The sequence below is a fragment of the Astatotilapia calliptera genome, chromosome 23 (assembly GCF_964374335.1).
Source record: "Astatotilapia calliptera chromosome 23, fAstCal68.1, whole genome shotgun sequence".
In the NCBI taxonomy this organism is placed as follows: Eukaryota; Metazoa; Chordata; class Actinopteri; order Cichliformes; family Cichlidae; genus Astatotilapia; species Astatotilapia calliptera.
Window position 1 is genome coordinate 24,452,000 of NC_137443.1, and position 288,358 is coordinate 24,740,357.

The 288,358-nt window shown below is 41.1% G+C and overlaps 9 protein-coding genes, 2 long non-coding RNA genes and 1 other non-coding gene across 24 annotated transcripts in view; 10 read left to right on the forward strand and 2 right to left on the reverse strand.

Moving 5' to 3' along the window:
• The first annotated feature begins 12,862 nt into the window (after positions 1 to 12,862).
• Positions 12,863 to 12,935, forward strand: trnar-ucu (transfer RNA arginine (anticodon UCU)). Its single transcript has one exon. It is a non-coding gene; the product is annotated as a tRNA-Arg (tRNA).
• Positions 12,936 to 24,620: 11,685 nt separating this feature from the next.
• mrps9 (mitochondrial ribosomal protein S9) lies at positions 24,621 to 45,560 on the forward strand. The gene is made up of 11 exons (XM_026159522.2): positions 24,621 to 24,777; positions 25,099 to 25,284; positions 32,276 to 32,338; positions 33,670 to 33,700; positions 33,788 to 33,867; positions 40,424 to 40,509; positions 40,600 to 40,675; positions 40,761 to 40,929; positions 42,445 to 42,553; positions 43,305 to 43,474; positions 45,189 to 45,560. Exons 1-11 carry the CDS (start codon positions 24,691 to 24,693, stop codon positions 45,278 to 45,280), a joined length of 1,149 nt encoding a protein of 382 aa, XP_026015307.2. The 5' UTR covers positions 24,621 to 24,690; the 3' UTR covers positions 45,281 to 45,560.
• A 1,105-nt stretch (positions 45,561 to 46,665) lies between these two features.
• Positions 46,666 to 64,776, forward strand: LOC113016103 (SLAIN motif-containing protein 1-like). 4 transcript variants are annotated; one of them, XM_026158650.2, is made up of 10 exons: positions 46,669 to 47,238; positions 48,746 to 48,888; positions 57,339 to 57,482; positions 57,650 to 57,769; positions 60,474 to 60,623; positions 61,047 to 61,430; positions 62,154 to 62,165; positions 62,650 to 62,799; positions 62,919 to 63,240; positions 63,641 to 64,776. In XM_026158650.2, exons 1-10 carry the CDS (start codon positions 46,844 to 46,846, stop codon positions 63,714 to 63,716), a joined length of 1,896 nt encoding a protein of 631 aa, XP_026014435.1. In that variant the 5' UTR covers positions 46,669 to 46,843; the 3' UTR covers positions 63,717 to 64,776. The 4 variants fall into 4 exon arrangements, with proteins under 4 accessions (XP_026014437.1, XP_026014438.1, XP_026014435.1 ...); XM_026158652.2 differs by lacking the exon at positions 57,650 to 57,769 and having other exon boundaries at positions 46,666 to 47,238; XM_026158651.2 differs by lacking the exon at positions 62,154 to 62,165.
• Positions 64,777 to 68,223: 3,447 nt separating this feature from the next.
• On the forward strand, positions 68,224 to 81,654 carry fam171b (family with sequence similarity 171 member B). The gene is made up of 8 exons (XM_026158649.2): positions 68,224 to 68,712; positions 69,363 to 69,596; positions 70,563 to 70,655; positions 71,799 to 71,957; positions 74,146 to 74,316; positions 74,408 to 74,524; positions 74,614 to 74,737; positions 76,007 to 81,654. Exons 1-8 carry the CDS (start codon positions 68,514 to 68,516, stop codon positions 77,325 to 77,327), a joined length of 2,418 nt encoding a protein of 805 aa, XP_026014434.2. The 5' UTR covers positions 68,224 to 68,513; the 3' UTR covers positions 77,328 to 81,654.
• Positions 81,655 to 86,167: 4,513 nt separating this feature from the next.
• On the forward strand, positions 86,168 to 87,326 carry LOC113017657 (uncharacterized). 2 transcript variants are annotated; one of them, XR_013905166.1, is made up of 2 exons: positions 86,168 to 86,650; positions 86,735 to 87,326. It is a non-coding gene; the product is annotated as an uncharacterized LOC113017657 (long non-coding RNA). The 2 variants fall into 2 exon arrangements; XR_013905165.1 differs by having other exon boundaries at positions 86,168 to 86,629.
• A 10,402-nt stretch (positions 87,327 to 97,728) lies between these two features.
• inpp4ab (inositol polyphosphate-4-phosphatase type I Ab) lies at positions 97,729 to 176,630 on the reverse strand. Of its 9 annotated transcripts, XM_080297792.1 has the most exons (27): positions 176,472 to 176,609; positions 148,921 to 148,980; positions 141,726 to 141,967; positions 140,907 to 140,951; positions 140,402 to 140,520; positions 139,650 to 139,766; positions 139,488 to 139,567; positions 136,194 to 136,305; positions 135,607 to 135,697; positions 131,283 to 131,430; positions 128,905 to 129,035; positions 128,719 to 128,823; positions 128,515 to 128,623; positions 128,281 to 128,298; positions 126,354 to 126,540; positions 126,052 to 126,267; positions 124,129 to 124,270; positions 123,009 to 123,197; positions 122,466 to 122,498; positions 121,668 to 121,840; positions 118,978 to 119,101; positions 118,832 to 118,899; positions 117,877 to 118,076; positions 117,704 to 117,801; positions 117,482 to 117,594; positions 117,154 to 117,308; positions 97,729 to 98,227 (listed from the first exon to the last, which is right to left on the reverse strand). In XM_080297792.1, exons 3-27 carry the CDS (start codon positions 141,832 to 141,834, stop codon positions 98,095 to 98,097), a joined length of 3,015 nt encoding a protein of 1,004 aa, XP_080153918.1. In that variant the 5' UTR covers positions 141,835 to 141,967; positions 148,921 to 148,980; positions 176,472 to 176,609; the 3' UTR covers positions 97,729 to 98,094. The 9 variants fall into 9 exon arrangements, with proteins under 9 accessions (XP_080153918.1, XP_080153919.1, XP_026015673.2 ...); XM_080297793.1 differs by lacking the exon at positions 148,921 to 148,980 and having other exon boundaries at positions 126,354 to 126,537; positions 176,472 to 176,630; XM_026159888.2 differs by lacking the exon at positions 148,921 to 148,980 and having other exon boundaries at positions 176,472 to 176,630.
• Positions 109,070 to 118,334, forward strand: LOC145424451 (uncharacterized). Its single transcript, XR_013905527.1, has 2 exons — positions 109,070 to 110,197; positions 117,101 to 118,334. It is a non-coding gene; the product is annotated as an uncharacterized LOC145424451 (long non-coding RNA).
• A 7,070-nt stretch (positions 176,631 to 183,700) lies between the features above and the next one.
• LOC113016673 (calcitonin gene-related peptide type 1 receptor-like) lies at positions 183,701 to 202,102 on the forward strand. Its single transcript, XM_026159676.2, has 13 exons — positions 183,701 to 183,888; positions 188,455 to 188,530; positions 189,631 to 189,784; positions 190,038 to 190,148; positions 190,524 to 190,636; positions 190,730 to 190,824; positions 192,412 to 192,535; positions 192,628 to 192,781; positions 192,867 to 192,927; positions 193,016 to 193,076; positions 194,534 to 194,746; positions 194,832 to 194,873; positions 198,117 to 202,102. The coding sequence occupies exons 2-13, from the start codon at positions 188,462 to 188,464 to the stop codon at positions 198,321 to 198,323; spliced, it is 1,404 nt and encodes a 467-aa protein (XP_026015461.1). The 5' UTR covers positions 183,701 to 183,888; positions 188,455 to 188,461; the 3' UTR covers positions 198,324 to 202,102.
• Positions 202,103 to 218,563: 16,461 nt separating this feature from the next.
• LOC113016460 (uncharacterized) lies at positions 218,564 to 254,047 on the reverse strand. Its single transcript, XM_026159299.2, has 54 exons — positions 253,798 to 254,047; positions 242,367 to 242,585; positions 241,211 to 241,435; positions 241,005 to 241,021; positions 240,891 to 240,923; positions 240,731 to 240,763; positions 239,576 to 239,629; positions 236,369 to 236,461; positions 236,180 to 236,254; positions 236,045 to 236,089; positions 235,895 to 235,948; positions 235,749 to 235,802; positions 235,616 to 235,669; positions 235,429 to 235,482; positions 235,285 to 235,338; positions 233,913 to 233,957; positions 233,784 to 233,837; positions 233,635 to 233,679; positions 231,496 to 231,549; positions 231,251 to 231,349; positions 231,109 to 231,153; positions 230,907 to 231,005; positions 230,761 to 230,814; positions 230,541 to 230,648; positions 230,365 to 230,418; positions 230,181 to 230,279; positions 228,097 to 228,150; positions 227,915 to 228,013; positions 227,730 to 227,783; positions 227,575 to 227,628; positions 227,434 to 227,487; positions 227,202 to 227,255; positions 227,046 to 227,090; positions 225,956 to 226,054; positions 225,740 to 225,847; positions 225,505 to 225,558; positions 225,146 to 225,199; positions 224,794 to 224,847; positions 224,633 to 224,686; positions 224,420 to 224,527; positions 223,859 to 223,912; positions 223,725 to 223,778; positions 223,472 to 223,633; positions 223,287 to 223,394; positions 223,057 to 223,164; positions 222,551 to 222,604; positions 222,365 to 222,472; positions 221,350 to 221,511; positions 221,216 to 221,269; positions 221,021 to 221,128; positions 219,997 to 220,351; positions 219,716 to 219,906; positions 219,383 to 219,625; positions 218,564 to 219,306 (listed from the first exon to the last, which is right to left on the reverse strand). Exons 1-54 carry the CDS (start codon positions 253,889 to 253,891, stop codon positions 219,160 to 219,162), a joined length of 4,767 nt encoding a protein of 1,588 aa, XP_026015084.2. The 5' UTR covers positions 253,892 to 254,047; the 3' UTR covers positions 218,564 to 219,159.
• A 9,473-nt stretch (positions 254,048 to 263,520) lies between these two features.
• On the forward strand, positions 263,521 to 270,809 carry pjvk (pejvakin). The gene is made up of 6 exons (XM_026157610.2): positions 263,521 to 263,983; positions 267,100 to 267,295; positions 267,797 to 267,938; positions 269,150 to 269,267; positions 270,206 to 270,349; positions 270,432 to 270,809. The coding sequence occupies exons 1-6, from the start codon at positions 263,773 to 263,775 to the stop codon at positions 270,731 to 270,733; spliced, it is 1,113 nt and encodes a 370-aa protein (XP_026013395.1). The 5' UTR covers positions 263,521 to 263,772; the 3' UTR covers positions 270,734 to 270,809.
• A 3,879-nt stretch (positions 270,810 to 274,688) lies between these two features.
• pwp2h (PWP2 small subunit processome component) lies at positions 274,689 to 283,844 on the forward strand. Its single transcript, XM_026159873.2, has 21 exons — positions 274,689 to 274,868; positions 275,213 to 275,325; positions 275,965 to 276,059; positions 276,146 to 276,245; positions 277,598 to 277,741; positions 277,823 to 277,958; positions 278,050 to 278,294; positions 278,835 to 278,978; positions 279,064 to 279,134; positions 279,253 to 279,389; positions 279,603 to 279,751; positions 279,852 to 279,999; positions 280,116 to 280,266; positions 281,278 to 281,458; positions 281,554 to 281,701; positions 282,009 to 282,117; positions 282,493 to 282,558; positions 282,839 to 283,057; positions 283,149 to 283,299; positions 283,407 to 283,481; positions 283,563 to 283,844. Exons 1-21 carry the CDS (start codon positions 274,851 to 274,853, stop codon positions 283,726 to 283,728), a joined length of 2,766 nt encoding a protein of 921 aa, XP_026015658.1. The 5' UTR covers positions 274,689 to 274,850; the 3' UTR covers positions 283,729 to 283,844.
• A 900-nt stretch (positions 283,845 to 284,744) lies between these two features.
• The window catches only part of eed (embryonic ectoderm development), a 12,503-nt gene continuing 8,889 nt past the window's right edge, over positions 284,745 to 288,358 (forward strand). Inside the window, exons 1-2 of the mRNA XM_026157601.2 lie at positions 284,745 to 284,903; positions 285,649 to 285,801. Coding sequence (XP_026013386.1) covers positions 284,784 to 284,903; positions 285,649 to 285,801 — 273 coding nt within the window. The 5' untranslated portion in view covers positions 284,745 to 284,783. The remainder of the gene's footprint in view (positions 284,904 to 285,648; positions 285,802 to 288,358) is intronic.

Here is a 288,358-nt window from a genome sequence, read left to right on the forward strand (position 1 = left end):
AAAAAAAACATTACTTAATAATATTAATAACATTACTGAATATTACTTAATATTTTTGGCTTTATTTATACTACAGCACTTGGGTATTATCGGTGGCTCTAAAAAACCATTTGATGGTAAATATGATAAATATAATATTTTTTTGCAAATTACACACATTTTGCATCTCCCAAAAATAGTAGCTGTTTTCATGCTTATTTTGAAAATTTTATCACCACCTCAAAGGGTTTCCTGTTGGCATCTGTTCAGCTTTTTTCAGTTGTGATGCAGTTTTGGGAGGGGGGGGATTGAGATCTTGTTTTGCAGCATCCTCGGTTAAACACATGCTACACCCGTGCTCATGATCCCACATAAAAGACAGCCAACCGGGCTTTATTTGTAGCCATGGGAACCAGGAAGCTAGTTAGTGATCTTTCACATTTTCTCCTGCTGTAGATTCGGGTGATGCGAGGTTGAGACTGGCTTTTCAGTCTGTGCACATGCGTTTGGAAAAGCTGCTTTGTGGTGTTGTTGTTGTTCCTGCTAAGGCTACACCACTGATCTGTTATCATTAATGTGTTGGTTCTTTTCTGTGAAGAAGCATCTAGTTCACTGTTAGTTTTTAGTTTTATTTAGGTTTGGTGAAAATGGAGGAAATGGCTTTCTTGAACACTTATTTTTGATTCCATGCAGTAATCTGAGTACTTACTCACTTAATGTATTGATTTTTTCAGTGTTTTTTTTGTTTTGTTTTGTTTTGTTTTTGTTTTTTTTGTTAATCTAACTGATCCCCCCTCAGATGAAAAAAATGTTGTCAGGGGCTCAAAAATCCTCTTCCATGCCTTTAATGTTTCAGTGAGTTTAATTAGACTAATTTTAAAGTGTGTCTAGGCTACTTTTAGCTTATTTCCAGTTACCCTATAGTTACTTAACTTATAACTTTCTGTACCTGATTTAGTATTTTATCCATTTATCCACTATTCAATTTTAATTTTGTAGCTAACATCTTGTTTCTATGGTTAGCTAACAAATTTAGTTATTTAGCCATACTTATGTTATGTTTAGCTGTTACTATTAGCCATATTTCTTTGGCAAATCAATTTATATATATTATAAACACACTTTTAGCTGTCTATGCTCATCAGTGCATATCAAAACTTGTCAATACATGCTTATCAATAGTTTTATCTGGCTAGTTTGACTCAGTTCATAGTGTTAGCTTAAAATTGAACAGTTAGCTATATTTTGGGCAAAATAACGTAATAATATTATATTCTATCCATACTTTAAGCTTTCATGCTAAAAGTGTTTTACCACTTTTATCAAGCTAGTTCAACTCTTAACTCAGAGTGGTAGCAAATTAAATACTAATTATTTAGCAAATTCATATAGCTGTGGGTTTTTATAAATAATTTTAGCTAGCTACTTTTTTCCCATTATATTTAGCTAATGATCTGCTAATAATTTGTCGAGCTATGCTACTGGATAATATTTCTCCTGGAAGCTATACTTAATTAATTTAAGTTAGCTGCTCTATAACAAGTTTGTTTATTTATTTCAATATTTTTAGTTACTGATTAATAATTTGACTTTGAGCTGTACTTTTTGCAAAACAGTCGCAATTTTGGCTAGCTATTTTATATCAACTGTTAAATTTAGTTAACATTTGTATAAGTGTTTCAGGCATTGATCACTTTTATCAGTGGTGCAGCTGATCTATTTGAATCTTGTATACATTCCCTTTGGCTTCTATTTTCTCACCCTTATCATCTTTATAACCGGTAATCTTACTTCTTCAGATCCAGCCTATCATTTGCATTATCATTAATATTCCTACTTTTAAAGTGTCTTAGTGTTTCAAAGAGTTGCATAAAGTCTCTAAATTTAACACAAAGTGGAGCAAAGTTTAAAACAGAATAATATTCTTGCAGGGACCTTTTGAGATACTCATGGCATGTGTTTCATCTATTCATAAAGTTAGTGAACCCAGCCTGACCTATGACTCTCAGCAAGAGCTTGCTTACTTCTAAAATCTTGTGTCAAAAAGCTGGTCAACATTTTGAAGCACTCACAGCTTTTGTGGACGCCTACTGACAGCCAGCTGCCAACAACTTCTATTTATGTTGGCTCTGAAAAAACAACAGTACAGAGAGGGGGATTCAGAAGGTGCCAAGTTATGACTTGGTAACCTCAAAAAGCAGAGAAAAAGAAGTGATTCTCCAAAGACGCGCCAAACACTTTCTGCTTACGAGCAGACAAACATCACATGGGGACGGCTTCTCTCAAATAGACATGGATTTGGAGGCAGATGTTTTTGTAGTTTGGGCTTTGAGGAGGTAATTCTGGGGACATTTTGGATTTGGTGTCAGGATATCCAGGATCAGAATGTGGTTTAGCTCTTTGGGACCGTTTCAGTGTGTCTACATGTAAAAATGTGAACATAAGTGTACAATAATGTTTCTCACCATAGGCCTGCACATTAGATTTTACCAGTGTCCTATCCCAGGGAGCATCACGGAGCGGTGACGGATCTACAAGCCAGACAGATCGATGGCTAGGGGACAGAGACAGGGGTCGGTTGGTCCTCAGGGGTGCATCGGTGACATCTCCTGCTGCAGCTCGCCGGCCAGCCGCCAGCTCGGGTCAGCCATCCCAGCAGGCCCGTTCGCTCTGGCAGCAGTTACCAAGGTGACAGCATGTCAGCGCAGCCCCACAGCGCCACTGAGGGCAGGAGGGAAGGGCGGAGGGGAGCGAGCAGGGAGCCAGATGCATCACCAGTTCTGATGGGTTTGTCAATACTGCTTAGATCCAGGGGGAGCAGAGCCCGCCGTGACACACGCTGGGCCTCTCCAGAGAGCCAACACACACACACTCCCTCACACACCATCCTAATGCTGTAGGTGCAGTTTGCCTCATGGGCACTTACTTTATATCTCTAAATGAAACCTTTGCAGGATATTGTCTTGTCCCAGTTAATGCAAACACCTCTGGGAAGATATAGACACCATCGTTTACAGTATGATACATACAGATATGTATTCACATGGGTATATGTTAGCAAGTTAGATCTCCAACAAGCTCCAGTATCCCTTCACTGACCCCACCTATCATATTCCAGTCTTTTGATAAACCTTCATTCTTACTCATTTTTGGAGGCAACCCCCAAACCCTGAATGTTTCTACTATGACTCCAATAGAAGAATATTTAACTTACTTAAGTCGAGTTCTACAATGTCAAAAGTTTTGCCATTGCATAATATATTAGTTACGTTTTATATATAAATACTTAGCTAGGTTAATTATTACAGCTAATGTAGCTTTCTTTCTCTGCCATTTCTTTTAAATTTAGCTACACATTAGATAAATATTTGGTATTTAATAACATATTAGTCACATATTTTAAATATTTAGCTACATAATAGCTAAATATTATGTAGCTAAATAATACATAATATTATTATGTATTAGATACATATTTTAGATTTTTTTATTTGTTACTTTTAGCTAGCTATATTTATTGCTTTTAGATAAGTCTTAATGCTGCACTTCTACCATTTGCTAATACTTTAGCACAGTTCATTCACTGCAAGAGGGTCCTGAATTTAAACCCTAGATCTATATGCCAGACCTTCTGGGTGAATTTTTTATGTTCACTCTGTGCTTTCCCAAGTTTCCTCTGGAGCTCTATTTTTCCCCCCAATATCAAAAGTATCCTAGGTTAACACTTCCTGTTTTGGCCCAATAGAGTCTAACAAAATGGAGTCTATTTTAGCTTCTAGGTTGATAGATTAGTTGCTAATCTTTCCACAAGGCTCTTTAAAACTGCAAAATTGGTTAGCAGGTACACATATTTAGTCTGACAGGTACCTCAACACAAACCCTAACCATTGTCAAAAAACAACTCATAACCATAAAATGTACTAGATTACCTGACAGATTCCAGCATGTTTGTCTTAGAAATTCACACAGACATGTCGGGTGACACAACTATTGTGTTCTGGACTTATTTGCACAACTGGTTTTGAAAAATTAAACCATCATCATGAGTTATATCCTCTATGGTTACACAGATAAAAGCACATTCTGTTCCATTCATACAGTTAGAAAGGATTTATGAGGCTGTTAGATATACAACTGCAAGTCATTTAAATGATTTCAGTATAGTAGGTATGCTCTGCTTACAGTGCCTATTGTAACAAAGTAAAGTGAGAGTACTGAGACTGGTTAAATATGCAGTTGTTAGCGTGCCTGAACATTGAGTTGATGGTTCAATTTCAAGATAGCTTTGATATGTAGACAAAAACATGTAGTGTTTGATGATGTAAAGCATTAATCTCACAACTCAATGCACAAGTGGCCATAAATTGTCAAATGTTACATTTTATTTCACTCACTGTGTGCTTACACACCACTCTGCATTTAATTATTAGTTATAGATAGTCTCTGGTCCTCTTCCACAGCATGTCTTTGGCCTGTCTTTTTCCCATCACCCCCAACCAGTCATGACAGATGGCCGCCCCACCCTGAGTCCACCTCTGCTGGAGGTTTCTTCCTGTTAAAAGGGAGTTTTTCCTTCCCACTGTCACCAAAGCACTTGCTCATAGGGGTCATATGATTATTGGGTCTTTACCTTACAAGCTAAAGGACCTTGAAGCAGCTGTTGTTGTGATTTGGCACTATATAAATAATATTGAATTGAATTTGAGTTTTTGTGTTGTTGTCTTTGACCTAACGTTGCTGTGTTTTGGACTTTAGAGGCACCGTATTTGACCGACAGAACTGTTTGAATCAATTATTGATACGTCACAACACAAATCCAAGTATTGTTTCATTTGTATGAAGCACCTGTGTCACAGTCTTTACCCTGTAGGGAACAGTGACATACTACAAACTCACATATACAGGGTGGGCCATTTATATGGATACACCGTAATAACATGGGAATGGTTGGTGATATTAAAGTCCTGTTTGTGGCACATTAGTATATGTGAGGGGGCAAACTCCTCAAGATGGGTGGTGACCATGGTGGCCATTTAAAAGTCGGCCATCTTGGAAACAACTTTTGTTTTTTCAATAGGAAGAGGGCCATGTGACACATCAAACTTATTGGTAATGTCACAAGAAAAACAATGGTGTGCTTGGTTTCAACGTAACTTTATTCTTTCATGAGTTATTTACAAGTTTCTGACCACTTATAAAATGTGTTCAATGTGGTGCCCATTGTGTTGGATTGTCAATGCAACCCTCTTCTCCCACTCTTCACACACTGATAGCAACACCGCAGGAGAAATGCCAGCACAGGCATCCAGTATCCGTAGTTTCAGGTGCTGCACATCTCGTATCTTCACACCATAGACAATTGCCTTCAGATGACCCCAAAGATAAAAGTCTAAGGGGGTCAGATCGGGAGACCTTGGGGGCCATTCAACTGGCCCACGATGACCAATCCACTTTCCAGTAAACTGTTCATCTAGGAATGCTCGGACCTGGCACCCATAATGTGGTGGTGCACCATCTTGCTGGAAAAACTCAGGGAACGTGCCAGCTTCAGTGCATAAAGAGGGAAACACATCATCATGTAGCAATTTCACATATCCAGTGGCCTTGAGGTTTCCATTGATGAAGAATGGACCCACTATCGTTGTACCCCATATACCACACCAAACCATCACTTTTGTTGTTCCAACAGTCTTGGAGGGATCCATCCAAGGGTTAGTGTCAGACCAATAGCGGTGGTTTTGTTTGTTAACTTCACCATTCACATAAAAGTTTGCCAATCTTTGTTTTGCCCATTCTACAAATTCTGTGCGCCGATCTGGGTCATCCTCGTTGAGATGCTGCAGTAGCTGGAGTTTGTAAGGGTGCCATTTGTGAGTAGCTAATATCCGCCGAAGGGATGTTCGACTAATGCCACTCTCCAGTGACATGCGGCGAGTTCTACGCTGTGGGCTCTTGTTGAATGAAGCTAGGACAGCCACTGATGTTTCTTCATTAGTGACAGTTTTCTTGCGTCCACATTTTGGCAAATCCAACACTGAACCAGTTTCACAAAACTTAGGAAGCAGTTTGCTAACTGTACCATGGGAGATGGGTGGTCTCGTAGGGTGTCTTGCATTGAAATCTGCTGCAATGACCCGGTTACTGCTTTCACCAGATATCAACACAATTTCGATCCGCTCCTCATGTGTTAACCTCTTCGACATGTCAATGGCTGTGAACAAAGAGAAACTTGTAAATAACTCATGAAAGAATAAAGTTACGTTGAAACCAAGCACACCATTGTTTTTCTTGTGACATTACCAATAGGTTTGATGTGTCACATGGCCCTCTTCCTATTGAAAAAACAAAAGTTGTATCCAAGATGGCCGACTTCTAAATGGCCACCATGGTCACCACCCATCTTGAGGAGTTTGCCCCCTCACATATACTAATGTGCCACAAACAGGACTTTAATATCACCAACCATTCCCATGTTATTACAGTGTATCCGTATAAATGGCCCACCCTGTACTACCATTAACAGTATCTTCACAGACTCAGAAACACTCCTCTGCACATGCCCACATGCTGGATAGAGCACATATTTTGTTGTACTCCTGTATCCACACAACAATATTTACAGGGCCACACACTCCTGACTGAATGATTATTTGAGGATTAAGCTGTTGGTGCAGGACTCAAGCTGACAGATAAAAATTACAGTAGTGTGTGCAGCGGGACCAAAGAGAGCGAGGAAGAAAGAAAGAGAGAGAGAGAGAGAGAGAGAGAGAGAGAGAGAGAGAGAGAGAGCACGCCTGGCCCATCTGACTCTGTATCTCATTAACCAAAGTGAGGGGCGATGGGGGGGCGGTTGGAAAAGTAGCATCAGCCAGAGGAGCTCAGAGGAGCTCGCAGTGTAACCATTTCTAGGCCGTGGATTTAATAGATTACTAATGATCGGCCACAGGTTTTTCCAAGTTAGACATTAAAAGGCGGACGCCCAAACTGAGATCATTGCTAATCCGTAGGTTTTCACCTCTCCCGAAGCCCCGCTTTGATATGTGAAGAAGAGTGGCGTACACATGCTTGAATTCAAAGCTGTTAGTTTTGGGGAAGGAGAGGTTTACGGCTAATCTAACGCTCCTATCTCGGCGTGGAGAGGTGTCGTTGAAGAAGAAGGTGTGAGGATATGCAGAGCACCTGCGATTCCACACAGGCTCTATATCCAATCTGACCAATCCTCTTAGCAAGAGAGAGCTGAGCTCTGCCCTCCCTCGAGAAGTCTCTTTTTCATTATGTCAGTGTTTAATGCCTAACGAGGGAGAGGAGAGAGGTAAAAATATATATGTATAGTGTAGCTTTGGCAGAGCTTGTTTGCAGCTAATGCCAGAGTGCTACTGTCAATTTTTCATGGCAGTTTCACAACCACCACGATGTCTGCATCCTCTCCGTCCTTCCAGTCGACATGAGCTTGCAGGACAAAAGTGAAAAACCCGATTTAAAGACTTTACGTGCGCTCTACCTCTGGCGCGTCGCAACACGACTTTAGCAATTAGCAAACACGGAGGTTGCCTGCACTCGAACGCCATTCGAATGGCTTCCGCTGCCGTTTAAAAGCTTTGCTCGCTGAAATAAAAGTAATTAATTGGTGTTATACACCAAGGACATAATTATCTTTTCCAGTAACTGGCACATATTTAATTACCAGTAATTGTTCCCCGAGCCTTGTTCAAAAGTGTTGTGTGCACCAGACAGTTCTGATATATTATACACTAATCCTGCACTTGATACTCAGTCAATTAGGAAATGTGTGTCAAAGAGCAATCATGTAAACAGCACTGTGGAACAACACACATCCTTCTGAGACATGGGCCTTCATCGGTGTCCTTGCACACACACACACACATCTGTCTGCAGCTCCTCCTCAGGGTACAAATCCCTACCTATCCCATTCCTTCCCAAGGTGTTAATGCCTGCCAGATTGGAGAAAAGTAATGTGAGATCATTTCGCAACAAAGGCCACAGATACTGATTAACACGGGGGGCTGCTTTCTCGCCAAGTGGTGCGGTCCCATTTAAAAAGCTAAATTTACTCCCCTGTGCCTTGGGGTGTGTGGGGCCAGAGGCTGCAGTGGGGCCCTTGAACATGAGAACAGGGTTTAATAAGTAAACAGGAGAGGCAGAGCAAGGCGCTTCTGATCAGGGCTTATTTGCCCAGCCGAGCCCCTGGTACGCGCTACTAGCTGATTAGCCCTGCCGATTGTACCTTGTAATTGCAGTGCCTTGACCCCCTCCAGGCAAATATTAGATTTTAGTGGTTTAACCTTTCCAGTCGTCAGAGCGGGGTAAATTGCCCGACCAGATGTTAAGGAGCCCAGCGGTAGTCCGCAGCCCTTCTGATCAGCAGGGAAAAAGAGCTTACAGATTGAACCTTTTCTTTTTAATATTGTCTCAATTTCCTCTGGCCTTTCAAGCTGATTTTTCGCAGCGGTTTCCTTCCCCGAGAAACGGTCATACTCCGATCCTTATCCCTCCTCCTCTGATGTCGGGTTACAAGCGAGACGTATTATTTAAAATCAGTCCAGTCACAGTCATTAGCAAGGGACAAATGATCAATGAAGAGATCAATGGCAGATATTAACCTAGCAATCAGCTCTTCAGTCGAGTCACTCTGACAATTTGTCAGCTGGGGAGGTTTAACACATCCACTGGGACGCCATGCAGGGGGGAGATGATGCCTGTTTACGCCACTGTTACTGTTTTAAAGAAGCACAGAGAGAAGATACCCTTGTAAGGAACACATTGCAGACGAAGCTACACGGCCTCCATTTTCTTTGCCTTATTTTCCACCCAAAGCTCTCCCTCTCTCTGACAGTAAGGCGGTGATTGATGTGGGACTCGCACAAAGCGTCCGTCCAGATGAAGCAAAGTGAAAACATTACTGCTAAAGCTGGAATTTCCCCTCGACTCTTCTGATCAGACCCGGCATTTGAAAAATTCTCCCAAATATGCAAATCTGCTCCCGACCGGAGGCCTGGTTTTGATCAGTCTTTGGAAGCCTGAAGAGGTGTGCCTAGCCAAAGCATAACTTTGAAAAGGTCAAAGACACCACCTCGTTCTTTCGTTCATGATCTTATATGTGGTACGACCCCTGTGTTCTCATGCTTTCACACACTTGTGCATGCAAGCCTTTGGAGGAAACCGTTATAGGATACAACAGGATGAGGATGAGGATGGCGGAGGGGCAGCGGAAGTTATACTTAGGTCATTCCCAGACGTTATGAGAGATCTCGGGTTTCTAGATCCAGATCCTCTTCCTTCCCACCAGGCTAGGGCTAAGGAGGCTGGCAGCTGAGTCTCTAGGCCCTGCTTCACCCCTCGTCTAATAGTTTCCTTCCTCCCTGAGCCTCTCACCTTAAAAAACAGTTGGATTGGAGAAGGGCAGGAAAAATAGTCATCTTTTCATCCCAGCGATGGACTGAAGTAACCCTTCAGCTGGAGAGGTAACCGAATACTGCCTCTTGCTTGCTGTCTGAGAGGACAGAAAGGAGAGGCCAAGAGGAGAGGGGGGCACGCAAAGTGGTTCCATGTGAGAAATGGAAGTGAAGTCTGGGAAAGACAAAGATTGTCACCCTTGACACCCCTCCATCTCCCTCCTTGCCGACCAACTCAAACCGCCTTACCGATCTTTGTCTTCCAGCGAGGCTCGAACGTCAGACAGTGTTGCTTTGTAGAAACTGGGGTCATGTCAGTGCAAAGAAATCATTTTTGACTGAATTTGAACATCATCGGCTCCAGCTGTGGGCCCACCCATATTTCCACCATCATGGCACTGGTGTGTAGCCAGTTCTGCCTCTGGCTTCTGAAATGGGGGATACCACATAGAGTTTGAGAAGCATAGGCTACATTCACACTGCAGGCGAAAGCGCATCAAATCCGACTTTTTTGACCCTATGCGACCCATATCCGATCATGTTATTACAGTGTGAACGGCACAAATCCGATATTTTCAAATCCGATCTGGGTCACTTTCGTATGTGGTACTGAATCCGATACATATCCGATGTTTTAGAAAGCGACTGCTGTTTGAACGGTCATGTCGCATTAAATCTGTCTTTTACGTCACTGACACAAGACAGACGCCAATTATCAGCGCCAGAGAAGACATCGTGAACGCTTCCTGGCCATCCAGTGAAACTGTTAGGAAGACAACGTGAACATTTTATTTGTACTGTACAATCTGCAGATTCTGACAGAAATCTTCAACTATCATTTGAAGCACCGCTCCTCTCTAAAACAGCAATAAGGATCATTATTAGGCCATTTGTAAATAACAAAATAACTTTATAACTTAAAGCAAAATTGGGAAACGTAAAGTCCGAAACAAATCTTTATATTAAGAGCCATCAGTCAAACAATACTGTTTGGTCTGGGTCTAAACAGAGCGCGTTGTGTGTGACGTCTTCTTTTGCGCCTAAGGGACACTTTGAGGGTTCACACTGGAGCGCGTTTGCTGTCACATTTTATTTGTAGTGTGAACAAGCAGACAAAAAAATCAGATTTGATCAAAAAATCGGAATTGAGCATTAAGACCTGCAGTGTGAACGTAGCCATAGACACTGTAAAATGCTGCTGTTTGGCCCTAATCTGAAGACGTTTGCTTCTGAACGCTTGAGGAGAATAAAAGCATTAAGTCTCTCAGGGTGTAGACAGTTAATTATTACCGCCTAGAATCAGAAACAAAACCACTAAAGATGTGCTCATTTGCTACACATCGATGTTATTTATCGTTGATCTCAAAGGAGCTCATCTCATAATTAAATACCTTTTAATAGGAGCGAACTCCTTATAAGAGCCATTAGGTGGTGTTCATTTCTAAACTTAGTGATAGCTCTATTCTATCTGAGAAAATAAAAAGTTTTACATTATTTTTTAAGATAACTGTTTTTACTGAAACCCATTGAGCAAAAGGATGTTTACACACCTTAAACTTTGATTTAATGAATTAATGGATATTTAAAAATGTTTCAATGATCAGCAATTCATGCAAAGGTTAAAAAGCGCGGAAATCAACCCTGTTCTACCTCTACTTTTAAGTGCTTAAAGATGAAAATTTTTTCTGGCATTTCTGCTCAAAAAAGCAGATTTGATAGGGTCAAAAGCTGTGGAAGGATTACCAAGCCCTTATTTTGACAACTCGCGTTTGCAGTTTCAAGAAATAACTTTCAGTCTTAGACCATTTTTCTGTGGGTTTGAATTTCAGCATCTCACATCTGGCAAACTCCACACACACGTGTCTCTATAAAATATGAGTAGAGTTTTATAAAAAAGAACAGGCCTCAGTTAGCGCGTTAAATGCTAAAGTTCATGACAGCACAATTAGAAAAACACTGAACACATATTACTTGTTTAGAAGTGTTTCCAAGAAAAGGCTTCTTCTCTCTAAAATGAGCACTGCAGCACAGCTTAGGTTTGCAAAGTAACATCTAAACAAACCACAAGACTTCTGGAACAATGTCCTTTGGACAGACGAGACCAAAGTGGACATGTCTGGTCATAATGCACAAAACCATGCTGCTGAAGGTGGTTCTGCAAGCTACTGAATCATGGGGTGGACTTAGTGTTTCACAGGACTCTCGACAGTCTTTTTCATATAAGTATATATACATTTATGGTGAGTAATACTTATTTCATTCTAATTTTGCTCTCTTCTTCAGTCTACTCCCGAACGTGCTTTTCTCTTACACTCAGTTCTCTTCCGATTTACCCGCCTCCTGAAGCTGCTGGTGCAGCAGCAGCTCCAGTCTGTTCAGGTAGCTTTCAACCCCTTGTGGAGCCACTCTGAGGAGGAGGCCTAATATCTGCAGACATCTATGGCCACCGCCCAATCTGTTGCACGCTCCATTCATTTCACGCACTGCCAGAAGTGCTTTGTAATTATCCTGATATTGATGAAGGCTGATTCCAGCAGGTAATCGCTGGCAGTTCAGCTGTTTTTACGCATCTCAGCAAAATGTCTCTATCCATTACCAGTGGCAAATTAATTTCCACTCAATGGCCATACTCGTTGATAATCTCTGAATCAGTGTGTGTGTGTGTGTGTGTGTGTGTGTGTAAGAAGAACGATAAGTAATTCCTGTCAGAGCTCTGAACCATAGCATATAACTTGCTTTACCCCACACTGTGGGTGTTAGCCTGACACTACATAGTACACTCTGTGTTTTAGTCTCTGTGTGTATTGACTATTGGTTAAAGTAACAGTTTTTAAATGCTGCAGGGGTGGAAATGTTGTTCATTTTCTTTAATATTATACAATTACTCATTTTAAACATGACTTTATTAATAACCAAGTGCTAGGAAGACGGGCCTGAGAATGGAAAAAGAAATTGATAGAGGAGCTGGAAATGGGAATAGGAACAGTAGTGGGATTTGAAATAGAAATGGGCATGGAGAAACTGGAATAGACTGGAATGATAGTGGTGTAAATGGGAAATGAAGTAAGCCAACTGGGAGTAAGGACACAAAAGACAGGAATATAAATGGACTAGAGATAGGAAAATACACTCACTGGACACTTTATTAGGTGCACCTTGATAGTAAAGGGCTGAATCACCTTTTGCCTTCAGAGCTTTCTTACTTGTTTGTGGTATAAATTCAGAAAGATGCTTCCAAGACTCATAAAGACTTAATGTTTAATGTAACTAGACCCAGTGATCCAGATCGTAGTTACTCTCTGGTCCTTATGTGGTATCATGAGTCTCCACAAACAACAGAAACACCGACCAAACAAAGTGAAGCTCAGAGCTCTGCTCAGGAGCTGAATAAGCATTTTCTCCATTCTGTTGTTCACAATGAACCAGCTGTATGCTAAACAATATGCAGCATTTCAAGGTCACTGTGCGTGGCCCCAGTGGCCTAATGGATAAGGCACTGGCCTTCTAAGCCAGGGATTGTGGGTTCGAGTCCCATCTGGGGTGATCTCCAGAAGAGTGGCGCAGCGGAAGCGTGCTGGGCCCCTAACCCAGAGGTCGATGCATCAAAACCATCCTCTGCTAGCACTTTTAGACAGAAGCTGGATTAGAAATGGTTCCTCTTTGCACTCACTGGCCATGTCTTTAAATCTTCACAGATTTAACAAGGTGCTGGAAACATTCCTCAAAGATTTTGTTGGAGGCCTATCTCCCCTCACCACACTCCCTGCCAGTGACTGATGCCCTCAGGGGTCGGTGCGTTGGTGGTTCTTGGTGTCCGGGGCTGGGCACTCAGGTATGTACCAGCTCACTCCCGCTGACTACTTGGCGGGGCCTGGTGCCTGTTGCTCGGTCAGGCCGTCGGGCCTGTGGCTCGGTTCACTCTGGCACAGCTGGCTGCCGGCAGAGCCGGCGGGCATGCCACTGCAGCCCCCTCTGGCTTCTGCTCCGGGGCTACTGGGTGACCCCTCATCTGGGGCTCTCCTCAGCTCTTCCCAGGAGGGAGGCACGGATGCCCCTCCGGTGGTCCTCCTTGGGCTCTCGCACTCTGGGGCCTCTGGATGTCTGGAGCCTGGATCTCCTCCATGCCTGCTTCATGGGGACAGGGCTATGGCTCTCTACACCCTCTAGCAGACCGTTACATGGGGAAACCTTTTGAATACAAGCGCGCTGATCCACACAGGTGTGCACACGGGTGTTCACTGTTCATAGACATAAACTACAGCTTTATTGGCTGCTATTTCCAAGCACATCATGCGCTGTTGGTCCTGCGTACAACAACATTCAATATTTAGTATTTACTGCTGTTTACACTTAGCTAGATTAACGTGATGGTGTTGTGTTTAGTATATTGCTCTGGGTTGTTTTTGCTTGTTTTCTCTTCTTTTTCTCTCAACAGGTGATCCAGGAGATTTTTTTTCTCTTCTTTCTCTTTTTAAGTGCCCTTTCTCACTGTCCCTCTTCCCTTCTGTTTTTCTTTTCCTTCCTCTTTCTTTCTCCCTTTCCTATCCCTCACTCATGTCTGTCCCATCTGTAACAACTGAAAATAAAATAAAATAAATAATAACAACAAAGGTCGCTCAGATGGACCAATACGGCAAGGCCATGATGATCCATTTGGCAAAGTAAATCCATTGGGTCTCCTTGTTGGTCTTCAGACAACAATTCTGACGGCTAAAGAACCAAATGGGACAGGCAAAAATATATATATATATTTTGTTGACATGACTGCATCACACTGTTGCTGCTGATTTGTCCGCTGCACATCCACGATTATAATCTCCTGTTCCACCTCATCCCAAAGGTGTGCTGTTGGACTGAGATCTGGTGACTGTTCGAAACCTGTTTGATATATAAAAAAAACACAAAACGAAGCAACATGTGCTGAAAAATAACACAATGAGTTCTAGGAATTATTCTCAGCTCTTCTCGTTTAAAGGTATCCCTGTTGAATTGACACAAACACAAATATGAGTGTCTCTCATGGCCATGGATGTTCGCTTGGCTCCACACTTCACTTGAGAGTCCCGTAAGTATTTGGCAGCGCTGCCTGATACCGAGCCTGTTTGAGGAAGCAACATGCTTTGATGTTTACAACAGATTTATCAGGACGGGGCTCAGATGTGTTTCAGTGGGATTTGTGCTCATATTCAAGACTTTCTGCACGCTCAACACGTGTCACACATGTCTGTGGTTGGGATGATTGCTTTATAGGAATGATACTCATCTCAACTATGTATCTAAGGCATACAGACAAAAAAAAAAAGAAGCACAGGCATCATTTCCTTAAAATTTGCAAACTAGAAACAAACCCCTCTAAACTAAGAAAAACAGCATCTCACAGTTTATTTGGGTTTCAAATGTCCCAATATCAGAGCTTCTGCTCAGAAGAGAGCAGGAAAAACTTTGAAGCTGATGAATAAGATTGTGCATTAAAGAAATCTATGAAAACTAATATTTCTGCTCCCGTTTTCCCCCTCAAATCTACACTTTATTAAACATGAGGAACTGAACCACATTTGTATGTCAGTTTTGGCGTTAAGGGTTTAAGGTTATGCACACGTTAGCCCGGGGGTGTCAAACACGTGGGCCAAAGGGATCAATCTGGCACGCTGGTTCCACAGAAAGTCATTAATAATTTCAGTTTTGCAGTAATGTAGACAGTGAGGGTACCTGGACCCGGGGTACAGAGTATGTTTGGGGTGTGTGATTGTGTGTACATGTCGATGTATGTCTATCCCTACGTTGGGTGAGTGTTAAGTATTTGTATATGTGTGCATGAGGGTGGGAATGCATGTTTGTGTCTGTGTGTGCCTGTTTGTCTGTGTCTATATGCCAGGTCAGGCCTTAGACTCCACCTCTCTGGGAACTCCCAGGCCCTCCAAAGTATGGAGGCCTATCTCCCCTCACCACACTCCCTGCCGGTAACTGATGCCCTCAGGGGTCGGTGCGTTGGTGGTTCTTGGTGTCCGGGGCTGGGCACTCAGGTATGTACCAGCTCACTCCTGGTGGCTACTTGGCGGGGCCTGGCACCTGATGTTCAGTCAGGCCTCTTAGGGGGCCGTCGGGCCTCCGGTCTCTGGGCCTGCGGCTCGGTTCACTCTGGCACAGCTGGCTGCCGGCAGAGCCGGCGGGCATGCCAGTGCAGCCCCCTCTGGCTTCTGCTCCGGGGCTACTGGGTGACCCCTCATCTGGGGCTCTCCTCAGCTCATCCCAGGAAGGAGGCACGGATGCCCCTCCAGTGGTCCTCCTTGGGCTCTCACACTCTGGGGCCTCTGGATGTCTGGAGCCTGGATCTCCTCCATGCCTGCTTCATGGGGACGGGGCTATGGCTCTCTACATCCTCTAGCAGACCGTTACATGGGGAAACCTTTTGAATACAAGCGCACTGATCCACACAGGTGTTCACTGTTCATAGACATAAACTACACCTTTATTGGCTGCTATTTCCAAGCACATTGTGCACTGTCGGTCCTGCTTACTACACAACAACATTCAATATTTAGCATTTACTGCTGTTTACACTTAGCTAGATTGATGTTGTGTTTAGTATGTTGCTCCGTTTTTTGTTTTGTTTTGTTGCTTGTTTTCTCTTCTTTTTCTCTCAACAGGTGATCCAGGAGATTTTTTTTCTCTTCTTTCTCTTTTTAAGTGCCCTTTCTCACTGTCCCTCTTCCCTTCTGTTTTTCTTTTCCTTCATCTTTCTTTCTCCCTTTCCTATCCCTCAGTCATGTCTGTCCCGTCTGTAACAACCGGAAATAAAATAAATAATAACAACAAAGGTCGCTCAAATGGACCAATACGGCAAGGCCGTGATGATACATTTGGCAAAGTAAATCCATTGGGTCTCCTTTAATTCTGACGGCTAAAGAACCAAATGGGACAGGCAAAAAAAATTTTTTTTTTAAAAAGTAATGTAGACAGCTGTGCCGGATGTGGTGAAACCACACAGCAGTGCAGCTTTGGGGTAAGCTGTTTAGAAGTTTAGATTGCAAACAAGTAAAATATAAAATTTTATAGCGATAAAAATTTTCTGTGACCTGCAAATTCGAAAAAAAAAAAGACAAAAGGCCTTAAAACTTGAGCTTAAAAGCCTGAGTGTGGTTTTTAATTACCCACATACAGAAGGTATTCGACCTCTGACCTTTGCTTCAAGCTCAATATATTGATCTGAAGGTGAAAGTGATAATAATGTCATAAAGATCTGTTTAACTCTGCCATTGTTTGTATTGACAGCATACAGACATATAGTATAATATATAAGGCTTCTAAATATCACATTACTTTATTTTTGACTTTGTTATGTTGCTGACGATCTGCTGGAGGTTTCTTCCTGTTAAAAAGGTGTTTTTCCTTCCCACTGTCACCAAAGTGCTTACTGGTAAGCAGTCATCTCTCTGTTATTGAAGGGTCTTTACCTTACAGTATAAAGCAGCTTAAGGCGGCTGTTCTTGTGATTTGGTGCTGTATAAATGAAATTAAACTGAACTGAATAACAATTTGAAACTTTAAACAAAATAAACTTGAAATTTACCCACATAAATAAAAAATATTATGTGTTTTAATATAAAGTATATTAAAAGGGTTAAAAGGGGTTCAATAGGGCAAATAACAAGAGCCTACATTTTTGACTTGTTTTTACTACAAACTTACTATACATATATGTATATAGCTGCCTTGGTGTAGGTTTGCACTCTCAGAGTGCTTCTTGTTCCTTTTGGTGGTTCAGTGAAAGTTAATGCTAAAAGTGTTGAGTTTTGCACAGCTACGATGCCACTTGCAGAATCAGACTAACATCAGCGCTGCCTTAAAAAATTATTCTTTGCCCTCGTGAACACGAAGCAGTCATTTTGAGTCAAATGCATCTTAATTGAATAAAATCAAAGGTTTATTTGTTTAAAAAAATGGTTTTTAAGGAAAATATGCTTGGGATACACTGGATGCCTACCAGTAAAGTTAATCTCATTTTGACCAGTTTCCATTACATTTAACGTTTTACAGCATGAACGTTTTTTTCTTTTAACTAAAACTAAACTGAAAATAGATGTGAAAAAACATTTTGAACAAAAAACAGAGATAAAATATCTTTAATTTTAGTTTTTGTTCATTTTGGCCTTTTGACGCAGGCGTGCTTATTGAGATTTTGGATCACTCTACAAACTTGAGTTAATGATGTTCAAGAACTTCTGTGTTTTTATTTTACTACCTGTACTGATTTTCTCAAACCCTGCCTCTGAGACAGGCCCTTCACACTATAATTAAGATAATAATTAAAAAGACGAAGCTAATGAAACTAATGAAATCTAAATATTTGAAAACAATAAAAACTAAGGTAAAAATAAGAATATCCACTCTGGAAACTAAACGCAGCTAAACTGAATTAAATACAAAAACTCAAAATGAAATAAAAATAAACTACTAAATTACAATAACTCTTCCACATATGTAACATGATTACACAAAAATTTCTATGTAATCTATGTAATCAAATTAAAAATTAAGTTAAATACATTTTGTTCATTTTCTGAGCGCAAAGGAAAGTCACTTTTTACACTTCCCAAAATTAAAAGGGTTAATATCTCAAGTTTTCATGATATTTCCTCAATTTTATTTTTATATTTAAACCTTTTACATTTTAATTAAGTAATAAAAATGTAAATGAAATAGATTTAAATGTATATTTATATTTTATTAAAGTACTTTCTCTGAGTTTTGGCTTGTAAGTCTAAATTTTGCGACAATAACCACAAATGTTGACACCCCCCACCCCCCGAGTGAGCTGCATTTGAAATAAATGATCTGCCCATTTCCTCTTTTTGCCCATTGCCAGTACATACACATCATAACATGTGTTTATCCCACAGTCTGTGCATCGCAGGATCAGCGTGTGCATTATGGGCTCAGTACATTAAGTGTAATATGTGTGACTCATGGTGTAAATGACCACTTACACTTAAATACAGCTTGCTGTGATGTATTGTGGTGTACTGGAGATCCCCCTCCACCAGCAGCGCTAGGGGTAAATAAATACCCCTTAAAAGAATAAATGAGCTTGAGCAAAGTGGCCCTTTGAGTCCCCGTGTTTGTGGAGCAGCCATAATGGATTCTTTAGAGCCGTGAATGGTTTATAGGCATGACAGCCATGTTTCGGCACGATGGGCTTATCCCTACGCAAGGCGCTAAGGATATTAGGGAATCAGCGTAAAGCAGCATGGAAATGATGACTGGAGCAAAGCCTCAACTCGCTGGTATTATAAGCCCTCGATTCTCCAGCACTCCATCCTTAGGAAAGAAGGAGGGGGGAGGGGGGGGCGGACTTGGCAAAGCTCCACAGTGTGATATCCTCCATTATTTCTTGCTCCATCGCCGTTTTGGCTCTACAATTAGAAGGATGTCACTCAATCTGGGGGATCGGGCAAATTGAGAGGAGGTCAGTGTCGCCTATTGTGGCATTTCCTTTTCAAGACGGTGCTGGAATCCCTTTTGTCCATATGGAGGAGCTGGAAGACAGCCAGCACTCTAATGTCTGGCACTGAGTTGCCATGCATGACAACTGAAGCCCATAAGGTTCCCTAAATTAAATCCTTTTACTTTAGTTTCAGGGCGGATTTGCTGTTTTCACACCAACTGTTAATGTTTTTTTTTAATTATTATTATTAACAAAGTGAAACAGATACATTCTCTACTTTCTGCACATTTCAGCCCATTGCATGGTTTACCTGAGTCCACTGTGAGCTCACCAAACGAATATCTCCACCCAATCCACCCACGGTGGCTCGCTTGTCAAAGGCAGGCCACAACAGAAGGATGATTAATGTCCCACCTCTCACGCCCCACTGTGAATTAGAGACCACAGGTCGAAACTATTTTTCTTGGTGAGCAGGAGCACGCTCGTGGCGAAAAAATGGGGCAAACACTGTTTATCATCTGCCTGACGACAGCCCTCCTCGGGGCAAATTAACCATGCGGCCATATCGACTGGCACGGGCCGGGAGTCGGTGCCCCTTCACTTTGATTAATCTCCCCGTGTTCCTGTTCCAACTCTATCAAAGTAATCTAAGTGAAGACACACAGCATTGATCTGTAAACACAGCATATTACTGTACTGAAAACACACAAACACAAACACACAGAGGAGACAGGACCAAAATTACTGCAGGTGTGATTAGAAAAGGAAGCATTTTGTCTCATTTTTGATGATAAATATGTAGGATAATGAAGGGTTTTCATACATTGTACTGTAGTGCTACCTCCAAAGTGTTTACATGAACCGAGACACCGGCTTCTATTGTCTTGCCCGAACTCTTCCTCTTTGGGATTTTCTTTGGACAACAACAAATGGGATTATCTGGCTACAATAAAGTAAAGCTTAATTAGAAATGTTGCATTTCAGATTTGAAAATACAACAAGGAATAAAGGGTACGGGCATCAATGGATAACAGATATCTAATTGATTAAGTTAGAAATGGCATGCAGAGGAGCTAGGTGGAGGTGGGTTGCAAAACAGTCTGCAGAGGCATCAAGGTATGATATGGAATGGCACTGAGATTGCTTGCTGTGCCGCATGAAGACTCCAGTATATCCACTGGTAACGTCATCATACAGCCACTTCTATTTATGTTCACCATTAAGGTGCGGGTATCCACTGCAGTATTCTCCTATGGGTGTTGCCACTCAGACAGTAACCCTACATCAGCACTGATATAGGATGAGAAGAAGTCAAAAACAAGCCAGGTTACAGAAATTGAGAGTAAGTATTTGCACATACAATCATGTGAAAAAAAGGCTTTTCACAGGACTGATGCAGTCCACCCTCACCGCTTCCACCAGGGATTAAGAGGCTAAGTAGCAACCAACTAATCAAATACACTTGATTAATTGATAGTCAAGTGTGAGCACCTCTTTAATAGCAGAGGTTTGGGAAGTTTGTGGTTTGGAGCATTCAGGTGTCAGTTAATACCAAGGAGGAAAGATATCAGCAATGATGTTAGAAAAACAACCGGACATTTCCACACAATTTAAAGTCCATCATTCTGAAGTGAGAGAGATTTATTCACCTTTGGAAAAAATTCAAGACAGTTGCCAATCTTCCCAGGAGTGGGCATCCCAGCAAATTCACTCCAAGGTCAGATTGTGCAATACTCAGAGAAACTGAGAAAATACCCAAGAGCTACATGTGCAACTCTACAGGCCTCAGTTAGCACGTTAAAATCAAAATTCATGACAGTACAATTGGAAAAAGACTGAATAAGTTTGACTTGGAACAGCTTCTCTCTTCTTCTGCTTTTTTCCATCACTTGGCAGTAGGAACAGGAGTGTGTCCTTGGAGTAAATAAGCTGCTGTGGTCACAATGGGTTCAGGACTTCTTTGTGATTTTCTTCTATTTGTAATCAGTGGTTATGGTGCAGGCTTCCTCGATGGTCAATCACATTTTCTCCATATTTTCGGCGATGTGGTTTCTCCACTTTTTTCAGGGAGCGTTGCACCTTTCCTTGAGCTGGTCTTTCGCGCCATAGGAGCTTTGACAGTATCCGGTTTCTGTTCATTCGGCACACATGGCCAAACCATCAAAGTCCCCATCGTTGTAGCAACACATCTTAGGTTTGCAAAGTTGCATCTGAATAAACTACAAGACTTGTTTTGCAGTCACAGGACCTGGACACCTTGCAGTCATTGAGTTGAGCATTAACTCTTTCATATACCAAAGTATTGTAGAGTCAATGTGAGGCCATCTGTCTGACAGATGAAGCTTGACCTAAACAGGAGTCTTTGCAAAGGTCCGGTTGAAGTCCAGACCTCAACCTGACTGAAATGCTGTGGTGGGACCTTAAGAGAGCTGTGAATAAACCTCAGTGAACTGAAACAATGTTGTAAAGAACAGTGGGACAAAACTCCTCCGCAACAATGTGGGAGACTGATAAAGTCATACAGAAAACCATTACTGCTCGTTATTTCTGCTCAAGGTGGTTCTACGAGCTACTGAATCATGGGGTGGACTGTAGAAGAGCAAACTCAGTAAAGGACCAGATATAAAGTGCAATCATTTCAAACGAAAACTAAGACCACCTGCTGCTCAGCAGTCACAGCAGAAAGCTGTGGTTCACCACACGCTGCTGTATGTGATGCATGAAAACCATCAGCCAGCACTCCCTGTGGGAAACTTTGTTTTCATCTCAACGTATGAAGTTCATCTACAAACTTGTGCGTCACATAATGTTGTGTTAATCCATCTCTGCTCCGGCTGCACCGCATATGCAAAACAATCTGCTTTACATGTAGCCGTGCCAGCACGTTTGGCAAGCTCTGGCTGAGCTTTTTTCTTTTAATCATTATTGTGTTATTTCTGATAACTCATGTGGATCTGCCGTTTTAAATCCTGTTGCATAATGCTGACAGCACAGCTCTCCATTTGGCACATGGCGCTCACATGGAGTTGAGCAACGCGTGCAACATCCACTGGCTCTGCGGGGGTCATGGAGGTCGCCCGATAGACGTGTGACCTGGATCCAAAAAACAAAACCAGCGGCAGATACATGGCGTCAAACTCTGATCCATTAAGTTTAAATATAGAAACAAATTGTCATTGTGCTAAAAGAGGTGGAGCCAAGTTTGTCATTTTTTAACCTGTGCACAAACAAGTTTAGAGTTTAAGGTTGTGTCAGTGGCTGCTGTTAATTTATAACACCCCCCCCCCCCCCCCCAAAAAAAAAAAAAAAATCAGCAGGGATCGCTCCAGAGTGCCAGATCCCTGCAGACTTGTAGCTGCACCATGTGGCTGGCATGCTCGCCCTGCAAAACACGAGCTTTCAGTGAGGTGTGACTTTTTAGGATACGGACCGCTGCTCAAGAGAGAGTTTAGAAAGTGGTGTAGTAGAAGTGGCCTTTATAATTGTTTTAAAATGTTCTGCTCTCACTGGAATGTACCCTTTTTTCCCCTTTCTTCTTCTTTTTTTTTCTTTTTTAATTCGCCTCGTTTGTCATTTCGGGCAGATTATGCAGCTCTGTGGTTTTGCTGTCATGCAGCTTGGATTATCCTGTTCATGCTCTTCTTTTGCTTTTTGTTATGCTTTAAAAAGCTTTTTCTTTTACTTCACCAACACACATGTCAAGATTTATCTGGTACAAAAACAAAGTGTGCGGTAAGAACGTGGTACCATGGTGCCACAGGCACAAACACAGGACCTTTTTTTCAGTAAAGTTCTAGCTTAGTGAAAGAGTAAATTGTAAAAACACCTGCAAGAAGATGTATTTTTTTTCTTACCAGATGTTGTTTTCATATTCGTGTTAATGAAATAAATCCTTTAAAGTTGGGGTACAGCCATGAAAATGATATATAAAACAGGGAAATATTTTCTGTGTGTGCACAGTTAAACTTGAGCTGCTACCAACATAAACTTGGATAATCATAACACGAACTAATAAGTAATAGGAAAGGTGTTTCTAAGAATTGTTGGACACTTTCTGAGGAAGTACACTGAATGAACCAACCTAAAAGAGTCACAACAACAAGGTTGAGTTGATGCCGAGGTTTTCTTAGTATTTGACCTGTATTTTCTTTTCTAATTATCTGCGCACCTATTTTTACCTTGCTGTATCCTACTAAAGACAAAACTAGGAGACCACACAGATAATGCAGTTTAAGCTAAATAGAAATATAGAGCAGCTAAATGTTTACAAGAAAAAAAACACATGCTGCAGGCCCATTTTAAACAATTAGCCCAATGGTAACAGATTTGTTTTCTCTTAGGCCCCGCCTCTAATACGCTACCTGTTTCCTACACAGATGAGGAAGAAGGAGAATCAACCACACAGAGTGGGAGGGATCATCATTGCATATTAATTAATAATTAAGGAACTGCAAAGGAAAGGTTTACCAATCTATGATTAAAATATTTCATCAACATTACTGGTAACAACAACCTCATCTACCATATCTTTATCTCCAAGAAACTCTGTAAAAGATAGATAGATAGATAGATAGATAGATAGATAGATAGATAGATAGATAGATAGATAGATAGATAGATAGATAGATAGATAGATAGATAGATAGATAGATAGATAGATAGATAGATAGATAGATAGATAGATAGATAGATAGATAGATAGATAGATAGATAGATAGATAGATAGATAGATAGATAGATAGATGGGGGAAAAGCTCCAGTAACATGAGACTGTACTCTAAGCAGAAGGAAGAAGCCCAGTGGCTAGTGAGTGTCAGAACCACTGTCTAGGATGAGCCAACAAACATCCTTGAGTACATCAGAGTACATCGAGCTGGACTGATAGCAGAGAGGAATGTCTGTCCTGAGTATGGCATGAAAATCCAGAGTTAAAAATGTGATATGCCCCCTCAGGGTGGTGAAGAATTACCATGCTAAGATCCTACTGGTCTTCCAGATACAGACAGACAAACTGATGATGGCTAACTAACCAGACATAGTAGTGGTGGAGCAGCAGAGGAAGACGGCCACAGTGATAGATAGTAGCTATACCAAGTGACAGCAACATCAGGAAGAAGGAACACGAGAAGCTGGAGAAAAACAAGGGCTCAGAGAAGAGCTCGAGAAGATGTTGAGGGTGAAGTTACAGTGGTCCCAGGGGTAATCGAAGCACTCAATGCAGTGACCTCAAAACTGGGTGAGTGGCTCCAGCAGATCCCAGGAACAACATCCGAGATCTCTGTCCAGAAGAGCGCAGTCTTAGGAACGGCAAAGATAAAGCACAGGACCCTCAAGCTCCCAGGCCTCTGGTAGAGGACCCGAGCTTGAAGAATAAAGACCACCCTTTTTATACATATATACACAAACAGCTGATAATCATCTTCAAATAATGTCAATTTTACAGCCTGAAATACAAACTACTGACCTAAATTTCTTATTTGTTTGGCACAGTTTTGAGGTCTACACTTTATTCCCTTTGCTAAAATTACTTATGCCTCACTCATACTATCAGCATCTAATTCTTGGTGGGATGTATATTATGCCATATTTTCAGGGGTAATTCTTCTAAAATTGTAAACTGTAAAGACACCAGCAACATTCATCTACATACATAAATCAGGACATTGTTTTAAACAGAAAAGGGCTGCAAAGAAACTAAAACAAACTCCTGATTTTAGAATTTACACTTCTAATAACGTTGTTGTTGTTGTTTTATTAAGCGGACAGAGTTTATTTTATTTTATTTTTACGGATTACCGCACGTGTTTCTGACGTAGACAACTTCCGCCTCGGACGTCACCGCTGTCAGCAAAGATGGCGGCGTCCTGTGTGCGGACCGTGGGCTCGTTTCTGGGGAAATGTATGACATGCAGCTCGAGTATAAACACAGTCGCCACGCAGGTAAGCCAACAGGTAGAATTAACGTAGCGTGTGACATTTTAACGCGTTATTTCACCTTTAACGCACGCGAATATGTTTAAATAAAGGACGAAACTTCCTCGTCCTTGAGTTAGCGGCTTCTAGCAGGGTTTGTTAGCCAAATCTCCGCTGACGGATATTTAAATTAAGAACCTGTCACCACGTCTGTAGTTTCACGAATGTGCCACAGTCGTTGAGGTGCTTTATGTCAGTTTACTGAGCTCTTAACTGTAATTCGGCTGTGTTATCGAGCTGCCCTGGATATTTGTCTGACAATAATGGCTCTTTTCCCCCCGTCCCCAGGTGCTGCTGAGCAGGCAGGTATGTGTGAGCTCTGCCCTGTGCAGGAAGAACCTGGCGGCCGCTGGACCGGAGAAGTTCACCCTGGAGTACATCCAAAAGCAGGTGGAGGAGTACGAAATCGGGAAACGCCACCTGGCCAACATGATGGGAGAAGATTCCGAGAACTTCACCCAGGAGGACATCGATGTAAGTTCGCTTTAATTAGAAAGAATTTGGCAGCAGCTTCTAAAGCATCACACATAGGCAGGATGCTTTATGTGGGAAATAAAGGATAAAAAGACGAGAACGGCGAGGTTTTCATGTGATTTTTTTTGCACCATTTTAAGCTTTGAACTGTACATGACATAGTTGGGGATTTTCAGCACTTCTTTAGTGAGTCTTGAGTACTTGACAGTGGTGTTTGCAAAGGTATCTGCAATTGATGTAGGTCAGGAGCTGGCCTGGGCAGGGGTCACTTAATTTTGGCACTTGCGAAAAGAAAATATAGAAATATAACTGCAAATCAACAGAAAGCTGGCGTGAGTGAGTGATCTCATCTGGCTTGGAGTGTGAAAGTGATGTTTGTGTAGTATCTGAAATCTGCCCCAGCACTCTCCTTTCTTGTCTTTTCTCCTGCTACTGGGAAACGCAGGTGACCCTAGACTAGGGCTGCCACAAACAATTATTTTGATAGTCGACTAGTCACGGATTATTTTTGCGATTAGTCGACTAATCAGATCATGCATCCATTGGACGTAAAACGTACAGCTTATTGCATCAGCATGTGTCTGCTCTTATATAACTATCATTAGCTTAAAGCTTGAAGTGTTTAAGGTATGTGCTAACTAAAAATAAAGAGCAGATGATAGTTTATTAAGCTTTTATAGAAATTTGCAGATTGTCTCGGTGGAGTTTAATAAACTCAGCCGTCTGCTCCTTGCTATCTAAAATATAACAGGACACCGGAGTATATTCTCGAGCATCTCACACTTCTGATGATCAGTTGTCTGTTTGACGTTTATTCAGCTGTGTAAAAACTATAACTTTGACCTCAGACAAACTGATTTACTCAGGAACAAAACAAAAAACTGAAAAAAATCAAACAATAACATTTTTAAGTTATCTAAGTGACTTATATATCATGTTTAACCTGAGTAGTGAAAGACGGCGGTGGGTTTGAAAACGATTTGCTGGGAGGTTTTTCGCAGCTCTAGTGAGCCTTGAACCCCGGCTAGCTATCAAGCTAGTGGGTAACAGACGTCTCTGAAAACGTCAGAGCGCTTTTGAAAATATGTGGTGTCCTGATAAACTGAGCAGATATTTGAAGTTTACACAGCTACATTCTCGCCTGAAAATATATTAAACGTTTATTTTGTGACCCAGAAAGAATAATAAGAGTAATATTAAAACTAGCTAGCTGCCGCCATTGTTGGAAACTGAGCAGGGCCGCGCTATGAATTCTGGGATAGCTGGGCCACGAAGGATACACTCGACCCATCCTTCAAATCTGGGGAAAAGGAGGGCGCATTTTTCGGCTGCATTTGGAGGAGTCTTCGAATTTGGACGTAATCGGCCTACAAATGCGGCCTCAGGAGGATGCGGCCCTGAATTTGGACACAGCTACAATACCGGACACTGCTTCTTCTTCTTTGGGGTTTAACGGCAGCTGGCATCCTTGTACATGCAGTGCTGCCATCTTCTGTTTCAGTCCGTTATTACACAATTAAATCCTACTACTTATTCCTGCATCTTTCTTACAAAGCTTCAAACTAGAGCAGGGCGATATAACCAAAAATATTTATCACGATATACATTTGAAAATTTGCGATAACGATATAACTGACGATATAATTGACACTAGACAAAATACTTCACAACTCCACAACTTCATTAGTGCAAAAAACCCCATCAATGTATTTTCACTTAAACAAGCAGCTGTTTTTTTATGTGCATTAAAGTTATATAAAAATGTAACGGTGCAAATTCCTTGCTGACAGTTTAACCAAAAGGCATTTCCAGTGGAAACTGGCCGACATATCCTCAGCATAACCATGTTTAATATCCACAAAATTTAAAAAGAGGTTATACACACACAATACGGTAATATTAGGCGCCTGCCTACGATAGCCGTAATGCTCCGACAATCCATCAAGCGGTGCGGTTTTGTAGCTTAGCAAAGTCGTACTGAAACATTTGACAGATTTTCGAGCGCCGTGTACGACATAAAATCGTTTCGAGGGAAGTAAACACAACCAGAATTCATACATAAGGCACACGGGATTATAAGGGGCACTGTCGATTTTCAGAAAAATCAAAGGATTGATTTTAAGTGTGCCGTAGTTTCCAAACAACACGGTAATAACGACGGCCCGCTAGCATGCGCTATCAAAAATAGTGCTTTGTTGTGTATCTGACGGACGAAAGCTAAACCAGTTCCACACCACTGAAGTTGCAGCATTTTTACAAACCAATTCTGGTTCATCCGTTTCATTCAACGATCCACTTTCGCTCTTTTCATTCTGCGTCGCCGCCATGTGTGTATGTAAACAAAGGCACTGCGCATGCAAGTTTTACCCATATTCTATCGCAATATTTCATTTTCCTATCGTTGCCCAAAATTACACCAGTATTACCGTGAACGGTATGATATAGCCCAGCCCTACTTCAAACGACGCGTCGACTATTAAATTAGTTGTCTCCGATTTTGATAGTCAACGTAGTCGTGACTAGTCGACTAATCGTGGCAGCCCTACCCTAGACAAAAGGCTAATCCTCACATCTAAGATTACAACAACCACCCTGCAGCCACACTTACTGCTGAACTACACACCTGCTGATGTCTCCTCGTGCTCTGTGTTTCCTGCTGCCATCTTCAACAGCCAGTCTTTTAACCTTTTTACACCCAGTTTTAAATGAGCGTAATGCCATCTCGTTTTGGGCAAAACTGCAGTCTTAGACCCAGATCTTTGCTTACCGTCCATCTGACATTTTCTTTCACTAAAAAGTGTCTAATCCCATTTGGATATGTGATCCCAGCTAATGAAGCGATTGAGTTTAAGGGACTGTACGTATGGCATTTGCTGACGTTCACTATATTAAATTGTGGAGTCTGTTTATTTTTTCCCACCTCTCTAGACATTAAAACCTCCAGATCCACTGAGCAGATGACATATTTATATCACATCTCAGTCAAATGCTCAGAAAGCCACTAAATGTGGATTAATACGCCACTAAAAAAAGTCCCAAACAAACTGTGGTTGACTCCTGTTTGTTTGAATTTCCTTTTTAGGAACATTTCTGTAAATTAAAAACAATAAATTTTGGAGTCTTTAGCAGTGAACAGTGAGCTGTAAATCTCTGAAATGCTGAGTTTGTGCGGCAGTGTAGATTCCTACTGTAGCATGGTGGCTTTGAATCCACCGTAGGCCATCTTTGGTATGTCGTTCCCCCTCACACCATCCTATCTGGCATTGCAGGCAGAAGTTTGATGCGTTTAAAGCCTCCACTCTTTGTCAGCATCATTAGCGTCGTTTGGCTCCACGTGCAGCAGGCAGGTGTGGCCGCGTCTGTCTAATCCACTGCATCATTGCTATTAGCAACGCCCTTAAATGCACCCAAAGCTTGTTTGTGATTTTTCTTTTTTTTGGCAATACATTAGCCCTCACTGCTCTAACCATTTAGCTCGATTTCCCACCCATCCCTCGTCCAGTCCCCAGTGCCCCTCACAAATAATGAAGTGAGCTGTTTGCGCCAGGCTGTGAAAGCCGAAGCGACGGCCAGCAGCCTGGACTTGGATGCGTGGAGGGAAAGAGGAAAATTTGGGAGGACTGCAGAGGTGCATAGTGGGGCACCTGAGAAATCCCTGCGCTCCAGTTTGGAGTCCAGACTCTTCAGGTGTGACGGTGATAAAGACCCGGGGAAAATCAAAAGGATGTTTGCAGCCAGGAGGAGGAATTAATACAGAGCGCAGACCCAGAAAGGCCCAAAAAATCTCAGATTTTTTTTATTTATTTGGGTTTTTTTCTTTGTTCTGGGACTCTGGTGACTTTTTGAGCCAAATTTACTTGCAAGTAAACGAGCACTGAAACAGTTAGACAATATTTAATAGATTAATCATAAATAAATGAAACATTTTTAGGGAACTGTTTATAAAGTGCTTAGAACATTATCAGGTTAAACAAAGGCGAATAAAAGATGATTTCTGATTTTAGAGGTAATAAGGAGGCTGAAAAAAGTGTCACTAACTGCAGTTCCTCTAATGGCCACGAGGCTGCTTCCGATAGTGGGTCAATCCCCACATCATGTTAAAATTTCCAACTAGGCTAGCTTCTCCCTTCATAGCAACTGTATAACTCATACATATGAATACAGATAAAGCTTAACTGCCATTAAAAAAAAAAACATTCATGAAGTTTGTGCTTTAGTTTTGGTCGCGTTCTTGTTAGCGATGATCACAATTTTTGAATATTCAGTCATTAAATTATATATAAATTGTCCATGCAGCTATTTATGATCTTGAAGCTCATAGTTTGCTTGTTTTTAACTGGTTCCTGCTAAGATGTAACACACTGCTACAACCAAAAGGCGGCAGTAGTGTACCTACAAGCTGTTACCGGTAAGAACTGAAAAACAAAAATAAAAGTATGTACCAGTTAGAGATTATCTGCTACTGTACAAACTATATTTGAAAAAATAAAGGGAAATTGGGTCTACCATAGGCAGTAGGATTCCATCTTTTATATACAGTCTCTGGTCTTTAGTCTTTAGAAGCTGGAACTTGAAAAAATTTGTCTTATTTAGCTAAACTGATTTTTGAAAAAATTATACATTTGAGTACATTTGTGGCATCTCATGCAGCTGTGATAGTGTTAGTCGAGTAAACCTATATTAAACTGGCTGCATTGGGGGGGAATCCAGCACAGGACCCTCCCAGAACTGGAAGGCTGCTGAGTGCAAATATAATAGTTAAATATGAATTTCTGTCTTTGTATTTTTTTATCACAATTAATTGCTGTATTATTAGAAACTGGTTTCATGTAACGGACAACTTGACTCCATTCAGTTGTCAAGTCGGCTGTTATGGCAACTTTTACGGCAGGTTTCAGCAAGTGTTGAATTGTTTGACAATCTCAATAACTGAAGTGAGACAACTTTATCTTATTGGATAAACAGATACTGGCAAAGTCTAACTTTGAGAACATTATTTGCAGTACCTTACTTTCCGCACTATAAGGCGCACTTAAAATCCTTTAATTTTCTCAAAATCGACGGTGCCCTTTATAATCCGGTGCGCCTTAAGTATGAATTCTGGTTGTGCTTGCTGACCTCGAACTGATTTTATGTGGTACACAGCGCTCAAAAATCAGTCAGAAATGTTTTAGTACGACTTTGGTAAGCTATGAAGCCGCACTGCTTGATGGATTGTTGGAGCATTATGGCTATTGTAGTCAGGAGCCTGGCAGAGTAATCTGGGTCAAAAAACCGTCCTCTTCAGGTCCCGTTGCTGCTTTACCAGGTGTAACAATTAAGTTTAACATCCATGAAAACAGAATTTATGAAATTCAAGAGTTAGAAGTTAGCAGGAAGTTAGCTCGCTAGCTTCTACCTAAACATGATATAGCATGTTCTGACTGAGAGATATCTGAAAGAATTCAAACTTACAGCTCTGCCATCACTTCCAACATAAATGAAGACAGAAAACTGAACAGCAGTGACTTTTTTAGGGTTGCTGAAGTTGGGCTAGCTGGTATATAATGATGTGCTACGCCATCGCTAGCGACACAGCTACGTTAGCATAACATAAACACAGTCAAGCTGGAGGACGAATGCTAACCTTTTTCCACTCAATAAAAGTCAACGGGAGACCTCACCAAATGCAATCGCATGGCAGGATGCTGTAAACAGACCAAACTTCAGTCAGGAGAACAACTGAGATAATCCATCCACAATATGAGGTTAGTCATTAATATACTGCAACAACATGGGAATAGAGCAGCTGTGAGAGAATTCAGCATTGGTGAATCAATGGCACAGAGGTGGAGGAAGCAAGAAGAAAAGGTTGACTAAAGTGTGACGTATCTGACTGTTTTGTTTCACTTAATGCGCCTTGTAATCCGGTGCGCATTGTGAATGAAAACAGACCGTTCATTGACAGTGCGCCTTATGGTCGTGAAATACGGTATATATTATTGCAATACTCGAAATATTACAAAATGTTAAAAAATCTCACAGATATTGAATCGTGCAGTGAATTTGTGAAGTTTTGAATCTTCACTCGTGGTTTTGTAGGTTTAAAATAACTCTGTTCATCTTCGTCTTTGATCTTTTCCTCCACTACTGTCTGTCCTGTTGCAGCTTCCTATTTCACCATGAAGTAAAAAAAAATATCTTTGTGCGCTGTGGCTCTGCTAAGTCGTCTTTTCCCCTCTGTCACTCCGTCTTTCCCCCCTCGGGGAGCTCTTCCACATCTCTGTCAACTCTCTGGGGACACACAGGTGCGTCTTCATCTGTTCCTCGTCTTTCCCTTTTCCTCCTCCTTTTATTTTTTTTCCCTACCCTTTAACTTCTCCTCACTTGTCTTCCTCTTCCTGCCTCTCACAGCTTTAGCGCAGACATTTCCCTCGACCGGCCCCCTTTTTTCTTCCTACTTTTCCGTCGTTTTGACAACCTTAAAGGCAGCAACCTGCTCTCTCCCCGCAGCACCTGCTGCCTCGCTAATTGAACCGACAGAGAGAGCAGGACAGGAGGAAGAGTGCAGAGATGGTGGGATGAAGAGGGAGAGAGATGAGCAGGCTGTCTTGATGAGGGGCCTTTCTTCCCTCACACACACATTTCCAATGCCATCTGTAGCCCTGCTAATAACACACACAGCAGAGGATGAACTCGGAGTGAACTGTTAGACATCCACAGTGTCCTCTGTTCGCTGTCAACAAAGCCTAAACTTGTGCCTTTTCATGCTTGTTTTCTCCTCTAACTACACACACACACACACACACACACACACACACACACACCTTGCTCGCCTTTCCTTGAACCCGCAAGCAGCTTGCACCTCTTACTCTGTCACTTTGTTGGTGTGACCTCTGTTGTGTGGACATGTCAGCGTTGTCATAATGTGCCATCATCTCTCAAACTGCCATCTCCTTTTATTTATTTATTTATGTATTTGTTTGTTTGTTTCTCTGTCTTTCGCCCACAGAGAAGCATCACGTACCTTTTTCCCTCCGGCCTGTTTGAGAAGACAGCTCGGCCGCTCATGAAGGTAAGACTGCACGGTTTAATTTACTTGTTGGTTAAGCGTTTCTCTTTTTCCCCCTATTTACTTCCATTAACCTGTCGTGGCAACACCTTTTAAATTAGGCTATTGCTTCAAGGCTTTTTCACATTGTCAGGAATCTCTGTTTAAACAAAACAAAAGACAAAAATTGAATTTTACAAAATGATAAAATGCTCTGGTGAAAATTCTCATCTTTGTGTTGTTTGGGTCGGTTTCAACCCATTTATAATATGAGACTATAAAACAATAATCAGTGCCAAAACTGAAATCATAAACATACTGTGAGGTCACTAACACTGTCAGAGAGAAGTTAGGGGTTTCCCTCTTTACCTGTTTGTCTCCTTCCCTGAACAAACAGCCCCCTTTATCCCCACTGCTCCAATCTAAACGTCCACATGAAAAGGTACAGACATGTAAGGCATGTGCAGACCAACTCGGTTTAGTCGCTAGCTTTCACAGTACACATCTCCAGTTTGTAGCATGCAAAAATAAGCAGATTTACAATAAGCCAAGCTGTGGTTCATCATATCTGGACACAAAACATTAATATGGATGAGCCAGTTTCTGTGGAGCACGACGATGTAGATGATCAACCAGTGGACACAGATACGTCTGATTTTCTTTACCATCTATGATCTTGGACAAGAACTTCTCAGGAGGACACGTTCCATGGTGGGCACAATAAAAAGAAAAACAAAAATAAAATCTGAACTGGGACAGGGCTCCACTTTCTTCAAAACCAGTTTTTGTAGACGCCAGCACTGTTGTTTCATATTGTCCCAATTTTTTTTTTGCCCTTTTCTTAAAGGAAATAGGTAGTTGAAATATTAAAATAGAAAAGAACAAATGAAACAAATTTAGTTTAGAGATGGTCTGTTCAATTTACCTGTTTTTTTGTTTTTTTTTTTGTCCTTTTTTTAAAGATTGAAAGGGATGTAAAAAACAAACAAAAGAAGCTTAGTGCTGAGTAATTTCTCTAATGTTGGTGGGTCTACAGTGGAAACACAAGCAGCAGTTTGATGGAACGCATCAGTTCTGGTGCTTTTATGATGAAATGTCCTTGATCTTTTCAGTTTGACCTCAGGTAGGTTGGTAAATTGTCTCGTTCACTGTGGTCACCAGTATAAATATAAACATCACAAGCACAGGTACTTGTCTGGTACATCAGTGAGTTTGAGGGGTAAACAGAAGCAAAAGATGGTTCCTGAGTAGAGCTCAGGAGTGGTGGCTTTTAAAGCTCTACACATCACCAGTTGTTTGATTTTATTTATTTGGGTTTTTTTTTTTTACTGAAACAAATCTGTTTTTATTTCCAGCATCCTGATGAAATCTTTCCCAAGCAAAGAGGTATGTAAATCTGCTCCTGAATGCATTTTTTATTCATTTTTTTTAACTGAGGGTTTCCAGAGCTGATTCATTTTCCTCTCCATAAAGCTGTCCAGTGGGGAGCAGACGGGCGGCCCTTTCACTTCCTGTTTTACACTGGCAAGCAGTCCTACTACTCCCTCATGCATGTGAGTACGGCAGTACAGCTGGAGCAGCGAGCAGCGCTGTCAGTTAAACCTTCATCCCCCTCAAATCCCCAGCTCTTCCTCACCTGCTCCCTCCCTGCTTCCCGCACCCTCGGGTCATATCCTATTCAGACAGAGTGAGTTGAAAGAAGACGGTGCCGTTCCCTGGAGGAGCAGCGAAGTCAGATCCTCTTTTCCACGCAGCGGTGTGAGGGAAGAGGTGGGAGAATAGAGGGAGGTGAGGCGAGCAGGAGGTCAGAGGTAGTCCAGCTTAACATGCGAATCTCAGGGGGGAACCTGCTGCAGAGATGGAGGCTTATTTTCACCTGTTTGGATTCATGTTGAACCTTTTGAGGTCATCTTTCATCTGTCATACCGAAGGTTTATCTGTGTACCATGAATTTACAAAACATAGTACCAACAGTAGTTTTTATTTATGTTTTTATGGCATATCCTTGAGTCTGTTTCTGTACTTACAGTCTGAGGTCAGGACTAACCCACAATCTGCTGCACGACTTCCTGTTCTTCTTGTAGCTGAAGATATTTTTTATAGCCCTGCATGAATGTAATTTTTTTAGCTGGTTTTCAAACTGCAGCAAAAGGTTGTTTTTGTAATATAGGCTGCATGTCACTAAGAGATGTAGTTTCATAGCTCACATTTAAATGCAGTTCTTGTCAGCTGATGTAGTTGTTGGAAAACACTATGAACTTAAGTATTTATAGTATATATATTATATTTATTTCCCTGCTTCAGCTGCCATCAGACAACTTCTTCCACCAAGGAAGTAAAGCTGTTACACTACACCAGATGCCACGTCATGTTATTCGCAAACTGTTATTTATGACTTGATTGGTTAGTTTTTCTTTTGTGTGGAACTGAAACCAGCGCGTTAAAACTGAAAATCTGGATGTAGCTTCCCAGTCTACGTCCACACATAAATGGCATTTTGGATCACTGAAAATTGAGCTTTGGAAAAACTCCGGCCAGGGTGCAGATTTTCAAAAAATTGTGCGCTCTGTTATTGTTTGTGGGCTTTTGATTGGCAAACATTTCTTCACGGTGAGGGTTGCATCATTACCTGTTGGTTTTGTACACTCTTGACCGTCCTTAATGTTTTGCTTTTTGACATAGACTGAGATATGTTTTCAAAATGAACACAGAAAAAACTTTTCTGGATGATTTTTTTTTTAAATGATTTTTTAAATTCATCCAGCCCGAGGATTTATATCAGTCAACCATTTGGATTTTATGACTATAAAGCATTTGAATATGAAGGGTAGTTCCCGGATACTTTTAGGGGACCTTGTAAATCTTGTTAATATCACGCATTTAGTTTTGTCACTGTTTAAAACAAGTTTATGTGCAATAGCAGATTTCTAAAATTTATCAGAAGCCAGCTGCAGATTTGCAATGGTCAGATCAAGGGAAGAGACGGTGGCATATGAAATGGTGTCTTCTGCATAAAAAATTGCGGATGACAGAGATAATATTGTGTAAAGAATAAATAAAAGAGGTCCAAGAATGGATCCCTGTGGAATACCTAATCACCCAGCCCCCAAATCTCAGCAAACAAAACTAATGGAGGATTTTATTTTTGTTAGGGCTCTTGAAGACTTGTGAAGACTTTTAGCACAAAGGAATTCACAACACTGTGACAGTTTTGGGTTTGGTTGTTTTTTGCTTTGTTTTTTGGGGGGGGGGTGTTGTACCTGAATATCCGTCTGTTGTGTAGGTATTCATTGGTCAATATTGGCATTTCGATAATAGTTTTGTACATCTTCAGCTTTTAATCTAAGCAGTGAGCATCACATGTCATTTTCCTCCAGTCTTAGTTATCAGGAATGGGACTTGCTAAGAACACGGACATTCCTGCTTCTGTTGCTCTCAGGCTGTGCACCGTGTGACAGAATAAAAGTACTAGAGCTTTTGTTGCATCTAACTTTCCCCCTCGGTGATTATTTTACATTTAAATACAGCTGAAATCACAGCACAGACAGCCATTATCTTTAATTCAAGTCTGGGGTGATTTCCTTACCTGATGTCGCAGTTATATAATCAGACACAAGCCCACCTGCAGAGGTTTATTGTTTAAGCTAATTACAGACTCTATTTTCTTCATGTGGAGATGTTTATCATCTCACCTCTTCAACTTGACATTGTGCGTTAGTTTGCCTCGTTGTTGCAAACTTAACAAATTTGCCACTGGGTTTTGCAACTTTTTATATCATTTTAGCAACTTTTCTTTAAATAAGCACATACACAGTCACAGGCTGGCTCACTGACCTTTAACATTGTGTTGTTCAGTCAGTCTGTCCGTGTAAACAGAAGGCAGTCGAGGCTCCAATCTTGGCACCCCAGTGCTGGCTTTCAGATCCTTAATCGTAACTCTTTCCCCCGTAAACACAACATTTGGTGACCTCCCTGCACCCTTAATGAGGAGTTTTGACACCTCATTATATCTCAATAAAGATTTGGTTTTCACACCATTAGAATAGGTTGAGTTTTTCCAAGGGTAGCTCCGTACTCCGTAAGCAGACACCACCCTCACTAACTTCTGATGCACCCGGGCATTTTGTTCTTTGAGCAGGCCTGAAATATGACAGAAACTGCTCAGTTCAGGCTTTCAGGGGGCACCAATTAGCACTTACATACATACTGATTCTCATTCCCCTCATCCTCTTCTGTCTGTGTCTGTGTACATGTGATGTTTGAGGGTGGCTTTGGGATCGGCTTAGCCTAAGCACCCAGACCTGCTCTCTGGGTGCTTACTAAACATACCAAACAGGACCTGTCTTCCTGTCTTAGGTTCATCTACTGCAAATCTCAGAGAGTTCGAATATCAGTGGTCACCAATAGTCAGACCAATATTTAAATTTGAAGTCAAGGTCAGAGGTCAAGTTTTCTGAAAATCATGTGAACACGGTGACTCCAGAAATGAAATATACAAACATTTCAAGCCTCTTAAAGTGAAGATGAACCGTACACTGGTGTTGAGACCACAAAAGAGGGAAAATTTAAAAACTACTACAACAGAAAGTAAACGCACATCAGCAGTATATCCAGACTCCACTAAGAAAAATAATTTCAGGGCATTTTTGTCCTGCAGTGCCGAGATCATTTGTATTAAAAATAGATCAAATGATGTGTTTGGCCTGTGTAATAGCAAAACAGCCGTTTGAGACAAAGATACAAACACAACAGAATTTTAAAACCCTTTTGATTGGAATAAACGGTGTAGTTTTATTTTTTTATGTCCAGGATTCGAGTCCCATCAAAGGTGTCTGGTTGTCAGGCTTTGTCCCGCTACGGGGAAGACCTCCTCCTCGGGGATTTGGAGGGAAGCAGGGCTGGGCGATGAAGAGGAGGATGAGTGGGGCAGATGAGCAGGCACACTGTTCACGCTTGTTCTTCTGTCTGATTGTATCTGCAACACAGAGAAGGAGAGAGAGAAGAGGGGGATGATATGTGAATATTTGTCCCCACACACACACACATCGTTTTGCCCTGCAGCTGTAATGTGCACCCCCTGCTGTGGGTTTAAATAGGTATGTCAGACATGTCTGTCTTTCCCGTCCTTCCCATCCTTTGCCCTTTACCCATCGTCTCGCTGTCTCACAAGCCCCGGGAGCGTTGCCAGGAGGGGGCAGTGGCGTGTAAAGAAGCAGCCTTCGTGCTCGGCTGCTCTCCTCTCAGCCGGCGTGGCACATTAACCTGCTCGCTGCTCCGCTGAACCCTTTATGGCCACAACTCCAGGGAGGCCCGAGAACTCGCCTTCCTTTTCCACACGAAGACCGAATAAATGCTGGTAGTTAATGCCTCGTTCTCACGTAGCCGGAGCTCTGAACGTGCATTTGAAGAGCCTTTATTGACTGTCTGTCTCTGTAACAGCCTCAACTTAAATGTATCCAGATACTGGCCCACTACTCCGCCGCCGCCTCCTTTCATCCCGCCAATCCATGCGAATTATTCCTCGCCATTGTAGGAGCCAGTGTTTGCACACGTGTAACTCAAGCTGCCTTCTCCTCTCGCCTTCTTTTTTTCTGATTTTTCTATTACTGTATTTTTTTTTCTTTTTGTAAAGAAAATTGGTTTTTCCTTGATGTTTGCTTGATTTTCTTTTTCTCTCCTCCTCCCGTACCCCTCTGTCGCTGGTCAGAGTGGCAGCGGATTAGGCACACTCTATCAAGAAGGAATTAAACAAACATCTGGTGAATAATTGACGGGGAAATGAGTTCTCACCCAGGCGCTGTGTGGCTAAGGTGGGGTGGGGGTGGGGACTGCCTCGGGGACGTGACCAGCATGCCCACCCTCTCCTCCTTCTCTTCCCCCGATCTTACCCTACCGTCTGTCTGCCTTTCTGTCTGTGTCCGTCGCCATGACACATTCTCCCCAGGTTACCCCCAGCGCGGCATTGATCCGCCGCTCAGCGAAACTCTAGTGTCGGGTATTTAACTCCAGATTTTTTTTTGCTCCTTCCAGCTCTGCTTCAGTTGTGCAGCACAGTTGCCGAGGTCAATTTTACTACACAATACATGAGCAAATGCATCATGACATTACAAACTGACTGAAATTAAACTGTAAAGAAAACTAATAGAAAATTAGTAGAAAAATAGAAAAGAGTTTTTATCCTTTAAAAGTGTTTCGTTGTAATCTGCTTTTATTCTCATTATTTTTAGTTTTTTTTCCACTAAAGGCTGATATGAAGTTCTTTATTTTCAGTTTCTCAACAAGGCTGCAAAGAAATTAGCATCTTTTACACTAAAGTCTTGAACTGTCTGGGTCTTTAACTCTACGCTCACTGGTCAATTCATTAGTTACAGCTTCTTTGGAGAGGAAAAACCCAACAATTAAATGGCCCCAATATGAGCAAGAACCTGGTGACTGTGGGAAGGAAAAACTCCTAACAGAAGAGAAACTTCCAGCAGAACCAGGCTTGGGGAGACGCGGCCATCTGCTGCGACCAGTAGGGGTGACGAGAGTAAGACAGGACAAGAGACACACTGTGGAAGAGATTAATAATGACTAATGATTAAATGCAGAGAGGTGTATAAAGAAAATATCCTCCAAACCATTACACCAGCAGCAACCTGAACTATTGATATAAGGCAGGATGGATCCATGCTTTCATGTTGTTTGTACCAAATTCTGACCCTACCAACTGAAACTTGCAGAAGAAATCCTGATTCAGATCTGCAAAACGTCTATTGTCCAGTTTTGGTGAGCCTGTGTGAATTATAGCCTCAGTTTCCTGTTGTTAGCTGACAGGCGTGGTCCTGTGTGGTCTTCTGCTGCTGTTGAGATGCTCTTCTGCACACATTGGTTGTAACGAGTAGTTTCTTGAGTTACTGTTGCCTTCCTATCACATGGAAACCATCATTTTCAGCTGACCTCTGATGTCACCGGGACATTTTCTCTTTTTCAAACTATTTTTTTTGTAAACCCTGGAGAAGGTTGTGTGGGACAATCCTAACAGATCAGCAGTTTCTGAAATACTCAGACCAGCCCATCTGGCACATGTCTAAAGTCACTTAACAATGATTCAGTTTGACGCTGAGGTGTCTTAAACTTGCAACTCTGGTCACAGGAAGTAGTCTGTGTAGAAATCCATGTGAAAATGAGCCTCCAATTATGGCCTCAGTAAACTCTTTACTGATAAAGCTATGGTCTCAGTCTCTTGTTTGAAGACTTATTTAGTAGAGCATGAGGTTTATTTCATAAGCATAGAGTCAAAAAGAAGGATGAAGCTTCAGGGCGTCACTTGTGACGTTTAGGTTTAATTAAACAAGATGTTGACAAAGAAATCTGTACCTCATCCATCTTTTATTGTGCAGAAATGATCAGTAACTGTACACAGAACATTCAGACTTTGACTTTCATGCTTTCAATGAGTTAAATGAGCAAGATTGTGCCAAAAATCAGCAGCGGGCGATGTAGGTGTAAAAGCTGTTAGCAAAATAAAGAGCAGTGAATCAGTGCTTTATGATCATGTCACAATGATTTCTTTCTAAAGCACAAATCAACCCTCGTACACCCCTGCGCTGCCCTGCCAGAAGGTGCTGTGCGGATGCAGCCAATCAGCAAGGTTTAACCGTTCCTCTGTGGCCACAGAGAAGAGAGTCAGACAAGTGCTGTGGTTATTTTCATAATCCTTTTGGCGCTTTAGACTTTAACAGAAGGAAGAAAAACAGCTGCCTGAAGGAGGGGAAAAGACTTCCTGGGAATGAAAGTTACTTCCTAAACAGAAGAAAGGGCTTTTGGGCAGATCACTCCATTTCCATCACTCATTAGTTGTTCAGTCTATGAAATGGGTAAAATAGAAATGGAATGAAAACTGTTTCTCCTCTTCTGGTTAGAATACGGCTGAACTTTTTCTCGTTCTCGAGAGCTTTGGTTGGATTTTTAGGCCCCATGTCAGTGTTGATGTAGGGCTTAAATCTGACTGTGGAGGGCCAGGATGGGCAATGGAGAAAGATGTTCCCCTTAAAATCCCGTTTTCAACCCTGATTTGTGTTCAGTAAGATTTTTCTATAAGACTGAGGAAAGCTTTTGTTGTTTTAGGATCTTTATGGCAAAATCCTGAAAATCGAGAAGCACCAAGACCGTCTGAGGGCCAAAGGACTTTTCTCCCAGGATGCCCAGCTGATGTAAGAGGAGGAAGAGTCCACAATCAAAAGTCTTTAAAGCGGTTTTGGCAATTTGTTTTTTTATTTCGCATCTCTTCCTGTTTCCATTAGCTCTCTCGGCCCAAGCCGGTGGCTGACAAAGGAGGAGCTGGAACTGTTACTAGTGGAGACCATCTCTACTCATGATGTAGGTTTTATGCTTTTTGTCGTCCTATTTTGCACCTCTTTTGTGTCCAAGAGTTTGATTTGCATTTTTGTGCATTTGTCTTCAGTACGACCGTTTTATCAAGCTAATGGAGCACATGCTTTGCATGCCGTACAGCAGCACGGAGGAGGAGTTCGTTCAGCGATACCGTCGGCTGCTGGAGGCTCAGTCCTTGAAGCAATTGGTGCCACTGCTGGAGAAGGATGAAAATGGTGTGGCCTTCAGCACCGCGGAGGGTAGGTTCACAACAGCGATGTGTTTCTCAGAAGTCTCAGAAGTTTTGAAAATCGACCAAAAAAACAGTTTAACACAGAAAAGGAACCTCTCAGTTTAAGGCACGTTTGGTTGATTTCACCCTGGTATGTCCCTTTTAATGTGGCTTTTTGGGATCTGTACATGTGTACTAGAGGTCAGCATGCATATTCTGTATAGAAATAATGGCCACCCTCACCACCTGTTGTTTTCTTGTCATAGTGGAGCCAGTTGACCAGGCACAGCCATCACAAATGGATAAATTAGCAAGACCAAAACTGTTTTTGTAGCAAGACGTAAACACGTTAATCTGTGGCAGTCTATGGAGATTCAGTTTTTGGTATTTCTGTCTTGGCTAAAACTCTGATAATGTGACAGTGTGAGCAGATTTAGCCAGGCTTAAAAACAAATGCAAATAATTTCATTGCACAGTTTTTGTGGAATTCAGAGTATTTGGGGGAAATTTAAAAAAAACAAAAAAAAAACCAGCATGATTTTATTGTGCTGAGCAAAGGTCTTGAGCCCCTCCTCAGTTCTTTATATTTTGCTTCCAAAGAGCCAGACTAGTGTTTTTTAAGTGCTCTTAAGCATTAGTTGTCCAGGCTCTCTGAAGATTCATTCAAACATTAAAAAAAGCTCTAGCTAAAGGGATGAACCAGTGTTGTTAAATTGTATCTTTAGGCACTTTTTTTTATTAGCAGCCTGTCACAAAAACACACAATTTGTACCCTTTTCTTTTGTTTAATCTCTGAAAAATTCCAAAGATAACACAGTTTAAGATTAAATAGTATCATTACACCAAAAAGGGGATTCTCAAACAGCTGTTAGCTAAAAACTTGGCATATCTCAGCATGGTGTGCAGGGTGTTCTTAAAAAAATCAAGGACACTGAACAATTGGAGGACAAAAGAAGTTTCTGGTCTAAAAAACTATTAGTAGATGAAATGTATCATGTCGAGTTGATGAGTATTAAGAATCAGAAAATAATCCAGCAAAGACCTGACACAGAACTTGAGAGATGCATCTGGACCTTCAGCTCATCATCTACTGCCATTCTTAAGGAAGGGAAACGGGGAGATAGGGCTGAGGCATCCCATATTACACAAGAATTGGACTAGAAATCAGTGAAAATGGGTCTGATGGAATTGTTTGGTTCAAAACATCATCAGTATGTACGGAGCAGGTCAGGAGAGAGACCACTGTAAGTGTCTACATCAAATAATCATCAGTCTGACACCTCCTGGGTATCAATTCCTTCTAATGTCTGATTGAGCCCATCAATGAGGGTAATTTCTGCTGAATTATCATGCTTCATGCCTCCCTCGCCTAAACAAAGTGTTTTGTTTTCTTGCTACATGCGAGACCAGGTAACTTCCTCCATTCCCAGTCATTTCTGGGATGATTTGGAAGGTTAAAAAAGGTAAACTTTGTAGTAAACTTGCAAACATGACACTCGTGTCTGAAGTAAAAAACCAGACTGTGTTTCATTGTCATTCTCAGGTCGGAGGAAGACATCAGACTCATCAGTGATCCTGCGGGACTGCGGCTCAGGACACATTACCGTCAACGGCCAGGACTACCTCCAATACTTCCCCGTGCTGCAGGACAGGTGAGGAGAGCAGCACGAAGGTTTCCACTCTGAGCAAATAAGCCTTTCCACCTCACAGCCTCTGCACTGCTTCATTCACAGATACCGTTTTCCTTAAAATGCAAGACGCGATGGGTTTTACTCTCCACCCTCCACCCCTACCTCCCCAAAAAAAAAAAAAAAATTAAAAAGCAGCTTTTTCACTCTTCACAGCATCGCCTCGTTTTTTATTTATCTCCTTGTAGTAAGTTAATTACACAGTTGAGTGATTGTGTGTGTGTGTGTGTGTGTGTGTGTGTGTGTGTGTGAGTGAGAGTGTGAGTGTGTGAGAGAGAATGTCCAGAGCTGGTGTTGTCACGCAGTGTGAGGACGGGGCTGTAATTGGAGCAGAGAGGTGACAATTGACTTTGTCAGCAGCTATGGGCCATTCAGCCTAAGACGCCATCCAGAACACAGACACTTTCTTTTTCTCACTCACACACACACACACACACTCTTATCCTCTTCCTGCTGAGTCAGAAGTTACTCTGTTATATGTGGTGGTGAGATTGTAAAAGAAGGCATTTCACAGCGCCGGGATCCTCTACGCTTGTCTGAAAAGTCACCCAACCAGACATTAAATTAGCTAAGCCTCCGCCGTTGATACCGCTATCTGTTAAATAGTGCACACTCCTGGTCTGCCCATTCAGCCACATTTCATTCTTTCACCTTATTATCTCTTGGTCATTTTCTCTTCTTCTTCTTTTTTTTTTTTTATAAAAATACCTCTCAGAGAGCAGCTGATGTTCCCGTTGCAGTTCATGGGCGTGCTGGGCCGCTTCAACTTGGAGTGTAAGGTGAGCGGTGGCGGCAGGTCGAGCCAGGCGGGGGCCCTGAGACTCGCCATTTCCCGTGCGCTGCTCAGCTTCCTGTCTGAGGGAGATGGGGAGGCGATGAGACAAGGTGGGTAGTTTTGCTTTGTTTTGTTTTGTTTGTATCTCCTACGGCAGCATCCTGTCTGAAAACTACTACCACTGATATACTTTTACAACTTGGGATTAAAAGAGTGCTCATTCACCAGCTTGTGCAGCTGGTTTTAAAAATCTTTGGTTGGATGGACATATCTAAGCGTGGTTTGCAGTGTGTCCTTAAAATATTTGAAGAACTGGACAAGACATGTAAAGCCTAAATAAACCGTATCTGAAAAGCATGTTCTTTAAGGTAGAGGGTCTAAAATCTCTGTCAGTAGATTACATATTACCTTTACTGGGTTCTGTTTTCCTAAGCATGGATTCGGGAAGTCTGGGGGTCTACTTGGGTCCCAGTCACGTAAAGTTTGTCGTCGGATGGTTAGTGCAAAGGTCCTGTTTGGTTTTTGTTACCGTGTAGACTTCTCCATAGAGAATTTACATTACACACTGACTTTAAAGCAGCATAACAGGAATGACTGCTTGGCCGTCGGGTCTGCAGCAGTCTGTTTGCAAACCTGAGGATAACCTAGGCTTTACCCCTCCCAATTAAGTGCACCGCCTTAGCTATGGCAGCTGCCATGTTTTAGTCAGCAAGGAGAGATCAACAATATTAAATTTAGACTGTACCCCATAAAGGCCACACCCGGTCGGCATGTTTCTACTGCTGTTTGTGTAAAAAGGGAAAACAAACAAACACATTTTGTAAACTGTAAATGAACACATTTGAATAATATCAACACTTGGCAATAAAAAACAGAGATGGTTACCCCGAGTCACTCAAGTCACCGTTCATCTGTAGCAAGAGTTCTCAGACAGCAAAGCAACTCTAGAAAATTTCCTGTTACTAAGCACAGCTGTATTTTGCCGTTGTTAGCCTCTGTTAGCTGATGCTAGTTTCACTGAGAACAAAGTTTCACTGAATTGCTGCATTCAGACACTTAGTTAATAAATTTTCATACTGTATGAGAGTTTGTCACAAGGAACTTGGGATTTTCAGGAGGCACGAGCCTAACATTAACTAGCATAATGTTAGCTTATAATCAGCTGTTGTTGTTTAGCCGGCTCGTTGTCACCAGGAACGGGAGGGTCACATGTCTAATCTGCTGACATTAAGTAATTGTGACAATAACGCAGAAAAGTGCCATCAGGTTTTGAATCTATCATGCAAGGAAGCATCTGATTGATAACATTTTTCAGCATGACAATGATCCCAAACACACTGGTAGTGCAGTAAAATCAGAGTTGTATAGAAAAACATACAGTGGAACACTATCAGTCATGAGTCGGACCTCATTATTGAAGCAGTGTAGGATCATGTTGACGGAGAACAGAACAAAGCACAGTATTTTCTCCAGAGTTTTCTTTCTTTTTTCTTTTCTTTTCTTTTCTCAGCTAACCTTTTTTATTAGCCAACTATAATAAAGTAAAGTTATTTAGTCTTGAATTTATTGTGTAGTTTTTATCACCTCTGGTTTTCCTGAGACCACAAAGCTCCGTGACAGCTGGTTGTTTGCTGCTGTGTTTTTTGTTACTTAAACGTTACCGTGATCTTCCCTACCATAAATATTTATGTCACTCTCCAGTCTCATAAGGACTACTTGTGTTATGACATGCATGTACTAATGAACTAATAGATACATAAAAATTTACTCATCTGCGCCTGTGTTCAGTTATATTTCGTTCTTTTCATTTTTTTTTTTCCACAGCTGGTCTGCTGACCCCCGACCCAAGAGTGAGGGAGAGGAAGAAGCCTGGACAGGAGGGAGCACGACGGAAATTCACCTGGAAGAAGCGCTGAGGGGCGGATCAGTTCCACCTGAGCTTGGATATGAAACATTCAAACTGATTTCTGACATCAGTGAAACTGCTTTATTTTCTCTCCAGAGGCGATGCCACTCTGTCCTCTTTAAGCTCTTGGTGCCAAGTGCTATGCTTTCTCACATGGTTTTCATGATGCACCTGCTGCAGGGAGCTCCTTCAGCCACCAGATGGAGACATGTTATAAGAAATTCATAGTTTGGACTGTTTATCTGTACATCAATTAATAAATTAAAGATTTTCTATAAAATATAAATAAAGGTTGTGATATTTTGGCTTGTTTTTTGTTTTGTTTTGTTTTTTTAATACAATTTAAACAATTTTCCTTTTTTTTTTTTTTCAAATACCTTCTTAGGTAGTAGGTTAGGTACCTATGTTCACCATAGTGTGAGATTATTTTATAGTAAATGTTAAAGACTCGAGGCTAATTTTTGTTTTTTTTGTTTTTTTTAAAGGCAGGAGTAACGATTTTACGGCAAACTGTGCAGTTTTTGAAGCAAAACTAAGAATTTTTTTTAGATTGAATCAAGTCAACTGTGGTGATGTGTTTAAAAAAAGTTTTTATATAAACAAATCTACTAATCAAATTAATCAAATAAAATATGCTGCCAACAACCTGCAGTAGAACCAGATATGATTTTATTCCGCGTTTTACGTTTTATTTTGTCAAAATCCATGGCCTACATTACCCACAGTGCAACACTAACGCTCGGGCACTGCCTTCGTGGATTCGGAGCATCCGGGTGTTTTCGGGAGTGTATGCTAATAACGGTGAAATACAAATTCGCTTGGGGTGACTGTGGTGATTTCTACTAAGTAACGTTTTTTTATTAATAAATAAATTGACGAATTCGATAGTTTATCAATAGTTTAGTCTCTAGAGTGAAAAAACATATTGCTTTATCGACATATTGCCGATAAAGGTCAAAGGCAGAACCGGACGAACGTAGGCTTTTTTTCTGTTTTATTTCTGTTATTAAATAATATATATTTAATTTGATATATCCCTCACTTCAACCACTAGATGTCGCCAAAGTTTCACAAATGCCTGCCATGTGTGACCGTCTGTTGCTAATTATAACTTCATCTCATTATAAAATAACATCATTAATTAGTTAAAAGCTTATAAGTAAATATTAACTGAGGCAGTGTGTTTGCATTGAGTGAAGCAGAATATAGGAATGTGTTACAGCATGAAAAAAATAAATGTCATATGTTTACGGTTAGGTGTGTTGGACATTAGCCCACATTTTAGACTGACAGGTGCACCATCTACCTGTAATCAGTGCCGGGAGAGGAACAGAGGGAGGGGTACGTGTGTAAATGTGTCGGAGGGAGGGGGGGGGAGTTATGTAGTCTCCCATTGGGTGAACGTCCAGACAGGCGTACTAGACAGATTACTACCGCTGCCGAATACAGAAAGCAGTCTGAGGGCGCAGCAGCAGCAGCTTGGCCCTACCTGTCCTCCATTTGTGGTTTAAGGTGGAGGTAGAGGTGAAGGCGGCTGGTATTGTGGTCTTTTCGTGTGCTTTTCTTTGCTCCAATGGAGGCGGCCGTGCTGAACCCCGCGATCATGACGGAGGTGGACTGCAACAGCAACACCCTGAACGCCGAGCTGGAGGTGAAGAAGCTGCAGGAGCTGGTGCGCAAACTGGAGCGGCAGAACGAGCAGCTGCGCACCCGAGCCGGCGCCGGCGGATACTGCCTCCCCAGCCCGCTGCCCACCCTGCTGTGCCACTCGTCCTTGGGCTCGTTCTCCGCCCCCGAGGAGCCTTTCGACTATTTCCACCCGCACAGCGGCAGGGATGGAGCGGCTGCTGCTGCGAGGGAGGAGGACGACGAGGAGGAGGAGGATGCATCCGAGCCGTCGGTTCTGGACGAGCTGGAACTTCTGGATTTGAATTCCCTGAGCTGCTCAGAGGAGTCTGATGAAACCTGGTAAGTGCACACTGCATTTCCAACCATATGTTGCTCAGTCATGTAGTATGTGATTTCTAACTGAAATGTGGGATTTTAAAGCTTTGTTTTCAGCTGCTCCAGCCCTCTGCAGTGCCCCAACAAAGCCACACACACCTTGAAGTTAATCAGGCCCTACTTATGTGCTGCCACTTGCCTTTAAAGCTTCAGGGAAACACTTCTTGTGTTTTGCTGTGGAGTGGCTGCAGAGAGGACTAAATCAAATTAAGGAAGTGAAATTTTTTGCTGATTTTTGTCACAGCTTGTGAGGTGTTGTGCAAACTCATAAACAGGAAGTGACCCAGGGCTGCATTTAACTAATACAAGTGGTCATTTTTTTCACTTGTAGCGATAGATAGATAGATAGATAGATAGATAGATAGATAGATAGATATGAATATGACAGATCTCCATGTGTGGGTGTGCACTCAGTCCCCTTCAGGTCACACTCTCACCTGATGTCAGCCGGGGTTTTAATCTATAATTCAGCTTCTTCCATGTTGCCCACAGAGCAGCAGCATCCGGGCTGTCAGAATAATCTGATCCACTCTGTTTGAGCCTCTTCCTTGCTTCTAAAAAGGCTTGACACCACCTTCAAACTGAGTGGGAGACAGATTTCTCTGACTCAGGAGGAAACGAGTTGGTGGCGCAAAAGGAACGATGGAGTCTGGAGTGCGATCTGTCAGGGACTGTGTGCTGAGAGATTATATATGTATGTCACAGCACTGAATTATCCAGATTGAGTTGGTTATCTGTATTCAACAGCTAAGAGTTGAGTTAAAAGAATAGGCACGTGATTAAGGCTAGATATGTAGTGAGGAGGATGTTGACATGAAACAGGAGAAGTTTTAAAAGAGGAAGATGGCATTAAGAGTAATATTTGTCTATATATTTTAATAGTCGCAAAGAGACACTACCAGGTGTAATCGATCATGATGGGTAACAAGTTAACAGGCCTGTGTATGTAAATGCCTGACCACAGCTTCTTATGACAGAAAAGGAGGAAATTCTCATGTGGGCATTGTTAAGTACTGGTTTTAGATGTCTTTCAAGCACAAACTTGGGCAAAACAGTGGCAGTAATTTGTGTTTTCTTGTTTTGCCATCTCAAATGTGAGCTTTTACCGCTTTTCTCAGAGTTACACAAACACACTCTTTGGTTTTGAACTGTTTGTTGGGCAGTAACATCATCTCTACGCCCTGAAACATTAGGATGGACTACTTGGTTTATAGGCTAAATAAGTAAAGCTCCAGTTGGCTTTCAGAATGAATGAGCATTCAAGCACCTTACTACAGAGTAAGTCTTTGTTGACCTTTGAGTTTGGCTTTCCCAGATTTGTCCCCACCACAGTGTACACACTGTCCAGCTCTTTGTAGTCTCTTAAACTGCTCCCCTGATCATGTTTGGAAAGATCTGGGATTGGCCAGAGTCTCCTATCAGAGCTCATAGAAGTTGTAGAAGCCTAGTTCACTCTTGCTTCTCTTTCCAGGTTATATGTGTCATCAAAGGACCGCAGGTCGGAGACCACGAGCGACGCCCTCACACCGCTGCAGTGGTGCCGGCAGGCTCTGGACAGCCCCAAATCGGAGGTGGAGGCCGCCAGAAGGTCGCTGTCCCTCCGGCTAGAGCAAGGTGCGAGTCAACTGGTTTGTTTGTAATTTGTGTGTAGAGAAAACGACTCTGACTGCCCCCCCCCCCCCCCCCCCCCCAAGGGAGGTTGGATTGCACACACCTGGCTGTGCAGGTCAATGGTGCAAAAGAGGACACAAGCCACATGATTAAGTTGCTGCTGGGAGCACTGCTGTAGCTACTGCTGCAAGAAAGATGATCAAGTCAGATATTTCTCTGAGTAGATGAGTGAAGAGTGGGAGTTTCTTCCTCATTAACTTGGAGTTCAGCCTGTGGGTGTTTCTCAAGACGGTTTCTCTTAATAAAATGCATCTTTATCTTGGGAGCATTTCAGAGCTTGAAGTCCCCGCAGTTCTGTTGTTCAGTGCACGCTAAAACCAAAGGCTGAGGCAGCGGATTAGTTTGCAGGGTGCCGCTCGCCTCCAGGCTATTTTAAAACTGATGTACACAGCTTTTAGTGTCTTGCCAAAAACAAGAGCGCTCGCTACCTCACACGCCCCTACTGTCTCTCACAACACAAATGCTGGCCAGGAGGAAGTGTTGGTGTTAGTTCGTACAGATCTTGCACACAGCACAGCTGCTGGCTTGTTAGAAAGAAATGTGTTGAGCACAAATACACTACACTGCAAAAAGTATTCACTCATCTGCCTTCACACACATCTGAACTTAAGTGACCTCCCATTCTTAGGGTTTGATATGATGTCAGCCCTTTGCAGACACAACAGCTTCAACTGAGGTTCAGGAGCGTTTATGGGAATTTTTGAACATTCTTCCAGAAGTACAGTCGGATGAAGGCCTGGTTCACAGATTGCAATCGAATTAATCCCAAAGGTGTTCTGTCGAGTTGAGGTCAGGACTCTGTGCAGGCCAGTCAAGTTCTTCTACACCAAATTCTCTCCTCTGTCTTTATGGAGCTTGCTTGTACAAGCAGGCTAGCTGCTTGATTTTTATACACCTGTGACCACTAAAGTGATTGGAACACTTGAATTCAATAGTTTGTATGGATGAGTGAATACTTTTGGCAGTATAGTGTATTACTGATGAGATGAGTCCCTGGGTTCAGCAGATTAATTTGTCAACACTGGTTTTTGTTCAGTGTGGATGAATTCCTTAAAACTGTGTCAGCGTTTGAGCATGAGTTTCAAAATGACATGCAGACACATTTGAATCATTTATTTTTTCACACCAGTATGATAATACTGAGCAGGTACAAGCCCCACCCACTCGCTGTCAAAAGCTTCTGTTTGTGAGAACCATCCAACCAGAAGAAAGCTAGCTTTAAGGACATAATGAGATAAGAGGATTATTTTGATACTGTGAATCATGCAAAGCTGTACTAAGAATACAAATGCAGACATAGAAATTAATAGAAAAGCCCTCCCTTAAAAAAAAAAAAAAAAACAGCCCAGCTTCTCATTTACTTGAGCAATGTGTAATAATTCATTCAGTAATGAATAAGTAAAGACTCTTTACTTTAGATACGTCAGCACATCTGTGGGCAGCTGGGGCCTCGGCATGTCAGCATAAGAAAAGTGTAATTGCACTCCATTTATTTTTATTAATTTGTTGTTTTTGTTGTTAGTATTATTTTACAATGTTAATTTTTAGTTTTTCCAGCTGAAACTGTTCTTCCTGCTCTTGTGGCCATTTTCTGAGTTTGTATTGAGTGGTGTTGTGTTACAAGAAATTTTGTGCTATTGTATTTAGAAGGTTATTAATTAGGTTCCTTTTATGTCAAAACGTCACCTGTGCGATTGCTCTGACAATATGACGCCAAACTTCGTCTGCTCCAATATCTCTTTAAAATGAAATGCATACAGAAGGTCTTTGTTTTAGTTGCCTGTTTGAAATTAGCACAAAGCTGCCAGCAAACTGCGTGGGGTGGAGGAGAAGGAAAAACGTCACACTCTATTTTGGTGATTGTGCCGTATGAACCAGTACAGGCAGAAAATATGAGCTTGTTCATCTCTGCTTTTGTTACCTGTTGAAAATCAAGATTGACAGCTGCTTGTTTGGCTTCTCAACTTACTCAGCTTGAGCAGCTTGTTTCTTGATCTTCATGTCTTGGATCGTGTATGAGAGAAGTTGTGTTCTCAGTGGTGGTTTACTGTTTGTGGACGGAACAGTTTGCTCAGTCCAACACTGCATGCATTAAAGTCGAACTAACGGCCACACAAAAGTTGTTGATATTTGTGTAGCTATTTTCTCTGTGCCATTTATTTTGGAGGAGCCATTAGCAAGAAAAGAGCTACCACTCATTTGTTTATCTTGCTAGTAAAATAAGAAATGGGTGCAGTTATTATATTGAAACATGTAAATACAGTATTTAAGGCAGAAACAGTTTGGACAACGAAATTTCAACTTTATTTGTATAGCAAATACTAAACAACTATAGGTGACAAAAGTGCTTTACATTGAACACAAAAATAAGGGACAATAGAAAAATAAAGTACTCTAAGGTAAAAGTACAATAAAATAGGAATGCACTGAGATGTTTGTTCACTGAAGTCTCATCAGAAATGGTCTCAAACGATCCACTGAAGTTCCAGATATTTTTCATAGATTCAAGAAAAGAAATGTTGTTGTCTGAAGGACTGGACTGAAAATGTGTGAAAAAGCAGCTATTGTCCAAAGAAACACTTTAGAAAACCTCTAGAACTGGTGACTCTTTAGAAAATGACAACGTCTGGCTCTTTGTAAGCAATATATAAAGAAACGAAGGTTGGTGCACTAAAGTGTTTTCCAGAATTTATCATGGTGATCCCCTTTTTTACCAATATGAAGGCAGGGGCATGACATTTTTACCTAAATCCTGTTTAAAAAATGTATCTCACCCCTCAAAGTTGTTCAGATAAACCTGTGATGGTCAGACGGGAGGTGTTTGGACTGATATGCAAAGACGCAGCAGTAATGTGCTAGAGCACAAGTGTAACGTGACACTGCATTTGTTTAATCAGCTTAAGAAGCAGGAGACATTTCCTGTGAGAGGTGAAATCTCAGCAGGTCTGGAGATGAATGGAAACAGCTGGCAGCACAGTCACTAGCGCTCTTTTTAAATGATCCACTTTTTAAAGCCAGTAAGATAAGCAGTCACCTCAGTAATACTTCCTAAGTACTCTGTGGTCACGGTGATCAGTCTGAGGTCGGCTCACCTTCATCCATGCACTGCAGGGCTCAGCAGTCCGTCGGCACTTCTTAGGCAGATCAGGCCCAGGTCAGCTGACCTGCGTGTCTGTCATAATTACAGCCGTCGCTTAGCGATACTGAGCAACCGGAAAAGATCTGAGCAAGTAAAACAGGAAGTTGGTGTAAATATACCAGCAGGTTAAAGCAAGGAGCAGACCAGTGGATCGATGGCAGTGGTGAGGCCGCCGCTTGGCTTAGTGTTGTCATGGTTACCTCATGGGTCTGTAAAAATGGATTTCGTGTTTGGAGTTTATCGACAGGTGACCTGGAAAAAGCAGATCAGGATCATCAGTCCTGATGTCCGTGTGCTTATCAGAGTCCTCATCAAATCGATGGGTCTCTTTGTAGTTTTGTGTGTGTGTGTGTGTGTGTGCGCGCAAGATGGGGCTGCTTGTGAAGTGTGAGTGGAGGCGACAGCTCCCACGGCCTCAGCTGAACAGGCAGCTTAACGCCCGCAGCCTTTAATGAGGCGAGATGGAGCTCCACTCACCTGCGTGGGCGCGCTCGTCTGCATACGATCCCGCTCAGCCTCCACATACTTAGGAATCAAGTAATTATGTGCAGTGTTAAAGTCAAAGAAATACTTCACTTACACTGCAATTTTGCTTCCATCAAGGGCCGGCTGTTGGTGTAGAAAGGCTAATCTTCACACTGTAACCGCAAAGCTTGCAGAAAGAGCAACATTGAATTTAATCTTGTTAGATGCGCAGAGTGGAGATTCACCAACGCAATCCAAAAATTCACTGTGACAGTAATGTTTTTGATTAAATCAATTAATAAAGAAAGGAGGCAAGATTTAAAGCCTGCATGTATGCCTGTTCTTTGTGCAAAAGCATCCCCCGCCTCCTTATGCAGTTTCAGCAAGTCTCTAATGGTATCATGCCATCATTAAGTCAAAGTTTAGGTTTGCCAAGGCAAATAATTGGTGCTCATGTTTGGTGCTATTGAAAAGTGCCTTGAATCTGTTTTCTTTCTAGTGACCAGCCAGGATCAACACATGGTTGCAAAAGAGGGCCCAGCTGTCTGGTTGCTAAGCACTTTTCCTGCTGAATTTATGGTGCCAGTCTCTAGGTGGCCATGTTTGATATGACTATAACGCACAATCAAGTAAGCTACGACTTCACATTCAAAGTCTGACATATCCTGATGCTACAGTCACACAAAGGAAACCGGTCGTGGGAGACAAAGTTGTTGCTACTGTGCTACTGCACTGAACTTGTGATCGTGTTGCCTTTTGAAATGGTCATTTTGAAGACGGGGACCATGTCTGAAACCACTCGTAGTCAGCTGCCGTCTTCAAAGCAACATTGGCGTGTCAAGACGGCCATAAAACAACAACAAGAGGTCGATAAGGGTTGGGAACTGCATGACAACTTGACCTCATTGTTGCTATACAGTGATTAATTGCACTAAACTGGCAAAAATTACAAATCTGAATGCATGGAAATTCACATTCACGACTTGAATTCAGAGACCAGCCCAACTCACAAATCTGAAACAGGAAGTCCTCCACAAATAGTGACGTAGTTGCTGCAGGATGACAATTTAACTGTAAAATGACATGGTGCTCGGCAGCGTGGCTTTGATACAGGAATACAACCGGTCGGAAACCAGATGTCACTTTGAACTTTGGGTTATTCTGAGCATCTAACAGAACAAATTGTGGTTTAATCAAGATCAAATAGCCCCTCCCTCTGTTAGATTTTCTTCATTTTCCTCATCTTTATGATGACATCAGTAGGAAACATCATGAATTGGTCATCTCAGGCACAGAAGCCACCTGCTTTTAATCTTGTGCGAGGAAGAGCTAACCTCTTGTCTTATTTCAGAGAGGATGATCTGAAGGCCTAGAATCAGATAAAATGAGGATTATTTTGAACTGTGACTCATGCAAAGCTACTCTGTTCAAGTCTTGGTGTAGCAGCCAGAACTCGATACTTGTGAATTTCATTACAGCATATCTTTTCGGCCACACTTGGTTTGTAGCAAGTTACTTCCTGAGAGCCATGTTGCCAGTTAGACACATTTCTACGGTAACTCAGGCTTGTTTTAGATGGGCTGAGTGCGAGTGCTGACAAACAAATCTTAAGGAATATTGCAGCTGCTGTGATCACTGTGCTGGAGTGTCACCTCTGCATTGCTGATCACATGCTAACCTTCCATGTGCTTTAAACTAGCCTCCGTTGCAGTCTCAGTATTTGGGTCACAGAGTTCGACTCCCTGACTCGGCTGCATCCTCTGAAGTTGCCTCGGCTGTGCACCTTGTTGCATCAGAAGCAGTTAAACCTCCACTCGACACACTAACCATCCTCTGCAGAGGAATCCTCCCACCAACTTGGCCCACTAGCTCTCTCTCCCCCACCCGAGGTTTGCCGTGATGAAATGAAGAGCTGTTGCCATAGCAACGGTGTACATGAAAGGTTCGTAGCTAAATGCTTTTATATTCACATTGACAGGTAAAGGAGAGAAAGATTTCCCTCGCATCTCTGTGCGGACACCAGCCTTACTCGCACACCTTTTAAATAATACAAGCAGTATTTTCTTTTATTCACCTCTGATTCCAAAAGTGTGTGTGTGTGTCTCAAAGCTGTCATGTTTCTTCTTTCTATGAATAGTATTTGTGTGAGAGGCGCACAGCACCAGGTACAGCTGCATTGTGTGAGCGTCTCTGTTGTGTTGAATCCTGCTTTGTCCTCGGCGCTGAGCTGCTGAATAGAGCAGTCGGTGACAGACACCGCTGGTGAGGTAGCGGCTGCACGGCGCTGCCCTCGTGCACAAAGACGTCTGTGATGTCTGGCTTTGTGTGGTTATTGTCTTTTTATCTCTGATTTTGAGCTGTAAAGAACAAAAGAGTCGAACTGATGGTGATTTTTTTTTTTTCCCTTTTTTTTAAGTCCCATAGAATATTCACTGATGGCATTTAAAGAAACATTACACCCAAAAATGTTAACATGTTTCATTTTGGATGCTTGCTGGTGTGAAGTACCAATTCATTGTGAGGAAATGAGGACTACGGCTCATTTACACTCTAGTTTGTCCTTTATTCCCACTCCTGCACTCATTGATGTAGCGCTATCGAGGCACAGGTGGAGTAAAAGGACATTAATCGAGTTGGCAACAAGTCGTTACTGTAAGTGAAATAAAAGCTTCTCAGTGATGTCCTTCTAGTTTCTACGTCTACCCGACTCTGAGCTTAAAATGTTACAGTCAGTCGTTTTTAACAGAAAAACAATAATATTATGCTCATAAATATATATTTATAAGTGCATAATTATGTATTCCGACAAACTGTGTTCTCAAACTTAGAATTAATCTGTTAAAAATATGTAGGTGCAGGTTTGTCATATTGGCCCGCCACCTTGAACACACTGTTCAGTCTTGTTTTATGTATGTAGCTAGAGACCGGCCACATACGAGAAGAGAAGTCATAGACAAATTTTAATTCATTTCTGCAGCTTCAGAGTTAAGATATGATAAAGTACTGTCATCTGAGAAGGGTTCCTTATTTGCAAAAGCAGCGAAAAAGTGTCTCAAAGAGTCACCAGCTAATGATAAGGTCAAGTGACCTGAAAACTTTTTATCTGACAAAGAGTCTGACTTCATTCTCACATCATAGTCTGACAGATGTGTGGTAAGTCTAACAATGCTAGAGCTACCCTCAAGGTTTCGCTAACGGAGGTTAACGCCGGCTAAAAGAGGCTTACGGCAGCTAACACTGGCAAAAATGATTAAATCAGCACTTATTGGCAGAAAAGTTCAGATATCTGTTCCAAATAACGGATGTGTATATCCCTATATTAATGAAATATGATCTGTTCAAAATAAAAATGTTTTTGTATGTTAGGAAATCTTTTTCATTTTATACAAGATTGATGTAAAATTTGCACTGCAAATAAAAGCAAATGTGTTTATCTGAAATCAGTCAAAGAGATTCTCCAAAAGATTTTTACTAAAATATTATTGGGCAGTTGGAGCTGTATGATGGAACTTCACTTTTATATAGAGACAGAACTAAAATATGAACTATCGACGGAAGTGAGTGAAATCAAATGTTAATGTGTATTAATTCTAACAAGCTGCTGCATATTCTCAGTATTGGCCTTTGCTACATGGTCCTGAACAGTCTAGCAACATGTTTGATCTTCCCATCATTCATGTAATATGGGAATGTTTTTATTTAAATAAATGAGTGTGTCAGCTCAGTAACTTCCACTGATCAGTGGTGTCAGACTAATTTTACATTGTGGGCACCATCCAGCCCAATTTGATTTTATGTGCGCTGGACCAATGAAGTTACAGCATTGCCTCATCGATAAACATGTCTACCTGCCAGTTGTTTCCCTCATAGCATGAAAACTCTTTCCCTTCTTCCATATTTAACACCCTTTGTCCAATAAATTCCAGCCTTGCCTCTCTAACTTTGTCTCCAAAGTTGGGTGTTGGAATACACTGCCTACATTTCTACCTACTTTGGTGTGGTATGCCATTCCTTGGGTGAAGTCTTTTGACATATTGTACTTTTGACAAGTACAATATTTTGTGCAAGTATCCTTCTACTTTCCAAGTGCCACATTTTCTAAAGCTGTCCACTGGGTCAGTTTGGTGGCCCAGTTCTGTCCCCTGGACCAGATGTTTGTACTGGTGCATGTACTAAAAACTACTTCATCCTTTGGGATAATGCACACTTAATGTGAAACCATAGTTTGTATATAAAAGTATAATAAATAAAAATATAATTTTTTTTCTTTTTGGGGTGGGGGGGGGGGGTAGTTTTTGTTAGATGGGTCGATGTACTCACATGGAGGTGGCTTGTTTATCAAGAGGTAGTCACTCCTTAAGTCATTATTACCAGAGTATCCACTACTAAATACTCTGCTTTTTATCATTAATTTCTCTATATTGGACTAACATTTATAAAGTAAACCTGATCTTGTATTAAATTAGACTTGAAACCAATGTTTAAGACTATAAATGTAAATTTACTAAGTAAATAAAGTGAGCAGTTGGGCCACTTTCCCCTTAGACTTCTAGATAAGCACACTTGCTCTGTTGTGCACTCCTGAATATTCACAAATTCCAATAATTATGCTGAAAAGAGCAGAAATCTTATAAACACACTGTCCTGTGTGGGTGTGTGGGTGGGTGGGACTTTCTTTTGTTTCTTTATCCGCCCACAGCTTTTAGTTGGTGTGTCATGTCTGACAGGGAAACGTAACAGTTTGTATTAAACATATGCTAACTCTGTGCTTGTTTTCTCCCTCCTTCAGTCTCCAGGTGGCGTAGCTCCCTGTCCAGCCCCTCTCCTTCCTCCTCTCCCGGTCCTCCTCTGAGTCGAGTTGCTGGAGTGTCTCCTATCAGTGCTTCCCCTCCAACCAAGCCCTGCTCCACTCCTCAGCCGTCTGAAAGACACGGTACCAATGTTTTATCTTTTTTCAAAGCATCATAATCAGCTGGCCTGGGACTTAAATTTCCTCGAGTACTGTCCAGATTTGAACATCAGTGCAACTTTCACTCATGAATCAGCTGTCTGTCACATCTTTTTCTCCCAAAACTGGCTTCCCCTCCCTCTGTGCCTCAGTTCCTTCCCTCTCCTCCCCGCTCCACCCTCTCCTCCATCGGACTCTCAGTCCCATCGGGAAGGAGCTCTCCCCCGTAGCTGAGAGGACTCCCACCTTCCTCCCTCACCCGCTCACCCGAAGTAAGCCTTCCTTTGCTGCTCTTCTTAAAAGAACATGTTGATTCCTTACAAACATTAAAAATTTAATACGTATTGTAACCAGAATACGAATGTGCCGGGGGAGGAAAAAACTGGGTCATGCTCAAGCTTTTTATACATTATTCCAAACATTCCCTCCTGTAGGAAGTTGAAATTGAAGAATATATTTTCCATCGCAGCCTTTTTTTTTTTTTTCCTCTGCCCTGCTTGTTGCTCGTTATAAGACTACATTTCACTGCTGCACGTGAATCCTGTTTGAAGGCAAAGTGGATTCAAGTGCATTATTAGCAATGGAAAAAACGACGTTCCAGACACAGGAGAGGGCGAAGCTGCAGGGAATAAAACTGCTCAGCCCTGAAGGGAGCGAGCTCACATCCTGAGCAATGTAGCTCAGAAATAACTGCTGGGGGGTCTAAGTAGTGGTGGTGGGTGTTTGCCCAAAGCTTATTTCCATGACACTGGCTTTAATGAGCCTTTTTCTCGTGCTCTCCTAAACGGGAACCTCCCTGCCCTCCTCTGTGCCACCAATGTGTTCGGGGCTGTCAAATGGGCTCTGTGCTGGGCTCAGTCAACCCAGGGTTTGTTCATTTATCTATAAGCACGCTTTCAAGAAAGAGGCACGATTGGCAGCGTCTTACCGATGAAAGCTTGGATAAAGCTACAATACTGGAAAAATATGAAAAGGTTAAACACACTATGGCAGCTGAAGCACTAAATGTGATAGTTAGATGCTTTATTGGTCCCACAAGGGAAATTATTAATATTACAGCAGCAGGATAAGGAATAAAAATAGTCAACAACAAATAATCAAGATGGATAAAGTGCCACAGTTGCGTAGTGAGAACCTTATATTGTGAGACTGCAGCAGTTTTACATAAACAGTGAAAACAAGGGAAATGAAAAGACTGATGTGTAAGAGAGTAGCACAGATTGTATTAATACATAATATGTACACTATAAATCTAAAACGGCTCCAAGAATGTGTGAAGGCTTTTACACACTGAAAGCATTTAGAAAAACAATGCGAAATTCCCAATTTTTCATATGCAAGTGTCTCATAACGTTTAAATGCACCAAAAGCTCTGCATTGCATGAGTCATGGTGAAGTGAGATTGAGCTGGTCCTGATGTTTCTAAACAAGAAAAGGAAGAAACTGAGATTGTGGGTTCATCCGGTTCTCATGAGCAGGCGACAGCAGGGACGCTTTAATGGTTTGATCCGGGAGCTGAAGTTGTATCACAGCTGCTTTAGTACTTATTTCAGGATGTCAGTGAGGCATTTTGAACTGTTGTTGGGAGAGTTGGGTCTAGATGTTGGGGAAACGATTTGAGAGAGCCGATTAACCCCGGAGCAACGTCTGCTGTTTCCATCTCATTGTGTAGTTGGTACCGGTGCACGTTTTGGAGCTACGACCACAAATGCAGTGATCCGATTGATCATATCTGTTTATTCGCATGTGAAAAGTCTCAAAAATCGAGATTGATTCAAAAAATGAATGCCAAAAAATTCCTCCTACGAAATTTTGTGATCGGTGTGAACGCCTGTTTAAGAGTAGATGAGTCTGAAAAATAATTTTAAAGGCCTTAGAACAGAAATGTGTCTTATTCTCAACAGGTGTGTTCTCCTCATTGTACAGTTTCATGGAGAAATTCCACCATCAGCTGTAAGTTTTGGTATTGCTAAGAGGAAGCTTTTAGAAACCACAGCAGAACCACATAAAGTTGCAGATCGGGGAACTGATTGCTGACTTGTAACCGCGGAGCTCCAAACCTCCTCTGGCATTAACATCAGCACTAAAGCTGTGTGACAGGAGCTTCATGGCCTCATTTCTATGACCAAACAGCTCCTGTAGGTGGTGCAGCCCGTTTGGTGTGTACTCTACCCACTGAAGGAACAACCACTTAGCCCTGGCCTTTTATTAAAAGCACCTCTGATCTAAACTGCACAGCAACAATATTCTAAAACTTCACTGCGATAGTTTTAATGAGGCTTTATTTATAGAGTGCTTCCCTGAAGGCATGTTACAAATTACTTCACACAAGAAAATATGACAAACTCATCGACCTGAAGGAGGGAAAAAAAACCTATTATGGGATTTGTTTTACCTGAAGAAGCTGACCGTTGACCTACCTGAGCTTGTGCCCAAAGTGGAAGTGAAGGAAATGTCATTTGTGCTGATCTCAAAAGTCTCACTTGTCTATCCAGAGAAACCTGTGTCACTCAGCACAACCCACAGACATTTTTAATGTTCCTTTCTTGATTGGTAGGAGTTAATTTCAAAGATTCAGAGACGGCCCGCGTTAAAGAAGCTCGTAAAGGTGCAGAAATCCTGGCCTGTGTGAGTCAAATAAGACTAAAGTAATTAGAATAATGGCACTGATGGAAGGGATTACTTTATAGAGCAGTCGCAGGGAGCAGATATCAGGCAGATCGTTAACTGTGAAGAGGTTTTTGTAACCTCGGGCTTAATATTTCTGCCTCACTGCTGCCTAATGGGCTCTAATTCTGTGAGCCGAGCATCGCCCTCCATTAGTCCGGACCCCTCATCTTTATGTGGAGGACACTCTGAAGAGTGAAGGGTACTTCTCTCATCGGAGCAGTCCTGCCTCATTTGTTTAACTGTGCAGCATGAAGTGAGACATCGGAGAGGAAAGTCTGACTTCTTGGGTCTTGTTTTTACTTGAAGGTCGCAGCCTGCGGCGCTCCACCCTCAGCCCGCAGTCGTCCATGGACAGCGACCTGGGAGCATCTGAGGCAGAGGATGACTCCATTGCTCTGGGATACAAGCTGCAGGACCTCACTGATGTCCAGGTTATGGCCCGGCTGCAGGAGGAGAGTAAGTAGCAGGACCTCCGTCTGCACCCTGACTGCACTTCCTGATTTTTGATTTGAGTTGTAGACTGTTGGTTAGTTGTTTGCTCCGCCTGCCAGAGTGCTTAAAATGCACTATAAATCTGAATCTTTATACAGAGAAATGTTTCTGAAATGATTTCAGGACAGTAGAAATCATTCTGGCTGTTTGGTCACTTTTTTATGGTTATCTGTGTCATTTGAGCCAACTCACTTCTCCTGCTGTCCGTCTGTCTATCCCTACTGTCCCCCCCCCCCCCCCCCCCCCCCGTCCTAATAATTTAACATATGGCACCAGATCTCAGAGCCCATCGCTACTTCAGCTTCATTAACCCCAGGAGGTGATGACTGTGTGTGTGCGTGTGTGGTGGGTGTTTTGCACGCTGGTCCTCATATTTCGCTCCCCCAGGTCTAAGGCAGGACCTCGCCAGCACCTCATCCGTCCTGGCCAACCGCCGCAGCCAGAGCTTGACCTTCCAGCTCAGCCAGCTCAGCGCCGGTCCCGACCTGGAGGAGGAAGACGAGGAGGACGACGAAGACTACGGTCTCCTGCCGCCACCACAGCCACGCCTCACCCGCCTGCCCCACTCCCACACTTTCTCCAGCATCCGAGACTGGCGAAGAAGCACCAGTTCCCTGTGCACCCCTCCTTCCACCCCCTCCACCCCCCCGTACCCTTCCGCTGGGTTCGCCGTTCAACCTGCGCTCCAAGCCCAGTCTCAGGGTCTTGGGCTGGGGCTGGGAGTGGGCAGCACCTGCGCAGCCGAGCAACAGTGCTTCAGACCAGGTTCAGGTGAGGAAAGGGGGAAACTCGATCTAAATAAAGAAACAAGGCTGTTGTGCGGAATTATCAAGGAACAGATTCCCTTTCAGCTCATTCTTCTGGTCTTCTGCTTCCTGAGAGACCAGAAGAATAGCTGGTGTTAGTGAAACTTTCATGAAAGTGGATCTAACACTTTTGATCTCAGACACTTAAACTCTAATACGTTGTGAGAATGTAATCAAATTGTAAGTGACTTTTAAGGACACTCGAGCCTAACATTAGCTTATAACAATATCAAAAATGAATGTCTATGAGAATATACATGTACAAATCTCTCTCTCTCTCACACACACACACACACACACACACACACACACACACACACACACACACGCTACTCCAAATTTATGAGTATATCACCTCTTTTTCTTTTCTTTTCTTTTCTTTTGTCTATTAAATAAGCTGAAAGCCTGACTGTACCTTTAATCTCAGAGTGTAGTCCTTTAATGAGGATGAACCAAAGCCTGATTTTAAGAATCTGGCACTAGAAGGTATTTCCATCCATCAGCAGACATGGATTAAAACTACTGATGATCTTTTGATAGAATCAGCACCTATTAATGCTTTGAAGAGTACTAATATAAATTATCTCTGTGTTTATGTTTTGTGCGTGTGATATTTGTGTGTATTGCTGTGTACGTGTATGACGTTGGACATGTTGTTTTGGGGGGAAAACTTCATCATGGCCTCCAGCCGAATATGAGAGTAAGTCAATAACATGGTTCAGTATATCTAACCTCATACATCATCTCTGAACATTAATTTGAGTATTTTTTTCTTCTAATTGTGAACCTCGCCCCTTTAACACTGTGACGGTGTCTCGGTCCTGACCTCGCTGACGCTCTACCTGCTTCATAAACTCTTTCTAATCCTCTTGTACAACTGCTCTTAAAGCTCTCGGGCTGGCATGTGTTTCCATTTTGAGGCGGAGACTCCGAGAGTTTGATGGGATTACAAGTTAGGAGTGTATATCTGACTGTGGGGGGCTGGAAACTGTTAGCAGTATAAAGAAGATCAGAGGCTGCTTTGAGGCATCTTTAAAAATAGTTCAGCATCTGAAGGTTTCTATTTGTCTCTGTGTTTTTGTTTGGAAGCTTCTCTGTTTGCAGACTCTGCAGATAACTTTATTAATCTGGCCTGGCGCAGCTCTGGACGCCTTAAATCTGTTGGCTGTTTTTGTCTGTGTTAGATAAGCTGCGGAGAAGCATGCCTAACCTTGTCAGAGCTCCCAGCATGCCCAGTGTGCCCATACCAGCCAATCCCAGTGCTTCCCCTTCTTTGCTTCGTAACAGCCAGAGCTTTGATTCGTCCAGCGGACTGGCTCGACTGCAGTCCTCCAGTAAGACCCTGCTTGTCTTCTCTAATTAAAGGGACAGCTCACCCAAAAATTCATTCGCCTTGAAGGCGCCGCCAGCCAAGTAAGTTTACTAACTTCAGTTTGTCTCCTCTCGTCTTCAGTCCCCTCTCCAGGCCAACTCCAAAACAGAGTCCAGAGTGTCGGGAACTTCACCTCATTGTCACGGCCACCTCTGAAGGCCACTGCCTACGTCAGTCCCACTATCAAGGGCTCCGCCTCCATGCCCACCTCCATCAGTCTCCAGTCTCTTAATCTGAACAGCAGTGGGGGGGGTGGGGCCAACAGCGGGATCCCTTTGCTTAGTAAACCTGCAGGGACACCCACCACCTCAAACACTGCACGCAGCAGCCTGCCCCGCCCTGCCTCCTTTGTTGGTACCACAAGCTCCACCCCCCGCAGCAAGGTGGCCCAACCAGCACGAAGGTAAACTTTAAAAAGAAGGTGTGTGTGTGTGTGTGTGTGTGTGCTTGCGCAATCTGAAGTAACACAAACCTACCTCATTGGACTATAGTCAGTAAATGTGTAAAATAATGGATTACTTTTTAAAAATAAAGAGTACTGTGTAATTTGTTCATTTGAAGCAACAACTCTCATCAAACACTGATGTTGCTGCACTCTCCCTGGAGCACATGGTATTAGATTCATTTGGACTCACACTAAAAGTTTGAAATGAGGCAAAGCACCGAGTGTTACTCGTCATCCACACCGCACTGGTGGGGTTCCTGAGACATGTGGCTCCAGCGAATGTCTGTTAGATTTACCTGTTGTGGAACATCATGTCTTTGTCTGTCCTCTGACTTTAGTCGTCCTCCTGTTCCCTCAGTTTACTGACTCCTCCAAAGAGCTTGTCCACCTTCAGTGCCCTCCGCGACAGCACCTGGCGAGACGGCTGCTACTGATGGACGTGACGTTTGCGGCGGCGCAGTAGTGGCAGCAACACCCCGCTGGTTGGGGCGACTCGCTGCACTTCAGCATCAAGGGTTTTTTTTGTTTTTTTGTTTTTTGCCCGTGGAGATGCTGAAAGGTTTCTGACCAAAAAAAGTGACTGTTGATGACCTTAAATCTGAGATCCTGCATAGAAAGGTCGGCCGAGGGTCTTTGTGAACCGATCTCTGAGTCTATGCAGAATTTCTTCGGGGAAGTCGGGTTTTCTTAATCTGCGTTTGCACGTCAGCCCTTGAATTCACTGACTGCTTCACAATCGACGAGTGTGGTCTGTGCCAAGGGGGCGCTGTTCCCTGCTGCTCTTGTGCAATAAACCGCTGGCTGATGGGTACCAGTAATACTAACCCGCTGAAGAGGGCTGCCAGTTTGTTTGGGTTTTTTTAATGAGCCTCGTGATGCTGTGTGTGTTTGTTTATATCACATTTATTTTGAATAAATAAATAATTTTGACTAATCAGGAGATTTTTCCCTGTGGCAACGAGCGCCCACAATGCTGCTAAAGTTTAATCAGTCCCTGTGCATTTGGGTACAATTACTCCAGTTTTTACAATAAACGTAATAAATGACGTATTCGTGTACAAATCTAACTATTAAGTGTGCATACATATATATTAATTGATCCGATATTTGATTTTAAACGTGATGCTTGACCAAAATATCTGAATGTTTACACAAGTTTTGTGCATATTAACACTTTAAAACTGTCTGACCGATAAGAGGAAACGGTTCTTGTTGCACTTTTGTATAAAATCTCTCAACTTTGTTTCTTTTTTGTTCTGTTTACTAACACTTGCACTTCTTTTTTTAATATATCTGTATTTGATTTTATGGATTTAAAGTGAGTAAACGGCTGTTAGTAAAACGTTCTGGGGATGTTTCACAGTTAACACGCAGCCTAATGTAGCACCGTCTGTTTGTAATATTTGACCACGGCACATTTCACAAAACCCTGACACTTTTGTTACTGTGATAGACCGAATGAGTGAGCATTTTAATAAAATATTCTAAATTAAAGCTGTTTTTATGTTTGCATGAGTGAAACACTGTAACAAAGTGGAGCAGACTTCTTCAGCATCACTTAAATTGTGGAAATGGTCAACGCTGCCACCTAGTGGTATAATATTTTAATGGCCCCGGCGGGGGTTTGACTCCACTGAACGGCTACATTGAGGTACCCCTGAGTAAGGTACCGTCCCTACACGCTGCTCCCCGGGCGCTGCATTGGTGGCTGCCCACTGCTTCACACCACCACCATTAACAGGTTCAGCTCATGGTGTTATTTCTTGTTTTCAGTAGCAACCGATGCCTATGATTGTGCCAGAGCACAATGGGCATTTAAGATTTCACACAGGTGCTTGGTTGTTACAGTCTGGAAATGGAATGAAGGTGAGTTATTAACCCTCCAAATCACCTCCAAATCACATGACTGATTTAAGCTGACATAAAAACAAGCTGCAGCCACGCTGAGTCTCTATTTCAGCTCGTGTTGAAAGTTTGGACTTCAAAGTATACACCAGTTTTGAAATTTTCATTAAAGGCCACTAAATCCAGAGATATGAAAAAATATATATAAGCGATGCCTTTTTCTATATACTAGAAAGAAGAAATGAAAAAAGAAGAAGAAAGCATTTTCTAAGGACAGTCCGAAAACTGTAAAGACAAAAAAAAGCCAACTCTTTCCTGTTGGTGGAAAAATGTACCCTGTCAACCAACTTTGAAGAGGAAAAAAAAAAAGGCAGCATGTGGGATTTGGTTGTTTAGGAAGAGGGGAAGGTTTGAGAGTGACAGCAGCGAGACGGAGCGAGCGAATTGGAGAGAAAGGTAGAGAGAGCGAGAGATGAGAGATTTGTGACATTTAGTGTGTTATGTAGTCGTTGTTTTGTGTGTTAGTGAGGGTGCTAATGACTGTCACAAAGGCAGATTGCAATGTAAACACTGTCCAGGTGGAAAACAGGAGCAGTGATACACCTGCTGTCAGGCCTGCAGGGTTTATCCCTGTGGTGTTCTCCTCTGTCTTGTGGTGGATTTTGTGTCAGTAAAATCTTTTACTGACACAAATAATTTGTGGGGCATCTTATTGTGACACCTGACTGTTTTCTCATTTTAGTTTTAGTGACTTTGAATGTGACATGGTTGTTTGTCTGCGTGAAGATCTGCTGGATCTGCTGTCTCTAGAGTTTGAAGAGACTGGTCTGAAAAAGAGAAAATGTCCAGTGAGCAGCAGATCCCTGTTGATGTCAGATAATGGCCAGACTGCTTCAAGCTGCTGGTGGTGTAATGATCTAGAGGACATTTTCTTTGGACTGAGCTGAGCATCACTTAAACACACACACAGTAGTAGGTGTACCTAATAAAATAACCAGAGAGAGTACGTCCGTTACAGCTTGTAGAATTATCATTAATTAGTCAGACTTTGGGTCAGCAGCGATAGGCTCCACTCAGTTTCACTGTTGATGTCAGTATTTGCATATAAAGCCTGAAGTTTTTTAAATGATCATGTACATGCAGAGTTGTAGTTCCTGATAGTGACCACTAGAGGGCAGTTATCTTGTAACAGGGCAGCAGTGTGATCAACAGAAGTCACCAGAACAATTACTTAAATAATTCTCTGTATTTTGATATGATTTAAAAGGATCACCTGTGTTCACTGACTTTTTTTTTCAAAGAAATACACTAAACCCAGTCCATAAAGATCCTGAAACACTTCAGCGCTGACCATAAACCCCAAAGGAGAGCATTAAAAAAGCGCCCAATGTTTTTAGAAGGTTCGGGTTTTCTCAAAGATTCAGAGAGTCTAAAACTTTGAAAGAAAAAAAATTGAAGGTATGACAGCAAAATAACTCTTAACCTCTGGGTTTATTTAAAAGTCTCACTTTGGATGGAAGGATCTAACAAGTTTAGAATTTTTGAGGTGTCTCCTACATTTTTGAAACCCATCATTCTGAGGAAAAGTCTGACAAGCTTTCAGAGAGAGCTTCTCATCAGATTTCTGAGGCTGATGCCATGGAGTAATGAATCAAGACCACTACAGTGCAGGGTGATACTGACAGTGGGTTCACTCCTATAATAATTTTTATGATCTTACACCCAGTTGAAGGACTTACCAACACTAAGGAACACGGCAAACACTTGAATTAAAAACAGGCAACAGCCTTTAATTTATTTAAAAAGCAAAAAAGCACAAAAAAACCGACCCAAATATAACAAGAGAAATACAGAAATTATTGAACTGTTGATGATATTTCAAGAAAGTCATGGAAATTCATCACCCAGGTTTTCACAGGTTCAGATTTTCACTTATATTTGAATTCAACTTTTGATTTCATCAGCCGCCCCTCATTTCTTTATATTTTGCTTTCAAGGAGTTCAACTTTCTGGTCAGTTTTCAAAGTGCTCTTGAGCAGTAGTTCTCCAGCTTTCTGAAGATCTTTTACTGTGTTTATTTGTGCATTTGCTGCTTTTTCACTCATTTTCAGTCGTTTTTGTTATGCCACTTATCACTCAAGCATAAAAAGGCTCCTAAGTCACGGGATGAGCCAGTGTTGTTTCTACACATCTTTAGGCACTTTTTTAAGCAGCCTGTAACAAAAACACATCATTTGTTCCAATTTCTTTGAATCTATGAAAAATACAAAAAAGAACACAAGTCATGTCCTTATAGAAAGAGTAAAGAATCTGACACAGGACCTGATAGATTCATCTGGACCTTCAGCTGATCATCTATTGTTCCTCATCAGAAATGGTCTCAGTGGCTGTCAACAAGCCATTCTTAAGGAAGGGAAACGGAGAGAAAAGGCTGAGGTATGAAAATTATGAAAATCATCTAAAGGTAGAAACACCCAAAGAAGAGCTTTGAATGTCCTTCAAGAAGCCTGGAGAACTATTCCTGAAGACTACTTAAAGACATGACAAGAAAGCTGCCTAAGAGAGTTTGCCTTATTTACTGTATTTACATGTATGTTTAAAAACGTGATTTATTTAAAGATGTACATAGCAAAGTATAAAGAATTCCCTGTATGATCCGAAGTGTTGAGTCCCCAGTTTACCGACAGAGGGCCGCGCAGACCCCGATGATGTAACAGCATGTTGGGTCTCATCAGAGATGACGCAGAGAGAGGAGCGCTCACTCTGACACTTTTCCCGCGGACAGCAGAGACTCTTGTCCAGGGGTGCCCAATCCCAGGCCTCGAGATCTACTATCCTGCAGCTTTTAGATGCATCCCTACTCCAACACAGCTGAATCAAATGGTTTGATTACCTCTTCAGCATGCCATCAAGTTTGGCAAAGGCCTGATAACAAGCCATTCAGTTGATCCAGGTGTGTCAGAAGAAGGATGCGTCTAAAAGCTGCAGGACGGTAGCTCTCGAGGACTGGGATTGGGCACCCCTGCTCTTGTCAAACAGTAACATCCATGAAACGTTAGAAAACAGCGGCAGTGCTTCTGCTCCGGGTATGTTTACTGATACACGCCCTCATTTTGCTTAATCTCGATTACCGCACGCATTCCTCTAACAGAGTGAGACATCGCGGTTTATATAGACGATCTTCGGCCCCACACGCCCAGCCTCAGCACCAGTGCATCTCCTCTCCGCGGGGTGCCTCCTCCTTCTTTCGGCACCAGCATCACAGGAACCCTGACAGACACACAGACGGAGGGAGGGAGGGACGAGGCCTCGGTGATCGCGCTCCCCGCTCCAGAGCTCGATTCCTCGCGGTCCGTTATGTCTTTGAGCCTGCTCCCCCTCTCGCCATGCCCGCCGCTGAACGCCACCCACCGCCGCTGCTCCTCTTCTTGCCGTCGCTGCTGCTGATCTCCTGCCTGGATGGGGTGGCGAGGGCAGCAGCGGCACTGGAGGAGGGCGGCGGCCTCACGGCCGGGGCCGGAGACCCGTCCGGCACCTACACCGCCGCCTCGAGCCGAGCCGCCACCCTCTCGGCTCTATCAGCAGGTAAACATAAACAAAGAGGAAGGGGGTGTTTGCTGGAGGATGGAGGGGGTGGAGGATGGAGGAGGGGGATGTCATTGTTACTGAAAATGGAAATCAGCTGCAGAGGAAACAGTGGGGCATGACTGATGGTGCAGGTGCGTTAATAAAGGGGGCTTTCTGCAATAAATTAGGAAATCAGGAGCGCACTGATACACTGCTGGACTGAAATCAGACAGTCCAGTGTAATAGGATTAATAGGAGGAATATGGAGGTGTGGAGGATTAGGCTTTTATCTTTTTGGCCTGAGCAGGTGATGTCTTAATGGGAGACAGGGAGGGAGGGGAGTGTGGTAATCCTGTGCTGCTCTGCTGATACAGTAAGTAAAGTCTGTGTTTACATCCTGTCCCTAGTGAACACACAAAGGACAGCTGAGGCTGTATGTGTGTCCGTCAATAACAGCAAACAGTGCATTGTTTATCTGGAAGCTCGTATTTAAAAGTCAGACTGCATCTCTTCTGTGCTGTCGTTCGGTTCCTGGATGTATTTTTCCACCCTCCCCGCAGAAGTGCTCGCCTCATCACTTTTTCATGGCGAGAGAAAGGTTACGGAGCACGCAGGAGGGACACGTGCAACCCAGATCTCCTCTTTTTCCTCTGGCATCTTCTTTGCAGAGCCTCAGTTTGCCCTGAAGGTCCTGGTGAGAGATCTGGTGACCCGCCAGCCCCTGTCGGGGGCTTCGGTGGACGTCTACGTCAACCACACCTTGAGGACTTCTGCCCAGACCGGGGAGATGGGGGAGGTTCTGCTCTGGGTGCCGTACAGCCCGGGCCTCGGTCTGACCCTGCTGGGCAGCATGGGAGGCTACGTGCCCAGCCTGCTCCCCTGGAGCACCAATAAGAGACCAAGTGAGTAACCAGCAGAGGTGGGCAGATCGAAACAATTACTGATATCAGTACTGGATCAATACTTTATTTCTATCCTCAAAGTTCAGTATGTAGCCCACTGAATTTTATTAAATAATTTTAATTTTCAATTACCAAGTAAATACAGGGCAGATATTACCAATACCAATACTGGTATATCGGTACTGGTATTGGTGAGTATTGTTATTGGTCTAAAGTGCTTTAGAGACAGAATTCAGAAAGTGGGCTCACTGCCAACCTAAAAATGACCAAACCAGTAAATAATTTTTTAAAAGCTGACGTAAAAACCCCAAAAACAAGACTGTGGAGCTTACAGTATTGCTAGCACAGTTCCCACACACTCAGACACACACAAACACACTCGCCTCCATTATTCATTGTCATTATAGATTAATGAAGTGTCAGCGACAACACACAACTTGTCTCTGAGGTTTGTCCACGATGAGGCGATTTATGTTCCCAGTCGAGTGTAACTGAGCGTGGCGTCCTGTGCTCGCCTCATCGATCGCTCTTGGAGTCGAGGTGTCTGCCTCAGGCCGGCATGAGACCTATGCTTGTCTCAGCAAAGTGTCTTTGTCCTGCCAGAGCAGGGGGGTGGTGGGGATGTTTTTATTCTGCTGGCCTTAGTGTGGAGAAGGGGCAAGGGAGCAGGTGGTGATTCAAAGGGAAGTGGGGAGCAGGTGTTATGGAGGAGAAAATGCAGGAAGGGTGGGGGGAACAGTTGCATTAGCAGAGACGCCTCCCTTTTGTGGTGCTGAGCCAGACAGCTGAACTCTGCTGTGCTCCAATGTTTGGACGCCCTCTGCTGTTGGATTTGTAGCTCTACAAGCTACCAAACCAACAAACAAACACACCAGCAGATGTTATAGGTCATGAAAACCTGACAGATCGTTGTTGTTCTTCTGTACTTGTGATTGGCTCCTGATCTTTCTCTTTGTTCTCTGGCAGTTTTCTCCTCTGTCACGTTGCTGCTGCTGCCTCACAGTCAGGGGAACATCTGGCTGTATGAAGACTCCGTGCTCATCACCGGGAAGGTACCTGGTGAGTTCCTTCTCACACACACACACACACACACACACACACACACACACACACACACACACACACACACACACACTGTGTTTAGGCTTTTAGTATTCAATTTACACTGCTTTAAGTAGGCTTTTGAGTGTGTTTGACAGTGCAAAGTGGACACACTTGGCAGAGACACTGAGACGAAACCAGAGGTGTCTAAACATGTGGCTTCAGAGGCTGGAATCGGTCTGCCCAGAGGTACGATTCAGCCCTCTGGATAGTTTGCAAACACTGCGCTGCTGTTCCTGGTTTGGTGCATCAGCCTTACTGCACAGCAGTAAAAATATATCCAGAGTAAACCATCCCTCTGATGTACTCATTTCTACTTTTGTCTCCCTTGGTTACTCCCAGTGTCCTGTCTTTTTGTCAGCACCACTGTGTCCAAACCATTAACCATATTCTTAACTTTCCTTTCCATTCTTGCTGCCCTCTGTCACTCGTCTCCAACCGCTCCACCCTGCCTGTACTCTCTTGTTCACCATCTGTTACTTTGGGATGGTTGACTCCAGGTATTTAAACTCTGTGACACATGCCTCCCTCTCTAAAATGAATGTAGTGAAGCTGCTTAAGGCTTACTCCTGCAGGTATCACTGCTGTCAACCTTCAGCAAAGACAAATTCCAGATTTCAGACTGCAGAAAACTAAACAAACTGCTTTTCTGCACACAGGCTGCTCTTAGTTTAGTCAGTTTTTAATGTACTTGTGTTCTGTCACTGTGTACAGCAACCCAGTGGGTAGATGGCAGGGCCCCTCTTCTTTACATTGAAAAGACTTTCATTAGTAAAGTGAACATACTGACTGTAAGATCAACTACCCAGTGAGGGTTCATTTTAGCTAGTTTGCTTCACAGTTAAATCGATAGATTGAAACAGCAGACCAAACTGAGCTGTATGTGGCTACTTTACAAGTGACTTTAGTTCAACTAAAGTCACTTGTAAAGATTATTTGAGTAAAGAGAAGATTCAATTACACCTTTAAAAGGAGGAGCTGTTGTGGAAGTGGTTTGCAAAGCGGCTTGCAGATGTGTAACAAATGTGCAGAAGGCTGAATCGACTTAAAAAGCACATGTGCCCAAATTCCTACTGATAACCTGCCATTTTGTTTTCACAGACAGCTCATCCCAGCCGATGGTGAAGTTCCCAAAGAACATTCTCACGATCCCGGATAAGACCAACATCTCTTCGGTGATGGCGTACCTGACTGTACCACATCCCCACCTGGCGAAGGACTGCACCAACTGCACGCCGGGCTTCATCAGCAACAAATCAGGTAAAGAAAAACATTTCCTGATCAGATTTTTTAAACGTCACAATGACATTTGGTCCAGTTAAAGAGGTACAGAATGAAAGAGATCAATCATGCCTTTGAAAAATGATGTTCCACGTCCCAGAAACCAGTCTGTGGTGCTGAAGGGTCCACACACCCAGCTCACACTCCTTGTCAGTAGTGGGTTAGGGTGGTTCAGGTTTTGATCTACTGCTCCATCTACATCCCAACCTTTACCTCTGGTCATGAAATCTAGGTAAAGAATGAAAAAGTAAGGTCGTGAACAATGTTCCCTCTAATTTTCCATGTGTCTGAGCGAACACACACACTCCCTGAGCGGACACTTGGACCACTGTGAGCAACAGCAGACGACTGTGGTCATGCCAGCATTGAATCCATCCAAGTTACATGGTTTATTAAATTACAGCATTTACATTTATGTTAGACTACTTTTAATTAACTGCTTTAGCCCACTTACAATGAAAATGTAAAACAAAAATGTAGTCATTGACCTGTGTAGGATGTTAACACTATTGGAAGTAAAACTAACTTGAACTCAAATTTTGAAAACACAAATTTCTTCTTTTTTTTTTTTTTTTATAAAGCTCTGAGTTGTATTATGAGTATGAGTCTGTGGTCTGGGAGAGAGTCCTGTAACTCTGTCTGCAAAATACAATATATAATGACCAATGTTGCGCAATTAATTATATAGTTACTTCTTCAAAAAAGTAACTGAGTTTTGCAAACAACGAAGTTTTTTGCAGCTATTTTTTTAAAAATGCAGCCAAGGTGTTTTTTTTTTAAATAAACATTTCAAACTATTTACAGCATAATCAGCTGTTTGGCATCAAATTTGATGCCATACAAATTATTTGTGCCACTCCAAAAATAATTTCTGTCCGCATCAAGGAGAACAACAGCCTGATACCTGCAGGCCTGACAACAGGAGATGTATCACTCCTGTAACACCTGTAACATTCAGCAGTCGCCTCATTGTTCTGACACACAAAACTATTGACTACGCTACACACTAACGACATAAGATTTGCGCTATGTCGCAAATCTCTCACATCTCAAAACACCGCCGTCACTCCTAAAACTTCCATCCGTTTCTTAACAACTTGCCATATCATTTTTTGATTGGTCGACATGGTACTTTTTTCGACCAATAGGAAAAGGTGGGGTGTTTTTGGTTTTGTTTTTGCTCACAGGCGGAGAGTGCTTCCGTACTTCGAGCGTTTTTTCTTATAGAACGTTTCTTCCCGCAGTAAATATAAACAACGATAGTATTCAGGAAGAAAACAAACATTGCATATATTTTTTTATCATAACTCTGGTTTTACGTGGCCTATCAACACAATTTAAAAACTGGTATAAAGTCAACACTTTTCCCGTCAATTCTTCCGTCAGTCCTGCTCACATCTCCAATGGTTGTACACGTTGTCATTAACGTGGCTTCACTCCACATCAGCCACGCTGCTTCGCTAGCTAAAACACCGGTGTCGGCACATAAGGACGCTGTCGTAGCCTGTCAACGACGTTGATTAGCTGCGTATATACGAATGTGAATCGCATTATTGGCTGGACTATGGGATAAGGTGGCATCGTTCTAATCCCATACTGGAGCAGCCAGTCACGTACTGACTAACACTGCAAAACAGAATTGTTGAAATTTTAATTTCAATTTCAATTAAGGTTAGATTTTTTTTTTGTGCACAACGCAGATTTTCTGTGCGCAGAGACCGTGCCAGCAGTGGGCAATTGCACACGTGCGCAGCTTAGAGGGAACATTAGTCGTGAATACAAGGCAAGGCAAGGCAAATTTATTTGTATAGCACAATTCAACAACAAGGTGATTCAAAGTGCAAGGGGCTGAGGTAAGCATCCTCAGTAGGGTGGTTTGGCTCAGCCTCAGGGATAGGGTGAGGAACTTTAGGTGGTTTGGGTATCTGGTTAGGATGCTTCTTGGGTGCCTGTCTTTGGAGGTTTTCCAGGAACACCCAACTAGAAGGAGATCCTGGGGTAGACCCAGAACCTGCTGGAGAGATTATATATCTCGTCTGGCCTGGGATTGTTTCAGCATTCCCCAGTAGGAACTGGAAAGTGTGGCTTTGGAGATGGATGGATGACTTTTTTATTGAGGTAACAATATGCTTTACCATTTACATTCCTGGCATGGACTGTTTTGCAGTTTTCAGAAGTATTGATCTGAAAGCCGTGGCAGCCATCAGCGTCCTGCTGTACTCCGGTGGCGAGGAGATACAGGTTCGAGGACCCATCCAGATCAGTCTGCCGCTGGGCCACCACACACACCTCAGGGCCTCTGATACTGTGCCAGCCTGGGCCTTCAACCAGAAGACAGGTAGCAATGCAAATAGCAGCAGAGCAGCTGAATTACAAGAAAAAGACTTAAAAGAAATTTCCTCTCATGCTATTTTCCTTGCTGTTTGAAGGTGGCTGGGAGAATCATGGTCTGGGAATAGTTAAAACGGTTGGAAATGAGCTGGTTTGGACCTACACCGCTTCCCATCTGGGCTACTGGATCGCCGCCCCTCTGCCTTCATCAAGAGGTAGATACCTCATTGACCTTCATTAACACATGTGAATGCTATTTTTGTTTAGACCTGTTTCACACCTTCTTATACATTTATCCTTTTAGATTATCTGGGACATGCAAACTCTTTGGATTTCCTATCTTACCATACCTACCTGTTGGTAGGAATACTGGGTGGAACTCTGGCCATAGTGATCGGATTTCTGTCCCTGGTCTTGTGCCACTGTGGGTAAGAAACCCTTCTAGAAATGTTTTCAATTGACAATATATGCAATGCTGATCAACAAGAGGCAGATTAAAAAGGTGTGATCTAAGAGTGCATCCATAGCTTCAAGATTGCCTTCTAATGCATCTCTAAAGAAATCATCATAGCAGTTTTATTCTTCAGATTTGCCTGCGACTTTGCATACAGAAAATTCCTAACAATCTCAGAAAATGATAAAGCCATACAGAAATAATTACTTCAAGTTATTTCTGCTATGGGTTGTGCTTAGATTTTCACAGGCCTTTAACAGTATCAGTAAATTTCTCTTTGGCCTAACTGGTTACAATGTCACTTTAAATTAGGGCTCAAACAATATGGCTCAATATGGCAGTTTTTAGTAATCAAGGAAACAGTTAACAGTTGTTTGGAACAGATATAAATTTGCTATATAAACTAAAGACAATTTTTGGGCTCCAAAATTTCTAATTAAAACAGAACTTTGTTAGCTTCTGTTCTGACACCTTTTATACAGAGAAGGCTAGGCTAAAGCTGCTAGCTGTAGCCTTAGCTTAGCCTTCCCTATATATCGCTGCAAAAAATTGCTAGATTATTCAAGCATTTTTAGTAAAAATGGTAAACTATGCATGCTTTTTATTAGTAAAGTGGATCAGAAGACTGTGCAGCTGCAGCACTAGGAGAAATGATTGCCATGCTTGTTGTAACTCCACCATATCAGTTATCTTAACTCTGCACCATAGCACTGTATCAGCATGTTAAAGTACAATTATAAAAGACTTAACAAGGTCCAAACTGGGTCATGCAGCAGGACAATGATCTGAAGCACAGCAGCAAATCTGCAACAGAATGGCTGAAAAGGAAAAGAATCAAGTTGCTGCAAGGGCACAGTCAAACTGGGAAAATATACGTGATAAAAGTAGAAGAGTGCAGGTGCACAATTAGCAGAAAGGATTGCAATGCTAGTCTTAAGAGTGACTAAACAAACTGGACCCCTCACCTTCTACCAAGCTCTTAAGACTAGTATGACCTGGATGACTGAAAACCTAAAAAGACAGATTACAATGCTTGTTGCAACTTTAGCAATATCTTCTGCCAGAGTTATGCTAACTCTCAAGAGCTGCTTAACAAGTAAATGTGGTACTCTGTGTTCAGCTTTGATAGGCTGTTAGTAATGAAATAGTGAAACAGTTCCTACTTTAAAGGTTCTTTGAGTGAGTCTGAAAAGCCTGTAGACCAAAGCTTGTCCTGCTTAACTTTTGCTTCTCCCATGTACAGAGGTTCTTATCGAGAGCCCAGGAGGAGGAGAGCACGTTTTTCCAAATTGACGGTTGTAAAGAAAGACCAAACCACCTCCACCCACATGGAAGAGGGCTTGTTGTTCCGATCTGGCGACAACAGCCTCGCCACCTGCAGCATCCAGTGCGAACCGTCATCTACTCCAAGGCACAAAGCCAACTATAACATCTATGTGGAGGATCCAGGGACTCGTGCCACGGCACCGCTTTATGAGAACATCACTCCAGATCGGATGAAGGGTCCTCAGCCGCCACCTCACTACATCAACAGTGAGGAGGTGTCTCGATTAAGGGAGAAGTCGGAGCAGAACCGGGCCAACATCAACTGCGACAACTTCTTTCAGGATAAGCTGGTCCATATCTACAACCAGCCAGTGGCCATTATTCCCGCTCCCGAGCTCTTCAGTGCTCAGGAGCAGCAGCTACCAGGCTGCAAGTCCGCCACCTTCCCCCGCAACGGAAGTGAGTATGATGCTCACTCAGAGCCTGCAAGTAAAGACAGCTACACCCAGACACTACCCAAAGTTCCTCACCACCACTCACAAGGTGGGAGCAGCCCACAGCAGAGTAGCCAAGATGATACCCAGCCTCTGGAGACGCCCCCTCAGGGGCAAGGCCCTAACAGTGTGTGGGGACGCTACAGTAACCTCCTTGAATCCTCCGTCTCTGTGCCTGGGACTCTTAATGAGGCAGCTGGCATGGAGGGCTTCAACACCGGGCACGGCGTGCCCAGTGAGTTGCAGGGGATTTCAGAGCGCACCTTGCTGGAGCTGACACGTGGCAAGTCCTTGTCGTCTCACCCCAGAGCCTGGTTTGTCTCCTTAGACGGGAAGCCAGCAGCGCAGGTCCGCCACTCCATCATTGAGCTCCAGAGCCACCACCGCCCGCCAAGCAGCAACGACACCAGCCTGGACTCAGGGGTGGACATGAACGAGCCTCAGCAAAGCATCCGCGAGACGGAGCGTGACCGACCTTCTATCAGGGCTTCTTCCCTGCCGCACCACAGCCGTGGCGGGCGGTACGGCGAAGAGCAGGACCTGAGCAGCAGTGAGAGCGGCACCACTGCTACCTGCACACCAGAGGACCCGTCCCTGAGGAACATTTTAGATGGGAGCAGTGGGGCCATTCCGAATATTCCTGAAGAGCGTGATGGGATGGATACATCCAGCGCTCAGGAGGACAGTGAATCAAGAGGTACACCACCTCCCCGGCGCCTGAGGAAGGTTAGGGAGAAGGGGAAGACGGAAAAGAGGAGCGCCAAGCACATCCGGGAGGGCAGACCTCTGACCAAGAGAAGCTAAAGCTTCTCAGGCTCATTTCCCCACCCATCAGTGCTTCAGTTAAAATCCAAATTAAGTCATTCATATGAGTTTGTGTTCACACAGGCATTGTTGTTGTTGAGTTCTGTGATTGTACAACTTTGCCAAAGAATGCATAAGCTAGCTCAAGAAATGAATCAGCATCTGTGTCACGTTATGTAGCTGCTGTTAAGACGAGTTTGTGCACCGTGTTCTCTCATTCTCCCAAATCTGACGATCACCAGCGAGATTCCTCACAGCAGATGTCCATGTGAACACGATGTCCCACAGTATCCGGTTCTGGCATTATAGAGGGTGCCTTCTTACTGCCTGTAATCGTTAAATAGGGTTACGCAAAGGTGGTGTGTTTCGATATTTAGTATAAAAAAATCTGGTGAGTTTGCAGGATGGACACAGATACAGGTCAATGTGTAGTGCACTTATCCTCACCATAAATGCCTGCTGTATATTAAATAAGACGAAGAAGCTTTCCCAGTCCGCAGCACTCGCATCTCGCTTTGTATCCTACTGCCTCATTCCACCATAAATGACGCTCTGGGATTTGTTAACTAAACTGAGTGTAAGTAAAAGGAAAACGAGCTTCAGCTTTCCAACTTTTGACTGACTCCAGAACCTTTGGATTGAAATTTTGATGTACATTGTAAAGCAAAGCAAAGCTGCCATTTTGAAGTTCATGTCTGAAGTTTAAGGTTTTTAGCCTACATCTGTTTTTGAATGCATGAAAATGAATGTTTTCACCGTGCGTATGAATATATTTGCATTTTACCGTTAACAGCAATTCATCATAGATTACTTAGAGACTGAATTGTTTTCCCATTTATTTCCATTTACAGTTGTCCACATTTATTTGTATGACAAAACGTGTCAAGACTTGTTTAACGGGATTCGTAAGAGCCCAAAGAATTAGATTAACTATTGGAAACAATCAGTGGTACAGTTGCTACTTTTCTTTGAGGGATACTGTTATAAATATGCTGTTGTCACACAGTGGACAAAGTGGACTTATTGTGCTACCTATTAGGTTTTAATTGATGAGGTCAGTGTATGTCTAAGTAACCTCTGCAAGGAAAAGTGCCGGCTTCAGTCTACTTTAAATACTTGCTTTCAGACAGTTTTTTCTGCTGTTGGCTCTGGATGATGTCAGAGAGTGGGGCTGTCTTTGCCCCACCCACTTGTTGTTCAAATCCTCTGTTTGTTAGTGGAAGCCATTTAGAAGACAAATAGTCTAAGATAGGCTACTCCAGGGCTCAGTATAAGGAATATTTATTATTTTGATCCTTGAATAATGCAAAGCTACTGCTGTAGAGTCCAAGAATAACAACATGGAGATGGTAACAAGCATAGCAAGTCCTCTGTAACTGAAAGAATCTGTTGCTTGACAATAAATTATGATTTGATTTACTTTTTTCTTAATACCTGAACATCTTTTCGGGTACAGCATTACCCTTTGAAACTAATTTCTTGACAGCATTGTGCAATTGGTGCCTTGGAGATCTGCTTTTAGCTGTACCTGCATGCCCAAATCTATTTATATATATATATACTCACACAGTAGGCATCAACATAGGTTTATATTTTCTAGAGGGAGGGAAAAAAATCTGGGTTTGAATAAACGCTTCAGTTTATAATAATGGTTCTCCTCTTTTGGTCCAGAGAGCGCTTCTTTGCTACACTGATATAGTGCAGCTCAACAGAAGGCAATGCCATTGTAGCGGTCTGTGAGCTCGTTGGTCCGTTGGTAAACCATTTCAACAACTGTTGGTGGTTTACTGTTAGAATGTGTACAGAGGCTCATTGTTTCCTGATACTGTATCACAGTTATTTCAATCACAAACGAATTTTTCTCTCCGGTTCACTATAAGGCTGACATTTGGTTGGATGGATAGCCATGTATATTAATGTTCCTCTCAGGATGATTTGTAAGAACTTTGCTGACCCTTAAATTTCCACGCTGCATCATCTTAAAGTCAAAGTCATAGACTGTATAAAAGATGGACCTAGCCACCAGAGCATCATCCATTGGCCTGTTAAGTGCTTCAGTGGATGAGTGTTTTCCCCAGCTGGTTTCAAACATCACAGCTGGTTTCAAACACTGTGATGTTTGAAACCAGCTATGATGTGTAAGGTGTGGATTTGACTGAGAAACTGCTTGCTCAGTATTAAGATTTTTAAAACGAGGTTGGAACGACTATGTTCTGAAACTGGCAACTTTGTCTGTAACTTGTCAACTAGGAACTGTGGGCGGTTTTCTGTAAAGGTTTATATGACCCAAAGTCTTTTTGCAGTCAGAGGACTCGCCCCCTGCTGGATATCAGAATGCACCTTTAAGGCGCTCCTGCATTAGCTTGACTTTGTCCATCCTTTAAACAGTCCATGGTCAAATTTTCAACGGTTCAGTTCCTGCAAGACTAATAATAATGTCTGTTGTACTTTGTGTCTAACCAGCAAATATGAGAAATATTAGCTGAAATAAGATGACTAAGGCCTCATTTACACAAGACGTAGAGAGCTGATGGCGACTGCCTGGCACTGGAAGGCTGCTAGGAAAAAAAAAAATTCTCCAACCAAAAGAAAACTACATTAAGCTCTCCCATTATTCACTAAGGGTTTCCACAGTGGGCAGTGCTGCACATTTGATTGGGCAGGATACTCATCCTGATGCAACCCACAAGGTATTTCCTCCTGGTCTTGAACTGGGGGATCTTTTGCTTGTTGTGGGCAGTCGCTGTGGAATCCATTGCTAAGACCAGTGACCCCCTTGTAACTGCCGTTCACTATGGAAAAATGTGTTTTCCCAGATTAGCAAAAGGTTGTTGGAGGTTACTGTTGCTAGGTGAAGCTGGCTGTAACAAAATAGAGGGCCGATTTGGCACAGAGTTTGCACGGAAGTCTCCACCTGGTTTGCAAACACTTCATGTCTTGTCAACTACTCACGAAGCGATAGTAAAACTGTGAAGAATAGAGCACAGACTGCCTTTACAGTAAAAGTGTTGCCTTTTGAAATATGTTGGTTCAGCAGCTTTTACTTTGAACGCAAATGTTCTAGGTGGTGCTACACTTGTTCATGTTTCATTACCACTCATTGGTTGACTGGTGAGTGTTTGCAGACAAATTCCATGCAAACTGTGGACGACCGCAGTAATCTGCTAGCGACCAAAGCAATTGCAACAAGGTTTTTGAGGCAGTACCCTGTTTTGCAAACTATTTTACACAACGACAGCCAGCAACCACTCACCAACCAGTCAGGGAATACACATTTTATAAGGGGCGTGCTGACTGGTCTGCGGCCCTACAAGGCATATACATATACTCGCTTAGCATGTTAAGCTTAACTATTGTGACCATATTAGCATGCTAGCATTGAACTCAGAGGACAACTGGTAGCATAAATCTGAGTACTTACGCTCTTAATATTTATACAAAGAAGTATTTTAGTGAAATATTGAACAAAAAGGCCAACCATACTCTTTCATGCCTTTCCTACCTGGCAGGACAAGGCAGGTTTATCCATGTTTCCAAGAAATCTTCAGTGGGTAAATATGGGTACCCACTGAAGGTCGGGTAAAAACCCACTAAAAGTGGGTAAAAATATCCACAATAAAACATTTAAAACTGTTGAACCATGATACAGTGTGAAAAACAATGGTTCAAATAGCAATATTTTCAAGTAAATTCACTTTTTAAAGAGAACAGTGCAGCAAAGCTTTTACCATAATTAGTCTTCCATCATTTTACGACTCTTTGGATTTCATTCTGTACATTCACGTGTGCTCTTTTGTATGTATATAGTAAAGATTTTATGTACGATGTGACAGTGATTTAAATCATTTGTGCTGTTTTTTTCTACCATCCAGAAGTGGAGATATGCACCGATTGAATGAAACAGATTTTGAGTGTTTTCCCCCCACAGGATTGTACAAAAAGCCTGAGCTTTGTAATTTTAAATGTAGCAACAAACTGAGCACTTGATCATTCAGTACGCTTACAGCTGAAAATATTTTTCTCCTGCTTGTCATCAGCTTTAAAAAACACGGTACACCCCAGCCTCAGCGGCCACTCCAGGAGTCGTATGTCAACACGTTGTGCTGGTACTTCTTGACAAGCGCAACAACTCCAATCACTGCCACTTCCTGTTTTTGAACGTGATTTGTATTGATTTCCATGTATAGTGTTCCCCTTGTGTATCTCACTATCGAATCGTCTGATTCTTCCCCAATGGACACCTCTTGTGTTTTTACCTCTGTAATGATGGTAGTGCTGTTAGTCTTGCCTTTTTTGTGCACCAAATTAATAAACTTGGTTGATACCAGTGAGAATTTATGGCTTTTTAATTAATGCTGTGTTGTAAAATGCAGAAAAAATACAACTTTGCAAGCAAAAATAAATCTCATACTTGCAGATTCAAGTCTTTTTTTTCTTTTTCTTTTTTTTACTTGATTTTGATTAAGGATTAAGGATCTCCTGATGTTTAAAGAAACTGAAGTGCCTGATAGCACCTCGAAGTGAAGTCTGACTTTGCGGAGGTCTTCCTGTCACTGGTTCTAAAAGTCAGGGGGTTGTAAACAACATCCAAGGGGCAGGAGTTGGACTACCAAAGGATCGGGTCCACACAGTCCACGTGGAGCTGAAATGTGTGTGCGCATGTGAAGTTGACTAAGGTGAAAATTTAGAATATGAAATAACAGTTTGGTTAATGTTCGATTTTAATATGTAAAACTTTACACAGAAAAGTTTCACCTGAAAGGCCGTGTGATGCTAATTTTTAATGATTTCTTTCAACTGTTCTTTTTCTACGGTGGAATGATTGTACAGCTTAAATCTTTAATGTAACTCGTCATTGCTCTTTGCAGCATTAAAGTGATTGTTTGACAGCACTCATTGAATTGACCAATACTCAGAACAATGGGAAAGTTCAAGGAACTCCAAGTGACGATCCAAGAAAGAGAATTGTTGATTTACCCAAGTTGGGAATATTTTTTGGAGCCAACTGCAGATTCCAAGATCATCCATTTAACTCACTGTATGCAAGTACAGCTGTTATTAAGATCTATCACCATGTTTTAAAGGTCTGGAAGAAGACCCAAACTGTAAAGTATCATGACTGGTAAAGGTGAGGCTTTCAAACCTGAGAACACTGTACCAGCTGTCAAGCATGGTGGTGGTAGAATCGGAGGCCGTTTTGCTGCCAGTGGTAATGATACATTATACAAAATGGTTGGAATAATGAAGGGGGAGGACTCCAAATTCTTCACTTCAAATTAGCAGCTAGATGGTTGAAACTTGGACACAGTTGGGTGTTCCAACATGACAATGATCCCAAAAACATAAAAACTGGTTACAGAACAGATAAAGCAGGCTAACACTGAGCTTCTAGAATGGCCTTCCCAAAGCTCCGACCTCAACCCTGTTGAAAATGTTTGAACTGAGCTTAAAAGCCTAGATTGTGCCAAGAAACCACCCAATTTAAATGAATTCTTCCTATTCTGCCAAGAAGAGCTGTTAGATCTGAGCCAGGATTATTCCAGAAGCTTGTTGGTGGCTACCAAAAGTGTCTGGTTGAGGTCCAACATGCTAAGAGACATTAAGCCACAAATTAATGGGAGTGTATATGTATAAAATTAAAGTTGTGCACACAGTTCTTGTTTTTTAAAGCTTTTATAGATAGAATTATATAACATACATTAACTTTTTCCACCACTAAAAAAAGAACAGTTCAAAGAAATCATTAAAAGCCCCCAAATACCATGAGATTCATGCCCATGGGTGAGTAAACGTTTCAAAGGTTTTTACAATCTTTGACCGACCAAAAGTCTGAAAGTAACTCACATTCATGTTCTCTGGGTAGTCTGACTTTCCACAGTAAAACCCTGAAATGATAAAGATTAAAAAGGTTGATTTAAGAGTCATGCTCATTTAGCCTTCCCACCCTGGAGTTTCCTGTTAGCAGCACAAAATTCTCATATGAGTACAGAAGCTCTTTACAATTAATGATTTATTTCTATGTGACAAGTCAGGACTGATGGTTGTGCTGGCATTCAGGGTTAGGCTTGGCAGCATGAGTACAAGTATGACGTTTGGGACACTGTCATCTACACCTTCTAGAAATACGTTAGGATTAACACAGCTAAATGACAGGAATGTCTAAGATGTTAACACCCCCTGTGCTACAAAGACGCCATCTTTTAACCCCCATGTGGCAATTTCAAAAAAAGTCTTATGTTTATTATAACTGCAGAACTACAGAGAGATAAATCTTTGGAGAACCACGAGCTGAATTTCATTTGAATAGATCAACTTATTTGGTATATGTTGTCATTCATGGCACAGTTTAAGAAGAAATGGCAAATTTGTGGGGAAACAACGAGAAAATTATGAACTAAAAAAATTTACACTCATAGGAAAAAAGGCTTTTAGAAAATTTTATGGGGGAAAATGACATTAAAAAAACAAAACAAAACAAAACCCGTTAAATTGGTTAAAAAGAAAATGTTGGTTAGCAAGTTAAAATTTGTTAATTTATGAGAATGATAAATTTACAAAAATGGAAAATGACAAACTTATGAATAACATGCAAATTTATGAGTAAAAATGATACATTAAAAAAAAGTAAATTATGAGGACAAAATAATACATTTACAAAAAAATTGTTTTTACAAATTTACAAGACAAGAAATTGTAATTTGGAAATTTGTGAGAAACAAAGTGTAAGTTGGAGGAAAAACTGATCTACTTACAAGGAGAAAATATGAATTTATGAGAAAGACAAACATGCTCATAGTTTTTAAAATGAATTTGATACTTTAATTTAAAAACTTGTTTGTTTGTTTCCTCAGGATTGGTCCTCCAGCCATTCATTTTATTCTTTTTCACCATCACCTTCCACATACACCTTAATTCTTCGATTGTTACCACTTGTGTGTTTGAAATAAAGTAAAATTCACGTGTATACAGCCTGTTTTTATTTCCCAGGTTAAAGCACAGCTGACGTGACGTCCGTCTCTACGTTCGTTACTCGGTTAGTGCTACTATCACAAACAGCCTCTCTGGAGCCAAACTGCTGGATTAAACAACCCGCGACCTTTTGTATACCCGTTTTTGTCGGTAAAACTCTAAGTAGCAGCCGCAGCCGCTTCACAATCCATGCTAGGTAATGACACGGTTGTCATGGAAACAAGACTCCTGCTGGGCTCCTCCGCTGGAAGGTCCCACCGCTGACCGCTTACCAGGGTTCCAGAGAAACACCTTGAAAGCCCTTCATAAAGTCTGGAAAACTGTTGCGCAAGAGCACTTCAGAAACATATTTTAAAAACTATTAACAGTCTGGCTGCTTGGAAGCAAAGTATGAAGAAGTCAGAACTGAGCTGTTCGCCTGGCTTTACAGCGCAGTGACTCCCCCGTGTGGCCAGATGGGTCATTGCAGATAAACGGCAGCCTGAGTGGAAAACACAAGCAGTCATAAAATCAGGGGCTGATCTAGAGAAATCAAATGGGGTGGCCAAATCAAAGCCTTTAAAACACACACACACACACACACACACACACACACACACACACACACACACACACACACACACACACACACACACACACAAATGCACGTGTTACATATGGTTAAAATGATTCAAAGGAAGTATGTATACGTGTTTAATATAAATGTAGCCTATAATTTAATTATTTTCTGTAGCAAACACAAGTAAACATTTCAGTTACATAAAGTTTGTGAATTTTTGGTTTTTATACACTGTATAGCCTGTATAATAAATAAATATGTAGCCCAATAAGTATAAAATCCAGAAAGCTACACAACATGGGGCAGTTCATTTACAAACACATGTCTAAGTAAAGTGTCAAACTTTTTTTCTTAGAAAAAATCTAATTGATGCATGCTTAAATTTACACAAAATGTAACAAATCTACACTGCCATGAACAAAAATTTAAACCTAATTTTTCATGACTTGTTGCGTTAACCCTCTGATGTCCAAAATGTAATTCGCCATTTTTGACTACTTTTGATTTGACATTTGCATTTCACCTTCAAATTGTTCTTTTGTTTGTGTTTGGTTTTTTCCTTGCTTGTATCATTCTTTTCACCTCAGCCTCACGTCTGAATTTACAGTTATTTTTTCATTGACATATTGTATTAACACAACTGATCTGAAATCACACAAAAAACAAAAATCCTAGTAGTACTTATATTTTTTTTTACTGTAAAAACCACAGACATGTTTAGTAAATTATTTTCACAACTTGAAATGCAAATATAAGTTGTAAATTTTGAAAATTTCTGCACAACTTTTCTAAACAATAAAGTTATATACAACTATTTATCTAAAAATGTAGCCACTCCTTCTGGAACAAGAAATAATGCTTCTGTGCTGTGGGCTGAACCATTTGTTAATGGGGGAGGGGGGGTATCACTATGTAATATATTCAGTTTTAGAATTTACATTCAGTGTTAACTGTTGCTAGGCCCAATGTTATCTTGTTTTAATAAACAACACTGTCATATGCAAAACTAGGGTGGCACAAGATCATTTAATATACTGTAATATACTCACATATCTATATTATTGCTAATATATATTGTAATATATCTATATCACTAAAGCACTTCTGGATGGATGCAAACTGCATTTCGTTGCCCTGTACCTGTGCATGTGCAATGACAATAAAGTTGAATTCTATTCTATTCTATTCTATTTTAGGGTGGCACATGCCACCCCATGCCACCCTTCTAGATCCACCTGTGACAGATATTGCTGATTTATTATGTTAAAAGCAGAGCTGGATAAGAATTTAAGCATTACCTTGTGATGGGAAGATGTTTTGCAAAAACTAAAAAGTATTTAGTTTTTGAAATAAATATGCAAATAAGTTGGGTTTTTTGTTTTTGTTTTATTTAAAAAAAAGGATAAATCTAAATTTAAGCCCAGACTTTGACTCTGCCACTCCAAAACCATAATTTTGTGGTTTTGAATCATTCTGAGGTGGACTTTTCAGATCATTGTCCTGCTGTATAACCAGTGTAGGGACTAGCGTGTTATTAAGTAACGTGTTACAGTAACTACGTTATTATTGTGGTAACGAGCACGGTAACTAGTTATTATGCCAAAACCAGGAACGCGTTACTCGTTACTGGGATTTAGATATGTAACAAGTGTCACCTGGCAGTTTGTTGCTCTCTGCCAGGTGATTGGCTGAAGAGCTGTGAAAAGGTAGTGGGTGTGTGGGGTGAAGTCAGCGCTCTTCTGTGGAAAAAACCAGAGGCAATTAATTCACTCAGGTGCGAGTGGGTACACTGTCGGTAAGAGACTTTTGCCATTTTTTGTTTGGATCTTTTGCTATTGCATGTGCCTATTTTTTTTAATGTGTCATTGGACTTTTTTAGTGTGACCACGAATTTTAATAGAAGAATTGATCAAGCCCTAGATCGACTGCGCGCAGGGAAACTGATCAATATTGTAGGTATATTGAGTGTTTGTTTTAGTTTCATGATTTTGAATGGTTTTATAAAATTGCTATTTTATTGGGTAATATTTTAATTGATAATGTTGTTTGTTTTTCAGCTGTGCTGTCTCTGCTGTCCTTTTTTTGTTCTTTTGATTGATTTGTAATTTTGTTTTGGTTAGTCCGTCCAGCCGTAGAGGCGGTTATTGATTGAGAGTAAGTTTTGTAAGGGCGGACTAACCTCTCTTTTGTTTTTTATTTTAATTGTTTGTGCCACTTCCCTTTATCTCTCAGATCACAGGCCATACATAGCACTGATTCCCAGCTGCGCTGAGACCCGAATTGTTTGCAGTGTGTGCCACGATTGCAGTGTCACTAAGCGGGGTGTGACGGGTTGTAGTGTTATTTCGCACAGTTTGTGTGGTAAGTCTCATGTGCAGCTGGGATATCAGCAGGATGTGTTGTAAGTCCTGTCTGGAAACGACTGGGAATTTGTATGTTTAACTTATGTAATAAATAAATGATCAATTATTTCTTTGCCCCGTTTACTCATCCCTTGTCCTCGGTTACATTTTGGCGTTGTCGACAGGTTTCAAGGGAGTGGCCATTTTGTTTTGTTATTTTGTAAGGACAGCAGGGACAGGTTTGTAAGATTGGAGAGAAGGAGCAGCCAGGTCTCGATCGCCATCATGGAGGGAAGCGAGCAACAAACAATGGCCCAACGTATACAGGAGTTGGAGAATGAACTTAGAGACTTGAAAACAGCATCTGTGGGTACAGAGAGGCCCTCTACATCAACAGGAGCTACAGGAAGTGAATCAGAGACTGTGAGACCCAATCCTGTGGTATACGTACAACAGGATAGGAAGTTGGACAATATGGGCTCACTGACTCTAGATGAGTGGATTGAGCAAATGAGAGACTTTGTGCGCACGAGAGGCAGAACAGAAAAAGAGCAAGCTCAAATCATTTTTAACCATTTAGAGGGTACTGCACGCACTGAGATAAAGTTTTTGCCAAAGGAACAGAAAGAAAATGTTGAGAAAATTTTTGATACACTGAAAGAAATGTACAGTTGCTTAGATTCCCACATTTCTTTGCAACGCAGATTTTTCAATCGTAAACAATTAGAAGGCGAGTCCTTAATTGACTTTTCTCATTCCTTGATGGCCTTAATGGACCAGATTATTAAAACGGATGAGGAAGCCGCAAGAAAAGCTTCAAAAGATCTGCGTGATCAATTTTGTGATGGTGTTAGAGATCTGACATTGAGGATCAGGCTGAGAGATTTGATTAATGCCAACCCACAGTGGACGATTCGTGAGGCGAGAGCCGAAGCGACCAGGTGGATGGCACAGTATGAGAATCAGCCTTTTAGGTCTAGATATAATCAGTCTGTTTCAGTCTCTGCAGATATGCAAGCTTCTTGTGAAAGTGTCGATTCTAGAACATCAGAATATGCTGAGTTGGTGTCCCTTTTTAAAGCCCAACAGACACAATTAGAGTTGGTCATTAAGGCATTAAACCCACAGGAGGTGGCTGCTTCTAGCAATCACACTTCTCGACGTAGAAGGACGGTGAATGGTAAACCCATTTGTTTTAGGTGTGAGCAAATTGGACATATTGCCCGATTTTGCCCGACATTACCCAATTCTGATGGAAATCAGCATGAAAGAGCAGCTAGGGCTGATGGCCAAACTACTGGGGCGGCGGAAAACTAGTACCCACCAGTGCACAGAGCCACACACTGGTGGGAGGGTTGCAAGGCTCCAGTAATGTAGAACTCGGTCATCTAGTTGGTGAATGCTTGGAAGGGGAGGTTGATTTGGGTGGGGTTATTATTTCATGTTTGCTGGACACAGGGTCCATGGTCACAACAATCACAGAAAGCTCTTTTAAAAATAACTTTTCTCATCTCAGTGATAAAAAGCTTAAAGACTGTGGTTGGTTGGGACTTAAAGCAGCTAATGGCCTACAAATTCCTTATTCTGGGTATATTGAGTTGGATGTTACAATCCTGGGAATTCACCTACCTCGTCGAGGGGTGTTGATTGTGGGAGATCCAACAGATAGCCACATGGCACAGAAAAAGATATCTGTACCTGGTGTGTTAGGAATGAATGTATTGAACCCCCTTTACTCTGAATTGTGTAAACAATATGGTTCCGACCTCTGGGAAGCTCCAGTTTTGAAGACTGCGCCACGTGGTTGGAGAAGAGCGTTGAGATACTGCCAAATGATGGAGGCCATGGCAAATTCTCCTGAACCCCATCGTGTTAGAGTACAGGGTAAGAAGTCTTTCTGTGTTCCAGCTGGAACGCAAAGTTATGTTCCTGTTACCTGTCCAAAGATGCCTGTGAATACACCTATTGACCTCTTGATTGAACCCCTCGGGCCTGATGATGGTTTTCTCCCGGAAGGCCTATTGGTGTCTCCTTCATTGGTAAAGGGAGAAGGAGGGGAGGCTTTTGTTCCAGTGACTAATGTTGGTAAAACTGATGTCTATTTGACACCTCGTCGGGTGATTGCTACAGTTCAACTGGCCAGTGTGCTAGCAGAGGGTAACTCTGAAATACAGGTCTCTGTAAATTCACAGTGTTGTACAGCTTATATTTCCAGTCATACAATGGCAGACAATGCAGCGGAATTGGATCTGCCTGAATTTGAAAGTCTTGAGGAGAGCGAGAAACGGCAAGCAAAAGTTTTATTGCAGAAGTATAGCGGCGTGTTTGCCAAGAATGAGTTGGATGTTGGTTGTAGTAAATTGATCACTCATGAAATTCCTTTGATAGATGAAACACCAGTGCGACAACCATACAGGCGAATCCCTCCGTCTCAGTATGAACTGGCAAGGGATCATATCAAACAGCTGCTGCAAGCTCGCATCATCAGAGAAAGTAGTAGTCCGTACTCATCCCCAATAGTTCTTGTTCAAAAGAAGGATGGAAGTCTACGCATGTGTGTCGATTATAGACAGTTAAACGCCAAGACCAGAAAGGATGCATTTCCTCTGCCAAGGATTGAAGAATCCTTGGATGCTTTGACTGGTGCTCAGTGGTTTTCCACTTTGGACCTGGCTAGTGGTTATAATCAGGTGGAAATGGCTGAGAAGGATAAGATTAAAACTGCATTTTGTACCCCATTTGGTTTGTTTGAGTTCAACCGCATGCCGTTTGGTTTGTGTAATGCACCCAGTACATTTCAGCGCCTGATGGAGCGTTTGTTTGGAGATTGCAGACATCAGTCGGTGCTTTTGTATTTGGATGATGTGATTGTTTTTTCATCCTCCGTGCAACAGCATTTGGAGCGGTTGGAAGAAATCTTCTCTCGTCTGGATAAAGAGGGGCTTAAAGTGAAACTCTCCAAGTGCCAGTTTTTCCAGAGGCAAGTGAAATATTTGGGGCATGTGGTGTCTGCCGAAGGAGTTTCTACTGATCCAGATAAAATAGCTGCAGTGCGGGATTGGAAAACGCCCAGCAATCTAGCAGAACTGCGTTCCTTTTTAGGATTTGCTAGTTATTATAGGAGATTCATAGCTGGTTTTTCACGCATGGCTGCTCCCTTGCATAGATTGGTCTCTGCACTCCTCCCTCCAGGTAGAAAAGGTAGGACCCCCCCAAAACCGTTATTGGATTTTTGGGATTTGGAGTGTGAACAAAGTTTTCATCAGCTCAAGGCTGCTCTGGTTTCTGCACCAGTGCTTGCTTTTGCTGATTTTCAGAAGCCATTTACATTGGAAGTAGATGCAAGCTATGGGGGTCTAGGGGCAGTGCTTTCCCAGGAGTATGAGGGTAAATTGCGGCCAATAGCTTTTGCCAGTCGGAGCTTAAAGCCTACAGAGAGGAATATGAGAAATTATAGTTCCATGAAGCTTGAGCTTGTAGCTCTCAAGTGGGCCGTCACTGAAAAGTTTAGGGAGTATCTTTTGGGTCATCGTTGCACTGTATTTACAGATAATAACCCACTAAGCCATCTGTCCACGGCAAAGCTAGGTGCCACAGAACAGAGGTGGGCATCAGAGCTGGCCGCTTTTGATTTGACCATAAAATACCGGCCTGGGGCTCAGAATGCTAATGCAGACGCATTGTCCCGCCTACATGGAACTGTAATGGAATTGGATGGTCCATTATCTAATGATATTGGAGTGCAGTGTGAGATGATTCCCAGTGTTCAGGCAGAGATAAGTGTTTTACCTGGTTGTTCTTTCTCTGATCTCTGTACGTTACAGAAACAAGACCCTGTGATTGGTCCCTTCTTAAAGTATTGGGAGGTGGCCAGGTTGCCAGATTCAAAGGAAAGAGATGGTCTTGGTAAGGGTTCGAGGGAATTGGTCCGTCAATGGGGGCGGATGAAACAAAGGGAGTCTGTGTTGTATCGCTGCACTCATACTCCTGATGGAGTGAGGGAGGTTGACCAGCTGGTGCTGCCACAGTGTTTACAGGGCCGCGTCCTTCGTTTACTCCACGATGAGCATGGCCATCAAGGGGTTGAGCGTACACTGCAGTTGGTGCGCTCGCGATATTATTGGCCGCACATGTATGCAGATATTGAGAGATGGTGCAGAGATTGTGAAAGGTGTGTTCTTTCTAAGGCTGTTGTGCCAAAGATTAAAACCTTTATGGGTAGTATTTCTGCATCTCGGCCTCATGAAATTTTGGCAATTGATTTTACAGTACTTGAACCCTCAACTGATGGTAAAGAGAATATTTTGGTAATGACTGACATCTTTTCTAAATATACTCAGACTGTCCCTACAAAAGATCAGCGAGCCAGTACAGTGGCAGAGGCTTTAGTGAAGCATTGGTTTCATTTATTTGGGCCTCCAAGCCGTATACATTCTGATCAGGGGCGAAATTTTGAAAGCGCTTTGGTGCAACAGCTGTGTAAAATTTATAAGATAGAGAAGAGTCGGACGACACCCTATCATCCACAAGGTAATGGTCAATGTGAACGATTTAATCGTACACTTCATGACTTGCTGCGTGCCCTGCCTCCTGAACAAAAGCGCCGGTGGCCGCGGCATCTCTCCCAAGTCACATATGCGTATAACACCACAGTACATCAGTCAACTGGTATGACTCCATATTATTTGATGTTCGGGCGAGAGCCACGGTTGCCAGTGGATTTTTGGTTGGGTGCTGGCAGTGAAGTTGATGAGGATGTCACTCTTGAAGAGTGGGTACAGGAACACCAAAAGTCCTTGGCTGCTGCATATGATGTTGTGCAGCAACGGTTAGAAAGGAGAAGGGTTCAGAGAGATTTGAATTCCTCTAAATGTGCTAGTCCTGATTTGGAGCAGGGCGATTTGGTGTATATGAGAAACCACTCTGTAAGAGGTCGCAATAAGATTCAAGATTTTTGGGATCCCACGCCCTTTCAAGTAGTGCGACCTCCTCCTGGTCATGGCGTAGTATATTCAGTCGCTCCTGCTGGGCACACTGGTCCACTTCGACAAGTACATCGAACTGAGTTGAGAAACATTCCAATCAGGGAATTGGATGGAGACCAAGATAGTGGCCTACAAATGTCAAAACAGGATGATCTAACCGGAATGTTGGCCACAAATAACAGTATGGTTGATGAAGTGGAACAGATGTTTACAGAACAGGGAGATGGAGGCGATTCTGCAGTGTTGGAGGAGGGGACGTTGAGTCCCACACATGTGGGGGTGCCCCATTTGGATTGTTCTGGGGACCTAGAACCTGGGGAGGAAGATGTTGCCAGCTTGACGCAAGGGTCTCGTAGGTCAATGAGGAAGACTGCTGGACAGCACTCAAACCCATTTAAATTGCCACAATCCATTATAAAATGAGCAAAATTTTAAGTGTGCTCTCTTTTCAGCTCATCGTCGGGTCGCCGATGCCCTTTGAAGGGGAGGGTTGTAACAAGTGTCACCTGGCAGTTTGTTGCTCTCTGCCAGGTGATTGGCTGAAGAGCTGTGAAAAGGTAGTGGGTGTGTGGGGTGAAGTCAGCGCTCTTCTGTGGAAAAAACCAGAGGCAATTAATTCACTCAGGTGCGAGTGGGTACACTGTCGGTAAGAGACTTTTGCCATTTTTTGTTTGGATCTTTTGCTATTGCATGTGCCTATTTTTTTTAATGTGTCATTGGACTTTTTTAGTGTGACCACGAATTTTAATAGAAGAATTGATCAAGCCCTAGATCGACTGCGCGCAGGGAAACTGATCAATATTGTAGGTATATTGAGTGTTTGTTTTAGTTTCATGATTTTGAATGGTTTTATAAAATTGCTATTTTATTGGGTAATATTTTAATTGATAATGTTGTTTGTTTTTCAGCTGTGCTGTCTCTGCTGTCCTTTTTTTGTTCTTTTGATTGATTTGTAATTTTGTTTTGGTTAGTCCGTCCAGCCGTAGAGGCGGTTATTGATTGAGAGTAAGTTTTGTAAGGGCGGACTAACCTCTCTTTTGTTTTTTATTTTAATTGTTTGTGCCACTTCCCTTTATCTCTCAGATCACAGGCCATACATAGCACTGATTCCCAGCTGCGCTGAGACCCGAATTGTTTGCAGTGTGTGCCACGATTGCAGTGTCACTAAGCGGGGTGTGACGGGTTGTAGTGTTATTTCGCACAGTTTGTGTGGTAAGTCTCATGTGCAGCTGGGATATCAGCAGGATGTGTTGTAAGTCCTGTCTGGAAACGACTGGGAATTTGTATGTTTAACTTATGTAATAAATAAATGATCAATTATTTATTTGCCCCGTTTACTCATCCCTTGTCCTCGGTTACATTTAGGCTCGTTATTCGTTACTTCGTGTGGTGGCTATCGCGGAGCTTCCACAGATTCAATAACATTAGCAAATGGTGGAGGCCAGCAGGTGGACGAAGGAAAAGGGAGGCAGGAGGAGAGACCCGAGGCGGCCGCCGGTCCAAGTGTCAGGTGAACTGAACTTCAGATAAGAAGTTATGACCTGCAGTCCATCTGGGTCAGATATGAACCAAGTTTAGGTGGAGTTTATTTTCGTTATGCTGACTTTTTCGTACTGCGTGCTAGCTAGCATGACGGAGTTTCTATACAGCTGGGTGGTGCTATGTTACTGATGTTGAACTTTATTTTGTTCATAAGGTTAATTATTAGAGTTGCCAGCCGTCCTGTAAAAAACAGAATCGTCTCGTTTTCAGAGAAAATATTTCGCGTTTCGTATTGAGGTGAAGAGGAACGCAGTTTGTCCCGGACTTCAGCTACAATGAAAAAGACACAAAGCTGGAGTTATTCTGTGTTTACGCTGCACAGCTGCCTCTTCTTCTCTTTCTCTCCTGTTTCTACTTCAATCATGAAACTGATCAATGATCAGCTGATCGGCTTTTCTCTCTCGTTTGTTCATCGCTCACTTTGCGCCAGAAAGAAGAAACCAGTGGATGTAGCGCTAAACAACAGCAGCACGTTTAAGCTTGATCAGCTGTTGTTAGAATTTATTTAATATTAATTTCTAGTATCAGCTGATGTTTGCTGGAGCCACAGCTGTAAATCTGCTGGTCATGATATCAGTTTGGTTATCTGGTGAGAGCAAGGCTGGACTGGGTCAAAAAATCGGCCCGGGCATTTTAACTAGACCGGCCCACCAGGATAAAGATTGAAAATGTGACGTCATTCAGGGGTAAAAACCGCAAAGGATTCTGGGAACTTGTGGCAAGAGGTACTAGCGCACGCAGGCTTTCAATTGAACTCAGTTACACAGCGATAAAAAGAAACACAAAAAATGTCAAGAAGCTGTTGTATTATTAACTGCAATAGGCGGTCGCATGACAGCCACAGGAAGCCGACGGGTAAAGAGATCGTTTTTGTTTTTTTGTTTTTTTATCGGATTACGTCGTTGAAGAGAAATTTTTTAAGCCATGTTTCCGAAGTAAGAGCCGACGGATGGTCTGGATATACCAAATATAACGTCTCAGAACACTCGAGCTCACATGTTAGTCTGCTCCAAGCATTCCCACAAAGGTCAGAGTTTTGTAGTAGTTAATGCGTCATTTTTCTTAACATAATTGGTGATATAGGTTACAAGCAAGTCTGGCGCTGAACATAAATTGTCGCGCTATGCTCCTTTATTTATTGTGTTTATTGTGCATAAATAGTGAATTGTGCTGACACAATATTGCGTTTCGCTTCTGTTATTATGGTACATTGACAAAAACACATACTTTTATTCACAGGATAAAACAGGTTTTTTCTATCACTAATTGCCCAGTGCGATTACAGCATACAATATTATTGTCACTGCTACATTTCTGTGATGCTACCAGAAATTATTTCCACTAATTAATTACCGTTGAGCTCAAAGGTTATATTAATAAACGGTTAACGAATGTGTATTTATGACGACGATTTGTGAGACTGGTAAACTTATGATATGTACGATGGTCTTTCGTTCTACACGGTGCGTTTCAAGGTCCTGTACCCATCCGTCGGTAAACTGTACCTGGGCTTGTTGCAGTGACCTGAAGTTACTGAACTTCATGAGTGTATGCACTCACTCCAAGAACCGTATAATTATAAATCTGAGCGTGGTGAAAGTTGGGCAGCACGCTAACGTCTTTTGTCCACTCTGTGTGCTCGTAAGGGTCTGACCCTTTCACACCTTTGAGTTTTTTTCTCGTATCTTTTCTTTGTCTTTTCGTCGAGTCTGTCTTTGTACGGACCGGCATTGTTCTCCTTCGTTTTGTACATTCCATTTTTGTGCGGCAAAGAAAAAACAAGAAGGTATTGGAACCGGAGAATGAACGTTTTGTGGTGCTGCAAATGCTTGCATTTGATGCGGTACTTGGATTATTTTGCCACGAGTTCCCGGCATGCAATGCGCGAAAATCACGTGATTGCTAAACTAGGGGGCGGGTGCATCCGGCCTCCTCGGCTGTAATTGGTCCAGCCCAGAGTCGATCATGACCAACTGGCCAATCCAACACCTTTCATTATATATACCCTTCCTAAAAAAAAACAAAAAAAAAAAAAAATCCATCGGCCCATAAAAACAAAAAATCACCAGCGGCCCACCGGGCAAATGCCCGGTATGCCCGATGGCCAGTCCAGCTATAGGTGAGAGGGAAACATGAAGATGTAACCAGGAGATGTCCTTACTGGATCATCAGAGCTGTGATGGAGAAACAGGTTTACCTTTTAGGTGACATGAATGAGTTGAAGGGAAGTTATGAACTGTTTCTGAGAGACAAATAACACCAGGATCCTTTTTTAGGTAGCTGACAGCTGGTAACTGTGCAGGGGTGGGTCTAGCAAAGTGTTGCCAGGGGGGGCCAGGTAGGGCATTAACAGGGAAAGGGGGGCACGAAGAAATACTTTTCTTTCTTATTCTCATTTAAAATATCTAGCTTTAAAAAATAATTATCTGAGTCTTACAACAAACGATTGATAGATTGAAGCATATATACCATCAGAACAGTGTACATCACTGTCACAACAATGTTTGTTTTCATTCAAAAGCTTTATGATTATTCCTATAATGGTGGGCCGGTCTCTAGTCAAAATGCCCGGGCCGATTTTTTGTCCCAGTCCAGCCCTGTGTGCAGCTCATCTGCAGCCTGGTGTTACCTACATCTTCCTATTCAGAAGGCAGAATTTCTGAGTTCTGAGTACAATCGAAAGCACCACGACTGCAGTTTTTGTGTTGGATGTAAAAAGCGCACATGACGCTGTGACGTAGGCTAGAATCATGGCAGTGGTCAACAACGGTCTAGGCGTGGGATTTCTCTTGTGTAAATATGCACAGTGCACTTGTGGCAAGTAAGCAAGCTAGAAGACTGCAATCTTGCTGGGTATCCAGTTATGGAAGCAACACATTAACAAGATAATTCTGAGTAAAACCAAAGTTACTTTCCCTAGTAACTAGTTACTTTGAAAGTAACGAGTAACTTGAAGTAACTGAGTTACTTTTAAGTAGCTAGTAATGTAACTAAGTTACTAATTTAAAGTAACTTACCCAACATTGTGTATAACCCAAGTGCTCTTGAGCTTCAGAGCATAAACTGATGGTCAGACATCCTCCTTCAGAGCAGAATTCAAGGTTCCATCAGTTACAGCAAGTCGTCCTGAAGCAGCAAAGCAGCCCCATCACACTACCACCACCATGTTTGACTGTTGCTGTGATGTTCTTTTTATGAAATGCTGTTAGTTTGATGTCAGATGTAACGGGACTTAAACCTTCCAGAAAGTTCAGTTTTTGTCTCGTCAGTCCACAGAATATTTTCTTGGGGATCATCAAGATGTTTTTAGTAAATGTGAGACTGAGACAAGCTTTTGCGATCTTTTTGGTCAGCAGTGGTTTTCTCCTTGAACTCTTGCATGGAGGCCATTTTTGCCCAGTCTCTGTCTCACTGTTGAAACATGAACTCTGACCTTAGCTGAGACTAGTGAGGCCTGCAGTTCTTTAGCTGTTGTTCTGAGTTCTTTTGTGACCTCCTGGATGAGTCGTCGATGCATCCTTGGAGTAATTTTGGTGGGCTGGTCACTCCTGGGAAGCTTCAGCACTGTCCCAAGTTTTCTTTATGTGTGTATGCCTCTCACTGTGGTTCACTGGAGTCAGAAATGGCTTTGTGACCTTTCCTAAACTGACAGATGTCACTGGCTTTGTTTCTCAGCCGTTTCTTTGCATCATGGCCTGATGTGTTGTTGTTTGCGATCTTTTAGCCTGTTTCACTTTGTCAGACTGGTTCCATTTAACAGATTTATTGATTCAGCAGGTCTGGCAGTAATCTGAGTATGGCTCATGAAACTGAACTGAAAGCTTTCCAAAATGTGGTTAGTCACATTATTAATCAAGGGGGTGTTACTTTGTCCCCCCCCCCCAATCTTCGGTGTATTGGGAAATTAACAAGTGCAAATATAGGTTTATTAAAACTAAGTCTGTTTGTATTTGTATTTGTTTGCATTTGTATTCATTTGGAAAGAAGTCAAACACAGTTGCAGATTTTCTGATATTCTTCATCTTTATTGTAGAACAGAAATTATGCATCCTTCATATCGATTACATCAGTACTGGAAGTGGAAGTGAGGCAGTGCTTTTCTATAATAAAAAATAAAAACATTTCTAAGCAATGTGTACAGTACCTAAAAACAGTCATTCCACTAAGGTGGTTTTTCGTCTTTATTTTTCAGGACGGAGCTACTGTTTGTTAGTGTGACATTCAGTCACTCAGTCTACCTCCACGATAATCTAATCTAAAACCTCTACAGCAGGAACCAGGCCACATGATGGTGAAATTATACAGTCTCTCATCACAGTATCTTCACTGTACTCAGTTTGATCGCATAGCAGTCCTCTGATCTCCTCCAGTCAGGTCTCCACTTTGCCAAAGGTGCCGTCGGGCGGTCGGTAGTGTCTGGGGAAGGCCTTGAGCTGCAGCGAGTTAAACGCGTACTTTCGGCATCCGACGTTCTTCACAGTGTTTTCTCGCCTACAGCCCTCGCTGAGGAGACAGGAGGAGGAGGAGGAGACAGAGGGGAGAGAGGGCGTTCACAGGCAGAATGAGAGCAAAAGGAAAAAAAAAAAAAGCAGAAATGATGACTTGTGCACATGATGAGAAGAAAAGATGAAAATGATCATTCAACCATGAGTGCAAAGGACTAAGAGTTCTGTTAGAGGACACACGTCTCTTCATATGAAGTCAAAGGGAAACTCTTGTTGATGGATTGAAATTCTGGGATAAACTCAATTTTGTGAACTTGTAAAACTAACACTATTTTCAAAAGGAAATGGATTTAAATATTAAACAAAGTTAAAATATTATAAAAATCTATTCTATTATTTCTCCTGGTTACCATGAAAATTAAAGGTAACTTTAGTTGTTGTGATGCTGTGACTCCTCAGCCTTATTTTTTTTTTTTAAACCAGAGCTGTCCACATAAGGTGTGAATGTGACTGAGAAGTGCTCACTGTGTGGTCGATTTCACTTCAAATGGAACCAAAATTAAAAAAAATAAATTTAAATCACATTATATTCAGTAAGACTCAAAACTAGAGACCAGTGAACACATTTCTGATAGTTTTGTGATTATGAAGCAGGAGATTGAATGAGAAGCAGGGTCAATTTTGTCACAGATGTCTGTAGAATGACTGATTTTTATAGGCACAGGAGTAGAAAGAATGCAGGATGGAGACAATGGATGAAAACATGTTTTACAGGTTTTATATCTAATCTTTATATCAATCTAATCTACCATGCAGACAGGCAGTCAGATCACTAAATGTAATGTTAGTACAAATGACAGAAAATAAGACTGAAACTTTAATTTAAAAACGTTCAACAAAAAAAACAAAACAAAACAAAAAAGCATCTGTCTCAACCCGAGAACACTAACGTCAGGTAATTTTCACCAACGTGATATTAGCTACGTGATTTTCATTGCGGTGCATTAGAGCCTGGAGGGTCCCGCCATGATTCCTTTATTTTGTTTTGAGACGTTGCATAGAGGTTACGTAGAGAAAGGAGAGTACTGTTGATGTTAAGTATGTTTTAACAGTATATCAAGTAAAATAGGCCCAATGTTAGTGACAAAAAAAAGCACATTAGGGTTCAAGGGTTAAAAAAAAAAAAGTATTTTTTATTATATAAATAAATAAATAAAAAAAGCCTATGGATTATTTCACAATAGCAATTCCTGCTTATGACCAGCAGAGGTCAGTAAGTTTACACTCTTTCAAATTTACTCTAGAAAGGCTCAGGTGAAGCAGTCATATTTTAAAGCAGGCACGGTGGAACTCCAGGCCTCAAGGGCCGGTGTCCTGCAGGTTTTAGATATCACCCTAGGTCAACCCATCTGAATCAAATGATTAGTTTGTTACCAGCCCTCTGGAGAACTTCAAGACATGTTGAGGAGGTCATTTAGCCATTTGAATCAGCTGTTTTGGATGAAGGACACATCTAAAACCTGCAGGACACCGGCCCTTCAGGCCTGGAGTTCCCCCACGCCTTAAAGATCTCTGGTTTGAGACCAGGAGGAGAGACACTCATCCTCAGGGGGGGTCACAAGCCAGTCACCACTAAGGCAGCAGCCCAAAACATGTTTCTTAACCTGATAAACAGCATGACTGCTGCCGAATTAAAAAAAAACAAAATCCATTCATAGACACAACAAATGCACATTATGACACATGGACTGACAAACACATGAATAAATAGATAAACGACCTCCAAATTGTCTGCTACCAGCTGGATAATCACATTTGTCTCTTTATTCAGAGCACAGCTGAAGCATGTTCAAGGATAGCCAGGTAGAACCTGACACGTTAAAGCAGGTTAGAATAAGATGAGAGTGCAAAACTTTAAAGACTATAAAATATCACACGGTTTACATTCTGCAGGTGGATGCAGGAAGCATTTATTTGAGCAGGAAAAGGGGAGGTTTTCTGGGGTTCGCGATACTCAGCGAGATAAAAAGCCTTTGGACGTGAACAAGAACAGAAAATCTGGTACCATGATTTCCTGCTGTTTGCTAACTTAAACAACAAGAGAGCCACAAAACCAGTGCAAGTCCGTCAAAACGAGGTTTGAAAACACCTGCAAACAGAGAAGCAATCAAATCCACAGCTAACAGTCACAACACAACAAAATACATATAAATATGCATATTACAGGGAACTCAACAACAGTCATGTTCAGCTGTGACCAAGAGTAATGACAGCGTGACAGTTATGGCACAAGCATTATAATAATCAATATATACACACTCTACTTTGGAATAACCGCAGACTATATATATATGTATACATATAGCAGACAACAATATGATAAATAAAGCATTTTGGCAATACAGGCATTTAAATATAGTTTATCTACAGCAGTACAAATATATTTTCTGATATATCTGATTTCCTAAAAATAAATAAATAAATAAAGCAAAGGAAAAGGCAAACTGATGTTTTCTCTTCAGGTGGATAATATAACATTAGATTAATTTTGTAGGAAGCACTTTAGGGTAGTTACACCTGCAGGTATAGTGGGACTCAATGTTCAAAGTATCTGAAACCACTATCCCTCACTGGCATTTAGTCTTGATCAAACTTCCACAACTTTTTACCATTTCCCAATAATACTTACATTCCTACTGCTCAGCGATGATAAGTTTTGATATTATTTTATTTTTGAATAAATGCTAAGCTCACAGAGGTAGTTCAACAGATGATAAGAAAGCAATAACCTTAAAACTAATGCTAAAAACCTCAAAAGCGGTGTATAATCACTTAAATTGAGACAATTTGTAGTTGCATTGTTGCTGGATTTGAGCTAAAAAAAAAAAGAAAAAAAAAGTTGACCCCACACTCACATTAGCATGCTAAGCTTCCGCCAGCAGATAGTTAGCTTTAGTTAGCTATATTGTTGATAAAAAAAACAAAACAAAACATATTTTATATTAATTAAAGATTTTTTTAAAAAAAAGAGCTTTAAGGGTGCTGGTGGATTTTCAAAATACCTTTTGTAGCTTTTCACAAAGCCTTTTACCCAGCTTTATTTTTAGTCTTACTTTAAAACATTAAGCTAGCTTACAGCTAATAGACAAAATGGGTAAAAAGGAATAAAATGCTAGCCTGGCTGAGTTCAAAAGAAACAAAATCCACCAACCAGCAGCTTTAAAGACTAAAGGCCCTTTCCTTTATGAGCAAAAAAGTTAGGACACAACATAAAATGTAAATAAAAACATATGATGACTTACAAATCTCATAAACTCCCATTTTCTTTACATAGGAAAAATATGTTTAAACTGAGAAAATGTACCATTATAGACGGGCAGAGTTTCTCAGAAGTAAATGGACTCTCCCAAAAGTCTAAAAGTTAGTTTCCTCAGTTTACAGATATTTATAGACTGCTAAAGCAGAGGGGATGCTGCACAGCAGTAAACACTGCCCTGTGTCATGTTGCTACCATCAAATTCAATTTAAGCTAATATTTTTATTTCTCAGTTTAAACTTTGTATGTTTTCTCTGTTGTACTGTGAATAAAATATCAATGTGAGATTTACAAATCATTGTATTCTGTCTATATTCACATTTTACACAGTATCCTAACTGTAATTACATTAACAATGTAAGATTGTTAAATATTTAAAGAATAAAAACAACTTTTAGTTTTATAAGATTAGCTAAATTAAGCTAACTAGCCGCTTTATTAAAAATGGTACCAATCGTCTCACTAACCTTCCAGGAAGTAAATCCCCAAATTTAATATTATTCTTTTAATATAAAGCACAAGACTGATATTTTACTGAAATTACTACACGTATACTGCATTTCCTGTGACACAAAACATTTCTCAATACAGGAAGGATCATTTTACTGTAGTATGTGACTGCTTAGAGGTCATCAGCATGGGTAAGCTCCCCAAAGGAAGCTATTTTAGTCTGATCCATTTCCATACTGGGTCGATCTTAATGAGGCAGAGCCTCTGAACTCTAGGGAGGCAACCGATGCTGATGGTTAGCTTTACAAGCAAAGATATTGATTTTTACATTATAGATTTCCAATATGTAAAACAATCCAAGTGCTTCTGGTTTCTAACACAGTTTCCACATACATTGTTAAAGAGGACCTACTATGCTTGTTTCCAGCTCTATGATTTTATTGGCGCACTGTATTAGAGTAGCTATGGATGGCTCACAGTTCAGATATACTTAATATTTCACAGAGGTCCCTCAGTTTATCTTCTGTCCCTAACTTTCTCTTTAAGGCTACAGTCACACAGGCCTAGAGACTGGTCAGCAACCCCTGACAGGTTTCAAAGGAAAATCATCTATTTCTTGACATATTTGATGAGGTTGCTGGCTATCATTGCATGAAGTCAGCTGCAACAAAATCCTCTCTGCGATTGCTTTGGTCTGTCCTCGTTCCGCGCTCAGTTATCCAGGTAAGAAAAGTCCAGACAGCTGACTCTGTTCATCTGGATGTAGCTTCCCAGTCTTCAACTAGCCACTGCAAGTTCAATGCCAACAGTTGTCATAATTTTGGTTGTGCTACAGTCTGTAACCTTATCCCTAGTGCAACTGTAGTTTTAAAACTGAAACCAACAACTTTTACTTTGAAGGCAAATTTTCTGAGTTTCTGGTTTGAATGAAACATGAAAAGTTACAATCTGCTCAGAACCAAAGCAATGACAAGGAGGTTTTCGGTAGGGCACCATATACTTTACAACCTAGCAACAACAAGCAACCCCCAGCAATCAATCACCAACTGGTTAGAGAATACACCCTTTCCCCTTCCAATTAGGGGGTAACTAGCCATCAGTATGACTGCATGAACAGGGTTAACAATCAATTTCCACTTGCGACTGCCGACAAGCACTCGCAGTTAGTTAGGGAACCCTAATTTTTCCCTAGTGAACTGTGGTTACCAGGCATTGGCAACTGTTCTCTAAGCCTGCGTGATTGAGACCTAAGAGCACCCTCACCTGAAAGTCTACTTTCTTTGAATAGGCCAGTATCGGGAAGCCTGCTGAGGGGTAGCACTGAATGCTTTGCGAGCTGTACTGTTAGTGCCTACTAGACTATTTTCACCGAAGTTTTTCTCCTGTGTGAAAGTTTTTTTAATAAGAATTCCATTTAATATGAATTTCCTGTCACAAAAGCCCTTTTTCCATTAGTACCTATTCGGTTCGTCTCAGCTCAAAACAGCACGACTTGCCTCAAATCGTTTTCCCCCCATTACAATCGAGTACCACCTACTTTACTTTATTTATATAGCACTCTTCACAGGATAAGAACCACAAAGGTGGACGTCGAGGCAACGATATACCTCCTGCTTGGTCTGTGGCTTTTTTCCAGACTCTGGGACCACAGCGTTGCTTTTTGAACCCATTTTCCTTGTTGCCGGGTTTTAAAAGTGGCAGTTTTGATTTTCCTGAGGGAGACGCTCTAATGACTCATGGAGTGACGTCACTGACGAGCCAATAGGTGGCATGCAGTCTGTTGATGTCACATTTTTAGATTGCCCTGGATCGCTTGGAACCCTGAGCGAGTAGGTGCTAAAAAAAACCCCCAAAAAAACCCAGTACCTGGTACCAGGTACTATCACCTAATGGAAAACCCAGTAAATAGTAGCGAGACGACACGAGTAGGCACTAATGGAAAAGGGGCTATATATATTTAAAACTATCCATCCATCCATCCATCCATTCGCTTCCGCTTATCCTTTTCAGGGTCGCGGGGGGCGCTGGAGCCTATCCCAGCTGTCATAGGGCGAAAGGCGGGGTACACCCTGGACAGGTCGCCAGTCTGTCGCAGGGCCAACACACAGGGACAGACAACCATTCACACTCACATTCACTTGCACATTCACACCTAGTGGCAATTTGGATTATCCAATTAACCTATCCCCACAAGCTGCATGTCTTTGGACGGTGGGAGGAAGCCGGAGTACCCGGAGGGAACCCACGCAAACACGGGGAGAACATGCAAACTCCACACAGAAAGACCCCGGCCTGATGTTGGAATTGAACTCAGGACCTTCTTGCTGTGCAGCAACAGTGCTAACCACCGTGCCACCGTGCTGCCGTGCACTAAATAAGAAAAAAAAAAGCAAAGTAGGTCCCGTTTACTTCATTCTCAATATAACCAAAATATCATGGAAGCCATGGAGTTAGTAACTGGGAAATAAGGCTCTTCATAATAATACAATGATATAATTAACAGTGGGCATATCAAACATCAAAACAACATTCTTATAGGAAGCTCTATTAAAAGTGCATAAAGTTAGATAAAATCAAGAAGATGATTAACTGATGATCCAGTGGCTTAATTAGTTGGCATGTATTTTTATTATTTTAGCCATTTATTAAACATGAATGCCAAATATTTGCGTTTTTAATGGTAAATTTGCTATTTTAAAAATATGTTAGTAAGCAAATTATCTTTGGGTTCTGGACTGTTGGCAAGGTAAGACTAGAAACAACAGTTAATCAGCTAACAGAAATCATCACACTGGGATCTTTATTTGACACAAGAATGCCTGAAACAAGAGGGACACACACTGCATTGTGTATTGGTCCCTTGTTTCTAGGATGCATAAGCCAAAATGAATGCAGACATCCCATCTTTAATAGCCTAAACTCTTTGCATCTTAACACCTCACATTACTCATCAAACACTCTACTGTCTCTATAAAGCTCATGTAAACATATCGGCTGGTACAGATAAATGCTCTAAAGGGTTCACAAGCTGCAGCAATGCAAACACATTTCCCCTGAATATCCTACAATCATACATTCCAGTTACAAGCTGCATCCTGAAGTACGCAGAGATCAGTTCTGTCAGTCGGTGAGACAGAGCTGATCTCGACTGCATTGTCCTGAAAGCTGCAGAGCAGATGTGGGTCGAATCGCTGACTTACTGCATCTATTTTGGCACACTGGGACCAATTAAAGTGTTTGAAGAGTGCCATCGCTGGCCAGTCTCAGCCTCTGGGCAGGTGAACACCAGGATGTGACGATGTCTTATAAATGAACTGAACCCATAAATAACACTCAGCCAGACTGGAAAAACCTGAGTCCATGAAGAGATAAAAGAATGACAAAACAGCCACTCATGCCTAAACTTTAAACTTGAGAGGGTCACTTTAATGATAATGAGCAAATCCAGGCTACAGGACTTTTTTTGTTTTGGCAGTAAAGACAGTAAAAGATAATTAAAAGTATTCTGGTTAATTATGGGTCATATTATTGCTGTGTAGTCTGACTTGAATTTTAACTGATCAAAGGGGTACAATTCAAAAGGTTGCTTTTAGTTAAATATGTGATTATTTTAATAAATATTACTAGCATTAGGAGATAATACTGTGATGGCGATGACGGCGACATCCTGCCAGACGTACGAGCCAGGATTAATGAGGCCTGGATAAAGTGGCGTCAAGTCACTGGTGTCCTGTGCGACCGATGAATGCCCGACCACCTCAAGTCAAAGATCTACAAGAGTGTAGTGCGCCCTGTGGCCCTTTATGGATCAGAGTGTTGGCCAGCCACCGCAAAGCACGAACAGGCCCTTAACACAATGGAAATGCGGATGCTGCGATGGTGCCTGGGCCTGACACAATAGGACCACGTCACGAACATCGACATCCGGAAGCGGCTGGGTATTGCACCAATCACAGAGAAGATGCAAGGAGTGCAATTGCGATGGTATGGGCATGTGGTCAGAAGTGATTAAAACTCTGTGGCAAGAACAGCACTGCGACGGCGACCAAGGGGCAGACCAAAAAGGCGATGGATGGACCAAATTAAAGGCAACGTGAAGAATATCAGCGCCAACCTGAACGACGCCCTTGGCCGTGCCAAATGGAGGCGGCTTTGCAGAAAAGCAGACCCCGCAGAGTGGGAATAACGCTAGGAGGAAGAAAAAGAAGAGGAGCTAATACTGTGACTACCTGATAAATCAAAGTTTTTGCTCCATTTTTGGTCTCCACCAGCTCATGGGGGAAACAGCTGACACTAAAGAGCAGCAGGAGAAAAGTAAAACAGTAAAGCTGTGCAATGCAAATACAAAACACTGGACTCAAAGACAGTAAATTGTGCCACTAAAGTATAGGCCTGAACATACCTACATACCTACCTATGAAAGGCAGAAGAGGAAGTAGTTCCTTCCAATGTAGACAATCCGAATGATATAGTTTATTTCCACTGTGTTCCTGTTAATGATAAACTACAAATTTACCCTAAATTACTAAAATATCGATATTTTAATACGAGAATCGATTCTAGAACATAAATGACTGGTATCGGAGGAATCGATATTTCAGTATCGCCATCACTACTAAATGAGCATTTCGACATTGAATCTACTAAGCAGGGCAGCTTTAATTTTAATAAGGAATTAATTAAAGAGAAACTCAAAGTTTTTTTTAGTTTACATTAGTTGTAGTTATTTTTATTTTGCTAACTTTTACAGCAGACATTTATCATATTTAGACTTAAATTAAGACCAAATTAACTGCAAAGACATTTCCAGTGTATTGTTATTTATTTTAAGGCAGCTATGTGGTTGCATCATTTCAAGTAGTTTTCTTTTTCAAAAGTCTAGTTGTTCATTTTATTCCAGTTAACTAAATATTTTTTTCCACATCTATTTTTTAACACTGGTTTGAACGTAAAAAATAACAGCTTTCACATTGATGTTACTTATTTTGGCACACTCTACACTCAATATAAGACTGTTAGATTGTTCCGTCTACTAGCGACAATATTTCAGCTTTTATGATTTTATTTTTGTGGGTGTGCTAGGAGTTCGAAATACTGCTTGTACTTGTGCCAATACGCATTTAGTCGACACAGTTCAGAGCAGTATTCCTGCTCAGTGAACTCCTCTTTTAAAACGGGTCACACATGTCACGGGGCTTTTTGTTTAAGGCTAAATGAATGTGAACAAGCATAGTTTTCATATCAGCAGCACAAGTGTTTAATGTCCATCAAGTAAACGGTCAGTTAATGGGTTCAGTTCATTTTTTCTGATTAAACAGGGCTATCAGGTGATTCCTAACACTACCTCACATAAACATTTCAATAGGCTGGATCTAAACAAAGACAGAGACAGACCCGGATCTGCTGGAAAGTGCAAAAGCTCAGGCAGAAGCAGGAAAATGCTTCCACCGTCTATAAAGAAGCAGGAAGACCAAAAGAAACAAAAACAAGCAAATGCTGCCTTAAAAATATATATCTAAGCAAGCGCGTACTTGCTTCATTTTGGCACGAGATAAAAGCTTTAGGTTCCTCCACATTAGCGTGTGGGGCAAGTGCAAAAGCACATGGAAGACAATGATAAACCAAATGTTCCAGAAAATGTTTTGATGATATAAGCTGTTTGCGCTGAGCTTAAATCATGAATAAAATAATCATCTGATTGCTACTGTGGGTCTTTCCTGAAAGCAAAGTTTAGATATCATCTGCTTATCCTTATACACATTATATACTCTTTACAATAAACTGTTACCTTCCACCAGTGAAGGGTAAGGCAGAGTACTAACTGACCATCACAAAGGAGCAAAATATGTCCATCAGAGGGCGCTATACACTAAGAAAGAAGTAATACACTCTCGTTAGGCAGTACTGGAAGTGGATAATCCTGTGAGTTACTAAAGGTAATATCTTAATGTCTTTTAATGGCTTTGTGTTATATGTTCGCACGGAGCCAGCCAAATTTTTTTTGAAAGTCCTCTTTTTGGCAAATACCGTCCATGCGGACAAAACTGAGCTTTTTCAGATACACTGAATCTGAAAATTGCAGCGTTAGTTTCTGTAAAGTCTTAGAAAAATGCATGTTTGGTTAAACCTCAGTAAAGAAAACAGAATTGGAGATTTAGGACATCGTAATGGTTAAAATTTAGTATTTCACATAAAAGCCCAAAAAAAGGATTAATCACGTGGCAGCGTTTTGGACTGTAGTGACAAGTGAATCGTGAGTTTAAAACAGCAGTGTCTGCTATCTTAATCCTGGACAAAAAAAAAAAAAAAAAAAAAAAAAAAGAGAGAAGAGAAGAGAAGGAAATAATCTGGGTAATTTCAGCGTGTACACGTGGACGAATATCATCCTAAAAAAACACATGAATGGATTCATGTAGAATTCATATTCAGCAGGCTTAGTGTGAACATGGCATGTGGCCTCACGCTCAAATGTAGGCAACACAATTAATATATCAGGAGTGTCAAACAAGTGGGATAGAACTAGGCCAGTAAGACCTCAGGCACACAGAACTAGAAACCAGTTGGTGAATCCCTGGCAACCACAGGTTGCTAGGGAAAAATGTGCATTACTGAATAGGTTGCCAAGTGGTTGCAAAGACGTACACGGTGCTGCGCTACAAACGTCACTGTTGTAGCTGCTACTGGATAGCCAGGAGTCACTCATATTTTGCAAGTGAGACAACTTGTCTGCAACTGCTTACTAAGCAGCAGTGAAACTGAAAGGTGTAAAACTTGTAATAGAGACAAAAAAAATGTCATCTGAACATTTCAAAAGGCCCACCAAAGTGGGTGCTGCACATTTTTCCATAACTATTGGTGGTTGACAGGCAGGGGTCGCTAGACCTGCAAGACTGAGGACGTCTTCTCGTTGTACTCTGTCCTTAACCTCCGGACACCCGAGCTCTCGTTAGGGATGCATTTTTAATTTTTCTTAGCGATTTACGATTAGCTGGACCTAATCTTAACTCCACTATTTCTTTGACAGCCCACCAGAATAAAGTAATCATTGTGTTTTTTTGAAAAGATAAACACTTTATTAAGAAGAATGAAGAGTAAATATGTTACCATATATCCCTGTATGATGATGCAGGGTCTCAGGAGTTCAAGATATCACAGAGAGTTTATCAGATTTATAAATCAGATCAATTCATTACATTAAGAACAATTTGGAGGTTTAGGGGAGTGGGAAGAGGTTAGCCTTCTGGTCCTGTTAGGATCATACAGGATTGGGTTAGTGGCCCACGAATAAGATGAGTTTGACACCCCTGAGCTATGACAGGTTTTTAATAGAAAAAAGAAAAAGATGTTTAAAGAATAGAAAAGAAAGAAAAAGCCCAAAGCGTGGCTGCTGATAAGTGGGACGTAAGTCGCGTACAGCCCTTAGTGAGGGTGGGACAGTGTGTGTGAGCTGATTACACCCCTCTCACAGGTCAGTGGCACAGTTTCAGAAACACCCCGGGGAGTCAGCGTGGAGAGTCCCCGCCCACCCTCGCAGTACGTTTGACATTTGGTCACTTCCAGCGTAGAGCTGCTCGCTCAGCTGCAGCGCAGTTTGGCCAGGAAGTAGGCCATGCTGAGGAAGATCCACACCACCAGGAGGTTGGGGCTGAGGGCCAGCAGGGGCAGGGAGTACATGAGGCTGGGGTCCAGCCGGAAGTCACGCACTGGCAGCAAGCCGCTCAGGTTCTTCTGGATCACCCCCTCCCTCGTGCCAATGCTGCCGAGCCACGGGGACGGGAAGAGGAAGAAGAGGAGAAGGAGGAGGAGGTGGTTGTGTGAAGCAGCAAACAAGGCAGGGGGAAGGAGGGAGGAAAAGAGGGGGAAATAAAGATAAGAAGAGGGACGGAGGAGGAAGGAGAAGAAATAAGGAGGAAATTGCAAGAAGGGAGGAGGAAAGGTGAAGGAGGAGGCCAAAATAAACAGATGGAGTGTGAGTGCACACAAGTGCGACGGCAAATTAACACGTGACCAAAAAAAAAAAAAAAATCAGAGTGACAGTGAAGAAGCCACATCCACAATGACCGGAGGCATTTTAGACCAAAATAAAAGCAATAATATCAAGGCGACGACAAATGGGCGGACGGAGTAGAAATCAACAACACAACAACCCCGCAAAAATGAGCCAATCACAGGAGCAAAACAGCAATCATGTAACGGGAAACAAGAGGAGGAGGAAACAGGAGGAGGAGAGAGAAAAGAGAGAAATTAAGAAAGGGAAAGAAGGTAAGAAAACACACCAATGGCTCTCCATGTTTATATACTCTAAGACATGGGTGGAGGAAGGAGGGACAGATGGAGGGAAAAGACTGGAAAAAACACCCTTTTATTGAAGGAGTAAAGCTTAAAGGAAGAACTTCAGACTATAAATGATAAAGATGGCGTCCTATTAGAGGTAACATGCAATAAGGGTGTCTTATCCATTTACTTCATCCACTTTAAACCACTTAGTGCAGATAGCTGGGGATAAAAGAGGGAGTGAAGGGGGCCGATATCTCCAAGCATTGTTTAGCATGCTTCTGAGCTCCAACATAATAAAACAAATTCTAAAAATGATCGGATTTCATGCACGTCGGCTGGTGAGGAGGAGGAGAGGAAAAAGGGGAGAGGAAGAAAGGTGAAGAGACATCATATCATGCGAGTATCTGCAGGACTTTATTGTAGACAGGCGTGTTTCCATCTTTAACAGAAATATTCACAACAGGAAGTCACACAACCGTCGACAGAGAAAGTAACAAACACTTTCAGAGGCTTTTAAAGGAGAAACACTGACTGTCCTCCAGCAGGAAATCACATAAATATCAATAATGCTCCGTTCAGGAATACAAATTCCCAGCATCCCTCGTGTTTCCTGGGTTTTTTTGTAAATGAAAACATTTCTTTTAAAGGGGGCTGAGTGAGAGTGGTTAGAATTTTTAAGAAAAAAAACTTTAAGGTTAAAGATAAATGCGCCAAATAAATGGCAAAGAAATGTGGCTATTTCACAAGAAAATCACATGAACTAGTAAATTTACCAGAAAAAGTGGCAAATTAAAGAGTTAAATGTACATTTACAAGAAAAAGGGTCGCAAACAACATGCTTATTTCACAAGAAATTTAAATTACATTAACGGATACATTTAAGTGATAAATGTTGTAAATTTACCAAGATAAGTGGGAAATTTGAGAGAAAAGTGACAGATTTCCAAGAAAAGTTACAAACATATACAAGATAAATGTGGAAAATGAATAAAATGGCAAATTTCAGAGGAAAAAGTAGCAAATTTACCACAAAAAATGAATAATGTATGAGAAAACCTCTGTATCTGCGCCTCTGTTTTTCAACTCTAAAAGTTTGAGTTTTCACTCCTCTCACTCAGACCCTTTTTTGATTTATCTACTTCCTTTAATTTATTTAGTTTTTTTTTACCTTCAGTGACCCTAATTTGCTGTCATGAACAGAGAATGATTGTTTCCATAGTAACACTATCCATAGTAATACTTGAAATGTGCAATTCACTTGTATTTTTATTTTTTATTCCTATTTATTCTATTTATCCCCTTTGTATACTTTATTTATATTTGTCTCTGTATTTATATGTGTGTGTGTGTATATATATATATATATATATATATATATATATATATATATATATATATATATATATATATATATATATATATATATATATATATATATATATATATATAACAATTCTGTAACTGTAACTTCGGTCGTTGCTGTGCTTTTTTTGGAAGTCGAATTTCCCAGAGGAACCCACCCGAGGGATTAATAAAGTTCTATCTTATCTTATCTTAACAATGTGGGGTGAATTCATCCAAAAAAAAAAATCTTAAGCAAATGAAGGAAAAGAAAAGCCTAGGTTTTTGACTTTATAAAGTATTGAATCAGCGTTAGTTTACAGTAGCATTTGCCACAAAGTCAAGCCCAATGTTTCTACAGGCTAATCTTCTTTTTAAGGCTCTTGTAGCCTACTTTTGCTTCTGCAAGGCGCTTTGCAACCCACCTCCACCCCATCTCTACCTTTATCTGGTGTTCCTGACTTCAACCCTGATCATTTTTATTTATTTATTTATTTTTTAAAAACACACAGAGGCAAACGAAGTCCAGTTCTTTTACACAGGCAGAAATTGTTTTTGGAAGCGATAAAATGAGGATGGGTGAAGGAACTCTATGGCAGGTGTTTTGGTTACACAAATAAAGGAAAGACAGTTGAGACAAGTAGACGGATATTCAAACTGATGTTTAGACAGACAAGACAAGAACACAGACCAACAAACACTCGACATAACCATTAAAAGGACTGAGTAGCAGTTGGGTAGCTCTCTTCTCCATGTAAGCGTCCTTCTTAGGTTTAAAAAGCATCAAAAGTTACTGATAAACTTTGAGAGGAATCTGCCGGTGAAGTGAGGTAACCAACTGAGTCTTAACTCATTCGAGCATCACCTTCGAGACAGCCTCTAGCTCGCCTCGTTATGCAGAGGAAGCAGGTGATGAGTTTTCAAACCACACATGGGCAAAACTGATTTTAGAGATTCAATAAAATAAAACACTGAATCTGAGAAGCTGTGGATGTATTTCCCTAGAGCTGCGTAACATCAGCCATGTCTCCACATTTTAAAGTGGACATTTGTCCTTCTGAATTTTGAGAAAGTCAGAAATGTGCTTGTCTGTGGTTCCTGTTTGTAATATACATGTAGAGGGGGGTACTAACAAGCATCACTCAGGCACTTTGGCACAAAAGAAAACTTTGACATGCACTGATGTGTGGACGCAGAAGGAAATTATATATCTCTTTTCTCTTACAGACGTGTGCCAACAAGGACTGAAAAATTAAACTGACCAAGTACCTCAAACGTCTGCCTGAGGCTGACTTCAACAGCGAGTCAGTCACCATAGACTGCCATGCTAAAATGTCCATCATTACAGCAAAAATAAACATGTTGACAGCCTGGTTTCAGTCTCTTTAACCAACAACTGCATGCGGCTGAAACTGGCTGCTTTGACGTGCAGACTTCACCTCCACTAGTCTGAAATGGAGCCGCTGACAGTGTTTGTGCTGATGTTCTGACAGGACTCAACCAAATATTATGGAAGCTTGTTATCGCCCCTGAAAAAGCAATTTTCGTGAAATTTAAAAATATTTTTTTCCTCACAAGCCTGAGCTCCACGCAGCCATTTCTTACTGCATGACAGATTCAAGACAGAGGTCACGGAGGCAGCAGTCTGAGCAGAGACGTCTGGACTTTCTTCACCAGGACGCTCTAGGCTGCAGGTCGATGATCGATTTTGTAATCGTATCAGCAGACCTGCGACCATATGTTCTGGACACTCGGGTAAAGAGAGGGGCTGAGCTGTCAACTGATCACCACTTGGTGGTGAGTTGGATCAGGTGGCGGGGGGAGGATGCTGGACAGACCCGGTGCACCTAAACGTGTAGTGAGGGTGTGCTGGGAATGCCTAGCAGAGGCCCCAGCCCGCGAGATCTTCAACGCACACCTCCGGCAGAGCTTCAACAGCATTCCGAGGGAGACTGGGGACATTGAGTCCGAATGGACCATGTTCAGCATCTCCATTGCCGAAGCTGCTGCATTGAGCTGTGGCCGCAAGGTGGTTGGTGCCTGTCGTGGTGGTAATTCCCGAACCAAATGGTGGACAACAGAGGTGAAGGGAGCCTTGTTGAGACTAGTAGTTAAACATATGCCATTTTATGACCAGTAGTCAATGTAGTAAATTAGGTTAACAGCTGTAGGCCATATATTATCCTTTAGTTCTGATGGTGTGCTATGTATGTAGTTTAGTCTTTATTATACTCTTGAATAAAAGAAACATAATCATTTTGTAGTTCATTAGATAAAGTGTGCATTACTCTGTATCCTTGATCAGCTGTGAATGTCTTACACTGTTTTCTTGAAATGTTTTATTGCTGAATCATGTGAAGAAGGCTGTAAGCAGGGGACTAGGTGTCTGGGCAGAAGAGATAAAACCACATTCCTTACCCCCCTTCCTACTTCACACAGAAAGACAGGGAGGCAAGGTCAGGAGCCAGGCTCGCTAAGAATTAGAAAAACATGTGAAGATGCAGCTTTTATGACAAGGAGGGGGGCTGTTACTAGCTATAAAAGTCTGTGAAAGTTGCTACCATTTTGAGACATGCTGTTGACCCTCTGCAGGCATCTCTCCCGTCCGGACGTTGTAATGCTCTGATTGTTGAATTGTATGGAAATAAATGATTGTTGATTGAGCATTTATACACCGAGTATTGTCCTTCCTTCAGCCCAAAGATTCAAAGAATTGGGAGATTTCAACAGCCTCCAGGCTGGAGGAGTCCTATCGGGCTTGGTTAGCCTGTGGGACTCCGGAGGCAGTTGACAGGTACCGACAGGTCAAGCGGAATGAGGCTCGGGCAGTGGCTGAAGTGAAAACTCGGGTGTGGGAGGAGTTTGGAGAGGCCATGGAAAAAGACTTTCGGACTGCCTTGAAGAGATTCTGGCAAACTGTCAGGCGTCTTAGGAGGGGAAAGCAGTGCTCTACCTGCACTGTGTATAGTGCTGGCGGAGCGCTGCTGAATTCAACTGAGAAAATTGTCGGATGGTGGAAGAAATACTTCGAGGACCTCCCTTAATCCCACTGACACGTCTTCCGAGGAGGAAGCAGAGTCTGGGGATGACCCGCCAATTTCCGGGAACTGAGGCAGTTAAACAACTCCTTGGTGGCAGAGCCCCTGGTGTTGATGAGGTCCGCCCCGAGCTCCTGAAGGCTCTGGACGTTGTAGGGCTGTACTGGTTGACACGCCTCTACAATGTTGCGTGGAGATCAGGGGCAGTACCCCTGGACTGGCAGACCGGGGTGGTGGTCCCCATCTTTAAGAAGGGGAACCGGAGGGTGTGTTTCAACTACAGGGGGATCACACTCCTCAGCCTCCCTGGGAAAGTCTATGCCAGGGTGCTGGAAAGGAGAGTTCGTCCGCTAGTCGAACCTCGGATACAGGAGGAACAATGCGGTTTTCGGGGATGAGTTCCTGCTAGGGGTGGGTTTTTATAATCGATTCATCGATTAAAATCGATTCTGGCTTGGATAACGTAAAATCGATTCATTAAAATCCTGAATTGATTTTTTAATATAAATTTATTTTGTCCGAAATGCCAGAATCTCTGGTGACATCTCACAAAATTTCAAGAACCACCAAACAGTAAATGAGAGCAGGTACAGGGATTCTGCACATAGACTTAAACACACAGCGCGACTCGCGGATCAGAATCAGTTAGATGTCGCCTTTCTCACAGTCGGGGCTGAAAGCCGACAGCTCGCTGATCCGGGTCCGCGCTTTGTGTTCACGCCCTTTATGCGCTGATTCTAAAGCTGTTAGTTTGATCTCTCTCCAAACAATATTGACCGAACCAGCAGCAAAAGAAGATCCAAACGCTTCACATAAACATCGTCATGAATTCACTCTTTTACTGTTTTGTTTCCATTGCGATGCGCAGCTCTCTCTTTCTCCCTCTCTCCCTCCCCCTCTCCCCCGCCCCCCCCTCTCTCTCTCTCGAACAGTTTCCCTTTCTTCATTATTCGCTTGCTTGTTACGCACAAGTCTACTGTTGCTTACAGCTCTGTCGGCTGCTGTTTTTTTCCCTTTTACATTCTTCCGAAAAGAAAACCTCATTTCTGCTGTTCAATACTGAACAAATTGAAACTTTTTAAAATTATTCAAAATGCAAAATGCTTAGCCGTGTCTCTAATAAAACCGCTGTAACGTCAGAGGTAATGTTCATTAATTAATGGTTTTCTTTCGTTTTTGATGTACTGCATGATATTTTTATAAAATCCCAGGCCAGGAAAATCACCTTCATGTTTTTCTGTGTTTTATCTTCAGCTACTTTGACACAAAGCCATCTGCTGTGATGCTCACACCTTGGATAAAGTCTTGCGAGTGTCAGCTTCCTTTTTATAGATACAAAAATATGTAAATGTACTGATCTGAATTATATTTCTGACTGTCAAAATTTCCCAGATTTAAATCGAATCGAATCGAATCGTGGATCGAATCGATTCGATTCGGGACCTTGTGAATCGGAATTGAATCGATTCTAGAAATCAGTGACGATACCCAGCCCTAGTTCCTGCCACAAGTGGAGGAGTTCAAGTATCTCGGGGTCTTGTTCGCGAGTGATGGGAGAAGGGAGCCGGAGATCGACAGACGGATTGGTGCAGCAGCCGCAGTGATGCGGTCGCTGCACCGGTCCGTCATGGTGAAGAGGGAGCTGAGTGTAAAAGCGAAGCTCTCAATTTACCGGTCGATCTACGTCCCTACCCTCACCTATGGCCACGAGCTGTGGGTAGTGACCGAAAGAACGAGATCGCGGATACAAGCGGCGGAAATGAGCTTCCTCCGAAGGGTGGCTGGACAGGGTGAGAAGCTCAGCCATCCGGGAGGGGCTCGGAGTAGAGCCGCTGCTGCTCCACATCGAAAGGAGCCAGCTGAGGTGGTTCGGGCATCTGACAAGGATGCCTCCTGTGTGAGGTGTTCCGGACATGTCCCACTGGGAGGAGGCCCCCGAACTGTACTTTCACATGACAGAGGTCATGGAGGCAGCAGTCTGAGCAGAGACGTCTGGACTTTCCTCACCCTGACCACGTCATCCACCTCATCCAGGAGGGGAAACTGAGTCGCTCCCAAGCCATCTGAGAGACATAATCCCTCCAGCAAATCCTGTAAGTGCCTCGGGGCCTCCTCCTGATAGGACATGCCTGGAATACCTCTCAAATGACCAAGTTCTCGACAAGAAATTTTGACTTGTATTACAAAATACTATCAAAAATATATTTTAAAAAAAAAAATTTTTCAGTGTGAAAATAAGCCTCCATAAAATATATTATCTTCTAGTTTAAAAAAGAAAAAGTAAGACACTGCTCCCTTATTTCCCACAGCAGACGGATCCACATATTTGAAGTGGGACAGAAGTAACCACTAACACACCATTTAAACACCTACTGTATTCCCATTGGTTAAAACTACATGGAGAACAGTTAAAGTCAGATTACCAAGTAGCACACTGATGAACTCCTGATCTTTTCATCCCTGCACAGAAGTTATTTATTTAGTAAAAGTTGTCTTTTTTTTTGCCCAGGTGCGATTTGCAGCTGTGCATTTTTCCATTCGGCCACTGTGAGGGCATCCTACCTGCGCATGCAGTCGAGGGCCTGCGTGAAGACCTGCGGCGCCATGCCGTGCTCATGCTGCAGGATCAGGCACTGCTCCAGCGTGATGGACATGGCGGTGCGGTCTTTGGCGCTCTTGCAGCTGGTGAAGCGAACGCCGTTCAGCCGCCGGCAGATCTGAGATGGTGAGGCAAGCAGGGAGGAGAGGTGAGTCACCGCTGATGATTTCGTTTTTGACATCTTCAGAGAAAAGCAGCTGTAAAATTTATAATGCAGTAAAATCCTACTGGAGAATTAAAAGTTGCTAACAAAGCAGTCGGACATTCTGAGTAAAAGAGCGCAAATGTCACCTCCGCAGCCTGCCACAGGATGTCTACGTTCTTGTTTTTCCTGGCGTTGACATTCTGCCGGAGAAACCTGAGCAGTTCAGGAAGGCACGTCTGAGAGCGAGACCTCGGGAGGCCTGAAAGTAGATAAGAACAGAAAAAAGAAGGGTTAAAGCAGGAGTTGCAACACTAATGGTTTGTGGTGCAAGTTAGAAAGAAGGAAAAACGTGAAAACTGTGTACTCACAGTCCTCTGGCAGGACTTCTTTGAACTGCTCGTAGTACGAGTTCAGTCTGGAGAGACTCTCAGAGTTTATGTTCTCCTGCAGGGATGTGTCTCCAAACCTGAAAAACACACAAAACAATATTTTTTCCAATCTCAAACACCTGTGGTGGTAAATCCCGGACGTGCTCACTCACTTCTCGGCCAACGTCTGCTGCTCGTTGATTCCCACGTTGAAGTGCACCGGCTGCACCCGCAGCAGCATGCCGCTCTGGATCTCTCGGGGCAGGGCTTCGAACATGGGCCCCGGCAGCGGGATGCGGACATTGAAGCCATCCCGGTTACCTGTGATGATCGGCAGCATCTCGGGGGTGGAGGTGCCGGTTGCTTGGGTGACCTTAAAGGAGCAAAGGTACATGTATACGCAGCTTTAATACCTAGATGGAAATTGTGAACCAAGTGCCCCTGAAAAGCAAAATAAATACTCAATTAAAATTAACAGAGCCCGTCCAGCGAGGCTGCAAGTTTTTGAGCATGTCCTCAACTCTGCAGAGACCAAACCTCAGCTTCAGTATTAAACTGACTCAACTTTGATCACAAGCTCAATCAGAGAGGGATTTGTACTTTTGTATTAAAGATACGTCGTAACACCGAATTCTTCAGACTCCATAACCATACATTCACCTCCTCGTTTCCTCATCCTTCTTGACTGACCAGTGACCATGAGTACCATTCACAGAGAGCTGAGTTAGACTCTGAGCTCCCTGGAAAGATTGTATCGTTTTTTGTCCCACAGGAAGGGACAAAAAAATCCAAAGCTTTCAAAATAAAAAACTGTTTTTGTGCAGTTTTAATGGACAGAGTCCATGTTTGCACTTTATAGCTTCACTCTGCTTGTTTACGTTTAACACAAAACTTTTCATGTCTTTTTTAATGCAAAGCCAGGAAAACTACAATAAAAAGGTCAGTAAACACATCCTCATTCAGTTGAGTTCTGCAGTACATTTACTCCAAATCGTGTCTTCAGAGTGGGTCTAATCTATGTGACCGTTTCCACGTTTCATGCCAGCTCCACCCAGACCTCTGGCCTCCTAATATTATCCTCGTAGAGTGGCTCTACAGCCTGGAAAGACAGTTAGCATGCTGCTTCACCTTAAAGGTGACGTTGCGTAGATCCATTATGCCGATGCTCATGTCCTCCAGCATGGCGAGCTCCTCTCCTGCAGACACACACACACTGGAAATCAGAGGCTCAAGCAGCTGTGTGCGATTAGAAAAAGCTTTGAGTGTGTTTGTACCGTAGGTGCTGAGCAGGGACTCAAACTGAGCAAGTAGGCCGATGGTGTAGAGCTGTCGCAGGAATCCGTTGTCACGGAGACAGTTCCTCAGCTTGATAATGAAGCCGCAGATGAGAGCGGTGAGCTGTAACACACACACACACACACACACACACACACACACACACATGAACTCGAACAGCAGGTCAGACAAGAAAGAGTCAGTTTGTTGTTTTCCAAGCTCAGTTTTATAAACTTTTAAAGCAGCGGTCTGACACCATCATCAGCCAAAGCTACTGCTGCAAGCTGCTTTGCAACCCCGGTCCACGCCAGCCTCCCACCAGTCAACCTGTGGCTTACAATCAAAAGTGGGAAGTTTTCCTCCTTTCCTCCTTGCAACTGTTGCTCTAGTGTGACTGAGCTATAGTGTTCCTTTCGTGTTTAATATGAAACTGAGCTGCATTTGATGTCCCATCTGAAATCTGACGTCTGTGAGGTCGACAAATATGAGTACAGTGTTTTTCAACCATAAACCTGACCAAAAAAGCAATGAGGAAGCAAAACGACTCTATAGCTGTCTGTGTAGCACACTGATCATCACTACACACAAAGACATCCTGCAGTCTGAGCTCGGCATTAATCGCCTGTGTCTGTTGTCACTGATGCCTGCTGCTGCTGTGAATCTGTGCAGTTTAAATAAAGTCAAATTCAAAGTACTTTCACTGCAGATTCCTTGAAATGTTAAACGACACATGATTTAAGCTGTAATTACCACAAAAATCTTACATTTAATTTACAATTCAGATCACACTTTCATTTTTAACACACCAGACACTGACTGCAGTGTCGGTTTTTAAACCTGCATCATATTCTCGAATGCAAATCAACATATGGTTTCACATCAAGACACCACCGATTGGCTGCTTATCACATTATGTAAGTGGACTCATGCGGTTGGTTTCTGTGCATCCTTGTGCAGCTCAGCGTGTTGCGGCGCACGCTTTTGAGGACTGCACTGACAAGTTTTATGTAACTGATTTTCAGTTCACACTGCCAGAAGCTAACTTCACACGGATCTGACTGAAGACGATCAGAAATGTTATACACCCAACAAACCCTGAATGGCTGAGGATCACTATTGAGTTTGCAGTTGTGTGCTCTTAAATATGCTCTTTAATGCATGGTTGAAACAGAGTCTGAAATTCTGCCTGCAGAGTCCCAAACTCAGGAAGATATTTTTATTTGATGAGTAAATATAACCCCCAGTATGTTAGACTGACCAGTGATTCTACGTTGGCCTTAGGTGCCTGTGATGGCGCCAATGATAGCTGGGATACGCTCCAGCCCCTCTGAGAACTGGACGAGCCATTAATGGCCCAGCACACTATAGTAAAAACAAAACGACAGCCATCTCTACAGCTAGGAAAGGAAAATAATAAATCCGACTGCCTACTGGGAGGCAACCTGTCTCCAAATAGTTGCAGTCCAACTCAGACCGACTGCAAGCACTCTGAGGCAGAATGATAAAGATCTGCAAATAACTGTTGTCTAATTTATAAACACAGACAGATTGTCAACATATTGCAATCAGTCTGCACAGATGAGCGCAGCAATTCTGGGACACGTGTTTTTACAATAGAGGACTGAACTTAAGTGGTTGCAAACTGGTTGTATCGTGGTTATGTGAAAATTGCCGAGTGCCAGTGGAGGAATTTCTGAATTTCTCTGTCAAATCTACAAATGTAAGTAGTTGATGTGAATGTCTGTGTATGTAGACGGCAAGAGAGTTCAAATTTTCTCAGCTTTATCACAGTTAATCGCCGTATTATCAGACCTGGTCCCCGTCTTTGAAGCAACAATTTCAGAGGAAACAAGATCACAATGTGCATGGTGGGGGTTGTGATCATGCAGTGGCCTCCAACCACTGTTTTCCCAGAGTGTGACTGTAGCATAGGGAAAAACGATGGATGTGGCAGTGATGGAAGGCCACTCTCAACACATGTGGGTCATTTCTGAGAACTATAATCAAAGCATTAACAATGTCAGAAAACAGGATCTCACCGTCTTTAAACATTGCTTTGGAGCAATGAAACTCAAACCACTTGAATGGCGCAAAAAGAAATTTTAGAATATTTAGCTTTATGCTTTGAAAATGCTTGACTGATTACTTGTAAGTATTTCAGCTCTGATTATAGCTGACTATTATGAAATGCTATTCTTACTTCTTTACTTAATGCTTGGATTAGAGTTTAACTTGAAGTGTCTGAGTCCTGTAGCTGCTCATTTAAGAGCTGCAGGGATCCACCGCTGGGTAAATATAACTGATGTGAGTTAGACAAGAGGGTTTGCCAAAAACTACAATCGCAAAGAGCCTCTAAAAATACTGAAGGAGGGATCCACTTTGAGGACTACATCTGGCATCATATCCTCTTTATAACTGCAGTCTCAGGTGAGTGGGAGTGTGAAATCCTTACTTGCTGTGCTCCCTTTGCCTTTACTCTTTACTCAGACATTTAATAGTCATATGAATACCGTAAAGCCACAAAGTCATAGAGCTCTGAACTCCTTGCTTTTACGATATTTACACTTTTCTTGGCCTTTTCCTTCACTTTGAGTCACTCCAGGATAAACACATCAGCTCAGACATACATTACCAGAAATATGTGTAGGTGAGTGTGTCTGAGTCACTTGGATGATGTTTGCGTGCTGACCGTTTGGCAGAAGACAATGTCGCGGCGGTACTGCAGTGACACGTCCATGGCTATCGTCGGGGCGGTGTCCTGCATGAGCAGGAAGACCATAGACTTCTTGGCTTTGTCGCTCATCATGGCAACGCACTCCGTGAGCGTGGTAAGGAGAGGGTACAGTGCCTCGCTCCACTCGCCTGCAACAAGTGCAAATAAACCATGAGAGACCAAGCACAAATATGCCTTCAAACCAATAATTTCCACACCAAGTAGCAAAGATTGTGTTTTTCAGAGTCCACTTCTTGTTAAATTTGACAGAAACAGAAAAAAAAGACAAGAGGGACAATGGGGAAAGGAGAAGCACACACACACTGAAATCTTTTAGGGTGAAGCCACAGGACTAGCCACAAATCCTGCTGGAAAGAACCTAAAAACACTTGCAGAGATCTGACAGAGCTGTTTGAGTCAAAAGCCTGCTGTCAGGCTTGTTCTTAAAAAATAGGAAACGAGCTGAGTGTTACAGACCCCAGTCTTTATGTAAAGAAAAAGGTGCAAATTTAGAGCAGTCACAGCAGATTCTAAAACAGTGACACTGATTTGTGGGGGTTTTTTGGACTGAGGGCAGATTTAGGTATTAAAAATGAGTCAATCACTGTAGCTATTAAAAAAAATAAATAAATAATGAGTTTTTGTAACTATTTCAGGGTTTGTTGGAGTTTACTCAGTCCAGACATTGGAATATCTCTGCCTGGACTTCTTATCAAAATCCGTCTGGAAAAGTGAGTAGAGTGAGAGGAGCACATGTGGGGAGGCAGCTCTTACCTGGATACGCCTCCTCAGCACTGGGGCTTCCATCTGGAAGAGGGGTTGGAGGTGCGACATGCATGATTAGCAGCACTGTACGCCATAGAGGGCAGCAGAGACAACACAGAAGAAACACTGCAGACCAGAGTCCAAACATCCTTATTCTCTAATGGCTCACGAGGAAGAACTCTTTTCTGTCTTATTTTATGAAAATCTAGTGTGTTTTGGGGGGAATTTGGACAGATGTTGGACCCTGGTCTGCTACAACATGTAGAAAATCTCAGATACAACAGCTACATTGCTACAGTACTGCTGCAACACTGTGCACATAAAGACACGCAGACCACACATAAAACACTGAACGCTTTTTAAAGACGAGTCATTTAAGAGCATTTTCTCAAGGAATAAAGTTGGCTGATGAGGTGAAGGAAAAATCTGCTCATGAATCCTCCAACTTCTTAAAAGTAAGCAGTGACCTGAGCTGAAAATAGATGTGGAGGGATGACTCAAGAAGAAGAAGAAGAAGAAGAAGAGAAAAAACAGGAAAAAAACAAAACCTACAGGTTTTCTGTTCGGGGCTGGGAGGCCGTGCAGAGGAGAGGGCAAGCTGAGAGGAAGAGGATGGTGGTGGAGATGATGATGATGGTGGAGGTGGTTCTAATGATGATGATGATGATGGTGGTAAGGATGGAGATTCCTCTGACATACTTTCTGGGTTGATCCAGAAAGCTAAACACTTCCCACCATCGCCTTTTCACACCCACATAAAAAAAATCAAGGGGTCAGCAAACAAGTTTAGAACTTTAGTATAAAACAACGAGAATATTTCAATTTTCTTATTTAAATAAATAAAGAGAACGGGTGGGTGAAATTGACTTCTAATTCCAAGTGGTGATAACTTCACACTATATCTGTCTATGTTGGAAACAAACAAGAGCAAAACTCTATTTCTCAGTATTTACTGTCTCTTTGTGGTATTTTTCTCTGAACTCTGCAGAGCTGCTAACATCTTATCGGTGACTTGCGAGAGGTTTAACCTGCACTGGGTTTAAAGCCAGACTCCAGGAATACTGTCTTACTCTGTGGGACAGGGAGAGCCGAGGGATATAAAAAAAACAACGTAGTCCCACAACTGGGACATCTGCTCACTCATAACTGCAGATCTCATGGCTCCTATAAACAAGGTAAACACTGGGCTCATGAGCTTCTGGCCTCTTCTTTAGAGTCTTTTTTTGCTGTAAACTGTGGTCCTGTGCAGTTTCTGATCCCTCACCTGTGCCGTCTGGTTTCACAACATAAAGGACCTCATAACTAAGAGATCCAAGCTGGTTTCAAAGTAATCCCATATTATTCTAGACTTTTTATACCAACTCCCACTCTTATGGCTCCCTAACTCACTAAAATGCAATCTTTTGACTTTGCTGTGCATTTTTGAGTCCTCCAGTTTGCAGATTCCTATTAATGGTACCAAAAGCATGTCAGTAAAGACATTTACCAGCTCTTGAATCATATTGACACTGTTTTCCTCCAACAGTTTACCACCTCTGAGCCAGATTAACATGTTAGCAACACATGCATCTCACCCCCCGGAAACAGTATAACACTGCAAGCATAAATTAAAGAGTGCTGATGAGAGGGCACAGAAGTAAACTACAGCTAAAAAACTGTAAGAGTCTCTTACCTTTCTTACTGCTGCCACCCTGCTGGTCACTCTGGGTACTGTCCTGACTGCCGACGCTGGGTCTCCTCTCTTTCTGAAGCAGCTTGTCGACGCGCTGGATGATGCACTCCAGAGACTTATCCACATTTGACCACACCTTCTCCTGAGAGGACATGTTTACAACATTCAGCTGTTTCAGCTTCAATTTTAGAGAGTAACAAACCAATCAAAAGAGCGTCTTTAAGTAATGTGCTAAAAAAGGAAAGGTGACACTTTGAAAATATTTATGTGCAAAAAAGGAGTAAAAAACGTGCACGTCTCACACCACTCCTAATTTCTTTGTATATATGCTATAAATGTTTGCTTGTATGTAGTTTCAATTAGAAACAGCGTTACAACTCTGAGCCTGAAAGTCAATATTTGGTGTGATCAGCTTTATTCTTCAGCACAGTCTGAACTCTCTTAGGCAGCTTTCTTGTCATGTCTTTAAGTCGTCTTCAGGAATAGTTCTCCAGGCTTCTTGCAGGACATTCAAAGCTCTTCTTTGGATGTTTCTGCCTTTTGTTCTGTTCTCTGTCCACATGATCCCACACTGCTTCAATAATGTTGAGGTCTGGGCTCTGGGGAGGCCAATCCATGACTGATATTACTCCACTGGTATTCTTTTACTGCATTCCTTGTGTATTTGGGATCATTGTCATGCTGAAAAATGAAGCTGTTGTCAATCAGATGATTTCCAGGTGATATTTCTACGGTGGCCCTGAGAGGCCAAACGGACTGCAACTTAAGAAAACACCAGCAATAAGAAAAATGTTGCAAAGGCACACAAAACACAACGGAAATAAGAAAAAACAGATTTCCAAAGCACATTTCTGTGGAAATGTTCAGGTACAAGGACTAGACTGAAAAAGAGTAAAAAAAAAAAAAAAAAAAAAAAAAAAGTAGCCAGCGTCCAAAGAAACACTTTGAAACACCTTAAGAAAGCCTGGAAAAGTATTGCTCAAGAGTACTTTACAAACAAAAGATAGTCTGTCCTCCTGGAAACAAAATATAACTAAATGAGGGGAAGTTCAGGACACAGTACTGTTTTTATTGAAGAAATAAATTACAGCAGGGAATTATACTCAAGTCAGAGGAAGGAGAGGAGGAATTCAATCAGCGAAGATTCATGGATTTCATTACATGACCCTCGTCTCAGTACACAGAGGCAAAATGCACTCATGACAGTAATGTCACTTCAAGTTCATTAAATTTAAATAAAGATATTTTGCGCATCATTTACCACTAAGCAGTGTCAGAGAAGCCACCATTTCTATGAAGACTGTGTGATGACTGCATAATGTCTTTCCTTTGTCATTTGAAGTTCCTGTTCTTGTTATATGATATTTATCTACAGTAGTGATATAAAAAAACAAAAACTTTGTTTTTTTTCTGCTACTATACTCAAAAAATGTGATAAGTGCAAAATCTAAATAACAAAGTGACAAGAACTTAAATAATAAGATGGAAACTGGCACTGTTAAAGGATAATCATTTAAATATTCTGATGCGTAGTTGTGCATATATTTTCAATAACATGAGCTCAAAAGTTCACTTATAAGCATCCTGAAGCTTTAACCACCACTCACGTGTTTTTTCAGATACTGCGTTTTACTTATATTAGCTAACAGATGGCTAAAAATAAAAAAAGATTGAAAAATGAACCCAGAGCTTCTCCTTTTTGAGTCTCACCTGTTTTTTCTACTTTCAGTTGGAAATCTGTTAAATTACAAACTGCGTGTCCTCTTCTGAAGACTGGTTGTCATCCAGCTTGGTACAGAGTGTAGTTAAGATCTTAAGCTGTATGCACAACGCGTGCCAAGAAGCTCATTTGTTCTCATGCGAAAATAAATAAATAAATAAATCTGGAATCAAAAAACAGCCAAAAACTGCTGATGAACTCACCCATTCCTCTTCGTGCCAGTCCACATGCAGTGAAGACCGGCTGTTGCGACCGCTGTACTTTGCTGTCAGTGTGTCCTGGTCGTTGCGGAGCACTACTTGTTCGGACTCAGCTGAAGGAGACGCTTTGGAGGCGATGTACTCGGGCCGCGCTGCGTTCAGGGCCTGAATAGCTGAAGCTAGCAGCTTGCAGTCGCACACTGTCACCAGCTGACGGGTCTGAAAGGAAGAAGGTATGAATGATATATGATGAAATAAGAAGCGTCCCCACGTAACGTCACATCACTTCCAAAAACTTTTTGTACCTTATCAGCCAGACTGGCGAGCGTCCACTCCAGTCCGCTGGCCGATCGGTCTTTGGCAGCTCGAGACAGCCTCTCTGCGTAGTAGCTGACCTGAGTCTTCAGCGTGTTGATGTGGGCGATGATCTCTTTGGCTCGGACAATGTCCTGGGGTATGTAGATGATGGACTGAGAGCTGGAGAGGGCGCTACTGTAGGGAACAAAGACACACAGACACGTCTGTATCCGAGCTGGGACTGAGGATACTCTACACTCACCAGCCACTTTATTAGGTGCTTTATTACTTTATTAGGTACATCTGTTCAACTGGTCATGGCAGCAATTTAATGCATTTATGGTCAAAACAACCTGCTGTAGTTCAAACTGAGCATCAGAATGGAGAAGAAAGGTGACTTAATTGACTTTAAATGGTTGTTTGGTCTGAGTATTTCACAAACTGCTGATCTACTAGGACTTTGTCAGACAACCACAACCACAGAAAACCATAAAGATCCAACTTTTGTCAGCTAAGATCAGGAAACTAAGGCTATAACTTGTGAGTGGCAGTTCACTGGGTAAAAATGCCTTCAGAGGAGAATAGCCAGCCAGCCAGCTGATAAGAAGGCAATAATAAGCCACCACTCATTACAACCAAGGTATGCAGAAGAGCAGCTCTGAATACAGCAGAAGAGCACACCAGGTCCCGCTCCTGTCAACTAAGAACAAGAAAACTGAGGCTACAATTCACACGGGCTCACCAAATCTGGACAACAGAGAACTGGAAAAATGTCACCTGATCTGATGAGCCTGAATTTGTGCTGTGACATTTGGTTGGTAGGGTGAGAATTTGTCATAAACAATATGACAGCATGGATCCATCCTGCCTCAGGTTGGATGAAATCATCTCAAACTGGTTTCTTGAACATGAGGATGAGTTCACTGTACTGAAATGGGCTCCACAGTCACCAGATCTCAGTGCAACAGAGCACCATTGGGATTTGGTAGAACAGGAGATCCACATCATGGATGTGCAGCTGACAAATTTGCAGCAACTGTGTGATGCCATCAAGCCAATATGGACCGAAAACTTTGAAGAATGTTTCCAGCACCTTGCTGAACTGTGCGATAAAGAATTAAGGCAGCTCTGAAGGTCCAACCCGGTACTGACAAGGTGCACCTAATAAAGTGGCCTGTAGGTGTATATTTTTGTAATGTTTCTGTCTTATGTCTGAAATATGCTTCAGCAGGAAATATACGCTGTAACTGGAAACAGAATACTATAGCAGCAACCTGTTTAGGTTTAAGAAGGGTTTCGGTTACGTCTTAAGTTAGAACGTAAACTTCCTGCAGAAGTCTAAATCAAGCTTCAGAGGGTCTGTTTCAAAAACGTAGTGAGAGACATTACCCACTACTCTTAACTTTAGTGTTTCACAGATGTACAAACATACAGTGTCTGCATGCACATGCCTGCTCTTAATGGACCGGAGAGACAACATGGAGCAGACTTCAATAAACGCCAAGGACGGGGAACGATACCACTCGCTTCACAAATTCAGACCATCTCATGTAGAAGAATTTTAAAAATGTCTCTTTAATATTGTCAGGGTTTGACTTTTTAAGCACAGAAACATGTTTTAATGGACTTTAAAATGATGACTGAATTCATAAAGTGAGCAGTATTCAAACAACTTTGTGACAAACCTTGTGCTCGCTTTAAGACGACACACATTTTAGTTCTATATTAGTTAACACAACACTGTTAAGACTGATGCGCCACGTGCCGTTATTTCTTTGCATTAACATAATAAGCTATGCAAAACCCCATTCTTTCAGCTTAAAACTGAAAATACATTGTTGTACAAATCTTAAGGATCTATGAAAGTGTGATTTTTTATTTTGTATTTTTTTAGAAGTGTCAAATGAAAACAAGCAAAGCAGTGCAACGACTCACCATTCCTCCTCATATACGCTGATCGGAAAAGTAACAAAAACAAAATTAAGAGGAAGCCATAAAAAGGGAACTGCAGGATTAATGCAGAAATTGAAGAAACAAAGATGACAAAAAAAACAACTGTTTAAATACAAATCACAAGATGAATAAAGCAAAATATAAAAACCCAAAACAGGAGCAGAGGTCATCGCATTTCATTTTCCTATGTGACGCCCCACTTTGTGCTCAACTTACTGTTTCTTTGCTTCCTCGAACTTCTGGATGATCTTCCTCAGACCGCCGTTCTTAAAACCCTGGCAGTGAGCGGCCGGGGCGCCGACTGTTACCACATCATATGTCTGTTCTGGAAAGACAAACAAGGACGTTTTAAAGGCACAACAAGAAGTGCGTGCAATCACAGCAAGATTTGTTTTTTAATAATTTGTATTCGTGTCTAACCAAAACCCAGCTCATCCTGCACCCTCATCCTCTGAACGTGAAGGTTAGTGGGCATGAACTCCAGCTTCTTGTCTGCTTTCAGGTTACTGGCTTTGAATGATGGGCCTGACAAAGAGACGAAGAAGCTTAGTCGTTATCTTTTTAACTTTTTCTTTTAGGTGTACTCGGGCCTGCACGTACACTGACCTCTGTATTCACTGAGGTCAGACAGTGTCTCTTGGTAAGCGAGTATTATGTTCTGGTACTGAGAGACGATCTGCCGCCGCAGGTTCTCCCAGCAGGGGGACAACTCTCCCAACTCCTCCAACTCACAAACCCTGCAGACGGAATAGTTAGAAAGAGGAAAAAATGAATCATCAAGTACTGCGCTCGCTTCAATATGCATTTCAAATGACTTTCAATAAGAGCTGTGGCAATTATCCATAATCAGAAATAATTTCCATAATTTAAGGAATTTCTCTGATTTCAGCTTCTCGGACGGGATAATTTGTTGCTTGTTTTGGTTTAATGTAACATCCTTTCATTTATCCTCCCTCTCCTATACATCCAGGTTCAAGGTCATGGGTTTGGTCAGTCTAAGCAGAGAAACTCAGACCTGCCTTTTCCTGGCCGCCTCTTCCAGCTCATCTGGGGGAAAACTGAATTATTTCCAAGCCAACTGAGAGATGCAATCTCTCCACCGAGCCCTGCTCTGCCCTGGGGCCTCCTCCCCACAGGACATGCCGGAAACACCTCACCCAGGAGGTATCCATAAGGCATCCAAATCACATGCCAGAATCACCTCAGCTGCCTCCTTTTGATGTGAAGGAGCAGTGGCTCTAATCCAAATGTCTCCCGAATGACTGAACTCTTCCATCCTATTACAAAGGCAGAGGCTGTCCACCCTTCAGAGAACGGTTATTTTGTCACTTCTATCTGCAATCTCATTCTTTCTGTCACTATCCAAAGCTTGCGATCATAGTTGAGGGTGGGGAGGTAGATTGACCGATAAACCAAACACTCTGCTTTTATGCTTAGCTCTCTCTTCACCAAAGCAGAGCCCCAATCCGTCATTCAACCAAGACCTTAAGGTAACTAAACTCCTCCCCTTGAGGCAACAAGTCATCCTTGACCTGGAGTGAGCACTCTGCCCTTTCTTTGCTGAAGACCATGGCCTCTGACTTGAAGGTGCTCATTATCATTTCTGCAACTTAGATGCAAACCATCCCGGTGCAAGCTGAAGACCTCTACCCAATGAAGCCAACAGAACAGAATCATCTAGAAAAAGCAGAGATGATATTCTGAGGCCACCAAAATTGAGATCGTCCAACTATCTGGCTATGACTAGAAATTTTGTCCATAGAAACTAAGGACACAAAGTTTAATGAAGCAATAAAGTACATTTCTTTGGGTTTTAAGCTGCTGTAGAGAAAACAAAACATCTGAAGAGGTCAAACTGGGTATTATGAAGTTTAAGCTATAAAAAAATTTAAAATTAAGATTCTTGTTCTTTATGTATTAAATATTTAACCCCTCAAAGGTTTGAAACAATTATTGAGCTCACAAGCTTGTCTACGGTTATGAAGATTAATCACGAGACCGCCGAGTTGGGAGCATCTATGAAGTGGAACACTGGATAAACCATAATGGTGCAAAAGCAAGCATTTTAGGTCTCTGCTAATTTTTGTTTTGTTATATTCATTTGGCCTCCATCACAAAGGCCTCGAAACCAGTTACAAGCCTATGAAAGACTGTATTCCCAACCAGTTGGCAAGTGGTTGCTAGCTGTGTGCGACAAAAACCTCTTTGTGACTGCACTGATGACAACCCGATTTCTGTACTCAGCAGCAGTGTTTGCAGACAAGACACCCACTTGTCTGCAAACACTGTCCAACTACTGACCAGTAAGCCATATCGAAGTCAGTTTACACATCATTGGTCTCCTGTTGGTTATTACAGGAACTTAGTTTTGCCTCTTTTTTTTTTTTTTTTATTAGTCGTGTCAATTCAGTTTCTTTGTAAGCACATTTTAAAAACAAGAGCTGACCAAAGTGGCGTACAGCTAAGAGGAAGAAAACAGAGCAGGAAAATACAGAAAAACTGAAGACGAACAAGTAAGAAAACAAAAGAAATGAGTCAAAGCTCAGGCTTTAAAGATGTCGAGTGTTGATGAGGTAAGTAATGTCCAAAGTTGAGGGAAAATATATTTAACAACTTCATTGTTATATTTTGTGATCAAAATGACTTCACAGTGCAATGGTGGGAAAATCTGATTTCTGGTGATGGTTGAAGGAAATAGCAGTTGTGATGATGTCCACGTCTCATAGAATTTAAGCAGGCTGCTGCTAAAATTCTCCACCTGCATAAATATTGCAGTTGAAACATCTGATGTTGTATTTTACACAGTGTTAACCTGTTTTGAACCCATTTTGAGAAACTATGCATTCTTTAAAAGCACAAAGCAAGGAGCGAAAAAAGTTTTACAGACAGAGGTTCAGTTTATTCAGTATAAGAAATGAAGAATAAGTAAGAACAAGTAACATGTTCTTTATTGGTAAACTTTAGAAATGCATGCATGGCTGTACCTGGCTGCATCCTCCTCCAGCAGCAGTTTGACAAACTGTCTGGGAATGTTTAGAGACAAGACGCTTTCGGCCATCTGCTCCAGCACTCGTAGGTGGTTCCCATCAGTGGTGGGGAAGCGGTACATCCTCGACATCGTGCCGCCAAACACTGAAGCAACACAAAATTCAGTTAGCTTGGATTAGATGAAGACAGATCTGACCAAAGTTTTTCTCAGTAAACAACGTTATTGCTTTCCGTTATTTTTGGACTGCCACTCAATCCCTGAGGTAAACAGACACCTCCCACTCACCGGGGACAATCAATACAACTCAACTGCATGTTGATGGAAAATGTGAGTTAGAGAAATGAAGGACGAGGAGAGAAAAAATAAAAAACCAACAGGTGCAGGGTTGAAATTCAGAAGACATACTCCTCTCAGAATATATGACTATAAGGGTTAATGAAGCTCTGTAAAAGTGTCCAAATGAGTCACTTCTTTCCAGAGACGGAATTACTGCTCGGAGATTAGCTTGGTATAAAGATGTAGGTAAAAATGTTCACGTTCATATGTTGTAACTTGTTTTGAGCAGTCATGTATGCCACATGGTGATATGGGTCTTCAAAGTTTTGCCTTTTTGAAGTTTTTTTCCTGTGAATTATCAGAAAGCAGATCAAACATTCAGGGTACCAATGCTCGTTTCTGTTCCTCTACATCCTACACACTGAAATGGGGCTATTGAAACTAGGTTTTATCCCATGATTTATACGCTTACAAGATCGCTCAATGAAACTTGAAGTATCACAGTCTTAGTGTACATTTGATTTGGTATCAGGAAAATGTAAGGCGAGTTAAAAAGTGCCACTACTATGTCCTCAAGGGACTTTAACTCAGAAAATATTCAGTGTGTGCAGAATACATTTTGCTTGGCATCTTTAAAATTAAATTAAACTAAAACTATTAAATATTAATTTCAACGAGTTAGTCAGTTTGTTTCACACTTTCTCCTTTGGTTTTCCATGCACATAAACCTAATACCCTAAGGTCTCAGTGACACAGGGCTACAGACCAGTATCCAACCATTTTACAACCTCTGGTCAATAGGGGAAAATTTGTATTCCCCACCCAGGTACCAGGTGGTTTCTAGAGGCTGCTGGGCACTTTTGGGACCAAAACTTTGCTTGGAAGACGCTGACTTGTCTTCTAAAATTTGTTAACTACTCTCATAGGGAAAGTGAAACTGTGAAAAGTACAACCCAAACTAAAAAATCAGATTCAAGATTATAATTATAACTAGAAATGAAAAAACATTTCCGTAAACTAAAATAAAAAAAAATAAAAAAAAAAAATAAAATAAAAAAAAAAAAAATATATATATATATATATATATATATATATATATATATATATATATATATATATATAAAAAATAGGTCTTGCCTCTAACGTATGCCCTGCATACAATATGAATAGAATAAAATTGCTCTTTATTGTCACTCTTACAAGAACAATGAAAGGCAGTTTGGCATGTCTCCATGAGTGTGAAAAGCACAATAGCCTAAGTATTTACACAATAACACAGACAAATTTGCATTTACACAAGAAAGACATGTACAAGTTATACATACACCTGCATACATACGGATACATACATACAGTGGGGCAAAAAAGTATTCAGTCAGCCACCGATTGTGCAAGTTCCCCCACTTAAAATGATGACAGAGGTCAGTAATTTGCACCAGAGGTACACTTCAACTGTGAGAGACAGAATGTGAAAAAAAAAAATCCATGAATTCACATGGTAGGATTTGTAAAGAATTTATTCGTAAATCAGGGTGGAAAATAAGTATTTGGTCACCTCAAACAAGGAAAATCTCTGGCTCTCACAGACCTGTAACGTCTTCTGTAAGAAGCTTTTCTGTCCCCCACTCGTTACCTGTATGAATGGCACCTGTTTGAACTCATCATCTGTATAAAAGACACCTGTCCACAGCCTCAAACAGTCAGACTCCAAACTCCGCCATGGCCAAGACCAAAGAGCTTTCGAAGGACACCAGGAAAAGTATTGTAGACCTGCACCAGACTGGGAAGAGTGAATCTACAATAGGCAAGCAGCTTGGTGTGAAAAAAATCAACTGTGGGAGCAATCATCAGAAAATGGAAGACATACAAGACCACTGATAATCTCCCTCGATCTGGGGCTCCACGCAAGATCTCATCCCGTGGGGTCAAAATGATCATGAGAACGGTGAGCAAAGATCCCAGAACCACACGGGGGGACCTGGTGAATGACCTGCAGAGAGCTGGGACCAAAATAACAAAGGTCACCATCAGTAACACACTACAACGGCAGGGAATCAAATCCCGCAGTGCCAGACGTGTTCCGCTGCTGAAGCCAGTGCATGTCCAGGCCCGTCTGAAGTTTGCCAGAGAGCACATGGATGATACAGCAGAGGATTGGGAGAATGTCATGTGGTCAGATGAAACCAAAGTAGAACTTTTTGGTATAAACTCAACTCGTCGTGTTTGGAGGAAGAAGAATACAGAGTTGCATCCCAAGAACACCATACCTACTGTGAAGCATGGGGGTGGAAACATCATGCTATGGGGCTGTTTTTCTGCCAAGGGGACAGGACGACTGATCCGTGTTAAGGACAGAATGAATGGGGCCATGTATCGTGAGATTTTGAGCCAAAACCTCCTTCCATCAGTGAGAACTTTGAAGATGAAACGAGGCTGGGTGATCCAAAACACACCGCCCGGGCAACAAAGGAGTGGCTCCGTAAGAAGCATTTGAAAGTCCTGGAGTGGCCTAGCCAGTCTCCAGACCTCAACCCCATAGAAAATCTGTGGCGGGAGTTGAAAGTCCGTGTTGCTCGGCGACAGCCCCAAAACATCACTGCTCTCGAGAAGATCTGCATGGAGGAATGAGCCAAAATACCAGCTACTGTGTGTGCAAACCTGGTAAAGACCTATAGTAAACGTTTGACCTCTGTTATTGCCAACAAAGGTTATGTTACAAAGTATTGAGTTGTATTTTTGTTATTGACCAAATACTTATTTTCCACCCTGATTTACGAATAAATTCTTTACAAATCCTACCATGTGGATTCATGGAATTTTTTTTCACATTCTGTCTCTCACAGTTGAAGTGTACCTCTGGTGCAAATTACTGACCTCTGTCATCATTTTAGGTGGGGGAACTTGCACAATCGGTGGCTGACTAAATACTTTTTTGCCCCACTGTATATGTATGCATATATATATACACATATATGCATGCATACATACACATACACACACACACATATTTCCACATACACGCCTACATATATACATACACATACATGCAATCTGAGGAGCAGGTGCATTGTGAGGTACACACTCAGTGTGTGCGGGGGCTGTTGCTACTATAATAAATACGGTTATAAGAAATACAGTTTACAAAGGTAGGAATGTTGGTTTGCTTTATAGTATGAATAAAAATACGGTTTATAAATAAAGTGTAATGAGTGTTGGCAGTGCAGTTATCCTTCAAACAGGGTGGAGGTAGGGTATGTTTGACAGCCGGTGGGTAAAAACTTTTATTGAGTCTTTTTGTCTTTGACCTGATCAACCTGTTCAACCTTAATTAAATAGACTAAAACTACCAGTGAAACTAATATAAACTACATTATATCTAAACATTTTCAAACAACAGAAACTAAACTGAAATAAGAAAACCCACTCTGGAAACTTAACTGAAACTAAACTCAACTGAAAATCAAAAGTCAAAATGAAATAAAAATAAAAAACAATTAGAAAATACCTACAAGTTGTGGTGTGTTGGCACAACTTTTACACTGAAGGCAAATTTTTGCCATTTCTGGTTTGTGTGACAGTTTATCCGAGTTTCACTTTCACTCAAACAGTAAACAACGAGTGTTTCTAAACAAGTTTACATCTTGTTAACGGAGGTTTTATTGTGCACCACCATGTGACTGGCAGCAGCTTCTAGCAACCACTCAACAACCAGCCAGGAATTAAACATTTTTCCTTCCCACCAGAGGTTGCCAGGGATCCACGGACTGATCTCTAAGCTTATGTGAAAGGGTTCTAATGAAGGCATTTAATGCAGGAAGATCTGTTTAACATTCATGTCTTTAAATGCTTACTCAGTTACCAGATTAAACAATTTTGATCCAAATGTTTAATTAAACTGATTAGAAATATATCAGCAAAGTACAGGACAATGTAGCCAAGTTATTTTAACTGATTTAAGAAGAAAGAAAAACAAAACTTCACCAAAACCTTACTAACACCACGCTACTTTGCACACACCGAGTCACAGAGCAAAGCTGTCCCACCTGAGCGCAGCAGGGTATCTTTGCACAACGAGGCGTACTTGATTCGGACTCCCATCGACTCCGTCAGGCTCTCGTCGACAGGCAGCACCGTCTGCAGGACAAGCACAAGCACCAACATTACACTACGTCAGCTCTGGCAGGCAGCATCCACCTTCCTTTATCTCTCCACTATCACCTACACCACACTCCCAGAGCTTCTACACAAACCCGAGATAAATGACTTTACTGCCACATGGCGATGTCTTTATTGTACCATGATCATTTAATATATATGCTTTATATGCAGTCACAGAAAGCAAGGCTCAGGAGCAAACATGCAGCATTTTACCAACATTTGAGAGACAATGAAGCGTAAACACTCAGAAGTCTGTCTGAGATATTTAAGTATACAATTCTAATCAAATTCTTTACAAGCAAACATCAGAACTTTTGATGCAAATGCAAAATTATATTAATTGAATTAACCTCAGAACATTTGTTGAGCTTGCAGATATAATAACTGACGCCAGTGTTAGCCAATCATGGAAAATATCTACTCAGATCACAAGGAAGATAAATAAATCTGCCCGTGGCTGCCAGCCTCTTACCCGGCCGTTGATACTTTCTGGCAGACGTCCCATCGACATCCTCTGATCTGTTCTTTCCTCCATCTGCCACGCCGCCACAATGATGTTCCCTACCCGCTGGTTCTCTGCTGATCTGCCCATTTGAACATAAAACAGCATTAAAGCTGCTAATCATTCTTTTAGTATCATTTAATTCCTAAATAGCTTTTTTAAGTGCCAAAAAACCTTCTGCAAACTAGGTTAAAATTAAGAGATCCGCTTTTAATCTTCTATGTTCTTACCAATGGCTGTATAAAGATCTTCTACAGTCAGTGGCTCTTTCTTCTCTGAAAGAACATCTTTAGCAGCCTTAGCTAATACTTGCTTCCTGTTTCCTATTCATTTTAAATGCGGTGTTCCTCAAGTCTCCCTCCTCAGCCCACGTTTGTTCTGTGTTTTTTTTTTTAATATCCTTCTTCTCAGCCGGATGATTCATTTCCAGAGTGCCACCCACCACTGCCATTTCGATTATATTGAGTTACATGTCCTTCTGCTATCCAACATCCTCAGCAGATCTTCAGTGGCACACTAAAAACTAGAACCACAAATCTGTCACTATATCCTTTTTCCATTTCAAGTTTTGTCTTGCAAATTTAGCAGGAAACACACTTAAAGTAAAGGAAGGACGTCACACATCATTTCATTTGACTAACCACATTAGGCTTTGTGTCAAGATGGAGAAAAAAATTGAAGTAAATGACAAGCAGGCTTTTATATGTTGTAAATACATAAATGACAACACTTCTTACTTTTCAAAGTAAGAAGAAACATTTCATAAAAATGAAATGTTTCTTCTGTACAGTTAAAATTCAAGCATCTTTTATTTCTTGCTTACCGTTGTGGTCAGCAGTTTACACACAATCATCATGGGCATGAATGTCATGGTAATCTTTCTTTGGCTAGACTGCCTTGATGACATTAATTCATGGTTTGCATTAAATCTTTTGAATATAAATGACCAAAAAATTGAGATTGCTCTATTTGGACCTTCTGACCCTCGCTTTTCTCTTAAGGTTGACCATGGTCCTCTGGAAAAATCCAGAAATCCCTTTGCAAAGAATCTGGGAGTGTTCTTTGATAGCAGCTTTTCATTTGAGAAACAAATAAATTCTGTTGTAAAAGCCAACTTCTTCTAGCTCAGAGCCCTTGCAAAAACTAAGAACATTTTGTCATTTGCTGACTTTGAGAAAGTGAGACATGCATTTATTTCATCCAGGCTTGACTACTGTAATAGTCTTTATTTTGGTATCAGCCAGGCTCTGCTCTCTCATCTTCAGCTAGTTCAGAATGCTGCAGCCTGACTCTTGACAGGCACTCGTAAACATGACCATTTTCCCCAGCCTTGGTTCATTTACACTGGCTTCCAGTATGTTGTAGAATTGATTTTAAGATTTTATTGCTTGTTTTTAAATCTCTAAATGGATTAGCTCTGGCATACCTCTCTGATCTGTTAACTAAAAATACTCCAAATAGAACTCTTAGGTCAGCTGCTAGTTGCTTCTAGTTTGTCCCTAGAAGCAGTCTAAAAAACAGAGAAGACCGGGCCTTTGTGATTGCTGCGCCCAAACCTTGGATCAGTCTGCCTGTTGAAATTAGGATCTCTCCAACACTAGACATTTTTAAAACCTGTTTGAAAATGGTGTATGGCGCTGGCAAGGCTGGCAGCCTTAACCCAATTTCCATCGGGATGAATAAAATATTATCGATCAATCAATCAAAACACATTTTTACACTCTAGCTTTTAATTGTGACTGAGTTTTGTTTTGTTCTTTGTGTGTGTTTGATCTACTTTTTACTTTTTTATTATGTACAGCACTTTGGTCAGCCTGTGTTGTTTTTAAATCTGCTTATAAATAAATTGCTTGATTGATTGATAATCTTGTCTTTTTAATGATTTCTTTTAACTGTTCTTGTCCAGGGTGGAATGATTGTGCAGCATGCATCTTTAACAACTTTAAAACACTGGGTGCACATGTTTGTTAACTTCTTGTTAGTGATCATGATTGTGTCCAACTGGTAGCTTTTCTTTGCAGCATAAAAAGGATTGTTTGATAGAACTCATTGGACTGACCAATACTCAAAACTAAGGGAAAGTCTAAGGAACTCAGTGAAGATCCAAGAAGGAGAACTGTATATTTAAACAAGTTGGGAAAGTCTTTTGGAGTCTTTTCTAAACAACTGCAGATTCCAAGGTCATCGGTTCAAACAACTGTACTTAAGTACAAGTTATTCAGATTTGCTGAGGTCTGGAAGAAGATCCAAACTGTTACCCTCAAATAAGAGGAAATTGGTAGGGATGCCCAGGAACAAATCAGGAAGCATCAAGACTCGAGCCTGTCATGAACTGGAAACTGCTGGAAGACCAAAATCTCTGTCCACAGTGACACCTGTTTTACATCATCATGGACTGAAAGGGTGCTGACCAAGAGAAAAGCCCCTTCTTGAAGATCTACACTTTCAAACTTGACTACAATTTGCAGCTGCCCACATCAACAAGCTAGATGCCTTCTAGAAAAAAGGTTTTATGGTCAAACCAAACAAAGATTGAGCTATTTGTCCACAATGACAAGAGGTATGTTTTCAAACCTGTACCAGCTCTCAAGCAGGGTGGTGCTAGCATCATGCTCTGGGGCTGTTTTGCTGTCAGTGGTACAGGTGATGCAAAAGGTGGATGGAATAATGAAGGAGGAGGACTACCTCCAAAATCTTTAACTTGACCTCAAATCAACAGCTAGACCATTGAAACTTTGACATAATTGGGTGTTCCAATAGGATAATGATCCCAAACACACATTAAAACTAGTTTTGAATGGATAAAGCAGGTTCACATTGAACTTCTGGAATGGCCTTCCCAAAACCCCTGTTGAAAAGATTTGTGGACTGAGCTTAAAAGCCAAGATTGTGCCAAGAAACCAAACACTTTAACTCTCCCAATTCTGCCAAGAATAGCAGTCAAATATAAGCCAGGATTATACCAGAAGCTCACTGGTGGCTGTGAAAAGTGTCTGGTTGAGGTGCAACATGCTAAGAGACCTTGAACCAAATATTAGTGGGGGTGTAATTATGATATTGGAATATGCAGTTGCTTAGAAATGGCTTCAAGAAATCTTTCACTCGCAGTCAGTTTATGTCTTCAAAGTGAAAGTGGTGCATCAAGACGGCAATAAAACAGCAATAAGTTGGAGTGAGTTTTGCTTAAAGAACTGGGGTGAATTTAAAGAATCTTGAATACAGCAGTAAAAAAGCAGAAGTGTTGTGTGTTTAAGTGTGTGTTACCGCAGTTCGAGCTGTAATTTGTGGCTCTTCTCTTGCAGTATCTCCTTCACAGGGAAAAGTGCAGAGCCCAACATGTACATCTGGACAGACAGACAGTTCACACGCTGAGCTGCTTCTTTGCTCAAATTATTAAAATAAAATTATCAGTGCTGCTGGTCGTACCGTGCCCTGCGAGCGATCCTTCACATCATACGCAGCCAGTTTGACCTGCGTCAGCTGGTTGATGTTTGAGTCCTGGAAGAAGGCAATGCTGCTGAGGAAGCTGGGGTTACTGGTACCCTGTGGAGAGACACAGGTTACACAAAATAGTTCAGCAGTTCATGTTTTGTTTTATTGTTATTATCATAATCACATTTTCAAGGAAAAGTAACACAATAGCAGCTTCAATTTGCGTTGAAATTTAAGTTAAAAGTTCAAACCATGTGCAAAACAGGCATTTTGGAAGAAGAAAGTCATTGTAACACATACAGATACGCCTAAAAATACACTGGTTTCACACTGTATCATTTTAACTTTGCCAAATATGCATAAAAATACATATTTATGAGTGTTTACCCAACAAAATCCTTATTTTTGATGACTCACTCTGCACTTGAGGGGGCGTGCAAATAAATGCATTCAATACAAAGTGATGTGACCTCTGAAATTGCTCTTTCAGAGGTCACATTCGTGTTTGGCAACAAAACTTTTCTAAAAGTGTGTTTTTGCAGTTTTATTATTCATTTCTCCCTCGTCCTCCACATCCAGACTGAATGACGTAGATAAGGAAGGTGTGGGTGGTGGCAAACAGGTCACTATGCCGTCGTTAAGTCACACCTACAAGCTGAAATCAACGTTATGGAAGCTAGAGCTGCTTAAACATTAGTCCAACTGTAACTTTAAGTCTGTTTCTGTATCTGTGTGACGAGTCTGACCTCTATGACTTCAGTCTGGGCGTGTTTGGTCCAGAAGACCTGCGGCGGCGTCGTGCAGCTCACTGCTACAAAGGTGTTGGGTTTTCGGTCCAGAGAAGGAGTCACCAGGTCTGTGCATGCTGGGTGAGAAAACACAAGCAAATCAAGCCAAGAGGCAAGCAGGAAGACTCTCTGAAGGCACTTGTGGTTGCACAGGCAGTCTTGCAGCTGCGAGGTTGGAGAGTTTGTTTCAAAATGTTTGGATTGATTACACATACTCATTAACTCACAACCAGCTGACCATATACTCATATATTCTCACTGTCTGATATATTTCTGCTGCTGAGCTGCTGTTTTATGGAGATTTTCTGAATATATTTTGCTACCATAAGAGCAGACTCTGCTCTTATGGTAGTCACTGTCACTTGCAGTGAGTAGATCATGAACTGAGGCACCAACGACCACTAAATTTAAATACGGGTTATAAATGTCACGGACAGCCATCATAAATGCTCATATTACTCACCCACACTGAATTCCAGCACAGGTTCATCTGGGTCCTGACTATTTCCTGCAAAGTAACACAAACGTCATCATAACATTAAGTCAGAGAAACAGCATTTGAAGCTTTTGTACATGATAAATTATGCTGCAGTACTAAAAAACAAAGTCGACCAGCAGTTCATTTATTAAAATCATCTCCAGCTGCAACATTGAAGCTACTTTACGTCAATTTTAATTATGTTTAGATGAAAATGAAACTAGCACCCTTGTAATGTCTTTTTAAATTAAAGGTAAACACAGCTCAGACTTTCAAAAGGCTTTTATTTTGAAATACACAGAATGACTTGACGTGGAATGACAGCTTGAGGTATTATACTTCCCTTTAGATTAATAGCATGTCTGTAAAAAGGATGTTTTCCTGTAATCCCTTTCATGGCTATAAGCCATGTTTACCTTTGTAGGAAAGGTTTTTATTTTGATCAGATCAAATCAGACTGCCTTGATATTAAATGAGTGACAGTCTGACGTGTTATACTATCAAGGTAAAGGGAAATACGTCTGTGAAAACAGGACGTTTCCCTGTAATCTGTTTGTAAATTAAAGGTAAAAAACTCATACAGGACATTTCAATGGCTTTTATTTTGAAATACAAAATCTGACCATTTTGATAATGTGTGAATATCTCAGGGATGCTTTATTAGTGTGAGTTGGACTTATTTGACCTTTTTCTAAACCTAACCTCCTTAAATGTGACCAAACTATATTTGACACTCTATTTTGCTCAAATGCACAAAACACTAAAAAGTTTCTGACTCTAGCTCAGTTTCCACGTTATTCTGACCTGCGAGCGCCAAGCTGATCATCTCGTTGGACAGCTCCAGCGTGTTGGCTCGGTACACCGACCACGGCCTCTGCGTCCTCGAGCCGCTGCGCTCCCTGCCCCCCGCCATGCCTGTCTGGGAGGAGCGAGTGACGGCAGGAGGCCTAAACACACACCGTCACGCGTGCAGTCGCACACTCCCATGTGATGTGACCCTCCACCTGCACAGATCCACGGCGGCGCCAAGGAAACGCTTCACCTCTCTACAAAGGACAAGAGCGGAGAGAAGAGGAGAGGTGAGGGATGTTTACCAACCAGAATTTACAGCAAATTTATATCTTTTAAAAATGACTTTTGTCCTTAAGGCATCAATGATCAGTTGGAGTTCCAAAACCCAGAACAACATACACCTATGTCCCCATCATCTGAGGGCTGTGCCATGAAGTCGGATTAGCAGATTTGTAGGTATGTTGAGCTTTAAGTCTTCAGCTTTGATCGCCATAGTAACTTATGCTGAACACATAACTTGGTCCAGAGCAATCAATCAAGTTAATTTCACTTTGATCTCCTGACTACAGTTATCTCCACATCTTGTTTACCAGGCTGTGAGACAGTCAGCTTCAATGTTTCAAAGTATCCAGTTTAAAGTTTCACAGATCTGACGTGCAGCCAGTAATTAATTAAAGTTAAAATGTTTGTGTTACCGATCTGTGCACCAAATCTAATGATTAATGATTTTCTGGGGTATTAATGTTGTCCTATTTACAATCAAATTTGCATTTCACTTTTTTATTTTTTGTATTTATATTTTTTATGTTCGTTATACATTTTTTCACCTTTTATCGTTACATGCTAACGTGTCCGATCAGGGTAGGGGGCGCTCACAGGGATTCTTTGTGTAAAAGAAGAGTGAAATACCCCTTTTTATGTAAACATACACCAGGCCTAGAGAGCTCGGCTTAACAGAGGAAGCTGACAACCACCGTTGTGATACTGGTCATCTTGTACTAGGGTAGAGCAAAGAAAGCTTGCTGTTGTTGACCTTTTTGAATCGTGGTATACCCCTCAGATCACAGTCGATCACAATCATCACACAGCATGTTGATCCTTTAACATAAAGTTAATTCTAAGAAGCAAATTAGAGAAAACATCAACTAACTGCTATATTTATCTATATTCTTTTCAAGCATTTAACAGCAACATCTGTTGTGGCATTTATTTATTTATTTATTTTAATTTTGGCAGTTTTGGTCCTCTATAAATACATAAATAAACTGCACTGCTGTTTTAGACTGTTTATGCTTTATTCTCTGTTTAATACGCTTGACTTGTTTAGTCTGGTTAGACTTATATAGTCCATTTAATCTATTGTGATAACAAGTTTGTTTGCACAAACAGAGGAGTCAGAGAATTCGTGGTTTATGGACACTAGCTGGACATCATCAGGACGACGTCTTTCAAGAGAAACAAAATCTAAAAACTGCATGTGGTGTAGTTTCGACATAAATTCCAACAAATACAATAATGAAAGTGTTTGAAGAACAGAAATGAGGAACGAGTCACAGAAAGTAAAACTTACAGGACAAACTGAAAATATTGGATGTGACTTTTGGGGTCGAGAACTCGAGCCTTTATTCACAATGGCCGCCGACGCAGCCTGCAGCATAAGTTCTTCTAAGGCTCAGCTCGTCTTCCTCCAGCTTATTTAATATTCTGCTTGTGTGCTCATGTTCTGCTTCAACCGTACACCCTTTTTGTTGCTGGAAGAATCTGATTTCACTAACAGGGATCGATCAATACGGCATCATCTCAGCATCTGAGAAACATGCAGCAACTTTCTGTGGCTCTCACTTTCACATCAGGGTCACAACACAACACAGCAATACATTCAATAATTTAATCATATGCAAATCTCTCCATGCAAATACAAAACAGACAGCCAGAGCGGAGATGGCCCCTTGCAGCGTGTTCAGGGTAAAGAAGGTCAAAAGCATCACATTAATTTTCATGAGGACACAAACAGAAAATCTTGTTTTTACAAATATGAATCAGCTGCAGGTTCAGTGTCTGCGCGAGCAGCCGAATTTAAATGAGCGAGCATCCTCTTTTCCCACCGTGGGCCTTCATTACTGCTTCATTCACTGAGACACACACACCCAAAATGTATCTGCTATTCATTTAACCCAACCACCACAGAAGTGCACATGTGCTACATGCACAAGGTTGAGCTGTGCCCCCTTTTAAAGGTGATGTATATTCACTAAATGAGGGGTGTCAAACATAAGGCCCAGGGCCTGACGTGAGGACTGAAGTGAAGACTGAAGTAGGCCGTAAGGACTCCAATCCAGTCCACTGGACAGCTTTGAAAAAATGTGAAGAACAGAGATTTTGGATTTTTAACTGTGTTTTCATTAATTTTGCAGCTTTTCCTAATTTTAGACCCCTGCACATAGATTTTATTACCAAAGTAATTAACCCATAAACAATGACATGACATAAAAAAAATAAATTTTCACAGTCTATTAAAGAAATCAGCTTTTTCTGTTTTGTTTTGTTGGGCTCAGCTTCTTTTCTCATATTAAGATATATCAGGGACCACATGAGTTGTTAAACTTATTTACATATTTATGTTACATTTATGAAATGAATATGGCCCAATTTTTTTTTCCTTTTTCACTTTTGGTTTTTAAATTCAGTTGAGTTTCAGGTAGCTTTCCGAGCTTTTTAAAAAAAAAAAAAAATTATTACAGCATTTTTGGAATAATGTCAGGAAAGCTTAAGGAAAATCAGGACACGTATAACAATATAACAAGAACATTTGACAGCACTTGGCTCTCTATCTTGTAGACATCTCATCAGACAGTTTGTGATAACAAATTTAACCAAAATATACAAATACCAAAACTATGTATATTTATTTTATTTTACCCAAGTTCCCAAAGTTTTTTCAAAGGTCTATTAGTAGTTTTTATTTTATTCAACTACACTGTTTTAGTTTAGTTTAATTTAACGACAGTAACCTTGGTGTAGACTCGAGGGTACTTGTATCTAAGCCATGAACATCACTCCTGTCCAGTGCCACTGAATCAGGGGTGTTTACTGCTGACACAACACAGGAGCAGCCTAGGTGAATACAGCACATCCGCTGGTTAAATAACATATCAACTTTTTATTAGCACTATTTATATAAGGGTTTATGAAAGACAGTCCGCCGTGTCCCGCCGTGTCCCAGAAATCAAAACATCAGACTGCTTCCAGGAAGACTGGCCGTCAGCTCAGGACCAGGAATGTTTGGAAGCAAATAATTCAATTCAAATCACACAGCAACATTAAGGACTAACCTCAAGCGGTGCATTGTGGACTAGACCAACATCAATAACCATAGTTTTTAAGGTTTCCACTTTTGTTTATGTCTAAAGTTGTTGCAGTGCTGCTTTTGTTTGTTTTTAAAAAACCTCAGTCAGATCATCTGTAGATTTCAACGTGCTACTTACAAATTTTTCAGAGGTGAAAGAATGTGGACCATTTTTAACGGTGGTAATGGTGTTTGTCTGCTTTAGGGGACTGAAGAACAAACTGAAAAGGCCACTCAGAAGGTTTTGAAGGTAAAGAACTTGAAAATTCTGCAAATACCTCAACCTAGCATGAACTTCACGTGCTGAAGACACAAACTAACAACTGGAAACCCAGTTCTTTAGTAACATCCATTAACATTTAATTTCTGACTGTGTTAAACTGGAAAAGAAAAAATATTTTTTGCTCTGCCCCTCAAATGCAAAGCTTAAGTCTACACTTCTTGCACCTCCAACACTCCACATGGTGTCACAGTCCAAACACGTCCCAGGCTATGTTGTCTCATATATGGATATGTTGATAGTGTGAAAGAGTGAAGAGCGTATCTGTCTGTGTGTGTGTGTGTGTGTGTGTGTGTGTGTGTGTGTGTGTGTGTGTGTGTGTGTGTGTGTGTGTGTGTGTGTGTGTGTGTGTGTGTGAGTGTGAGAACATGCTCTGTCAGCCTCCTGAGCCCCAGCACGTCTGCATAAACAGTGGAAAATACATAAGAGCACAGTTTGTGTCTGTGTGTGAGCTCTCGCTGCTTCACCAGAGCATTTTATGTGATGTTTTAATGCCTGATGAACATTCCCCATTTGCCCATCTATTTTTTTTTCCTCTGTTCTCCAGCTTATTTTTGTTATCCTTATATATGTCATCTTGAGCGTCTCACCAACATCTTGTCTGTCCATCGTTCTTCACCCCTGTACTTTTTTTTTTTTTGCTCCACTCCTCTTTTGGGATTGTCCCCCTAAAGGTTTCGGTCTGTGTACAAGCAAATGTCCCACTCTTTCTCCTGCTTTTCTTCTCTTTGTCCCATTTTTGTAAAGAGCAATTAGCCTATTTACAGCAAAGCTGTCCACACGAGGGACTGTACCCAGCTCAGATGGAGGAGCACCGCGGTCTAGATTAACAATACACACAAGGAGATCTCTGCAGTATTTGGGTTGAGTTGTGCTCCATTTCCTACAGAAAAAAATAATCAAAATAATGTGTGGATAATCACACCTGTTTCTACAAAACAGCCAAACTGTTTTCCTGACACTATGTGCTACACAAAAGCCCACTCACATTTAAACACACACTGTATATAAAAGATGGACTTAGCCACTGGGACATCACCCATTTGTTTTGGTCTAAGTGGTTAGAGAATTAGCAGTTTTACAGGTTAGTTGTTTGAAGCCAGAAATTAGCATATTTGGACGAGAGCATGGAGCACTAAGCTAACGATAGGAAGCTTAGACCTCAGTCATACACGCTAGAGACCAGTTAGAGACCCCTTGGCAAACTTAGGTGGAGAGATAAAAACGGTTGTTCTGTGACCAGTTGGTGAGTGGTTGCTGAAGGGAACTACACCAAAAGCCCCATTTTCATTAGTTTAGTTGCTAGCAGATTGCCCCAGTCATCCGGCATGCATATAAGCACTTGCTAACTACAAGCCAAGAGTTCGTAAAACTAGCAAAAAAACAAAAATAAAAAACAAAAAAACCCCAAAAACTTTTAGTTATGAACCTGGTAAATCTGACAGTGCAGCAGGCAGATTTTGCTGGAAGTGTCTCTTAAAATAAGTAATGCGGTCTGACTGTCACTGAAAGGAATAAAAGACTCGAGCATTACAGCTGAGCCCAGTTATTACAGAGTAATCAAAAGATGGTATGTTCTTGCATTGAGCTAAAAATAACTTAAAGTGGCTCATTAAGAAAAGTGTTAATGTATTTATCTTTGGAAAATATTAAAAAAAATAACATACAGGAGTGCACAAAATGTGTTCCTTCAATTTCAGATGTTGAAAACTGGAACCATAAAACCGGCATTTTAACCAAAGAGGTCCAGAATGTGAGCTTAATTGTGGGTCTGGGTTAATAGTCGCTGGCCTACTTCCTGATGTATATGGTCCACCACTAACAGTGTTCCATTTCGGGCCTCTCAGATAGAGGTGCCCTACATCTGTCACTGCAAACAAGTGGAGCACTACCTGAAGGAAAATCTACCCTATTTGCATTTGCATTCAAATGTAGTTTTGCACTGGACTGTGAGCAGGATGCTGCGGGTCCAAATTTTCCTAACTACACCATGAGGTGGCTGACTACTCAATGAAATATTAACCAATAGGACACTGTAGCTGCAAAACTGATCATTAAAACATTAAAACCACTGACAGGCTAAATGAACAACACTGATCATCTTCTTCTCCTGGAAAACTTCAGTCCTGGCATTCAGGTGGATGCTATTTTGACACATACAAAATAAGCAAACCTCCCCCAGCTGGACAATTTGTCCTGCAAACCCACAAAACTCCTCCTCATGTTATTACACAGCATTTAACACTTACATTTGCAGAACTACACAAAGGAGAACAGCAAGTCACATTAATAAAACCCAACACCTAAGTAAAGGTTAAACCAGTAATTTCGAGCAAATTTGACTTAAATCAGGGGTCCCCAATCCCAGTCCACGAGGGCCGGTGTCCCTGCAGGTTTTAGATCTCACCCTGGGTCAACACACCTGAATCACATGATTAGTTCGTTACCAGGCCTCTGGAGAACTTCAAGACATGTTGAGAAGGTCATTTATCCATTTAAATCAGCTGTGATGGATCAAGGACACATCTAAAACCTGAAGGGACACCGGCCCTCGTGGACTGGGATTGGGGACCCCTGACTTAAATAAACCAGACCACACATAGTATTGTCTTATTTTACTTTTAATAGCGTTCTCCTTTTGTGACATTTGTCGCTGATGCATATAAACAAGATATTTTTATTACTTTGGCTTTAGATTTTGATTCAAGAGCTGTATTTTTACTATTAGCATGGCTGCTTTTTAATCATTTGGCCTTAAATATCCCCTCCCTATGTAACTTCTGCCTGGTAATGAATGCATGTATAATTGGAGAAGAGTCAGTAAATGAATGCACAGCATGCATGTCAGGTTCAGACAGATTTAATACAGCTCTGTTTTAATGAGGTACAAAATTTAAGACCTGTGAAGACAAACTCATTTACGGTGGAGGTATTGTGCTTTTAGCTATTTTCTGTCACCTTATTTCCTTTCAGTGTTGTTAAGCACGGTCAAAGTGACCGTGCTTTTGATCTGTGAGGTCAAGATAACGTAAAAGTAATCACTCTGAGCCAAAAGAGGCTTTCAAAAACTCTAAATGCTCAGTTTCAGGCATTTTTTCTACTCTTGGCTCTGTATGATGTCAGAAAGAGTGCCCATGCGAGGGGCAACCTATCAGAATAAAGCTGCCATAAAGGAGGGAGGAACTAGAACAGTCTGAAGTAAGGGGGGTTCACAGAGGTCTGGTAAAGTTAAGGAGGGATTATTTTAAACTATAAACCATGCAAAGCTCCTCTAGTAGAGTCCAAGAGTAAAACTAAGGAGCTAGAAATTAGTGGAACAACTCTGTTTTAATATCAATCCAACAAATTTGGAGGGCATTTTCTAGAGACTGTGACAATTTGTTTTTCTAAGTTTGATAAATGGGAATCATACTGATAATTTCTGCATAAAAAGTAGCAGCAAGGCATAATTTAACAATTTTTACTAATAAAATCATCCAATGCATCTGTTAAAAGCTGCAGTCACAGTATGTGCAGATACTATACAAAACAAAGTGCATCACAGTGAACAGTAAACATGCAATAACTGTGCACTCTATAACCTTAAAATGCTGCTTGTGAACTCGGACTCCAGCAGTCAGGATGGCTGCAGCTCCATCTCCCTAAAGATTTACACACACACACACACACACACACACACACACACACACACACACACACACACACACACACACACACACACACACACACACAACAGCTATACAGCCATCGTGGCTCCAGTTCATTTTAATGACTGCAGCAAGTCTCCACTCCAAGTGCGTGCCTACCATCTGACCGGCTCACTATCAGCCAACTGTATCTGTACAACAGCTTTAGTATATTTAATGAACTCATGCAAACTTTTACCTTTGAAAATAGGTGATATTTGTTGTTTTTAAATGAATTGTTTCCAGCATTTTAAGCTCTCTAAGCTTCATAAGCAAAAGCTGTAGTTACTTGAAAATGTCCATCTTATATTAGAAAACTAGTTGAGCCTGGTGTCAAACTGTAGGTAAAATTGTAAGTAGGCCTTTGGCAAGCTAAAGAAAGCACATACAGCTAGCAAGCAAATGAGCTAATTCTCAGGGGGTCATGTAGGGAATTTATTTCCTATTTGACTGATTTTTGATTTTTTGATTTTTTTAAAATTGGAATGAGATTTCAGGAAGAACCCTTGACCTCATGAGTAGTACTTAAAGGCAACGACAATACCTCTGATTTAGCTTTCAGATCTACTGTCCCAGCAGTGGATAAAATAACAGCGGTGTGTGGATGAGTTCAGATAATCAGTCTTATTAAACGACTAATCAAACTATCAGCATTCCGAGCAATAGAAGAGTCTCTTTCTGAATTACATGAGGTCATTCAGCACTAATTAGATAGAAGAGATCTCTCTAATGAAAGAAGGAAAGGCCACTGAAGAGCAATCTGTAAACAGCCACAGAGTCATGAAAATACATGTTATAATCAAGAGCAGCTTCGTTCAGACCCTTCTGATTAGTCTTTAGATAAACTCAAAGTAGCAGGTGTGCCAGAAAATTCTGTACAACTTTATTTAATCATCTCAGAAGGTTTCAAATTAAGTTAAGGTAACAATCCAATCTGCTGCTGCAGTTTTAGCGATTTTTCCTCACCAATACATTCAGCTTTCTCCTGTAATTAGTTTCCACCTTTGGCAAGTTTCCTTTAATCCGTGTAGATCGCCATGAGTATCAAATGTTTTTCCTAAGAGTCAGAAGAGAATTGGGGATGAGCACTTTTAAATAGGAGACCACTTTTCTAGGAGTGATCTACAGAAGGAGCTGAAACTGTCATGAGTGCTTATAGAAGATTTAAGATGATTTTAATGGTACTTTCACTACCATGACTACCTTCACAGCTGTATTTAATATTCATCTCCACTGCCTGAGACTTTTATCCCAAATAAAAATAAAAAAAATACACTCACTGGCCACTTTATTGGGTACAACATGTCAACTGCTTGTTAATGCAAATATTTAAGATGACCTGCTGAAGTTCAAACTGAACATCAGAATGTAGATTAAATGATCTATTTAAGTGACTTTGAACGCAGCATAGTTATTGTTATAAGTATTACATAAACTGCTTTTCCCTCCACACAACATCTATCTATCAGGGCTGTGTTCTTTCTCCTCTGCTCTTCTCCCTGTACACCAACTGCTGCACCTCCACCCACCAGTCTGTCAAGCTAATCAAGTTTGCAGATGACACCACCGTTATTGGACTCATCTCGGACGGGGATGAGTCTGCCTACAGGAGGGAGGTTGAACATCTGGTGTCCTGGTGCAGCCACAACAACCTGGTGCTGAATGCCCAGAAGACAGTGGAGATTATTGTGGACTTCAGGAAGCACACAGCCCCACTCCCCCCCATCATCCTGACTGACACCCCTATCACCTCTGTGGACTCATTCCGCTTCCTGGGTACCACCATCACTCAGGACCTGAAGTGGGAGCCCACCATCACCTCCGTCATCAAGAAAGCCCAGCAGAGGATGTACTTCCTGAGGCAGCTGAAGAAATTCAACCTGCCAACACGGACGATGATGCAATTCTACACCGCAATCATCGAGTCCATCCTCACCTCCTCCATCACCGTGTGGTACGCTGGAGCCACTATCAGGGACAAACAGAGACTGCAGCGTGTTGTGCGCTCTGCTGAGAAGGTGATTGGCTGTAGACTCCCATCTCTGCAGGACCTGTACACCTCCAGGACACTGCGGCGTGCAGCTCGGATCTCAGCTGACCCTTCTCACCCTGGACACAGTCTGTTTGACCTGCTCCCCTCAGGCAGGAGGCTCTGGTCCATTCGCACCAGAACCTCTCTCCATAAGAACAGTTTCTTCCCCTCTGCTGTTGGACACATGAACAATAAACGTACGACTGTCCCCACCACTAACTCATGACCCTACGCTGTGTTCACTGCATCATTCCATGTTTTGGCACTGATCACCACCTGCACTCATGTATATATCTTTCTACGTAGCACTTTTAATTCTTATTCTCATGTATATATCTCATGTATATCTCATGCATATATCTTTCTACGTAGCACTTTTAATTCTTATTCTTACTTTTATTTTTTTCATGTCTATTTAAGCGCAATTTATGACAGCATGTTTGCACTGAAGCACCGCAGCAATTTCCTAATGTTGTAAACCTGCTCAACATTTGGCAATAAAACCCATTCTGATTCTGATTCTGATCTCTGGTCCAAAAAACAGAAAATGTCTTGTTGATGTCAGAGGCCAGAGGAGAATGGCCAGCCTACTTCAAGCCGATACATTAACTCAAATAACCACTCATTACAACGAAGGTATGCAGAAGAGCATCTCAACAGCAGCAGAAGACCACACTAAGTGCTACTCTCAGCTAACAGCAGGAAACTGAAGCTACAATTCACACAAGATACCAAAATTAGACAACAGAAGTTCAGAAAACTGTTGGCTGGTCCGTCGAGTTTCAATTTCTGCTGTGAAATTTGCTTTAAACAGCATGAAAGCATGGATCCATTGTGCCTTGTATCAACAGTTAAGGCTGCTGGTGGTGTAATGGTGTGGGGGATATTTTTTGGCACGCTTTAACCCCCGAAATACAAATCGAGCAACTCCACAGCCAACCTGAGTGTTGTTGCTGACCATGTCCATCTCTTTATGACCACAGTGTACCTGCTTATGATGGCTGCTTCCAGCAGGATAACACGGCATGTCACAAAGCTCAGATCATCTCAAACTGGTTTCTCGAACATGACAATGAGTTCACTGTACTCAAATGAACCTCCACAGTCTCCAGATCTCAATCCTACAGAGCACCTTTGGGATGTTATCATGTCAATATGGATCACCATCTCTAAGGAATGCTTCCACCACCTCGTTGAATCTGTGCCACGTACAATTAAGACAGTTTTGAAGGCAAAGAGGATCAAACCTGGTGCAAGAATCAAAACATTTAAGGTGTCACCACCCCCCTAAAGAAAAGGTTTAATAGAAAGAATCTATTAGACTCTGTGCATCTCTGGTCTTTGTTTCTAGAAGAAGAAAAAAAATTCCAGCCTCTCAGCCAACTGAAGTCACTTTTTCCACTCCCAGGGCCAAAAAACACCAGGGTTTGAGAGGGCTCAAGATGTCCAATTTTCCTTATCAAAACTGGGCTCATACACACACTCCAAAACAAAAGTCCAGGCATTTAATGGGCAGCAGTTAGCGATCTCAATCCTTTCACTACCCAGAAATGGTCAAGTATATTTTCACCATTTCACAGATCTGCAAACAAATACTGCTTCCTGGCATTTTCCTTCTTCAGTTTGAGTTCACACTACATCCTGCCTAAAACAAACCCTCTCTGTATGGCCTGCAGCAGATGACAGTGACAGATTTAACTTCTTGAATCAATGCAGCAGGTCTGGAAATTCACTACAAACAAAAAACACCAAATGACAAACTTTTACAAAGGGGATAAACCCGCCATATAAGGCAGCTCCAAATTTGGCATGCTTCTATGTGTCAATGTAGGTTTCTGAGTCAGATGAACCAGAGACACACATACACCGTATAAACACCACGGTTAATCCAGGCCAGAGCTCCTGACCTAAAACCCCGATCCAGGATTCACAAAGCGCATTCAGGTTAATTAGTGGTACAAACAGGCCTAAAGATCCATCAACAGCAGCAATTACAGGGAGGACTTGGGTACATCTCAAGTTTTACTATGAAATACTGCAAGCAATAAAAGCCTCACTTAAGTTATAGCTTATAATTTTTGTAGATCTGAAAGCATTTGATCACCTCAGGTGGAAAACAATGACTTCTGTCATTTTCTTGTCCTTACTGGGAAACCGTGTTCACAGTCAGACTCTCAAGGAATCATCCATAAAGAACAAGACAAAAAACAAAAACAAAAAACAAACCAATACACTACAACCACAAAAATTTTAAATTTTATGTTCTTCCAATTGCTTCCATTGTGGACGCAGCTTAACCAGAGAGGCTGATGAACAGCACATCTATTATTAGATATTAACTTATTAAGAAAATTTAGGCCTGCTGGTGAGTGCAGAAATGGCATTTACCTACCCCTACCCTATACTACTGCCATAATCAGAATTTAATTCTAGGGGAAAACACTGATTAGCAAAAAATAAAAAATAAAATAAATAATGTTAATTTTACTATTTTCTTCTTATTTTACGATTATAATATCATTTCCTGCAAACACAACTCATTTTAAGTCAGACATAACCTCCTCAGGAATTATTTTTTATGAAAAGACCTATCATACTGGAAAAGAAATAGCCTGAGGTCAAAATTAAGTTGGGTTGTTTATATATAAGATTGCAGTCAAGGTATCCTGTATAAAGCTAGTCATTTTACTCTTTAATGCCATCAAAACTAAGTCATAGAAAACTCTTAATAGTGCCATAATTTACTGGTTAATTAAAGAAAATCTTACAATTCCTACTTGTATTTAAGAAATCATTCAGGTCATTTTGCCAAGCAAAATCTTGTATTACTTAAATATTTAAAAGTAGTGAATTTGCATTTTTGTTTGGAAAAGAAGAAGATGTGTGAATGTAGTAAACTGTAGATGTGTTTATTCCTTCAATCACAGGATTATAATGATTATTTACAGCCCTCTTTAAGGAATAAATCCTTAATCCATCATTAATCACAATATTTAACATACGGGATAATAGCTGCTTTATTTCCATTTATCCTGGAGAATTTGGTGGGTATCCAGCATGAATAGGATTAGAGATTTTAATCAGTAGATTGAGAAATCTTACTTGCTGTCATTTGGCAGAACAACGAGCCACTGAGAGCTCACAATGAACCTCTAGCATGACAAGAGTCCACAAAAAAAGGTCTCTCCACCCTTCAGCTCTCTCAGTCGCGAGTCTGAAACACATTTAGGTTTCTAACCCTGCTCACATTAGCCTTGGACAGTGTCTGAGTGCATATTTATGTGTGTTTGGAGCTTCTGTCTTTGGCTTCATCCTCAGGCAGAAAAAGACAGATTTGGAAAGCATGAGCATGAGACTCAAGTTTGACCATACATGGTGAAACCTCCTTTTCACAGCGTGCTCTGTGCCATGAGGCCTTTCACACAGTGAGGACATAGCCTTACGACACACGCTTTCATGGGAGAAGTGTGTTTGTGTCTGTCTGATCACATCTGTCAAACACTTTCTTCTAAATTTGGTTCTTCCTCGATGCAGAAGGGGGAAAAAAGCTTTATTCTGCCACATCATTAGCTGTCCAACACAGAGCTTGAGCTCTGACAGGTTTAATACTCATCATCGTTGTGTGCAGAGTGGATGGACTTCCTCGGAGATAAGAGGAAATCGTTTTCTCAAAATCACCGAATGTACAGTTTTGTATTTCCTCTACCTTTGATATTGGATTGGATCCGGCTCCGCCCCAAAGTTGTTCCCTATCTGTGGAAGGTTATCAATCTACTGTTTATCTCAGCTGTAGGGGCTGGGTAAGAAACATCCACCTATCTTTACTCTGAGAAGGCTGTAAAACTCTATGACAGGATTCAGGTGCGTGTCTCACTTCTGACCAATGACAGTCATGCTGAGGGAAGTCTTTGAGCATATGCTGAGCTGCAGGCAGGACTGCTGTTAGCCTTCATTAGCTACAGTTAACTGTCATCAGTTGCCGTTCACTGGCGTTAGCAAACATTTCTTTGAGGTGGCTTTAGCATTGTTGGAAACTCTTCATCAGAGGTAAAGTGCGATTTTTTTTTTTAGCACACTTGAGTCCAACATTAACTAGAACGATATCAACTTATTAGCTTAAATAATTACGACTATATCAGTAATAAATAAATGAGCATGTTTATGCAGTGCAGGAGATGAGGCAGGACATGAAGAGGATGACGACATTTTATTAAGTTGACCATCACGTCTCTTTCTGCATGCTTTAGTTTCTTGACACCCCAGATATAAATGATCATATAAACTATTACCCAGTGTGGCCGTTTAAATGGAGCTCTGTATCTTTATTCTTGGAGTCTACTAGAGCAGCTTTGCATAATTCAGTTTAAAATTTACCCCATATCAGTTCCTCTAAAAGAACATGTTGCCACGCTTATTTATTTACAGGAATAACTGTGGCGATATCTATAACTTTTATTATAATGGTGTTTGCGAAATTGAAAACTACACGTAAAAAAATACAAGTCAAATCTAAGGTTTGGTGACTTTGAACCAAAATAAGCTTTTATAAGCTTTTTAATGCTATATGTGAATTCATGTGCTAAGTTACACAAGTGTATGGCTCAATCCAGAGCAATGCATTTCCGAAATCACACAAAAGATTAAAGTTGCACAGACATAAAAATAAACTAGACGGATACACTTAATGCACAGAGACTCTAGGGAACACTGTGTTTAGATAGATTAAAACATTTTAGGAAAGGGTCAGATGGACATGGTTGTAGATGACATGTTAAACTACTTTCAGTTGTTGTAAAAAATAAAAAAATAAATAAAAACAATCCCACCATGAATATGGCTAATATTGTTCCAGTTTCAGCATGTGGATTTGGATTTGTTGGGTGTTGCCCCCAAGTTCATCATCTTATAGTTTTCAGCTAATTCACTCCTAACATATGGCATCAATATTAAAGTGGACATACTTCCAGCTCCTTATTTTTATCCCTAAAGTTTACTAGAGCAGCTTTGCATGATTCACAGGTAAAAATAAATTTTTTTCTAACTCTTTAAGATAGCATTCTTCTTAAACAGCAGATGGGTGAGGCTTCTGTATCTCTATATATGTAGCTCCATATTAGGAATCTTACTCTTAATGACATGAAAAATATCCAAGCCTAGGAAGAAAAAAAAAAAGTGTGGCTCTGAGTGTTTAAGGTAATGTGAAGTAGGGCTGGGCGATATATCGAGTTTTTTAAAAAATATCGATATATTTTCATACGAGATATAAGATGTGACAATATCGTTTATATCGATATAGTATAAGTTACGTTATAATTATAGTTGTGGAGCCACAAGTTTGCCGCTCTTTCGTCCACTTTTGTCTTTACGCAACGTTACTCGGCCTCGCCTCTCCTTCACTGAACACAGCTCCCCTCCTCCATCGCTTCATCTGCAGGCAACGACAAGATGGACACGGCAAATCTCCGTTAACGAGTTACCGCGGATCGCCCCGTGCGTGGGGCTGGACGGCATCAACGTGATAGCGGGCTAACCGAGCTAACCGCGCTAACGACATGCACGGCCTAAAATCCTTTCATTTTCTCAAAAATAGACAGCGCGCCTTATGTATGAATTCTGGTTGTGCTTACTGACCGCGAACCGATTTTAGGTGATACACGGCGCTCAGCAATCTGTCAAAAAATGTTTTAGTTCGACTTTGGTAAGTTACGGAGCTGCAGCGCTTGATGGATTGTTGGAGCATTACGGCTACCGAGGAGCCTCGCGGAGTGATACGTACTGTGCTTCAACGTAATATTACCGTATTGTGTGTGTATAAGGACCATAAATGGCACCTGTTCAGAGACACGGTTACAAAGCAGATTTCAAACTCCAGGCTGTCAGTCAGGCAGTAGAAGTTGGGAACAGAGCAGCTGTGAAATCTCTTTGTTATTATGCTCAGCGTCTGTTAGTTTACATTTTGACTGCACAATTGTGAGCTTTTTGTTATGCACAAAAACAACATTGTTTTCTTTTATTTATGGAGCATTATTATTTAATAAATGCTCATAATTAACTATATAGTTATCATGTTGTTAACATTGCAATATCTATTATAAAAAGTAATCCTTCTGTATACAACATATGAGGGTAAAATGGAACATCAGAGTGCCAACAAATATAATAAACTGTTTAACAGTATCAAAAATAATCCACTTTAGTTGTCTTCTGTGGTCATTCAGGCCCTTTCGGGGAGCAGATTGATTTGACCACTCTTAAAGTTTATGCTGTCTCTCTGATAGGTTTATTTTGGTTTTTCAGCCTAATGTTTGGCATCCCTGAGTTGTACTGGCATCTCTTTGGACCTCATACTGAAAATCCACTCAACAGCTACCAAACAGAAGCTCATCACTTGGAATCAACTCCTGGGTTTTTGAAGTAACAAAGGAAACAGGCCTTGCCTGGCTATGAAACTGCTTTTCTGACTACTGTCCAATTACTTCTGAGCACCAGACCTTAGCACATATGCTCAGCAAGCAGAGAAGACAAGACGAGTAGCAGCAAGAGCAACAAAAACAGTCAGTAAACTCAGAATTAACCCATCAGCAGAGCAACAAAAGCCTATCTGCACCTGTGTGAGTGACTCAGTCTGACTGTACGGCTCACTGAGGGAAGTGAATCTCTTGGTGCGTGACAAAACCTGCTGTCACTTTATTTTACTCAGACTTTCAGCGTGCAGCTGCAGTAAAGCAGCTCCTGAAGGAGCAGAGAAGAGGAGGACAGACCTGAGATAAATGGAGATAATGTTTTTAAAACACCCATAAACTCCAACAGCCCTTGACACAAATATGTGAATGTGAAAAGCTGCACAGATATAAATCCGTAAAAGTGATTCACTGTTTAAAAAAAAAAAAAAAAAAAAAAAAAAATCCAACCCCCCCCCAAAAAAATAAATAAATAATAATAATAATCTGAAGGTTAGCATTAAAGGATTAATAGATCCAGGGGAAGGAGTTAGCTTACATCTCTGACCCTCAGAGCAATGATCCATCACTCTGAGTTTTTAAGCACAGAGAAGCTTATTCTGTCTGTGATATACATGCAAAAACCTTCTCAAATATGAATAAATCAGTTCCTCTGCTGAGCTCGGGCTGATGTGTAACGTGATACGATGCTGCCCAGGCGTGCCGTGGCCTTTACGGCCTTCATACTTTTAGAGGAAGCACCGACAACATGACGCTGGCTGCCAAAACTCTGTCGACTGTCGCCCAGCTGGTTCACAAAAGCACAACAATGTGAAACAGCAAGTGACAGTAATCAAGAGTTACAAGACCACACCACGCTATCTGTGCCACATCACACATGTAATAAACTCCACTCATACTCACAAATGTCCTTACTGTCTTTAGCAATCATTCAGTTAGAAGGTTACAAACACTTCTCTCAAAGAAGGCAAGACTTCATTTTGTGAAAAACCAGAGTGCGAGACAAAGAAATAAAGGACTGTTTTTGTCTTTATGCACCACTCAGATGTTATAATTAACAGGAAAAGGCTCAGTGGGTTGATTAAGAGTCATATTTCCACCAGTTTGTGCGGGTGGCATGCTGTCATACTTTCACAACTCTTTTAGGGCTAAATATGGACAAAATAAACAGACACAGCCCGGCTGTCAATCACTATTTCTGAGCTTTATTTTTCTTTATTTTTCTTGACATCAAATACGAAAAGTCTCCATATGTTGCAAGAAACGACAAGCATGGGAGCTAGTTGAATCCCTCCTCCAACCCTGTTTTCCTGAGGGCAGATCAAATGTGCATATCTAACCTCACTGCACAAGTAGCTTACTTCTGAGCCCACAGTGTTTGTTGTGTATCTACTGGGCTCAAACAGCTCTAAGATATGGAGGAAACATAAGTAATGTAATTGCACATCACTGCCAGCTACAATCTTTTGGGGTTTCACAGCTACTCAGACAAAATAAGACACATGAGGACACAATATGTCTGATTGATTCATTGGATTTTAATTTCATTTCACTTTCAGTGATTATAGTTGTCTTGTGTTGTAAATCAAGCGCACCTTTTCTTTTACAGAGGTGCATTTTCACCTTTTCTTAAAAGCAGTTTAGTTCAGCTCAAGCAAACATAACAAAAGGGAACACCACCCCTAATTTTTCCATTTGCATCCTATTTAAATTTAAAGAACTCTAAAAGCTTGTTCACGTTAAATATTCAAGAATAAAATACTGACAGAAGCGGTCCTGATTCTGGCCATGTTGGTGCAGCCCTGAGACATGACTTTGTATATAAAACCATATGTGGGAAATTATTATGAATATGAATAAATGAAGGAATTAAAATGCACACTACCCGAGGCCTGTGCTGTGGGTTTTGTGGATTATGATGGCAGATCACTTTAAGGTCATGTCCTATGCTCACCACCATAACACCAGTATACATTTTTAGGTATTTGTCATGGATACAATAACGCTGCTGGGCATCAGCGTATCGATACAGGGACACCAAATACCAATATTTTATTAAATAAATTAAAATGTTCTGGGCATGCTATGAAAAAAAGGAGGGCTCAACTCGTGCTTACATTAAATAAGCTCAACTGAAAAACCCTGGACACGCTTAGCTTCGATGATTAATCATAGCTAATTGCTGTATTATCAGAAACAGACGGCTTATAACCAACGGCTTGATCACATTTAATTGCAGACTGAGTCCATCTTTTGGTAACATGTATGGCAGGTTTGAATGACAGTGTTAGTGTGGACACATGAAACAGTATTGACAACGTTTAACTTTGACAATATATGACAACATGATAATATTGTATTGAGTATTGTGATACTCTCCTAGCATGGGTGTCTGGTTATTCCCATGTCTGCTATCTAGTAACTAAAAAGAAAGCTGTTTCAACAAAGCTTTTAAAGAACAACTGAAAGCAATCTGATGATGACCGTAACAAACTTGTTTCACAGCTGGAGGCAACAACAACAACAAAAAAAAGGCCATTGAGGCGATGAAGGCACGCATACAGGAAATATTAGCAGCTGTTGAAAAGTAAACAAAAGACTCCACCCAGCACTTGATAGCAGCACAGAAAGAGGAAACTGTGAATTAAATGGTGGAAAAGCAGGGTTTAACCGGACTGTTAAAAAGCTCAAGCCAAGATAAGGTGGAGCTAAACTTAGGTCTTAAAATCCCAGGAAAAAAGACCACCTAGGATACGTTTGAGCTTACATTTGGCTCGTGCTGAATGTCTGGATATAATGTTTTTGTATAATTTGCTATTAACAATAAAATGCTGTTCAGGTTTTCTTTCACGATTTACTTTTAATATAAAATCCTACACTACTGAACAAGCACTCGCGCAGCACTGCAGCAGCTGTGTCGCCTTGTATTTAAGTGTTTTTAACCTCTCCAAACCTTTCTGTGCCACCACCACCTCTCGTAGCTAAACTTACAAAACCCTGGCTGACCTGTGAAGCTGATAACCACGTTTGTGCAACACCTTAACCTACACTGCTGTGCGACACTGCAAATTTTCTATCTGCTACCAAGTAAATACAGGGTCAATACTGCCGTTACCAATACCAGTACCGATACTTTCCACAAACAAAGGCAACTTATGTAGTGTGTCATGATTTATGAGATGAATCATTATCAATTTACACACGAAAATTAAGACAAAGACAAAATATCGAACTTACCACACAAGTATCGATACCAATACCGACATAGTATCGATACTAAACGATTGTTGATAGAGCCGCACACCCCTGCTGAATTCCAGTGTCACAGTAAAGTCTTTTATATGCGAATATTTAGTGCGCTAAAAATATTTTTCAGTAAAATGAAACTATTTTACGTGAAACACGGAGCTAGAACGTAAAATTAAGATAAGATAAAACTTTATTAATCCCTCGGGTGGGTTCCTCTGGGAAATTCGGTTAATTAAATATGTAGGAAAGCGGGTCCAGGATCAAAACAAACTCTTCCTTGCTTGTGAGAATCGGATGAACCCAGCATCTCAGTTTCTTCCTCTTCTTGTCAATTTATGTGCATTTTTTACAGCAGATTTTTGTGTTTTGTATTTTGCTCACTGTATAAAGCCCTAAAGTGAAACCAGAAAGTAGGAACATATCCTGGATATATATATCCTGCTTTATAGTTCAAGCCACAGGTGCCATGCTCGTTGGTTCTAGTGGTTTAGGTCTGTGGTCTCTCTGATATTTGTTGCCTACTCACAGTCTCCTGATGGGAAAACAGGAAAGAGGAAGTAATCTGATCTGGGGTCAGTGAGGACGATGTTCCAGGCACATATTACAATCTGAAAAATGGCAGCAGAAGGTCAGGGTTTTAGAGCTGATCTGCGATGTGTCCCTCTCACATACGGAACTCTTAAATGAACCCACAGTCAGGGTTGGGTTAGCAGTTGCTCTTGCTGTTCATTTTCAACCACTGAAGCAAAGCTGGAAAATAAAAATGACGCAGCAGCAGCAGTAGCAGCAGATCAGTCGTCAACATTTGCACCCATGAGCCGATAACAGTTACCCCTGTGTGTGTGTGTGTGTGTGTGTGTGTGTGTGTGTGTGTGTGTCCTCTGGGATCGGCATTAGAATAAAGCATGAATAATTTCTTCAGAGCGACAGAGCAGCTGTAGCCCTTTCACATGAAAATGAGCATTGCCCACGACCTCAGAGTACACCCACTTTCTCCCCCTCCCTCTCAGCCTCATCACCCTCACCATCCATTTCTCACTTCAATCGAGCTCAACTCTGGCTCGAAAAAGCTGCAAATGCCACGACTTCTCCTCAGCCCTACGAGCCAAAGAAACCCAGACAACAACAACAAGCTGACGTGTACATCTGTTAATCACGTTTCTGATATTTGCTGAAAACGTCCTGGAATATATGAGCTGACAGAGAGGGATGTTGAGTATGAAAGGAGAGTCAAAGCCTCACTCTGTGTTTTGTAGTGTGAAACTGCTTCTGGCTTGAGCCAGCACCCACTTCCTTCTGCTGTTTCAGGAAGTGTCTTTAAACAATCTGGCCCACAGCAGCAGCAGCTCTAAGTCTGGCCCCCTGATGACACTTAAGAGCTGATATACTAGTCTTCCTACACTTCAGATTCTGACTAACAAATATCTCCTGAAGGTCTTTTAGACCTTTTTAGAACATAAAGGTTGGGTTTGTAGACAAAGGATTAAATATAGTGAAGCCTGACTTGTTTAAACCAACCATCACACAGCTCTTTAATGAAATGAAACAACCACAGAAGTAAAACAGCACACAAACCACTCAGTTCACCAGTGAAGAGAAAGTTGGCAGTCACATGTTGACAGGTGAAAACCTCTGTTTAGACACATTGGATACTGACTTGTCAGGGATATTTCCTTAACAGCCACGATTCAAACAATACCTGATGATGGCTTTTCCAGCATAAACGTAAGACGAGTACAGTTCCGGACATTAAATAAACACACAAAGGGTTACTGAATACCGTAGGGCTTTTTTTTTTTTTTTTTTTTTCCTAAATGACATCAGAAACAGCAGTATGCGACATTACGTGATGGCAGAGCTTCAGTTCATCCTTTGTCATTTTTTTTTTTTTTTTTTTTTTCTCCATACAGGTGACCCAGGAGTTCTTTTTTTTTTTTCTCTCTCTTCCCCCCCCTTCTCACCGTCTCTTCTCCCCTTTGGTTTTCTTTCTTTCTCTCCCCCTCTTTCTCTCATTCATTCCCCCTGTCCTATTTATTAAAAAAAAAAAAAAAAAAAATACTGTAGGGCTTTCAAACGTGAACCAGTGAAGCCGCGGAGGTCTTTTCTGCTCAGGATTATGCTGCAACACAAAAAGATGCAGAAAAGAAGTGTCTTCAGCTTTGGAAGACTAGAAGACAATGAAAGCAGAAGCGAGCTGGCAGTGTCAACTTGCGAGTCTCTCTTTGATGGAAACTGTAAGCACTGGTTCCTGCACCATAAAGGAAGTAATCACTGAAGACTTGCTGATGAAGAACAGAAGCCTTAAGCCAACAAACACAACACAGGGCTCTTAAAACATCTGCAAGCTCCGCCGCTTCAAAAGGAAATGACCTAACTATTGTTTAATACAGCAATGCTGCAAAATACTACAAACACTGGGTGTGTATCTAACACCTGCCAATCTGCAGCCACTGTGGTAATGCCTGTTGAAAGGCGTCAGCAGGCAGCCATGACTTTTATAAATTGTGACAAAGACATCAAAACAAATTTGACTTTTTAAGCATGTCCTGCACGTGACCCATCCAGTCTCTTTTTAAGGTTCTCTGGAAAGAAACAAGTAGCTCCTTCCAACTATATATGACCATTTAAATTTGTACTTGTATATTATCATCATCGTCTCTTTCTCATTATATCTATCCCCTCCTCTACCACTGCTCTCTCTCCTCCCACATCGCCACCTCTTTCAATCCACTTTACTTCAAGCCTCATCTCCTCAACTGAAGTCAGGGCTCTAACATGCTCATTTACTCACAATATTGACGCAGTTAATTACTGTCAGCAGATTAGAAATGCGACCCTCACATCTCCAGACAGCTGAGAAAAAGCTGGCTAAACAACAGCAGCTGGTTATCAGCGAACATGATATCAACTAATGTGAGGCTCCAGTGTCCTAACATTTCCCTCTGATAAACAGTTTGATTACATTTTCTCATAGTATGAGAGTTTATTCACCAAGTGTCCGAGTCCAACAATGTTAAATCCACTTCAAAGCAAAGTTTCACTAATGCAGGCTAACAGCAGGTAACAGAGGCTAACAGCAGCAAAAACATCCACGCTTACCAACAGTAACGTTTAAGAAATCCTCAAAAATCCATCTCCATATTGCTGTCATCAGACATTAGTGAGCTTCACCAACTCATAAACTTGTATTAGACTCCTTCCACAAAGTTTTACAGCCTCCTCCGAAGTACATAGATGTGAACTCACATGGTAAGCTGCGGCAGCCAGAGTTGTTAGTCCTACACTGACCACCATAGATTATGAACTTAAACTCGGAGTGGAAAGAAAACAACTCAGTCGACTGCAATCTCCAATCAACTGAGATCTAGTGGTGAGATTTTACATACTGTGAACTATTTTATATTAAGTTGGCATTCGATACACCATTCCCAAATTCTGCTGTAGACTGGCTCTTTGGGGAAAGGGACAGGTCAACAAATCTATTAAGGGCCATTCTGCTGTGCTTTGTTCACAAAGTGAGACTCAAGATCAATTCTGTCTTTTAAAAACCCATCTAAAAAATACAATACACAAAATCAAATGTGATATTTGGCACATTTGACAGCACTACAACACCAGGATGGTGGCATTTGTCATTACTAAAAAGCAGCAAATCCATGTTTTTTCTTTGTCCTTAAAAGTTGTCAAAACTCAGTCTTTTTAAGTTGGCTTGTGCTCTAATTGTGGCTTAAAATAAGATTTTAACATGAATTCAGAGACTGAACTGCCATTAATAACCCCTGGAGGGTCTTAGGTCGATTTGTGGCTCTAAGCCCAATAGTGTATGCATTTTTCTAGGATCCTCCAGGACCCTCCAGGGGTAAAATTCATCATGTGGGCACAAACATCAGGGAGTTTTGAAACCACCTTTTGTTTTTTGCTAACTATTCTTCATCCTTTTCTCAATCACGACCCTTTATCTACTTACTAAGTATGTTTGTAATGACTAGGGGTGCAACAATACACAAAATTCACGGTTTGGTTCGATACTTTGGTGTCACGGTTCGATATTTTTTCGATACAAAAAAATGTTCATGCCTTTTTAATTTGTCATTTATTAAAATTATAAATATATATTTTAACTCAAAAGTACAGTTTTTAAATTTAACCCTAACCCTTGTGCGTGTTTTTTATTTTGACAGCGAATGCGCACCTGTGGACCACTTATGTGCAGCCCTGGTTATTTAGCTCATCATATCGCAGCCACAGAAATTATTTTGTCCATGAAACCATAAAGCTGCACTTTCTTTTTGCCTTATAGTCTGATTTGTCATAACTTCTCCATTTTGTGGTAAGCTTTTCTTTGGCTGTCACTTCTTCACCCTGACCTGTCTTATTTGGCTCAGCAGAACTAAAATATATATCCTGCTGCTTTTACACACGCACTCACATAAGCTCAGCGATTCTCTGCGCGATCAACCTCTCACATGTTTAAGCTGCGGGAGATTTCACTTGTCATGTTTGCGTAGTAAGCTAACGATTAATAAGACAATGTCAGAGGAATTGGTGCACAAATTATCATCACTCACAGATCAGTGCTGTCGCTCTCTATACACAGTTCGCGCGATTGCAAAGTGAAAGCAAAAAACAAGCGCAAATTCAAACGCGATTTCAATATGTCACATATTGACAGTGGCTCACCGATGCCAATGACATAATTACCCAGCTACATTTCTGAAAGAATGCAAAAGCATTGACATATATTTTTCCTTCCTACGATAGGCCGACGGGCAGGGCAGAGATAGATTTTGGTAGCCCGACTGGAAAAATCGCTAGCCCCGGGACGTCGGGCTAGCGATTTTGCGAGCCCTGTATCTTATTGAGGAATCACTCATCTTTGGAAAAGAGAGTTTATTACAGAGAAATGTCTCTTTCCAAAATAAAAGCTATACTATCCGCTTCTTCTGGGCTATATTCTCAGCAACATATTAAACATATCAGGTCCCCATAAGGAGAATCCTGTGCTAACGGCTGTCTAAATGACTCGGGTAAAGTTTGTAGCATGCATGCTTGTTGTTTTTGTCTTTGCACTAGGATGATATTGGTGTAAATGTGCAGTCATATTCGTTGTGTTCCCACTAGTGCTTTCAGGTTAACCTCGTTAAAATGACCTTAACGCCACAACACGGCAAATCTCCGTTAACGAGCTACCCCTGATAGCCCCGTGCATGGGGCTAGACAGCCAACACGTTAACAAGCTAACTGCGCTAACACGCTAGCTCCCACCCATGTAATTGAGCATTGCACGGCACATCCAACATACTGTTTTACTTTAGTCCATGAGCGCTTACCTTCAGGGTCATACTTCACATGAAAACCAAAATAATTCCAAACGCCAGATCTGAATGAGGGTGGGGGAGGTTCAATTTGCCATGTTGCAAGGAGAGCTTAACTTCTGTCACGCTAGCTTGCCCTGCGCTCTTCCTTCTGACTATGCTGTCTGTGTGGAGCGCTCAGTGAATCTGCGTTCGACTACTCCGCCTAGGCTGCACTGTCGAGCGCAGATCCACTGAGCGCTCCACACAGACAGCATCGTCAGAAGGAAAGTTGATAAAATAAATTAAAAATTTTGTATTGTTCGATACATATGCGTACCGAACCGAAAGCACTGTATCGAACGGTTCAATATCGATACGAATATCGTTGCACCCCTAGTAATGACACAGTAAAACTACCAGTCACACTTCAGCCATGAAAGCAACAGTTATCTAACATAAAATCTCTATGTGGTGAAGCTGACTTACAATTACTAGAAAATAAAACTTTCCACGGCTCTAATTGTGAAAACTGATACTCAGACTGCTGGCTTTATTTCACCGTCTTGTCCCTTGAGTCGTGTGAAAAGTGAAATGCTTCAGTGCTTGCATGTGCAGGAAAAATTTATTTTGCTCATAAGGGTGGAAAGAAAAACCGCTAATAAACAGTTCTACGTGACCTTATCTGGTGCGAAGGAGAAGTAAGTCACTAATAATGAATCATCACAATGACACAAAAAAATGTCACCATGATGAAGGCGGCAACACGGAGCACTAAGGCTGCTGTAGGCAAAAATAATATCAATAGGCTGGGTGTTGGAGGAAGGGGGTAGTAAAGAAGCCAATAAAGTAAGATATGCCAACATCCTGACTGGTTACTCACCTCAATGCCTTTTAAATAGAGGTCATCGTCACCCTTTAAGACTAAGATTTCACTTCCCCGCAGACACATATGGACAACTGTATATACCAAAAACACAGCATTGCTTATATTATCCTACCTCCTTCCTCGCTAGAATTCTTCCTTTCCCTCTACATATCACTGCACATTTGATTTTCTTTCAAATCATTTACAAACAAGACACAAGCAGACAGCAACAGTACACTTCACAAATTCATCATCCTCATCTAAGAAGTGTTGTTAGGCCCCGGTCACAAAAGAGTACGGCCCAGTCAGCAACCACCAGGCAACTACTAGTTGCTAAGGAAAAATGTGTATTACCGTTTGGCAAGGGGCTCCCTGGGGTTCCTGGCAGTCAATGGTTGAAATTGGATGTGAGGTAAAGTGGGTGCTGCACAAAAACATCCTTGAAATTGGTTGCTAGCAGACTGCTGCAGTTAGCCATAGTTTGCATGGTAGACGCCAACTTGTCTGCAAACATTTGTCAACTGCAACAAGTGCAACACAAACCAGAAATGAAGAACATTCACCTTCCAACATCAGGGCCCTTTTAATGTGTTAAATGCAGCACTGAGGCCCCATCTCCAGTTTACACCAGTTTGAGTTCTCCTCTGCAAGTAGTTGAGTGTTTGCAGACAAGTCTGCATCTTTCATACAAACTAAGAGTGACAGCAGCAATTAGGGCTGCCACAATTAGTCGACTAGTCACGATTATGTCGACTATTAAAATCGTCAACGACTAATTTAATAGTCGACGCGTCATTTGAAGCTTTGTAAGATCCTGAAAGACGCAGAAATAAGTAGTAGGATTTAATTGTGTAATAACGGACTGAAACAGAAGATGGCAGCACTGCATGCACAAGGATGCCAGCTGCCGTTAAACCCTGAAGAAGAAGAAGCAGTGTCCGGTATCGTACCTGTGTCCAAATTCAGGAACCGCATCCTCCTGTGCTCGTATTTGTAGGCCGATTACGTTACAGCGACACGACAAAGACTGTGCAAATTCGAAGACTCCGAAAAATGGGGCTGACAAATGCGTCCTTCATTTTTCTAGATTTGAAGGATGCGTCGGGTGTATACTTCGTGGCCCAACCTATTCCAGAATTCACAGCGCGGCCCAGCTCAGTTTCCAACAATGGTGGCAGCTAGTTAGTTTTAATATTACTCTTATCATTCTTTCTGGGTCACAAAATAAACGTTTAACATATTTTCGGGCAAGAATGTAACTGTGTAAACTTCAAATATCTGCTCAGTTTATCAAGACACCACATATTTTCAAAAGCGTTCCGACGTTTTCGGAGACGTCTGTTACCCACTAGCTCGATAGCCGGGGTTCAAGGCTCACTAGAGCCCATTTCAGTATTTTATTTGTTCCTGAGTAAATCGGTTTGGCTGAGATGAAAGTTATAGTTTTTACACAGCTGAATAAACGTCAAGCAGACAACTGATCATCAGGAGTGTGAGATGCTCAAGAATATACTCCGATGTCCCGTTATATTTTAGATAGCAAGGAGTTTATTAAACTTCACCGAAACAATCTGCAAATTTCATTAAAATTTAATAAACTATCATCTTGTCTTTATTTTTAGTTAGCACATACCTTAAACACTTAAAGCTGTGAGCTAATGATAGTTATATAAGAGCAGATGCTGCTGGTGCAATAAGCTGTACGTTTTACTCCCAATGGATGCAGAATCTGATTAGTCGACTAATCGCAAAAATAATCGGTGACTAGTCGACTATCAAAATAATCATTTGTGGCAGGCCTAGCAGCAATCAATTTCAATTTCATCCATCCATCCATCCATTCGCTTCCGCTTATCCTTTTCAGGGTCGCGGGGGGCGCTGGAGCCTATCCCAGCTGTCATAGGGAGAGAGGCAGGGTACACCCTGGACAGGTCGCCAGTCTGTCGCAGGGCTAACACATAGGGACAGACAACTAGGGCTGCTCGATTATGGCAAAAATGATAATCACGATTATTTTTCACTGAAATTGAGATCACGATTATTTGACGATATTTATTTAACCCGTTAAGACCTACTATAGAACCAAGTCCACCGGCTTTAAAGGGTTAACAATGACTTTTAAAAAAATAATATAAAATAGTGTGCAACACCACTGAAGTTTGTTTTTTTTAAACTCTCTTTTCAACCAACGGCAGTCACTCTCCAAATAACTTCTGCTTAGCTTTCCGAGCTTCCCTCGGGTCCTCTTAATCAGCGGTCTCCAACCTTTTTTGCGCCACGGACCGGTTTATGCCCGACAATATTTTCACGGACCGGCCTTTAAGGTGTCGCGGATAAATTAGGGAGGGGCTAATAATCGGCTCAGTCATTTTTAATGATCGTTGAAAGCCCAGATCGTAATCGTGATTAAAATTCGATTAATTGAGCAGCCCTACAGACAACCATTCACACTCACATTCACTCGCACATTCACACCTAGTGGCAATTTGGATATCCAATTAACCTATCCCCACAAGCTGCATGTCTTTGGACCGTGGGAGGAAGCCGGAGTACCCAGAGAGAACCCACGCAAACACGGGGAGAACATGCAAACTCCACACAGAAAGACCCCGGCCTGATGGTGGAATTGAACTCAGGACCTTCTTGCTGTGCGGCAAGAGTGCTAACCACCGTGCCACCGTGCTGCAGAATTTCAATTTCAATTGAATTTAAAATTCTTTATTGTCCCACAAGGGGAAATTAGTTTAGGAGCAGGCAACAATAAGAGTAAACAAAACAATAATATTAAAGTTATAATTACAATAAGAGCAACAGACAGAAATCAACCAATGGTTAAATGACAATTTCCTCCAACTAAACTCTGATAAAACAGAAACTCTAATTATTGCTCCAGACAACATGGCCTCAGAAATTAGGCAGCATATCAGCTTCTTAGACCCTTATGTAAAATCGAGCCTCAGAAACCTCGGTGTCATATTTGACAGCTCGATGTCGCTCGAGCAGCATTCTAAGCAGCTGGTCCGAAACTGTTTTTATCATTTAAGGAATATTTCAAAACTCAGACTAATGGTGTCAAAGCCTGACCTTGAGACGATTATTCATGCTTTTATTTCCTCCCATTTAGACTACTGTAATGGTCAACAAATCAGCCTTAAATCATCTTCAGACTGTGCAGAATGCTGCAGCACGTCTCTTAACAGGCACCAAGAGAAGATCTCATATTACTCCAGTTTTAGCCTCCCTTCACTGGTTGCCTGTAAGTTTTAGGTTTCATTTTAAAATTTAAGTTCTAACCTTTAGGGCCCTACATGGTCAAGCTCCCCAATATTTATCTGACCTGCTGAAACCAAATTCATCTTCTCGAGCTTTAAAGTCATTAGATCAGAGACTGCTGGTGGTACCGTGCACTCGTTTTAGAACTCGTGGTGATCGGGCCTTTCAGGCAGTGGCACCACAGTTGTGGTATTCTCTTCCACTGTCTCTATGCTGCACGGACTCCATTGATCCTTTTAAAAAACAGCTGAAGAAATTTTTATTTAGAAAAGCATTTGATTAATTTCCTCTTATGTTGTTTTTATTGTTTTACATTGTTTTATATTTCCATTTCTTGTGTTGTAAAGCACTTTGTGATTTTTAGCTGTGAAAAGCACTATATAAATACATTTTACCTACTTACTTATAACTCTCCACAATCCCAATATCAGCAGTTTTAATAAAAGTGGGTGATGAGCAAGAAAAGAGAACTTTCTAAAATCAACACTCGGGGCTTTAGTTTCTTAAACATTCAGTGAAAGGAAGGACTCATCACGCCAACTGGTTGCTAGCAACTAAAGCGATCAGAAGGAGGCTTCTGGTGTAGCACCCTCATTGCGACTCTGGACTCTCCTCCTCCTCCTCCTTTACACACCCACTATGGATAACGATGTCATCTGCAAACATAGTTCACAAAGACTAGACCGCACTGACAAGCAGTAGGGCAAATCAAAATTTAAAAGAAATTCTAAATAAATTTCTTATTTGTCTTGCAGGGAGAAATCAGTATATCATTCCTCAAGGTTTGCATCCTCCTATTTTCCCTGCCTGTCTGCAAACATTTGTCTCCAGCTCGCTGCTTCCCAAATATCTGAGCCAGTTAATACCTTCTCTGCCAGAAAAAGCAACAACATCTCCTCAAGAGGTGTCCCATCATACCCAAACTGCACCTCTCCAAAATGGTGTCAAATATAAGCCTGTGTGGTTACAATGGTGGATTCTCATATTAAAAGCATAATGAGATCACCACGTGTAAAGGTCAGTCATTCCCCAGGCTTCAGACTGCTCTGCGCTCAGTGTCAAATGCTTTCTTTTCTTACATTAGGCTCTGTTTGATGTCACTGAGAGCTGACATCTTGGCTCCACCCACCTGCAATTCAAGCCATCTGTTTATGAGGGGCAGCCAATGAGAAAACAGATGGCTTTTAAAGGGACAGAAGCTAGAAAGGATCTGAAAAGAAACTCCAAACTTACTTTACTTACTTAATTTGGAGAAAATGTTTTTGGTGCGCAAGTTCAAAGGATTATTTTTCTTTGTTCCCTGAAAGAGACTCAAGAGAACAATCAAATAAATCAATATTTTGTGTTCTGATAGAAGGATAATAGTGGTCTACACACCTGAATCAAATGATTACTTCATTACCAGGCCTCTGCAGAACTTCAAGACATGTTGAGGAAATAATTTAGCCATTTAAATCAGCTGTGATAGATCAAGGACACATCTAGAACCTGCAGGACACCGGCCCTTGATGCCTGGGTTTGGACACCACTGGGGTAAGCAATGGTGAAGACTTAGATCACAGAGGACTAAGCAACAAATTCGGACATTCAAAACTGCATATTATAATAGCTGTAGTGGCGGGAATACATTTTTCCTACTCTATTTGACAGAGGCTTTATTGATAGCAAAGTCATTATCGAATTGGCTTACTGATGTGTTTCTTTATCGAGTCCCTTTATTGATTCTTAACCTGGCTTTACATGAGGAAACAAGTATACCCACGCACATTTTCAGTGTTGATACAACTGCTTTATTATCTGAAATCCTTCTCCCACATTTAAAATGGAGGAGGTGAAAAAATATTTGCATGACGATCGTTTTCAATCATGTTTCAGCATGTTGCTGTTGGCTTCACCTCAACTGAAATAAGTTACAGAAAATATAATGAGCCAGAACCTGCATGGATTAATAAAGCTGATAAAAGCACATAAAAGTCTCATTCTTTGGAAAAATTTGGAACCGGTTTCAAGTGACACTCGTTTTCAGTTTCCATCTGAAAAACCAGTGCAGACATGGTCAAATCAAAGCATCTAAACTATTTTATAGCCAACTCGTCATTACAATTTTACACTAGCTTGAAGCAGAACTTTTCAAATTCCTCTTAATCAATCTGAACTGGTCTCCTTGTATTTTACTAACTATTTATTTTATTAAGTTTGCTCGGGTAGCTGTAGCTAGGCGGTAGAACAGGTCATCTGCTAAACTGATGACTGGTGCCAGTCTGCATGCTAAAGTATCCTTGGGCAAGACACTACCGTGTAAGGACTTTATCTAAACTCTAAGTCTACTACAATATGGTTAATTTCTTACCAGAACTTTTCTTTGTGGTTTAAAAAGAACTGTTCACAAAAGATATTTGTAGAAGAAACTAAATAACTCTTGCAAATCTGGAATTAAAATTATTTCCTTTTCTTTTCCTGAACAGAAGTAAGATATGGTAAAAATAAGATACGTATCAGGTTAAAATTACACTCACCAGACTTTCAGGTAGACCTGTTCAACTGTATATCAGAGATTAAAGGTCAGTACAATTGCCACATAAGCATGGTATGCATGCATGCATGCATGGTATTTAAATGTGAATAACATTTGGTTTGTATACTCTACTGCAAGAAAGCTTTACATGTCTTTCAGTTTCTGTTGATCAGTTGGAACTGCAACAGACATGAAGACATCTTTGCGGGAAACTGAAATGTAACCTTAAATTACCTTTAGAATATTTGTTGGTGCCTCTGTGAGATAACGTCTCGTTACACAGTACTGTATAAAAGTCTCGAGTCACCGCTCATTTCTTTATTTTGTTTGTCATTGTCATGCTGGAACATGAAGCCACTGCCAATCAGGTGCTTTCCAGATGATGGTACTTTACTGTGTTCATAATTCATTAATTTAGACACAGACCTCCGACACCACTGGCTGAAAGCAGGATTGCTGGATTTTTTTTTTCTCACTGTTAAAGACGTGACTTTCAAATACAGTTCATCTCTTGTAGACAGTTCTCTTTTTAGGCTTGCCACTTCTTTGACCTCCGATTGTCCAATTTCCTCTGATTTTTAAAAGGACAAACTGCACACCATGCTGAGATATGCAAAAAATTTCAAGTAACATCTCTTTGGGAATCAACATGTTTGTGAAAATAAATACTATTTTGTTTTTTGGAATTTTCCATGGACTTATCTTTGGCAATTTTCATAGATTCAACTAAAGAAATGGAAACAAATGTTGTGTTTCTGTGGCAGGATGATAGTAAAAAAGTGCCTAAAGATACATTTTAAAATTGATTCTTTGCTGAGCTGTCTGTTGTGTGCAGACACAACACTGGTTCATCCCTTGAGTAAGGAGCCTTTTGTGCTCAAGTGATTCATATGTCAGTGTTACATGGGTTAACAAAAAAAAAGGAAAAAGAACTTTTGAAAACCTTCAGAAAGCCTGGAGAACTATTGTTCAAGAGCACTTAAAAAATGAAAGAAAGGTCTGGCTCCATGGAAGCAAAATATAAAGAAGTGAGAGGTGGCTCAAGACTTTGCTCAAAGTAGATATTATTAATTTAACTTTAAATTCGTTTTACACTTGTATCAGACCAGTGCTTGGTATCAGCAGATACCCACAGTCTAGTTATTGGTGTAGTAACTTCTCATTAGTCGCTGATCTCAATAAATGAAACCAGAACTAGCAGATGTGATGAAACGTTTCTCTTTGGTTTTATTCAGTTTTGCTTATGTCCTGAATCCCAGCAAAATGCTGATGGCAGCGGATCTACTAGCTCATCTCCACTGTCTTTCCATCTTTGTGTTTAACATGACCTGATAACATCGAGGGTTTATGGAGCGATGTATTTTGATGAAGAGGATGACACAGCTCATTACCAACCGGCCTCCTCCTCCTCATTATGTAAGCTACATACTTCTCCTCCTGCATGTATTAAAACAGACGGGTAATGAGACAACAGAGAACATCTGCCACGACCACCGCCGCACACGTGCTCGCTGTATACATGACGAGAGCGCAGAGGGAGACGCGGATGAAGATGAATCAACGTGCTGCCGCCTGACCCCCAGCTCGGCACTGAGTGGGAGAGTTTGATGAGTCACCACGCGCACACACAAATATAACAGACAGAGGAGGGCAGTGACCAGATGGCTTCAAATCACATCAATCTGTCAATACAGACAGAATCAATACGCCATCTTTCTAAATTCAGAGACTAAATTTATTTAACTTGACATGCGAAGCCTCTTCACTCGAAGGTAATTAACGATCAACAGCAAGCAAGTGTATTTGCCGCTCTTCTTTCTCATAAACTGGATTTATTTAGAGGAAGTTAACCCTCAAATGTGGCCAATCCTGAGTCATAATCAGAATTCCCTCTTTTTCTGTTAGTTACTGTCTCCATTACTCGGTTTAACTGCTGCACAGGCAAAGATGTAAACAAAAAACTGTAAGAAATCATTAAAAAAAAATCACTGTTTCAAAGCCTCCCTGACTTCTAAAATATTACATATAAACTCAGCGAACACTTCACCAGACGGATACAGCTGTTCAACTGCTCGTTAACACACAAATTTTAACCAGCCAATCACATGGCAACTGCACATCAGGATGTGGAAGAAAGGTAATTTAAGTGACACTGAATATGGCATGGCAGCTTGTCTGGGTAAATCAGAAACTGCTGATGTGCTGGGATTTTCCCACACAATCATCAGGGTTTACAGAGAATGGCCAACAAGGGAATGGCCAGACTGCTTTGACCTGAAAGGAAGGCAACAGTAACTCAAATATGCACTTTTTACAATCAATGTATGCAGAAGAGCATCTCAACAGTAGAAGACCACACTGTATGCCACTCCGGTCAGATAACAACAGGAAGCTGAGGCCATGGTTCACACAGGCTCGCTAAAACTGGACAATAGAAGATTAGAAAGATGAGTCAGAATTTGATGTAAACAACATGAAAGCATGGATCTGTATGGCTTCATATCAACAGTTCAGACTGCTGCTGATGGTGTCATGGTATAGGGGATATTTTCTTGACACACTTTAGGCCCCTTAGTACCAACTGAGCATCGTTTAAACACCACAGCCTACCTGAGTATATTTACTGACCATGTCCATTCCTTGACATGGTCCCTGGACAGTGCACCATCTTCTGATAGATGTGGAGCCGATAAATGTGCTGCAACTCTGCAATGTTATCATGTAACGTTGACCAAAATCTCTAAGGAGTGTTCCCAGCACCTTATTGACACTACAACATGAAGAATTAAGACAGACCTGAAGGATGTAATACTTTCACCAAAGCAAAGTAAAACACACTCAAACTGCCTAAATGTAACACCTGTTCCACACAAATGTGTGATTATAACCTATATACTGTAATTTGTTTATATATATACTGTTTAATAAACCAGACTAAACTTTTAGGGGTCTCTTTACATGCCTGAAATCAAAGATGCAAAAGCCAGCTGGAAGACTTATTTGCTCATCATCTGGCACCAGCATTGAAGCTAATTTAAATCCATTCATACACACTCGCATTGAAGGCCTTATTTCCTGGCAGGTCACCCTCCACGACCACCACCACCACCACCTCCTCCTCCTCTAGAGCATCATCAGCTCTTCAGAAATCGATGTCCAACTGACCTTGAAACTCAAAACCAGCAGAAAAAAAACTGCAGTAAAGTGCGCGGACCACATGTGCCAGCATCCACACGCAGTAACGCGAGAACAAATGGCCATGTTGATGCGTGCATGAGCCGCAGCATCACTGCTGTAAGCACGCCCAGCGGTGTCGTAGCAGGACACTGTGTATGTTTACACTCCTGTCACACACACAGAGGCACGGGGTTGTAGGAAAACGCATCGTTTTCCTCAATAAGTTACGTAATAGAGGCAGCAGCGTTTCTGCGCTCTGACCCGCCTGCCACACTCAAGAAACCACCTACACATCTTAATATGTCCTGTCAGTACAACATTGAACACTTCAGCGCATTTATACCCCCCGTGCTGTCTTAGTTAATGTCCTCTGCGTCTGACGTTAGACGTCAGTTACAAGTTTTATCTGTGAACTGTCTTCTTCACTGAAACCAAACCAACGCTTCCGTTTCCCAACTTACACTCAGCACTATAAACACTGACAAAATCCGCAGAAATTAGCTCTAAACAGCCGACAAAAAACATCTTAATACGGCGTCACCTAAATTAAGGTTTACCGTAAATAAACTCTACTTACCGGCTCGGCTGCGTGCGGGATTAAATATCCGATTAACGAGCAGAAACACAAACTGTTAGCAGGAGAGCGTCCTCAAACTGCCGCACTGTTTCCTTCACTGCTTCTTTCTGGCTGCAGCAGCCAAAGCCGTCGGCCACGCCCCCTCCGCACAGCACGCCGGTAGCGTCATCACGCAGACCTTTACGCAATTTACGTTACTATTTTTTTTATACAGACTGACAAAAATTAAGAAATTATCTTCCTTAATAATAAGAAACTGTTAAACGTTGAAATAATAAAGCTATTTATTTTAATGTTTGTATTTTTTAATCTCCTCGTATTTTATTTTGATTTGTATTCACCGAGAGAATGACTAACTTGAAATGCTTCCTCTTATCTTCATCAGTGCTCTTCAATTTGTAATATTATTTGTTAACAGGATTTCTGATTTGTTACTTTTCCACAGTTGACTTGTCTTGTTTTTACAATAATTTGCTTTGACTGCAGCCTTCAAAAAAATAAAAAAAATAAAAAATAAAGACTGTATCTCTATATAACTTATATACAGTCAATGGCTGAGAGTTCAGCAGCAATATTCAATAAGTTTACATCAGACTGGGTCCATGTTACCAGCCAAACGGGTAATCATAAGAAAGTTTTGAATTCCGTATGTACGTATTTGGGTGTTAAGGTGACATTTTTGCAAGAAAAAAAATTATATAATTAGTTATAAAAAAACTGAACACGTATGTATTTAAAAAAGCATAAATAAATAACCGTGTTAGAGTTACTACAGCAACAGGTTGTAGCTCACTGTGCCATTTTTGAACACAACGTTGGTGCTTTTGCCTCATTTTTAAATTAGTAATCCCAGTAGAACAGTCTAAGCAGAGACCTCAGTGCTTGGCAAACAATCAATAGAATCAATATAATTATAAAATAAATAAATAAATAAATAAATAAATGTCAACTTCAGGAAAAAACTTGACTTGATTTTGTGTCTTTAGGCTATTGTTAACAGCAAGCATGAGGTTAGTGCATATGTGTTTTTATTGAAGGGATTATTGCAAAGGAAAAAAAAAATTCTCCTGGGGAACTACTGCTCAAGACCACTTAGCAGTAGTTAACGGGATCTCGTTTGTAATGAGTTGGTGGAATGCTGCTCATAAATATGAGTAGGTGTTACTGACTTCTATATAATTATTTATTAAATACACAGAAGGAAAATTTTAAATAACAGTAATAAACTACTCGGTCTCTCTGACAAAAACATGGGAGTTTAGTTGAACCAGGAGGGGGCGATATTGCTCTTCTTACCATGAGTTACATGCAGGGTATTTCTTACAATATCAGTCACATTTATTTATTTATTTATTAAAAACTGCTGAACCCACTCAATTCAATTCAATTTCATTTATACAGAGGCGAATCACAACATTTTCCTCAAGGCGCTTTAGATTGAAGGGTAGAAAGCCTACAATAAAAAAGAAAAAACCTCAACAATCAGACTACCCCCTTTGAGCAAGCACTTGGCAACAGTGGGAAGGAAAAACTCACTTTTAACAGGAAGAAACCTCCGGCAGAACCAGGTTCCGGGAAGGGCGGCGATATGCTGCGACCTGTTGGGGGTGAGGGGAGGAAGACCGGACAAAAGACACGCTGTGGAAGAGATTAACAATAACTTTTAATTAAATGCAGAGCGGTGTATAAACACATATCTGATTCAGCCCTTAGTATATGCTCTATCAAAAAGTTCAGTTTTAAGCTTAATCTTAAAAGTAGAAAGAGTGTCTGTCTCCTAAATCCAAAATAGGAGCTCAATAGAAATAAGACACTTCATGGGGGCAGCTGAACCTTGTGCATAACAAATATTGAAAACTCATGCCTGTTGTAGACAAAAACCTAAAAACATTGAATGTGTACTTCTGTCTTATTTAGGTCATTTTTGTAGTCGCAGAAAATCATTTGAATTCATTTTATCCTTAAATTATTTTAACTCTCTATGGCAATGATTTTAAATTTTCAGACAAAAAAATATTTCAACCTACTTTTTGGGAGCTTGGGCTCCTTGTTCATATGTGAATCAATACATTCGTCCCTCCCACCAACAGAACTTGGTTTGTTGCCTCAGGGATGATGATATTAGTCTTAGCAGTAGCTAGCATGGATATTTGGCCCCTGAAAGGACCCACTCCCAGAGGTCAAAGGTCAAATCATCTGCTACTCATAATTTTACTTAACACTGAGGTGTTTTGTGTCACAAAATAAGTAAAGAAATGAAAAATAAATTTAAGGGACAGTGTAATCACCTAAAATTTGCCTTGGTTTGAGCTCCATAAAGCAGGGATACCAAACTCAATCACAGGAAGCGAAAAAACTGAAACGACGCTTTAACATTTAGGCCAAACAGGATGAACATTTATTAAATAGACCAAAGGTCACCGTGTTTTGAACAGAACTGTGAAGAGAAAGCCATCATCCAGAAAAGCATTAGAGTCTTTAAGTGATGATGTGATGAACCCTGCTTCCAGGCCCCAACTACTTTGCATTTAATTGGCTGTTGTGTTTTTAACATATCTTAATGGTTTGTATCTTGTTCTATTTAATCTCAACAAGCCCCTAAAAACAGTGAGTAATCACTGTCGGCCTCTCTCGGTTTTTATTACCGCTATTCATTTTAAAGCTCAGCTTTTAAACCCTTACGATGTAACTACAGTCCAGCCCATGCAGCAGTATATTAATGACTAACCTCATATACTGTGGATGGATTATCTCAGTTGTTCTCATAACTGAAGTTTGGTCAATTTACAGCATCCTGCCATGCGACTGTATTTGTCCCTAACCATCGGGAACTCTAACTTTTATCAAGTCGAAGAAGTTAGCCTTTGTGCTCCAGATTCACTGTTATATTATGCTAACATAGCTGTGTTGCTAGCGATCACGTAGCTCATTATTATAAACCAGCTAGCCCAACTTCAGTAACCCTACATACGTCACTGCTGTTTACTTTCCTGTCTTCATTTATGTCAGAAGCAGAGCTGTATGTTTTAATTTGTTTCAGAAATCTGTCAGTCAGAACATGGTACATTATATTCAGATGGAAACTAGTGAACTAACTCACCTGCTAACTTCTAACTCCGTAAAATTTCATAATTCTGTTTTCATAGATGCCTGGATGTTGATCTTAATTGTTACACCTGGTAGAGCAGCCACACCCTTAATTTTATTACAGATGAAAGAATTTAGACAGTTTTTTTTTAAACTCTCAGTGATGCCGCAGTGATCGTTTGACTTATGGACCTGCAGCAGAGTTTGGGCCCAGACACAGCAAATTACGTCAGACTTAAAGATCCGATAGTCTGGTATCTCCTCGCTATGTTCAGTTAAAACGCATTTATGCAGCAGGACATGAGAAGAACTTTAACACAAAATAACACGTTGTCGCGTAACATCTTAGACATAAAATTGACATTAAAAAACAAAGCAAAATAGCACGGTCAAACTGTAACACAATGACAAATGATAAAACACCCCTGAGCAATCGGCTTCCACAGTACAGGCTGCATGTCTTATATAATATATTTTCTTTACACAGGACATCATCAATAATAACATGAAAAAGTTCCCTTCTCTCCTTAGAGTTTGGTCTTTTCTCTTGGCATTTTGTGCCATGGTACAGCATGTGGCTCAGAGGGTGAGGAATAATCCACGGGACCGGGAGTCAGAGATGATGTTTGGGGCTGATGGTCAATCTGTGGCAAAGCTCTTGAAATGGAGACCAGTCCAAATTGCTGCTCTACAATGTTAGATCAGTTTTTAAAGTTACTTACACACTTGATTTCAGTCTCAACAATCCGGGGAAGGTATCCGCAAATTTATTCATAACTTTGCTTTGGTAGCAGCATCGCTCTCTCTGCAAAACAGATAACTGACACACAGGGGTGTGTCTAAATGAGAACATGCCCAGCAAACACTTAACTCTCTCTCAGTCAAATAGCATGAATATTATTAAGTCTAATTACTGTGTAGCTCTGCTTGTTTTCTTTTAGGTGTGACTGAAGCTACTGCTGTCAGTAAAATTAATGTCCTTGTCTGTTCTAAGGTTGCTGTTGTGGCAGAGATTGGAGGGAGCACTGTTGATGAAACCACAAGAAGAATGATGCCCTTCATTACTGTAAGTGCTCTTTTCAGGCAATATAATTTCGTTGGGCGCCATGGAAAGCGAGAATTTTGAGGGCTTAAAGTTTTTGAAGTGCTATATGGTAAGCTCATTAGTTGTAAGATATTTTCTTGATGTTTGAATAACAGATGCTCACTACAGCTGTAGTCGTTCTGCCAAACAATTTAATCAGTCACTTAAGTTTTTTTATACTCTGATTTTGCATTTATGTAAGGTTTTATGCAGTGTCACAGTATAAATATAAGCATGTTTAAAAGGGAAAAGACAACGACAGCTGTGTCTTTAGATTCAGTAATATAGTCTCACTTTCTTGTGGTCAATATCCGTGCTTTACAGGCAGCTTGAAAAAAATGCTCTTACCAGCCAGATGAAGAAAAAAGAGGCAGAAAAGGCAGGTTTATTGGTGCAAGAGCTAGAGGAGGAACCCGCATGGCAAGGGCACAGTGACTTGTGCAAGAGTGGTATACCTTAGTGACTAGGTTTAGATAGACTGTACAAACTGTGGAGGTAAAATTAATTACAACTGACTGACAACTGACTTAAAACTCACTGACTCTGATGCTGCTGCCCGAACAAATGGCTGGAAAGCAGATTGAAATTTCCACAAGAGACTTGGAGAAGATATTCCGCATCTTGGTGTAGACATTAAAGTAGTCGTTCCCAAACTTTATCTGATGGCCCTATTATATATTCGGTGCCCACCTGGCACACACCTTAAGAAGTAGAATCTGTTCTCTTTTTGTTTGATGTAGTCGTTGTTACATTTCCAGACTTCTCCCTCCTTTCTCAGCATATAAACCGTGCTTTGTTTACTCCTGTTCCTCCTGAAATCCACAATCATCCATTCTTTTGTGTTCATTATGAGGTGATTGTTTCTGCACCATGCAACAAACTGGTTAACCACTTGCCTGTTCTAAGCTTTGTCCATCACTGAGACACTGTCTTTTAAACAGTTGTCTTCAATTCAGATGATATAAGGTAAAATATTTCTCATTAACTTGATTTTTGAGCGCCTACTTGGTTAATCCTTTTGTAAATAGCTTTTCTGTTGCCATGTGAGTTCAGTGTAGGGGGTCAAACAACTTGATGAGCACAACCTCCAAAACAACTCAAGTAGTATCGTAAATCTGATGTTGTTTGTTAAAAAAGGCACTAATATTTTTTTTCCAGGACCAATGATCGGTGAATGAGTGAAAAGCTGTGGTTCGCTGCATTTCTTTTTCTTTTAAACTGTATCACATTGATTTGTTATTTTTTTGTGTATACATTGGACATATTAGTTAATATGTTATAAACAAAAAAAGTATTATATTAAAAAAGCATACTGTTAAAATTTCATATTAGTCTGTATAAATAAAAAAGATAAACTGTCTTTGTTGTACAGGTGATTTAAATTATAGCTTACTGTATTATCCAAAATCCCATCTGGACAAACACACTTGGGGCCACCATGGAAACTGAGGACAAAAATAGCTGGGTCCCAGGCGGGTAACCGAAGTGGGTCCGAAATATCAAACATGCTTCTACCCATCTGGGCCACACACATGTTCTTTTGGCTGGGCCTGATTTGATTAATCCAATTGGACAAACACATTTTGGGCCACCATGGAAACAGAGGACAAAATTAGCTGGTTTCCCAAGTGGGCCCCAAATATTAGCCCTGCTACTCCACATTTGGGCCCCACTTGTGTGTGTTGACTGGGTGGGGTGTTCCACTGAATTTATTTTCTAGGTTTTAAACATATTAAGAAGAAAAAAGACTAATGAAAAGACTTCGAACGCTTGTTAATGACCCAGACAAAGTGTGTACACAACCATTTACCTAAAAATGCAATCTGCCTTTGGTGGTTAGCAACTGTGACATTCAGTAGTGCCCTCATTGTTTTGACACACAAAACAAAAACAAATGACTCTCCTGCACACCAACTACACAAAACCATACAAAAAACTACACCCTCAAAACATGCCAAATTACACAAACCTCAAAACTCAATATAGCGCGCTCTTTCGCGCTGATGCACAGTGTGCAGGGGTGTTCCAGTCATCTTAAATACACGATGATTCCCCAGAGGTAACAACCAAGTTTAACTTTTTGCCTTTAACTTTCTTAGCATAAAGAGTGAACACACAGGATGATTTTATTTTTGTCACCGGGTGGTGTTGAGGTCTGAGGGCAGCTCCTGTAATCACAAAGAGAAACGAATCATCACAGTCTCTCAAATGTGAAGTTCATCTCTCACAGCTGGAATAAAGCTGAACCCTCGCTGTCCTCTCACACTTAAGGATCTGAAGTTCCCTTTTTTCAATTCTGTTGACAGCTGTGAACTGTTTGTTAAAAAGGCCAAAACTCTATGTACATACAGATTATCTTGTATAATATTTATCCACAGTGTGTGGTACAGTTATGTCAACATCGATCAAAATCTCTGAGGAATGTTTCCAGCATCTGATAAAGTGGTCAGTGAATGTAAATTGTAAAATCTCACAGAACAGCTCGTGCTCTTACAGATTACCAGTCTAATACATAAGATGAGCTACAGCCCACATTGCTTTCGATCTACTGATTTTGTTCCACACAAATGTGTGATGTGGTTTCAGTTATGTTTAAAGATAAATTCCCATAGATTTAAATCAAGGATGTATGGAGTGCCGGCTCTATTTATTATTTTTGCCCAGCAGAGGTCGCCTTTGTTAAGGAATTAAAACCTTCATGCTCTTTGGTTCGGTTTCTGCAGTTAAATAAATAAATAAAAAAGGTCCAAATGCACAGTGATTTATTATATATTGCGTCATTTTATTGTTTTTCGTCCTGCTTCCACTCATCATAAGGTCGCCGATGAGTGCTATACATTTGCAGTCATTTCTTAAGGCTATAAAACTCTCTATGCAGTAAAGCTACAGGTAGCAATAAATCCGTTGTTCAGTCACAGCACTTACATCCTCACATCCTTCATCTATATGATTAATGTCCAGCTGCGTTGTAATGCTCATCGTTGCTCTCCTGGGATGTCTCGTCACAGCAGACAAGCGTGTGATGTCATCAGCAGCTCCAGTCAGTCCGTTTTTATCAGGACAGCCCAGCTCAGTGTCGCCTGTGTCTCCGGTGTGAAACAAGCAGTGGAGATCTGCCCCTGGAAACAAAAAAGGGGGATCAGGGTTGTTTCATTGTTTTCCTTTATCAGCAAAGGCAAACTCTCAGACTGAAGGATTACTCCTGACTCTGGCAACTCTGAGTTTTGTTTCTTCTTTTGTGTGAAGGTAAGCTCTTGGAACTTGTACTTGCACTCTGGTCAAGATGCTGAAAACGGGTCAAAATGTTCATTGCTTAATGTCACGTTGTTGTCATATCAGGCACGAGCACAGAAAGAAATTAAAATGTGTGAATGATGTGGAAGAATTAAAAGACAAGCTGAAAAAAACCAACAAACAAACGTCAAGTCCAATTTGAACTGTTTAAAATGTTGGTGGGAGCTTATGGTGTGACATGAGTCCACAACATATTTACCGACTTACCAAAGTGATGCAGTAAAATCACTTATTAGCCACTTTATTAGGTACATGTGCTAGTACCGGGCTGGACTCTTTCTCTTCAGACCTGCCTTCTTACTAGCATAGATTCAACAAGATGCTGGAAACAATCCTCAGAGATTTGGGGCCATATTGACTTCATAGCATGTCAAGCATGGGTACACTGTGGTCATAAATGGATGGACATGGTCAGCAACAAAACTCAGGCAGGCTGTGGTGTTTAAATGATGCTCAACTGGTGCTGAGGGGGCCAAAGTGTGCCGAAGAACTATCCCCCACACCATAAGACCAGCAGCCTGACTGTTGATACGAGGCAGCATGGATAAATGCGGTTATCAGAGAAAAAAACATTTTTCAATCTTCTATTTTCCACTTGGGGTAAATTTGAATTGTAGCCACATTTCCTGTTCTTAGCTGACAGGAGTTACACCCAACATGGTCTTCTGCTGCTAGTAAGATGCTTTTCTGCACACCTTGGTCGCAACAAGCACAGTGTTGGGTAAGTTACTTTAAATTAGTAACTTAGTTACATTACTAGTTACTTCTATCAAATGTAACTCAGTTACTTCAAGTTACTCGTTACTTTCAAAGTAACTAGTTACTAGGGAAAGTAACTTTGGTTTTAAGTTAATTTTAACTTCTTTGTTCCCCCCTTTCCCTGTTAATGCCCTACCTGGCCCCCTGGCAAAACTTTGCTAGACCCGCCCCTGCACAGTTACCAGCTGTCAGCTACATAAAAAAGGATCCTGGGGTTATTTGTCTCTCAGAAACAGTTCATAACTTCCCTTCAACTCATTCATGTCACCTAAAAGGTAAACCTGTTTCTCCATCACCTGTTCAGTTTTGATGATTCAATAAGGACATCTCCTGGTTTCATTATAACTTCTTACCTGAAGTTCAGTTCACCTGACACTCGGACCGGCAGCCGCCTCAGGTCTCTCCTCCTCCTCCCTCCCCTTCCTCTCATCCACCTGCTGGCCTCCACCACTTGCTAATGTTACTGAATCTGTGGAAGCTCCGCGATAGCCACCACACGAAGTAACGAATAACGAGCCTATCTAAATCCCAGTAACGAGTAACGCGTTCCTGATTTTGGCATAATAACTAGTTACTGTGCTTGTTACCACAATAATAACGTAGTTACTGTAACGCGTTACTTAATAACCCGTTAGTCCCAACACTGGCAACAAGTTATGCAGGATGGTCATTCTCCTCTGAAGGCATTTTCACTCAGACAACTGCTGCTCATTGCATATTTTCTCCTCTTCAGATCACTCTCTGTAAACCCTAGCGATGGTTGTGTAGGAAAATCCCAGCAGATAAGCAGTTTCTGAAATTCACAGACCACCAACAGCCACGAGGCATTCAAAATTGTTTTCTTCCAAGTTCTGTTGCTCAATTTGAACTTGAGCAGGTTGTCATGATCAGGTCTGGACACCTAAATATGTTGAGCTACTGCCGATGAAATGTACAGGTGTACCTAATAAAGTGGCGGGTGACTGTATATGCTTTCTGTAACACCTAACAAAAAGCTGCAATAGCATGAGTGGGAAAAACACAGATTTCCAGGACAGGACGGTGTTTTCAGTGAAGGGCATTTCTCATGTAGAAGTGGTTAAATCTCTGAGTTCTCACACAAATGGATTACACACCAAGGGAGTGACTGCACGAATAGATATTGGATGTCTTTTTTGCATAGCAGCAGGAAATCATACTGCATGTAGTGTTTTCCCTTTTTTTGGGTGTGTTCAAGAGGATATTAATCTGTTAAAGTGACAAAGATTTCCTGAATTAGCAGCCAGAGGAGGTGGAAATTAATTACATTTGTGCTGCAAGATTATAGATGGGTTGTATGACACTGACATACTGAGAGGAGAAACTCAGAAAGAGTTTGATGTCGAGAGAGACTTTCTGGTGCTGCATTAAACTGTAGATATGAAAGGTAGACTCATTAATGACAGTTTATGAGGTGGTGCAAATGCTTTAATGTAATCAACAGCTTTAAAGTTATTGTGCAACGCCTTTGTCACCGAAGACACAGACTTTGGTTTTAGACTACCCAGCTCAACGTTTGACTTTTTCCTGCCAAAGCAGGTTTAACCCTGTTATTTAGTTTAGTTACAAACGTGAATCTTCATCTATTAGCATCTGCAAGAAACATTTAAGAGGATTTAAAATATTTTCTGTTAGGGTACAGTTTTCTGGCCCTTTAAGGCCTGCGTGAAGATCAAAATTGGCATGGTAAGTTACTTTTACTTAAGCTGTAGGCTATAGGCATTAATTTATGTGACATAAATTTAATATTTATGTTTTAATTTGCTTCTCTATTTATTAACCTTTCTCTCCCCTTGATGTATTTACTGTTGCATTTAATATTTCAGTTTTTATTGCATTATTAATTTTTTTTAATACTAAATATATTCTTATACATATGTTCAACCACAGTTTGCAGTGAGGTAAAAAGTGAATTAAAAAAAAAGTCTTGCAAACATAAGAAAAGTTGTTGTTGTAGTTAAATTAAAATATCTCTAAGTAGCAGCTGCTTTGATGTTAGCTTCTTCTATGCTACAGTCCTGTGCAGAAGTCATGAGCCAATCCCCGTTTCTTTATATTTTTCTAGGAAAATGGGAAATGGGTGGAGGGATTTATTGTAACAAACGTGTAATTACAGTGTGTAAGGCAAAAACAGAGTTTGTACAATTCAAAGCTCTTCTTTGGATGTTTCTGCCTTTTGTTCTGTTCTCTGTCAACATGATCCCACACTGCTCCGGTAATGCTGGGGTCCAGGTTTTGGGGAGGCCAATCCATGACTGATAGAGCTCCACTGTGTGTTTTTCTATACAAGTATGATTTTATTGCATTGGCAGTGTGTTTGGGATGATTGTCATGCTAAAAAATGAAGCTGCTGCCAATCAGATGCTTTCAAGATGGTTTTGCACGATGGTACTTTTCTGTGTTCGTAATTCATTAATTTTGACAAGATCTCCAACACCACTGGCTGAAATGCAGGACTTTGGGGTTTTTCCTGTTACTGTATGTGAAATGACATCCTGTTCATCTGCTGTAGATAGTTTTGTTTCTTTAGACCTGCCACTTCTTTTGTCCTCTGACACACTGCACAATATGCTGAGATATGCTGAAATTTTGAAGTAACAGCTTTTTGAGAATCACTTTGTTCTTGCAAAAATACAATGTTATGTCAGACTGTGTTATCTTTGGCATTTTTTATAGATTCAACTAAAGCTATGTGAACAAACGATGTGTTTTTGTGACAGGCTGCTAACAACAAAGTGCCTAAAGATACAATTTAAAATGGTTTCTTTGCTGAGTTATGTGTTATGTAGCCACAACACTGGTTCATCCCTTGAGTTAGGAGACTTTTTTGTGCTTGAATGATTGTGAAGTAGCTTAACAAACACAAAAAGCATTCTTCTGAAAATGGGTGAAAAAGCAGCCACTGTGCCTCCAAAAATGTATTTCTGGCTCCTTGGAAGCAAAATAGAAAGAAATGAGGGGCTCCAGACGTTTGCACAGCACTACATGTGTCAGGAAAAACTGAGCTTCTTGTTGACTGAAGGATACATGCTTTTTTAATGTACGAACCACACTAGGTTCAAGAGCTTCTGCCACACCAACTGTACAGGTATTTGACGTGGTGATGTCTTCTGGCTAAACTTTGGTTAAACCTGCTCACGGTGCTTAATAAGCATGCAGGAAGGAAGGAAGGGAGAACGGAGGAAGCAACAGGTCAAATCTGTAACCTCATCGTCCAAAAAAGGAGAGGACTGCTCATTACAAGTTAAAAACATGAAGCTACAAGCATTTCCCTCTCAGTTTCAAAGGATGGGGGACCTGATATTGGCTTTGAAAGATAATTAGAAGGCAAAATTACAAATTTAATAGTAAAAATAATAATACGAAGATACCAAATTTTAATGCTAAATGTGTTATTTTATGGTCCTGGCAGTACAGAGCACGTGAACGTTGAGTTTGTTTCCAGCTCCTGTCAGCACATTGTGTGCTGGATCAGCCCAGCAGCTGCTGCAGCTCAGGAAGTGTTGTTGTTATTATCGGGCCTTTGGGAGAAAACTATTTGGGATAGTGGTGACATTTTTACCTGTTCCTCCAACACTAATAAAAATAACATCTAACGAAGTATAAAAATATCGTCCAGTCTAATGGCGAGTGTCCAAAGGCTATGCTTTTAATCTGTATGCGACTAGCACCTGTAATATGTTGTGTGCATATTTGGAGAAATTTCTTTCCTCAGCTGCAACTCTTGTGACTTTTCTTTAGGAAACGTATGAAGATCAGAGCGCACATGGATCTGAGCTACATCGTGCTACTCCTGGTCCTGTGCTCCCTCAACAAGGTACTTAAATGTTTTCCTTTACTATTGATAACAGGGACAACAGTCTGGTACATATTTATGAGTTGAGCATTAACTGTCACACCATGAGTTGATGTTTTAAGGTTTTTTTTAGTAAAGAAAATGATAAGTTGGCCCTGCTGGAATAAATGATAGATCTTGAGAGCATTTTCCTTTTTTTAATGTCAGATAAATGTTCCCAGATGTATCACAGAATGTTGAATTTGCATTTGAAAAATAATCTCAGCTATTTAAAATAAACTTCATGCAAACTCGTTGTTTCTAACAAACAACTCTCTGTCAAAATACAGTAAACTCTTTTTTTTATTGGCTAAGTTTGGCTCTTTTGATTGACTGTTGCTTCCCTAAAGTTACAGAACTTGTAGTAGATCAAGTCAGAGCACAGCCACAGTAAACAGAAAGCAGAGTCTCTTTTGGTTCTAGGGTTTCACCTCTCAATAAAAATATTCTCGTGCTCAGCAGGTAAATACAACCTCACAACATGACAAATTTACATCGTGTCAGTATTTATTTATCACAAACGGAGCCACAGTTAGCACGTTAAATGTAAAAGTTCAAGACACTAAAATTAGAAAAAGAATGACCAAGTATGGTTTGTTTGGAAAGATTACCAGAAGAAAGTGTCTTCTCTCTAAAACTAACACAACAGCTCGGCTTAGGCTTGTAAAGCTGCACCGGAACAAACCACCAAACTTCTGGAACAGTGCCCTTTGAACAGATGAGACCAGTGCGATGATTGGCCATAATGCACAAAGCCAAAAACCTCATACCAGCTGTCAGCACAGTGGTGGAGGGGTCATGATATGAGCTTGTTTTACAGCCCAATGTGAGAAACTCTGTCTGGCAACTAAAGCTTTTTACTGTAAGAGTATAACTTCCAAGCTAAACGTATGGGATAACAGTTGAGTAGATGGCTAAATTATGTATAAAAAGTCAATTATTTTGCTTTGAGTATAGCATGAAAGGTGCTTTATGGAATAGGTTCTCCGTATGAGAGATAAACAGGATGGGATGAGTTGAGGAACACCAGCTCGAATGGTTGAATTACACATTTTTGACATTTGCAAATTTTGTGTTTCCAGATGCTGGTGGAGGCAACAGCTAAAGACGCTCATAAGGAACCAGCGAATCATTCAGTGAACCATGGAGATCTGCTGAGACTGTCTAAAATCACCATGGCCCAGTACAGATGTTTCCAGAGGATAACAGAGTCGCAGCACAAAACAAAAACGACTGGTGAGCAGTGGTAGACATGCACAGTATCACACCATAAAAATACTCAATGGCATGTAAAAGTTCTGCATAAATGCAGTAAATGCTGCAGGTATAATCTGTATATGTACCTAAAGAATTGTGTATTTTGTATTACAGTACTAAAATCTATTAATATGACTATAAAAATAATTAAAATGAAAGGAAAAGCAGAACTGAACTTTCATGCCTTTCTTCTTTAACGTGATTTTGCCGGTCTGTCTTCTGCCTCTGTTAGCGGAGCCGATGTGCAACATGACGTGGGACGGCTGGCTGTGCTGGGATGAAACTAAAGCTGGCGTTAAAGAGCAGAACTGTCCAGACTACTTTGATGATTTTGATACACACGGTAAATCTCTGTGCCCTCTGTGATTTCATATAACGTCATTAACCTTGAGCGTTCACATTATTTTTCCTTTATGTCATTAGGGTTGTTAAACTGAGAGCTGTAAAATCACTATAGACGGTATCGATCAGTCAATCAATAAATGATTCGAACTTTTATGCAGTTTGAATTAAAGCTTCGGCTGCTGCCTGGGCTACATCCTGCTTGGCCTGTCGGTACCTGTCAGCTGCTTCTGAAGTCCCACAGGGTTACCAAGCCTGGACTCCTCCTTTAGCTTGATGGCACTCTCCCCCTCTGCTGTCCACCTTCTGTTTAAACTCAACAGTCCCAAAGTATCAACATAATAAAATGACGATTTATTTTCAAATCTGCTCACAGTGATGGCTCAAAAAGTTTGCACAGAGACTGGAGAGTGGGCACGGCATCCGGAGAGCAACAGGACGTGGACCAACTACACAAACTGCAAAGCCAACTTCACACATCACGGAGAGGTAAAAGTGACCAAAGTACAATAAAATCAGTAAAGCACAATAGAAGTCGATAGCCAATAATTAATGCAAACCTGTATGTATTGTGTTTTGTAGCAGGCAACAATGACTCACTTCTACTTGGTTATGATCGGTCATGGACTTTCGCTGCTGTCTTTGCTGATTTCACTGGGAATTTTTTTCCATTTTAAGTAAGTCTGGCACTGTTCTTGTTTATATTTTATAGTATATTATTTTATATTTTATCTTTTGTATTGCTCTTACTGTGATTAGTTAAGATTTTGTACACCCACTTTATTAGGTACAGAACTCAAATGCAAAGAAAATATCTTGGCAACAAATCACGTGGCAGCAACTCAATCCATTTAGGCGTGTAGACGTGCCTGCTGAAGTGAAAACTGAGGATCGCTCATTTAAGTAACTTGAATGTGATATGGTTGTTGATGCCAGACAGGGGGGACTGAGTATTTCAGAAAATGCTCAGCTTTTTGCCACACAGCAATCTCTAGAGTTTACATAGAGTGATCGGGGGGGGGTCTGTTTCAGTTCTCTGGGTGACGATGTCTTGAGAGAAGAATGGCTTTAGTGCTTAAAGCTGCTAAGAAAGCAACAATAACTCAAATAACCATTTGTCGTAACCAAGCTATGCAGAAAAACACCTCAGTCTTGAGACAGATGATTTACAGCAGCAGTTGTAAGCCACTCCTGTCAACTAAGAACACGAGGTTGAGGCTACAATTCACCAAAATTGGACAATAAAAGAAGAAAAAGAAAGATGTTGCCTGGTCTGATGAGTCCTGCTTTGACATTAACATGGTGTGGTCAGAATGATGAAAACCACATGAAAGCATATCCGTGCTTTCATCCATCCTTCCTAATATCAGCAGTTCAGGCTTGTGGTGGTGTCATGGTGTGGGGGTATTTTCTTTCCATACTTTGGGCCACTTAGTAACAACTGAGCATCTTTTAAACGCCACAGCCTTCCTGAGTATTGTTGCTGACAATGTCTATCCCCTTATGATAACAGTGTACCCATCTTCTCTGCATTTTCACTCTGAATTGTTTTGTAATAAGTAGCAGAGGCTTGTAATGCTGACAACAGAAAGCAAGGAGTCAATGGAGACAAGTCACATACAACAAATGAGACCAAGTTTCATTGTAAATTTATGTTAACTGCATAAATGTGTTGAAAAGTCTTGGGACTTAAATTAAAGAAAAAGGTTAATTACTAAAAAGTTTTCAAACTTTCAATCCCAGTATTTCATGTCCCATAGAATTTGCTAAATTCTGTTTTTTATTCCCTTAAATCTCCACAATTTAAATTGCCATAGATTGTTTTTCTTCTTGGTAGCTTTAATACATTTAATTTTCCTATCTCATCAGGGCCATTTAGAAACCCAAGTTTTAGATAACATTATTAGTTTGTTATTACTAACTTTCAATGCAGGAGAAACTAGATTTAGATCTTGCACATTCACAGCAGTTAACAGCTGTTTAAAGGCTATCAAGCTGACATCTGAAAGTGCCCGAAATTGTTAGAAAGAAATCCCTAAGTAATAATATTAATAATAAATTACAAAATGCATTCCTTATTGCAACAATATACATCTATGCATGAACATCCGTCCATTTCTGATGCAGTTTTTGGCATGATGCCTGGACCTGTTTTGACTGGGGAGATGGGGTCGGTGTCTCAGTGGTGCTTGTTGTGACCTTATGGACAAATCTGTGATTCAAAAGTAAAAATCTAATGTGTCTTCTTTTCTAATAACCATCAGGAGTCTGAGCTGCCAAAGGATAACTCTCCACAAAAACCTCTTTCTCTCCTTCATACTTAACTCGATTGCGACCGTTATTGTGCTCACAATGTTAGCGAAGCAAGGACACAAATATGCTGACTCTGTGAGTGACCTGCTTTTCCACCTTTTATATTGGATAGTAACTCAGGCTCCATTTGTTTGAGTCGTGTAAAAACACGTTTTGTTTTCCTTCAGATAAGCTGCACACTGATGGAGTTTATCCATATGTACCTGATGAGCTGTAACTACTTCTGGATGCTTTGTGAGGGCATCTACCTGCATACTCTGATAGTTGTGGCTGTGTTTGCAGAAGAACAGCATCTCCTTTGGTATTATCTGCTGGGTTGGGGTAAGTTAAAGACATGTGAATATTTATGCGTGCATACTTCCTGGCTATCAAACACAAATGTCACTCAACATTATTGATTTCACAGGCTTTCCAATCATGCCGGCAGTGATATACTCAATAGCGCGTAACTTTTACTACAGTGACAAGTGAGTCTTTGGATTCACACATCCTTTCAACAGATATCACGTGTTCCCATCCCATCTGGATATAATGATCTGATCTGTTCCCTCACAGGTGCACCATAAACACTTCCTTGCTTTACATTATCCATGGACCCATCTGTGCTGCATTGGTGGTGAGTACTAAACTCTGTTTCACGTGTTTGTTGGTGCTAGTCGGGCTTGTCTGAGTACTTCAGCAGCTACTGATCTGCTGGGATTTTCCCAAAGAACCATGATGGTCTGAAAAAGAGAAAATGTCCAGTTAGCGGCAGTTCTCTGGGTGAAAATACTTTGTTGATGTCAAAGGTCAGAGAAGAATGGTCAGACTGCTTTGAACTGACAGGAAGAGGAAAATAACTCTAATAACCACTTGTTACAACCAAGGTACGCAGGAGAGCATCTTAATAGCAGCAGAAGACCACACCAGTCTGTCCTGTCAGTTAAGAACAGGAAACCGAGTCTACAATCCATCCTTATAGGATCACCTTACATCAATGTGTCAGGCTGCTGATGGTGGTGTAATGATATTCAAGATATTTTCTTTGCACATTTGGGCCCCTAAGCACCAAAGTATTGCTGCTGACCATGTCCATCCCTTTATGACCACAGTGCACACATTTTTTGATGACTGCAGAATAAAAAATCTCAGATCATCTCAGTATATTTTCTTGAACATGACAATAAGTTCACTGTACTCTAGTGGCCTGCACAGCCACCAGACCTCGATCCAACAGAGCATCTTTGGGCTGTGCAGCTGATAAATCTGAAGCAACTGTGTCATACTGTCATGTCAACATGGATCCAAAATCTCTGAGGAGTGTTTCCAGCACTTTGTTGAATCTGTCTCATGCAGAAATAACCTGGGTGGCTGTAGCTTAGAGGGTACAGTAGCTCACTTACTAAATGAAAGGTTGGGGATTTGATCTCTGGCTATCCAAATATTCTTGGACAAGATGCTAGCTCCAAGTTGCTTGCGAGTGTTAATGTTATATAGAACGGAGCATATGAAAAGAGGTAAATGGGTGAATGACGCATTTCCAATCTTTGAGTACTTATGTGGAGTAGAAAAGCACTTCACAAGAACCAGTTCATTGATTCCCAGTACTTCCATACCAACTGCATTGAAAGCAAACAATACCACTTTATATGCTAAAGTAAATTATGACCAACAAACTTTGACAATTTTCAGTTGACTTGATGTAAACATTGCACTGATGATATACAATGCACAAAATAATTCAAGCTGTATTAAGAAGAAAGTATGGACTTGGAGGCAAAGGTATGTTAAAGAAGGCAGGGGTCAAAAGAAATTTACAAAAAAACAACACATCTATCTGGTAAAGAGGTAAAATTGTGGAAGCTGTCATAAGGAATTAAGATGGTGTACTTCACTATATACGCTAATTTATAAAACTCTAGAACCACCTATTGTCCTTATATCTTGTACGCTATGTATTTTGCTTTATGAGCAGGCTTTCTGAAGGTCTGGCACAGGTTTTCTTTCGGTGTTGACTTGATAAGAACTATCCTGTCCTTTTAATCTGCGTCTGATATTTCAATAAAAAGTTGTGTGTGCCTACTTTGACTCCAGGTGAACCTTTTCTTCCTGCTGAACATCGTTCGGGTTCTCATCACCAAGCTGCGAGTGACACACCAGGCCGAATCCAGCCTCTACATGAGGGCTGTGAGAGCCACCCTCATTCTCATCCCTCTTCTCGGTATCCAGTTTGTCCTGCTCCCATATAAACCTGATGGCCACTCTGAGATCTATCACTACATCATGAACATCCTGATGCACTACCAGGTCAGTCCATGCATCGGAGAAAGAGGCATAATAATGTTAATATTAGCACATATTTTACGTAATAAACTTTCTTTGTTTTATTCAGGGTCTCTTGGTTTCGACAATATTCTGCTTCTTCAACGGGGAGGTGAGTAATTGAGCAAATTAATAAATGAACAGTTGCCGATTCTTCCATAAAAAATAATTAATTGCCTTTATTGTCACTATACAGTTGTACAATGAGATACAGAGCATCTCCTACTCAGTGTAAACATGCTGGGGGGGGGGGGGGGGGGGGGGGGTACAGTTCTGCAGCGTTATGTACATATGGTCAATATTAACATAGGGAAAAACATATATATATACATACATATAAAATGTACAATATACAAGACGTAAGTGATATGTAATAAATAGTGTTATGTATATACAGTTGAGTTGTTGCACATAGAATTGGTATTGCACAGTGGTGGTCCTTAGAGGAAGTGGGAAGTGGGGGGCTGTGCTATCTGTGCATGTGTGAGTTCAGGGTGGTTATCGCTTTGGGGAAGAAACAGTTTTTGAGTCTGTGGGTTTTTGTGCTGATGCACCTGTAGCACTTCCCTGAGGGAAGCAGGCTGAACATGTTGAAGCCAGGCTGGGAGCTGTCCTTGATAATGTTTGCTGCTCTGCTGAGGCAGCGGGAGGAATAAATGTCCATCAGGGAGGGGAGAGGGCAGCCGATGATCTTTTGTGCTGTCTTGACCACACTCTGAAGCCTCACTCTATCTGCTTTGGTGCAGCTGCCGTACCATACCGTGATGCAGTAGGTTAGCAGGCTCTCAATGGACGAGCGGTAGAAGGTCAGCAGCAGGTTGGAGTTCAGCTTGTACTTCCTGAGGACTCTCAGGAAGTGCAGCCGCTGTTGGGCCTTCTTGATGACCGCTGAGATGTTTCCTGTCGAGGAGATGTCAGCAGAGATGAGGACACCAAGGAACCGGAAAGTGTGGACCCTCTCCACACACTCCCCGTTGATGTAGAGGGGGCCAAGTCGGTGCTATGTCTCCTGAAGTCAACAATGAGCTCTTTGGTTTTCTTAGTGTTCAGTGCCAGGTTGTTTTCTGAACACCATGCTGCCAGCTTCAGGACTTCCTCTCTGTACTCTGCCTCGTCTCCCTTCGAGATGAGTCCGACTACCGTGGTGTCATCAGCAAACTTGATGATGAGAGTGTTGTTGTGGGTCGAACTGCAGTCGTGGGTGTAGAGAGAATACAGGAGGGGGCTCAGCACACAGCCCTGTGGGGAGCCGGTGCTCAGTGTGCGAGTGGAGGAGAGATGAGGGCCGAGTCTTACAGTCTGGGGCCGGTTTGTGAGGAAATCCTTTATCCAGGCACATATGAGAGGAGGGAGGCCAAGAGTGACCAGTTTGGTGATGAGGATGTCCGGGATGATTGTATTAAAGGCTGAGCTGTAGTCTACAAAGAGCATTCGGACGTAGCTTTGCCGCTGCTCTAGGTGACTCAGCACAGCGTGGAGGGCTGTGGCGATGGCGTCTTCTGTGGATCTGTTTGCACGGTATGCAAACTGGTGGGGGTCGAATTCTGGGGGGAGGTAATCCTTGATGTGCTGAAGGACTAGTCTCTCAAAGCATTTCATGATTACCGGTGTGAGGGCCACAGGGCGGTAATCATTCAGGCTGGAGATGGGAGACTTCTTCGGCACTGGGATGATTGTGGCTGATTTTAGACAGGATGGGATGGCTGCCTGATTCAGTGAGAGGCTGAAGAGTCTGGTGAAGATGAGGGTGAGCTGGTGTGCGCATGCTAAGCAGATGAAAGTTATGGGGCAGATTTCCATTTGCTAGTAGCTTTTCCCTGGAATTCCCACTAAGCGGTCAAAGAAAATTCTGCTCTGAAGGACACCATCATTAGTGAGACTGGTTTATTGACGATGTGACTGCTGATAGGAGTAGCAGGAGTAATCTTTAAGTTTGCAGAGCTATAGTCTTAAAGAAACTGGATATTATTCAGATGATAAGTTAGCTGACCTAAAGCCAAGAAAAACATATTGAGGGATGAAATGCGGCACTTAGTGAGGTCCATGAGTTATAGATTTGATTACATCCAAGTCTTTAAACAATTCCTTTACATATAAAATTACCTTAGTTTGTTCAACTTAAATGAAAATTGGCGACTGTGTATAAAAATTGTTGTAATTCCTCAACAGTTAATGTAGAAATGTTTGTAAAACCCCTTGAATTAAAGTTGAAAGTCTGCACTTTAATCACCTCTTGATTGTTTGATTTAAGAACCACTGTTGTTATATACAGAGTCAAAATCACAAAAATAAAAAAAGGTTCTCATGTTATAATGAATCGAGTGATTGGAGTTAAAATGTGCAGCTATGCTCAAACACATCGACTCATGCTGGGCACGAACGTTGTGGTTGAGGATTTCTTCAAAGACTTTGTGACTGTACAGTATACACATTTAATGACTTTGGAAAAAAAGGTTTGAGTGTACAGTTTTCTCTGACCACACAGTGCCAAAATGTACATTTTGACTCATTCCAGAAACTTGATGTTAGCCTGCTTTAATTATTCCGAAACCAGTTTTAATGTGTGTTTGCGATCATTGTCCTGTTGGACCCACCCAACTGTGTCTAAGTTTTAACTGCCTAGCTTTTGATTTGAGGTGAAGTTGATTAATTTGGAGGTAGTACTTCTCGTTCATTATTCCAACCATTTTGTGCAAAACTTTTTTGCAACACTGGCAACAAAACAGCCCCAGAACATGATGCTACCACCACTGTGCTTGACAGCTGGTACAGTGTTCCTAGCTTTGAAAGCCTCACAATTACTCCTCCAAACATACCTCTTGTTACTGTGGCCAAACAGCTCAATCTTTTAATCCAACCATGAAGCTTTTTTGCTCGTCAATGTGAGCAGCTGCAAATCTCAGTCTAGCTTAAAGGTGTCGATTTTGGAACAGCGATGTCTTTCTTGGTCAGCTCAGCCCATGTAAAACAGGCGTTACTGTGGACAGTGATGCTGGTGTTTCAGTAGTTTCTAGTTCTTGAAATTCCAAAAATAAATTAAAATTTGTTTATCCTGTTCTTGTTTTTTTTGTTTTTTTTAAGTTATGAAATATGTATGCTGTGCAATCACTCTACCCTGGAAAAAGAACAGTTCAATGAAATCATTAAAAGCACATCATTGCCATGACAGTCATGCCCATGATGAGTGAAAGTGAACTTCTGACCCCGACTGCATGAATTGTGCTCTGTTTTCTTCCAAATAGAGCACAAAGCGAGTGTTCGCCCAGGGCACCAAACAGGCTAGGACCGCCCTTGGAGATAAGTCCAACCACCAGCACGGATTTTTCTCTCATCGTCTTTGTTCCTCCTCTTGCAGGTTCAGAGCATTCTCCGGAGATACTGGAATCAACAGCGGATGCAGTTTGTCGGTACTTTCGCCAACGCTGACATCTTCCGCTCGGCCTCCTACGTGGCGTCATCGCTGACCGAAGTCCACCGATGCTACAGCATCGAGAGTCACACTGAGCACATGAACGGCAAGAGCTACTCAGACATATTCCGATCGGACAGCCCTTTTGTGTGAAGCTCTTCAGGTTCATGACTTACTGTTTTGCTCTCCTCCCAAGGTTTTTGAGAAATAACACAGGTATTTCTTCCATTTTCAAAGCAAAAAACTAAACCAAAAGACACCCTCCCATATTTCACTTCATTAGAAGGACTGTGAGAACAAAGACTTAAGATCCTATGAGGATAATGCCATCAAACAACAATAAAGTGTACTGCACTGTGCAGATAACCTAGGGAATATTTCTTTTTTGTATTGTGCGGATATCTTTTCTGGGCATTTTCAAGAGCTTGATGGAATTTAAAAGTAGACGGTAAACTAAGTGAAATGCTGCTTCCTCTATCATCACTCCTTCTGACACTTCAAGTTTCATGGAGGAGCTCAGTGTCGCAGCTGTTTGCTGTTAAGCTGAATAGCGAGCATGAAGAGCAAGAAGTTTTATTTATATTATTTGTAGTGGTTATCAATGGCATTTGTAAAGTATATGTAAAATAACGTAAACTAAAATAGAAACGGATAAAAAGACACATTCAAAAATAACCTGCTCGCTTTGCAAAATGTCAATTATGCTTTAGCTGTTTGTCAAATAAAGATATGCGGCATGGGACGAGGACTGAACTCAACTTTGAGGTAAATTTTCTATTTATGTAGTTCTTGTTTTCTGAGTGAGGTCCACAAAATAATTTTGCCTGGCTTGGCGACAGCTCCAGTCTCTATTAAGTTAATACTTAATAGATAAGTATACTGGTTTGGCTCACTGTTGTTGTATTCCAAAATGCTGGAGACGTGATTGATATGTTTGTACTTAAATTTGATTGTGTATGAATGACATGTTGTAAGGGACTTAACATAATGTTGTTTTCATTAGTTTCAGTTATAAACCATTCGTTGTATATAGCAATATTGTCACATAAACTCCTAACTTCTGGATCACTTATTTCACACAATGCACTGATAATTATTGTCATTCTCACTGTTACTGTCATTTAAATCAAGTAAATGGGGGGAAACTGTATATGTCTGAGGTTAAAAGACAAAACTGTCCTGTAGAGCTGCTGGTTCTGGCCTTTAAAAACAGGAAGCACCTTTCCACTGCAGGTTTTCGGTGCAGGTGCAAGGTGGTGTGAAACTTTATAGGACAACATGGGGGAAACAACAATGAAAGCCAATAGCTTTGTCTAGGATCACAAGCGTGAGGCTGTCATGTAGAAGTCGACAGCATAGCTCGCAGGTCTGATATAAGGAAAATATAATTTTAAAATGCTTTAAACCTCAATCCTTTTGCAAAAGAGTTGCAATTGGTTGAAAAAAGTATTTCCAGCTCTATTGAGGCTTTACTTAACTGCCAAACATGTGATGCATGGCAATGTAGAGTCAGATGGCCCCAGCCTAGAGACCAGTTTGCAACCTCCTTGCAACCACAATGCAAACTACAGGCAATTTGCTCGTGACAAAAACAATCATAAGGAGGGTTTTGGTCTCTCTTTGTGATCGATTTCACCTGGCAGCAGGGAGCAACCTCCAGTAATCACTCTCTAACCAGTGGGGAAATCTATTTTTTTCACTTGCAACAGGCGGTTGTGTCCATGTAGCAGATAATTCTAGAGCAATGTGAACACAGAGAAATCTTTGGGAAAACAGCTCTTGGCTGTTACAGTGGTGAGGTTTTGTTTGAGTTGCTTGTTTGAGTTGCTTGAGAGGACACACAGAACTTTGCTGTTCTTTAATTTTATGCTAGATTTTTTTATAATGGCATTTGTTCTGAATTTAACAAATAAGGACCCTCAGCAGTGTTCTAGAAGTATTTGCACTGGAGTGGGTACTTTTTGTGGGAAAGTTTCGGGCAATTTAGTTTCCAAAGGGAACAAATTTTCCTACCAGTGTCTTCTACAACTTATTAATTAAATCTTGCTAAAGCAATTCTAAGTAATTTTTTAAAATATTGCATGACAATGAATCCTCTAGTATGCAGTGCTTTGTGTCTCAGAAGAACAAACGGCACCTTGCTGTTAAAGAAATCTTTGACACTGGCTTATATTATAACATTTTATTCTTGGATTCTCAGCTTTGATTTCTTGAATTAGTAGTTTGGGATTTGCAAAGTACTTTTTTGGTGAGAATGAGAAGACTGACATACATGATTGTGTTTCCTTTGTAAATAATAAATGGTAAATGGCCTGCATTTGTATAGCGCTTTTCTAGTCCCTAAGGACCCCAAAGCGCTTTACACTACATTCAGTCATCCACCCATTCACACACTGGCGATAGCAAGCTACATTGTAGCCACAACTGCCCTGGGACGCACTGACAGAGGCGAGGCTGCCGGACACAGGCGCCACCGGGCCCTCTGACCACCACCAGTAGGCAAACATGGGGTTAGTATCTTGCCCAAGGATATTTGGCATGCAGCCAGGATGCAGCCTGGGATCGAACCACCGACCTTCTGATTAGTGGCTGACCTGCTCTGCCACCTGAGCTACAGCCACCCAATAATAAATATCAAGCTGAAATATAGCTAGCTAAAGTTAGCTGGTAACCTAATGGCTAATTTTTGACAGAGCCATGCTAGGTGTTCGATTCCCTGATGAAGCTAACCGGCTAAAATTCCTCTGGCCCTGGTGGTTATGGCTACGTAACCATGGCTATTTCTCATCTCTGCGTGAGTGAGAAAACATGTTGTTACAAAAACTATGCTACCAGGTGATTACCATGAAAGTTTCCTTACAAACATAGCACGCTATACTGGTCATAATTTGACAGGATTGCTTTGTGGTCACAAAATATCCAGAACGCAGAGATTTTTTTTGCAATGTAAGCAGTCTATATATGATGTATTTTACAGGCCTTTGATGTCACATTAGTCAGAGTAATGTTTTTATATTAGGTCTCAGTCACAGACCAAGAAACCAGTTCCTGACCCCCTTGTAAACTCCAGTCGCTAGGGGAAAATGTGTATTGGAGAATAGTTGCTGGAGGTTGCTTGTCGTTGCTAGGTGCTGCACCAAAAACACCTCATCACAATTTTGGCTGCTGGCATAATGTCACAGTCATGCATAGTTTGAATGCAAGACGGTGACCTGAACACTCATCAACTACTAGTCGAGAGCTGGTAAAAATCTGAAAAAGTGCAACACAAACAGGAAATAGAGAACATTCCCCTTCAAAGTAAAAGTTATGAATTACCAGCTTCAACTTAGAAGACAAATGGTTCCATTTAGCACTGCACTTTTCACAGTTTTGGAGAGTAGTTGTTGAGTGTTTGCAGACTAGTTGGCATCTTACATGCACTACAAGTGATTGCAACTATCCGCCAGGGACTATAGCATAGAGAGTTTTTCATGCAGCACTGCCGGTTGTTTCTCCTGCCAGTTGTCACCAACCACTTACCACCCTGTAGGGGAATACACATTTTTTTCTCATGGTTCCCAAATGGTTGCAGACTGGTCTCTCAGAACTGTGTGACTGTGGCCTTATGCCCTCAGATCCACTGTTTTTAGAATGTAAATGTAGTGTATTGACAACCTGACTGGAAAGCTGGTCTTATCGTTTCACATAAGTGTTACATATTTTGAAACTTTAAAGCAGATGTAAAACATGAATACAAGACCAAAATTTTTGTTTTGTGTCAGAGAGAAGAGCTTAAGTAATTTGGGCTGTTGTACAGTTTGTATTTTGTGGCTTTTTTTCATTCAGTTTTTTGTGATTTATTTGTTTTGTAACATTTTTCTGGATAAATCCTAACAGCACTCATTTAAACTGGAGAAACAATGCTGTAAATAAAAATAAGCTGATTTAAACTGAGATGCAAGACCATCTTTATCCATCTTTAACCATCTTAACCATCTTTCCCACATATTTATTTAAGGGTGGGATTTCCTTGACTTCAGAAAGTGTTTCCCACTGCAATGAATATTGTTTCCACACAAAGCAGGGTGTGTTACTGTCTGCTTCTCATCCAGAATGTATGTGAGCAGGTACCATTAGGAAGTCCCAAAGGAAAAAGACTATATCTGTACTTACAGCGCATACTTTATTAATTTCAAAGGAGAGAAGCTGTAAAAGCACTTAACCGGCTACTTTTCCTCCTAAACAGATTCATTTGCAAGGACAATGCACATTGATGAAAAGCATCTGTACACGACCAGTGTTTTTTGGGGTTTTTTTATGATCTCACATGCCTTTCATAGTCATGACCTCAATCCACAAAGGACTCCTGTTATCTGCGGGTTTTTGAGCAGTGCTTGGAGCATCATTACGGTAATCATGAACCGTCCCCTCCCTTGTAATTTTCTGCAGAAACATTTCTGCAATACTTGAGCTAAGTAAGTTTAATAAGTTGGATCAAAATTAGAGGATGTGATATCCTGTGAGGTTTTCGGTAGCATGGGCTTCCTTTAAAACTGAGATAAAGTCAGAGGTGCAAATTCAGCTTGAAGAAATGCACATGTAAAAACATCAGCGCAAGATCAGTAAAGATCTGTTTTTCCTGTTTACCCATCACAGCACCACTGGATAAGCTGCACCCATCTCTATTTACTTCAATGAGAATCAGGCCACTGGATGCATTGCAGGCTTCCTGTTTCTAAGAATACATTGCCATTGAACTCCTGATCCGTCGGCTCTTGTGTGCTGGTAGCGAGCACTTCCTCAGCCTCATGACTAACACTTGTTTACTGCTTTAACTTCCTCATGCCTTCACTGAAACTTTAATGCATGTTTTTGTCCCCGGGTTTCCAGCAGTCAGTAGCAGTTCTGTGAATTTGTCAAGGCCATTTCCACAGGACGTGACTTAACAGAGACACATGTGCGCTCATGTTTGGCGGCAATCCTGCAGATGTGGCAGAAATCGTCACATAAATCTGTCTCATATTGGCATCGTCACAAGTAGATTTAATTCAGTGTAGCTGATGCACTGATCTGAAGTAATTTCCTGTGGTTATGGATAGACTGGTATAAAAATGCAGAACATCTGTTACTGTTAGCTGATGTTCAAATGAGGAAGGTAGTCCTTAGGTCGTCTTAAGCAAAGTAAACGTCACAAATCCATGATAGTGTGAAACATGCTTTGAGACCGTCAAAGTAACGCCAAGGCATTTGACACAAAGTGCGGTCTCATTCCTGTTCACAGCATTTCAAACCATCAAGCACAGTTAAGCACTATTGCTTCACACACAGCTGACATCAATTACGTGTGTGACAGTTGAGGCCTTAAGGTGGAGATTTAAATTAGGGCTTGGACTGTGTGGGATGTAGACAAGTTTACAACCACTCATCTTGGGCATGAATGTGATGTTAATTTGGGGTTTTTAATGATTTCTTTGAACTGTTCCTTTTTCAGAGTAGAATGACTGTAGAGCATTCACATTTAATGACTTTAAAAAACAAGACTGGATGCCTGAAGTTTACATACAATCTCAATTATAGACATTCAACTAAATCTTTGGTGGTAATGAAGATTCTACGATTATTTTTTACTTGACAAGGTTAAGGCCTGGTAATGTCTCATTAGTGACTACAACTGGTAGTTTCTCTATGAAGGATTTTTCAACAACATTTATTGTATTGATAAATACTCAGAACAATCAGAAAGTCCAAGGAAATCAGTGAAGATCTAAAAAGGAGAATTGTAGATTTGACAAGTTAGGAAGGTCTCATGGAGCCATTTCTAAACAACTGCAGATTCAAAGATCATCAGTTTAGACAATTCTGGAAGAAGACCCAAGTTTCCATCCTTAGATGAGAGGAAAAATCTAGGGACCACCAAGGCTCAAGTCTGAATTGTCTTCAGTGAAAACATGAAGAAAATTTCACATCATCATGGACTGAGAGGGTGCCGACCAAGAAAGTAACCCCTGCTCCAAAGTCGACACCTTCAAGCTCGACTGAAATTTGCAGATGCCCTCATAGACAAGCCAAAACGTTCTATGGTCAGAAGAGACAAAGACTGACAAATTGAGTCACACTGACAAGAGGTATGTTTGGAGTAAAGGCGAGGCTTTCAGACCTAAGAAAAATGTACCAGCTGGTGGTGGTAGCATCATGCTCTGGGTCAGCAGTTCAAATCATTAAAAGTCTAAAATTACCATGATGTTCATGCCCATGATGAGTGGATGTAAATGTTTAATCATAACTGTATCTCTGCATCACTGCATCACTGGGCAAAGCAATCACCAATTAAGTTGCTGTACGACTACTAGGACCTTCCGTTATCAGTAAACCATGCAATGCTGGCTTTGCTCTGTAATGTGAGAAGAAACATGTCTTTAAATCTTACTGAGAATAAACATATGATAATTCAAATAATTATTAATAATGAATAATTCAGAATCATTTTAATCACACTGCATCTTTATCCACTAGCTTTTCTTAGCACTTTGGTTAAAAAAAAAAAAAAAAGGAAAAGCAACCACTAGATGATAAAACACTGAGTTTTTTGGAGCCAGATGTGTCTTTATTTAAATAACATTGTACTAGCTAGCTGGCTTAGCAAACATAGATAATTTCTTTAAGTAGTCTTCAGGAATAGTTCTCCAGGTTTCTTGAAGGACATTCAAAGCTCTTCTTTGGATGTTTCTGCCTTTTGTTCTGTTCTCTGTCAACATGATCCCACACTGCTTCAATAATGTTGAGGTCCGGGCTCTGGGGAGGCCGATCCATGACTGATAGTGCTCCACTGTGTGTTTTTATATGCAAGTATGATTTTACTGCATTGGCAGTGAGTTTGGGGTCATCGTCATGCTGAAAATGAAGCTGTTGTCAATCAGATGCTTTCCAGATGGTGGATCAAAATCTGGAGGTACTTTTCTGTGTTCATTATTCATCAGTTTTGACAAAATCCCCAACATCACTGACTGAAATGCAGCCTCAAACCATGCCACAGCGGCCACTGTGTTTTAAAGTGTATTTAAAGCACACTATGTTTTACTGTTGTAACTCTCTCCCCTCAGTAATTATTGTTAATTATTAGAATGAGAATTCAATCAAATGTGGATTCTTCAGTCCATCAGATCCGTTGTCACTGATTTTCAGTCCAGTTTGTGTAATTTTCATACCTCAGCATTTTCTCATTGTTTTCCTTCCTTAAGAATGGCCACCCAACCTCTTCTGTGCTGGATTTCTTTTCTTTTGATTAAAGACATGACTTTAAGAAACCATTTCTGAGCTTCTGAAATGGGATGTGCCATGTGCCAAAGGGTTCAGAACCACTGTATTAAATGGTTGATGGCTCAGTTCATAATACTGCATTACGCTCTGTATGATATAAGTGATCATATACTGCACTAAAAACAATTAACAGACACTAAAACAAGTGAATAGAAATGCCAATAAGCCCGTCATGCAGTTGAAGTAAGTTAATAGTTTATCATCTGAGTTTCTGGGTCAGTCAAATGGATTTTTTCTCTCACGAAAGAGGAAACTCCCCGCTTCCCATTTGTCATGAGTGTGGTGTATGATTGGAAAATCCCTCTGATAAAAAAGACACGGTGAGATCTACCTTACTAGCATCGTGGGCGGTATGTTAGGAATGCTGAAGAGGTCTGAATGAGCTCAGAAATGCGGGAAGAAGGTGTTCTGTCACTTCTGGCGTGGTTTGACTGGTGCCGAAAATGTGATGATACCAACCACCGGTGAACATACTGTGCATCATGCCATGCACATTTTGCAGTAGGTTAAAATAGCGAGAATCAGTTAATTTTTTTCATGGAAGAATGACTCAAGCTTGAAACAAAAAGCTGAAACAATTTCCAGTAACTGCACTTCATTAGAAACTTCTCTTAGGTTTTTTTTGTATTTGTTGAAAACAATGCTTTGCCCTGTTCATACACATACCATACGCACATCTGGCCCATGGCGTGCTGTTCTGGCCACTTGTGCATGGGGATGTTTCACTCCTGAGAACAATGGAATGAGAACTTGGCTGTGCTTGAGGGCGTGGAGGGTGTACAGCACAAGGGTTGGGGTGAGCGATGTGGCCCCGGCCGTGTGGATGTGACCCGGGCCTGGGTGGGACCACAGGAAGTCTGCCGCTTGCTGCACGGCCCTCTCAGACCGCTGCAAGGTCATGAATTATCTAAGCGACTCATCACAGCGTGATGTCAACACTTCGTTGTCGACTTTAGAGGCTCCAAAAGGAATGTCACGATCAAATGTGTGAATATATCATGTGGAGAGTTCATTTCCCGAGTTCTAGCCAGCCAGGGGTGTAGCTAGGACCCATGACAGAATACTGTATTTCTTAAGGCAGTATTAATTAATCCTACTGAGCTGTTTCATTTTTTGTTTTTCTTTTTGTCCTCTGCAGCTGTATGACGTTCGAGCCATTATCTTGGAGGAAAAATATTCTTTAATACTCTGTTGCTGTAGGGTGAGGCATTTTTATCATGCTTGCAGTAGGGCACATATAACCAGACAGGTGTCAAACTAGTCAGCTTAATAATTTTATTTCAAAGTAAAATCCAAAAGTGAGCTCAGCTAAAATAAATCACAGGTGCTGTGCAAAAGTCTCGAGCCAACCCTCATTTCTTTATATTTTGGAGAAAGACAGACTTTCTTGCCACTTTTTAAAAAGTAATCTTAAGCAATGTTTCTCCAAGCTTTCTGATATGGAACACCAGGACTGCCATAATGAATTAATTAAATACACCATTAAATAATTAATTAAATGTGTCAATAATTAATTAAAATTGGAATTAATTAATTAAATAAATAGTTATGACACATGTAATTAATTAATTGTTGACACATTTAATTAATTATTTATGTATTTCACATTTTAATTAATTATTGACACATTTAATTAATTATTGACACATTTAATTAATTATTTAATGATATATTTATTTATTTCATTTTGGCAGTCCTGGCGCCTGGCTCTCATCATGAAATAATTTTATCTGTCAGCCTCACCCATCAAACTCAGGGGGCGGGGTTAACACTGCCCATGCAGCTTCTCTAACATTTGATTGGTTGCCGTGCAAAGTAAGTCAAAACAGGTCGATCCTAGATAATCGATTGCTTGTGTAGACTTGGGGCAGCCAGGTATCCCAGAATGCAGATCAAATCACAGGCAGCAATGGTGGTGGTGTAGTTTTAAAATACCCCGTTTTTCTGTCACCATACACTTTTAACAGTGTTTTAGCCGCAAATGTCGCGCCGTATGTCTGGTCAGGTTGTCAACATAGAACATGTTTGCAAAAGTGCTCAGATGTTTTCAGAGATTTCACTAGCTTATGGGCTCAAAATGTGGTCATAAATATTTTGTACTTGTAAAAAAGATTTGTGTGTGTGTAAAAAAGATTTGTATGTGTAAAAAGAATTTGTGTGTGCGTAAAAAAGATTTGTGTGTGGACTTAGAAAAAAAACCCCTGCAAGTTACAAGTACGGATTTTTGACCCTATTTTTCTTCCCTTCATCTGATTGGTCAATGTCATGTCAATCACAAATGTAACAATCCAATCAGAGAACAGATGGGTTTGGCTGTCGAGGGCCGCTTTTTTTGAACTGCAGGTCTTTGAAGGGAATAAATGCCGTTTTACATGCCAACCCAGCGTTTTCCTTCATCACCACGAAGGAAAACAGTCTGTGGTCGTCCGAGTTTGGTGATTTTTGTGTCACAGGTCTACGTGTTTAATACAGGGACTTCCACAGCCTTTTCAACAGCGCTGCGGACCGCGGGGTGGGGGCGGGCAGTGTTTTGGAAATGACAGTCTTCATTACAAAGCTTTCTTCGTTATGAATTAGCATACATGTTTTTATTGAACATTTGAAGAACTAGCAAAAAAAAAAAAAACTCTTGTAGTTCACATAAAGTCAGAGATAGAAAAGACAAGGAGCAGGTGCATCTAGTACAGGTAGAGCTGCTGCAAAAGCCCACAGAGCCCAGCAGCCAGCGCAACAAATTCTGGATCCTTTGCTTTTAGTTAGCAGTTAGCATTAGCAGCGTATCCTGCATCCGATGTGAAAGGACTTTTATGCTGCGCACTGTGACTCACAGCAATGGTCCTGGGTCAGCCCTGACTTTGTGTTAAACTAATCCTAAAGTAATAATGTTATTTCTAACCACTGATATACCACAACTTTATCCTTTCAACAGCTACTGAAAGTTAGGGGACCTAGCTGCTATCGGATATTTATATAGCGATCCTCCAGCTTCAAACGGTATCACCCTTCAAGGACCTGCAGTTCAAAACAGTGCCCCTCCGACAGCCAAACCCATCTGTTCTCTGATTGGATTGTTACATTTGTGATTGACATGACATTGACCAATCAGATGAAAGGAAGAAAAATAGGGTCAAAAATCCATACTTGTAACTTGCAGGGGTTTTTTTTTCTAAGTCCACACACAAATCTTTTTTACGCACACACAAATCTTTTTTACACATACAAATCTTTTTTACAAGTACAAAATATTTATGACCACATTTTGAGCCCATACATTTTGAGCCCATACAACAGACCCTCAGTTTACCTGCATGCATCCTCCTCCTCATCTGTCAGCTGTTTAACACCTGCTGCTAATTCAAGAAACACGCCTACGTTACCTGGTGATAGTCACAGTTTAACTGGGCAGCCGGTGCTCGATATAAAGCAATGTCAGCGCATTTTTCTGCACAAGATAAGGAAATATAGTGTTTTCCCCGAGCGCAGAGCTGCTGGAGCTCGTTTCCTTACAGAGCACTTTATAGGCGAACAGCTTCATCAGCGGCTGATGTCCGATCACCGGCACACAGCTTTGAAACCTCAGCTGAGTTTTAGCTCTCAGTGGTTAAACGCTGGACTTCATTCACTCAGGTTCTGTCTGTCGGGTCACGTTTACTTCGCTGTTTTATTTACAACTGAGCAAATCGGTTTGGCTGAGGTTAAAGTTACGTTTCATAACTGCATAGTTTCACAGACGTTTAATGGTTCACTGGCACATGTGTTAGACTGAACTATCATCTAAATATCATCTGTTTTTTAATAGTTATTCAACTGTATTCTAAGCACCAGCTGTCTGTTAGAATGTGATTTTTTTTCTCTCTCTGTTGGCAGAGGTATAAAAAATGCGCAGGAAAATCTGACGTGCATGGCGAACTTCACCGACGATATTTAGGGAGGAATAAACACACATCAAACATAAATGAACCATTTGCCTGTCTCCATAATTGAGAGAATTTTCTCTTCTTATGTCAACACTCTCTCTCTCTCTTTTTTTTTTTTTTCTTTTTCGGTCATGTTATGTTTACCTGTCAAAGGCTTGTTACAAACTATGAAACACATTGTGCAGACTTCTGGATGTTAGAAGAAAACTAATACTGCTCATGAATGAGACTAAAGGCAGGAAGGTGTCCTTTAAAACTAAACATGTTAATAGGACCTCCCTGTTTATATCATAGTTTATGATATAGCACGTGTATTTCAGTAATAGCCTGCTGAGGCCACTATACGTGCTGGCCTCATATCAAATGTGAAGGCAGACTGAGTCTATGTTTGACGTTTTTTATATCTAATCTTCCTTTTCAAACATTTAAACAGCAGCGAGTCTGCAGCTGAGGGAATACAAATTCAAATTGTCGGAACAGGTTTGCTCGTTTCTTGGATTCATTTGGTGATTTATTAAATGTATAACTGTTATTCTAATCTGCTGCTGAGTCTCTTACACTTTTCTTTATGCTGTATATTTTCACGTCTCTGGAATAGTTGGCAGTTAGATAGTCAGCTGGGAAACTTTGTGTTAACTCATGGAGCTGAGGATATCGTGGATATGCTGACCTCGCTGCGTGGTGTACAGAGCGAGGTCAGCATGATTAATATTCACAATAAAAATATTAGCCGAACATCATGAAGTCTGTATGTGTTTCATAGTGTCGAACAACCTTTGTACAGTTAAAGCCAGCAGTTACTACATGACGGAAACACCAACGTTATCTCTTTTATGTGTTTATACACAGGTCACGCTGATTACTGAACAAAAACCCAAAGATCAGATGTTAAACAGATTTATTTGCTCTCTCTCCTCCTTAAACATGTTTTTAATGTTAGTTATAATTCAGAATTGGCGACTGAAACACGTAGGACACATAAGAACATCAGGAAATAAAACACCGATAAATATAACCTCAGTAAAAGAAGTCAGCGGGGGTTACTACAGCTGTGTACCGGGGCCTGCGCTTTGTCGGTGGGATTGCTTGCGAGGCGAGCGGGTCTATCCCACGCTTTGCCGTGAGACTGGGCAGACATCTCCGAAATCATCGAAACACTTTTGCAAAGAGGCTGTATCTTGACAAACCGACCAGACACATGAAGATTAAACCACTACATTCTCGGCTAAAAAAATATTAAAACTGTATTTGGTAACACACAAACAGGGTTTTTCAAAGCTCAGTTCTGTTAGCTTCCACATGCAGGTTGTTGTGTGCTAGAAACAATGGCCACCAGGCTAAAGCAATGGTTTTGACTGGATCAGCATTAACCCCGCCCCCTGAGTTTGATGGGTGAGGCTGACAGATAAAATTATTTCATGATGAGAGCCAGGCGCCAAGACTGCCAGAATGAAATAAATAAATATATCATTAAATAATTAATTAAATGTGTCAATAATTAATTAAATGTGTCAATAATTAATTAAAATGTGAAATACATAAATAATTAATTAAATGTGTCAATAATTAATTAATTAAATGTGTCAATAATTAATTAAATGTGTCAATAATTAATTAAAATGTGAAATACATAAATAATTAATTAAATGTGTCAATAATTAATTAATTAAATGTGTCAATAATTAATTAAAATGTGAAATACATAAATAATTAATTACATGTGTCAATAATTAATTAATTACACGTGTCATAACTATTTATTTAATTAATTAACTCCAATTTTAATTAATTATTGACACATTTAATTAATTATTTAATGGTGTATTTAATTAATTCATTATGGCAGTCCTGGCGTTCCATATTCTGAAGGCCTGTCAAGGTTTTCTTTGGACATAACTGCTTTTTTACTCATTTTTCAGTCCAGGCCTTGTACCTGACCATTTTCAAAATAATTTTTTTGTTTGTTAAGCCACGTAACACTGACTTATGAATCCTTCAAGCACAAAAAGACATTTAACAGACAACCTAGCAAAACTATTTTAAATTCTGACTTAAGGAAATTTGTTACGAGCAGCCTGTCACAAAAACACATTTGTTTCCATTTCTTTAGTTGAATCTGTGAAAAATGCCAAAGATTACTCAGTTTGACATAAAATAGTATTTTTCCACCAACAAGGTGATTCCCAGAGAGATAATAGCTGAAAGCTTTGCATATCAGTGTGGTGTGCAATGTGTCCTTAAAAATTGAGGTAACTGAACAAGTGGAGGACAAAAAATCTGAAAACAGGATTCTTTGTTCAAATCAATGGATTTCAGTCAGCGGTGTTGGAGATCTTGTCAAATTTCAGATTTTGATCCACCGTGTAACACCATCTGGAAAGCATCTAATTGGCAGCAGCTTCATTTTCAGCATGACAATGATCCCAAACTCACTGCCAATGCAGTGAATTCATACTTTTATATAAAAACATACAGTGGAGCACTATCAGTCATGGATCGGCCTCCCTGAGCCCGGACCTCAACATCATTGAAGCAGTGTGGGATCATGTTGACAGAGAACAGAACAAAAGGCAGAAACATCCAAAGAAGAGCTTTGAATGTCCTTCAAGAAGCCTGGAGAACTATTCCTGAAGACGACTTAAAGACATGAAAAGAAGGCTGCCTAAGAGAGTTCAGACTGCTGAAGAATAAAGGTGGTCACACCAAATGTTGCCTTTCAAGTTTATTAGAATTTTACAGACTCTGTTTTTGCATGTGTTTCATTAATCCTTTAGACAATACTTCAGATGGAAATCAGTCTTTAGATTACTGGAGGCAAATCACGCAACAGTTTTTTATGTTGCAATCTGTTCGGACACTAGTATCAAAACGTTGAAAACATGAAAAAAGTCACCTAATTATTCCTTATCTGTTCAATTGAACTCCTTAACTTTAGATTTAACTTAAGATCCACGTAATTCTCTAACTGTAATAGTTGAGCTAATCTTTCCATCTACCTCCACCCACTGCAGCAGTACCCCTTGGGTTAGGTGGAGCCCTGCTTGATGCTAGTCTAAATGAACCATAGTATAACATCTACCATTTGTTTACCTTGCAAACAATTGTGTTCTGATATTCAGTTTGTTTTTTGTTGTTTTACATTTTGCAGCAGGACATCTAAGACATCCCTCCTTGCAAACATCAGTTATTTTGAATCAAACTCTTGAAAACATCTCAAACAATAACCTTATTCTAGTTTTAAAGAGCACAGTTCCTCCTGCTCAGGGCAGCGGGCCAGTGTCCACTTGTACGAGGCGTGCCATCACTCTCGTCTTCGGGATCATCTTGCCAACAGGAACTCCCTAGCTCCTCTCCTAGTTTCCTGCCATTGTTCTTCTCTTTGCCACCAGGCGCAGGCTCCTCCCAGGATCTGGGAAAAGGTGGGATTCTATAGCGGCCCATTTCCCCTTTGATCAGCTACCATCACAGCTGGAGGAGGAGGGGTGTGTTAGGAGCAGAATCCATAAAAGTGACTGGCCTTTTGTGTGTATGTGAGACGTTTGACTTTAAATACCACCTCAAAAAGAGATTAAAAACAAAACAAAACAGAAAAAACACCAGCCTGGAGCTCTGGCATGTACAATACATGATCTTAAACAATAACCCAGATAAAATCATACTTTTAGAAAGTACTGTATACAGATTTAAGAGTACCATTTAGATTCAGATCTGATTGAAATTTTGTGATGTCAGTGAGTTCCCACGGTTTAGGTTTACAATCTATTCTTAATGTTTCCTGTCACACCATATGAGTGAGTTTCTCCTGGAAAATATCTAATCAGTTAAATCAATTAAAAGGCGGATTTGTGAATTTACGGCACAGGGGTGTTGAAAAACACCACTGTTGACCTTCAGCTGGAAGTTAAAGGCCGTCACAGCATTAACTGCTTAAAAAGAAAAGACGTTTTAGTCATGTGAATGAAAGTGTTGATGCAAAAAAAAACCAAAACAAAAAAAAGGTTTGCTTTCCCTAAAGAGTTTTACAACACAGCTGGCTTTTTTTAAGCTGTCATGAAACCCACAACAACAACTAAAAAAAAGCGCACTTTAGCCAAAATGAGAACAAAGAGAAGTACAGCTGATAGTTGGAGTCGTTACTGTAACATACAGTACTGTGCAAAAATGTTGACTCAACCCTCATTTCTTTAGGAATAGTTCTCCGGGCTTTCCAGGTCGTATTCCATTATTTTTGACACGATCTCCAACACCATTGGTTCAAAATTCAGCCTCAAAACTATGACACAGCCTCCATCATCTTTTAAATATAGCATACAAAAACATATTGGCGCGGATTTTAACCAGACCTTTCCAATTCATCAACCTATCAGACCTGTTGTCATTGATTTTCAGTCCTGTTCTTGTGTAATTTTTATACTTGGGCCTTTTCTCCCTGTTTCCCTTCTTAAGAAGGCTTCTTTACAGCCGCCTTTCCAGTGAGACCATTTCTGTTTTTTAGGCCTTGAACTTGTGTTGTCCAGTTTCCTCAAATCTTTTTTAAGGACACACTGAGTCTTAGCTCTTATGTGCAGACACAACACTGGTTCATCTCTTGAGTTAGGAACTTTGTTTTATGATTGAATGAGTCATATATTGTGTTAAATGGGCTTAACCAACGAAAACATTTCTCCCTAAATGGTCAGAGTGGAAAAGCAGCAAATGTACAAAGAAACACATTGAAAGACGTTCAAAAAGCCTGGAGAAATATTGCTCAACAGCACTTTTAAAAATGAAAGAAAGTCTGACTTCTTGAAGAAATAAGATGTGGCTCGAGACCTCTGCTCAGTAGGGGAAAGTGGGGTAATTTGTGCCACCCCCTAGTTTCTAGGAAGCCATAGAAGAAACTGATCAAGTGGCAGTACATTTTTGAAGAGTCAGCCATTTTACTCATCCTGCAAAGAAGAGAGCCTCACTGCATGAGAAATAAGCTCACTTAAAAACTGTAAAATTTCTACAATCAAGGTTCTCTGATTTTTTTGTCTGAACAGTTATAGACAAGTTTGAAAACACTTCCCAAATTTTCTAGTCCTTTGCTAAGCTACACTATGAGTCTATACGCCATGCTTTTTTTTTTTTTTTTTTTCAAAATGTTGGGGTTGGCATGATTTGTGCTAAGGGGCCTGGGTTAAGTTTGGCCAGTGGCACAACTCCCCCAAATTATAAATATTTTAAACATATTCTTTTATTGTAATTGTAGGTTGTATTTTTACAGTTTTTCACAGTGACATTCTTAATTTCAGGCCAAAAATAGAAATAGACCATAATGCAACGAACTTATAATAAGGAGGACAGGCAGGGCTTCCACTCCTTTAGAGTGAATGAAGTGGAGAAAGGGAAGTCCATTCGTCAGGTGGCGAGGAAGATGAACGTATTCAGGATGACGTTAAAACGATACATGTAAAGGACAAGGTAGATGGAAAAGAAACAAGGCTATAAAAGGATATAAAAGATCTGGACCGGCCAATCAAGTCTTTGGTTGAGACGGTTGATGGTGCCGACACTGGTGCTCATTTTCACTTTGAAAGAAAATGATGACGGAGTCTTCCCTAGAGAAGATGTGCATAAAAAACTACCCACAGCCAGAGGGGAGCAGTGGGTAGCATCAACATGTGGGATGTTATGAAATAGACCAGATCTGTGAAGAGAATTGCAGTTAATTTCGTCTTCATTTGAGTTTCATTTTGTTCTGAACATGTGTTCATGTGACACTAGGCCTTGTTTAATAAAACTGACTTTGATGTGCTCATATGGCACAATTGACTTGTATAAAACTGGCCTCTGATGTTGTGAAATAACTTTAAATAAACCTTAGATAAGTAATTTTGTGTTGAATTTGTCTAGCTTTTATAGAGCATTACAATTTCTGAGATCAAAATACACTGTTTTACTTTAATAATCAGTGGCACAATTCAAGTCATTCTCTTCAAAGGCACAACTTACCCCACAATGGGGGCAAGTTGTGCTGCAAGACCACCTTTTTTTCAGAAAGCTATATTTCTTAAATGCTATATTTCACATCCAAAGTGATTATTCCCAGGGATGCACAACATCCTGAAAGGTGGAAGCATTACTTTCATGGCCTCTCTTTAAAGTCACTTTAAGTAAAAACTGGCACAACTCACCCCTGGCCTCATAAACCAGGGGGTATGGGTTTGAGTCCCATCTGGGGGAGACCTCCAATAGAGTTTTGCAGTATGTGTAGGACTCATAACCCAGAAAAGAGTCAGCAGCCATGACGGTTGGTGCTTCAGTCTCTAGTTTTTCCAGTTCTTGATCATGCTGAAACTCACATACTCTCCAATGTGTCCATTGGGGTGCTTTGGCTGCTTCACCAAACTGCCACTAAAAAAATCACAAGTCAACACTCACTATTGTTTCACAGGGGACTTCCTGGAGCCCTGAAGGGAAACTTTGTCCACTACCACCAAACCGTAGGGTCTGGAAAATGAGGCTGCATTCAAAATACTTTGGTTTTAAATCAGTTCTGCTGTTTTTGTCTGTAATATGATTAACATCCAATCTCTGGCTATAAAACCATTGTTCAGAGGATTTTTTTAACATCACTTTTTCAATACAATATTTCCCTTGTAGGCAACAATGTGTCAATTAAAGTGATATTAGCAGTGGGAGGTGTTTAAAAACCAGAGGGAAGTTGTAAAAGAAATAAAGATGAGATTAAGCTAAGGCTATAGAAGAAATACCAAGAAAACATATTCCCTGGATATCCAACAAATTGTTGTTGACAGAGAAAACTGAACGCCGTCCTTCAATGGTGAGAATTTTGTTGTCAGCCCAGAGTTTTCACGCCAGTGAGAATAACTCACGCCAGAGGCTGGATCCTTTCTCATGCTCCTTTCCCAGTGTGCTTTAAGTGTTTTTTAGAGGGGCGTCAGTGAGGTGGGGTTGGAGGGTGCACAGGAAGGAAAAGGTGTAGCTGGGAAATCTCATCGAGGCTCCTCAGCGAACAAGAGGACACCCCAGTCAGGATCTGGGCGCCGCTGCCAAGTCATCTCAGGGTCGCAGACTGCAGCGGCCGTCGTTTCGGTGAAGCAGGCACAGAAAGCCTTGCAGAGAAAACCCCAAAATGTAAACATGCATGTGAGCGGGAGGGCGTGGAAAGAGGAGAAGGAGCCTTGGTGCTCATGTGCAGTGTTTCCTCAGGAGATGAGGAATGACTTCCTCTCTGAGATTAGCAGAAGACTGCACAGTTTCTGGGGACAAGCACTTCCACATGCCCGTTTATAATAATAACACTATTGATATGCATTCATACAGTGCTCATTTAGCGCTCCATCAGGGTGATAGACATGAATTGTTTTCATGTTATACTGATTTGCCTTAGTTATAATATTCAAACATCTATCACACCCTCCTAGCTTCACTTTTTATTTAGTGCCATCAGCCAAAAGTTAAGTCCAAAGCTTAAATTTCCAAACCCTGCATGCTGACAGTGTCTCTATGTTCACATCTGCATGCTCATAGAAACTGTTTCATGACACAAAATATAATTTTTTAAGACGCTATTCTCTACAGGCAACCCCGGTAATGTGCTAACAGCCAGTAACTCCCCACTCCAACCGAAGAAGGCCGTCCCTCCCTGAGCCTTTTTCTGCTGGATGTTTCTTCCTGTTAAAAAGGAGTTTTTCCTTCCCACTGTCACCAAGTGCTTTCTCATAGCTGGGTTTTTTATTGGTGGGGTTTCCTCTATGTTTTTGTAGCGTCTTTACAATACAAAGCGCCATGTGGTGACTGCTGTTGTGATTTGGTGCTATAAGTAAAAATGAATTGAAACAAATTGAATTGCAACCAATTTTACTCAGTGACAGCTGGTTGTTGACCAGTCTCCTGGCCAGCATGACCCAAGGGAGCAAATCAGAGATGAATAAAGCTATGCAAATGGAGAAACATAAATTTTGGTTTGTCAGATTGTCAGAAATGCACAGACTACATGCAGACCACATGCTCTTATATGCATACTCAGTCCTTAAGTTTTAGCTCCTGCATTAGCATGACAGGCAGGATAAAACCCACCAGTGACAGATACACAGCATAGCCATTCTTGATATTTTAAGAAAATCAATTAAATGCAAATAAAAATGATCTTTATTTACATATTTTAAGAATATGTATAAACATATAAGATATAAGCTCATTGCAATGAGGTAATATGCTCAACGTGGTCTTAAAAACGGTACAATAAATGAATAAGAGTTGTTCATGTCTTTGATTTGTAAAGCAGTGAGGGATTCATTTGTTAAATTACTCCTGCTGAATTTTACTTGCAGAAATAACGTACATCTAAGGTGCAAAGTGGATAAACTCGAGCTGCATTTACAGCAAAGGTTCTTTGCAGCAAACTGATGGAAACGTGTGCATAGCCACACTTGTCAATCTGGCTCCGTACAACTTTCCACACTTCAAATGAAAATAGCAGGGCCTGACTAAAAATGACCACCTCGACAGATGTGCAGCGAGCTCGGGCAGCAGGAAATGGCGAGAGTGTCACGTCTTTCAGCAAGCGAGGAGAGGAGAGGTCGACCCAGAAACATATGCTGCCTGACCTTTGGCTTTTTCTTCCTGTAAGGACGCCTTCCCGCTCCCTCTCTTTCCGGCTGTCTTTTTTTAAAAAGTGTTGCCATTGGAAAAATATTTAGTCAGATTAATAAGTATACACTTATATTGGATTTGTAATTTTTTTTAAATATATATTTATATAATGGAGGATCTATAAAACAAAATCATCAGCATTTATTTACCCAAGCCACCTGGGTTGTTGTGCTCAGATGTTGAAATCTAAAGCACTGGCTCCCTCTAGTGGTGAGATAGTGGGTTTTTGAGTTGGGTAGAATGGAGGGCGATGAGGGCCAAAATAAATTAACTAAATATACAAGCAATTCATTAAATGTAATTATTTATTAAAATTGTAATTAAATAACTGTATCAAATGTTGTAAATGAAATAAATTGATATTAAGTATTAACATATTTAATTAATCACTTCTAGTTCAAATGAATGAATTAAAATTGATTAATAATCTAATATATGTATTAATTTCATTTTGGCACTCGTGACCCTGCATAATTTCAATCAAAATGAACGTTTATTCACCTTTTCTCGCTTTGGTTTTGAGGAGGAGCAGAGTCAGTCCAAAGAAAGACATTTTATTCAAACATCCATAGTCAACAATAAACAAATAATTTGCCATTTACAGTCATTCCTCGCATTTACAGTCGTGTTAAAAAGGAGATACAAATGGTTTCCGCTAAATGAGTTTCTGCACAAAACTTAATAATTTAGTTCAAACATACTTTTCAATGAAAATTAAAAACTACTGTTAACTCTCTCTCTCTCTGTCTCTCTATCCTGGCCTTTGGATGTGCATGTACTGAAAAAAAAAGCCATAAAAATGAAAAGGTTTGAATGCTTTTATTCACTGTAAACCTTCACTTCTTATGTTAACTCGTCTGCAAAGACTTTTCCACAGTTCATGCAAGGTTACATTCCATCTAAACTGCAGAGAACTTGTCTAGAGTTCGGTGAATTTATCGACGAGGTGAATAAATTATATCCTAGCGGTTGCGAAGCTCTCGTTCGCTGTGCTTCAGCAACTTCTGTGAAACATCTGGCCTTCGTCTTTCTCCCAGAAAAAGAAGTCCCCCCTTCCCTGTCCTGTTCCCTATAATCCCTGATGATGATGTTACTCAGTTTCAGTCAACCCTGTGCTGGGGATTCTTGTTTTATGAGAAGCACACAGGGCCGATGTCCAGGCCAAACTCCTGATCAGCTTGTCCGATGTCCATGGGGGCCAAGTCCATGATAGGCAGCCTGGTTGAAGTTTGAGTCCTGTACTCAATCACCGTCCGACCCCATGCGCCATTTGATTTCTAAGGACAACAACAGAAACATCAGTCAGTGTATTTTCCAGGAAAAACTAATTTAGGCATTTTATCGAAGACTCACCGAGCAGCCGTCCTCAATGACAGTATATCGTAGCCGGTTGGAGCCTTGGGCTCTCAGTTCTTGACCATTGAAGGCTCTGAGGACCAGTGCTTTCTTCAGATCCCCACTGTTCTCGTCGTTGTAAGCAACGCTGTTCCTGCAGTGGTAGGTGACGTTCTGGTGCGACTCTTTGGACAAAAGCTGTAGCAACTTCAGCTGCACGGCCACCGCGTTTGGTTGTTCCTCCTTGTTGCCGTAGCGGAACTGAAATCACACGTCATATGAACAGCTCAGTGATTTTTTTTAAGCAACTACACCATGCATGCCACTTCTAGAAAAGCATCCACTCCTTACCCTGGTGCCACCGTTCATGTCAGCCTCGAACCAGATGGGTTTGTTGTCATTGGGCCTTGATTTCGTCCACCAGGCTTTGCGGGGAATGTTGGGTGGGTTGGCAGAGATGCAGGTTTCACCAGTCTCCATATTGCAGAAGACCCTGATGGCATCTTTTACGCTTCCTTGGTTTGGATCAATCCAGTACTGACCTGTATGAGAAATACAAGCGCCATCACTGAAACTGTAGAAAAATCAAAATCTAATAACCAGTAAATGGTTGAAGAAGTGCAGATCCTGACCGCTGCTTTTCTGTGGGTAGCAGTTCTTGATGTCCTGGCAGGTTTTGGCAGGGTTCCTCTTGCTGCCGTCAGGACTGCGGAAGTTCTGCAGATTTCCACTGAGGCTCTTCAGCGTGGCGTGGATGCCGGTGTCTGCCCGCAGTGTGGCCGAGTTCTTGTTGGGAAGGGCTTCATCTTTGTTGAACTCGGGAAGCAGAGGAGGTTCGGCGGCCACAGCGTCCTCAATGAATTCCACGGCTTCAGGAATTCCTTGTGCTTCGTAATCGACCAGGCCAGCAAAAAGGTCTTCAGAAAGTGAGGTGGGAGGTCCTGGGGATCCTGGAGGGCCAGGGGGGCCTGGTTCACCAGGTGGGCCCTGAATAATGAAAATGATTAATTACCTTTCTAGTTACTAAAATATAAAGCTATTTTTGATCCAAAGAGGATGATCTACTATGACTTTCTACCTCTTGAAATTTTATTGAGTATCTCTCTTTGACTTCTAACTTTAACTTTAGGTGTAAAGTATCACATTGCCATCCTAAAATATGATTCATTATGCTGTGACGATGAAAATCCATCCCACCGAATCTTTGGCGATTGGCAAACGTGAGTTTTCAGCTAATATTTTCATGCTTTTGTTGAGAAATCACAGGCTAAAAGCAACAAGTTTAAGCTCTGTCCAGAATGATGCTTTGTTTACAATGCAATTTAATTCAGTTTTATTTATATAGCTCCAAATCACATCTTTCCATCTTCCCAGTCGTGCCCCCGTGTCTGTCTGGCCTCCCCGTTTGTTCTGAACAAACAGCATTCACTGTAATTTTATCAGATGTATCCAATGTAATGCATGAACCAGAGAGAAAACCGTTGTACAAGCACATAAATGTATTTTGTACTGATAAAATAAGTGTGGTAAAGTGCTCAAAGTCTGACTGCGGAGTGCAGAAATGTTCCTGGAATATGTCACAATGGAAATTTTTGTACACGCTTGTTTCATCTATGCAGGAAAAAAAAATCACAGCTTCTTTCCCGCTTCTTTCACCTGTGCTCCGATATCTCCGCTGCTCCCTCTGCTTCCAGGAGGACCCATAGCTCCAGGGTGGCCAATGTTTCCTTCCTTACCTGGAGGACCGACCACTCCAGGAGGCCCCTGTGTGGATATCAGAAAAACATTTTCACAAGACGACAGGAAGAGAAATTATGTTTAGTTTTTAATGTGATTTTGATTATTGCTTACCCTCGGACCGCTTGGTCCAACGACTCCTATAGCTCCTGCGTCTCCTGTGGCACCCTAAAACACAAAGGAGTACATTAAAACTTCTAATTTCTTGTTTCCATGATGTAACCTTAATGTCCACACATCTTTCTTACTTCTGTTCCTTGCAGGCCTTGGAGCCCGGTGAATCCTCTGTGACCTTTCTGACCCCTCTCCCCAGGCTCTCCAGCAGCCCCTTTGTCCCCCTGTGGTCCTTGAGGGCCAACTTTTCCCCGTATTCCTGGCTGTCCTTGGGGTCCAGGAGGGCCTCTTTCACCCTAAAAACAAAAGAGACGTAACAGTTGTGGATTTAAAGATGTAGCTCGAGTTTAATGCTGAACTTTAATCTGTTGCTTGCTGTTAAAAAAAAGAGAACTAAAAAAATTAATTGGCTAAAATATCTGATGGGAGATAACAGTGGGTACTCACAGTAAAATAAATAATATACTTTTATTTTGAAAATCAGCAAAAGAACAAAGTGTCTATGTTGGTGTCTGGGATTGTTGCCCATTACTATGTGTGTCCACATGAGAGTGAGAGTAGCTTTAAACTATGAATGGCAGCTGAGACACTGCAGCTGTGATGATTTGGCTTTAACCTGAGCTGGAATTACATATCTATCCAATACTGTATGGATAAATAAATAATTAACTCTCAACAGGATTACATTTGTGTACGTCCATTTCAAGGAGTCTTACAATCAGATTCAGCCATTTATCTGAAATGCAAGTGAAAACACATCAAAAGTATCCACCAATCAGAGACAGGAAGGAGATGACCAATCAGATAATGGCATTTAAATGAGCCATAACTCATTAACTGTCAGTTGTTCACACCTTTGTCAGTTACACAGCTGTTAAAGTTGAAAGGCCTGATTTAGACTTCTGAGGGGACGTTTTGTGGAGCCTACAGCGTAAACATGAGAGGCTGACATCATTATCAGTATTACTAGGCTGCTGGATTACATGTTAATTACCACATGGCCGTGTCCTCGTGTTTTACATCTGGTACCATCCATGATTTAAAAAAAAAAAAAAAAAGTTAGAAATGTATCCCTCTTTGTTGTGGTCATTTTTTTTTCAGAGACCTTCTAGTTTTTGTAGTCCTGGTTGATCTGTTTGTTAAACTCACATTTACACCCATTTGACCTGGACTGCCTGTTATTCCCACTGGACCCTCAGTACCTGGAGACCCTGGACCACCAGCCAGACCCTCTGGGCCAGGATTGCCCCTGTCACCCTACAAACAGGCCAGAGATTAGACCACACCAAGCCTCTAAAACAAACACACAGATACATTTTATACATTTTATCTTACCCTTTCTCCGACTAGGCCGTCCTTACCAGGAGGCCCCTCAGCTCCAACAATACCCTGAATAAACAAATGATATTAGAAACTTAAGATCTGAGAAAAACAAAACAAGAAATTGTTCACTTCTGATAAGAGGAAGGAAAAACCAGATCTGTGATATATAAGGCTGAGTCATCTACAAAAACTCACATGGCACTATGATTTCCAGGTGTTTAGCTGAATGTACTGATACTGAAAACAAATTTTATGTGCTGTCGTTGCTAAAGGCCACAAACCTGCAAGCCTGTAACTGACAGGTTAAAAGAAATGTGACAAAACTGCTGTCTTAATAAACTTTTAATAAGTTGGTGAATACTGAACAGTCAAAGAAATCTGCTTTTGAGCTACAGAAACATTCTAGTTATGTTTTCTAGACATAAACAGCACTTTCTGAGAGTCACTTTAGATTGAAGCCTTAAACCGCTTAAATAAAAGTCAGATTTGATTAATACAGCTCCATCTCAAGGACAAACCTCGGGTCCAGGATCTCCTCTTGGCCCAGTGGCTCCTGGTAAACCGATACCCCCAGGAGGACCAGTGCTTCCCTGAGGTCCAGGTGCTCCTGCTTTTCCCGGTTGACCCTGAGGCACAAATAAACACAAACCTCCTCATCTAACTCTAACATAAAAAATGGCACTGCTGAGGAGCAAGTTGCCTTTGTGAGCGATAACAATAAAGAGGAAACATTAGCGGGAGCACTCACAGCAGGACCTGGCAGTCCCAGCAAGCCTCTCTCTCCCCTGACTCCGGGTTGGCCGACAATTCCTCGCTGCCCTGCAGCGCCAGCAGGTCCTGGAGGCCCATCAGGACCCTGACGGAGAAGCACCAGAGCTGATGAGCAACTGAAACATCTCTGAATTTGAACAACAACAAAAAACTTCATCTTACAGGAGGACCGTCCTCTCCAGATTCTCCTTTCTCTCCAGATCCGCCGGGTGGCCCTGGAGGTCCATGCTCGCCTTGACGTCCCTGACCTCCGTTCTCTCCTCGAATCCCGGGAGGACCCTGCTTTCCTGGAGCACCTATAGGCCCGTCTGCTCCAACTGCACCCTGAAATACAAACATAAAAGTGACTTAATAAAAGAAAACTGGATGTTTTTGTGCATCAGGTCTTCAAGGTTTGTTTTTATAAGGAACTCACAAGAGGACCAGGTGGACCAACTCCTCCAGGCAATCCAGGAAAACCGGGGGAGCCCTGTGGGAAGGAGACAAGTTTTACCTCAAATATGTTCATCACCGAGTTTTGGAGAGCCTTGTCCGGGTCAAAATACTCACCGTTGGACCCTTTGTTCCTCTGCCACCTTTCAGCCCGGTCACACCAACAGGTCCCTGAAAAACACAGACACAGGACAATTTTTCACGCGACCCATCTACTTCCTGTCAAGTTACTCATTAAGAGAAACGAAGGTCAAATGTAGCTCTCAAAATAAGTAAAGCATAACCAGAGACACTTTTTTCTCTCAGAATGTATGCCAATTACATCCAAGCGACATACGAAATGCATGCCAATCACCCTCATGGTCCAGTGACGCTTGCCTAAGAACAAATGCATGAGTGAAAACTTTCAAATAAATCCTTCAAAAAAGAGGGGTGGCTCCTTCACAGTGTTGTAAAAATGTGTTGAAAGTGTTGAAAAAGAGGCATTTTTCCTTTTCATATTAATTAAGATTTTTATTAGAGCCATTGATACTGAATATATGTGCACTGCTTTTGTACTTTTCAGACTGGAACATGTAAAACTAAAACTTTGTGATTAATTCTGCTTCACAGAAACTGTAAACCCACATTAATAAGGATTGTTTCAGATTTTATATATTAAAACATTTGGCAGCGTACCTGTTCTCCTGGTTTTCCAGCCACGCCCTGAGGTCCAGGTGATCCTGCTTCTCCCTTCAGACCTGTCTCACCTGTTTCACCTTTGACCCCAGGCTGACCATCAGGACCCTGGGAAAGAAAAAAAGAGATGAATCTCTCTTCAGTTACCTTCTAGTTTAATATTCTGTTAATCCTTCGGTGGTTTTGTGCGTCACACTGTAACAGGCCACTTACAGGAGGTCCAGGGAAGCCAGCAGCACCAGTTGGACCAGGCTCACCGGTAGATCCCTGTGAACATGGTCACACACACCAATACACACAATCAAGAAGAAATTACAGCATTGAAAAAAGTGAATATCAGCTCAAATAAATGTAAAATAAAATATTGTGCCTACAGCGATTCCTCTTGTTCCTCTGCGCCCTGTTGGTCCGGATGGGCCGGTTTCACCCTGAAATGAAATATTGTAAATATTTAAAAACAAAAATACATAACCAGTATTTATTAACAAGAGTTTATTTACATAAATACAAAGTCCTTAAAGCCCTCTAACAATATATTTTTTATCTAATGTTCACAAGTTATCATAAAATCATCACAAAATCACCTTACGGGACTTGAAGAGCTCTAAATCAGTTTTACAGAAACAGTGCAGGGTCACTGTTAATCATCTTGTAGCTGTGCTTTGTGATAAATCATTAAACTGAAACAAACACATTTCTGGGCTGAAAAACAGCTTTTATGCTTACCTTCACTCCGTTTGGTCCACTGGAACCAGCAGGTCCAATGGGACCAGGAAGCCCCTGGTGCAATGACATGAGGAAATATATTAGACATAATTTAGACATATATTAGTCTTTGCAGGCTGCAGGTAGTGAATTTTATTTTTATTTTTATTAGTAGACTATGATTTCATATGTTGTTTTTCACATTAACAATCTTGATTTTGTCTTTGCACAGTGGACTTGGAGAGAAATCATAAAGTAAACCAGCAGAATTTCGAGGGATTTATATTTGGATTTAATCACAAACTTGCTTCAGGTGAAGTGAAATATTTCGACACACAGTTTTTTCATCTGCAGTAAGGATCACGGTTATGGGGACTCACCCTCGCTCCATCAGCCCCCGCCTTTCCTTCTGGTCCTTTTTCTCCAGTAGCGCCCTGTTAGAACAAATCAGGTTCACTTAATGGTTTCTTAGTTTTCCCTCCTTTGGTTCTGATTATCCCCAATATCTCGAGGTCTCACAGTACCTTACATTTTGCTCCTCTTACAGTCATGCTATTGGTAAAGCTGCTGTCTTTTTCTTTGGAGATGGTGTAATGAATGTATTCTTTAACTTACAGCATCTCCCTTCGGGCCTGAAGATCCGGGTATGCCTCTTTCTCCTGGGATCCCCTGAAGTCCTGGACCTCCTGGCTCTCCAGCAGCACCCTTGGGTCCATGGCTACCCTAAAATGTGCAAAGTAAGCAGCAAGGCTTATTATAAACAATTTAATGCAAGCAATGAGTCTTTTTGTTGTTCAGGGTTAAGCATCAGTAGTTTTATGGTTACCATACCTTTAGCCCATCTGGTCCGGGTGCACCTGGACTACCTTTGGGTCCCTGCAGCCCATTGGGCCCAGTTTCACCTCTTTCTCCTGGAGAACCTCTCTCTCCCTGCAAGAACAACCAAAATCTAGTTGGTATTGCTTTCAGAACTGCACATGATTATTTGCAGCTAGCAGGTTTTTAATTCTATCCATCAAGTCTAACAGTCTGCAGTCCATGAACTAACCTCAGCTAACGCCAGCTAACAAAGTTAACTCGGTGGCGAGAAGACTTCAGTAATAGAAATCACACAGCAATAGTACATTCATGTAGTTGTAAAAAGCATGATAATATATCAAGTAATCCAAAGTATTCAGAATACGTTACTCACATTAAGTAACTTAACGGCCATGTATTCTGTAATCTGTAGCATTTTAAATGTAACCTTCCCAACACTGGATGTGCTTAGTGCTAACGTGCAACAGTTTTCCAATTTCATTGTACTATCGTACTAAGCATGACTGTGCAATGACAATAAAGAGTTATCTTTATAAGTTATCTTAAATAAATCTGTTTTGCTGCATGTTAATCTACAGGTTTTGACATTTTATAAAATACGAACAAGTTAAAAAAAAAAGAACATTTTGTATTCGCTGTTTTTTCACATATAATAATAATACATGCATCTTTTAATTAAGTTAATCCCATTTTATACAATTTTAGGATATATTTCCATTTATGTTCTAAAAATCCTTTCAGACTGGTTACCAAATCAAACCTTTTTAAAACTTTTGACATTTCAAGAAGAAACTCAACTACTAAATCATCAATAAGTTATGAAACTAATATTTGTTTTCTATTTTAGATCCTTAACTCTTACAGCTCATCATCATTAGCTGGAAACAAGTTCAACCGAAAAGAAAAGTAAAATTTATAACAATCATCAGACGATCAAAATCAATCAATGAAAACACAAAGGGATGCACCGAAATTCTTATTCATACGATGATTAGAGCTATGGGTGGGTTACAGAAAATGTTCATGTTTCAAGCTGGACTGTGATGATCTGAAGTTTCAGAACTGAGCAATAGAAAAGTGGAAATTGGACTAACGGACTTACTCTTGGTCCTGTAGCGCCAACTTCCCCAATCTCTCCTGCAAGGCCCTACAAAAAAAAAAAAACATTAAGCAGATTTTACATGCTGTATAGAAGTCCCTGCACAATTTATATTATGTGGGTTAACTTGAAAAATATTTTAAAATACCCGAGTCGTACCTTGTCACCTGGCTTTCCTGACTCTCCGGGTGGGCCTGGTGTTCCGGGCAAACCCTAAAAACACCCCAAACAGTTTTTATTTTATTTTATAATCATAAAAACAATAGAGAAGAACTTTAATCGTGGCCAATCTCCTTTTTTACCTGGTTAAATAAATAAAATAAAGAATTAAAAGTGAGATTGAGCTCCAGTGATAGGAACTAAATTCTTTGCGTTATGTGATGAAGAGTACCTGGAAGCCAAACACTCCCTGGGATCCCTGCTCTCCTCTCTTCCCTGCAGGACCCTGCAGGACAAACAAACACATTATATTAAAAACATAACTGTTTACATTATTAATAATGAGAAACTCTCAGCTGATACGGATGCTTACAGCTGGGCCAGGTGGGCCGGCGGCGCCTCTCTCTCCATCTTTTCCATTTGGTCCCTAGAGGACAGTAAAGAGCAGCATTTATCAGCATGTTTGTGCTTGAGATGAAGAGCGTGAAGCCTCAGCAGGAAGTATGAGCTGTATTTGTATCAACTTGCCCTTTGACCTGGAGCTCCTGGACTTCCAGCTTCTCCAGCCTTCCCAGCATCACCCTAAAAAACAACAGGGACCATCAATCAGCATATTTTGTGTTATTATGGAGCTTTTTTTGCATTTATTTTTACATATATATTCATCTGGCTTCTCTCATTAGGCTTATCTAGCCACACTCATTCGTACTGACTAGGAAGCCCTTTGGTCCCGGCAGGCCCATCGGCCCAGCTGGGCCTCTGTTTCCAGTTGAACCAGCTGGGCCTTGTTTGCCGTCGTCTCCAGCGGATCCCTGAGAAGACAGAAACACATTTACTGCTGAGCATGTGTGTGCAAATCTACAAGTGGTGAAAGTTAATGCATTTGATTACATACCACCGGTCCTTGCTTCCCCTCTGCTCCCTGGGCACCTATGAGACCTGTGAGACCCTGTGAAGTAACACAAACAAGTCTTTTAAATGCTGAATGAAACAAGAGTTTCTGGTTAAGTTCAGGTGAGTTTGAGGTTATTTTTCATCATCCTTTCTGACTCTATTGGGGACCATAATTTGCAAACTAAGTACTATATTTTAATAAATCAGACTTCAGATTTGTGTTTGATAGCATAAGCTCATCCGAAAAAGGTTACTGAAGTCATAGTAGAATAATTTCTTTCATACATGTTTACATAACTTGACTTATTTTTTAAGTAGAAAGGTCGCTCTCCAGTGGTCATAAGTAGGAATGCAGGTTTAAGGCTGCAAGGCCACATATTTTTTATATGCAGTTTTTTATATGCATTATAAAGACTCCAAGCAAAGCTAGCACTTCTTGTCACTAGCTAATTCTGCTATGCATGTTTATTTAAATACCAACTTAGAATCGCTCTTGAAGATTGCAGTTTAAAACAGAGTATGGCCATAAAATTCAGGCACATGCAAGTTTCTCAAGGATAATTTAATGAAGATGCAACACCTAAAGACCAACTAATTTCAGATTAACTTTAAGTCAGTTTGCTGTTGAAGCAGCCTGCAGTGCAGCAATCTGAACAGATGAATCTGTGCATTCCCTGACCAGTTGGCAAGCAGTTGCTGGAGTTTTGAACTTTGAACCATAATAAATAATGTATACTATATAATGACCCCGTGGGGAAATTACTTGTTTTTCTCTGCATTTGACCCATTCACTCAGTGGGCTGCCACTAAGCAGGCGGCCGGGGAGCAGTGTGTAGGGACAGTACCTTGCTCAGGGGTACCTCATGGTAGCTGTTCAGTGGATTCGAACCCCCGCCCTTCCGATCATGGGGCAACCATCCCTGCCCTTACTGAGCCATCCCTGCCCTTACTGAGCTATCCCTGCCCTAAATCACAATAAAGTGCCATAATAAACATTAATAAACAGAATAAATATGGATCATACGTGAGATTTTGGGTCATATAAAACAGAATTAAGAGGCAGTATAGAATAAAATGCGACTATTAGAGCAGAATAAAATCTTGTGCCTAATAAAAACTTAAAAGCAGTTTACACTCTGAAATCACAGGTTCTGGTTTAGCATTCTGTGATAGAGAAGATGCTGTGAGAAGGTTGAGAAGGATCAGTTATGATGCTGGGACCTCTGCTTTTGAAGGATTTGAAGGATTTCATGGCTGCTGAGGTCAGAAGTCTTTACTCTGAAGTTAAATATGACCATTTAACCATCCTTTTATTGTATTGCACAGTTGTTCAACACTGGTACCTTGTCTGGTCCAGCAGCTTTCTAGCCTGTGCACCCTCCTGTGGTTGGTGGCCTCAAAGAGTAAAAGGTGCCGAGGTAGGTATCTGGTAGGGCGGGGTCATTAAGGTCTAAGTGTACAGTGGGCCTGTTATGGGTAAAATGATTTGACAATTCTTTCCTGCTGCCCTGATGTCGAGGAGCAGGAGGCAAACACTTGCCAACTGCTCCTCGACATTGACCTTCAAAGTAAACGTTGTGCCTTATTGCTGCAGCCAACACATTTCCGAAAGCTCAATTTTTACTTTGAAAGTCAAGTTTCTACTTCTCCAGGTTGTGTTGCAACTTTTTCAAGTTTCACTATGACTCAAAGAATAGTTATCACATGTTTGCAGACAAATCGATATCTTCCATGTAAATAACAGGCAACCTGCTAACAACCAACCAGCATCGAATACCTCTTTGCAGCCAATATCATCAATCATTATTACCAATATAATTCTGGAATACACATTTTTTCCTGCGACTGGAGATTTTCAGGTACTCACTGACTGGCTTCTATGCTGCCATGACTTTGGCTTTTCAGCTTCACAGCAAATGTCATCAACCTGCAGCAACCACTTGCCAACCACTCAGAAGAGAATAATTTCCCTCGTGAGCAGAGGTTGTCAGACGCTCACTTTTATATACAAAATCCTGCAAACATGAGCAAAAGGATGAAATAAACCTTCTGCTCTAGGCAATGAATTACAACATGCGACTTTACCCGAGCTCCTGTCAAGCCCGACTCTCCGTTGCGTCCTGGATCTCCAGATAAACCTTTGGCGCCTGAAGATCCTGGCAGCCCTCTCTCGCCCTGGGCTCCCTGTTCAGAGAAAGTGTGAAATATTCAAAAATCACAGAAATGAATGTGATGAACCTGATGGCGAATTAGAGTCATAAATACTCACCTTTGGGCCTGGTAAACCGTCAGCACCAGGGAAACCCCTATTTCCTGGTGGTCCCTTTAACAAAGAAAAAGAAAGCTTTAGTCTGTCTTGTTTCCAGCGTGTAGTTTCGAGTTAAAAAAGGAATACATTAAATATATTATACATGACTGGACTGTGAATATTCTTGATGGACTCACTGTCTCTCCTGGGGATCCTGGAGGCCCGATGGATCCAGCATCGCCTCGGGGTCCACGCTTTCCATCTTCTCCCATGGGCCCTAAGGGACCTGGTGCACCATGGTCACCCTAACATAAATCCATACCCACTGAATCAGTTGACAAATCCTTAACCTAACCACCAAAATAACATCTAAGATGAACTTTTAGGGTCTTTATTTTGGGGTAGCTTTGGTCTTACCCGCTCTCCCTTCAATCCAGCCTCTCCCTTGAATCCAGGAGCTCCAACATCACCCTGAAGAAGAGTTTAAAACAGATATTTTAGGATAGAGAAATGAAGACTCACATGACAGGGAGAGAGAAAATTTAAAAAATGAGAGCTCATACCAGTTGGCCTTTTGCCCCAAGAGCTCCTGTTGAACCCTGGGGGCCGGGGGGGCCAGGGGGACCAACCATACCAGGTGGACCCTGGAGACCGGCTATACCCTGGTCAGGTGACAGAGCAGCAATAGATTAAATAAAGACCTTTATTGTAAGACATTTGTAGACAAAGATCAGCTGGTTAAAGAGCTTTGCTGCAATCACTTACCGCTGAGCCGCGGGGACCCAGAGCTCCATCCTGTCCTGACGCGCCCTGTTCAAAAACGAAAATATTAATTGGGAATGGTGGTAATGTGAGGCCAGAATGGGTCTACAGCTATTTTAGCAACAAGAATGATAAAGTACAACACCTGCTGTCCGATGGGTCCAGGTGGCCCGACACGCCCAACGTCGCCCCTTGGCCCCTGCTGTCCTGGACTTCCTCTGACCCCTGTCGGTCCCGCTTCACCCTACACCAGCAGGTACATTCAGGAAATATTAAAGTACTTCTAGGGTGACTTCAGTGACTCAGAAACATCTGTCACTTAGATACTAATCGAAGTGTGTCTGAGAATGAAAACAGACTCCTTACAATTCAAGCGTCAAATAATCTCACCTTCATTCCAGGGTTACCGGGAAATCCTGGTATACCAGGGATTCCTATTGGCCCCTGTGGTTAAAGGAAAGTATGTTTAATACTTAAGAAAAATCTAATCTGATATTTTGTTGACAATCTGGGTAAATGGTGCTCCAAATATAAACAAATGGGCTACTAAGAACAACTAGAGGATAAATGTAGTGGTGGTGATTGTTTTTGTGTTGTGTGTTGGTTTCTGTTTGGTTTTCACTGTTGTTCTAGCAGCTAAAGTTTTATTTTTTGCTGTACTGCAGTCACACTGAGGATAACAGTGGTTGGAGACCGCAGAGCAACCAAAATTATTATGATCGAGTGCAACGAAGCTGTGATTTTTTTGCTGGTTCAAAGACAGGGACTGGGTCTGTGAGAGCCCAGGTAAGTAACTCTGAGTTTCCTGTTACAGATAGGCTGATTCGATTAAGCTCAATCAACACCAACTATCCAACATTTACCATGGCAACAGGTAAAAAACTAGCGGGACCTCCATTTTAATCCAGTGGAGCAAGAAATAAGAAAAAAAACACATCCCCAAGTTAATTCTTCCTAAATGGATACAGCTGGATGTCAATACAATTTTTCTTTGAATTACTAATTATTCAGACTGTCCACATGTACACCGGTGTTTTTCCCACTCATCTTGATGTTTTTTCCATTGGTAAATGGGATTTAGGTCACTGAAAACTGAGCTTAAAAAAAGAACTATGTGTTTATGTGTGGACCAACAAAATAGATTTTGTCTCACAATGAAGTTTGCACCGTGTTATTGTTTGTTGGTTAACATTTCTTGGGCTATATCGCCACCTGTTGGTTTGCCATGCTCTTGACAGGGCATGACAATTTTTAATTTGGATATGTTTTCCAAACATGGCCTCAACTTTAAGCTGACAGGGACAAAATGACTGAAGATAAAAACATCGCCAAATGCTGAAATGCTGTCAGAACACATTCAGACTCTTGATAATTTAAATTTAATTTTGTTTAATTTTCTCAATTTTCATTTAAATATTCAGGTTAACGTGAACAAAATTACAACACGACAAATATTAGCCACTGGTTAGTGTTTTATGATAAATGGACTGGTTCTTATATAGTGCTGTTCTACTCTACCTGAGCACTCAAAGCACTTTATACAACTTGCCTCATTCACCCATTCACACCCACTCACACAAGCACTTTTTCTACACAAGTGCTCTCTATCTTTGAGGTTAGTATCTTGTCCAAGGATATTTGGCATCCATATCAGAGCAGCCAGGGATCGAACCACCAACCTGATGTCTTCACTTTTAACAACAAACATTTGGATTTAAATACAACATCTTATTTTAACTTTGTGGATTTGATTTGAGGATTTATATTTAACATTAACACCACATATGGCTGTAAATGTGGTAATAAAAAATGTGCAGTTTAAAACAGGAGCCCCTTATCGAACAGATAAATTAATAATAAACCCACATTGTCCATTGATTGAGTTTCTGTCCTTTCGTTGATGACGGACTGATTATAAAGATGCTTTGGCTCAGAGTTTCCTTCTTCCTGTATTGGTTGAGTTTTGGAGATTTTTTGGAAAACTTCAGTGTTCTGGTCTGTTTTTATGGAGTTTGGTTTGGTTTTCTCTTGTTGAGTGTATCGGTACTCTTGTCTTGTCCCCCTTTGCTTTTAACCGCTACCTGAGTTACTTTTCTTCTGTTTCCTTGTGTTTTTGTTTCTTTTTTCCTTTTAAGACTTCAGTTTGTTTGTTTTTTTACTTACATCGTCCATCAGATTTTGCACTTTCATCCTGCGATTGGAAACAGCAACAGTATTTTTCTACTAAACAAATTAAATTAACTAATCTAAAGGGGTTTTTTTTAATAATGAGTAATATCATATATCCAGTATTTTGTCCTATGTGGTTTTTGTTCAGTCAAAACATGCAAATTAAAGATATTAACTTCTGCTTTCAAATCACAAGGGAGATTTTTCTCTATTTTCTGATGTGCTAGACACTAAAAAAAGAAGCATGTTAGAGGATTAAAATTATATTTTTATGTTTTGGAAAAATCTCAGGGTCTGAAAGGAGGTGTGTCCCTCGGTGTGGTCAGAAGAGTTGGAAAAAGTAGATTTAGTAGATCTTACCAGAGGACCTGGTTTACCAACATGGCCGGGTGTGCCACGTTTACCCTAAGAGAAAAACACAGATTAAGATAAATAACTTAATGTGGAAACATATCTTTGCATTTTTTTTTTCCTTTTCTTGTCATGTGGCTCAATTATTTGTCTCATACCACAGAGCCGGTCGTTCCGGCTCGGCCTCTTTCTCCCTGCATCCCAGGTGGTCCCTGAAACCAAAGATGGAGTCAGTATCTCTGCAGCAGACTAATATCCTCTCTTTTTAACTGTGTTTTTTAACTTACCACTGGACCAGGAGCTCCCATTGCACCAGGAGTACCAGAAGCACCCTGCAAATCATAGACACCGAGCAGTTATGCACAGATTGTGCAGCACATGTGACCGAAACAACCTTTCAAACGTGGAAACAAGTGATCAAATTTCTGTTTGGAGTTTGATTTTGGAGTTAATTTAAAAATCCTGTTTCATTCTGAAACTAAAACATGAGATAAATGCAATGAAGTGTTTGTTATGAAAATGTTATGTAAAATAGTGTGATTCCAGTTCAGCTGCTTGTAGTAGAGGCAACAACAATTCACACAAATTAAATAGATTAGCGTTCTCCTTATCCATACTGACTGTTTTTTCTCTAGTTTAGCCTTTTTTGTGTGTGTTCTTGACACTGCTGTGTGTACCAGAGACGGGCCGTTACACAAGTGAGGAGAGTTTGGTGTAGAAGGACAGAGCATCGAGCAGGAGGAAAGATATCTACTCCCGAGGAACAGGAGGAGCATCACATGTGCCCCACAAAATGACCCACATCGGGCTATTCGTGGATGTTTCTGACAAAATGTGTCAGGAGCAGACTTCAAGAGGTTGGCATGAGGTCAAAGAGTCCATTGATGTTACGTAACCCTCATGCCGCATGCTTAGGTCCCACTAAAGGCTGTTGGGACCTGCAATCACAGCCCAACGCTGTGCAGAAACAACAGAACTGGCAGGGCCATCACTGGTGCCCTGTTCTCCTCACTGATATGAGCAGGTGTGTCAGACGTATCAGAATCGTTGGCAAATGTTATACTTCATTTTTAAGTACCACCAGCAGCAGCGGGCCTGCCAGTTCTGCTGTTCTGAGACAAACGTCAATCAGGCTGCACAATGGCTCAGGATGGTTTCTGCTTCCTAACTGGAAAAACTGACTTCCATAAAGTTTAACCTCCCTCACAGAACAGAACATTGGTCATACATGCTCTTTGCTTCAATGGGTCAATGGTAATTTCATCTAAACAGGTCAACATCTTTTTACCACCTTGATAGCACGAAGATGCATACAAGTGTACATCTGGGCATTTAACACTGATCCAGTGCCAAATGAGTGCCGTGTGATTCAGTGAATTTGATATATTTACATACATTAGGGCCAATTTAGCCTCTCTGTTTCATCTCTCAGGTGATTGAGATGTAGCTGTCTAACTAAAAGTGTCTCTGTTTAAAGCTAAAGCACATAGACATTTACAGTCACTGGAATCACCAGCTAACTTCACAAGCTTGTATTTGGACACCGTCGAACCATTAAATAATTTTTTTTAGATAATTTAACGCAACTGCACTGAATATTGTTCCTTTAAGACTTAAACTATAATTCCTACTATTCTCTCAAAAGTGAGAGTTAGCTACCTTCACTCCAGCTGCTCCAGCCTTGCCTCTTGATCCAACAAGTCCACTGTGTCCCTGTTGTAGAGGTTTAAATTCACAGACTGGTTAGTTCTTGATATTTCATACATGAAAACTAATGAGTAATAATGAGGAAAAAGGACTTACTTTGTGCCCTCTCAGTCCTGGATTACCTGGAAGTCCTGGGAATCCTCTTGCACCCTGTATTCAAAAGTAATCACATCATTCCTGATCGCGTTTTCGCTCACTGTCTCTCAGATTAGAGTAGGTTATTGTATCACTATTATCATGACAATAGTAGGATTAAATATTTTTTGGCATGACAACTGGTTACCGCTGATCCTGGGTATCCTGGTTCTCCGGTTGCTCCTGCAGGTCCGGGTTGTCCCTGGAAAAGACCATCAGGTGGTTATGGAATAATTACAGATAAAAGAAGAATCCTCATCAGTATCTGTTACATGACTCACATCAAGTCCAGGTTTTCCTGGTGGTCCATCAGGTCCTCGATGACCCGGCTCCCCCTGCAGACACACACGTACAGTCACATTTAAATTTCACTCTTTAACATGTAAAGAAGCATTAGAGTTAATCCAAGATGAAGAAACGAGTGTACCATCAGTCCTGGATCTCCAGCTTCTCCAGGAATTCCTTGACCACCAGCAGGACCCTGAGCAGGAAAATTAAAGGTCACATTTTTAGGCACACTTCCTACAAAGTAAAACTAATATTTGGCTCTAAAACTTCATTAGAGATAAAGACTCACTGGTGGTCCAGACGGTCCTGGAAGTCCTCGTGGTCCTGCTTCACCCTGAAATGGCAAACGATTATGCACTGCAGTTTAAACTCTTCAAGCTTCCGGATTTTGCATATGTAAAATATGCAGTTTAAAAGTGCTCACCCTGGATCCTGTTAGCATTGCAGATGGACCCGACTTCTCGCTAAAACCCGAAGCCATCTGTGTCACCAGGTTACCCTACCAGGAAGAGGTTGATCCAAAATGAATCATTCATGGAGAAAATTTGATTTGTTTGGTTTTTTCTTATGAAATTTGCATTAACTAATTAAAAGAAGTTGGAGAGCAGCTCACCCCAGGGTGCGAGGGATGCCCAGGTGGTCCCGGTTCTCCTGGATTTCCTGGTATACCGGGCTCACCATCAAATCCTGGAGGCCCTGGGAAACCCTGCAATTTGCATAGGTTAATGAGTGGCACCCAGAAGGTACTGACTGGTTACATGACCAGAAGCTTAATTCTGACATTTTGTTTGCAGTTTATGATTTTACTACAGTTATCCACATGTGAATAATGTGTAAATGTCAACGAGAGGGTGTGGTATCAGATTCGCTGCATCTACTTGAGGACTTTGAGGGCCTTGAGGTGCTTAATGCACCTTTATACTTGAAAAACTAGGAACCCCCCAGCATTCAGTAGCTGGCAGCTACTGAACACTGTTAGTAGCAACAACTTGACAAAATTATTTCCTGTGGGGCTTTATCAGTCTCTCACACTGTGGTGGAGGAGTATCGGTCCACGCTTGAGATTTTCATTGAGATTTTTGGTTGTTCATTTATGCACAGCTCTCTTAAGGTCCCATCACAGTATTTTAACTGGATTGAGGTCTGGACGTGGACTGGACCACTGCAGCACTTTGATTCTTTTCTTTTTCACTCATTCTGTTGTAGATTTGCTGCTGTGCTGTTAAGGTCAAGCTTTATCTGTCTTTTGTGGCTTGCTCAGATGCAGCTTTGCAAACCTAAACTGTGCTGGCATGTTTTTTCTTAGAAAGAAGAGGCGTTTTCCTGGAAACCTCTCCAAACAACCTATAACAGAGGCCTACAGAGTCTGACATGTAGCTCTTGGGTTGTTGCCTCATTTTTGAACCTGCTAAGGATCTGATGACTTTTATTACATCCTGATAAGCAAAACACTACAATCTTTACCACGACTGGCTATTTTATGCTACACTATTGAATGTTCATATTAAACAAACATATTAGATAAACTTTAAAACGTGTTTAAAGTAATACATGATTGCCAATGTTGTTTATATCTTTATCAATATCTGGCATCAGCCTGTCATCAACTTATTTGTATGTTAAACTGCTAAAGACTCACTACAGCTCACAAGCACACTGTGCTGCCCCTCTACAGCTGTCCAGAAGTCAGCCAATCAGAAGAAACTGACTAAAAGGAGGTGGACCTAAAGCTGGTCATACACTGTGCAATTTTTTTCTGCTCAAACTGCACGATTGACTCGCAGGGGTTAGAAGTTCATAGGTCACGATGCAGGGTCTCACACACCGATGCTCTGATGTGACCTGAGTGCTCACCGTAAAATGAAGGTTATAACAGAAATTCTGTCGCTCACTCTCCCTCTCCGTCTTTCACTCACACAGACACACCACCACCATCAACTTTGCTAAATTGCAAATGAAAAACACTGATCAGGCAGCTGTGATTGAGCAGCGATGTAGATCCAACTATTTTCACGGTTGTTGTGGTCGTGATAATTTTGTGAGGCCACATTGAAAAGGCTCGGATAAGCTTGCCATAGTTCTACAAGTTGTGCCTCCATGGCTTGTGTCCGGATCACACGCTGCACTGCCGTGCTGCGCCGTCTTTTTCACTGACATTTGTGTTTGCGCCTGCGCAGTGTGAGAAGCTGCGGTGACACCCTCACGATGGTCACGACCAAGCGATTGATGATCGGGAGCTGGTCGTGAGGTGTAGTGATGGGATTTCCGGCTCTTTTCAGAGAACCGGCTCTTTCGGCTCGGCTCACTAAAAAGAGCCGGCTCCTTCGGCTCCGAACCGACTCTTCAGGGTGTTATGTTGCTTTAATTAATTTATTATTAACAATAATATAAAATTATGCACAAAAGGAATTACTAATGTAAAAAAAATTGTTTTATTTATATATGTTTATATATAAATATATGCGGCGGCCCCTAGAGACAAAAAACGTACAAACTCCAAAACACATTTCTAGCGTTAACTGAATTTCCAAAACAGAGCTACCTAGATCACTTAAATTACACAATTGAAAGCATATGTGTATTGTTTGTGTATTTATACACAAGCATTCATATATATTCAAATAATAAATAAAAAAATATGCTCATTTACCTGTTACTACCACACACCAAATCCGGTTGTTGGTACTTCCTGGCTTGTGTAGCCACTAAGTAACAAAAGCTCAACACTGCGCCTAGCATCCTAGAGCACTTCTGTTGTGTTTTGTACGTGTTTTGGAGTTTTTACGTGCTTCTGAGTTTTTACGTGCTTTGTCTCTAGGGGCCACCGTAAATATACTTTTATTTATTCACTCCACATAAAATGTAATAAATAAATCATATAATACAAAAACCAACTATTCACATTTCAACTTTTAACTATTTAAATTTTCAGCTTTTTCCTTTTAAACAAATTTAAAGTGAAACAACACAAAACACTGCAAACCACAACACAATTAAATATAAATTATAATATGAAAACAAAAAGAAGATGCATATTCTCTGTCATATGGACCTGCATGAATAAACTTTCTGAATCCTTTATCATGCACAACTGAAAATAGTTGTGGATGATTACTATACCATTCTAATGTGACGCTGTTGCCCCTGGCTCTCTTTCTCTCCCTCCCGCTCTGTTCCTGTGCTACTGTGAGTGTAACTACCGCCCCTCCCCCTCTTCCCAGCGCAAAAGCACAAGACAAGGCTCGCATGCAGAGTGAAGTGGAAAAAAAGTGCGAGAGAGAGGGTGAGAGAAAGAAAAAAAAACCCCACGGCTTGCGATAAGGAGCCGGCTCGCGTCGTTCACGTCAAAGATCCGGGTCTAAGAGCCGTGTAGTTCGCAACCGACAAATGACTAGTGAGTTGTTAATCGCTTCTCGTTACCCCACGTATACTACACGATGCACGAGACACAGACGATGAAGGCCAAAATCAGGCCGATCACCAAAACGGTCGCACGACTCAAAAATCGGCTCAAAATGGGGCAAAAAAATCGCACAGTGTAAGCCCAGCATTAAAGAGGCAGCACCTAAAAAACATCTTGTTTAACATGTTGATGAACTGCGGGCTGCAGTTGAAGTTGCATTGTAGCATTGCTATGTAGCATTCTCACCAAAACAAACAAACAGATTTTTAGTTATGATGTTGTGTTTAAATTAAACTATCCAGCAATTAAACATTAACTGTGGTAGTATAACAGTTGCAGGAGCTATTTTCTTTCATCGTGGACATCACCTATTAACTCATAGGTCCACTAGTTCCCTGTGTATTGGTTTCAACTTACCCGTCTGCCTTTAAAGCCTCTTGGTCCAGGGCTTCCCTGAGCCCCTGGAGGACCCTGAGCAAAGAGAACAAGCCATAAGAGCATTGAAACATTGGTCACTGTCTAATTACTGGAATAATCATGCAGTGAAAATAGTATACACTGTAAAAAAAATTATAATATAAAAGTATTTTACTGTGTATTTTACAGTTCTGTACTGTTCTTCTAGTCTATTCACATAATAGACTTCAAATGTAAATTAACGTAAAATCACTGTAAGTGTCATAAAACATAATTTTCTTGTTTTTTAAATGTATCTGTCTGTACATATGCATATTTAGATTGTTAAAATACATTCACAAATGTATCATAATTTCACAAATATTTGTCCGTTATTTGAAAGATTGAACTGTTAAATTCAAATGTAATGCTATGGAAAAATATATAAAATGATTCTTATGAACTTTTTTACATCAAATAATAATTATTATTATTGTTATTTATGGCGATCGTGGCTCAAGAGTTGGCAGTTCGCCTTGTAATCAGAAGGTTGCCGGTTCGAGCCCTGGCTCAGATACTCTCAGTCGTTTTGTCCTTGGGCAAGACACTTCACCTACCACCTACTGGTAATGGCCAGAGGGGAATTATGAAGTGGAATTGTAAAGCGCTATGAGGGTCTCAAAAAGCGCTATATGAATGCAATCCATTATTATTTAAACCAACTGTTAACTGTATATTTCTGTACATTGAAGTATTATTATTCGTATTGCCGCATTCATTGACCTTGTTTATAGGTAAGTTCATTGTTTAATCACATTAAAATGTTCCTAATTTAATGTTTAAAAGCACTTGAAAAAGGCAAAATCGCATGTAAAATTAGGGCAACAAACTGTATTGTCATTACTGGAAATAACCGTATTTTCATGAGAAAGTTATTTTCTGTTATTTTCTGGTATTATTTCGGCGCCCCAGCTGACGGAATATTACTTTTTTCTTAGGATTTTTTTTTTTTTACGGTGTACATGAAAGCATTTGTCCTGGTAATTGTAATAACACATGCTAGTATTGCATTTTGCTGCCCTCTACTGTGACTCCAGTTATCATGTGTAATACTGTGACAGCAAACAGAAAGATAACAAGGACAGACAGGGGGATGAAAGAAAGAAAAAAGCTCACCGAGGGTCCTGAAGGTCCAGGAATCCCCACCACCTTCACAACACAAGAAAAATTAAGTTCATTAAATGAATTATTAAGACTTTTATCTAGTCATAATTAATTAAAAAAGTTAAATTTATATGCAAAGTGCACTAACGCCTAACTTTTTCCTTTTACTTACATATGGGATGTCTCCTGGTTCACCCTTTTGCCCCTAAAAATAAAGCCAAGCAACACTTTTTAGTGACAATGTTCCCAATTTAAGATATTTTTCTTAACTGACTGTATGACTTACCTTGAGGCCCATAATTTCTTGGGAAAAAAAGAGAAAAAAATATTTTTATTTATTTTATTTTTCACAATTTATGTAGTAAATCTTACCCTTTAAAGAACCCTTTAAATAAAGATAAGACATAAAATAAAGTATCTAAGTTTTATAAGGGGTGTAAATCTAACACAAAGTGACCATCTCTCTTCTGGATGCAGGTAAATCTGTCTCACCTATCATCCTGCTGGCACTTGCGAAGTTGTCGCACACAGGGCAGCACTCTCCCGCGGGCGTGACAGCCTTCTCACAGTTTGACAGGACCTCGCACTGTATCTCATCACAGACAGTGACGCCGTTGTCACAGACGCACACGCGACAAGGTTCGGGTTTCCAGATGTCATTGTGATGGTAGACCTCCCCATTGACTTTGCAGTTTTCCTCCTTCTTCTCATCTGCAGCTGCAAGAAAAACCCCCAAAATGGCTCAAACAGATGGACAGACAACCAGGAAATTCATTTACACATTCTTGGGAGCAACAAACAATCTCCTTTCCTTCCCCTGTACACATAAAGTCATAAACAATACATCATCATAACAGCATTTGCTTTTTTACATTATGAATTAGAAAATTTTAAAAATTAGATTTTTCATTTTATAACATACTCATTGTTGTGGTATGGACTGAAGTTCCATTTACAGACAGGGGCGTCACCAAGGGGGGGTCTGGGGGGGCACTGGCCACCCCCGGCAAGACTGCGAAATATTGGTAATAATTTCAATAAATGTGAACACAATAGAGAGGAAGAATCTTTAAAGTGCTGGTTGGGACTGCCAATCAATCAGTCAGTCAATAAATTAAAACAGATAATTATGGATTTAAAAATGTTATTTGGTTTTCATATGTACCTATTTTTCAGTGATGTCAACTTTAATATCAGGAAATTAACTAGACATATAATTATTTTCTGTCTCTCTAGGTTCTAGGTTCTAGGTAGGTTCTAGGTTCTCTGTTCTATAGGTTACTTATTTTATTTATAGGTTAGGTTGCTTTTTTTTCAAGTAACCTATATTTGACAACAGATGTGCCAACCCAATATTTTTTACTGGCCCTCATATGGCCGCCGCTATGAAAAAATTCTGGCGGCACCTCTGTTCACAGAGCACCCTTGTAGTTTCACTGATCACATTTTTAAAAGTTTTTTAACGAGTTTTTGTTGTTTTGTTTTTTTTTCAGGCTAATTTCAGCTAATCAACACATATTTGATCAAAAACTTGTTGCGGGGGGACCAGCAAAAAATTTCTGCCCTGGGGCCTCATTAAAGGCTCGTCCAGCCCTGGATCAACCATATAGTAAATTATATTTTCAATCACATAAAATGGACTTTTTACCTGTTGCGGGGTCTGTACTGGGAATCAATGTTGAAGCTGCAGTCAAGCACACAGGGCAACACTCGCCCTCTGGGGTCACCGTTTTTTGGCAGTCACCGAGGTCCTCGCAAACCACATCCTCACACATGACGGTCCCCTTATTGCACACACACACCCGACATGGCTCTGGGCTCCACATGTCATTGTCAGCATAGACTTTTCCATTTTCTGTGCAGGTGTCTTCATGAAAGAGAAACTCAGTTAGTATGTGCTGCAACGGGCTGTCACTGGATTTTAAAAAAAGGATCTACATTTTAATGGAAATTCCCACAACTTTGCAAATTTACTGGAAAACACACATTTTAAAAATAAAACATACTCATTTATGAATCCATACTGTTGGGTTCCTTCAAAAATACAGTCAAAAAATGTAAAGTATGTGTGTTTTCTAGTCCTTAAAATACCAGCATCTTACTCTAACATGCATGAATCTCACGACCATGCCCACAATCATCCTTCTGGTGCATCATTAAGCCGAACTTTGTACTTAGAGCAGCAGAAATACATCATCACAGATGCATGTAAAGAAATTATAAAAAAGCATTAAACATGACAAAGACGATGTTGATTTCCCAGAGGAATACACCTTATTTGTTGAATAAGTTACTTTCTCAGCTTGTTTTTTTTTTTGGGGGTGTGTGGCAGTAAAACTGGTCGCAGCTCCCTTATTTCTTCTAAGAAACACAAAAGAATGAAGCTACCTCCAAAGTTTTTATTGCACACATTTAGTTGAGAGAAGTGAACTTATCTGGCAAAAACTTCATGTATTCCTTTTGCAAACTGAAAGGGAAACTCGGTACAGGTTCAAGAACAACATTTCACAGTGGTGTGCAGAGGACGGAGCTTGAAAAGGAGGGCATCGGGCTGTAAGAGAGAGCAGAGTACCACTGACGCCGGGACAAATGTGCAGGTTTCATTCCAGTTTTACCAGTTTGAGTGACTGAGCACACAGGACAGCACTCGCCCTCTGGGATCTCTGCGGTCTGGCAGTCACCTATATCCTCACACACCATGTCCTCACAAACCACCGTCCCCATTTCACACAAACAGACTCGACACGGCTCTGGGCTCCATATCTGATTGTTGGAGTAGAGTTTGCCATCCGCTGTACAGGAATCTTTATGACAAAGAACAGCAGCTGACTTCAGTATCATTTTCTGTGTCAGCTGTATATAATATAGTAGCTAAAAGACCATTAAAGCATCATTGTGGATTAGTAGTTTATGGGTTTGCACTTTTGCTCTGCCAGTTTTACTGAAGAAAGCAATATGATCTCCCCCTGCTGGTAAAGCAACTTCTGCCTGTGTGTCCATTTCAGTTTTTGGAGAGGCAAAGCATAAAATGTACACAGTGGACTGTGTGTCTATTTTGCCCTGTTACTGGGTTGCAACACAGATGGAGCCATGAAGCAACTTAAAATGCCATTACAGAGGACCAGTTAAATTCATTCCCAGCTTTCTACTTTCACTCTGTGACACCATCAGACTAACATTCTGTGTCACAGTTCATAAAGAGTTTTATTTATCTCATACTGGCCCGTTATGTAGCCCCTTATTTCATTTTACTGCCTTTTACTGATCCCACCTTAAATGGCCACTTTCTTCTGTTTGGACAACTTCTGGGAAAACAGCCAAGGGGCAGCACCCAATGATTATGAGCAACTTCCTACTACTTCCTGTACTTTGTTAAGACAAGTCTGCTCATCGGTAAAGTAGGATACTTTTGAAAACTAACTAGTCAGAGCAAGAAAACTGAGTGATTACTCTAACAAAGTAATCACATATTATTTGAAGTCTTGATAATTTTTAATATGAATGTATGCCGCAGTATTTTGAGAAAAAGCACAAAAAATTCTCCTTAAGTGTATGGAATAATTATGCTTAATTCAAACAGTTTGAAATGGGAACTTAACTGTGTTTTACTGACCCTCCATCGACCCCAACCACCTCCTTCTATGTGCATAGTCACTGTAACTTTGTTAACTCAGTTCCACCTTTGCCCCCCATCATAATTACTTGATTCACAGTCTCTGTCTTCCACTCAATATCACTGCATTCCCATAAGCACTAGCTCTGCTCTGTGTTTGGGGCCAATTCTCACAGGTCAGCATGTTAACACTCGTTACACTTACTGAAAGTTAGCAAACAGACATTTTTTTTTAAATAAAATCCCTTTTAAAACGTTCTTTGTTTTAATCTCATTTAGCCCAGACTTTATCTCACTACTGATGAACTCTCCTTCTAGAAAAACCTCAAGCTACCTGTTAGCAATAAAACAATTTTTACAAAATTACTTAATAAATTGATGAAGTACTTCTGGACTTCCTTTGACTTCTTGATACGCATTTATGCAGTTTGGATGAGGTGATGTCTTAAGATGTTTTACATGTATTTCTTTGTTCTTTTTCAGTTATTAATTTCTTTCAATCATATGACCTCTATCTTCTTTCGAGCATGTGACCCTGGAGCATTAAGTGAATAAGGTCCCAGTCACACAGCCCTACAGACTGGTCAATGACCATTGGTCATCTACTGGCCATGATGGTGAAGAATGTATTCCCCGACTGGCTGATGAAAAACTCATTGTGACCAGTTTGGTTGTTGGCAGTTTGGGATTTGTCTCCAGAGACTAGCTAATCCTGGAGTAGATGTAAAATTGTGAAAATTTGCACACAAATGGAGACAATTCACCATCAAAGTAAAAGTTGTGCCTTTTTTTAGTTTCTCTACTTTTCAGCAAGTAGTCAACAATTGGTTGTAGTCAACTGTGGATCTTCCATGCAAACTTGAGGCTGATAACATCGAATGCAATTGTAAGTAGGTTTTTGGTGTTGCTGATTTCAATTAATGACTGCCATCCAGCAACCAGCCGCCAGCAGGTGAGGAAATACACATTTTTCTGGTGGCAGTATCCTGTCCATCAATAGTAAAATAAGTTAACTGTAGTTAAAAAAAACAAAACAACAGAAGCAAATGTGGGTGCCTTATTCTTGCATTCTACCTGAAGGCCACAAGATGGCGATAGCTCTGATTGGGCGAAAAAATAGATTGACTGCAGTGCTTTACTGCTCACTCATTGGTTAACAACTTGCTAATGAAAAGTTTTGACACATTTGGTTATTCGCAACCAAGATAGCAATGGTGGAAACAGGACGTCAACAACCAGCGAGTGACGTCACAGAGGCAACGTCCATCTTTTATACTGGTTTTGATCATAACCAATACAGAGGAAAACTCAAGCAATACTTAGAGGACCTCTATGACTTGAGAATTTTTGTCTTTCCTTTGGTTTTTTTGAATTCCACTAACAAAATGTTCAATTATTGTCTCTGTAGTGCTGTGAAGATGTGCTGTAGTAAATAAAAAGGGCCATAAGGTCGTGATTCGCAGCACACAGGACAAATCACACTTGTTATAAGAATACCACAGGTAATAAAAAGTGGGAAAGCAGTGTGGATATTTATGGAACAGACATCCCAGTGTTTGAATCTGTCCAACATGAAGCTCAAAATATTTATTACCAGTTTTATTGTCCGTGTTCGGAGGCTGTTGCGTGGCTGCTGAGCACGCAGGGCAGCACTCGCCCTGAGGCGCCACAGTGGTCTCACAGTCGCCTAGCTCTTCACACACCACCTCCTCACACACCACAGTCCCTGTGTCACACACACAGACTCGACACGGCTCTGGGCTCCATATCTGATTGTTGGAGTAGGTCGTGCCATTTTCTGTGCAGGTATCTTCATGAGACAGAACAGCAGCTGCATGAGTATCGTGGGTGAGTCCCTTTCAGCCCGTACGACATTGTGAGGGTTTCATCAATGAGACACAGTTTTTGCCCTCTCTAGTAAGTTAGGAATCCAATGTAATGGTTTCTAGCAGATTTCCGCAGTTTCCCGTAGTTTGCAAGCAAGACAATGACTTGTCTGCACTTGCTAACTACTGGCTGAATTGCAGTTACATTTTAAAAGTGTAAATGGTGAACAATCACCTTCAAAGTAAAGGTTGTTTCAAAAGGTCAACTTTTACTTTGAAGGTGAATGCTCTTCAGTTTTATTGCCACTCATTCCCAAGTTGGCCAGTGATTTCAGATGAGTTGCTGCTTCCCATGAAAACTGCTACAGACCAAGGCAATCATAAGGAGTTTTCTGGTGCAGCAGCCTCTTTGTGACCGATTTCATGGCAATTGCCATCAGCCTTCACCATCCACTCGACAACTACAGCCATTCATCCATTCATCTATTAAATATCGCTTATCCAGTTAACTCATCTGAAGGGAAAGACAAAATAGGTCCCAGCCCAATCAAGTGATATAATCTCTCCAGCGTGTCCTAGGTCTGCCTCTGGGCCTCCTCCTGGTAGGATATACCTGGAATATGTCAACTAGGAGACGACGCAGGATGTTGGAGGCATCCTGGTTCCTGCCCGAACCACCTCAACGGATCCCTTCAATGTAGAGAAGCAGTGCTTCTACTCCGAGCCCCTCCCAAATGATGGAGCTCCTAAACCTATCTCTAAGGGAGAGGCCAGCCACTTGTATCCCTGACCTCATTCTTTCATTCACTACCCAGAGGTCATGACTACTGCTGAGGGTAAAGACTTAGAATGATGGTAAATCAAAAGCTTAGCTTTTATGCTCAGCTCTCTTCTCCACAACAGATGCTTACTTACTTGAGTACTTGGGGTGGTGGTAACTCATCCCGATCCTGGTGTGGAGACTGACTGACTGACTGACATGGGAATATAAATTTTTAGGGGTCGCAACTGAGGTCATTCTGTGGCCTGGGCCTAACATAGCTTGCATGTTTTTAGGCTGTGGGATGAACTGGAGGTACTGGAGAGAACCACACAGACAACTCAACTCAGGAAGTCCTCAGCTGGCTAACAGAGGCCTTCTTGGGTGCTAAGCACTGTAACAGTACATCACTACAAAATGCAAGTAGATGTTTCCACAATTTAGATTTGAAAGTTTTTTCCAGATGTGAGCAGCATAGCAGCTAAAAGCAGCTTCAGCAGATTTGGCTCAAACCACAAATTGACCAGAAACAACTGAATCTGTTTTCCTGCCAGCAGCTTTGTTATCATATCACCAGCTGTATACAAAAACACATTGTACTGAAAACCTCACAATGACCAGCTGAAAGGGAGCTGCAGGTGGATTATATCCCCATACTGAAGGTAGAGCTGCAGTGGTTTACCTGCTTTAGGTTCTGTCGTGTGAGTTGAGCACACGGGGCAACACTCGCCCTTTGGAGTCACCGCCATCTGGCAGCCACTCAGCTCCTCACACACCTCGTCCTCACACACTACAGCCCCCGAGTCGCACACACAGACCCGACACAGCTCTGGGCTCCATGTCTCATAGTTGCGGTAGACTTTTCCATTTTCTGTACAGCTGTCTGAGTCAAGCAGAGCAGCAATCAACATCTGGAGAGGTATGTGTGTATTAATATTCTTTAAATCAACCACAGAGAGAGGGTATTTCTTCTGGAGCAGTAGATCTACAGCAACACAAATCCCGTCTTTAATGTGATGTATATTAATCCATCAGGATGCACCAGCTGCCCTTTAAATAAGAGTTAATTTATTCAATAGATATGTAAAATGGAGGCAGTGCTGTTTGGGATATAGAATAAGTGCACTCTGCAGCACTTTTTAATTTCTCTAAACTGCTGTGTGAAGGTTAATTAAAAATCACCCTACATGGGACTCAGTCCCATGTAGGGTTGTGGAGAACAGCACCTTATCTACAAGGAGAGGTACTACTGTACTGCAGTGTCTTTACTTTTTTTTTTTTTTCAATTTAAGGCAATATAATATCTAAAATAATCAAATTGACATGAGTTCAGTGACCCTACCATGTACTGTAAAACCTCACAGCCTGAACAAGAAATGTTCAGTGTTTTTGCTATGAGGTTACAGGAAGAGTCTCTCCTCACTGGTGTGGGAAATACAGTAGGAAGACCACACCAACAGGACGAATGATTCACTCACATTTCTTACTAAAAATATATGGATTTTAAAACTTCTTTAGGAGCATGTGGCGCCCAGCAGACTCCAATTTTCTCAACAAAAAGCAGCAGTGAACCCAGCGCACCGTGACTCGCACAGAGCAAAATGCTTGTTACCGTAATTATGATTAAATCCTGTCAAAGCTGTTTAAGTCCTTTATCAAAGCAGCTTTTCAGCAAGTTTCAACCTGAGCAACAGTGATCTTTGAAAGTGCACCCACCCAACGTCAGTTAGTACCGGCCACTTTATTAGGTACACATTACTAATTACATGGTTGGAGCACCTTTTTCCTTCAGAGATTTTGGTCCACGCTGAAATATCACAAACCTCAAATCATCTCAAACTGGTTTCTTAAAGATGACAAGGAGTTAAGTGAACTGTAATGGCCTCTACAGTCACCAGATCTCAAACCAGTAGAGCCCCACTGGGGTGTGATGGAACAGGAGATCTCTCAAATCTCTGAAAAATATTTCCAGCACTTTGTTGACTCTGTGCCATGAAGAAGCAGTTCTGAAGGCAAAAAAGGTCTCAACTGGGCACTATCAAGGTGTACCTAATAAAGTGGCATATCAAAGGATATAAAAACTACCCATCAGTATATATGTTTTTTTCCCCCTCAGGTCAGTAAAAGTAGATCGTTTGGCAATAAAACTCTGTGAAGGAAAAATCGATTTAAATGTTGTGCATATTTTAAAACAGCCTGCAGGGGGCGACTGTGGTTGCATAGAAGTCTCAGCTTCCTTAGTAAACCGTTTCCTGATGAGTTTCGGGGCTCAGGTATTCAGGTACTCAGGTCAAACTGAATAAAGCATGAAACTCATTATGGTCCTTAATTGAGTCCGAAAGAGGACAAGCCAGTATATGCTCATTGGCTAACAGAACTTTAACCACACCTCAGTAGCCAATGAGCCAGTGACTATTAGTTTTGTGGTTAGAGCCTGTTTGTTGTGACAGGTTTCAAATGCTCAGCTTGAGGTTTTATGTGATGTCATGGTGCCTTCATCCATCTTTTACATACAGTCTATGGACAGTGCAAACTACAAAGATGTCTTTTACCTTTAAAGTCAGCTAAACATAAACGGAAAAAAAAATTGATTTCAAACTGAGACACTTGATCTTAATACTAAGAATCTCCACGAACATCCTTCTCCCTCATGACAGACACTTTCAGGTAAATTGCTTCTGAGCAGTCAGTGACTAGACTGTGGTTGAATTTGACAGCTTCTGGCTGCATGCGACGATAAAAGTGTCTGTATGCAAGTATGCAATCATGTCTGCAACAGCGACGTCTCTTGTCACTCAATTATATACATAAAGCAAGGCCAGACGTGTAGTTTTCATGTCAAAAATCTATCAGCATGTCAGTTAATCAGGGGCTAAAATATAAGGTGAAAGGAGCCTGTTTAAATATTGTAATTTAGAAAAATGACAGAAAACAGAGCTGCCTCGTTCAGCAGCAGGTCCTGGGGGTAAAATAAACAAAAATGCACTTATTTTCAGAACCCTCTTATTTAAGTTTTTTATACCTACATTGACCCAAATAAATTTTCCTTGAATTAAATGTACATGCCAGCACGTATTAACATATTTATGCAGTGTAAGAGGGCAGATTTAGGCACTTTCATCCTGCTGGCCTTGGATGAAGCCGTGTCCCTGCCATGAAATCATCCCAAAACAGTAAAAACATTTAAAAAAAAAAAAAGGGGGGGTGGGGGGGGGGGGGGGGGGTACAAATAGCCACCTGCTGCAGGCTTTCTGAGTGCATTTTAATCCTGGCAGTTTAGTGACGTCCCTAAGCACTAATTATGTGGTAGAGCCGCTCCCCACCAGAGAGGCTGCTTCTTGAATGCAGCAGTTATTTCAGTGGAAACCACAGCAGCTGTATTATTATACGTTGGGCTCAGAGGCTGTGGTTTCACTTTATTTGGGAGGTGCCACACCCGGAGAAACCTCCTGCCATGAAACCTGCTTCACCCTGTAGCTGCAGCGTCTTTACCAAGCAGAGCTCTTAATACCAGTAATTAACGCTGGTATTTAATCTGCAAAAGCTCATTTTTCTTCATCACTTCTGCAGATAAAATGTAGTTTTTTTCACTTAAACTTTATACTGCAGACTTTATACTCTTGGGCAGTGCCTCAGCTATTTTTATGTGATTATAGCTTATATATACAGTACAGCATGAGGTCAATTATCATGACTAGCTGTGGTTTTCTTTTCAGCTTTCCACCCTTGCTTTCTGACTACAGGCTTAGTTTTTAAACCATATTCAGTTCGCAAAAACAGGACTTCCGACTAGAGATTCACAAAGTGAGGGATGAGTCATGTTAAGATGATTTATGATATGAAAAAGGAACTGTAATATTGTTCTTTACCATTTATTAAAACTTATTTCAATAAATAGGATGGGAAGGTGATATAAAATCAGTCTGTGCTAATTTCTCATACTTATTTTACACCAACAGTCAATATTTTGATGACTTTTAATTTTACTTTTTTCATCTGAATACTTTCTCTTTTAAAGGTTCAAAAACAATGAAAATGATTGAAATGGAGAAATCCAACATTACAAACTTGGTTTCAAGAGTAACCAGGAACAGTCCTGAAGGCTATACCTTAGATTTAAAGGGTCACAATAAAGAATCCCAATCCACACACTGCTTAAAAAATCTATAAGAACCAGTGAAAAGCAAACATGTGCAGAAACTTGCACACATAAGTAAACTAAGACTTGCTGATATTGATAGTATGGAAGTTTGTTTCTGCCACTAGAAAAAACAAATCAGATCAACTTACTTATGAGTAAGTTTCCTGAAAGTTTCCAGAATCTAATCCAAAATTTGACCTAGAGATCTCACATAGGATACCAGCAAAATATAATTTCATTTGGGATAGCAGTAAAGAATTCTGATTCTGATTCTAATTCTGAACAAGCGTGTGGCCAGCATCATAAATCACACAGTTCATTCATAACAACTCATATACTGTCACATATGTATTGTGACAGTAAATGTATATGCATTTCAGCTAGAAATGACTTGAAATGACTTGTGAACTTCTCTGCTGTAAGGAAACAACAGAAATTTCAGTTAAAAATGGAGGATAAACCCACAACAAATTTACAGTTTGTAGCTGCACAAAATTAAACTTATTCACAGATTTACTTTAATCTTTACTTTCTGTCAGATATTTATGCATAACACCTACCTCGTTTCAAGGTCATATGCACCGAGAGCTTCCAAATAACTCGTGAACCTCTTTAAAAGTTAGAATAACTCTCATGCTAAATAAGCTAATGACACCAAATAGCTTAGCTTTACATATACTTTACATATACTCTGGAAAAGGTAGGACTGTAACATAAGCAGTCCACCAATAAAGATTAGACAAAGTTACATTCACCTGTTATAGATTTATTTTTTTATATATTTTGTTGAATCTGAAATGAAAAATGTTAATTACACTTTTTAATTTGTATGCTACACTTGACGCTGGGGTCAGCCATGTTTAAGCAGCAATTCGACCGTCTGGAAACTAACAATAACTGACTCAGTGCAAAGTAAGCAGGAAACCAGAGAATACACTGCAATGCTACGCCACCTTTTTAATTATGTTGCTGAGATTAAGGAGAAATCTTATTGTCTGTATGTTAAACTGAACATATAGACTTAGTTTAGCTTAGCACACAGACTGGAAAAAGTGAAATGTGATAAAAGCCTAATTTTGGTCTAAGCTAGCAACTAGAGGAGATGTAAGGTACGCTTAGATGTTAGATGTCTCGTTAAGAATGAATTGTTTACTACTGATGATGCTACAGCTAGCTGTTCATTAGCAAGATAGTGTTTAAAGTTAGTAAAATATAAGTATTAGCCCCTCTGAGGCTAATTAATGTTTTATATTAAAATAAAATTTGTTTAATTAGCACAAAAGTCAAGAAACTGCAAAAAAGAAAGTTTTGCAGAGATTTAAAAAAAATTAGATGAAACTTGTAAGTTAGTAAGTCATCTAGCCTGTTTGTTGACTGAAAACAAAGCTAAGCAGCTGCCACAATTAGCTTCATATTTTGGTATTTGTTATAAATTATGTTGTCTCAAGCAAAAAAATTGACATGTGAAAATTGTCAAAACTATTCAATTTTACAATTAACATTTGAATGCCCCTGTCTTTATAGTTTAATAATTAGCAGTCTTCAAAGAATTTCAGGTTACATATCCATGTAAACCTTTGCCTCTTGGCTCTAAACATGGTTATGACTTATTCACTTTTTAATTATTCAAAAATTACCCTAAATATAATTTCTGGTCTAAAGTGATACTTATCAGGCCATAGCTGGAGAAAATGTCATACATAAACATTACTGTTAAAAAAAAGAAAAGAAGGCAGATTCAGACCGAAAAACAGCTGGTGCAGATATTTTGAGGTTGTTGTTTATCCCTTTGCAGCATGAATGCTTCAGTGGAGGTATAGTTGGATGAAAGTAAGAGATGCATATTTCATATTCAGCATAGTCTTAGTCTGGGTGTGTCTTGTCTGCAACTGGCCTGAAGTCTGACCAAAATTAGTGGCCTTCTTTTGTCCATTCCATCCACAAGGCCACATCATTATAGCCGTGGCACTCCGAACCCCTTCATTCAGCCTCGACCTCGCACTGAAATAGCCCTGTGTGCTCTTTAAGTGTGCACTGCAGCCTGTTGGGGGGAAGTATTTTTGACCCAGGATCACATTTACTCAGACATTTAATTTTAGAAATGAGCCACATCTCCATCTTTGAGAAATCCTCACAAATTTTGTCATTTCAGTGTCAAAGCTTTTTATCAACTTCAAGACTTTCAAACAGTTTCAGTTTAGCTTCTTTACTAATCGTCACCTGGTCAGTGGCTTGTAGCAGCTTTCCTTGAATGGTGTCTCATTAAGGCAAGATAAGCCTTTCTGGTGTTGGTTGTGGGTGTGAATTTAACCTTTCATCCCTAAACCACAAGGCCAGTGCGGTCTGAGCTTTAGGAGGCAGAACATCCCAGTTTAACTTTACAGGACAACCACATTCTGAAATTCTGAAATAAATAAATAAATAAAACGTGGATATAATGGGGGGGGGGATAACACGGAATATGAACATAAAAGTTTCATAAAAATACCGATTAAAGTGTTTTCAGAAGCCTTGTTGAATCATGAAAAATCAGAAGGCAAGAAATCAAAGGAAAACATTGTTATTATATAAGAAAAACATGAAAACCTTGATCAATTAAGCACATGAATTGGTGATTTTATAAACCTGTTATCAGAACAAAAGCCCACAGAAGAACAGGAAGGATCCCTATCAGGTATCAACACGGAAAGCCAATCAGAGGACAGCAAAAGAAGTCATAACTTGGTGGATATCGCTCACCATTCTTAGTATCTTCTTGGCAGGTCACGGCGATCACCTGAACCAAGGTGAGGGCCAGGCAGACGATAATCCTAGAGTGCAACGAGGGGCCCATGTCTGCATGCCAGACATGCAGCGTCCTCACACACAAATCGCTGTGCAAGAGAGGAAGTCAGCGAGAGCACGACCCCGAACTACAGAATCCAGACTGAAAAATCCCAAATATCCCTGAGTGCAACACGGCTCCTGGATGAGCGATTACTGCAAACTGAAAGGAGCTCCCTCTTCAACCCCCCCACCAACACCTCCTTCTTTTACTCTCTCTCTCTCAAACTCCCTCCCTCTCTTTAGTCTCCTCTATCATCATCATTTCTTTTTGCTCTATTTCAGGGCCACCCTCCTCCTCCTACTGCATTTGCCTTGAAAGATGGCATAATTAAAGGCTGCATGAAATTAGTCCATTTGAAAGGCTGATGAAAGAAGATGGGTTGGACGGTGAATCTGAAGAAATTTTTTTTGAAAGCTACAGTTGAGCGCTGCGCATAATTTGCAGTTTGTTGCATGAACATTTTCCTTGAATAATCTGAGGCTTAAGAACAAGATCTGCAGGAGAGTTCGCTCTTTTTGTTCCCTTGCTACTCTGCGTGAAAAGGGACACCTCAGCTCATAGAAGTGGTCTGTTTAGGAAAAACGTCTGTGAGTTTGGGGTGTTCTTCAGTGGCCTTTGGTTTAACAGCCAACAAAGTTAATGTTCTAGCTGATAATATACATTTTCTTTCACTTTGGGGTTGCAGAAGACAAAAACAGAGCTCTAAAACTGTTGCCTAACCTCAAGATAATCATATCCAGCAAACATTTTAATGCCAATTAACAATCTTTTCTTAAAGTCTATTACTTGATTCCTTAACTTGGTGACGCTGTCACTTGGTGTTCGCTCGCTCTGCGGTAGAGTATCACTTCCTGTTCCTGCTCAAACACAGTGGTGTTTCTGAGTAGCTTATCTGCTTAGCAATTTAATTAACAACTTTAAAATACATTCTTTTCTCATAGTATGATCTTCATGATATTTGTAGCTCTGGAGACCAGGATTACTGAATTGGAGACTCGGCTTCGCACCCTTCATTCACCCATAGCTAGCCAGGCCCCTGTAGCTGGTGCAGCCGAAGATAGCGTAGGCCCCGCTAGCTGTTCCCCGGCAGACCCCAAGCAGCTGGGGAAAGAGGGCGGCTGGGTCACGGTGAGGAGGAAGTGTAGTAATAAACAGAAGCCCCAGGTACACCACCAACCCGTTCATGTGTCTAACCGTTTTTCCCCACTCGGCGCCACACCCGCCGAGGGTCAAACTCTGGTAATTGGTGATTCTGTTCTGAGACATGTGAAGCTAGAGACACCAGCAACTATAGTCAATTGTCTTCCAGGGGCCAGAGCAGGCGACATTGAAGGAAATTTAAAACTGCTGGCTAAGGGTAAACGTAAATTCAGTAAAATCATAATTCACGTCGGCAGTAATGACACCCGGTTACGCCTGGTCCCCTCCCCAATCAGACCAGGAGTGACATGTTTAACCTCATGTTCTCCTTAAATTGCTGGCTGTCTGAGTGGTGTCCCAGAAACAATGTGGGCTTCATAGATAATTGGCAAACCTTCTGGAGGAAACCTGGTCTTGTTAGGAGAGACGGCATCCATCCCACTTTGGATGGAGCAGCTCTCATTTCTGGAAATATGGACAAATTTATTAAACCCCCCAAAATATGACTATCCAGAGTTGGGACCAGGAAGCAGAGTTGCAGTCTTACATGCCTCTCTGCAGCTTCTCTCCTCCTGCTACCCCCCCAAAAACCCATCTCCATAGAGACTGTGTCAGCTCCCAAACAGACAAAAAACAAACTAAAAACCAGCAACAAACAACTTAAACTTAAAAAATCACAAAGAAAGAACAATACAGTATCCACATCTGAACCAAAGAGTAAAACAGTGAAATGTGGATTATTAAATATTAGGTCTCTCTCCTCCAAGTCTCTGTTAGTACATGACTTAATAATTGATCAACAAATTGATTTACTCTGCCTTACAGAAACCTGGTTGCAGCAGGATGATTATGTTAGTTTAAATGAATCAACACCCCCGAGTCATTCTAACTACCAGAAACCTCGAAGCACAGGCCGAGGGGGCGGTGTGGCAGCAATTTTTCACACCAGCCTATTAATTAATGAAAGACCAAGACAGACTTTTAATTCATTTGAAAGCCTGATGCTTAGCCTCGTCCACCCCAGCTGTAAAACTCAGAAACCAGTCTTACTTGTTATCATCTATCGTCCACCTGGGCCTTACACAGAGTTTCTGTCTGATTTCTCAGACTTTATATCTAATTTAGTTCTGAGCTCAGATAAAATAATTATTGTGGGTGATTTTAACATCCATGTAGATGCTAAAAATGACAGCCTCAACATGGCATTTAATCTGTTATTAGACTCAATTGGTTTCTCTCAAACTGTAAAAGAACCCACCCACCACTTTAATCACACTCTAGATCTTGTTTTAACATATGGCATAGAAACTGAACATTTAACAGTGTTTCCTGAAAACCCTCTCCTGTCTGATCATTTCCTGATAACATTTACATTTACAATAATTGATTACACAGCAGTGGAGAGCAGACTCTATCACAGTAGATGTCTTTCTGAAAGCGCTGTAACTAAGTTTAAGAATATAATCCACCCACTGTTATCATCTTCAATGCCATGTACCAACATAGAGCAGAGCAGCGATCTGAACGCTACCCCAACAGAGGTCGATTATCTTGTTAATAATTTCACCTCCTCACTACGTACGACTCTGGATACTGTAGCTCCTGTGAAAACTAAGGTCTCTAATCAGAAGTACCTGACTCCGTGGTATAATTCTCAAACACGTACCCTAAAGCAGATGACTCGTAATCTGGAGAGGAAATGGCGTGTCACAAATTTAGAGGATCATCATTTAGCCTGGAGAAATAGTTTGCTGCTTTATAAGAAAGCCCTCCGCAAAGCCAGAACATCTTACTATTCATCACTGATTGAAGAAAATAAGAACAACCCTAGGTTTCTCTTCAGCACTGTAGCCAGGCTGACAAAAAGTCAGAGCTCTTTTGAGTCAACCATCCCTTTAACGTTAACTAGTAATGACTTCATGAACTTCTTCACAAATAAAATTTTTATCATTAGAGAAAAAATTACCAGTAATCATCCCACAGATGTAATATTATCTACAGCTACTCTTAGTACCATTGATGTTAAGTTAGACTCTTTTTCTCCAATTGATCTTTCTGAGTTAACTTCAATAATTACTTCCTCCAATCCTCCGTGTCTTTTAGACCCCATTCCTACAAAACTGCTCAAAGAAGTCCTGCCATTAATTAATTCTTCGATCTTAAATATGATCAACCTATCTCTAATAATCGGCTATGTACCACAGGCCTTCAAGCTGGCTGTAGTTAAACCTTTACTCAAAAAGCATCTCTAGACCCAGCAGTCTTAGCTAATTATAGGCCAATCTCCAACCTTCCTTTCATATCAAAAATCCTTGAAAGAGTAGTTGTCAAACAGCTAACAGATCATCTGCAGAGGAATGGTTTATTTGAGGAGTTTCAGTCAGGTTTCAGAGCTCAGCACAGCACAGAAACAGCTTTAGTGAAGGTTACAAATGATCTTCTTATGGCCTCTGACAGTGGACTCATCTCTGTGCTTGTCCTGCTAGACCTTAGTGCAGCGTTCGATACTGTTGACCATAATATCCTATTAGAGCGATTAGAACATGCTGTAGGTATTGCAGGTACTGTGCTGCAGTGGTTTGTATCATATCTATCTAATAGACTCCAATTTGTTCATGTAAATGGAGAGTCCTCTTCACACACTAAGGTCAATTATGGATTTCCACAGGGTTCAGTGCTAGGACCAATTCTGTTTACATTATACATGCTTCCCCTAGGCAGCATCATTAGAAGACATAGCATAAATTTTCACTGCTATGCAGATGACACGCAGCTCTATCTATCCATGAAGCCAGATAACACACACCAATTAGTTAAACTGCAGGAATGTCTTAAAGACATAAAGACCTGGATGGCCGCTAACTTTCTGCTTCTTAATTCAGATAAAACTGAGGTTATTGTACTCGGCCCTGAAAAGCCTAGAAATATGGTATCTAACCAGATTCTTTTTTTTTTTTTTTTTGCCTGTCCCGTTTGGCTCTTTTGCCATCAGAATTATTGTCTAAAGGCAAAGAAAGATGCCCAACGGATTTACTTTACCAAATTGACCATCCCAGCCTTGCCATAATGGTCCATTTGATTCACCTTTTATTGTTTATTTTATTTTCACTTGCTGAATACGGGACAGACTTGACTGGAGGAAAGAAGGGGAGAAAGAAAGAGGGAAAGAGAAACAGCTGAGAAGAGGGACGGGGGAGAAGGGTAAAAAACAAAAACCAACCGAAAAAAAAATGCATATATCAATCACCTGGATCACCTGTTGAGAAAGAAAAAAGAAAACAAGCAGAAGAGAACAAGAGTAATAGAATAAACAACATCACAATGATATATGGGAATATGACAGTAAATACTAAATATTAAACATTATTGTGCAGCACATAAGATCAACAGAACACAGTGTGCTTTGAGGTAGGAGCCAAAAAGGGTGTAGTTTGTGGGTGTGATCACCCGTGTGTACACCTGTGAGCATGGACGCGCTTGTTTTTTGTTTTTTAAAAGGTTCCTTCATGTAATGATCTGCTAGAGGGTGTGGGGCGGCCACAGCCCCGTCCTCCAGGGCATGAAGCAGGTATGGAGGAGATCAAAACTCCAGACATCCAGAGGCCCCCAGAACACAAGAGACCAAGGAAGACTAACAGAGGGGCAGCCGCGCCACTGTCCCAGAAAGAGCTGAGGAGAGTCCCAGATGAGGGCTCACTCAGCAGCCGCGGAGCAGAAGCCAGGGGGAGTTGCAGTGACGCGCCCATGAGCTCCGCCGGCAGCCAGCCGTGCCTGAGTGACCGAGCCCCAGGCCGAGAGGCCGGGGGCACCCCACCTCCGAAGTGGCCCGAGCGAGCCCCAGGCTCCAGGCCCCGATAAGCGGCCGCCAAGGAGTGAGCCGGTGTGTACCCGGACGCCCATCCCCAGACACAAAGAACCACCAACGCACCGATTCTGAGGGAGTCCGCCACTGGCAGGGGAAGTGGTGGTGGGGGGAGATAGACCTCCAAACCTTGGAGGGCCTGAGATGTCCCCAGAGAGGTGGCGTCTGACACCCAACCTGACATATAGACACAGACATACAGGCACACACAGATACAAACATCCCACCCTCATGCTCTCATATGCACTTACTCCACACTCAACCAACGTGGAGACAGACATAAAGAGACGCTGTACACACGATCACACTCCCCAAGCGTACTCTACAAACCGGGTCTAGGTACCCTTGCCCCTGGAGGGGGGAACTGCACCCAGACCCAGGTGGTGTTACCCTTTTCCCTGCGGTGGGGAGAGGCAGACCGCCCCGACTCCGCAGCAGCAGGGAGGCCCCACACTCCAGACCGCAGTCGGACGGCCAACTCCTCCTCCTAGCCCCCCCCCCGCTCCAGCAGGCTGCAGAGAATGGGGGTGAGAGAAGACTCCAAACCTCCCTCCACCCGCTCATTGTAGTGTTGATGCATGTGTGTTCTAAGGTGCATTTAAAACCCAGGAGGGCATGGAGCTACCTGCCAGAGAGCAGCAGGTAAGTGCATAGTCCCTCCTGCTAGCCCTCAATGTCTATGTGTATTTAAAATTAAGGGGTGGGCAACGACGCCAGGGGTGAGGTGTACACCCTGATGGTCTTTTGGAGTCCGTGTAGCGTGCCCACCCCCAAGATCCTATATGCATGTGTAATGAGAGTGTGAGTAATGTGAATGTCTAAGTTGTGGGATAAAATTGAGGCAGAGGCAGCCAGAAGGGGACAGAGGGGGGGGGGGGGGGGGGGGGTAGCCTCCTCTGCACCCTGGTGACATACCCCTATTCCAAGGCCCTGCATGTGTGGGTGGTTGTGGTGGAGCGGGAAGAGGGAGGCAGCTGGAGATGGGGAGGGAAGGAAGGGAGGGGCAAGTGACCCCTCCCTGGGGCCAGCTCCCCCGCTGACCCCAGTAGGCACCCCCATACTCCGCGACCCGCCAGGGAAAGGGGGCCCAGGCCCATCCAGACCGGGGCCCAGTGCAGCAGCGCCTCCCGGCCCCACAGAGCCCGGGACAGTCCACCCAACCCCACCACAGAGAAAACTGCACCCACCCCACCATCCACTCATCTTCCAGACTACATAAGACAATAGACACCCAGGGTGAGATCTTCCTCCACCTCTCCTGTATCTCCCCTTCCTGCAGAGAGAGTTCCTGAAGAGAGGAAAGCTCCTGCAAGATGTGACAATCTCCCCCACCAGTTGAAGAGCCCCCCAGGTGGCTCGACGCACCAGCGGCACCCTGCGCCAGGGCTGGGCCCCCATGCATCTAACAGGATGTCCAAAAAACTCGCTGAAAAGCCTTCAGCTAATCCAAAATGCTGCAGCAAGAGTGCTGACAGGGACTAGAAAGAGAGAGCATATTTCTCCTGTTTTGGCTTCCCTTCATTGGCTTCCTGTTAAATCCAGAATTGAATTCAAAATCCTGCTCCTCACATACAAGGTCTTAAATAATCAGGCCCCATCTTATCTTAATGACCTTGTAGTACCATATCACCCTATTAGAGCACTTCGCTCTCGCTCTGCAGGCCTACTTGTTGTTCCTAGAGTATTTAAAAGTAGAATGGGAGGGAGAGCCTTCAGTATTCAGGCCCCTCTTCTGTGGAACCAGCTTCCAGTTTGGATTCAGGAGACAGACACCATCTCTACTTTCAAGATTAGGCTTAAAACTTTCCTTTTTGCTAAAGCATATAGTTAGGGCTGGACCAGGTGACCCTGAATCCTCCCTTAGTTATCCTGCAATAGACATAGGCTGCTGGGGATTCCCATGATGCATTGAGTTTTTCCTTTCCAGTCACCTTTCTCACTCACTATGTGTTAATAGACCTCTCTGCATTGAATCATATCTGTTATTAACCTCTGTCTCTCTTCCACAGCATGTTTTTATCCTGTCTTCCTTCTCTCACCCCAACCGGTCGCAGCAGATGGCCGTCCCTCCCTGAGCCTGGTTCTGCCGGAGGTTTCTTCCTGTTAAAAGGAAGTTTTTCCTTCCCACTGTCGCCAAAGTGCTTGCTCATAGGGGCTCATATGATTGTTGGGCTTTTCTCTGTATCTACTGTACAATATAAAGCGCCTTGAGGTGACTTTTGTTGTGATTTGGTGCTATATTGAATTGGTGCTAATTGAATTGAATTACATTTAGTGAACTAGTCTAGTTGACTGCCTTTTGCTTCAATAATCTTGAGGTCTGGGCTCTGGGGAGGCCAATCCATGACCGATAGTGTTCTACTGTGTTTTTCTATTCAGGTATGATTTTACTGCATTGACAGTGTGTTTGGGATCATTGTAATGCTGAAAAATGAAGCTGTTACCAGTTAGATACTTTCCAGATGCTGTATCAAAATCTCATTGTACTTTTCTGAGTTCATAAATTATCAGTTTTAACAGATCTCCACTGAACAGAACACCACTGGCTGACGCAAACCATGACACAGCCTCCACCGTGCTATGCTAAGTTTTCAGCTAATAGCGCTTTGAGAATCAATGTATTGGTGAAAAAAATCTATTTTATGTCTGTCAAACTATGTTATCTTTGGCATTTTTCCTAGATTATAATAATCCGCCATTAGGGATAATCCGGCTCAGCGGATTCCCCAACCCCTGGGTCCGTGGCCTGGGGGTTGGGGAGTCATTTGGTACCGGGCCACGAGAGTTGAGGCTCAGGTGTGAAATTTAAGGTTTTCAGGGGTTTTATCGTTAACTCGGTTTCCTGGGTCTTTTCCCAAGTTGTACTTGTGTGTCTTATTTTGAAAGAAATATTTATGTGTTACCATAGCAACCAGAGAGCATTAAGGGGCAGAGAGGAAGAAGTTGCTCTCAATGTTGTTGGCGCATTTAAGGAGGACGCTGCTAATACAGTTAAAGTTAAATACAACTACACAGTGAATTTGTGTTTATTGTTATATTTACAAAATACCACAGTTTTTGTCTTGCTTGTATCATTTTATTTTGTTGTATTTATCTGCGACACCTTAAAGGCTGATCCCTGAAAATAAAGTCTGATATTAAATTGGTCCGTGGCGCAAAAAAGGTTGGGGACCGCTGCTCTAGCTGATGATTTCTGATGATTTCAGTGTAATTTGGGAACATTTAGTGTCCACATGAAACTACATTTACAGCGGTTTATACAAATCCATATCTCTTTGTTTAGTACCAGAAGGAATTTGTTGGAAACTTTGCTATCAACCTGATATATCTGTCCAACATCTGTGCACTCCAGCTGGAGCGGTATACGGTGCGCATGTTACATCCATTCAATCTGTTTTCCAGATAAAAGCTGTTTGCCAAGTCACTATGTCAAGCTGATCCTCAGTCCCCAAAGTGATGTCCCAGAGGTGGATGGCAAAACAAACACCATGACTCCTCTGTCATTGTCTCCACTAGAATATGTTTGTTTTCATGAGTAATATTAGCTTCAGCTGAGTTGTCAGGGTCTTCCTAAAGTAACATTTCTCTCAGTGGGTGAGGTGGATTTCACTTGTTTCCTTTGCTGAACAAGACAGGAAGTGTTTCAGGTGCTTGAAGAACACGCTGATTTCTCATCATGAAGCCACCAGGGACAAAAACTCAGGCAGATGGGAAGTCAGTTCCTCTGTCAAATGAGAGCTCAGGTTCTGTATATCCATGCACTTTTTTCCCTGCTGTGATGGACTAATGGTTAGAGAAGATATCCTTTTCACTTCAGGTCATGGGGGTTAGACTGTCAAACAACCTTGTTGCCTGTTGATTTTCTCTGGGAAGACTGAGCATGTCAACAGTACATGTTTTACTCTCATTAATGTGATTTGTCACAATGGTTAAAGCTGGTATACGACCCTAACCTCATAAACCTACATTTTTATGTACAAAAATGAGTCTTGTTTTCTTGATGAAATGGCCTAAACTGGTGACAGAAGGTGAGGTTACAACTTAGAACAATATAACTGTGAATTACAGCAAGATTTTTTTTAAACACAAAAATAATACTTACAAGCAAATCCATGACTTTTTTTGACCTAAAAGTTAAAAAATTAAAGGGAGTGTAATGCATAGAAAGCTAACGCTGTCTTTAGCTTCTGTGGTAAGAAAGCTTTAAACCTTCAAACATACTATTTCTGGTTGTATAGACTAGAAAGCAGTGCAACCACAGGAGAGATCAACCCACCATCATGCATGCAGGACACACTGTGTGTGGAAGCCACCAGTCAGAAAGGTTGACATTATCCAAACTAAAAAAAGCTCAGATGCAAAAACATTTAATCCTACAAAAACCACAGAGGCATCCCTGACAAAGAGAAAAAGTCCAGACCGTTTTCAGGCTGAATGAAGATAGACTAATGGCCATAGCAGATGTTTCGTGTATTAGACTCAAAGAGGAACATGTAGCAACAATACCATCTGTATAATTCCTTTAATACTTAATAGCAATAGACTTCCATACTTTAAGTATGCCTTGAAAATCAAATTTTCCAAATACAGATGGCAAAAAGTACAAAACAGGCACTTATAATTACTTCTTCCACCTTATTTGTGAGGTGACAGGAAGGTGCAGGCCTACAGCAACCTATCAGGTTAACACACACCTCACTGTCCCATATTCCCTTACAAATTCCCTGCATTATTTAACATTTCACGAGTTTGTAAGAACACTCCCGAATCAGCTTCCCCATTGAGAGAGAGCACTCCTCACCATAACCAATACAAGCAAAGGGTGCCCAGCAGTCGAGTACAAGCTGTTTTTTTTACCTGGTTCGATATTTATGCATCTTTAGAAATGTTTGCTGCAGCGACCAAAAACTTTGTGAAGCAGGTGGGAGACACAGGGAGGTTGATCCCTGTCCCGAGCCTGAGTGAGGCTGACCGCTACCAGCCCCTCAGCCTGGTTACCAGAAAGAGGAGGAAGCATTTTTGGAAGAAGGACAAGTATGCCTCAACACCTTTCTCACTGAAAGACATCCTGGTGGGCGAGAAAGAGATCACAGCAGGTACATTAATGTCAGAAAATTCATATCTGAGTAAATATAACTAAATTTTATGTTGAAACATGAGCCTTTTCCCTTTAAAAGGTTTAAGATTGGGGAAAAATAAGTTTATTCCACTCTAAGTATTGTATCATGCTCCTGCATTTTGTTGAATATATAAAGACTGCTGTCCACTGCAGCCACTGTCTCTAATTTACATACAGTATTTTTTAAATCTTTGATGTTTTTTCGCTGATTCCAAGCAACCTATGCACCAGTGGCGGCTCCTGAAAAAAATCTCAGGGGGGGCAATTTTTATGATATCGACTAAAATGACCCATTTAATGAGTACATCAAACAACACAATTTAAATTTAAATTTAAAATGAACAACCATATTCTGGCCATTTGTATAGATTTGTAAAAATGAACATGAACAGATTTTTTTTTTTTTTTTTTTTGAATGAATGAAAAATAACTATTGAAAACAACAACTGTAAACTGATTGGGGGGGTGGGCTAAAGAGAGAAAGAGAGAGGGGTGGAGAAAGAGAGTAAATATGGCCTCAAGTCGTGATCAATTGATGCCATCAAGTCGACTAAACCTCTAAAAATCCCTGGATTGTCTGAGGAATCACTTTCATCATGTCCCCGCATTGCTAGCTCAAAAGCACCACAAAACTTAATACAATCGATGATTTTAGATAAAATATGACGGTTTTTATCTACCTCTTCGTTGTGCCTTCTTAAAGCAATCCGATGTCCATCATCTAGCTGCGCCGCTATGCTAGTTTTCCCTAGCACAGCTAGCTTTACACTGTTGTCCATATGAACTCGTGAGCTTTCATGTTTCTTGATTCGTTCGGAGAGGTGCTTTAAGTCGGTTTGTCCAGATTGTGTCCACGTCAAATCACACTTGTCACTTTTGAACAGTATGCACGGGAAACAAAAGTGCATTAGCTGTTCCACAGCCTGTCAGCCACGACTTGCGCTGGAACCAACTCCGACAAAAAGTCCTGTTGTATGCTTTTGACTTCTCCTTCGTTGCCTGGGTTAGTTGAATTTCGGGCTTGTCAGGTCCCAACTCTTTGACTTGCAGTTTTTCTGCCATTGTCCTTCTGGCAAAAGGGTAGGTTAGAAGCGATCTAACCGAATTTGGGGGAGGCTGTGCCTCAACCGTTAACAATACCGCTGCCATCGTCTCTCTCTGACCTTATAGCTCACTTAGGCTACTGACTGAGGTAAAATTCTAGAACAGCAAATCTTCGCGCGTTTTCTGCAGGGGCGCAATTTTAAGCGCCCCCAAACCATTTAATTCAGCGACGCTGATAGGTCAAATATTTATTATTTTCCCCTGGCAACCATTTAATGATAGGCTATTTCGCTGCATATCAAGGGCGCTTTGACGAGCGCCCCAGAAGAAGAAAAACACCGTTTGTTGGTTGAACTTTAATGAGTCAGCTGGTGAAAATGTTAAAATACGCCTGGCTGTATATGGGCACACACATAGTAAAACTATCATTGATGAATTTTTTAAAAATATATATTTTTACTCCTCCACATTTGGGGGGGCGGAGCCCGAGTGCCCCCTATGGGCCAGCCGCCACTGCTATGCACCAATGAGCTACACGCCTTAAGGACTGAACGGGAACACATTTGCATAGGCTGAATTTCCCAGAGGAACCCACCCGAGGGATTAATAACGTTTTATCTAATCTAATCTGAAAACGCTTATCTATAAGCTTTGTGTAGGCAAACACCCCAAACAGATGTAACCACGCAACCATAAAACAAGCATAAAGCCTTTATAGTCACGCAACCCACCAAAAACTTTGCAGTCATTGCTTTGTTGCTAGCAGATTGCCATGGTCACCGGTAGTTTTCTCATGCTTGTCTGCAATTGGCTGCAAGTGAAAAAGTGCGACGCAAAATGATCATAGTATGTCTGTAGTCTGTAGTGGTTTTATGTCAGTAAAACCTCAATTAAAATGTTATATGGATACATGGACAAAAAGAAATATAAAACCCAACATATCTGATTTACTATCTGAAAACGTTGTTACCTCCACTAAAGTTTCAAATGAACTTCTGTAGGTTCTAATAATCTTTAGCCTTAATATTATTTAATTATAATAAGTAATGTTTGCAATATGGTCATCTTTAGGTTTCACAACAAATCTTAACTTAGGCGAACTTTGTTTTCTCTAATCATTTACAACCCACATGAGCAAATCTGGTAGCTTGTTATGTTTCTGAGGTGACCACTGTTTATGTTTGTGGAGTAGGAGCCCAGGAGCTTAACAAGCTAGCTAGTTAGCAAGCAGAAAAACATCTAATATGGCTCATTTGGGAGCTTTACTATTAGCTAGGCTAGTTGTATCCCCTTGCTCCTAGCTTTTAATCTATACATAGAAAACCAACTGTTTTCTTGTTATTATTTATCACTATACAGTTCTTCAGAGTATTATCAATCTAACGCAATAATAAAACAGACAAAAAAAGGCTAACAAGCTAATCTAAGCCTATTGCCAGTCATTCTGAAAGCATTTTTCAGCACGTAGCAGCCATGTTGTTAATACTTTCACTGTAGTTAGACAATAATTTTAAAGTAATGTGCAGAGAATCACAACTTTGATTATTTCCGTGGTGAAAAGGACATCAAAGCTGCATATATTCACCAGCTTAATCTGACTGATAAAGCAATTCCTCCACCAATGTGGTGCTGCCCATCTGCTTCAAGGTTGAATGTTGTACATTCAGAGACGCTCTTCTGAAAATTTTTGTCATAACAAATAGTTCTTTGAGTTCTTTGGCTTCCTGTAGTTTGTTAGAGTGAGACATAAAACATTTTTATAGTTTTCAAGTTTTTGAGACATGATTAATTTTCTTCATTCTAAGAAAAAAAACCAGTTAATTTCTTAAATAAACATTTTAACACTATAAAAAATGTTTCACTGCTGCCACAAATATTCTAAAATGTACTTTAATTGTTAAAGTATATGTTATATGTTATATAAGTATTATTTAACCTATGCATGAACAGATACCATTTTACTGTTGGGACTGGAGTCGGACCTACTTACAGTTAATGCTTACAAAAGCATAAGTTAACCATAATCTTAACTATTGTTTTCTTTTGCAGGGGTTTCTTCTTACCAACTCCTCAACTACGAAGATAAATCTGATGTAGCTCTCAATGGTCGGTTAGGGAACCACATCATCAATGATGTGGGGTTCAACATCAGCGGGTCAGACTCAGTGGCTGTAAAAGCCTCCTTTGGCATTGTGACCAAACACGAGCTGGAGGTGCCAACGTTATTGCGTGAACTCAACTCCAGGTATATGCATTGACAGACAGGGTATAACAGCAGCTCAGCAGGGGCTTTTATCTACATGTGCTGGATGTTAAAGCATCAATATCATGATAGTTTCTCAATACAGATTAGATGAAGTTACTTTGAGGTAGTGCTTTATTAATAATCAAGTAGAAGGATATATTTCTTTAATCAATTATTTATCAATTTGAAAAGTAAGCATAAAATACCCTAGGAAAAGTTCTTAAATTATGGCACTTTGTAAATCGGATATTTCAGGTATCTGCATTGAAGTATTCTCCTTATGTCCACAATAAGTTGTCTGACCTTCGACCTCTTTGTTACACGGAGAATGTGAGAAGAGGGTTTCCCTGTATAAACAATCATGTTATTCTACACCTTCATACATACATACAGGGGCTACATGCAATTGGACAATACAAGCCAGAGATGTTGCCTTGCTTGACTTTAACAGGTGTTAATGAGTTCATGTTTAATTCAAGCTCTCATTTTTTGATCTTCCAGGAAGGTGGACCTGGATCACTGCCTGATTCGTCAGTCAAAGGAGAGCGGACGCAGTGTCCTCTGTGTTGTCGTGGAGAGTATTCGCACCACGCGTCAATGCTCTCTGACCGTGCATGCTGGCATGAGAGGGACCACCATGAGGGTAAAAATACCTGTAGTTGTTTTATCTTAACACCCTCCAGGACCAAGACCCATCCAGGGTTAGAATTAGATTAATGTTTACTGGCTTTTCATAAGTTTTTTTTTAGCTGTTTGATGAGTTTTTTAAATTAAGCTTCCTTGGTAAGATGAAGAAAGAGTAGTTCATGCTTTTACACCTTTACTGGGATACCTAAACTTGTCTTTAAGAGTCTCAGTGATTTGGTGCCAGCCTACTTGACTTAACCTTTAAAGCCCTACACTCTTGATGTTTGGAAACCAACTGCTCTTGAATGTTCCTAGATCCAGCCTCAAAAACTAGATTTTTCAGTGGCTGTCTCCATTCTGTGGAACAATTTACTCTTTCACACAAGAGCTGCTCAATTACTCAACCATTTTTAATGTGTCTTAACGCCCACTCACATCCTGGGCCATTTGACCTCAGTAAGTCACATAATAGGGTGGGGCTAGGCTTCACAATGGGTTCACCCGAAACCTTGGCTGATTGTGACCCACCTCGGCTCATGTGATTAGATAAAGGATCATTAGGGGGTCCATGACCCTCTTGGGGACGTTCCCATATGGCTGAAAATCTGGGACTCTCCACCAGTTGCTTAGAACTGAAAAAGCTTCTCAGATGAGAGTTGAAACATCTTTAAGGAAACTTAGAGAAGTCCAGATGCTTTTCTTTCCAAGCTCCTTAGACTACGATGACCTTGATGACTGAGAACCTTCACAGATATTTTTAAATATTCTTAAATAAAACTCCTTACTTTCACTCACTGCCAGTTCTAGTTGAGCTCAGTATCCTGGCTTTTACTGCACAAATAGTCTTATTTACTTGAATTATTGTTTATTTAGATAAGTTTTATTGACTTTTATTGTTTATGTATGTGTATTTATAGTTTAATTAGTGATTGTAAATCGTTAATGTATATTTTGGCATAATGTGTACAGCACTTTGATCAGCTGAAGTTGTTCTGAAAATCTGCTATAGAAATAAACTTTATGTCTCTATGTATGTAATGGGGCCATGCTTAAATTCATAACACTTATATTTAAAACAAATGCGTCAAGGGCAGTGAACAATCCATCTCCCAATCATTTACTCAAAATAACGAGCCCTAACTCAATCATTTTTCCCTCACCTAATCCCAAATTCTCCGTTTAACCGCCTTTTCCATGTGTAATTATCAGCTTCCTGCTTTGCTCCAGTTTCAGATTGACGACGGCAGAAACCCCAAAGGTCGAGACAAGGCCATTGTCATCCCAGCTCACACCACCATCGCCTTCAGCATCTGTGAGCTCTTTGTTCGACTGGATGGACGACTTGGTAGGTGGGCAAACCATGCCAATCGTTAATTAGCCAATTAATTCATGTTTATGAGATGAAGCACTTCAAATGGCTTTGAAGTGTCTGACCCTTTGAAGTTTTAGCTTTAGTCTTTAAAGCCTTGCAGGCTAACTGTCACTATGAAAGCAGGTGAACTTATAGTCAACAGGTAAGGTGACAAAATCTGTATGAAGAACTACGTGAAGTGTAAGTGATGAAATAAGTCTAAATGGTCAGAAACAGTCAAAAATGAAATACTCAAAATGATTTGAAACCATAATTGTGAGCCTGCGTGACATTTATTTGAGTGTTTGAAGCTTGTCATCAATTTGGGACGATGGTGGTTGTAAAAACATCCGTTAATTACTGAATTGGTTTGATAACACGTTTCATGAAATCATCTAGAAACAAATTATTCTGAATTTCAGCTGGGCAACGCCTGTAACCTCATCTGGATTTCTGGGACTTTATCTAATGGATAAAGTGTCGGATGGCAGATACTTTACCTGTTAGGCTGCGTGACTCCTTGTGTTCCTGTAGTGAAAATCACAGAGGGACTCTGACACTTCAGTACCAGCTAGTGAACACACATTTGAAGTCTTGGAATGAAGTCATAAAGTGTTTTAAATAAGAATTTAATGTTTTTGAGTGATTGAACACAGCATCCAAGCTAATGTCCAGGCATTGAAGGAACTTTTAGACCAGGTTCAGTCTCCACACTGGCCACCCCTTACTACAACTACTAAAGTTTTTGAAGTGTTTGATACTGCAGCAAGAATAAACTTTTAGCATAGCAAAACCATAACAAATCTTACTCCAGCATTCCATAGACTAAGTTGTTATTAGAGATATACAAAGTCAATAATGAAATTTTGATTTGTTACAAAAATAATAATAAACAACGCACATCGCCTGGCTTTCTTCTTCCTGTGTGTCAGATATTTGTGTGGCTCCGGAGTCACAGGGAGGCTTTGAGCGTGAGCAGATCAGGGAGCAGCTTGGTGGTTTCATTGGTCGCTTCTCCATGGGGCGACTACGCCGCTTCCTCTCTGGGATCATCTACGGAAACCCCTTTAGAGCAGGTATGATTACAGTATTTTTCATTAAATAAACTGACCCATCCTTCTGATAGACTGAGTCCACTGTAATCCAACCCCTGTGTAGATGACCGAACATTCGAAGAGCTCACCCACTCTGACACCTACATGGACGACATGGTGACCGACTACTACGAGAAGGCTGCCAGCATGACGGACATTTCCACCGCTTACTTGAGGGAAAGCTCACATACAAGGGTCAACCTCCTCAAACACAACATCCCCAAGGGCCCCTGCGCACTCTGCGGGATGGGCAACCAACGGCGGGAAACCGTGTACGGCTGCCTGGAGTGCTCGACTGGGGGCCAGAAATACGTCCGGCTGCATGTGGTACCCTGTTTTGATCTCTGGCATAAAACCTTGAGGTGAAAAAGGCCTTTTTTTCTCACAAGTGATACAAGTGCGACTGTTTATCACTCCTGCCGACAGCCTCAACACACCATGTCTTCAGCTGCAGCCAAGTGATCCAGTAAAAGATGTAAACATAAACCTGGTGCTATCCGTACCTTTGTGGTGTATCATTTTCAGTTTCCCAATGGCACCGGCGCATTTCTGCACGTGTGCTGTGTGTGTACTGTAGCTGCCAGCTGATTTATTATTAACTGAGGGTATTAAAAATAGATAGGAGGAGGGATCGTGTGAAGGCCAGTGAGGAACAAGTTCCAAGTGTGTCACTGATGTTGAGTTTCTGTTTTAAATTTGTCTCGCTTGAATTTCAGTTTAAAAAATTATTTTTGTTCCTTTGGGATTGTTTTATTTAAAGACATGCACTTCTAACATGCTAAGAAACACAACTACACAAGAGCCATAAAGTCAGCAATAGTTATGTCCTAATCTACTATTATCAAGGCTGTATGTCTTTTTACTAGGAAAATAAGATGTTTTAGGGGTAACATATTTCTATCTTTCTGTTCTTATTTTAACTTATTATTTAAGTGAACACCTGGTTGAACACATCATTAAAGGTACTTGAAACTGTAAAATGCTGTGCCAGGTAGGTTTGGATAGAATTTTTCCCTTAATAGAGTTAATTTGCTTTAATAAATGAAATCGTTGTTTAAAAACTGAATTTTTAATTTACTCAGGTTACCTTTGTCTGATATTAAAATCTGTCTGATGATCTGAAAGATGTAAGAATGAAAAATATGTAAAAAAGTAAGTTCTACTTTCAAATATTTTGTATGGCTTAAAGTCTATGTATGTACATTTAAAGAGAGCCATGCTGCACTTTTTGTGTAATAACAATTTGTACCACAAGATGGTGCAATGAGTCAGTGTAACCCAGGCATGTCCAAAGTCTGGCCCCTGTGGCCAATCATGGCTGTAGGTGGCCCGTCGTTTCTACCTTAAAATGTATTATTAATGGCCTGCAGACAAGAAGAAAATTAATAAAGTGTAATTTCTCTTTTTTTACGCTCACAAAATACACACAATAGTATATAGTTTAATATTGATACTGATTTTCAGTAGCTCCGCTGGTGTTTCAGGTATTGCAGAAAGCTTGATCTTTATCTTATTTTTCTCTCCATATGCCAATGAAAAGTAGATTCATTTTGTTAAGGCTTGAACACACCTGATCAGCATAATGATGACTCTCGTGTTATTGAAAATAAATTGTACAAAAAAAGAAAGAAGAAAATTATTCTTCAAAAAAGGCAAGGAGATGAGGGTTAGACACAACCCAAAGTGAGAGTGAGTGGCAAAGTTGTGAGCAGAATCACTGCCTCAAAATTGAATTGTGGCACATCTACTGACATCTAGTGGTGAGATTGTGCACACTGCACCTTTAACCCTCTGGGGTTGACTGATGCACCAGCGTGTCAAAATCACATGACCAATTTAAGACTACACAGCTACAAGATGCAGCAACTCAGAGTCTCCATTTCAACTTGGGTCGACATTTTTTGAATTGTATCGATGGGCCACGTAAAACCAGTTATGATAAAAAAAAATTCACGCCATGTTTTTTTCTGAACAAAACCGCGGTGTTTCCAGCGGGAAGAACGGAAAAAACTGCGTTTTCTGTGGACAGCAAACACTCTCCGCTTGCGAGTGAAAAAAGAAAAAAACACCCCTTCCCTATTGGTGTTAAAATTTACCATGTCAGCCAATCCAAAAAATTATATGGCAACATGTGACACTTGGTTGTTTCGGGAGAGTGGGACGTTTTAGGAGTGACACCCGCGACGGAAAGCGGGCGATCGAAAGAAAGAGAGAGAGAGTTTTCAGAGCGACATTAGTGACGTTTAGCGTGTTTGGAGGCTGTAGTTAGTGTGTTGTGTAGTTATTGTTTGGTATTGTGTGTCAGATATACTAGTGAATGTCACATTTGTTCCAAAAAAGCCACCAAAGGCAGATTCCAGTGTAAACGCTGTTCCCACATGGAAAACAGGACTGATGCACCTCCTGCTGTCAGACCTGCAGGGTTTGGTGTTCTCCTCTGTCTTATACTGGACACAAACTATTTTTCTTTTTTTTTTGGACTGGCACAAATAATTTGTGTACCTTTTTATTTGATGCAGCACACCTGATTGTTCTGTAAATAGATTTAAATGGTTATATAAAAAAATGCCTGAGGCCTTGATTGCATTTTTAGGTAAATAGTACCTTATAACTTTGTTGTTTGCAAAACTTGTGCATAATTTTTACAAATGTACGATTTCTATTTGCATTTCAAGTTATGAAAATTATTTGTTAAACATGTTTGTGGGTTTTATAGTAAAAAATATAACTTTTTTCTACTCTGATTTTTAATTTTTTGTCTGAAATTATATCAATTGTGCTAATATGGTATGCCAAAATGAAAAAATAACTCAAATTTCAGATATTTGAGGTTGTGCTGAAAATAATGATAAACAAATAATGATGACAAGGCAAGATAAACAGTTTTTAAAGTTGAAATGTAGAGGTAAAATCAAAAGTAGTCAAAAACGGCCAATTATACCCTGGACCTCAGAGGGTTAAATAACACCAGCTACAATATTGGATAATATGTGTTTGTTCAGCAGAACAGTGTCCAGTATGTTGGCTGATATACTTTATTTACATGATATACTTTGTTTATATCCAACTCATGTCAGCTGTGGTTTGTGAGTTATTTGGCGCCGGTGTGCATGGCTCGCCATCCACCGCTGTCAGATCCACTTTAACATTTTATCAATTAATTACCAAATTAAAAAACAACATGTGGTAACTTGTTTTTCATTTTGCTGCATACAAATACGCCCAGTTTCCCACCTTGGCTCAGGCGATTAGAGGATCATCAGGGGGTCCTTTTGTCCCTCTGTGGGGGGTCACTCCCACTAGGTTTATATCTGGGACTCTCCACCATTTGACCTTAGAACTGAAGAAGCTTCTCGGATGAGAGGTGAAACGTCTTCAAGCAACTTAAAGAAGTCCAGACGCTTTTTTTTGCAAGCTCCTTTGACAACACACATATTACCAATATTGTACCCGGTGTTATTTAAAAAGCAGATTAACCACAAAGACCTGGGGAAAGATAAAGCCACCTTGGGGAAATGGGGAGAGCAAAAAAGAAACAGGTTGTCATAAGTTACGCATCAGCACAGGTAATGAAAACCACTAGTGAAACACTGCCCCCAGTGGTAAAAGATGTAGTCAAATTCTGCCAGTGTTAATCATAAAAAGTACCTTTAAGAAGATAGCTTTAGAATTTGTTTACTTTATTCTTAAGAAGTATTGCATATTTATTTTAAGCTGAACATCGTGCTCTGGGATACTTGGTCAAATACTGTCTCTGCCAGTGACCAATACTTACATAAGTCTCCCTTCAGAAATCCCATCTTGAGAATAACACGTCGGTGTGCAACCATGCGGGGTAATGGCCATGTGTCTGACTTTAACTTAGATAAATTGAGGGTGTGAGTCCCCAACTGAGAAATAAACTGGTAATAAAAGCAGTTTATTACCAGTGTCAGAGAAGATACTCTCGCCTCCTATAACAACACTGTGGAGTAATTGCCATCTGAAGGATAAAGACTAAATAACTCTATATATGTGCTATAATGACATCTAGCACATATACTATCTTGCTCTACTTCCAAAATGATCTTTAGTTGCATAAACATGACTGATTAAAAAACATTAATATTATTAAAATAACACAGATAACACAGTCACCTCCAACATCTACATCAACAGTCCAACATTATTTGTCACCATCCAGATTTATGAGTTCTAAAAAAAGGTCTGGCCTATACAGGTGGATACACATGTTATGAAGGGGGGAGCTATGCATGTAGTCAAACCCCTTTTTTATGTTAAAACCTTGTACTTTAACCTCCTTGTCACCAGAGGGCGCCGTGCAGTTTTCCAAGTCAACTCAAACCGGATGTGTCGACTGTCAACAAAACGCATCACACGTGTGGAGGAAGAAGAAGCATGTTGGTCTCACGTTCATAGTCCTGGGATTTATAAAGAGTTAAAAAGAAGATTAATGTTCTGAAGTTAATGAATATTTAGTAAAATGAAGTTTGCTTATAGGGTAAGTGCGCTGCTGTTAGCGACTTTGCTATAGTCGCGATGCTTTGGTAGCGGGAATGCGTGTCAGACCAAACTCCATTTAAAAAGTTTTAGACTTAATAAGTTTTTCGATGTTGGAAGTGCTGTAAACATTCAAGTGTTTTTGCTTTCAATGGTATATCATTCATAATTATTTCGGCTTGTGTATATAATAACAAAATATCGGTTTAGTTGTGCGTGTGTGTCTGTGTTTTAATACAGTTTAATGAATCTGCCTCTGAATGTGTTGAATTCCCACGTTTTGACAGGAACTGCATACACTTGGCTGATGATCAAAAGTAAAATCACTTTTTTTTTATTTTGTAGTTTTCCAATTTGCTCGGCGCAGTCTATCGCCAGGGAAATTTGAACTTCTCCAGAGATGGCAACGTTGTTATCAGTCCAGTTGGGAACAGAATCTCTGTCTTCGACCTGAAGAAGTAAGACAAACAGTGGTATAGGACACATACAGGAAAGGGTTATCTGTAAAGTCCTGTCCTACAACATCTGGATGCAGTGTCCAGCGTCTAGATGTTATTGGATCTGCAAAGAGAAGAGTTGCATGCACTGTTTTTTGTGGTCACTTAAAAGTATTCGGACTTTTTTTTTTTCATGGTGTCCACATTAAAATACAACTGATTGTGCTGCAGTATAGGTTTCAGTGTGCAGGTGGGGTAGGATAATGAAAAATAAATTATATTTTCCATTCAGTTGCATCTAAAAGTTGTATTTGTCATGATAAATCTACACTGAAGTAGCTTTGCATGATTCTCTTCTGAACCCTTTGCCCTTTTGGCTTCTGTCACTTGACATCTTTATCCCTTCCTGCCTAAAAGCACATTTTTCCTCTAATTTGCCAACTTCTGGAAGCCTGCAGAGGGGCTCCAGGTAAAGTTTGTGCTATTGGTAGGATTATTTTCACATTTGCCTTCTTATTTGAAACTCTGTCTACATTTGCACACATAAACATTTCATATATGTCATAAAGTAAGAAAAAGCATAGTAAGTAACCATTAAAGTCACCTTATCTTAAAAATAATGAAAATAAGACTGATGTGTTTTTAATCTCTGCCCTGCAGCAACACGTCTGAGACGTTGCCGTTCTCCACGACAAAGAATATAACCTGTGTGGGTCTCTCTCCTGATGGGAGCCTGGCGATCGTTGTGGATGAAGGTACAAAATATTTACAGTTAAGGTCTTCTTCAGGACTCGGACGAGAACAAAATCCAAGCGTGTCTGATCATGTTTGTGTCAAACAGATGGTGCAGCGGTGCTGGTCAGTCTCATCACCAGAGCCATCCTTCATCATTTCCACTTTCACAAACCTGTGAGCAGCATCCGCTTCTCACCTGATGGAAGGTAAGGACGTTCAAACTGTGCGACGCATTTTGCACTACTTCTTCTTGGTGTTAGTAAGACACAGCTCAGCAGAGTTTATATGACAGTTGTAGTCGGACGTTTACATCCACTCATCATAGGCGTGAATGTGATGGTAATTTCAGGATTTTAATGATTTCTTTAAACTGATCTTCATCCAGAGTGGAATGATTGTACAGCACACGTCTTTAATGACTTCAAAAAAAGCAAGAACTGGGTGCACAAGTTTAAATTTATTTTGGATTTTCTGTAATTCACATGCACGGTGGTCAGCACTGTTGCCACCATCAGGCCGGGGTGTTTCTGTGTGGAGTTTGTATGTTCTCCCCATGTTTGCGTGGGTTCTTTCTGGGTACTCCAGCTTCTTCCCACAGTCCAAAGACATGCAGTTAGTGTGGTTAGGTTAATTGGTAGGTCTAAATTGCCAATAGGTGTGAATGCAAGTGTGAATGGTTGTCTGTCTCTATGTGTTAGCCCTGCAACAGACTGGCGACCTGTCCAGGGTGCACCCTGCCTTAAAAGGATAAGCGGAAGAGATGGATGTAATTCCCACAGGTTCAAGCACATAGATACAGGCTGTAATGTATACATTCACCCACTTGAATCTTTTAATAAGTGGTGCTGAAGGTTCAGCAATATCTTTTAACTTGACAAGGCCTTTTAATAGGAAGCAGACCCAAACTGTGACCCTCAGATGAGAGGAAATTGGTTAGGATGTTCAGGAACCACCAAGGCTCAAGTCTTTCCAAGGTGAAGTCAGATTTACATCACCATTGACTGAGACGGTGTCGACCAAGAGAGAAGCCCATACTCCAAAATTGACACATTTAAGCGCAACTGAAACTTGCAGATGCTCACATGGACAAGTCAAAACGTTTTATGGTAAGACCAGATAGAAATTGAGCTTGGCCACGATGATAACAGGTATGTTTGTAGGAGTGAATGTGAACTTAAGATGTGAGATTGTGAGATTAAGCTATTTTTTTAAATTAATAAAACAAATATTAAGCTTCTGGAATGGCTTTCCCAAAACCCCGACCTCCACCCTTTTGGAAATTTGTGGACTACACTTAAAAGCCGGGTCTGTGCCAGGTTATACCACTGGATTGTTGAAGGCTCCAAACGTGTCTGATCAAGGTGCGGCTTACTCAGGGACATTTAAGCAAACATGAGTGGAGGTCTCTGTGGATCGAAGAAAATCCCAAATAAATTCAAACCTGTGCATCCACTTCTTTTTTTTTTTTTAAAGTCATTAAAGACGTGTGCTGTAAAATCATTATCTGGAGAGAACAAAAATTATTCTGACGACTGTTTGCTGCATTTTTAATTTGTAGGAAGTTCATTGTAACAAAGGAAAACGTGGCTCTGATGTACCACGCTCCTGGGAAGAAGCGAGAGTTTAATGCCTTCGTCTTAGACAAGAGCTACTACGGTCCCTACGATGAAACCACCTGCATCGACTGGACAGACGACTCCAAGTGAGTTTGTCAAACATGAGAGTGCAGAAGAAGCCTGTAATTGGACTGGAATACATTGTGATTGTGGCGTTTTTCTTCCAGGTGTTTTGTGGTGGGCAGCAAAGACATGTCGACGTGGGTGTTCGGTGCAGAGCGCTGGGCCAACCTGATCTACTACTCCCTGGGTGGACACAAGGACATCGTCGTAGGCTGTTTCTTTGAAAAGGACAGCTTAGATGTAGGTTTACTTCTGCTAATCTACATATATACATATATGTGTTTGTAGGTGTGGTTCTGTGTGTTCATCCCTCTTGTGCATGTTTACTCAGCTGTACACAGTGAGCCAGGACGGGACGCTGTGTGTGTGGGAGAGCGACACCGAGCTGGACGGCCTCATTCTGAAGAAGAGCCAGGACAAACCCAAGCTCCCGAGACAAGGGGAGGAAGAGGAAGAAGAGGAGAGCGAGGAGAGGGACAAGGTGGAGGGAGAGGAGGGAGAGGTGATCAGAGGGAAAGTTGAAACCGCCAAAGAGAGAGAGAAGAAGAAGAATGTTCGATACAAGATGATGAGCAAGTAAGACACCTCCAATTTCCCGATTCTTTTCCTGATTTTTCTCTAATTGCAATTCTGATTTTATAACTGCTAAAGTTTACATATTTATTTTTATTTATTAGTTTAATCAGTTAAATCAAATGAGGTTTTTTTGGGGTGCTAACAACTTCAGTATATTTAATGATGTCATATAAGCTTTTACCTTCATATTGTGAATATTTTCAGTTACCGGCCCTTCAATTTCACAGGGATGGATCAGAGTTTTCTGTTTTTGTCTGATTTGTTTGAAACATTTATGAGCTTTCATAACTACATAATTACAGGAAGAATCCATGTTAAATTTTCAGGGCTGGAAAACACATTCTAGCTTTGTTTGGTTTGTAAGAACTTGCTGATTCTTGAGCTTTTTGCTCAGAGGGGTTAGTTTTGCATGCTTACCTCACTATTTTAAGCTCTGGCTTTATTTATTATGAATATCCAGCTCTGTAACATTAATGGAAGACAATGCTGGCATTAGGATTTTAGTGAGATCTAAAAACAGCCTTTTGTTTCCACATTCAGACACTTTTTCAACAAAGAAGGGGATTTTAACAACTTGACTGCTGCTGCGTACCACAAACCGAACCACATCCTGGTCACAGGCTTCGCCTCTGGGATATTCCACCTGCACGAACTTCCAGAGTTTAACCTCATTCACTCCCTGAGGTGAGGGAAAAGCTGTGGTTGGGTTTAAAAAGTTACAGGACAGATGTGTTTTCTCATCTAACCGTGTGGATGTGTCTCCCTGCAGTATTTCAGACCAGAGGATTGCCTCGGTGGCTATAAACAGCTCCGGAGACTGGATTGGCTTTGGGTGCTCGCGTAAGAATTTGTTTGTTTTTATGTGTGTGTGTGTGTGTGTGTGTGTGTGTGTGCGCGCGCGTTAGCTTACTGGTGTTACAGAGTAAAACTCAAAAGGTAAACACATCGACTGTTTCAGGGATGGGCCAGCTGCTGGTGTGGGAGTGGCAGAGTGAGTCGTACGTGTTCAAGCAGCAGGGACACTTCAACAACATGGCGTCGCTGGCTTACTCTCCAGACGGACAGTACATCGTGACGGGAGGGGACGACAGCAAAGTGAGTCTCAGAGTGAAGCCTTTAACTTCATGTGTCCATGCTGAGACAGGAGAACAGGGGTGGGAAACTCCAGGCCTCAAGGGCCGGTGTCCTGCAGGTTTTAGATATCACCCTGAATCAACATACCTGAATCCAATCATTAGTTCAATACCAGATAAATGAAGACTCAAGGTCTCGTCTCTGACTCCACACTGTGTTAATAAATTCCTGCAGGTGAAAGTGTGGAACACCAACACCGGCCTCTGCTTTGTCACATTTACCGAACACACCAGCAGCGTCACTAACGTCACCTTCACCTCCAGCGGCTTCGTCATCGTCAGCGCTTCTCTGGACGGGACGGTCCGAGCCTTCGACCTGCACAGGTGGGCGCTGGCGGCAAGGACGGGGGTGTATTCTTTTAAAAGATGGTTGAGAATGTATTCCTGTAATGTTGTTTTGGGTTTTGGTTTTTTTTTTTGGCAGATACCGAAACTTCAGGACTTTTACGTCGCCTCGGCCTGCGCAGTTCTCCTCCCTCGCAGTAGATGCCAGTGGGGAGCTGGTGAGCGCAGGAGCTCAGGATTCCTTTGAGATCTTCCTCTGGTCTATGCAGACAGGCAGGCTGCTAGAGGTAGGCATCATGCTTCTTTTTAATTACGCTTTTTCATCCTTCCTTATGAGACAGACTAACTTGATTGAAGCTGCCAGGATCCCTCAGATTAACACTTTCTTCCTGCGACCGGACAGGTCCTGGCGGGTCACGAGGGTCCGGTGAGCTGCCTCTGTTTCAGTCCGGTTCAGTCCGTCCTGGCCAGCTGCTCGTGGGACCGAACCGTTCGGCTGTGGGACATGCTGGACAGCTGGCAGACCAAGGAAACGCTTCCCCTCACATCTGATGGTAAATTCAGATCCTTCGTGAAGCCATCAGTGATCGTCTTGTGATTTGGGTGTTTTGGTTTTTTTTTGTTTGTTTTTTTATGCCGCCACTAGGGGAGGGGGGACAGATTGAAAGATTCAAGTTGCTTTTAAGTTGGTTTTGTTTCTTTTGTAATGTTTGTCTGTTTGTTAGCAGTCTAGCGTCCACAGTTTTTAAGATATCATGTTCAACCTTTTGTGTGACGGTAGATACTACAAACAGCTCAAGCTTATTTCATTTGGGTGAAAACTGCGTCCAAGTCAAGGTCACACCAAACTGAAAATCAGTAACGACTTTTTATGGATCGTCTTCAAACTTCCCAAAAATATACTAGGCCTTGACTACCTAGGTTTGCTATGCATTTGGCCTTGACCTTCATTGTTAGCAAAGTCAATGTTGAAAAAAATTTAAATAAAAGTTATCAAGTGATATATCATATGAAAGGGCATAGAGAGAGCTGTACAACACTTCTTGTTTTTTCAATACGATGCCCTATAATGTCACTATGACCCCATGAAGTTTTGTAAAATTACACGTGTGCATGAATATATCCTTAAATTTATCTTAAACTTTTTGCAGCTTATAGAAGCCAAAGATTTTAGCCAGTTTTGCTCTGATTATATAGGTAAAGATGATAAAATAAACCATTTTACTATGCAATGTTTCAAGGTCAAAGTTCATGGTCACACGAATTTATTTAAAGGCTTTATAGTTTCCTTTGGATTATAAAATAACAGTCATTTTGGGACATCAGCACTTTCTTTGGCTGAGCTCTACAACATCATGTGACTTCACAGTAACAGAAAAACATTTATACACTGTACTGGATTTTTATTGTTAGTGCTGACATCAGCATAAAACATCAAGTTTCAGCATAGCCCTTCAGGGCGAGTTCTCTCTGTGCTTTTGTTTGTTGTATATGTCTATGTTGTATTCTGCCTCCCTCACTGTGTTTTTTTTATTTATTTATTTTTTATGTCTTTTGTTCCTCAGGCTTGGCAGTGACGTACCGCCCCGATGGTCAGGAGTTGGCTGTGGCCACTCTGAACGGTGAGATCTCTTTCTGGAACCCGCACACGGCCACACAAAACGGCTCCGTTGCTGGACGACACGACCTGCAGACAGGCCGCAAGGAGACGGATAAAATCACAGCCAAGCAGTCCGCCAAGGGCAAGTGAGTGGATGGGATTTGAGCCTCAGGTTTGATTCCACTGGTTCAAATCATCTCGTTTAATGTGACTTTATTTTTTTCTTCTGTCTCTCGTTAAGGTCGTTTACATCACTGTGTTACTCTGCGGACGGGGAGTCTGTTTTGGCTGGGGGTCAGGCCAAGTTTGTCTGCATCTACAACATCAAGGAGCAGATGCTCATAAAGAAGTTTGAAATCTCCTGCAACCTGTCCTTCGACGCTATGGAGGTGCGACCTCACAGTCTGCTCAGCGAGTTTATTTCCATGTCACATGACTGCAGCATACATATTTAATAGCATCGGCTGTCCTGGAAAAACAGATCTATGGTTGAGGGGTTTTTTTTGGGGGGGGGGGGGGGTTAAGGAGACGAGGTGAACCCAAAATAGGAATTTAAGGCATTTTTTAAAAGCGTATGCTAGATGAGTAAACATGGATGGATCGGACGCTTCATCGTGAAAATGTGCATCTTTAGTCCTTGAAGAGGTTTTAATTATGACAGGTTTCGCTTATCCTGTTGTCCTGCTTCACCTTCAGGAGTTCCTGGACAGGAGGAAGATGACAGAGTTCGGCAGTCTGGCTCTGGTGGATGAAGGAGCCGGGGACGGAGACGGAGTCAGCATCAGCCTCCCTGGAGTCAGGAGAGGTACAACCCTCACACGAAGGCTCAGACCAGTTATTATAAGTGTGGAAGTGGTGTGTTTGCTACAAGGTGCAGTGGTCAGAAGTGGTTATTGCTGTGATCGGACTGAAACCGCCAGAATTAAAAATCAATAAACTTTAGAAGTGAGGATTTTAATGTATTTTGATTCATTTAGGTGATTAAGAATTTGACATTTTCTCTGATTTTGACCTTGAGTTGATCTTGACTTTATGATATAATTTTGGCAGCCCTCCATGTAATTAAGTAATTGTATTTTGTTAGGATCATGAGGCCTTTTACAAAAAAGTCTCTTGTGCCTTATTCACTGATGTTTTTGAATCGACCCTCACTGATTCTTGTGTCTGCTCATCCTTAAAGGTGACATGAGTTCTCGTCACTTCAAACCTGAGATCAGAGTGAGCTCGCTGCGGTTCTCCCCTACTGGTAGGTGACAGAATTACAGCTTGGAGCATGGTTTCAAAATGTTATCCTGTGAACACTGGATGATGGAAGACAACACTGATGTTGTCCTTCATGATGTTGATGTTGTCCGTCATCACAGCAGTTTTTCATGTTTGCTGTTCCCATTACGGTGTTTGAATCTCGTGCAGCAAACTTCGCTGGACAGCAGCAGACACGTTTATGAAGCATGTATGAAAAGCATGCGTCCCGTTACAGACGAGCTTTGTCGGCCGGTTAGTCAAGTTGTTCTCCTCCTCCTCAGGTCGCAGTTGGGCGGCCACCACCACTGAGGGCCTGCTGGTCTACTCCCTTGACGGGTCACTGGTCTTCGACCCGTACGACCTGGACCTAGACGTGACACCGGCCAGCATACGCAAACAGCTGCGCCTTCAGGAGTGGGCGTCGGCCATAGTCCTGGCGTTCAGACTCAACGAAAAAGCCCTCAAGCAGGAAGTGTTGGAGAAGGTCCCACATGAGCAGAGTGAGTGAATTTCACCTTATTTAACATTTTGAGTTCCCTTTTTCACTTGGAAACGCCCGAGTGATGTGAGTTGTGTGTCCTTCTGGCCTAGTCTCGGTGGTTTGCGGCTCTCTTCCTGACATTTATGTCGAGAAGCTGCTGGGTTTCATCGCCACGTGTTTGGAGAAGTCGGGCCACTTGCAGTTCTATATGACCTGGGCCCAGAACCTGCTCATGCTGCACGGACAGAAACTGAAGAACAGGTGTGTCCTCAGGCTCTCATTCACATCACAGATTCAGTTCAGCATGACTGTAAGTGAACAGAAGATGACAGCAACAAATTTTTCAATGCATCTGCTTTGGCATGCAGGTCTGGAGCCATCCTGCCCACGCTGCAGGCGCTACAGAAGAGCATCCAGAGGCACTTCGACGACCTCTCCAAGCTGTAAGTTACAGATCCTCTGAAATGTTGTGCCTTTGCCCAGATACAGCTTAACAGATCTGAATGTGTGCTTTGTTTGTGTAGCTGCGACTTCAACATGTACAACATCCGCTATGCCGTGGCCCTCTCAAAGCAAAGAGGCTTAAAGAGGGCGGCTGAGGAGGAGACAGAGGACCAGGAGGAGGAGGATGAAGAGCTGTCTGAGGAGATGAGCGAGGCTTCTTTAGAGGATGCAGAAATGATGCTGTAGGGCCACCTCAGTGCCACAGCATGACACATGTTGAACTGTAAAAGAAAAACAGATTTTTGTGTACTTGGATGTGATGTTTTAGAGTTCTTTTATAATTAAATTCATATATAACTGTGGATGGTTTTATTTGGTTTAATGAAATGTCACCCTGTATGATTATAATTATTATTATTATTGATTTCTTTTTTGTTAGCGTATATATAGAACATTTATAAGCAAATGTTATTTACATTATTATGCAAAGGTCTTGGACGTCTCCATATTTTTTCTAGGAAAATAAATGAAATAGATGCAGTGATGTGTATATCTTGAGGAATAGTTCTCCAGACTTCTTGACGGACATTCAAAGCTCTTCTTTGGATGTTTCTGCCTTTTGTTCTGTTCTGTGTCAACATGATCCCACACTGCTTAAATAATGTTGAGGTCCGGAGGCCGATCCATGACTCGTAGTGTTCCACTGTGTGTTTCTATTCAGCAATATTTTACTGCATTGGCAGTGTGTTCGGGATCATTGCCATGCCGAAAAATTAAGCTGTTACCAATCAGATGCTTTCCAGATGTAATTGCATGGTGGATCAAAATCTGATGGTACTTTTCTGAGTTCTTAATTCATCATTTGAAGAGATCTTGAACACCACTTACTGAAATGCAGCCCAAACCTTGATAGAGCTTCCACCGTGTTTTACAGATGTCTGCAGGCACTCACTGTTGTAACGTTTGTCCTAGCTTGTGCAGTTGAATCTGAATGTGTAAACTGAATGTGAATGAAAAAGCAGCAATGGCCAAAGAAACACTTTGAAAGATTATCAGAAAGCTGGAGAACTATTGCTCAAGAGCGTTTAAAATGACAGAAGTCCGGAAGTAAAAGATAAAGAAATTATTATAAAAAAAATGTATAGTGGCACGAAGCAAAAATATAAATAATACGCCTGCACGGCTTTAACTGGAAAATAACCGGTATTTGTGCAGTCGAGCTGCGATTCGCGATTGGCTGAATATTCAGTTTCCGGCATGCTCGTGGGCGTAGGAGCGGAAGGGGCGGGGTTAATTCCAAAATGAGGGAAAATAAGAACATGTCCGAGTCCCCTTCTCAAGCGGGAAAAGAAATACCGGCGAAAAAGCAAAAGCTGAGCAGCGATGAGAACAGCAACCCCGACTTGTCAGGAGATGAGAACGTAAGCATTTAAACCGTGTTTGATGTTGGGCCGCAGATGAGCCGTGTAGCGCTTCTGATCAGTTAGCATTGTGCTAAAGTAGCCGATGTGCTAAAGGCTTTAGCTAGCATCTTTGTTTATTCATACCGGCTGGATTCAAACAGCTGGAGCTATCAGATATAGTTATTCACTGTGGACTATTTTAGTGTCTTCAAATAAATTTTCCCGCACGTGTTCCACCATCCATGTTAGCGCACACGTGTTTTCTTTGTGCTCAGACTGGAGTTATTCACGTGTAAACCTGGGCTAGCCTTGGCAAAAAGCATCAAGCAGATAAATAATAAACTAAATACTGACCAAAATGTAGTGTTTTTCGGATGGGTTGCTCAAGAATGGTCTTGAGTTAAGCTTTGATTGTGAGAAAAATGTTATAGCGCTTTATGAACTGATTAATGAGGAATGTTTTTGTAGCAGCCTGGGCCAACCACAGCCATCTTTACTCGTCTCCTCCTTCATTGTGTTTAAACTGACCCGATAGTTTGGAAGTGATACGCTTTTGATTGGTTTTTTTTTTTGTTGTTGTTTTTTTTGTGCTATTAAAAAGTGCAGTGTTAAACAAATAGCAAGGCAAGAAACTTGTTTACAATGTCTTCAGCACATCAGGCACACTTTGTTTATGAGTGCTCATGTTCTGGTCTCAATGCGCATGTTTAGAAGATGATTTTGCATTAAATAACACGTTTGTTTGTGTTGCTGCTGGTTGCAGGACGATGCCGTCAGCGTTGAGAGTGGCACCAACGCAGAACGCCCAGACACACCCACCAACACCGCCAATGCCCCTGGCAGAAAGAGCTGGGGCAAGGGCAAGTGGAAGTCCAAGAAGTGCAGATATTCTTTTAAATGTGTCAACAGCCTGAGGGTGAGTACGTCCAGCACACCAGACAGTGTGCAGAACCTAGAGGGGTTTACTGTGAAATGAGCCAGCAAATGTCCTGTTAACTGCCTGCAGTACAAAAAACAATACATAGTCAGTCAGGTATTTGGATGTTCTTAGCTGTCGATTCAGAAAAGGCATTAATAGGTCTGTCCTAATCTGCTGCCTGGTCTGATTTAAACTGCTAGGCAGGCAAGACAGAATACACGTGTGAATGAGTGACAGGTGAGTATCCAAGGAGTAGATATCGTGAAGGCAAAGGAGTTTAAATATTGTGGATCAACCCACTGAAAGCAGCAGATGGTGTGCAAAAGAGGTCAAAAAGAGAGTGCAACCAGCGTGTAGTTGGTAGAGACAAGTGTCAGGGTTGATTTGTGACAGAAAGATGGCACCAAAAGTGAAAGGGGAAGTTTACAAGAGGCCTGCTATGATCTCTGGTTTGGAGACAGTGGTGCTGACATAAAGACAAGAGGCAGAGTTAAAGATGTTAAGAGTTTCATTGGCAGTTACCAGAAGGGATACGATTAGAAGGTAATGCATCAGAGGGACACCGATTTACAGACAAGGTTTGAGAGACAATGCTGAGATGGTTTGGACATGTGCAGAGGAAAGACTGGATACATTGGACTAAGGACGATGAAGATGGAACTGGGGGAGGAACTGAAGGAGGACATGCAGTGGGTTGTTGTGTCAGACGAGGATGCCAGGAAGGCAGATGATCCGCTGTGGTGTGGCGATCACTAAAGGCAGCAGCTCAAAGTGGAAGAACACAGATGGGAAATTTGAATTATTTACAGAATATCGTCAGTAATATTCAGCCAAAGCTTGTAGTTAGGGCTGGATCAGGTGACCCTGATTCCTCCCTTTGTTACACTGCAAAAGGTCTAGGCTGCTGGGGGATTCCCATGATGCATTGAGCATATCTTTGGTCTCTTAATGTTTTATAAACCAGTCTGCAATTAATCATTAGTTATTGTTAATCTCTGGCAGTGTCTCTTTGTCCTTTATTTTTCCCCTCACTTCGAACCAGTGGCAACAGATTCCCGCCCCTACCCGAGCCTTTTTCTTCCGCTTAAAATTGAGTTTTTCCTTCCCACTGTCCCCAAATGCTTCTTCATAGGGAGTTGCCTGATTGTTGGGGTTTTCTCCATGTTATTGTGGTATCTTTACTAGGGCTGAACGATTATGGAAAATAATCTAATTGCGATTTTTTTTGCCCCAATATTGCGATTGCGATGCGATATGCGATTATTTTTTAAGGTCTTTGTCTTCTGTATTATTAAACAAAGACAAGCAATACATCATATAGTATGGCCAATACTATATTACATTAATTTTAAACTGTTCTTTCCTGGAAGACAGACCTCTGTTATGATGACATGAGGTGATGCATGAATTGATGACTGACATTTTTATTTAACTTCTTCAATCACAACAGTATATTTGAACATACACAATAGTTTATTTTTAGCTTACAAACATCTGAGCATAAAGTGCTGACAAGGAACCCTGGTGTAAACATTAAAATGAAAGTCAGTACAATGTGCAGATTGCAGAAATATACATAAACAAAATCAGTGGCTTTACCACACTCAGTTTTTCGACATCTGTGAACTACTAGACAGTCATTCAATTAAAAAATAATATTAAATAAATAAAACTAATAAATAAAAAATACACACATTTTACTGATCTCTGCAGTCAGTAACATTACACATAAAGTGCAAACATAATAGCAATTGTATAAACACACACACAAACACGCCTTTAAAATTTAAAGGCTGTGAAATTGGACGGTCTAGTTCTGATTAGCGTCACCGCTGTCTCGGTGGAGTTTAATAAACTCGGCCGTCTGCTTCTTGCTATCTAAAATATAACCAGACACTGGTGTAAATTCTCGACTGTCTCATACTTCTGTTTAATAAGTTTTCTGTTTGACGTTTAGTCAGCTGTGTGAAAACCAAGGAGGAACCCACCCGGGGGATTAATAAAGTTTTATTTTATCTAATCTAATAACTTTAATCTCAGCCAAACCGATTTACTCACGAACAAACAAAACACTGAAAAAAGCCCAACAATAACATTTTTAGGTTGTCTAAGTGACTTATATATTACGTTTAACCCGAGCAGCGAAACTCCGCGGTGATCTGAAAATGATGTGCCGGGAGTTGTGCCGTTCTCGGCCGCATCAGTAACCCTCGAGCTCCCGGCTAGCTGTCGAGCTGGTGGGTAGCAGACGCCTCTGAAAACGTCGAAGCACTTTTGCAAATATGGGATATCTTGATAAACTGAGCAGATATTTGATGTTTACACAACTACTTTCTCGCCTGAAAATATGTTAAGTTTATTTTGTGACCCAGAAAGATTAGTAAGAGTAATTTTAAAACTTAGTAGCGGCCGCCATTGTTGGAAACTGGAGTTTGGCTGGGCCGCGCTATGAATTCTGGGATATGGTAGTAATTTGGACAGCCTTCGGCGCGTCGCTGTGACGTAATCGGTCTACAAATGCGGCCTCAGGAGGATGCAGCCCATGAATTTGGAC

Excerpts from the sequence above, each read along its gene's own strand:
- mrps9 (XM_026159522.2), top strand. The coding sequence starts at position 24,691 with ATGGCGGCGTCCTGTGTGCGGACCGTGGGCTCGTTTCTGGGGAAATGT. Across the intron at positions 33,868-40,423 it reads CCTACTACTCCCTCATGCAT|GATCTTTATGGCAAAATCCT; the intron begins GTGAGTACGGCA and ends TTGTTGTTTTAG. Across the intron at positions 40,510-40,599 it reads TCCCAGGATGCCCAGCTGAT|CTCTCTCGGCCCAAGCCGGT; the intron begins GTAAGAGGAGGA and ends TGTTTCCATTAG.
- LOC113016103 (XM_026158650.2), top strand. The coding sequence starts at position 46,844 with ATGGAGGCGGCCGTGCTGAACCCCGCGATCATGACGGAGGTGGACTGC. Across the intron at positions 48,889-57,338 it reads GTCCCTCCGGCTAGAGCAAG|TCTCCAGGTGGCGTAGCTCC; the intron begins GTGCGAGTCAAC and ends TCCCTCCTTCAG. Across the intron at positions 63,241-63,640 it reads GTGGCCCAACCAGCACGAAG|TTTACTGACTCCTCCAAAGA; the intron begins GTAAACTTTAAA and ends CTGTTCCCTCAG.
- fam171b (XM_026158649.2), top strand. The coding sequence starts at position 68,514 with ATGCCCGCCGCTGAACGCCACCCACCGCCGCTGCTCCTCTTCTTGCCG. Across the intron at positions 71,958-74,145 it reads CTTCATCAGCAACAAATCAG|TTTTCAGAAGTATTGATCTG; the intron begins GTAAAGAAAAAC and ends ACTGTTTTGCAG. Across the intron at positions 74,525-74,613 it reads CCCTCTGCCTTCATCAAGAG|ATTATCTGGGACATGCAAAC; the intron begins GTAGATACCTCA and ends TTATCCTTTTAG.
- inpp4ab (XM_026159888.2), bottom strand. The coding sequence starts at position 141,834 with ATGGCGGGGGGCAGGGAGCGCAGCGGCTCGAGGACGCAGAGGCCGTGG. Across the intron at positions 124,271-126,051 it reads ACTGGCACGAAGAGGAATGG|GAGAAGGTGTGGTCAAATGT; the intron begins GTGAGTTCATCA and ends ATGTCCTCTCAG. Across the intron at positions 117,802-117,876 it reads CAGCAGACGTTGGCCGAGAA|GTTTGGAGACACATCCCTGC; the intron begins GTGAGTGAGCAC and ends TGTGTTTTTCAG.
- LOC113016673 (XM_026159676.2), top strand. The coding sequence starts at position 188,462 with ATGAAGATCAGAGCGCACATGGATCTGAGCTACATCGTGCTACTCCTG. Across the intron at positions 192,928-193,015 it reads AACTTTTACTACAGTGACAA|GTGCACCATAAACACTTCCT; the intron begins GTGAGTCTTTGG and ends GTTCCCTCACAG. Across the intron at positions 193,077-194,533 it reads CCATCTGTGCTGCATTGGTG|GTGAACCTTTTCTTCCTGCT; the intron begins GTGAGTACTAAA and ends CTTTGACTCCAG.
- LOC113016460 (XM_026159299.2), bottom strand. The coding sequence starts at position 253,891 with ATGGGCCCCTCGTTGCACTCTAGGATTATCGTCTGCCTGGCCCTCACC. Across the intron at positions 239,630-240,730 it reads CTGGACCTTCAGGACCCTCG|GGTCCTCCAGGGGCTCAGGG; the intron begins GTGAGCTTTTTT and ends CTCTTTGCTCAG. Across the intron at positions 221,129-221,215 it reads TTGGACCAAGCGGTCCGAGG|GGGCCTCCTGGAGTGGTCGG; the intron begins GTAAGCAATAAT and ends ATATCCACACAG.
- pjvk (XM_026157610.2), top strand. The coding sequence starts at position 263,773 with ATGTTTGCTGCAGCGACCAAAAACTTTGTGAAGCAGGTGGGAGACACA. Across the intron at positions 267,939-269,149 it reads TGAGAGGGACCACCATGAGG|TTTCAGATTGACGACGGCAG; the intron begins GTAAAAATACCT and ends GCTTTGCTCCAG. Across the intron at positions 269,268-270,205 it reads TCGACTGGATGGACGACTTG|ATATTTGTGTGGCTCCGGAG; the intron begins GTAGGTGGGCAA and ends CCTGTGTGTCAG.
- pwp2h (XM_026159873.2), top strand. Across the intron at positions 280,000-280,115 it reads AGACAGGCAGGCTGCTAGAG|GTCCTGGCGGGTCACGAGGG; the intron begins GTAGGCATCATG and ends GCGACCGGACAG. Across the intron at positions 282,118-282,492 it reads CCTCCCTGGAGTCAGGAGAG|GTGACATGAGTTCTCGTCAC; the intron begins GTACAACCCTCA and ends TCATCCTTAAAG.